This window comes from Rhinolophus hipposideros (genome assembly GCF_964194185.1).
Source record: "Rhinolophus hipposideros genome assembly, chromosome: 8".
Classification (NCBI taxonomy): domain Eukaryota; kingdom Metazoa; phylum Chordata; class Mammalia; order Chiroptera; family Rhinolophidae; genus Rhinolophus; species Rhinolophus hipposideros.
Genome location: NC_138054.1, coordinates 66033602 through 66321959, shown reverse-complemented (window position 1 = coordinate 66321959; position 288358 = coordinate 66033602). Strand labels below are relative to the sequence as shown.

The following is a 288358-nucleotide window of genomic DNA, read 5'->3' as shown; positions in this document are numbered from 1 at the left end:
TCAACTGAAACTCTGAAAGAGCCATTACTTAGGATTAAAAACAAACTAGAACTAGGCCAGCCTCAACAAGACCAAGGTGATCATCTCATGCTCTATCTGGGAAAATTAAATCCTCTGTGAAGGAAGATATCATCCAGAGGTTCTACAATTTTCCATACGTAATCCAGCATTCAGTGAAAAATACCAAACATTCCAGAAAACAGAACTAAATGATTAAAAACCAAGAGAAAAATAGACAGTAGAAACAGACCTACAGGTGATCCATATATTGGACTTATCAGAAACGGACTTTCAACTAATTGATAAAATTCTTAAACTAATACCTCATAAGAAAAACAGAACACACAATGGGATTTATAGACGATGTAATACAGAATTGTACACCTGAAATCTACGTAAATTTACTAACAATTGTCACCCCAATAAATTTAATAAAAAAAAAAAGAAAAATACCTAAATGGCCAATAAGTATATGAAAAGAAGCTCAATATCATTAGTCACAGGAAATGCAAAAGCACAATGAGGTAACACCACAAATCTTCCAGAATGGTTTTAAAAATAAACATTAAGTGTTGGTCAGTACATAGAGTAATTTGTACAGCATAAATTGCTGATATAAATGGAAATTGGTGCAAACACTTCAGAAATATGCAGAAATTACAAAAGCTAAACATACATATACCCTATGATTCGGTAATTCCACTTCAGGGTATATACATAAAAGAAATGAGTGCTTATGTCAGCCAAAAGATAATAGCCAAGAATATTCATAAAGGTCTTATTTATAATAGCCCAAATTGCAAATAGCCCAAATATCCACCAACGGTAGAGTGGTATATTCTATTGCAGCCTATTCATCCAACGCAATAATATGAGACAATGAAAAAGAACACATTTCATCCATGCCATCCATGGTGGTTAAGCTCCTAAACATAACATTGGAGTGGCGGGGAGACCCGATAAAAAGAGAACGTGTTGTTTGATTCCACTTATCTAAAGATTAAAACCAGGTAAAATTAGCCTATGGTAATGTAAGCCAGAATCGTTCTCAAATTTGATGGGGGCAGATAATGACTGAGAGAGGGCACGAGTTAAGACCTCTGGGCTGTAATGTTCTATTCTTGTTCTGAGTGGCGATCAGAGAAGGGTGTTGATTTTGTGAAAATTCTACAGACTGTATTGAAGATTTGTGCACTTTGGTGTGCATATGATAGCCTTAAATAAAAAGTAACCAAAACACAGAGCTAGAAATAAATTATTTGGACAACTAAACAATCCCTACCAATGGGGGCAGAGGGCACCTGGACTGGAAGGTTCCGATGACTACTTTCACCTGTAATTCGCTGGCCCTTGCGGCCCTTACATCCAGCAGCTGCTCTCCTCCAGGGCTGTCTGGCCACTCTCTCTCTAGTCTATTTGTCTTTTATATCCAGGTTGGATTTTGGTTAAATATGTTTTACCAAGTTAACCCCAAAGTCAACATATTCGAGATCAAACTCTTCATCATTTCTTGCTTTTCCCTTCATGAATGTCTTCTCATATTTTCTATCAATGATAAGAGGATAGGTAATCAACCATTCTGTGGTTCCTAGAGGTTCTCTCTCAGAATCTTCCTCAAGTCAATGCTCCCTCCTCCAGCCACATTGCTTTCGTTTTTCCTCCTTTGTTTATTCATTCATTCATTCATTGACCCAATGTGTACGTGTGAGACCCCAGGAGAGGGGCTAAGGATCACGGAAGCAAGTCAGATACTGCATTTGCCAGACGAAGGCCTTGACTTTCACCTGGACTCTCCAGCTACTTCCTCCATAGCCTCACCAACAAGTTTCCCTCCCCACTTCACTCTTCCCTCTGCACTGCCATCAACTCACAACTCTCTTCTCCAACGTGCATACCCTTTACATGTGTGTGCACATGCACACACATATAAAGTACATACACATTATTTAAGTAGGCAAGACAAGTCCATTATAGAAAATTTGGAAAACATGTAAAAGAAAAAGGAAAAAGACCCTATGATTCATATTCCAAACACTCAAAGATTTTTTTTGACTTTTTAATTTATTTTTAAGTGTGTTTTTCCAGGACCCATCAGCTCCAAGTCAAGTAGTTGTTTCAATCTAGTTGTGGAGGGTGCAGCTCACAGTGACCTATGTGGGGATCGAACCAACAACCTTGTTATTAAGAGCACCACGCTCTAACCAACTGAGCTAACCAGCCACTCCTGTCAAAGATTTTTAATAATGTGACCACTTTCTTTATCATTCTTTTAATGATGGCTGTCTTTTTAGTACAAGTCTAATCATTTCCCTCTCTTCTTAGAAGGTGTCCAGTTACCCCACTGCCTGGGGGACAGCAGTGACGGTTGTGATGCTGGGTCTGCACCACTGTGTCTGCTCACACCGTTCCCTATGCCTACAGTGCTCTTCCCTCACCTTTCCAGCCTGAAAAACTCCCCCTCACCTTTCAAAGTCAAGTGCAAATTTCACTTCTGCTAGACCCTACTTATGTGACACCTGTCACAATGTGCTATAATTATGTGGGAGGCAGCAGAGCTGTTAATAATGCTGACGGTGGAGTCTGCCTGGGTTCAAGTCAGATCTGTGTGACCCTGGGCCAATTCTTGAATCTGTCTTTCTCATGTATAAAAGGATGAAATGCTAGAATTCCCCTCAGAGTATTTCTATGAGGATTAAATGAGATGATCAGTTAAAGGACAACTGAGCACAATGCCAGGCACATGGTAAGTTCTGGAAACATGTTACTTTTTACATGTTACTTTTATCGTCAGATGTCAGTCTGTTCCCCCTACACCCTGCACATCCCACAGGAGGGGCTCCTTCTTTCTTTGTACCTCCTACCCCATGCTCACTTTATAAGTGTTTGAGAAATGAATAAATGATCTGCCAAATCTTCTCGACATATTTTCTTGCTATACATACATCCTTTCATAGTGGGGAAAAAAGGAGGAAGAGATGGGGGGAAAGAGGAGAAAGAAAGAAGATGAAAGGGAAGGAGGGAGGAAGAGCAGAAAGAAGAGAATAGTTGAATTGCAACTACTATTGATGGTGTTTGGCTCTTCTGCGCACTGCAACAGTCACTCTTTCTGCTAACTCTTTGGAACCCAGGAATGTATTGGCCTTTAACCCTTGGTGCAAAGCTCAACATTACATTCTGGCCCCTGGGAAATGAGCTGTGTAATGGGGACACTGCTTAGAGAGGGGACCCCAGATGGACGCCTGGAGACGAGTCTACAGGACTGCACAGGGCCAACCCAGGAAGCTCCAGGTCATCCACGGTGGAAGAATGCACACCACCATCCTATGCAGGCACCACCTCACCCACAAACCCCCCGGGACAGATGCGGTGCTGGCTGGATGGAATATTTCAGGGTTCCCTTGCAGATGAAGGGCCTTGGCGAAACCTCTTTTTACTGACTCCAGATATAGTGGCTCCTACTTCTAATCTAGAGTCAGTGATAAATCCCCAAGACCTTATTAGTGGTTTCTAGCACACATAAAAGTACAGAAAGCCTTTGTTTTGCTGATTAGGGAGGCTACATAAATTTTTAACTGATTAAGAAATAAACGCCAAGCTTTGCAGAAAAATTAATTTCTCCATGTCAGACTGAATACCAAAGAGGACTTCAGGGACGTCACCTCTGCAGTGGCCCGGTGGTGGGGCCCGGTGGTGACGCCCGGCAGGGGGGCTCCAACCCCACCCCCGCAGCTGTTTTCAAGGGCAGTTCACTCATCACCAGAGGCCCCAAGTCTCTGAGCAGGGAGGGAGTCATGGCCCTCATGAGTCAAACCCACACATAGAACACATGCCTTCCTGCTGGATGGCAGCACCACCGGCTTACAGACTGTTGCAAAGCCATTAAACCATGAACTTGAAAGTCAGTCGGGCCTGAGTTTGAATTCCAGCTCCTCTGACTTAGTAGCCACGTGGCCTAGGGCAAGTTGCTTCATCTCTTTTTAGGTTCCTCATTTGTCAAATGGGGATATAATAATAGCATCTACCCCTCAGGTCTGAGGTAGGATTAAACAGATGTTGCAGAAAAAGGATTCAGGATGGCACCTGGTACACAGCTCATGCTCAGTAAACGATAACTATTGTTACTATTGCTTAGGAATCATTTTTTTCAGTTTCTGCATTCCTTTCTTCAGTGTTTCCACTGAAAGAGAAAATGAAAGTTGAGGCTAAGGATGCTGAACTGAAAATTAGAATAATAACGAACCTTTAGGAGCATTTATAAGGTTCCAGGAACTGGATAAATGGGACTTATCTCAGTTAATCCTCACAATGACAAATCAGCCAGGTATCACCATGAACCCCATTTTAGAGAGAGGTGTACAAGACCCAAAGAAGTAAAATAACTTACCTTGAGGAGAAGGGGAGGAAAGAAAAAAAAACAGCTTGGTGGGCTGAATGGTGGGAGGGGGAATGGTTTTGGAAATATCTTGGAGGAAAAGAAAGAGAATATTAAGTGTCTCTATGGGTTATGAGTTGGTTCCCTTCAATGTTCTTTCAGAGACAAGAGACTGGAATTCCTTTTTAATTAGTAGCTGCATTGTTGTTTTGAGACCACCTAAGTTCAGAGGGCATAATTAAGTAGAAGGGAAGCACTTTCACCAGAACTGTAAGCTGGTCTCCCACAACAGCAAAAACTCAGGTTAAACCCCCAGGGTGCGTGACCTCCCTGCATTCAGTATGGCGACCAGCTATGCAGGCACCTCCTGGCCTGAAGAGGAACTAACCGCCACCTCCAGAGGCCGCGGCACTTAAACACAGTGATCCTTCCTCAGGTTTTTCCCCTGGGCACAGCTCCTTTTGTGCTTTCATTTCTTTTTCCCCTCTCTTTAATAACGAATGTGTGACTCAGAGGTTTAATGAGTTACCAGGAAAAGTTAACCAGAAGGGAAGCCCATTGAGTAAACGCATAATTAAAATTGGGAATGGACAGAGGAGTACAATCATTGTGGGAGACGGGGAGCACACAGGAATGACTCAGGGTTAGGCTGGTTAGAGAAGAGCCTCTGGGACTTAAATCATTTTTGGTGATGATTTAGAAAGTGAAGGAAAATTCTGGAACCCTTTCATAGTCAAAAGAGACATAGACACTGCCTGGGACGTCTCCTGTCTCTCCCCAGATGATCTAGATAGTAGCCAGGAGTCACTCCCCGCACAAGGTGAACAACAGCAAAGTCTAAATTCACCAAGGGAGTCCTTACCCCTTTGGTGCTACCGTGTTTCCCCGAAAATAAGACCTAGCCGGACAATCAGCTCTACTGTGTCTTTTGGAGCAACAATTAATATAAGACCTGGTATTTATTATACTATATTATATTATATTATATTATACTACACTATATTATATTATATAAGGCCTGGTCATATAGTAAAATAAGACCAGGTCTTAGATTAATTTTTGCTCCAAAAGGCACATTAGAGCTGATTGTCTGGCTAGGAAACACGGTAACACCACAAGGCTCTAGTGTCAATCGCCTCCCTGGTGAAGATAAGTTTCCTGCGAGAAATTACATAGAACAGGAGAAGGTGAAAAGCAAAGGCAGCATCACACCGGAGTTTTGCTCGTTAGCCTAAACCCAGCAGTATTTGGCACCAGCGGAGGCCTGGCTGGAGAGACAGACTAAGGAAGAATAGCACGCACTGCCTCTAGGGAATAGAGGCTGGGCTATTACAGTTCAAGGAAGTTCAGGCACAAACCTGTGGCCGATTACTTATTTGCTTTTGGTCAGGATGAGAAATGTAACAGTCTAGGGGGCTGTGAGGTCTAAGGAGAAATGTGAGCTGATCCTAAACAAGAAATCTAACACGCCCTGCATCAGGATCTCTGGAAAGCGACAGCAACCCAAAGCATGGTCTGCCTATGGGCCCATTCCAGGAGTTTCTATACTACAGCCACTCCAGGTCCACCAAGCTAAGGGACCAGCAGCACAACTGCATGACAAACATCAAACGGTCTCAACCATTTGGTCTCAAACATCAAACATCATAGGACGACCTGCTGTCATATTCCCATACAAGTGTGCCTGGCATTCCAAAAGAGCCAATGCTACCTTCTTTCCGCCCAGAATACAGAAGCAATTGCTTTGGCAATGTGGAGCGCCATGCACAACTCAAGAGTATTTCCACTAATGGAAATGAAAAGAGGGGGTGGGCCCAAAAGTTATGTATGGAGCTTGAAACTCATTTTTGATTTTTGTGTGAATATAAGCACATACAGTTTTTGAACAACACTGAGAACAAATGACTGAAGCTACAACATGAACCACGAAGGACTAGAAGGTGCTCCTGGTCTTATGCACTTCCATAAATTCTCCAAACTCCTTTCTCTGTATTAAGGGCTGATCAAGAGTGATGACTTGGGAGGACTAAAAAGTCTTACGAAGAGTGGGGAAGTGGCCTAAAATTGTCTTTTAGTCAAAATTGTATGTTCAGTTTGTAAAAGAGAATATATATATATATATATATATACATATATATGTATATATACGTGTGTGTGTGTGTGTATATATATATACACACACACACACACACACATATATACATATATATGTGACAAAAAATGTAACAAGTGGACACTTTGGTCAACATTGCTCAAGCAATAATTCGCCGTAATCAGAAGTGTCTGGATGCTGATGGTAACTTTAGCACCTCTTGTAATTGGAGAAGTCAAAGGTAATTTGTATTCATCTTTTGTTATGGGTATATATTGAGTATTACAATTTTAATACAGTTTTCCTTTCTAAAACTGTGTATACATTTTTTTTGGCACCGTGTGTGTGCATGTGTGTGTTTGTACACACACGTACAAGGGAAATTATTTAGCAGGAGAGGATCCAGTGATTTGTTTTTCATATTCACTCAATAAAATAGGAGGAGTTATTTATGTTTTTACCATACTTTCTGAAAATCTAACTCCCATTAATCTCTAAACCACTAAAAACAAAAGTTAAAAGAATCATCCTGATCCCAAGCAAACTTAAAGTTTTGCCAGAATAATCTTTATGCAAATAACTAAAGTTCATTTTATCAAATAAAATGAAATAAAATCCAAAATTGTTACTATGTTAATCCTGATCCAATTCCCTTACATTCTGTGACACTGCTAAACAAAACAGGTATTAGTTTCTCATCAATAGTTGTCAATAAATATAAACATTTAGCACAGCCTTAGTCTTTCACAGTGGAAGAGGGTGAGCTCTGGAGCCAAGACATGTAGAGTCAAGTCCTGGCTCCCACATAAATAGGTTAGGCAAGTGAATTAACTTTTCTGAGCCAACCACATCCTTAATGTTCCAGTCAATCCTAAAGTACCTGGGAGAACTCTATCATCCCAGGACAACTGGATGAGAAAAAGTTCAACATGCAGTGATCCCTACTGTCTAGATTGGACACAGAAGGAAAACTCAGAACACTAGTGGAGGAGGAGGATTAGAGAAAGATTTGTTCATGGTCCAGATCTATTCTTAGCTAAGGGGTAAGATGAACACCTAAAAGGTTATAATGCAATGCAAAAATCCTGCCCGATTTAGCCAGCTCTCAGTCTGAATCGTTCCCTGTGTCAGAGCAGGATATGGCCTCAGTTCCTGTCCTTGAACGGTACAGTTACCTGAGTCAGAGCCTATTTTGAAAATCTAAAACTGATCTACATGTAGCATTTCAAGGACAAGTCAATTCACTCACACGCAATCAACCACAGGTGACTTTTCCTTCTATTCATAGATATTCTGGAAATAGGTCTGAGAGCAGAGAAGAGGCAACATGGTGCGGTACATATAAACTCCTGAATCACCACTTACCAGCTCTGAGACCTTGAAAAATTACTTAACCCCTCCGAAAATGACATTTCTCATCTGTAGAATGGGTGGCATAGAAGGCTGCCAGTTTTGAGTGGGGCCCAGAGCTAGAAGGTGCTACAGCAGGTTCGTGAATGCAGCAGCCATGATGGAAGGATAGAGGCTCCATGTGGGACCAGCACCTTGGGCTCCCACTCTCCAAGCCTTCTCTAGCTACTGCTGCTGATGAATGTTCAACCCGCCAGCCACAAAGGCTGATTGATCCTGACCCCCAATACGGTGCCACCCTTAGAAGAGACCAAATGGATAGCTGGCAATGAGTTGATCCTCTTCCACCTTAGAAAGGGCAATATTTCATCGTTATTAGGACTGAAAAATATTCCAGGTATGGATTTCTGTTTCCTGCCTGGAGACCTCAGCCACTACCAGCACCCACAGACTCACAGACTGCCCCACTGACTGCTACGGCTCAAGGTCTGGTCCTGCATAAATTCACTTTAAACAAGGAAATCCACTTTGCAGCAAAGAAGGTACCTATGGACACCATGTGATCCACTGGTCCTAATACTTAGCACACCATTCAGAAGCTGCTGGATTGACAAAACACTGGAACAACCTCTTAAAAGCACAGCTAAGGTGCAAGTCTGGACATAACACCATGCACAGGTCCTTTGGGAGGTAGCATATGCTTTAAATCAAGAGCCATTATATGGGGCTGTTTCCTGATAAATAGAACGCACAGGTCTGGGAACCAAGGGGTAGGGTGGGTAGGAGTGACCCCACTCACTATTACTCCCCGTGTCACTTGGGAAATTTGTGTTTCCTATATTTAATGCTTCAGGCTCTGTGGGTCTGGACATGCTTCTTCCATCATGGGACACAGCTTTTACTAAAATCAAAGCTGAACCACTACCTCTCTAGTTACCGAGACTCCTCATTCCACTAGTAGGCAAAGAAATGGAGTTGTCTTACTGGCAAGGGGGTTTGACCATGATCATAGTGAGGAAGTAGAGATGTTGCTACCTACGACGGCAAGGAGGAATATGAATAACATGTGATGGATGTGACAGGTGATCTACCAAGGTGTGTCTTGGTCCTTCAATGCCCAGTTTTAACTGCAAATTGGCAGGTACATCAACCATAGCCTAATAAAGGCATGGTAACCAGGGGCTCAGACCCCTCAGAAATGAAAGTCTGGGTCACTCCACCAGACAAGCCACTTTGATCAACAGAAGTGCTACCCAATGGAGGGGGTTCTAGAAAGGGCCGTAGACACAGGAGACGAGTATCAGTTATGGCCTCAGGACAAATGGCAACAATGGGGGCTGTCAACTGTCCCACTAACCCCAAAATTCTGACCAATAAGAATCCTGGAGATGTTGTAAGCGGATAAAGTGGCTTAAAGTGAGAAACAAGTGGATCTAAGTGACAAGAGCTGGCCAGTGCTATTGGTGTCCCACGCAGATCCCCGTTTACCTGGCAGGTGTATCCATCCTCCCACTGCTACAGGTGATGGCTGTTTATGGCTCACACCTGCACCTGTCTCTGGAGGATTCTGCTTACCTTATGGGAGCTGCCTTTTCTAGAGATGCCTCTGCCTTCACCCCCCCCCGCCCGCCAAAGGACACCTGTGATGGACGGATGCAGGGGAATAAAAGTTGGACCCCCTTGCCTCAGGTAGTAAACCTCTGTGGTACAATTCACACTTGAGCAAGCTTCATGGAATTAGGCTGTCTGTCACTAGAAGCTGTTCTAACGGAGGGCCATAGGCTGGGTAGTTCATCAACAACAGAAATGTATTTCTCATAGTTCTGAAAGTTAGAGATCAGGGTGCCAGCATGGCTGCGTGCTAATGAGGGCTCTCTTCTGAGTGACAGACTGCTGTCTTGTTGCGGTACCCTCAGGTGGTAGAAAAAGGGCTAGTAAGCTCTCTGGAGTCTCTTTTGTAGGGCATTCCCATTCATGAGGTTTGTACCCTGATGAGTTAATTACCTCCCAAAGGCCCCACCTTCTAATACCATTACATTAGAGGTTAGGATTTCAACATATGAATTTTGAGGGGACACACGCATTCAGCCCATAACATAGGCTAAAGCCAGAGTTCTCCTAAAACCACATCTTTGCCTAGTCCCTCCTTGTCCTCTATTGCTTCGCTCACTCCATTACAGGTTTTTCATTAAGAGCAACCCCTCAATAAATATCTTGTACATATTCCCCATCTTGGCCATATGTTTAAGCACCCCACCTAACACAGTTATCCAGTATGTATTTTTGTGTGTCCAATGTATTTACAGCCCAATACAAAATGCTAAAGGCATACGAATATGATCATTTGTGTTTAGCAAGTATCCACTCTCCTCCCTGTGCACTGTGGAAGACTCTCTGCCCCACTATGGCAAATTGTTTTCTCCCAAAATGGCTATAATACCATCTCCATCCATTATGTACTTCTCATAATGTGACCTTAACACCACTCTCATCAAGAGTTGGGATCCATGTCTCTTCCCCTTGAAAGTGGGCGGGCTTTTGTGACTGTTTCAACCAAAAGAGAATGGCAGAAGTGACGCTGTGTGACTTCCCAGGCTGGTCGTAAAAGGCAATGCAGCTTCCTCTTGGTTCTCAGGAACATTGTGCTGGAGGTCGAAGCCGCTTTGTAAGTAGTCCCACAACCCTAGTCACCAAGCTGAGTAAACGCCCAACTAGCCCACGTGAGAGAACACGTGGAGAAGCCTTAGAACATCGGTCAACCTCCTGCTATGCCGGCCCCAGTCATCATCTGACTGTAACTGAACAAAAGACTCTAAGGCAGGACCATCCAGTGGAGCCCTCCCTGAATTCCTGACCCATAGAAACCATCAGAAACAATAAAACGATTGTTGTTGTGTTAAGCCACTAAGTTTGGGGGAAATGTTTTCCATCGCAATATAACCAGGACACCCACTGATGATGAGCTCAGTCACATCACTTGTTTTGGCCAATGGGATCTGCATCTGATATTTCTGCCATCACCATGAGGAAAGCATGTCTTGGGTGCATGCCACTGACACAAGAAAGGTTGAGAGATATATGTAGCAGACCGACACAAAACTTAAAACTAGAGCCAGCCCAACCCAGAGCTGCCAAACCTTAGCTAAACAGACGTCAGTGGCATGAATGAAAGATAGATACTCAGTTGCATACCACTAAGAATTGGTGGGGTTTTTTGTTTTGTTTTGTAGCATTCTGGCAATAACTGATTCAAGAGGAAATATGAAAGCATTCCTTGTTCCCAAGGAGAGGATACTTAATAATTTGTACTCCAGGGGGCTTTATGATTATTATCAACAAAAATAATAAAAATAGCAGCATTTTCCAATGACACCTTTATCCTGAAATTTCAATATTTCTCTTTTTTTTCTAATGTAGTCCAAGTAGTGATACAGGTGTCTTTCCTGAGACTCTAAAGACATCTGATAAATGACCTCACGGGCTTTTATTAATCATCCACCATAGAGTAAAATGTTGTCAAGTGCATTGAGTGCCTCAAAAAGAAGACAATGGATATATAGAAAATATTCCCAGCAACCATTAGCTAGAATGAGAGGCACCCGAAGTCAACAATTAATTTACAAGACTAGATTAGAAATCAGGTATCCCATCAAAAAAGGGGTCAGGTAGTAATCCATCCAAGCAGTATATTAGGATTATAAGTAAATAAAATCAAAAGATTCATTTAATCCAGGAATATAGAAAATAAGCTTCAATTCAAAAGAGAAAAGACAATGTTCACTCACGAATGCACAGAATCAAAGTGAAGAGCCCTACAAAACAAAGAAAGAACCAGGGCCCAGTTACACAGATCAAACCAAACCTCAAGCCCAGGGTTTATCCAGGGTTGGTCTGGGCCAAAAGGGCTCAGTTTTCCTGGGTCCAGTGATCCAAATGAATGTTTGAAAACAATTCATAGTATACAAAGAATACTTATTACCTACTGCCTTTTTTAAAATATAATATAAGTTGATTAGGGAAAGGAAATTTCATACCAAATTACTCAACAATTCATATTTTTGATGTAATGTTAATCTCATGTGTCATTTTTGTTTTAATGTTAATCTCACTTGTCATTTGTGAAAACTGTACTTACTAGGTACCCCTTGGGGCCTCATTGGACATTGAGTATAACAAAGTTATTATGCATCTTTCCCTGGTCCATAAAGATGGACCAGGTGGGATACTGGAACTCTTACTCATCTTTGAATAGCTTTGAGGAGACTGACTCAGGTCTACACTCAAACTCACGTCATCACACTAACCAGAGTGGCAAAGGTATTGAGAATATCAAAGCCTCTTAGAAAGACAACCATAAAAAATCTCTAAGAGAGGGATGAACTAGAGTCTGGCCTAACTTAAACCAAGCATTTTATTACTACCAGCCTAGATGTTGAGATAGACAAAACCCAGCGGAGCAGGATTTCTCACCAGCACAGCCGACATTCTGAGCCAGACAACCGTTCACTGTGGGGGTCTATCCTGTGCACTGCAGGGTGTTTTTCAGCAGCATCCCCGGCATTTACCCACCAGATGCCAGTAGCACCCTCCCCACCACCACCTCGGCTGTCACAGCCAAAAAAGTTGCCAAATACTGTCAAATGTCCCCTGAGGGGCAAAATCACTCTCAGTTGATAACCAGTGCACTAGTGTGACCTAGTCTTAAACAACCAGCGTCCTAAGGATCAAAGAGAAGCAAAAATGTCTTTGAGATTTAAGGGGATAACCAATGATACAGGGTTATATTACAGAGATGGTTCTCAAACTTTTCTTGCCTGATATATTCAAGTTCACAACCATGGCACCTTATTTTTAATGTACATCATACATTATAAATACAAGAACCCCATGAAATAAATAAGCCAACTATTATCCCCATTTCATAGATAAGGAAATTAGGGATTCGAAGTTAAATGATTTGTCTCACCATCCAACATTAAAAAGATGGGGCATTTCTAAAAGGACAGAATGTAAGGGAATAGTCTGATAATACTTGGAAACTGACAGGCTATGAGGCAGAGTGGGGATACAGAGGGAGAATGAAAAGGGATTTGTCAAAGCATCAAGTTTTCCAATGAGGATGAATAGAAAGAATGTGGTTCACAAAAATCAAAAGGCAGAAAGAAGCATCAGTGTGGCTGGAAGATGAAGATAACAGAACTTGGGGTTTGGGGCACAGAGACAATCAGCACCCTTAGAAATGCCTGTCTGGTGTAGGAGTGGGGAGACGTCCACCTGGAAATGTTAGCTGAATCCATGGGAGTGAATAAAATTGCTAGAAAAGAGAGAAGGAAGAGAAGGTAAAGGACAAATCAGGGGGACCTCCTACTTCTAGAAAAGTAAGAGTAGGAAGCGGAGGAGAAGTTTGGAAGGCAATGAGAAACAAGTGGGAAAATCAGGCAGAGAATCAAGAGGCTTCCATTTCGGGAAAGCCAAAAAAAGAACATTCCAAGAAAAAATGGGACCACTGAATGCTGTAGTAAAGCCTAGAAGACAATGACAAAGCAGGTCATTAAAAGGGTCACCCATGCCACTGAAGGAATTTTGGTGGAAAGGGGTGGAAAACAGATTATGAGTATGGAAACAAGGGCATGCAGGTTGTGGAGAGAGCCTGAAAATGAGTATCTTTAAGGACACAGACAGTAAAGGCAAGAGGTGGCCTAGACTAGCAGCTTGAGAAAAGGACAGAGGACTTCCTTGGGCAAGAAGAAAACTAAACATGGCTGCAGCAGGGGGTGGGGTGCCTGTAAAAATGTCAAGGTGTAAGAGAAAAGAAAGGTGATATCTATTTGTGTGAGATTCCCAAAGGGCTCAGGCAAATATAAACACAATGACAGGAATATGGAAGTGGAAGGGGGAATAGAAGTCACCTAGTTTCCCACCTATTCCCAGACTCCGTAATTACTGCTATTTGTTCTAATGTGCCCATCCAATGAGCACTGGCTTCGCTTCCCTTCCCTTCCTTTCCTATCTCTTCCCTATTCATTCTAACACTCACTCTAGGCCAACTTGTCCACTCCCATGGTTTCAGGGTGCCTGGCCTCAGTTCACCCCTCCAGGCATAACCTCACCCCACCCCATACATACTGCATGCTCTGGCCATTCTGAACCTTTATTTATTCTTAAAACAAGTGATGCTCTCCCTCGCTGGTCCTTGGGATGCCCTGAACACTGTGCTCTCTGCTTGGAATCCTCTTTTCACGTCCCTCTTAACTTGACCATCTCCTTATTCTTCAGATCTCAACTTAGACTGGACTTCCTCCGGAAAGCCGTCCTGGTTCCCCTACCATGTAATCCCACAGGACGGTATGTTCTGTGTTGTGATTGCGTATTTATTTGGCCTCCTACAGGTGAGTACACTCTGTGAGAGCAAAGCCATGCCTTTGTCCTTCAGCACAACCTCAGCGCCCAGCACAGATAGACTGAGGGGCAGGGGAAGCCTGGGCGCATTGCCATCACCTCCATGGCCCGCCCTTCAGGACTGAGGCCCACACCCTGCCCACTGCTGACGGTTCTTGGCTGAGTCCATTGCTGGGAATTGCCCTGAACTAAAAAGACCTGCCTCCCTCAAGACCACACCCCCTTCCTGAGGACAGTCCATGTGTCCAGTGACTGCTGGATGCAAGATATGAAGACCTGGTCCCCTAGCCTCAACTTGGGACAATTCTGAGGACTCAGCCCAGCCCCCGAGACTCCCATGGGATCAGCTGGGGCCTTCACTGTGACTGCATCACAATTCAGCTTCCCCCTCTGCCCAATCCTGCTTCCTTCATTCCCCTACCAGTGGATCTGTGGATCTGGAGAACATTCCTACATTCCTCAGTAAACTGCCTGCCTGCAAATCTCCGTCACAGAGTCTGTTTCCCAGGGAACCTGACCTGAGACAAGTGGATAAACAGAAATGACTTTTGTCCAAATCACTCCCCAACAGGAGAATGCCCCCTATAGTATTTCTAGGCCAGCCCCTACAGTGGCACACACTGGGCTTTCAGTAGATGTTGGCTGAATGAATCAATGTGATCATTTGGTCCTCCGATTCTTCTGGTGACTCTCACCACACACTTGATGAGTCTGGTTCAAATTAGTCTATTCCTTTGGAAGTAAGAAAAGTCGATAGTTCCAAAAGTTTATAGTTCCTCCAGCTGGTCTGTTACGATGCGTCTGTCTGAGCACAGTATGGGTGAATTCTGCTGCTAGCTATTGCTAGAAAAGAAAGCGTAATGCCTATGCCTCTCTCAGAGGACATTTCATTAGACCAGTGAGTCAAGATGAAGGCAGAGGTTTTCTAGACAATGGAAACATGGACCAGGAGCCCAGTGCTGCTCATATTGCTAGGGCCACATGGAGAGATGCTGTAATGGCAAGCGTCCCTTCAGAGGCATGCTTCTGAGGAACAGATCCACTGGGACCTAACAAACTGGCAGGGCCGTGTTCAGAGGCCAGGGGCCCTACTGTGGGCTTATGACATGGCAAAGGGTGCAGAACAGTTCAGGAGAGGAAGTCAGTGCTCAGCGGAGGCAAGCAGCCCTCATGCCAGAGTCGGAACAGCATGTACCACATCAGAAATTGATTTCAAGCCCGGTGAATTCATCCACCTGATTGATTTGCTCTTTGATCTGTCTTCTAGGTCAACCATGCTCACCTCTACACCTGTGATTGCAGCTATGACCCACGGAGATAAGTGAAAAAGAAAAGGAAGATCATTTGCTGGGTCTCTTCCAAGTGGTCATTGAAAGTTGACCACTGATCTCATAGTGTCTTTCATCTGAGGATCTCCTCAACACGTTTACAGCATAATTTGTTCATTCCTATTGCTCCTCTCTAAGGCAGTATTATGCTGCCTCCCGAGATGGAGTAAGCTAAGGTTCAGAGAGGATGAGTGATTGGCTCAGGCAGAGGCATTCAATGCCAGGAACCCAACTCGGAGCTCCCAATGCCTAGCCTGACTTGCTGGGCTCTCCTGGACCAGAATGCTACCTAAAACTGGCAACTAAACGTTCATTAAACCTCTGGTCTATTCTAATTCTGTCTCCAAGAATTCACACCTGCAAATGTTATTGCCCCTTTCTTTGCTTTTTATGTAAGATGTAATTTCCATCTCTCACTACCTTGTGAGTAAGCATGTTGTAAAAATTTCTGGTACAGTATTTATTTACAAGTAGATGCTTAGAAACCCCAATTCAGACAACATTTAAAGCTATTTATCACGTTAAGTCGAAACTATTGTTATGGACAGAGAGTCACTGAAGAGTAATAGGTAAATTAAGATGAGATGATACTGGCGTGGAGTGGGTCCCTCATCCAATATGACTGGTATCCTTATAAAAAGGGGAAATATGAACCCGGACATGCACACCAAGAGAATGCCACGTGAAGACCGGAGCTGTGCTGCCACAAGCCAAGGAATTACCAGAAGCCAGGAGACAGGCCGGCATCAGACCTGTCATGCAGGGTGCCACGCGGGGTCTCAGCTTCTGCTCCCCACACAGGAACGCAGGACATGGTGAGGCCAAAAAGGAACACCCACGGAGCCATACGTAGGGGGGTCATACCACTATACTCTCGCTGGCGGCTGGGTTGGAGACACAGGAAGCAGGAACCACACTGTTCGCAACCCTCACTGCGCCACTTGCAGGCTCAGCCACCATCTTCTTGCTAGCCCCCATTTCTTCTGCTAGCGTAGCCATGGCAGTTATACTAGTGGCCAGTGGCTCACTGGTTAAAGCTGACGGCCAACTAGCCACAGCTGATGGCCATCCAATCACAGTTGATGCCCATTTACTACCTGAGCCAGCACCTTTCTATGTGAGGCCGAGAGCCTGGAAACTGCTCTCCTGGCTCTGTCCCCACAAGACCCTTCCCTGGTCAGAGGAGTGCGGCCCTGTCCACACTTCGATTTCAGACTTGTGTCTCCAGAACTGAGAGACAATAAAGTTTTGATGTTCTAAGCTAAGCCACCCAGTTTGTGGTACTTTGTTACGGAAACCCTAGCAACCTACTCGACATATCTTCAAAGTTTACAACCTTAAAACCCATAGAGTGCTCACAGCCCACCTGTTTAGAATCAAAGGAGAAAAGGAGTAGGTGAGCTGAGTAATGGGAAGAGAGATTTGGGCATATGGAAGGAGTATGTCAAACTAGTGTGAATGGTCCAAGGTGGAGAGAAAGAGAGTGAGAGCACAAATGCAAAAATCACACAGGGAGTTTGGGACAGGACTTGGCAGGGAGAGCATGAAGGGACAGGATGCTGAGATGAGAATGAGTACCTTACGTCCAACTCCACATCCTGAGGTTCCCTGTGCGAGCTGCCATCACCTGCTACTACCAAATGAGGGAACATAGCCACCCCAGGAGGGGGTCATACCCTCTCGTTTCTGACCTCCCAGCTGCCTTCCATCCTTCCTCTCCTAGCCTCGGGAGGTCCCGGCATGCCAGCTGGGGGAGGAAGCAGGTGCCAGCAGGTACAGACAAGGATATGAGCACCATCCCTCCTGCAGCTCCCAGACTGACTGGTGCTCCAGGCAGTCACACAGGTGACATCAAACTTATTAATCACACCGTTTGCAAATAAAGTAGGGGTCTCAGGTGTGATGTATTCATTGAGAACCTGCAATGTACAAGTACTGTGCCACGGTCGGACTAGATGCTGTGACTCAAAGCATACGGGACAAGTTCCGTATTTCCTCCCACCGCACCCAAAGGCAAAATAGAGAGACTCCCTGCTGTGCTGTCTCACCTTCCTCTTCCTCCAGCAATCCTGCTTTCCCAGCAAACCTCACATGAACGCTTCAGCTCTAGAGTCAAATTTTAGAAGCATAGGAAGATTTACAGTTATGAACAACATGTAGCTGAGGAATAATCTCCCACAGTTTCATGCTGTGTAGTCAAGAAAAAAATTAATCATACTGCTAATAAGCAATGGCTCTGGAACAAAAGCAATGAATAGTTCCTCCTCAGAACTGTGTCAATACTTTTATCCCTTCCCCCCCGCCCCCACCAAGACCCAGGCCTGTCTTTACTCAGCCTTTCAGTAAGGCAGGAAGGAATCGACTAGATTAAGGGCTGTCAAACTTTATGGCTCCCCAAGCTGAGAAACACGGCCCCTCCAGTCAGCAGCTGTGATTCACGACTATGAACTAAATTGTGTCCCTCCAAATAACTCAGATAGAAAGCCCTAATTATATTTGTATTTGGAGATAGAGCCTTATACCGTGTTTCCCCGAAAATAAGACCGGGTCTTATATTAAGGTTTGCTCCAAAAGACACAGTAGGGCTTATGTTCAGGGGATGTCATCCTGAAAAATCATGTTAGGGCTGATTTTCCGATTAGGTCTTATTTGGGGGGAAACACGGTTAGAGATAAATAAGGTTAAACAAGGTCATAGGGGTAGAGCTCTAATCCAGCAGGACTAGTGTCATATAAGAAGAGGAAGAGACACCTAGTGCTGAGTAGGTTCTCAATAAACATTTGTTGAATGACAGGATTAATTAATTAATTAATTAATGAAATTTTAAAGAAACACTCATTGGTTTCTACATACTCAGAAGGCCCATTTATAATTTAATATGAATACCTCTTTCCTAGCACATGGCATAGTACTAAATTCACTATATACATTTAGGGGAAATGGAATACTCTTCCCTTCTTTATAGGAGAAAAAGAATCTACTATAAAGAAAAAAAAATCCACTACTAGTTATGGGAGCAAGAATATGAATGTTGTGAAATTGTATTTTCTACAGCCATTTAGACCTACTTTTAGGGAGCAGAAATGCCTGAATGAATGAATTTGCAGTCCAGGAAAGGTGCAACCCCTAAGAAAGGAACAGGCAGAGTGGAGGGTGGGGATCTTCAGAATGTGTTTTCTCTAAACCAACTTTTAAAAAGCAAGGGAACGCACTAGCGAGGAGAAACAGGAACCCTCGTCCATTGCTGATAATACTGTAAAATGGTTGCGAACACTTGGGAAAACTATTGGGCAGCTTCTTAAAAAGTTAAAAACAAACTTATCATCTGACCCAGGAATTCACCTTCAATAAGTATCTACTCAAGAGAAATGAAAACCTTTGCCTGCATAAAGTCTTACACGTGACTGTTCACAGCAGCATTAGTCTTAACGGCCAAAAGGTGGAAACAGCCCAAATGTCCATCGACTGGTGAAGAGGTAAACTAAATGTGGGCTATCCATACACAGAATACTATTCAGCCGTAAAAAGCAACAAACTACAACGTGGATGAATTTCAAAAACATTATGCTAAGCGAAAGAAGCCTGATGCAAAAGACTGCATATTACACGATTCCATTTATATACAATGTTCAGAAAAAGTAGCTTTGTAGAGACAGAAAATAGATTAGTGGTCACACGGGGTTGGGGGTAGGAGGACAGAGACTAACCAAAACGGGCACAACAGATCTTTTTGTGGTGACAGAACTCTTCTAATACTGGCTGTGGCAATAGTTGCACAACTCTGAAATTATTATATTTGTGGGGACAGCCACAAGTGCAGTTTCCAGGCTCTCGGCCTCACGTGGAAAGGTGCTGGCTCAGTTAGTACATGGCCATCAACTGAGATCAGATGGCCATCAGCTATGGCTAGTTGGCCATCAGCTGTAACCAGTGAGCCATTGGCCACTAATATAACTGCCGTGGCTACGCTAGCAGCAAAATGGGGGCTAGCAAGAAGATGGTGGCTGAGCTAGCAAGAGTAGATTGCAGTTAGCAGGGTGGATTGCAGCTAGCAAGTGAGGTTGGTTGGCAGAGAAACGGATGGCAGGTTGCGAATAGTATAGCTCCTGCTTCCTGTGTCTCCAACCCAGACGCCAGCGAGAATATAGTGATATGACTCCCCTACCTATGGGTCCGTGGGTGTTCCTTTTTGGCCTCACCATGTCTTGAGTTCTTATGTGGGTAGCGAAACCAGAGGACCCGCAGGCCGCCCCGCATAATAATATTGTATATTGAAGATGAGTGAATTTGATGGTATATAAGTTACACCATATTTATAAAAATAAAGCTGCTTTCAAAAGGGGGCTGTGAATGGAAGCACTTGAGGTTTACAGGCGTGAGCTGTTTGATTTGGTACAACTAAGGCTTATTAAACCTAACACACAGGTAAGCCACGGAGAGAAGAGCAAATACTTACATCGTTTTCCTCTTGGATGAATGCCTTGAAAGACAACCCTGGAGACAGTTCTAGTGGAGCAGAAGCTCTGCTGCTGAGCAAATACTCCCCAAGGAACACAGGCAGAGATGGGCCCGCCGTGTCTCAGCCAGGGACAGAGAGCATGAGATCAGCCCAGGGCAAGCCTTGGCCAGCAGGGCTCAGGTGGGTATCGGTGCATAGCTGAGGGAGTCTGAGAGTAGCCTCGGTCAGAAACATTCCGTGATCCACTGCCCCACAAGGGAGGCCGGCGTGCTTTACAAGGTACAGCAGGGCTCTGGCAAGCTGGGCCCAGGAACAAGGAGACAAGGGAACCCCTTCCCTCATAGCAGCAGCTTCCCTCCCAGGGAGGAAAGCAAAGATGGGTGAGAGAAGGCACGCTGTCCCAAAAGCAGCAAGCTCTTACAGGTAGCTTGGCACCACCTCAGCATTCACCTCGGCTGGGTGAGACACAGAAAGAACCACCTGAAAAAAGCCTCGTAGAAGCCTCATCAGAAAATCAAGTCCAACATTTCTCTAAGAAGGACATACAGAAGGCAAGAAGACATATGAAGAAATGCTCAACCTCACTAACCATCAGAGAAATGCAAATAAAAACCACAATGAGATACCACCTCACTCCAGTCAAAATGGCTATTATCAATAAATCAACAAACAACAAATGCTGGCGCGGATGTGGAGAAAAGGGAACGCTAGTGCACTGTTGGTGGGACTGCAGATTAGTGCAGCCACTATGGAAAACAGTATGGAGGTATCTCAGGAATCTGAAAATGGAACTACCCTATGATCCAGTAATTCCACTTCTAGGCATCTACCCGGAGAAATCCAAAACTCCAATTCAAAAATCTGTATGCACTCCTATGTTTATTGCAGCACTTTACACAATAGCCAAGATATGGAAACAACCAAAATGCCCATCGGTAGATGACTGGATTAAGAAGCTGTGGTACATTTATACAATGGAGTATTACGCAGCCATAAAGAAGAAAGAAATCTTATCATTTGCAGCAACATGGATGGATCTAGAGAACATTATGTTAAGTGAAATAAGTCAGAAAGAGAAAGACAAGTACCATATGATCTCACTTATATATGGAATCTAAAGAAAAGACTATGTGAATGAACTAATCAGAGTCAGTTTTGGGGACGCAGAGAAAAAACCGAGAGTGGTTAGATGGGTGCGTGGGAGGGGGTTGGGGATAAGGGGAAAGGTGAAGGGATTTGGAAGCAGCTGGTAACCACAAGATGGCCTCAGGGTTTTTCTTTTGAAAATTAATTTGGGGAAGGTATTCTATAATGTTGTAAAGATTTTGTTGGGTATCCGATGGACATGCGTCCTATTTGGGAGACCACCTCAGGGATACTGTGGATACCTGATCATGGCATTGTACATCAGAAGCTAAACATTAATGAATGCCAACTATAATTTTATATATACAATGTGATGGTTCAGTGTGAGGTCGGAGGGATAGTGGATGGGGGGAGGGGGGTTCACAGTATGAGGGATATAAATGATGAACGTCTAAGTATTACCTTGTTTTGTACACCTGAAACTAATAAATAAATTAATTAATAAAAAAAAAAAAAAAAGAAAAGAAAATCAAGTCCAAGACTCCAGGATGACTCCTCCTTCATCCTCACTGAACTGGAAAGCAAAGCAGGGGATCCCTGCAAACCCCATTACAGGATCACATCTGTAGGCAACTGGACTGTGGACGAGAAGAAAGGAAGTAGGGAAAGGAAGGCAGAGGCTCAGCTCAGCTGTGTCAGATCTGCTGGGCTGGGCGCAGGGGAAGATAGGACTGGCCTCAGAAGCCGCGACACCGGAACCTACTCTACACCTTACTAGTTCTGTGATCTTCCGCAGATGTGACCGCTGAGACCCACCCTCCACCCCATCTCCTCCTATGTAAAATGGAGATTTTACTTGCTACAAAAGTTGTGTAACGATCAATGAGAGAATGTAAAGCGCTAAAGGAAAAGGAAAGTATTTTGTTGCACATGTAAATATTTCTCACTGCTCCATCACTGGACTCATTATTCTGGAACTCCCTTTCTTCTACATATTCTCAAAGATGAGAGAAGAGAAAGGAAATTATGAAAGAAAATATCCCCTTGCACATTATACCAACATTATAGCGAAGCAGTACCAGGAGGTATTAGAAAGTGAGCGAGACCACAGGAAGCTAGATGGTACAATAAAGTGGTCATGATACTTAAAGATTAAAGACTCAATTACTCTGGAGAAAAAAAGTAACTGTACTTTGTCAGGATTTCCTTTTTAGGCCAGTACTCCAGTTAGGGTAAAGCCTATTGCGTGTGGCTATAAAACATAGTGACCATTTTGTATTTCTTCTTCAGAGAGTAGACCTAACTCAATTGGCTTTGCACAGCCCCTAGTAGTATAAGCCATTCCCTGTTGGAATTATATTTTTAAAACTTAAATACCTTAATTTTGGCAGACTCCCAAAATGTGCATTTACTGTAACCCATGCCTTTAATTCTGCACTGGGAATCCATGGAGGACCAAGATCAACAGAGTTTTGTCCCACCTTTAGGGCCTAAACTCCTCCTAGCAATTAGGGGGGGTATAGGATAGAGGTACATCTTAAAAGCATTTTCCAGTCTCCACTGAAGGATCAGGTACTTCAATCACTCAACAAGTTCCCCTATGGCATGCAAAGGGAAAGGCCGCTGGAACACCAGGGGCTTGGGGCTGTCCGAAAGGAACTGCTGAAAGAGGTTCAGCTACCTAAAATTTAAGAGGAGGGAGGAGTAGGTATTTCTGAAGTGAGTCATGAAAAGTAAAGAAAGGCTTACTTCTTGAAAATGAGATGAGGGGATGAAAGGATGAGGGGATGGGAGTATATTTACCCCATTTGTAAGTACCTCCATACATACTTACTTTGAAACATATATTTCCAAAATGGATTTCTTTATGGTGATATTTTATAAGCTTTCCTGGTTTGCTTGTTTTTAATTAACAGCAAACATACCACATTGAAACTGAAGCCATATCTGTCATTCATGTCAAAGGGGCTGGAAAGGTCAGAATCTACTTGAGTGACAACTATTACTCAAGTTCTAGGAATGTAAATACAAAAAAAAAAAATCCAAAGATAATAAAATCCTTCTCCCTACAATTTTCTTCCTTACCAAGAAAAGCAATTAAAGGCATTAATGAAACTCAGCCCCTCGCTTACCGTAGCACTCAAAGTCTAAAAAACAAGAAAGCAGCCCCAGTTCATTTTAATAGACAGTTACAGCCAGGGTAAAAATTAGCATGGCTCTGAGAATAAATCGGATGATTTTTGTCCTTCAAGGAAAGGAATTTATTTAATCCTATAGGTTTTATCTTGTACGACCTACCCGTCATGAAACTAGAAAACTGTAATTTATGTATCCAGTGAATGCAAAATTGATTAACGGGTCAGTGTAACTGTCAGCTTGGGGAATTTAATAAATGTAGTTCCACATGGGTCAGTTCTTGCCCAGTACTATTTAACATTTTCATTAATTACTTGCTGACAGAATAGATGATAGAATTAGAGGTGTACCATTAAACCTGCCAATTTAGAAAAAAATGGTTAAAATACAAATAGGTCTTGACAATTGGAAGACAGAGAGGGACCTTTGGTATTCTCGGGGCTCTGCTTGATACAAAACAGGTGCTCCCAAAATGTTGGTTGAACGAAATAAATGCCAACAAAAGACCCACATGAGTGATTTCCTGAAGAAGAAAAATGTACTCATTAATAGTAGTTCTCATTAATATCTACTATGCATTTAAAACCCAATCTAAACTTTTTTTATAACAAGTAACCATGACCCAACAAAAGCAACATCTAGATATCAATAATGCACATACATCAAATTTAACTGACAAGAGAGACATTATAAAGTAGGGAACACACTCAATAGTTCAAAATGTGGTATACATTTTGTTATCCTTTTCCTTAATTACGGACAATATATATGAGACAGAGAGAGAGAGAAAGAGAGTCACGTGCCACTTAGTGACAGGAATGTGTTCTGAGAGTCATTAGGCGATTTCACTGATGTGCATAGAGAGTGTAATTACACAAACCTCGGTGGTATAACCTACTACACACCTGGGCTATTGGGTTCACCACCATCGTATATGTGGTCCATGGTTATGCAGTGCATGACTGCATGTACATATGTGTGTATACATATTCCCCCTGATATATACATATTCCCCCCGCCATCATGAATATGAACAAAAAACAAAGGAATAGTCACAGCCAGCCGCAATTCCAGAGGAAGGGACATAGACCAGTGTTTCCATGGAAGGAGGAGTGCCAGTGAACTTGTGGCCATGTTTTTAAAGCTGTCCCACCAGCATTCCCCTTGGGCGCCATGCCTACCATTCCGGAGGGAGCCATGCACTCCCATTCTCGACTCAGCAGCATAAACACACAAAGAGCTAGACACTCCTGATTCCACAGATATGTACGAGGAGACAAAAAACACATAGAATGCAGTAGCATTTTATGCTACTTTTTAGTGTCAATTTTAGTGTCATATCAGACAATTAAGGCATCCTCTCTTAATGTACAGTTAAGTCAAACAAATCCTATTTTACATTTATTCCTCAGTGAAAATTCTATTTCAAATGTGTAAGCTTTGAATTATGTGAGTGTTTTAGGAATGCATCCCTTGCATAAACTGTGAACACTCTGTACTTGCTTTAATTCTGTAAGGATCCAAAACGTAACATAACATGAAGAGGAAAACAGAGGAGATGTGAAAATTACATCCAACTTTTAGCATAAGGATTAAAGAATCACCAAATGATTAACTTCCCTCAAAACATGAGTTTCCCATGCTGTCTGAATTGAAGGCAGGCTTTTTCTGTTGAAATCAAGCATTATTAGTAAACAGCAGTTGTGAGAATTGGAAGTGGCTAAATTGTAGGCTTTGTTGGAAACATGCCTGAATAGGACATATTAGCATACATTGTATTTTTTATGGTTAGGCTGCAGTGTTAAATATCAAACTGTGCTAAACGATTGCTCTCCCTACAGCGGCTAAATTGAACTACCTGTTATATCAGTTTAGCAAATTGTCAAAACTGGAGAAGTCAGCAATTTCAATGGATGTGTTTGTAAAATATCCCGAGGTACTCTGGCTTAACATCAATGAACAAAACACCCCTTAGAGTGTTAAAAGCCTGTCTATTAAAAATAAGGATTAGAAAGGGGTAAGTATAAGATTAATTTTAAAAAGGAAAGCCAATATACTATCAGAACAAATACAATATATTCAGCTCACATTTCATGTCAAAAAGGTTTGTATTCTGTCTCAATTTTCTCTAAAGTACTATATTAAATAATTTTTGTCTTACCATTGTACATTCAGGAGACTGGACATTGAATTTTGTCCAGTTAAATGCATTACTATTTGTTTCCTTCTACCTCTGACCCTGAATATTTTGCACATTTCATTAATTGGGGGGGGGGCAGAAGGAATTAAGCACAGGTATACCCTCATGACTTCATGATTTTAGCTCAATTTTATATATGCTTTAAGAATACCTGGACAAATCTGAAAATGGAACTACCCTATGATCCAGTAATTCCACTCCTAGGCATCTACCCGGAGAAATCCAAAACTCCAATTCAAAAATCTGTATGCACTCCTATGTTTATTGCAGCACTTTACACAATAGCCAAGATATGGAAACAACCGAAATGCCCATCGGTAGATGACTGGATTAAGAAGCTGTGGTACATTTATACAATGGAGTATTACGCAGCCATAAAGAAGAAAGAAATCTTATCATTTGCAGCAACATGGATGGATCTAGAGAACATTATGTTGAGTGAAATAAGTCAGAAAGAGAAAGACAAGTACCATATGATCTCACTTATATATGGAATCTAAAGAAAAGACTATGTGAATGAACTAATCAGAAACAGTTTTGGGGACACAAAGGAAAAACCGAGAGTTGTTAGATGGGTGTGGGGGGGGGTTGGGGATAAGGGGAAAGGTGAAGGGATTTGGAAGCAGCTGGTAACCACAAGATGGCCTCAGGGTTTTTTTGAAAATTAATTTGGGGAAGGTATTCAATAATGTTGTAAAGATTTTGTTGGGTATCGATGGACATGCGTCCTACTTGGGAGACCACCTCAGGGATACTGTGGATACCTGATCATGGCATCGTACACCAGAAGCTAAACATTAATGAATGCCAACTATAATTTTATATATATAATGTGATGGTTCAGTGTGAGGTCGGAGGGATAGTGGATGGGGGGAGGGGGGTTCACAGTGTGAGGGATATAAATGATGAACGTCTAAGTATTACCTTGTCTTGTACACCTGAAACTAATAAATAAATAAAAAAAAGAATACCTGGACATTTCAGACAGGCCTCTGTCTTCTATCTTAACTGGATATTTGCACAGCACCCAGCAGATACCCTAACTTAATGTCCTGAGAGTAAGTAGTTTGTGTATGGCTTAGTTCTGTCCAATGTAAAATTAAGCATGTGGATTAGTGTTGGATGCCAAAGATAATTGTTGAAAATCAGATCATAAACCCTTATTTGAGGTCTGAGCATTCACCACTGACCATTTGAAATAGCCAAGCATTAGTTAATAAACAGTTGGCTTATGCCCCCTATAGTACACAAGGATTGCTAAACGAGAAAATAAACTGTCATTAGCACTTCCCTTATGCTATTTTGCCACTCTTATTTGATACCATCTATACAACTGGGAATCATTTTTCTTTTTAATACTTTTTGTTAATTACAAAAGCAACACATGCTCATTGTAGAAGTTTAGAAAATATAAACTCACATAACTGAGAAACAGCACATAGACTGGTTCAGGTAAAGCTTGACCTAGACGCTCAAATGATGCGTTCATGTTTCTGTCTCTGTTTCTCTTTCTCTACCTTGATCATATCTGCTTCTCTTTGCAGATGAGCTTCATTCTTTCTTGCTGTAGATAGACTCTTTGCATATCACAGAAGAGAGGGCTTCTGGTAGCCCCAGCCAATATCCTTACAACTTGCTAACATAAATGAAAAGGGAAGTGTTCCCCACTAGACTCTTCCCCACTAGAGTCTTCCCCACCCTACTAACTAGATCCCCACTAGATCTAGTTAGTAGAAGAGCAGAATGTCAGGAGTCAGGAGTCAGGGAGGTGTCTCTGTGGCTCAGATGCTGCAAATGCCCATCCCTAAACCAGTCCCTGTGACTGGAGGGATGTAGTACCAGGATTGGCCCAACAGAGGTCACATGCCCACATGCAGGCAGGAAGCAGTACATGTCACCTTAATGAATAGCCCCACCAGGACCACATGAGGTAGGGGAGCAGCTTTCCAGAGGAAGAAGAGGAGGATGGGAGTTTATGCTCGGCACATAACAGCTTTAACTATCACAGTTTATCTCCCAGATGTTGGGGGGATTTCTTTCCTCTCAACAGTGAGGATACCTCATCAGAGTCCCCCAGTCACCTAAGAGGGGTGACAGTTCTCCCACAATAAAGGCCGATGAGAAGTATCCTAAAGACACACTTAAGCTAGCACCTAAAACACCCTCCTAACAGTCAAAGATTTTCACCAAATGTTCAAAATGGAAATCTCCATTGAATTCTAAAATAGAGAACCAAAGGATCCAATCATTCTCCAACCACACCCCAAGCACAAGAGCCACGTGGTTCAGCTCTTGCATCTTATGTTAGCATATTTGAAATCTGGCCATTTAAATCATCATAAAAGGAGGGAACATTCATATGGCACTTAGGACATGTCAGGCACTGTGCTAAATGCGTTCCAGATAGTAATACTTGCAATAACCCTGTGAGGCAGAACCTATTATGATTTCCATTATGCCTGGGGAAGCCAAAGCACAGAGAGGTCATACTCACACACTGCTGGATTTGAACCCAGGCAGTCCAGCTCCAGACTCTGCGCTACTGACCCCAAGGTTAAACTCAGCACTTCCACTCAAGATAGATCACAAAGTAAAAACAAAGAACAGGGAACAGAAAAAAGTGTAAGTGGTGAACACCACATTGAAACAAAATAATCTGCAACAGAACAAATAACCAGATGTAATCAGCAGCATAAGCTAGACACCGACTGTCAGCTCAGAAGAACCACCTGCAGTGTAGCCCCAACACTGTCTAGGACACCGGGACCCGTTGTCTAGAAAGGCTGTGAGTGATCTGGTTTAACTCTCCAGGTGCAGCACCCTTCCCACGATAGTGTAGGAAAACATGCTCGCCCGCCCGCAGACGCTGTGCCCACGAAGGCAGCCTGGTGTGTGGGGACAGCCTGCCCACACAGGACCCGCTGCCGTGTCGACACGGTGTCACGTTCAGTAGTGTTGCTTTACTTCGGAGGCGTCTGTGGCAGCCAGTTCTTAGAAGAGTCCTGAGGGCTTAAAGACGAGGTTCCGTGATCAAGTATTTACTGCACCTACTGTGTGCCCAGCCCTGGGCTAGGCCCTGAAGACACACACACCACAGGCCCAGACAGAGACTGCCATGCCCTCCCAGTATTTTCTACCTAAACCTGGCTTGTCCCACACTCTAGTTGAGGTTAACCAGAATTTTGGGCATCTTTTACAAACAGACCTGGTCTCTGAACAGTATGTACTCCTATAGGCATTCTGGTTGGTAAAATATTGAATTTTTTTTTTTACTATTTGGCAAATAGTCACTGCATCTGTCTCTTGACTGTCCCACCACTGCCCACACTTCCCTGCCCCTCTCTCAGGACCCCCAAACATCCCCCACAATCTATCAACTAGAGGGATAAAGCCAGGCCCAGAGGGACCTCCAGGACCCAGCTCCAGCTCGCTACCTGCATCTGTTCTGATTGGTGGGTGCCATGCCCCTGCTCATATGCACTAAAAGTAGCCAAACTGCAAAAATGTCTTCCGGGCCGGCCCGGTGGCTCAGGCAGTTACAGCTCCGTGCTCCTAACTCTGAAGGCTGCCGGTTCGATTCCCACATGGGCCAGAGGGCTCTCAACCACATGGTTGCCAGTTTGATTCCTCGACTCCCGCAAGGGATGGTGGGCTGTGCCCCCTGCAACTAGCAATGGCAACTGGACGTGGAGCTGAGCTGCACCCTCCACAACTAAGATTGAAAGGACAACAACTTGACTTGGAAAAAAGTCCTGGAGGTACACACTGTTCCCCAATAGAGTCCTGTTCCCCTTCCCTAATTAAAAAAAAAAAAAAAAAAAAAGCTGTTTAAAAAAATGTCTTCCTCCTTTAAACAAGTTTTAAACTCACACTTTTCTGGTTGATTGCCAGTTCTCTTTAGAAACAGTAGGTCTTTATTTTTTAAAAAAGGAAAAGCATCAGACACACAATGTGACAATCAGCAACTGTCTGAGCACAACCCGTTGACGCAGAGAACATCTTGCCAAGATGGGACCAAATTACCTCCTGTCCCCGCCACCCACCACAGTGCCTATCAACAGACACCTTCAGAACAGAGGCCCCAGTGAGACAGACCTAGATGGCCCAGCAGCCATGGTAACCAGAGGGGCCTTGTCACCTCCCCCGGTATCCCAGGCCCAGGCCCAGACTCCCGCCGACTGTGTCAGTTACGAAGGAATGGCAAATAATGCCGCTCAGGGAGTTCCACCCAATCGCTCAGATGACAGCTTCCCTTGCTGGGAAATCCCTCTGCCTACCCAGGTGCCAGGAAAGATTAAGACTGGCCCTGAAGGATCTGAAAAAGCAGACTCAAAGACAGTCAAGTTCCCCATTAACACTGTGTTCTCAACCCTGGGTGCCCCTTAGAGTCACCCAGGGGCACTTTTAAATATAGATGTCAGCCCCAGCCAGGTACCACCAATGCTGAACACTGACCCAGTGGGAGCAGCCCTGGTGTAGGGGGCTCCAGATCCATGACCTGCCTCCATGGGCCAGTCAGACAGACCCTAAGGGTTCCACCTTCCTACACCTAAGTCTGCAGCCCAGAAGGAAAATGTCTAGATGTCATTCTGGCTGCAGGTTCCCCCACCCACCCTGCCCATGTGCTCATAGAGCAGATTGAGCCATAAGAGGTGTCCCCCTTTCTGCCTGGAGTGAGGTCCTAAGGATAAATGGTTCTGGCATTTTGCCCACACAAGGTGGCCAGACAGTGAGGACAAGAAAGACGTTTACCAGATCCTAATATGAGATTGCAGATGTTAATAGTATCATTCATTATTGTCTTCCAAAGTTTTCTGGGGGTTTTCTAACTGCTAACAAATTTTTTTTAAATATTAGTGACCTATCTAGAAATTAAGATTTAAAAGCTGACTTCTAGAAGATAATATCATACAAAAGAAAAAAAATTATATAAATGAGTCCTTGTGGTCGTCTGAGCCCCTCTGCAAAGAACCCTGTCCTTAATTCTGCAAAGAAGTCCTTGTCCACACATTCTTAATGCCACTCAGACCAAAGAGAGGGCAGTGGCAAGGGAAGACAAATCGCTTTGGGAAGCAAGTCCTTCAGAAACTCTTCCTGGCACAGATCTGAAATCCTGCCCCTCCCATCAGGTTGTCCAGACTGGCAGGGAACCAAGCAGTGGAGCCCCAGCACCTCCAAAGGTCTCCTTTCTAAAGAAAGGATCACATTTCCTGCTTTGCTGACAAGGAAACTCAGGTGCAGGGAGGTAAAGGGACCAATTCAATGAACAAATGTCTTTTTAGGGCAAAATATGTCACTCGTCATCTCAAGAGTGCAGTAAAGAGAAACTTAAATGTTTCACGGGAGACATAAACTTGAGATATCAGTTAAATGAAGCTGCTGTGAAATGTGTAGTTTTTCATCTCACAAATCATGCCAGAAAAAAAAAGGAACATCTCAAAGCAAATGTCCCAGGTTAGGCACTAAATCCGGGCAGCGTGACAAAGCGTCTAGTGCTGTCCCGTCACACGGCTACTGCTGATGAGGCAGGAGGACACAGGCCCTGGGATAACAGGAGGGAAGAGGAGAGGAAAGCACACTAAGGCAATAAATCAGAGGGCTAGGAACAAAATCAGAAGCACACAAGTTCAAAATAGGCAGAGCTTAGCCTGCATCCCAGGCCTAAAAATGTGGGGAAGAGACGGCAGGGGCTTACAAGTTCTGATTTGCTCAGTTAAAACCAAAATGTGTCCCATTCAATTAGAAAGCAAGATGTAAGTAGGTATGTACTTCCAGTGGTTCTAGAAACAAGCAAGAGAGGGGAGCTTAGTTTATATTACGTTTGCACATCAGCATCTTTTCGAAAATTTAAGTATTGTAACTTGAGCAAGCTGTCATCTCTCTGGGTCTCAACTGCCTCATTAGTAAAAAGGGGGCTAAAATGATCAAAAAGATTATTGCAGTAAGGCAAAGGGTCCCCACGGTGCATCCTCTGAAGTTATCCAAATTGCTAATAATCTTGTTTTGCAACCAACATTCAAGAAAGAGTGAGTTGCTCGAACGACACTATGAATCAGTAGCAAAGGTGTTGGGTGTAGAAATATCAGACATCAATTGAACGCACCACTAGTCTGATGATACTTGGTCTCAAAGCCTTCTCCAGTGTTTAAAAGTTAAGACTATTCATTAAATTGCACACCACCAGAGTTATCTAAAATTCAATACTTTGGGTTCTAGCTTAAGTGGGAAATGTAAAATTGTGCCAAATACCTAGGATCTTTTCTTAGCTGGTTCAACATGAGTGATTTGGAAATGGGATATACAGTATTTCATAACTGGTTTCTTTTTTATGATTTTTCCTGGGAATTTCCAGTTCTAGATATTTTTCTATGAAACGGTCTACACAGAGAGTTTTAAGGTCACCATAGGATAAAAGTAAATGCACAACACTAGAAAAGATAATCAGACCACAACTACATGTTTCTACACAGTCTTCCCATTCCCCATTTCCTCCAAATGATCAAATCATATTGAAGCAAATTCTGCAAAATGTATTTTAGTTTGGAAACAGATCTGGTGGAAGACCAAGCTAAAAACTACAGGTTTGTCTTTGAGAGCGTGTGCGTTTGCGGTGGGAAAGTGTGCTATATAGGGAGAGAGAAAGGAAAGGGATCCACGAAAAATGTGTGAGAAAGTACCCTGCGTACTGCAAAACACTAGACCAGCAAATCTGAAACTCTGGTCTCAGAACCACTTTATAGTCTTAAAAATTATTAAGGACTCCAAAGAGTTGTTTGTTTTTAATGTAAGTAATATCTATTGTTATTTGTTATATTAGAAATTAAACAAAAATTATGCAAACACTTATTTCATTAAAATAACATTAATAATTCCATTGCTTCTTAACATAAGTAATATATTTTATGAAAAATAACTATATTTTACCCCCCAAAGTTTTTTGAGAACAGTGGTTTGTTTCACACTTTGGCCAATCTCTTTAATGTCTGACTTCAGGGAAGATAACTAGATTCTAGAATCTGCTTCTGCATCCACTCTGTTGCAACACCATGTGACCTGTGGCCTATGGAAAACTCTCTGGGGTACTCGTGAGAGAATTCAAGTGAAAAAGGCGAATAACATCAGAGCACTATTACGAAAGCAGTTGTGACTTCACAGACCCCCTGAAAGGGTCTCAGAGACCCTAAGGAGCCCCAGATCACACTTTAAGAATGATGGCACTAGTCAAATGTTAAGACTCTATCCCCTACTTAGAGATAAGGAAACTGAGACTCAGAGAGGGGAGGTTTGTGATCTGCCAAAAATCACACAGAAAGTGAAAAGGAAAGCAGTACAACTTAAATTGGGGTTTTTAACTTCTGACTGAGTGCTCTTAGAATTCGACTCCATGTTTCCACGTGTACAATAGTTTCTGCCTAATCCGAGGTTTTCCGAGTAATAAGCACAATTATTGAAACACAGTGGTCAAGTATCCCACTTGTATGGACATAAGCCGAGGCACCCTGCCCTTCCCCATTCCATCACAATGAAGAGAGAGAAGGGATTTTTAAAGCCCAATCAATTGCATGTGCCATTTCTTTCCAAAAGCCCATGACCTCGAGGGATCATAGCGTAGGAGATGTGAATCCCTGTTCCTTCTCCCTGCTCAGTTACCACAGTTCTCTCCAAGTATAAGCATTTCCTCACATTGAGTGGGATTCCAGAGATGAAGATAACTTCGGTTTTGTTTTATTGGTAGAACGGCTTGTGAACACAAGCCAAGTGTTTCATCTAGTGCCTAGTCAAAGAACAACCATTGAGTGGGGAAACCCCAGCTCTAGCGAGCTTGTTGAGAGAGCACAGTCTCCGGCCTGGCATGCAAACAGCATTTGATGGGCAATTGGAGGACTTTCCGTTTACCATCTCTGAAACTTAACCCTCACATAGTAGCAAGTCTTACAGAGGAGCGTTTAGCTCAGGAAGCAACATCTGAGTGACTGGGACACTTCCTACAGGAGCAGAGGTCCAGGAGGTGACAGGGGAGTAGGCAGTAAAGCAGCAGCCAGTGGGCACTGCTCACCAGACACTACAGCCCTTCACACATTTAAGAGTTCTCAACTTTTCCAGTGCCAATGCCTAGTACCAGAAAGCGTTCCACTCCATAATATGCCAATATTTGTAGTAAAACTTTTATCGTAAAAGCAATACATGCACTTGCTTTAAAAAAAAAAAATAGTGCAGACAAGTAGAAAATGCAAAGCAGAAAAGTTTCACTCCTACCCCAACCTCCATTACAAGCCCACGCCCCCAGAAGTGACTTTTTTTTTCTCTTGTTTGTTCTTCTGATTTCCTTCGTTAATGCTAATATACTTACATCTCTCTTTCTTGATTTCTCCATTTTAAACAATACCAGCTCCCACTAGGGAAGACTCGCATCTATTTCTCTCCACTTTACTTCCTTGACTGCAAACATGGCCAAAGTCGATAAATGTACTTTCTATTCAGTAATTTTCTTTTCCATGCTTTGTCTTTAAATTGATTCTAAAAAATGAAAACTAGTAAATAGCATTGAAAATATGCTTGGGAGTGCAGAAACAAGATTGTGATTGGATCCAAAAGAAGGAAATGTGATTGAGTGTCATGAAATCTGTGACACATGAAGAATGTTTCAAGTGTAAAGAACACGTGGACTCTCTGTTCCTTCTCTCCATCAGTTGCTGAGAACCAAGACACATTTTTGTTTCCTTCATATTTGGACTACGATTTTACATTTTTCCCAAAATTTCTAAGAAGAAGGAAAGGCACATGCCAGCATCAGCCTTCAATAGCTCTTAACTATACAGTTTGTGTAATGGAATCCACTTTCTTCTTGAAGACATTCTTGACTTCTTCTGATTGTTACCAGTTGCTTTTTAGATCTGTTCCCAGTTGTTATACAAGGATTTATTTTCATTGCCCTATAGGTTATTACCATGGTTTCTTCTTCCAATATTTTCATCATTTCTTGATAATTTATTGTCTGGCTGAAAAATATGCCCCAGTAATTGTTCTTTTTTGGAAAGGCTATATGGGAAGCAAATTTCCTGAGTCCCTGCATGTCTGAAAATATGTTTATTTTACTCTCACATTTAATTATTCAGATGGCTGGGAGAGCAGACAGTACTACATGTCACAACATTCCTCTACTCCCACCCCTGTATTTATCATAATAGAATCTTCTTTTGTACAGGTATTCTCTCTTTCCATGTGTCCATGGGAGGTAATTCCTGACTGGTCTAAGTCAATCCTGGTTATCCTATTACCTTTCCAATGACTGGCATGGGAATAAGCATGTGATAAAATTTGGGTCAAAAAAGCACAAAGAAAAGTCTGTCAGAGCTTCTGAATAAGAGACAGTCTCATTTTCCTCTACAGACTGCTGTTTCTGGATGTGGTGCCTGAAACTACTGTGGACATCTTGTTACCAGACAGAAACTAGCCTGAGTACAAAGCCAACAAGCTGAGGATGACACGGCAGAATGATTAAAGAATCAAGAACCTTGACTGTTATTTGTCATTATTAAGCTGATGAATTTACCAATCCTGGTGATGCTCTGCCTCTGAATTTCATATAATGTGAGATAATACATTTCCTTCTTGTTTAAGCTACTTAGGTTGGCTTTCTGTTCCTTGCAGTCAAAAGCACCCTAATTAATACAACTGGGTATAGAATTCTTGGTTTACTTTCCTTCAGAACTTTGAAAGCACTAATCAATCCATTGTCTACCAGCATCTACTGTTTTTGATTATTGAGGTAATATGAGAACCTAGTTCCCATCTCCTGCGAACAATCTGATTTTTCCTCTTACTGAGTGTTGCATTTTCCTTCATTCTCAGAGCAGTGAAATTTCATCCGCGTGTCTTGGTGTGGATCCTTTCTCCTTTATCCTGCTCAGCACTCAGTGGACCCCTTTGAATTGAAAAACTTCATTCTGTAGCTTGGAAAAAGTTTGTCCTATTATTTCTTCGATTATTTCCTTTGTATCTATTATAAAGATATTGGACCTTCTCAAACTACATCTATTGTCTTTTTACATATGTCTTGTACTTGTCATCTTTTTGCACTAGATTCTGAAAGATTTTCTCAACTTTATCTTCCTGTTTACTCATTCGGAATTTATCAGTGGTCTTTCTATTATTCAGGCATCTTACTGCATTTTTAAAATTTCAACAATCATATTTTTAATTTCTGAGAATTCCTTCTTGTCTTCTAATTATATCTTTTTCATAGCAGTATGTCATTGTTTCATCTGTGAAAAGCTTTGAATTGCTTTTAATATCTCTATATCCTCTTAGGTGACTTCTTGTTTATCTTGGTCTTTGTCTTTTATTATGTTGATTTCCCTTAGAAATCTCTTGGTCCTTGGTTAACCATTTATACTTATGGGTGAAGGACTTTGTAGATTAGTATAGGTAGCTCGTGTGAGTTTCCTTTGCAGTTAAGAAGGTCTATTTGCTTTGAATGTGAGGGCACACTGTAGCCTTTTCGTGGAGAGGTCCTTCTCTTTGATCTACCTGGGTAGAGAGCAGACAGGCACATCTGGAACCCCCACCACCGTCACAGAAAAGCAGTGCACTTAAATGTGTTTCTTCCTAGTCTGAGATGACTTTTCCTTTTACCTTCTGGTTCTACTCCAGGGTTTCCATTTTATCATCAAATATTACTCTGTTTTGCACCCTTGCTCCAACTTCATACCTTGGGCTGTCCTTTAGCAAGTCTTTCATGAGTTCAGAAAACAATTCTTAGAATTCAAATGGCTCTATACACATCTAAACAAAGAAGGAGTTACTTAGCAAAAATGTCCTGAAGACAATCTTTCCAGTTAACTATCCAGATTGTTGCCTCAAAGCTCACTCTTATCCTCTCTATGTACCAGTTCCAAGCCTGGATCCTGTCTGAAAAAAAGTCTCTCACCTTCAATACATTCCTCCATTTGAGTTCTAGGCCATGGTTTCCTATCATATATTGAACTCTTGAAATAATGGAATGCAAGTGCATCTAATTTCCATCTTCCAGAAATTTGATGAAATCTCTTACCTACCCATAGCACTCCTTCCTGTTTTCAGAGCTGTCATGAATTCATTAGTTTCTACATATCTTTAACTGTCATTTCAGTGGGTTCTAGAAAGGCAAGGGAGGCAAATGAATGTACTCAAGTGTGTTCTCTTCAACCACAATTCTTAATACATTTCTATTAACACAAATAAAATTTTTATTTCCATGTTTTGACAGTGTGAGGGGTTTTGGAGTATCTGGGAAGTCCTCAAAATCATATGCCAAATTTGATATGTATGTGCATTTTTCTAAAGAAATCAGTTATAGTTTTCATCAGATTCTCAAGTGGTCTATACCCTGAAGCAGTGAGGAAACTAAGAGGAAATGGATAAGACAAACAACTGAGTATTTCTGGTGCAAGTGAAATCCATATAATTTGGTGGTGGGGGTGGGGGAACAATGGGTGAGAAGTAAAAACTGATGTAATGAGTGAAAAAATTTCAAATCCACAGTCAAGTGTATAAAGTCAAATACATTTTTCTCAAATTAATTTTAACTAGAATTAATTTGTCTTGACCTCCCCCCAATTCCCTCCAAAGTCAGAAATGTAATCTAAGTTATTTCCAGGTAAACCCAGTCCCCCTGGATAAAAATAATCATTTCAAGCTTAAACTTGGTCAATTCAAAATATCACACGTCTGTCATACTTCTTGCCAGGACTCTATCAAATGTGGCTCCAGCATTTTGACACATGGTACCTGCCCTGGCCTCCATCACTCTGTCTTCCTCCCACTTGATCTTTGCCCTTGGTCTCTATTGCCACCAAATCCTTCACTGATGTCCTAGGTCCTCATGTTGGCCTCTAAGCATCAGGTCCAGAGGTGTCATCTGCATCCTTTTAATCTCAACCACAAGTACCTACAGGTTTGCAGGCTCATTGGCTCTCAATCTCTTCCTCCACGTCCCTCTTTCCTAATTCAAAACTATCTTGAAGACCAGGAGTTTTGGATGCTGTCCTGTGTTACTCTCTAATGTTAAACTTAAACATGTCACTCTGCTCTTTGGTATTTTTGCTGGTACTGCACCATGATGACTCAAAGAACTTCTCTACAGGGCTTCACCCTGGGAAACAGCAGGAATGGTGGTGGTGTCCCCGCTCTTGGATTCACCTCACTCCACCTTCAAGGCTCACACCACTGCCTAAAAGATAGGACACTGGATCTCCTTCCATAAACTCACAGCAATACAAGCTCTAGCACAGCTCCTCTGGTTCTTCCCCATCTCTAGGCCATGTTTAGCTAATTTATAGAACAAGGTACTTTTGTTCTTTATCTACACTACCATATTTTATTGATTCAAAGATAAATATTTCTCTACATGTAGACATCTCTCATATTGCGATGAACCTTACAACTGATGACATCTTAAATTTGATGAGACATGGTATTTTCAATCTGTTGCTTATGGCATAATTTTATGCCTTGTGTATTGGTTTGCTAGGAGTGCCATAAACTGGGTGACTTAAACCATAGAAATTTATTGTCTACAGTTCTGGAGGTTAATGTTTGAGATCAAGGTATTGGTGAGGTTGGTTCTTTTTGAGGGCTTAGAAAAGGCCTGTTCCAGGCCTCTCTCCTTGGCTTACAGATTGCTATCTTCTCCTTATGTCCCTTCACTGTGTTATCTTCCCTCTATGCATGTCTCTGTGTCCAAATTTCCCCTTTTATAAGGACACTAGGCTTACTGGGTGAGAGCTCATCCTAAAGATCTCATTTTAACTTGATTACCTCTGTAAAGACCCTATTTTCAAATAAGGCCACATTCTCATATACTGGGGTTTAGGACTTCAACATATGCATTTGGCGGTGGGAGGGGGCACAATTCAACCCATAATACCTTGATTCCTCCAAGGATTTGTTTTTGATGTTCAAATCCCAATTCTTACAAATCAAAAGTCTTGCTTGTCTCTGCTAAGAACTAAATATACACATATATATACATATGTATAAATATATACACATATATGTATATATATACATATGTATATATATGTGTGTGTATATATATATACATATATATATATAAATATATATATATATATATATATATACATATATATATATATATATATATATATATATCAGTAGGTACCTTCACTGTTTCTTCCTTACATTCCTGCTGTAACAATCCAATGTTCCCCAGGCAATGAATTAATAACAGAATAAGGGGGGACACAGTGAAACTTTAAGGAGCAGAGAGGAAAGAAATCTCTATTACTATTTCCACATTTTCTCCTGTTGCATTATATCAGACCAAGGTGCCAAATTCACTGGATCAAACCTGGAACAATCGGTTATTTTCAGGGAATGCTTTAAGTGCTGATCAAAATTCTCCACTGAAGTACTTCGTAACAGCAGAGGGGTGAAAACACACCCCAGGGATTTTGAAGACATAAAAAGCCCAAAGCAGTCTACCAGAAGCATGAAATTTTTACATCTCCTGTTTAATCTTTTAATACCATGTGAATTTTATGTTGCCTTCCAGAATATTCCTCAGCCCATATGTGGCAACAGTTTTTTATGAGGAAGAAAAATTCAGAATAATTTTCCCCCAAAGTTTTGAGTAACATCAGGAAGACGTGCCCAGTGTATCCTATGATTTCATGCGCCTCTGGCATAGTGCCCCATGTTTGAGAAGCACAGCTTTCAGTGGAGGAAACAGGAAGCTCCACAGATAAAGGGGTTTTGTTTGTTTCCAGCAGAGGAGGATCTTCATTCTGGCACTGCCAGGAAGCCAGTCCTTTCCACCCAAAGGACAGCATTTCCTGAAGAGCACATACATGTTCCTTCCCAGCTGGTGGAGAGTGTGCAAGGTCGAGAGAAAAGGGCATGCCACAAATTAACAATAGAGCTGCATTTGAGAAGGGTGCACACATCACGAGGAAAGAAAGGGACCAGTGGCATGCGGGGTGAGAGTTCAGGGAGGAAAGAAGGAAAACCAAAGCCCAAGCACAGAGCAAAGAAGTTAGTGGAGTGTACAAAGCATAAGCAGGAAGGTAGAAAGGAAAAGACAGAAATAGGGGAGAAATGAGTAAATTAGCACTTGTGGCAAAGGTCAGCCAAGTCTGAAATGATGGTGGGCCAACACAGCACAAATAAAGCGGAGCCAAGCAAAAACATAGATGGCCTAAGTTCCGTGGAGTACCTAGAACTGCCACAAAGAAACACCTTCCTCTACTGCATGTCCAGTGATGCCACTCTGTCCTCTCATTCTCATTAGCTGTTATTGTCTTGTGACATTTACTTAAGTGAAGTTTCTGATGAAGCTGACATTGCCAGGTGGTTTCCAGAATTAACGGCAAATTAATGAATCAATGATAAATGTAAGTCTGAAAATTACTTAACCAAGCCTTGAATTAATGCAAGGTATTGACAAGCATTTTGCATCACATTCAATGTGTTTTTTAAAATGGCTCTGGGTTGGTTTTTATTTGCATCTCTCGAATTACACAGCATCAAGTTTGAGTGAATTCCGGCTTGGGTTCCTGTACAGCCTTGTCCAGAAAGGTCCCATTCTGATTCCATCTTTCCCTTCTCTGCTTATGTATAGACGTGACAGCAAACACATCTGCGACTGCCAAGCCCGCATTGGCCTTCAAAGGTGCATGGTGGCCCCACAAAGCAGCAAAGTGGAGGCAGAAAGTGAGATCGCTTCTGCAGATCCTACTTAAGAGAAACCATGAGCTCACAGCCAATCACATCAAAGCCCAACAATACCACCAAAGATATAAAACTTAACTCTTCTTTTTCATTTGTAATGGGGCCAAGACTCAGTTCTCAAACTCAGGGATGTAAGGAATGCAACATTACTGTACTCTAATAATCTTAATTTAGGTTGAAATCCTCCTCCATTTGATAATCCCATGCAACCAAGTCTCTCCAGCAGCCCCATTTCCCCTGAGTTACATCTAAATTCCAGGGCCTTAGTGAGTGCCAGGTGCCCAAGGCACAGAGGCACCTGGTCCTCTGAGTTACCCTCCATCATCCAGCCCCCACCTACACCTCCTCTTTTCTCCCCTCCAGGCTTGGATCACTGGCCCCCTCATGGGGACCTCCTCTCCCAACCACAAATCCTCATTAGCTGCTCTCTAAGCCAACCTCCAAGCCTTCCCTGCCCCATTCAGGAACATTTTCCATGCCCAATGCTGAGCAAAGGCGCTGGGAAGTGCTTCAGGGGGCTTCTCTGCCTCCATAGGGCAGGAAGCCATTTCTACTTGAATTCTCCAGGGCCATATTGGTGATGGGATGCAGAGTTATACCACTCCCGAGGCTCTGCCTAAATACTGAGGCACAGGTTACCTCTGCTCTCCGTTCCCCAGACTTGTGAGAGGTTTGCATAGTCACTGCCCTTCAGGATTCAGCCTAGACACGGCCCAATCAGCGCTGGGTCCTCTGGTGCCCCCATGAGGACCAGGCTTTGAAAAATCAAAAGCCAAGCATTGATTTCTGAATTCCTCTATGTCACTAGCCCCCTGAGGCAACTGAATGTGGAATATCCTAGCTGCCTAGGGCTGGGGGATGTGCTGTAACTAAAATGAATGAGAGGAACAAAAACCTCAATGAATAACTGGACATAGTGTCCTGCCACATTCCCCATCATCCTTCAGCTGCCTACACGCCATAGCTGTGTCTGCTTTCCTTTCATGCTTTGTCCCTTTTGAATTTCTCCCATCCAAAATCCTTAGGAAAACATGAAATAATTAACTGCAGGTTGCATAGGGACTAGAGGAAAGAGCCAAAGGGGCTTTGGTCTAGTCACATGGGGTGAAGCAGCATGAGCAAGTCAAGGAACAGCAAGTAACAGAATGTGGTTAAAAAGTAGGTAGCAGGTATCCCATTTGTTTTTTTAAAAAAGACTATTTGTATACGGACATATAGATGTGAGCAAATGTACAGAAAAAAATTGAGGAGGGCAGTGGAATTGGGAAGGAGATGTGAACAGTTTTCTCTATATGCTCTATTATTTCCAGTGAGAATGTTTCTGTGTTCTGTGGAAAAAATGAAAGGCAGGATGAACGTGAAAGATGAGCATCAGATAAAGATGGGCAGACAGGTAAGATAGATGGAAAGAAGTGCCTTCATTAGGAGTTTGGTCCTTATCATGAAGCTGGTAAAACACTGACATAATTGAATAGTCTAATTTAGTATCTTTCAATTATTCAGTCAACACATATTTTTTTTAGGGTATTTGGAAAAAACAAAGAAATATAAAAATGAAAATCATTAGTAATCCCATCCCCAAGAGAGAGCCAGTGTTGACATTTTGGTATATTTTCTACCAATTTTAATACATGTACCATGAATATTTATTCTTATGTGGGATCATTCTGTGGAAATAACTTCTTTTTGCTCTTGTAATTTTTATTTAATTGCTTTTCTGCTTGTAAAAGTCTTCTTTAAAATTCAAATAGATAGCTTAGAAAGTGAAATTTCTCGTAATCTCATCATCATAGTTAATAGTTTGGTGTGTATTTTCTCAGAATTCTCCTATGAAATATATGTGCTACACATTACACTACACAAGTGTTCATCAACTTACTCTTCATTTAGCAATCAACCTCTCCTGGCCATCTGATTTTCTCAATTGATACAGATCAACCTCACTCTTTCTAACAGACACAGTAGATTTTATTATACAAGATGTACCTTATTTAACCAATACCCTATTAATAGACATTTAAAATATTTCCAGTTTTAACTATGACAAAAAATGCCTTAACAAATATTTGATCCTCATTGAGATACATATATTATAGTATAGGTTATATAATATTACATATTATATAAAATTATGTATACTTATATGTAATACATATCAAAATGTACATAATTTTATACATTTATGCAAATATTTACTGAGATGAAATTCCTGAAAATTGATTGTTAGGTTAAATATAATGCACATTTTAAATTATAAAGGATGTTGCCAAAGTTCTCTAAAAATGTTGTAGAAATAAACAGTTCCAACAACAGGGTTTGAGAACTCTTTTGACAAATCTTAGCAACACTTGGTATTCTCCACCTTTTTAAATAATATTTAATGGTATGATTGGCACCACATAATGAAATCATTATTTTATGAATATTTTCCCCTTTTGATTTAATTGCAATTTTAATTTTGATTTTCAAAGAAATTTTCAATTTTATGCAGTTCAATTTGTGGTTCTCAGATTATAAAAATGTTGACCCATATTTAATTGTGGAATTTGCATTTCATATTTAAGCAGTGAATATAACTGTAACTTACTTTGGTTTAAGAACTGAAGATCCAGGTTTTCTAAATAAAAACTTGAATGAAGTATAAGATACAGAGAACTGAACAAAGCATAAATGTAGAGGTTGATGAATTTTCACAAAATAAACTCCCCCATGTACCACATCATCCAGTGCCAGAAAGAGAACATGACCCCCACTCCAGAAGTCCCCTTAACTTCCCCTCCCAGTCATTACATCCGTTAGGTAACCACAATTCCTGATTTGTGTCACCAGATATTAGTTCTGTCTGTTTCGGTGTCTGGCTTCTTTTTCTCACTCAGCAATATGCTTGAGATTCATCCACATTTTTGTATGTAATTATAAATTAATTATTCACATTCCTACATATATTCCAGTATAAATATACTATAATTTCTCTATCCATTCTACTGTCTTTGGACATTCGGGTTGCTTCCAGTTTGAGGCTGTTATGAATAATATGCTATGAACGTTCTTATGCATGGTTTTTGGTGACTACATATACACATTGCTGTTGGATATATACCAGCAATGGAATTTGGAACATAAGAGTGTTCAGCTTTACTAAATACTACCAAACGGTTTTCCAAAGTAGTTGTATAAGTTTACACTCCCACCAACAATATATGACAGTCCAATTGTCCCATGTTCTTGCCAACACTGGTATTGTCTGGCTTTTTAATTTTTGCCATTCTGGTGGGTATGTAAAGATACTTATTGTAGTTTTAATTCTCATTTCCCGGATAACTAGTGACATTGAGTGCCTTTTAATACATTTATTGTCCATTTGAACATCCTCTGAGTGAAGGGTTTATTGAAGATTTTTGTCCATTTTTCTACTGGGCTACTTGTCTTTCTCTCATTGATTTGTAGTTTTTTACAATGTCTTCTACTCTGTGACTTGTTCTTTCATCCTTTTAATGGTATCTTTTGATGGTCGGAAGTTCTTGATTTCAATCTAATCTATATTTTCCTTTATAATTAATACTTTTGGTATCTTGTTTAAGAAATGTTTGCCTATTTCAAGATTACACAGATAGTCTCTTGGTTACTTCTAAGAGCTTTATTGTCTTATCTATCATATTTATCTACAGTGCAGCTGGAATTTATTTTTTATAAACAGTTTGAGGAAGAGGTCAAGATTCATTTTTTTCATATGGATATTAAATTAAACTAGCATTTTTTGTTTAAAAGACATCCTTTCTCTACTGCATTTCAGTTCCACCTTTGTTGCAAATCAGGTGATCACATGAGGATCTTTTCCTAACCTCTCTAATCTGTTCCATTGGGTCATTTGTTTATTCTGGAACAAATACCGCACTATCTTAATTACTATAACTTTAAAATAAGTCTAGCTATCTGATAGTGAAAGTCCTCCCAGCTTTTTCTTATTCCTTATGATTGTCTTGGTTTATTTGGGCCCTTTTCATTTTCATACAAATTTTATAATCAGTTTTTAATGTCCATTTTAAAAGCCTGTTGAAATTTTGAATGGTTTGCATACTTTACAGATAAATTTGGGAGAAACTGACATTTTTATAATATTGAGTCATCCCATCTATGAACATGGTATAGCTCTCCATCTATTTAAGTCTTATTTAATTTCTCTCAACCTGTCTTCTTGTTTTCAGTGTAGAGATCTTGACTATCTTTATCATATTTATTCCGATGAATCTGATTTTTTGAGGCTATTGTAAATGGTATAATTTTTTAATTTTTGTTTTCTATTTTTTTGTTGCTAGTATATTGGAGTACAGTTGATTTCTATATATTGACCATGTACCCAGCAGCCTTGTTAATTTACTTATTTCCAAAAGTTTGTAGATTCTTTTAGATTTTCTAAATACACAATCATGTTATCTTCTAATAATGACAGTTTTATTTCTTACTTTCCAATCCATATGCCTTTTATTTCTTTCTCTGGCCTTGCTGCAATGGTTCGGACTTCTAACATAATGTTAACCAGAATTTGTCATAGTAGACATCCCAGGGAGAAGGTTTTAAACATTTCACCACTAAGTATGATGTTTGCTTTAAGTTATTTATAGGTACTCATTATAAGATTAAGGAATTTCCTTTTTAAGTCTTTTTTAAAATCATGAATCCATATTAAATTTTATCACATCCTTTTTCTGCACCTGCTGAGATGATTGCATATTTTTCATTTTTTTCTGTTATTGTGAGGAATTACCTTGACTTATTTTCAAATGTTAAACTACTCTTGAATTCCTGAAAACTATCCCAGTTGGTTATTTGTATTATCCTTTTTATGTATTGTTTAATTCCTTTTGATTATATTTGGTTTAAGATTTCTGTATCTATGTCCATGAAAGAGTTTGGTCTTTAGTTTTCTTTTCTTGTAATGTCCTTGTCAGGTTTTGGTATAAAGGTTTTTCTTGAGAATGAGCTGGGATGTATTACTTCTTATTCTATCCTCTCAAAAAAATGTGTAAGATTGATGTTATTACTTCTTTAAAATATTTAAAAGACTTTCCTAAAGAAACCATCTGGGTCTAGAGAGTTTGTTTGTTTGCTTGTTTGTTTACCTGTTTGGTGGGAAAGTCTTGAATAACGAGTTCAACTATTTAATAGATAGAGCTCCATTCGGATTTTCTATTTCTTCTTTTGTTAGTTTTGGTATGTCAGGTTTTTCAAGAAAGTTTTAATTTCATCTAAATCATCGAACATGTTGGCATAAAACTGTCTATAACATACTCTTATTAATAATCCACTTTATCCTTAAATGTCTAACCAGTTTCTTCAAAACCACTTGTTGAATAATAAATCTGTCTTAAAATATGATATGCTACCTCTATCATACATGAGTTTCATTTAATCACTCAAAATTATGTATTGGCTCAAACTATGACCCAGGAACTATTGCAGTGCCAGGAATATAGCACTACACAAGATAACATAACTGCTTCATGAAGCTTACATTTAGTGAAGAAAATAGACACTAAACAAAATAGTGATACACAAGAATATAGCAGGCTAAGAGTCTGGGAAGAGCAAGGGGAAAACCATTTTACATACAATAGTCACAGAAGGTCACTTTGAGGAGATCATACCTGATCAAAGACCGGAGAGATGTAAGAGAATGAGCCATAAAAAAGATCAGAAGGAAGAAGTGCAAAGACCCTAAAATAGAAATGTACTTGGCATGTTCCAAGAAGAACAAGGAGACCAGTGTGACTGTGACAAAATGAGAGAGAGTGAGAGAAGCAGAAGATGTATTTAGAAATCTAGGCAGGAACCAGACTGTACTAGGTCCTATGGACTAAGGTAATGATTTGGGGTATTCTAAATGTAATGGAAAAACATTGGTTTTGAGCAGGCAGGTAACATGATCTGATCTATGTTTTAAAAGACTCCTCTGACTTATGTGTGTCGAATACATCATAAAGGGTAGAGGGGGAGGAATTATAGAGGTCAGTTAGGAGGCTATTGCAAAAATCCAAGAAAAGGATGGTTATGGCTTGGACTATGGTAGAAACAATGGAAGTAAGAGAAGTGATCAGATCCAGGCTATGTTTTGAAGGTAGTCAAAACAGTTTGAAGAGGACTTGCTGATGGCTTATATGTGGGAGCTACAGAAAAGAGAAGATTCAACGATAACTCCTAGGTTTCTGGCCTGAACAACTGGGTAGATGGTGGTGCCATTTTATGAGCCTGAGGATATAGGGAAAGGAGCAGGTTTGGGGTAGAGGAGGTTGGGAATCAGGAATTTGGTATGGGACATGTTAAGTTTCAGATCCTCTTAGACACCCAAGTGAAGAATTAAAGTGGGCAAGTGAATAGATAGGTCTGCATCTCAAAAGAATGATGAAAACTGGAGATTTAAACTTAGGAGTCGTGTGCATGTAGACATGTAATACCACAATACTGGATAAGTCAATCTAGTAATAAAGCCTGAGCCCTGGAATATTCCAACTTTAGAAATTGGGAAGAGAAAATCCATAGCAAGGAAAACTGACGAATATTCAATGAGGTAAAATTCTCGTGTGGATATGAGTCTGTTTCTGAATTCTCCACTGTATTCTGATCTTTTTGTCTGTCTACTCTTGTATCAGTTTTGATTCTTTCAATTCCAAATAACAGACAACCCAACTCAAATTGGCTTAAGCAATGAAGGAAAAATGAATAATGTCACATAGATGCAGTTTCTTCTCATTTCTCTGCTATGCTCTCCTCCATGGTGGCTTCATTCTTGGTTCCATATAATAACGACATGGCTGGGGTTCCACGACCAGGAAAAGAGTCAATGCTGCTGGGCTGCAAAATCCACAGATGTCCACCATAATACCTCTACCAACACCAAACTGGTTTAACTATTTTACCTATAGATACGTTTTTCATAACTAGTAAGGCTTTTATGTTTACATCACTGCAATTCTTTTTCAAAAAATTTCCAGCTACTCATCTATATTTATTCTTAAAGAATCTATACTTCTAATCTGTTTCCATCCACTCTGATCATATTGGCCTGTTCCCCAAAAGCACCGTAATTTTTTTTTTTGCCTATAAATGTTTCATCCTTATCCCTCCCTTAGAATATTTTTTTCCTTTCTCTCCTCTTACCCATAAATTTATTCTCCTTAAATATATAAATCAAATCTTCCCTCCTCCATGATATATTTCCCAACTACCACATCTGGAAGTGTAATCTCTGTCCTCCCATGTACTTCTATAGCTATAAATAGCATTTAAAAAAATGGTCCAGATTTGTCAAGTACCTTTTCCTACTTGTCAATCTCCCAACAAGACTGTACACTCTTTCAGGAAGAGACCCTGGTTTCATATTTCTAGATATCCTTCTCAGCAATCTGCCCAATCCTAAATACAGTTTCAACACTGAATAAATATTGTTTTAACAGCTGGCTGATTAAACTACCACCCCTATTTTCTCTCCTTTTTTCCTCTAAGGAATGAATAACAACAATAGAAGAGCAATAAAGAAATGATGTTTGTGGTTTATGATGTGGATTCTGGTCTGTAGGTGAGCTTCATCATTTGGGAACAGTCGTAAGTACTTAATGTATAGCACCCCTGGTGCTTGAATTTTCATTTGAGCTACTATGCTAGGTGTTGGGATACAACGATGACTGAAATGGACACAGTCTCTTGTCCTCATGAAGCTCACACATTTTTCCCAGTGTTATAACTAATTATTCCACTCTATTCATAGTGGTTTTTAATTAAAATAAATTATTAAGTTTAATGTGATCAATTTTCTCAATTCTTAATTTAAGATTAGTGCTTTTTGTATCTTATTTAAGTAGTCCTCCTCTATCATGAAAGAGATTATGAAATACTCTTAGATCATCATTCAAAATCTTTACAGTTTTTCCTTTCATGTTTAAGTTTGTAAATCCCCCTTAAAATTGATTTTTATGTACTGTGCAAAGTGATAGTTAAATAACATTTTTTCCCATGTGCATACCCATGGTCCCAGGACCATTTATTGGAAAGTTCACTGATAATCTGAAATGTTTCCTTTACAGTATTTTAAGAGTCCATAAAAGCAAAGATTTGTTTCTGCGCTATTTTATTCAATTGAATTGTTTATCCTCAAATCAATACCACTCTGTTGTTATTACTATAGCTTTGTAGTAAGGCTTGATATCTATAGAGAAAGTCTTCTGGCCTAGTTTTTCTTTGAAATGTCTTAGCTACAATTGTAGATATTTCTATTCTTCCTTGTAGTTCTTTACATACTATGCTAATAGGTTCATACAAATTTCAAATTGTAATGTTTTCCTGGTGAAAAGAACGTTTTTTTAAATGTGTCTACATTTTTTTTTATTTTAATACTTAGACGTTTATCATTTATATCCCTCACACTGTGTGGACCCCCGACCCCCATCCACTATCCCTCTGACATCGCACCGAGCCATTACATTTCCATGAAAAGAACTTTTTATCCCTGGTGATGCTTTTAACTATAATGTCTGCTTCATCTGTTATTGTGCTTATTACTTGACACTATACATTTTTCCACCCTTTTACTTCCATTCTTTCTGTAGTTTTATGTTACAGATGAGTCTTTCTCAGCTAGCTGGGAGGTTATACACTCTGCTTCTATTTTTTCCATGTTATTCCAGATAATACATACACACTGTTAACTTAGTCTACGAATAATTATTCATCTTTACTCACCTCCCAAGTAATACAAGGAACTTAGAATACTCTTGATTCTTTCTACCTCCTTTCTTAACATACATGCTATTGTTGTCTTATTTTTGATTCCATATATTTTAACCCATAAGGTGTTAAAATCTTGTTTTATACTTCATTGCTCATCTATATTTACATTTACCCACATAATGACTTCTTTTTAAAATCCTCCATTCTTTATTGTGTCTCAGCCTTTTCCATCTGGAGTCACTTTCCTTCTGCGTAAAGTGTATCAATTAAGATTTCCTTTAGTGAAGCAAATTCACTAAAGTGGTAGCAAACTCTACATTTTCTTATATAAAAATTTCTTTATGTTGCCATTTTCTCTGTGCATAGAATTCTAGGTTGTCAGTTATTTCATTACAGATATCATTCCACTGTCTTTTGGCGTCCATTGTTAGTATTGAGACATGTGTAAATCACTCTTTTCAAGGTAATCTGTCTCTTTTTCTGGTTGCTTTTAAGGTTTTCTCTTTGCCTTTCTTTGGTGCTCCGCTTATGAATTTTTGGCTTTACATATTTCATCAATTCTGGAAAAATCTCAGTCATTATCTCCTCAAATAGTTGCTTCTGACCTGTTCCCTCCTTCCTTTCCTTTTTGAACTCTAATTAAATACATGTTAGAACTTCTCATTCTACCCTCTTATAACTGCTCTTCCATATTTTCTGTCTTTTTTTCTCTCTGTGCTGCATTCTGGTTAATTTCTTGTAACTTATCATCTAATTCACTAATCTCTCTTTGATTTTGTCTAATATGCTTTCTAATGGTAAACCATGAAGTTTTTAAAATTCATTTTTGCATTTTTACTTCTATAAGTTCTACTTGGTCTATTTCAAATCTGCCAAGCCACTTTTCATTGTTACCCATTTCTTGAAGACATTTACAAGTTTTCCTTTATTTCTATGAATGCAAGAAACATAGTTATTTATCTATCTCTGATAATTAAACACATAAACATTTTGTGAGTCTTTTTATTTCTTTCTATCAGTTGCTTCTGCTGGTTCTCTCATGTTTTGTTTCCCCCTCTGCTTTGTTCTTTCTGACTCTATTGCTCATTGGACCTGGAAAATTAGATAGATGCCATCCTCCAGAGAAGATTCACCTTTGACTCTGCCAGGTGTTAGGGAAAGGGGAGGGCAGGGAGCAGTAGTGACCTGGAATTAAATTAAACCCAATTTATGGCCTGAGGTTCTCTATATCAAAGTGTTATAAAACTATCCTCAAACTCTGTGCAAAAGCTGACCAGTGACCACAACTTACCATTTCTTTTTCCTCCCACTCTATATAGTACTTGAGCAACCTTCCCTGCTATCTCTTAGGACTGGGGAGACATGGTTTTACTTCCGGTTCTTTCCCCTCAGCAGTTCCAACTTCATATGGAGATGGTCTCCTTTGAGATTCGCCACGTTGGACAAGCCATGAAATTTGACTTCTAATTTCCTTGTCCTGCAAAGCTGCCAAAACTAAAGCCTATATTTATTAGGATCTCCTGCCCCAAATGTTCCTGGGGCAAGAGCAACTTCAATGTCCTAATGCTCTGCACAGTTTTCTAGGCTCCCACTTGTCCATAGGTTTTGGTCTGATAGTTCTTTTTCCTCTTCTCAACTCTTAAGTGCTTTTAAGGAAATTTAAAATTTTTTAAATTTAAAATATTTTAAATTTAAAAAATACATCCAACATTTATTAAATTTTCAGTGGGACCTTTGGTTCAAATAACCTCACCTACCATTATCCAAAACAGAAGTGTACCATTTCCTTTCTTCATTATCATTGAATGAATTAGTTTTCCTTACAGCTATTTGCATGAGGTTCCTCTTGACAGCAGAGGGGAAAATGGCATGATACTGTTTCCGATAAGCTTTTTACAATGCAAAGGCTCTCTTTCTCCCTGCTACCAGAGACAGAATACTTCCTGCAAATATGGCAACTTGTGATTCAGTACACAACCCCTCTTCTTTTGCTTCTTTGAATCAAACTACATACAGAAAGGTTTCTTCCAACAGTTGTACTTCCAGTTCCCACATCAATTGCTGCCAGCACGGGAATATAGCTTTTTCACGTCAGGGTCCACTTTTCACCTTAAATAACATGACTTTTCTGGTACACTCTAAGACCTACTGCTGTTGGGCTCTCTTGCCATCTCTATGCTGCTTCTTTTCATGTCTTCCTACATGGCTTTCACCTGATCTCATTTATTTGGGACAGTCTTTACAAACATTTTGAAATCGATGGATTAAATTTTTCTCCTAATTTTTCTGGAAATGGAGTTTGTAAGGTTTTCATTATTTTTTTCACCTTCCTTGTCGCTTTTGAATGCTTTCCAGGAAGAGAATAGGAAATGCTAACTATTGCAGTAATGTATATACTCAAGGGCTGGAATCATTGCGATTCCTCTCTTCCTCTCACATCCAATACCAAATATTTCATCAAGTCCTATCAACCCAACCTTCAAAATATATTCAGAACTTGTCCACTTCTCACCACCTCCACCTCTACCCTTGCCCACGTCACCACTGTGTGTTGTCTGGACTATTACATGGCCTCCTAATTAACTGTCCTACAGACACCTTAGCTGCCTTACATTCTATTCTCCATACAGCATTTACATTGTTCTTAAACATAAGCCAGATCATGTCACCTATGCTCAAAATTTTCCAATTGCTTCCTATCTACTAGAATAAAATCCAAAGTCTTTAACATAGCTGTGAGATCCTACATTCCCGCCCCCTCTACCTCTTCCATCACTTGTTGCATTCCAGCCACAATATCCTTCTTGCTGTTCTTCAGACATGTCAAGTATATTCCCACCTCAGGACCTCTGCACTTGCTAAAGGCTCTGTAGGACATGCTCCATCCCTAGGTTTCCTCATGACTCTCTCCTCACTCCACTCATATCTTCGCTCAACTATTATTTGTCAAGAGGTTTTCCTTCAACAACCTCTCTAAGATAACATCACTCACTACCCCACACAGCCACTCTGTGTCTCCTTCCCCAATTTATTTTTCTTCTTGGTGCTTATCACCACCTGATGTATTTATTTGCTTTTTTGTTTGTAATTGTCTGCTTTCCTCCACCGAAATATAAGCTCTATGAGAGCAGAACCTTTGCCTGTTTTTGTTCACTGACATATTACAGCATCTAAACAGTACCTGGCATTAAAGCAAGCACTCAATAAATGTCACTGAGTGAATGCTCTGTCTACAGAGGAACCCAACTGCAGGAAGTACAGCAGAAGTAGAGACCAGGCAGCTCCTCCCTCTCTGCTTCCACGTGGTCTCTCACCTATCTGCCATCCAGCTTCTTTGCTCACTCAGCCACCTTTCCATCATCATCATCTTCAGCCTGAGCCTCCAGTCCTTCCCACCTGAGGTTCCTCAGCTCACTGATTCGGTGTCCCCACCCCACATACTGATTGGTCTGCCTTAGTCCTAGAACCCTTACAGAGTCCAATTAGCCATTGCTGTGGGCTAGGGGTAATATTACCCAGATGGGTAATATGGATGTGTCTGTTCACACGCCACGCAGCGTCCCCAGGCTCTCTACAAAGAGGGAAATGCGGGAGATCTTTAATTCACATGCAGAACAAGCCTTCACTAATATATCCCTGACACTGGCAGACAGGATGTGCATAACTTCTATGGGCATATGAAGTACTCTAACTCAAACACCTTCAGAGTCCTGGCGAGTCATATAAAAGAGTGAAGAGGGAAGGGTGGTAAAGACGGCAAATGAAGGAATGTCTGCGACATCAAAGACGGCAGTCACTGTCACTAACTACCGCCAAGCAAGAATGTGAGCCTCGTGTGGCATGATCTGACGGTGCTGAGAAGCCAAGAAATTTGGAAAAATTAGTGTGAAATCTCCCACCTTTTTTTTTTCATTTTTAATTAGTTTCAGGTGAACAAAACAATGCAAGAGTTAGACATTTCACCCTTCACAAAGTGGTAACCCCCTCCCCCAATCTGACCTCATATATATCTATTACACTTCCACTGACTCTATTTTCTATGCTGTACTCCATATCCCGTGGCTATATATATATATATATATATATATATATATATATATGTATATTAAATTATAGTTGACATACAATATTATTCAGCTTCAGCGTCAGGTGTACAGTGCAGTGGTCAAGCATCTACACCATCCATGAAGTGGTCTCCCTAATAAGACATGTGCCCATTAGATACCCAACAAAATCTTTACATTATTGATTATATTCCCCAAACTGTCTTTCATATCCCTGTGGCAATATTGTAGTTACCAATTTATGCTGTCTAATCCCTTCCCCTTCTCCCTCATCCCCACCCTACCCCAACTAACAACCATCAGTTTTTCCTCTATATCTCTGAGACTATTTCTGTTTACTTTGCTCATTTATTCAGTTTTAGATTTCACATATAAGTGAGATCATATGGTATTTGTCTTTCTCCGACTGACTTATTTCACTTAGCATAATGTTCTCTAGGTCCATCCATATCATTGCAAATGGTAAGATGAAATCTCCCACTTTTTAAATGATGACAACTAATCCAGTTTTTTAAAAGTGAAACACTGTGCAGATCAAATATAACACATCTGCTGACCAAATTTGGCTCAGGGCTACCAGTGTGCGATTCTGTTTTATACAGTCAGCTCAAAAATAGGACACAGGTAATTTATCATACTCAAAAGCAATGTTTCCCAAGGAGTTCAATGTGAAGATTTCATTAGCTGGAATAACCAGAACTCCCAGTCTCCTTTCACAGTGCCTACCCCCATCTTTCTACCAGTCCGAGTACAAACTCCCACCAACATTTAAGCCTGAGAGACAAGGCTTAATGGAAAGCATTTGGGTTTTAGAATCAAACCAATCTGGGTTAAAACCCATGGTACCTCCTAGCATTCCTTAACCTCACTAAATCTCAGTTTCCTTAACTACAAAATGGGAACACAGCAAGTCCTCAAATAACATCGTTTCATCCAAAGTTGTTTTGTTATAACATTGATGAGGAAAGAAAATCGATTGCCAACCAGGGCCACTGTCTGTGTGGACTTGGCCCCTTCTCTCCATGTCTGTGTAGGTTTTCCCTGGGAACTCCGATTTCCTTCCACATCCCAAAGATGTTCAAATTGGGTGAATGTGAACATGCCATGTTCACACTGGCGTGTCGACATTATCCCAATCTGAGTGAGTGAGTGAGCTAGCAAGCGAGCGTACCCTGGGATGAAAGGGCGTCCTGCTCAGGGTGGGGTTTTGTCTTTTGCCCTGAGCTGCCAGGATAGGCTCCAGTCATCCTTGACCTTGAACTGAAATAAGTAAGTTAGAAAATAATCACCTTACCTGTTTTATTAATCTTTCTTACGGGTACGTATAGCTCACGTTTATTTCAATATTTAACATTAGCAGTGCTTTGGGTCTTTATTTAGAAGTTTGGTGATGTTTCTGTGACCAGACATATACCATAGGAACTTAACTCTTGTTTACATCAATTAGCCTGTGGTAAAATTGGTTTCATTATTCATCATTTCTCTTAAAGGCAGTTTCCAAGAACTTCTCAATGCTGGTGAGTGAGGACTTACTGTAGTAATTCCTACCTAGAAGGGTTCTAAGGAATAGAGCCATAAAGTGCCTAGCACATAATGGAGGCACAGAGTAGATAACTATTATTAACAGACGAGAAGCTGCCCTCCCCATGTAAAGGTGCGACACCTGAAACTCTATGATTGTGACACAGGATGTTCATAATAAGCTAATGCCACCTAAACCTCTTCGTGGAACAAGAAGAGGGTGAAAATGCATTTAATAAATAAAATACAGATGGGAAGTATGGCAAATCAGAGGCCCAGGTCTTCACACTAAGGCAGTTGCTTGTGAACTTGGTCCAGAATGTCTACATTTGTAGAAACCCAACACAGATTCAAATTCATAAACATCAATATCTGATTATTCAAGAACTCTCTCAACGTTTGAAGAGACTTTTTTGTATGCATATTAAAAAACAACACTGAGTCAAGAAAACGCATACTCATTCTCCAATGGCCTAAAAAAAACATTAGTTCTATAGCTCAAGGAGTGGGGAGAGAAAGCCCTGTTTGAAAAGTGTGACCTGCAGTGTCGTCTCCGTCTGGTGTGAGCTGCCAGTGGCTGAAACAGGACATCCCTACTTCCACTAACAGATGCAGTGGAGCAACTGCTGCAGAAGAGAATACATGACAACTGGAAATACTGCCCCTCTCATCCACCCCTCCCTGCCTGGTGCTCTCCAGGGAGGAGGCAGTCAGTGAAGACCCACGCCAGGGGGCTACACAGAACAATTGGCTTCACACCACACAGCACACACCTGGAGGGTCATAAAACAGGAAAGAGGTCATCCTAAAAGAAAACATGCAAAGAATGCTCCCTCCAGAAACTCAGAAGACCCTTGGCTTCGGAACCCAAAAATACATTTCTACAGAGCGGAAAACTCTCAAGAGGCTTCTCCACCAGGGAGGCTTAAAAAGAAAGAAATTTGTCTCCAATCACTAGCACGTTCACACCAAGAAGAGCTGAGCCCCCTATCCCAGGTTTGCCTGGGCCTCTTCCTATTTCTCAGGCCTTCGTGGCTGTTATAATCATGCATGTCCATTATCAGTTTTCCTCCGGGGAGACCCAAGCACCAGAAAATCATTTATCTCCTTCACTGCCAAGCCTCTCCTAGTTGGCAGGCAATCAGTAATTATTTAAGCTAATTTCTAGATTAAAAAGAGGGGGAGGGGATCTAAAATGAGTGGAGCACAGGCCAAGATCAGCCAGGAGTTGACAATCAATGCAGCTGGGCTCTAGGTAACTAGAGGTTCATTATACTCTTTTCTCAATTTTTACATATGTTTGAAATTTTTCATTATAAAAAAGCTTTTAAAGAAAGGTTGGGGGAGACGCAGATACAACCTGAAAACAAAACCAAGTGTTCTTCACTCTCTACTGTGTCTGGACAAGGGAGAATCTGGAAAGTGCTCAGATCAAAAGCCTAGAAGGTTCATGTACTCCCCAAGCAGAGATTGTATCTTCTAAGCACAACACTCAGTGTCCCCAACAAAATCACCTTTGAAAACTTCGCTAGAACTTTTCAAAACTATTCTGGCAGGACCCAGCTTCTCTTCTTTGCCTACAACCCTCTGCCTCCACAAACTACCCCTACAGCCTCCTCCCACTACAAGGGCCTCTACTTCCTATTCCAAACTATTGTGTTGAGCAATAATCCAGTTATTGAATAGCTCCTGGATGGCAGACAAACGCCTGTGTTGTGGCAGCTTGTTTAGGTTGGTCCTCCCTCCTGGGTGCCAGAAGTGAGGGTGCTGTTATCACTTTCAAGGAGTCAAGGAGAACTTTGTATTTCCTTCTTCTTCCTCTTCCTTTTTCCTCAATTTGTTCCTAATAAGAAATTTTTTATCACCTAAAATGGAGTTTTTCAGCCTCAACACTACTAACTTTGGACTGAACAATTCCTTGTTGGAGGGACTGGTTTGTGCATTGCAGGATGTTCAGCAGCATCCCCGTCTCTACCCACTCGATGCCGGTAGCATGTACCCTGCCCCCAATTGTGACAACCAACAATGTCTCCAGACATTGCCAAATGTTCCCGAGGGGGCAAAATGGCCCCTGGTTGAGAACCATTGGCCTAAAAGATGTTGAAAAATCAAAGCCAGTATTTCCTGGCAAAAAAAGAGATTATACAGTTTATTTCCACATATACTATTAGACAACATTTTAACTTATAAATTTATAAATATGAGTATTTAACAAATGTTGCACCTGAAGCCAGAAACATAAAATAACAAGAGGAAAATGAACTTATAATACTCTCAACTATTTTTTCTGTCTTTGTAGTTTCTGTCTTTGTAGTTTTCTGCGTAAATCTTATTTGTTTCCTCTAAATTATCCTGTGTTCCTGTCAATGGCAATCATTTCAAGCCCAAGCCTTCTGTGAAGTGCCACACAACACAATGTGCATTGGGAGGAAAATGTCTTACGTTTCTCTGAGCACTCCCCATGAAGTGGGCTGGCTCTCCAGCGCATATTTAACAGGTGTCACCGCACGGGAGCCCCCAAAAGAAGATTTTCCAACAAAATCAGAAGAAAGCATCACCAATGTGTCCTCGTAGGACAACTTCAAATAACACCAGATTCCCAGTGTGACCCAGCAGCTTAACACGAGGCTAAAGGAGCCACTGTAAGAGGTTGCAACACCCCGGGGGAAACACTATCACATTTCTTCATGAGGCAGAGGGAGTTTCCCACTCTATTTAAATGGTACGCTCCCTTTTTGAGAAGAGAGAAAAGCTGTCTTCTGGTCTGCAGAGGCCTTGTATTAGCCACAGTCTGTTATCAGCTCTGGAGGCCATACATACATGTCTCTCCTCCCCACCCCACCAGACCTCCCAGCTCCACGCAGTGGTTTTCCCAGTGCCTCCCTCCCCCCACAGAGATGCTGACTTCCTCCCTCTGATGCTGGTGGACAGGCACTGGGTACAGGGGAGGCCGTCTTCTGGGGAGCCTGCCTCCCTCCTCAATCCCATGCCACCACCTGTCTCAGGTTGGATCACTTCAATCCTGGATTCTGGCCAACGTCTCCTAATTGGTCTCCCTAGCTTAATGTTTCTCCTTTCACCCAGGGTTCACATCGATGCTGATGTCTCAAGCACAAGGCAGGTGGGCCCAGAATCCTTCGTGGTTTCCCACTCCCTGTCCCGGGATACAATCCCGGCCAGCTTCGTTGGTGCACAGGTTTGTGAAGCACACCAAATTCTTGGTCCAGGAGGTGTCCCAGCATGAGCAGAATGAGCGCTGAGCGGGACAGGTATGTACGCATGGAGGATTCATCCACTGAAGAGACGGTCGAGGGAGAACGAGGAGGAGGTTGTTAAACTCAATGACCTTCAAGTTTCCTTTCAACCTTGACTTGCCATGATTCTGGAGACTCTTGGGTCTGCCATTCCGGGCCTGCCATCATCGGACTCCTAGCTTCCTGCAAAATCATGCCAAATAGCGCACGACAAATGCTCCTTATGTAGACCTGTACAGGGTTACCCCACTTCTATGGGATGACTTCTTTTTGGGGTTGCCTTTTATTTTTTTAATTACGTAAGGAAGAACGCTGGTGGCAACAGAATAAAACAATAGCAAAGTGTTTGAGAGGAAGTCTCTCACCATGGCACTCCGACCGTAGCACAGAATGCATGGCTCCTGGTCCTTCTCCATGACACATAACACAGAGCGCACACATACCATTTAACACTTGATCTTATACTGTGCCTGAGGGAGGAGGACATTTAATTCTTATATGCATTGACCCATCTCTCCCGCTCCCAAGGAGGTCAAGGCTAGTTAGTCCATCTGCTTCAATTGCTGTGAATTCACCAAAAAGGAAATGGAAGGCAGGGAGATCAGGTATCTCGCTCAAAATCGGAGATTAGCTGGTAGCAGAGTTAAGACCAGAACAAAAACTCCTAACCCAGTGTTTGTTATTACACTGTGAAACACTCTTCTCCTCCCCACAGTACAGAATGCAGTACTACACAGAGACAGTCGGTAGAAATAAAATACCTGTTGAAAGACTAATCTACAGAGGCAGGATAGCACAGTGGTTAAGCACTTGGAGTCAACTCAGGCTGCCTCTGCTAGAGTCTGGCTGTCATTTACTTAACCTGGGTCAAGCAACTGGGCCTCAATTTCATCATCTGAAACATGGGATAATTATAGTATCTTCCTTATAGAGTTGTTAGGAAAATTGGATAATTTAGTATCTGTAAAACACCAAAATCAGTGTCTGAAACACATGTGAATAAAATCACCATCACAGCTCTAATATAATCCCTCCCCCCAAAAAAATACAATAAATGTCATCCTTCTTAAAACTTAGTCTGGCAAGTCAAAACCATATCAGGTTATCTTGGAACCCTGTCCAAAAACAAATCAGCATGGGGGAAAAACTCGATGTTAGTCCAAAAAATATGTAAACGGCACAGTGACTAAAACCATCACTCCAGGGAGGGATGACCTCATAGATCAAAAGCATTGTAACACCTATTGCACCAAAGAATAAAAAACGTTAACAGCCTTTAGCAGTAATTATCTAAGTAAGGCAGGCTGCAAATCTGTTGGAGAATTGTTTTTACCATGATAATATTTCTAGTAAATTGCTGCTTCTGTACTAAAAGTACTGGTGTTGCAGAACTGGCATACTAATAGAAAGATTATTACAGAAGCACTATGAAAATGAATTAGATATTATTAAAGATTCAACACTACAACAGTGCCTGATTGCAAGAGAGTTCAAGCTGCCTTGCTTAATGGGCAGATAAAAGTGCTAATTAAGGCCCCTCTTGGAGGATGTCCCCAGGCAGGTCAGTCAACCACAAGTAGCAAGAGGTCTACCTACTAAATGAGGAACCAGTAATGTCAACCCTATTGGATACAATCCTACCAGGAAGATTGGGAGTGAACAGGAAGACCCAGCATTTCCTGCACAGGACGGGTAACCTGGTAAAGCAGACAAGTATCCAAAGTTATTTCAATCTCAGTTTTTTTCCTTAACTCCCTCATCAGAAAAACTTCTAATTCCTCCTTTACTTAAATGAAGAAAACCAAATGACTCACCAGACTGGTGACCCTCAATAAACAACATAAGCTGAGGCAGAGAAAACCTTGTCATTGTGACCAGTCTTCTCAGGCAACCAGAAGACACCGAATAGCTCTCCCGGCAGCACCTTGGCCAAAAGCATCTCACCGCAAACAGCCTGAAGCTCTCAGTGGATCTTAAAGAGTTGCTAGACTAAAGCCATTAGCCATGCGTTTCAGGATCTATTTTGCTTTCCCACCTTGTTAATTAACTAATCAGGCTTGGCAAAGCACCTCACAAATGTAGTGTCAGGTAAATGCTACGTAAATTCGCCTACCTGGTCTAAATATCAATGCTAAATTAGGAAAGGGGGAAGAGTGGGAGGCGAAACCATCCCCAGCTCGCTGGAATTCAAAGGCCAGGGCTCGCTAACGTAGAGGCGGCGAGCCCCGGGAGCCCTGCAGCAGCCTCCGGGCCCGGAGCAAGGCTCTCGGCAGGACTTCTGGAAAGGAAACCTGGAACAGGGCCACCCCGGGGCAAAGGGAACGCTGCTCGCCCGGCGCATCCTCGCTGCTCAGCCTCCATCTCCCCGCATCTCTCGGATGTCAACAAACCCGGACCACAAAGTGAAACTTTCCGGGCCCCCGCTGTCGCGCTGGGTCTCTGCCCTTCGCCTGGGAGCGCGTCGCGGAGACAGGTGTGGGGCCGGGGCTCCGGAGGGGACCCCCGCCCACAGCCCCAACGATTGTGTAATCGGCCCGGGCGGGGGGGCTCCAGACCAGCCCCACGCAAGGATGCGGAGGCGCGGCCCAGGGACCCTGGCAGCGTGCGCGGTACCCGGAGGTATGGGGGGGATGGGAAGACTGTCGTCCCGCCCCCCGGGACCGCCCCCGGGCGGCTAGGGGAGCCGCGGGGCTGACACAGCCCGGAGGGGGCGCCCGCGCGGCGGAACGATGCCGAGGAGGAGACGCTGTGTCTCGGCAGCGCGGCCAGCCTTACCTGAGCACCGGGCCAGCACGGCGGGAGGCGCCTCGGGATGCCAGGGCGGCGGGCAGCGGGCGGCAGCGTTGGCAGCCACCCGGGCCACAGCATGTAAGGCACCGCGGCGGCAGCGGCGGCGGGCCCGGGACTGACAGCCCCAGGCTCCGCCTCCAGGCTCCGGGCCCCGCCCCCTCCGCGGCCGCGCGGCTGGCCCCGCCTCCTCCGCCCACCGCCGGGGTCAAGCTAGGTCCACCGTTCGGGAGGGCGGGGGCGCTCGCTTTCGATTGGCTCTGGAGATACCCGCTCCGCCCACTCCCCGCCCACTCCCTGGCAGGGGAGCAACGCGTGCGCAGTAGCTGCGACGGGCAACAACGTTGAGTGTTGGCGTGCTTGGTGTGGGACCGCGGGTACCAGGCATCCTTCTTTATCCCGGTCGGTTGGGAGCCGGGATGACCTGCGGAACCAGGAATTAGACTCAAATTCCACAGTGAATTGTCTTTAGTCACCTGTGAACGAATCTATGGGAGAAAACCAAACCGGAATGGGAAAGGCTCTAACCAGAGGAGACCCCGAAACTATGAACTGCAAGAGAAATTGAGCCCTGGGCTTGGACGCAACTGCGACGGACCTTGGGGTGCTTTATCAAAGCACTGGATTCGCTTTCTGGTTAGCAAGTGTGATGCGTGTGTAGAGTCTAGAAGTTGTGCGACGAGGTAGGGCGTAACAACAGAAAAAGTGATGATGAAAAAAGTGGCCCTTCTCCAACTGGTACCTCCTCTTTCCATGCCCCTCTCTGCCTATCCCTCCCCTCCCTCTTCACTGGTTCCCGGTACCCTCAGCTTGTAAACAAGATCGAGTCTCTCCAGACTGAGACCCAGCAGTTTCACTCTTAGGTATATATACTCATGGGAACTGGAAAAACAAAAACTCGTACAAAAATGTTCATAGCATATTCAGAATGTTAAAAACGTGGAAACAATTGGAATGTTCATCGTTTGATGAATGGATAAACAAATTATGGTTTATCTATACAATAGGATATTATTGGACAGTAACAAAAAAATAAAAGTGTAAAGTACCGCTACATGCTATAATATGGATGAACGTTGAAACCCAAGTGAAAGAAGCCAGACACAAAAAAACCACATAGTGTATGAGTCCATTTATATGAAATGTCCAGAATAGGCAAATCCAGAGACGAAAAGCAGATTAGTGGTTGCCAGGGCTGGGGGAACAGGAAACTGGGGAGTGAGTGCTAATGGGCATGGGGTTTCTTTTTTGGGGAGTGATGAAAATATTCTGGAATTAGACAGGAGTGATAACTAAATGCACAGCTTTGTCAATATACTGAAAGCCACTGAATAATATACTTTCAAAGAGTGAATTTTATGGTATGTGAATTATATCTCCATTAAAAAAAAATCAAACTATCAGAAAAAAGCCTAACTCCCTTGACATTGTACCCCTTCCAGCTACTCTGCAGTTTCCCAGCCCTTCTCATCCAAGATTTGTACAAGGGTGGCCTAAACATTTTTACCCCCACTTCCTCATCTCCCACTTACAGTATATTAGTTCCCTAGATTGTGGCTCCTTCCCCCCTCTAGAGCTCAAATCTGCTTTCTCCTTGAATCCTGTTGCTTTACTATGACCCTGAACATTCCCAGTTCTCCTCCTCCTCTCTATTCTTTGTCTTTTGACCTTCTTTTCCTTGGCAACCCTATTTTAAATGTTGATGTTTTCCATGCCTCTTTCCAAAATCCTTTCTAGGTTGTATTCTCCATGTCCATCCATGAGTTCAGCAACCTGATGTCCCATAGGTTTCTCAAAGTCGCTGTGTCCTAAGAAATTTGTCGTCTCCCCTCCCCTTCCTCTACCTTCTGTCCAGTCGTGATATCTATTATTGCCTGCTAGGACCTGGGAGTCATCCTTGATTCTTCCCTCTCCCTTCTTCTAGAGTCAACCAATTTTCATCCTGTAAATGTTCTCAAATCTCTCAGTTGTCTTCTACTTGTTCTAACACAGCCCTAGTCCATCCCTCCATCATCATTTGTCTTTTAATTCCCTTCATATTTTTTCCCCTTCAAATCTAGCTTCTAAACAGCTGGTGAAGTAGATGCCTGTTCTTTTAGCTGATGTAGCGGACATTCCGCTTTCTTATGGTAGCAACACCCTGACTTTGCTTTAAGAACCCACCCTTCCCTAAGAGATCTAGGCTTGGTGAAACTGTCAATCAAGGTGCTGCCTTTACCCAGTGTGCTGGCTGTGCCCTCGAGTTAGCATTAGCATATGACATCCTTCGTCTGGAATTTGAATCCTGGGCAGAATGACATAAAAACTGAAGATAGTAGGGCCTGATTCTTCCTAACCAAGGAGACTGTCAGTCAATTCCTGCTATTTTTGTCCCAAGAGCTCCTTTCAGAGCCTGGGTTCTGCAGCTTTACCTTCAGTTTTTTGATTGATTCCATATCACTCCCATGTCTTCTTTTTTTGGAAGTTAACCTGAGTTACCTAAAACCATAGAACCTAACTCATAAAGAAATATGTCTAAGACACAAACCATGTCTTTACCTACTTAGAACTGTTTAGAGGCATCCTATCACCCATTGGGTAGACTCCAAGTTTCACGACCCAGACCCTGCCTGCCTCTCCTGCATCTTCTCTCCCCACTCCCTGCTCTTACATTTCTGCCCTTCTGAGTTACTTGCAGTTTCATGAAAACTTGCTGGAAGATGTCATACCTCAGTGCTCAGGGAGCCCCGCTGTGCAGAATATCCCTTACTGTTTCTCACCAGCTAACTTCCACCATCCTTTAAGGAGTTCTCCTCTTTCCAAAGGCCTTCCTTAGCTCTTTCCTGCTCTCAACATTCTGCCTTCCTCTGTGTTCTGAAAGCACCCTATTCTTCCACCTATTATTGCACGTAATGTCATACTATTTTACTTATCCATTTAATTGTCTGCCTCTCCCACTAAAGTTGGAGTTCCTCAAGGCCTGTACTCCTTTTCTGGATCCTTAGTGCTTAGCAGACTGCCTGGCACAGGGCAGATGCTCAGAACCCTTCCTTTCTTCTTCTTTGCCTCTGTAATTCCTGAATAAGAGAAAGGGATCTCATTGAGGGACATTAAGACGATTTTTCCCAGAGAGATGAAAAGCAAAAATTCAGGCCTAAGTCATCTTATACAGTTTGTCCAAAAACTGTATTCCAATTCCAAAAATGTTCCAGAAGACTGACTGTCAAAACCTCAATAAGACTAAAGGTACTCATTTAAGTGATATGGCTCTCATCTCTAAAATCTTTTCATTTTCTCCTGAAAGCCTTCATGGCTTAATGAGATGCAAAATTAAGTAATTCAGACAATTGTACTTATTATGATGACTAAATGCAAGGTGTGGTTTTTTTCATAACATGCCTAGAAGTTTTATGTTATTTCGAGATATTAAAATTTTGTTTTAAAGTTTATACTTGAGATACACACACACACACACACACACACACACACACACACACACACGGTGCCAAAAAAAATGTACACACATTTTAAGAAAGGAAAAAACTGTACTAAAATTGTAATACTCAATATATACCAATAACAAAAGATGAATACAAGTCATGGGTATACATTTTTGGCACCCCTGGTGTGTGTGTATATATATGTATATTTTTTTTTCCAATTACAGTTGACATACAACATTACATTAGTTTCAAGTGTACAACATAGTGATGAATGGATATATACCTCATGAAGTGATCACCCCAGTAAGTCTAGTACCCATTAATAACTATACATAGTTATTAATAGTTATTACAATATTATTGACTATATTCCTTATGCTTTACTTTTACATCCTCATGACTATTTTTATAACTGGCAATTTATACTTCATAATTCCTTTTGCAAGGTGTGTTTTGTACTTATTTGTAATCATAGATGAAGAATAAACTGAACATAACAAACAAATCCATAGTTTCATTTGCATGTCTGTTGTGAAACATAAATTACCTTAAGTGGAATTATATAGCAATCCATATTCAGATACTGAATGAGGGAGCTGGGTTCTAGTCCCAACTTGGCCATGACCAGCTGCTTGACCTTGGGTAAGTCACTGCTCTTGGACACTTGCAGTCAGCCTCCCCAGTATCCATTCCTCCATTGCCCCATCATCAGAACCCCAACATTTCTTTGGAAAACTGCTTTTCCTCCATTCTAACCCATGTGATCTTGTGTAAGGAGTTGGGCCTGATAGGCTCAAAGGAATCATTCTATCCCAGAAATTAGTTCAAAGGCAGACATAAAACATAGTCAAGGCAATGAGATCTGAGAAGACATTTTCAAGGGCTTCTAACATAAAGATTTCTCTCCCTGCTGTAGCTCCTAATAATGTCACGTAAGGTCTATAATTAATGCAGCCATGTGACCACAAGGATACTCATAGAAACTAGATTGCCAGCAGTGGATGAATCCTGAGGAAGACAGAATGGAAAATACACAGAACCTCAGTTACATTGTTGAGCAGTGGGCAGCTAGATGAAGCCATACCTGAAGCTGATTACCCCATACTTTCCTGTTACGAGCCAATAATTCCCTTCCCTATTAGAGTTTATTGTCTATAATATAAATACTCCTAACAATAACACTTAACAATCTCTCTGGGCCTCCATTTTCTCATAAATAAAATAAAGGATATGAATAATCTCTAAAACTTCTGCCAGCTCTCACATCCTGTGAGTCTCTGAAAGCTAAATATACTCATAAAAATGTAAGTGCGTTATCATTTACTAGTAAGCACTAAGGAAAATAAGACTTCCAACGCTCGCCCCCCACTTCACCGAAAGATAGCTGGAATGCAGACAGAAATTCTTAATCTTTGGCCTGTACCAGGAGTTCCCCTGATCTCTACTCTTTCCCCCTATACTTCAGCCACTTGCTCCTGTACTCTGAGAGTGGGGGAAGGGTGGTCTGAAAGGAAGTATATAAGGTGGCCCTGCTTTAGAAGACTTTGGATTTTTGTTGGTGGTGCCCATGGCCTTAGACCCTTTGTTCAGATTTTGACCTCTTCTACCCAGACTCTTTGACCTGCGCATGCCCCTGTGCATTCTCTCTCTACCCCAGGATCTGACCTCTGAATCATATATTTAGTTTGCCAGCATCCCGTCATGTCTGCATTCCCACCACTGACCACCTTCAATCAGTTGGAAGTGATGGTATACTAGCCAGTAACTCCAGAACACAGATTTGTTTATTTGTAGCAACAGGGCTTAGAGGAAAGGGACGGGGATGGTCGTTCAGTGGAGGAGAGTCACTTAATAAAAGAGATTAAGCACCTTAGAAGCCCGAAGGGTAGAGCAAATGGATACACTGCACTAGCAATTACGTAAGAAAGGTTTCACATATGAGGATACATAGCCCACTTAAAATAATGCATTGGGACATGCAATTGTAATCAACATCCTAATTTGGAAAAGCATTGTCAGCGTCTCCCTGCCAGGTATTGCACTGGGACACTGGGTCCATACCTGATGGCATTGGGAACCTCAGGAAGAAGTGATATGGAAAGAATCCAGGTTGTTTTCCTGGAAATAGAAATTAAAAGCATGCTGCAGATTAAATTTGCTCTTGATTCTGGCTTTGCAAGATGCATGAAAAAAGACAGATCATCAGTACTGTTTAAATTAATTCATTTAACATTTTATGACCAGAAAATCTTTCCATATAGAGATAACTGAGACAACTTTCCACCTATTCTTTGGGAGCTCAGGAGCTGGACACCAGACCAGTCAGGTTGCAGCAGGACACAGAGCTCATCCCATAGGGCTCAACGAAAGGGCTCCTTGCAGACGTGTGGGGAGGGCTGGGGAGGCACCCAGATCTGAACCACAGCGGGAAACCACTACCACCCCTAAGAATGAAGAGCCAAGCGGAGGAAACAGGAGAATGGGAACTGTGGAGGAGGGATTGCCTGGCGGAAGCTGAGATTCTGCCAGGGGAAAGGCTTCAGGGCAGAAGCAGTAGGGGGAAAGCACCTTGACCTGTCCTGTCTCCCTCCCATTCTCCAATCCCCTGCAGTGCCTATCACTGTCTGACCTGAACAGAAAACCCATGAGTAAGGGAGCCCAGATGATCCAGTCGACGGGGATCAGCCCCCCAGGGAAAGAATACAGCAGAGGAAGGGTCGAGAAGGGACATGGCAGCATAAAGAACAAGTGATCAGCCTACTCCACCCCATTTACCATCCAGCTTCCACTGTTGCCCTTCATTTGAGTGATAAAAATCTCAGCCCAAACACAAGGAGACACAAGTGTCATCAGACACGGTATTATTACAGTGATGTCATTTCAAGTGTCATCCCACCTGGAATCTAAATTTTGAGGTTAGCTACCACAAGTACTCTTCATACAAAGTAGTAGAGAAAAGGAAAGCCTTGGGGAGGGAGAATCAGTTAGCATAAAATAAGTTTGACTACTGTAGCCTGTCATGAGGCCAGAGCTGACAATCATGGCTTCCTTCTTTCATTGCCTATTCTATGTCCACCTTACCCTCTTCCAGCACCTCAGTTGGTGGGGAGACCCAAACCTTCATCTCAAAATAACTGATCCCTTACTAGTTCTCTCTACATTGGGCTGCCAATGACTGAACTTTGTTATTGGAATGGAAGTTCTAACGAGTGGCCCCATGAGTCCCCTGGCTAATCCCAGTATAGTCTTCTCAGCCCTGTTGCATAGCAGCAACCCAATTTCCCTTTGACAGCCAGGACAGTGATCCCCTTATCTCCGCATTGATTCAATGGCATAAGGAGTTCCAAAAAGAGCAAGGACAAGCTTGGCTTCCAACTCATCAAAACCATGGCTGTGTTCCTTGATGGGAACATTCTTCTCTTAGAAAGCAACCTGTCAACTCCAAACCTGTCAAGCACAAGATCATGAAGATGGAAACAAAAATTCTATTAAGTAAAGAATGAATTGTCATAGTTAGAAGGGCCACTCCTACTAATTCTTCTCTGTGGTTCCTAGCCCACGTATTCTCATTACGGAGAAGACACCAGATATTGACTGCTGCTTTAAAGCATATGCTATTCAGGTAAGCTCACCCTTTGCATGGCGTCGTATCCAGCTGGCCTGTTGAACCTTCACTGGAGGTGCACCTTAGAAATGCTGTGTTAAGATGACAGAGATGCTGTCAGTCTTTATCCCCAGATGACGCTATGAAGCAGAGCAGCCCACAGATTTTGGAATTGTTATGTATGACAAAAATGCATGACTATATTCTTCAAGCCAGTCTCTTTTGGGGTCTCTTTATTACATTGTTTTAGCATTAGTCTAAGATAGCAATTTTGGCTGTTAGCACAGCCCGAAGTTGTGCTTTTTCTGGCTAGGTTTCTGGGCGGGGACTGGGGGGAAAGTGGAGAGAGAGGAGAGACACTGGCACCATAACTTGGGCTCAAATACACCCATATGCTGCATGTTCCCTGCCAGGCAACCCTGTGCCTCAAAAACCACCCTGTGCTTCAACTCGAGACACTGCCCTGGCTCGTGTGCTCCCTCGATGATGGAGGGGAGGGTGGGGGAAAGAAGGAACACTTAGAGGTCAGTAAGGACGCTCAAACCTGCCAGATCCAGTCCATCACCGCTTTAATACACCCGCCATCCTGAGGCAGCACTAATGTGGCCCTGCTGTTTCTCTGCCTTGAAGAGATGATGGGGTAGGCAGCGATCTGCCCAGGGAGTGAGAAAGAATTCAACTCAGCTGAGAAGCTATCCCCTGGGCTACCCCCCATCTCCTCCACAGCCCTCTCTGTTGTTCTGTGTTGTTGTTAATCACACAGAGACTCCAACTCCGTTCTGTCTCCTCAGGGGATTCTCACAGTCTTTTTGACGGTTTCTCAGATCCACTGACCTCCATCTCCCTTCTGTGGCTTTGTCAGGGAAGGGTTGAATGAGCAGGACTGGTTCCCTGTCCTGTGCTAAGACGAGGCTTCGGAGATAGAGAGTCAGATCGTGGAGAACCTGTAGCAGGAGGCAGAGGATTAATAGGAAGGCAGGTACAGAGTGGATGACTCCATTTATATGCAATTTCCATAATAGGCCTATCCATGGAGACAAAACGCAGAGCAACAGTTTCCAGGGGCTGGGGAGTGACTGCCCAATAGGCATGGGGTTTTCTTTGGGGGTGATGAAAATGTTCTGGAGCTAGGTAATGGTGATGATTGTACAACATTGTGAATGTATTAAATGCCACTGAATTGTATACTTTAAAGGTGGCTAACACAGTGAATTGTATGTTATATGAATTTTATCACAATACAAAAAAGGAGTCAGGCATTTGGGTTTTATTCTAATTGGAGAGAGAAGACTCTGAAGGGTTCCAGAGTGAATCTGGCAGTGACTGAAGTAAACAGAGCTGTAAAAGAATCATTTGACCTTGGAGTCTTTCTTGGAGCATCTGTTCCTTGCAGCATGGGGAAGTGATGGGGATGGAGGCAAGTGAGGGAGCGAGCAGGCCAAGGAGAGGCGCTGACTCCAGAAAGGGGGCAGGCACCTGGGCAATACACCTCTCCTAGATTTTCCTGATGTCATGGATTTTTGTTGTTTCTGTTCCTTTGTTTTCAATTACTCAGCATTCTATCACCTTCTTATTTGGGGAGAATTTAGGAAGGGGAGATCCTCCTTTGTAAATCTTGGTGATAGGTAGAGACTTTCTTCTCAATCCGCAATCTGAGAAGGCCAGAACCATTCTCTCTGTGCCCCGCACCTCCACCTGCCAACAGTGCTGATCTCAGACATCTGACCTGGCTCAGCTAACGGCGTGCACCCTCTGGGACTTCCAGTCATGGAGACTTAGGCAAAGACACAGAAGCAGGGGAGAGACACTCACAACAGCCACGCCCAAGGATGAGCGTCCACTGGCGGCAGCAGGGGTGGCGATGGGACTTTGGCATTGAGTGTCCAGGGGCAGCTGCACCCAGCAGCATTTGCACCACACTGGCCCTAAGGGGTGACCTTGGATGGGTAGCCACTGCCTGGCTTCTTGTCCTAGTTATCTTCTGAGCCAGGTTTGCCAGGCTCTCTTCAATTCTCAAGCTACCTAATAGGCTTCACTAAACTCTGTGACGGCTGAAGTTAGCCAGAGCTTGATTCTGTTCCTTGTAACTAGGAAGCCTAATGTTGAGGTCGTCTTCCCGCCTCCCTTCAAGACAGGAAACATGGTGCATTCCAGTGAAATGCCCATGGCTCCTTGCAAAATGGAAGAGCTGTCTGCACCTTCATCCTTGTGTGCATTGCACTTTAAACATTACAGATGTGGAAACAAAATGCATTTCCATGCACTGAGTTATTGTAACTATAGTGATGGGCAGAAAAAGCACTGCCTTACCAGTTAGAAGACCAGGCCACATTAACTGTGCAACCTTGGGCAAGTCAGTTTCTTCTCTTTTCAGGCTGAGATGAACTGTGAGCCCTTTACCTGTACTTAAGATTCTGTGATTTGGGAAACGCGTAGGAAATATTTTATATTAGCACCATGCCTAGGAAAAGAAACTTCTCTCTCACAAAGAGGCTCCATCTGATTCAGTGTCATACAACTAAGACAACTTCAGTTGTCTGTCTTTACTTCATCTATTAAATAATGCAAAGTCTGTTAGACAAGGAATTCCAGTTAACAGCAGCCTCTGCTCCCTGTGGGGTATGCCATCTGCAATAACACTAATGAGAGCTCACACTTGGATAGCACTTACTACACGCCAAACACTGTTCTAGGAGCCTTTCATATATTAGCTCATTTAATCTTTACAACAATCCCATGAAGCAGGGGTTCTTATTACCCCTATTTTACAGATGAAGAAACAGAGGCAGAGAGAGGTTGGATAACTTTCCCAAGGTCACACAGCATGTAGGTGCTAGAGGCAGTATTGAAACTCAAACGATTTGGCTCCAGAATCCAACTGCCTTAGGGGTGTGTGTGTGTGTGTGTGTGTGTGTGTGTGTGTGTGTGTGTTAAAATTCATTTAACATAAAATGTACTATTTTAAAGTATACAATTCAGTACCATTTAATATACTCAGAGAGTCCATGCTTTTAATGATCTACTATACTGCCAAAACAATATATATCATCTAATAAATAAACCCAACTTACCATCAGTTTTACAGATCAAGAACATAGTGAGATGGGATGGTAATTTCTTTCACGCACTCCCCTGCATTGGATGGCAGCAATGTAATTTCCCAATGAAGATTCTAGCATGTGGTGTGATTCATGGTACTGGAGAGCTTCTAGGTCTCGTCCACTCTTTGCCTCCACAAAGGCCACACCTAATCTTCATCAGCCTGGAAAGATGAGTGTTCACCACGTTTTAACACTTCAGTGGAGGCTCTAGCAAGGAAATCCTACATTTCCTTAGAGGGCCGGTCACACGGTTTAATGACATGTCATCGCCAGAAAGTCCTAACCTACGTCCTCTTTTGCACTTGAAAGCTTTCAACTTTGGGGCCGGAGGGGGAAGAGCAGAAAAAAGATGGTTAACATTTCTTCTGTGACAATCCTTCATGTCGAGTGCCTGGACCACCAAGACCTGGTGGTGTGGGGCCTTGGAGCAAATTATCGCTACTTCTGTGTAGCCGCCCCCATGACATTCATTCACTCAGCAACTATTGGTGGCAGGTGCTGTGCTGAGCCCTGGCATCAGGGAGGGTTGGAGGGTAGCTGGGGGTGGGGGGTGTTGGGCCAATGGTTGTCATCCAGGTCAGGCAGGAAGTCAACTAATGGAGCTTTTCAAAATCCAATATTCACTCCCACTAGATCCTGACATCCATGTACAGGCTGGAGTGGCCAGTGGATTTGGGGGACATGTGTTTCAAAAAATCTCTCCCAGATACCTCTGAGTTTTTTTATCCCCACCAACACAACCGCGACCCAACACGTCACTCCAGGTGCACCTTCTCTTTCAGAACCATTGAAATTGGTGATTTCTGAGGCAACTTTGTCTAAAATTCTGTGGTTCATTCATTAATATATTTCTCAATTCAACACTTACTGAGTGCCTATTCTGTACCAAGCACTGGACTTATAGGGTGAATAAGACCTAGGCAGACACGAGCCCTGCCTCCTGGAAGCCCTTCCTCTGGTTGGGGCAGAGAGACATGCAAACCAAGTGTCCATATAACATGAGGGGCCTGGCACACAGGCGAGCATTTTAGGAACTGACTGTCCCTCAGGATGCAGTCCAACTCCCTCTTCTCCAGCATACATGACTCCTTTGCCTTCTTTTCAAAGCTCCTGTTTGCCCATGGTCGAACACCACTATATCACAAACAGCTGACAAGTTCTAAACCTAATGTGTCTACCTTCCTTCTGGTTTCAGATGCAAAGCACATCCTCCACGACACCACACATCAATCCCCAACTCTGCATGCGAACACTCCTCTGCCTAAAGGCCATTTTAATGAGGGAGTTGGTTCAGGCATCAGCTATAGTGCATTAATATTCATGGTTAGTATTTGTAAAAACCTTTGTTGCAATCTTTTGTTTCTGTTAAGAGGGATTCTTAAAATGGCCAGAAATTCCCAATTCCTGTTTATTCTATCTAGTCCTGTATTTTCAGAGTATTTTCTCTTTGGGCTTCCATTATTTCATCAGGGTTGGCAAGGAAAGTTAGTTCTGCTCCTGTCCAAGTGTTAAATGGATACTCGTGTGTCTTTTTGCCACATCGGTATAATTAATTTTATTGCAAATAGGATTTTTCTTTTTTCTCCTCTGCATGCAAATGTGGTACCCTTTCAGTGTTTGCATAATAGCAGTAATTCTTTCATTTGTACAAAAGGACATGCATTATTTTGGCAGATAGATGTAGCTTTGATGGAGAGATTATTACATTTCCAAAAGCAAAGAGAATAAATCAGAATTTATCCAGACACTGACTAAACACCCCCATCCCCCAACTGCACTGATCATGGGCCAAGTGGCTGACACACTCCACTTTCCTCCCAGAGAATAAACCTTGCAGAATAGTGGGGTCTTGCTGGCTAATCTCCATTCTCTGCCCTGTTCTATGGACTGTCGCACCTGGGCTCCCCTGCCCCCTGGCTTCTGGTTGGGTTTGGCTAGTGGGAGGCACCAGCATGAGAATGGACGGTGGGAAGAGAGAGAGGCCGGACTGTTTACTCTCCCGGCTCCCCCCTGCCTGCTGTGTGTCAGGCAGTGGTTGTTCTCCTCGCAGGCCACAGCTCCCAGCCAGAAGACCCTCTTTCCCCTGATCCCCTTCTCTCTCCTTGCTGCTCTAGGCCAGATCCCGGGAGTTTTATCACCCCACAGAGCTGGTGAAGCCTGCCCACGTCTATATAAATAGTCTTTATGTTCAACCCCTTTGAGCGTGCCATCTCTTTCCTTCCGGGACACTCAGAAAACCACCGTATTCCTAAGACTTAGTGTAGTTCACTAGGAACACACACACACACACATCCATAGCACTGAAAAAATAATAAGGACACCCCAAACTACCGAGACACAGAAGCATCACATGTCTCCGCAGAGTATTTAAAATCCCACAAAGCAGAAGAGCAGTTTGCTCCAGGTGTAGCTCGTGTCACTGCAGTTATGTAAATGACTGACACTGTTGGTTTGGCCTACCTGGCACTTGTCACTTGTTTCTGGTCACAGCCCCCGGATTGTCCTTGAGAGGCCATTCTTTCCTTCTCTTGGTACATGGGGATTGGATGGGCTATTCTCCTTCTTGGCTCAGAGGAAATAGGAGACTCTGGCTGGATGGCCACTCAGGGCCACCGTGTTGGTTCAAGGGTGGGCATATGATCTAAGCCAGGTCAATGAAAACCAACTGTATGAAATTCTGGAACCTTGGCTGGAGCAGGAAAAGGTGCTTTCCTTTCTCTGAGGTTGCCAAGGACATAAACTAAAGCTTTAGTGGTCGTCTTCCATGAGGGGCAGAGCCTGCCTAACTGAACACTCACAAAGGAAGCAGAGCTAAGAAATGGAGAAAGAAAAACTGAGTTCACGGGGAGGCCGGATGGCTCAGTTAGTTAGAGTGCGTGCTCTTGGCAACAGGGTTGCCGGTTCAACAACTGCACGGGATGGTGGGCTGCGCCCCCTGGAACTAGATTGAAAACAGCGACTGGACTTGGGGCTGAGCTGTGCCCTCTACAACTAATACGGAAAGACAATGACTTGGAGCTGATGGGCCCTGGAAAAGGCGCACTGTTCCCCAATAAACTGTTCCCCTTCCCCAATAAAATCAAAAACAACAACAACAACAACAACAAACTGAGTTCTGATCACATCGTTTGAGCCCTGGATCGATTGCATTGCCATTACAGTTACATAAGTCAAACGTTCTGTTTCTTTAACTTACTTAAGCTGGGTTTCTGTCGCTTGCAACTGAAAGAATCCTAGCTAGTACATTGAAGATGGAGGCTCTTTATAAACTAAGAATCATCATGAACTGGGTAAGGGGAAGACAGAAGAAAACAGAATATACTATTTCTGGAGCATGTATTGTATGCTCTAGAATAGAGCACATCTAAATGTAGGTTAATTTATTTCATTCTCAAAATAACTTTGCTCAGCTATGTTGGGGAACTTGGCAAGTGCTCCACAATTAGCAAATGGCAGGGTTAAGTTCAAATCAAGGACAGTCTGCTGGCAAAGTTATGGTTGCTCCCCTCTGATGTGCTGCCACCATCACCATCATCATCTTCCTCTTCCTCCTCACTCTCATAATCATCATCTTCTTCAGGAAGCTCACTGAGCATCTGGACCACAAGAACAGGCAGCTGAGTTTCCCAACCAGTGGAAAGCACAGACCCCAAAACACACACATGAGTGTGCTAATCACTATAACATGAAGGAGAGAGTGAACAGTACCAATAAAGAGAAGCAGACATCATGTTAAGAAGGATTCTTTCCTCCATCTAAAGATTAGGAAAGAGTCTGAGCAAAGACCTGAAGGTTAGGAATGTCAGACCACAGAGACTCAGTTCGCACATTTGCAGACTTGTGTAGCAATCCTAGTTGTCCAAGGTTCTCTCCTTGGCTCCCTTCTCTGTTTTCCCTTTTTTATTTAATTTTATCATTTTCTCTTACTTATTGTGGTAAGAACATCTAACTTGAGATCTACCCTCTTAACAAATGTTTTAAGTGTACATACTGTTGACTTGAGGTACAATGTTGTACAGCAGATCTCTAGATAACTCCCCCTTCCCCACTCCCCAAAGCCCCTGACAACCACCATTCCACTCTTTGATTCTATGAACGTGACTATTTTAGAGACCTCACAGAAGCTGAATCATGCAGTATTCATCTTTGTGTGACTGGCTTACTTCACTTAGCATGATGTCCTCAAGTTTCATCCATCCACGTTGTTGCATATTGCAGAATTTCCTTCTTGTTAAAAGCTGAATGGTATTCCTTTGTGCATATATACCGCATCTCCTTTATCCATTCATTTGTTGAGGGACACTCGGGTTGCGTCCACATCTTGGATCTTGTGAATAGTGCTGCAATGAACATGGGAACGCTAATATCTCTTTGAGGTCCTGGTTTCTTTTGGATAAATGCCCAGAAGTGGGAGTGCTGGATCATATGATAGCTCTATTTTTAATATTTTGAGGAAACTCCATACTGTTTTCCATAGCAGCTGTACCAATTCATTGTTAAGAGGATAAATCCTAAGTGCTCTCATCACAAGGAGAAATTCTATTTTCCTTTTATCTTTTCCTCTTTCTTTTCTTTTTATTGGATCTAGATGAGAAGATGGATATTAGCTGAACCTATTGTGATAATCATTTCACAATATGTGTAAATCAAATCCTCAATGCTGTATGCCTTAAACTTATACAGTAATGCATATCAATTATTTTCAATAAAACTGGGGCGGGGGGAGAAAGAGGTATCATGTGTTCAAACATTGATATTTGTTCTAAATATGGTGTAAATTCAGCCCTAGAGACAGCCCTTTTTTTCTCTTCAGCAGAAACCCCACTGTTGGCCTCCCCTTTCCCCTACCGTTGTCTCATTACTCCGTGAACAAGTGACAAGCTTTCACACATGCATCAATGCCTCATTTTAGCACACTTCCTTCCTACATCCATTAACAAAAGGTGTTGTGCTGATGCTAAACCAGGCAGGCAGATCAACCCCGTTAGTCAGTGCATCTGCCAAGTAAAACACACAAAAATATGATGCACTATTTTTAAAAGCAAGTTTAGTCTCCTGGGATTGTTGAGTCCCTAGGTTCTTGGTTTTGTGAGCCCAAGGGACCAAGCAGGTTAGTTTTAATTGTTTAACTAGGCCACTTAAACCACTGAGCCCTCATCTAATAGGACAATATTTATAGGCATTGCATCATCGCATAGTTGAATTGTTCTTCTCAAACTGAAATCATCCTTCAGTTTGTTGGGATCTTTTTTAACTCAGGAGGAAAGAAATGAACTGTCTCTTTATTAATAGAAACTACTGATAAAAACAGAAGAGTAGAAAAATGTTGAGATGCTAACTTTTTAGCAATGTAAAAAGCAAACTCTCTCCTGGCAAGATTCATAGCTATTCAAAATTTGAAGGTGATATTTTTGGCCACTGAAGGCTGAGAAAAAGTTGCTTGAAATTTCTAGTCTGGAAAACACATTATAATGGTTTAATATAACTTTATTGTTCATGTGGTAGAGATTGATGAGGTTTTCATTGTTTGAACTACACTCGACACATTGTAAGAATGAGTTTATTTTGCTGTTATTTTTTTCAGATGAACTTTCCATCTATGTTTCACCCTCATGATTGGGTTGTTTTATTTATCAAAACTAATCGATATATTTACTCATGATTTAATCAGAATTATATCAATGATTATTTATTGGACACTTACTATGTACCAGGTGCTGTATGTAAACACACCAGACGTAGAATGTCACTTGATTCTCAAACAATCCTATTAGTTTCTATTATTACCAACACATTGACATTGAGGAAAAGGAGGCTTACAAGTTTATGTAACCTGCCCAAAGTCACACAAATAGTAAACCGTGCCACTGGGACTTAAAGCCAAAACTGTGTGATTCCCAAGCCTCATAGCCACTACGTAAGGCTGATTTCATCAACAAATAGATTATGCATTTTCTCCATCCAGGTCTGCAGTTGAATCATAGAATTTTTGAGATGGTTTTGCTGGGGGAGGCGCTACGCTATGTGAAGAGCACTGAAATCCCCATCAAAAACAACAGACTTTTAAGTTGCTTTATTTTCACTAGAACAGTAAAAATGCTTAGAAATTTGGACATTTTTCTATAATAAATATAAGTAAAATTACTTAATAAAAATGTTATTTTAAGCATGTAGTTAGGTACAATATGTACCTTTCAGAAACTAAAATTAAATGGATTTTAAAACAAAGTGAAAAAGTTTAGAGTGTCAATTAATTAGACTTCTAGTCAAGATGAAGCATCAAAGATGAATGCTTTGATCCACCTCCTTTACTCCAAACAAACTTCAATGATTGATCAAATATAAGAGAGGGGGGGAAAGATAAACATTTCCATCAACCAGAGGTGGCCATGAATTACAAAGTGGTAAGTGGGTTTGAAGCCACAGCTTTGTTATTTCCCAAGTCTGCAAGCACATAGTGGCAGGTCAAATTTTGGCGCCTACCATGGAAAGGGAACTAAAAGGGCTTCATGCGCAAGAGTGGATCAGAACCAAGCTCACTGTTTGAAGCCAGAGGCTGGAATGCCCCCCCCCTTCTCTACAGAAAGGAGTCTATTAAGAAAAAGTCTATTAATCAACACACTTCCTGAGACTACACAGGGGATTCTTGGCTTAGGAAAGCCAGCTGTAGATATGACTTTCTGGCCAGGAACTGAGCCAGCCACCTGCTGCCCCAGCACTGGTCTCTGAGAGCCCCAACATCACTGCGGAGCAAATTCCACCTGGTGCTGTACTGAGGACATGAAGCAGGGTCAGATGGAGGCAAATGCAAATCCCCCAAACTGCTAGACAGATAAGATAAGACACACAGACACACACACATGCACACACACACACTCAAAATGCGGCTGCCGTAACAAATGAAGTAATCTAATATTAAAGAAGACAACCTATGAAACCATCAAAATCAATTGAAACATGAAATGCCGAGAGATAAAATTAATTTTCTGAAACAGTCATACAAAGACTTTAGAATAAGTACGTCTAGAATGTTCAAAGGCATATGTCAAGGGAACAAGTCCATTAAGACTAAGTAAGAAATTCTGAAACACACAAGAGATAAAAATTTTAAAAAACCAGGTGGCTATTAAGAAAACCCAAATATGTATTGGAACTAAAAAAATGTAGCTACCAAAATTAAAAATTCAAAAGACAAGATAAACTCTAGATTAGATACAGACCGTAATGAATTAGAAAATGGTTGTGAGATATACACATAGAACTTACTCCTGAGTGACAATGAGATGATTTTTCATATAGTAATTAACAGACATGGAAGATCCCTTGAGAGGCTCCAACCTGTATTTGGTGGATCTTCCAAAATAAGAGGATGGAGGAAATTATGGAGGAGTAATATCTGAAGTAATTACAGCTGAGAATTTTCATAATTGCAAAAGACATGTGTCTTCTGACATAAAGGACACTCTGTGGATAGAGCACATGAACACACAGATCATCAGTGATAAGAAAAAAACTCCTAAAAACTACCAAAGAGAAAAGACAAAAGAATACCTGGAGAAACCAGTAGGCTGACAATGATTTATTTTTAGCAACAACTGTGGCCAGAAAGCAGTGTAGAAACATCCTTAATATGCTAAAAGAAAATAGCTGTCAACCTAGAATTTTATATCCAGCTAAATTATTATTTAAAAGTGAGAGCAAAAAAGACACTTTCAAAGGCATGAAAACTAAATGAGTCCTCCCACGTACAAATCCACATTTACATACTTAGTATAGTATGTATTTCAGTAAAAAGAAATGTGATAGTACAGCAAAGATAAGGAATAGAAGAAACAATGAAATAATGGTAAGAAGAAAAGTAATTAAATATGTTTTGAGCTAACTAAATATTGATTGTACATATGCTATGTTTAGAGGGATAGAAATTTTAACAAATAATATATTTATTAGAATATTTTTAATTCAAATACGATATGGTAAAATTCCAGGGAAATCACTAAAAAAAAAACAGGTTAACAACCAACAGACAGAAAAATAAAAGTATTATTAAAATAATTTTCCAACTTAATAAAACACCAAAAAGGCTGGGGTGGCTGTGAGGAAGAACACAGGGAAAATGCAAATAGAGAGAAAACACAAAATAAGTTAAAGTACGTCAGTAATCACAATAAATGCAATTGTAGTAAATGCATTTATTACAAAACAGAGACTAACATATTGGATTGAATGGATTAAAAGTAAAGAGATGAAAAAAGTAAATAAAGATATATATATATATATATGTATATATATATATATATATATAAAATCTCCAAATAAAGCTAGTGAGCTGATGTTAATTTCATGCAAAAAGTTAATAGGAATTAGGAGGGGCATTACATGAGTATACAATAACAATCTACCAATAAGATATAAAAATCATGAATTTATATGCATATAAAAATGTAGCTTCAAAATATATAAAGCCAAAAAGAATTATAGGGAAATGGACAAATCTATAATCAGAATCCAAAATTTTTCAAACACTTCTATCAGACACACATATACCAAGCAAACAAAATTTAGTAAGGCTATAACAAATTTGAGAACAAAATTTAAAAGCATGATATAACACAAAATTTTCCAAATACTTTTCAATGTGGCCCCTTTAACAAACATATTTATATTAAAACCTAGTATACAAATGCACATGCTTGCATAGATAGATGATAGACACAATTTTACAAATATTCACCTTTAATACAGGAGATGCATTCTCATACAATTTGTTTCATTTCATTCTACTTTTTTTAAAGTGAGTTGCAATTGACTAAATTGATTTCACAACCCAAGAATGGATTGTGACCTACAGTTTACAAAACACTGATCTTATAAATATATACAGCTGCGTATCTGACATGTAACAGTTGTACTTTCATTTCAACCTGAAGAAAATAGCGTACACAATGGTGAAACCACAGAAACATAAAAGTTGGGAACGAGCTAGGATTTTTGCTATATACACTGCTATTCCACATTGTACTGGAGGTCAAAGTCAATGCACAAAGGAGGGAAAAAGAATCAAAGGTATATGAGTCTGAAAGGTTTAATATAAAAAACTAGCTGATTTGTTATCTGTGTAGGAAATTTAAGAGAATCTACAAACAAAGCTTTAGTAGTATAAAGAAAGGTTAACAAGGTTCTAAACACAAGAATAACAAATGTTACCATATGACCCAGCAATCGCTCTCCTGGGTATCTACCCAAAAAATATAAAAGCATTTCTCTATAGAGACACGTGTACTCCAATGTTCATTGCAGCTTTGTTTACAGTGGCCAAGACATGGAAACAACCAAAATGTCCTTCGATAGACGAATGGATAAAGAAGTTGTGGTATATATACACAATGGAATACTGTTCGGCGTTAAGGAAAGATGATATAGGAACATTTGTGACAACATGGATGGATCTTGAGAGTATAATGCTAAGCAAAATAAGTCAGACAGAAAAAGCAGAGAACCCTATGATTTCACTGATATGTGGTATATAAGCCAAAAACAAGACAAACAAATGAGAAACAAAAACTCATAGACACAGACAATAGTTTAGTGGTTACCAGAGGGTAAGGGAGGTGGGGGGAGGGAGATGAGGGTAAGGGGGATCAAATATATGGTGATGGAAGGAGAACTGACTCTGGGTGGTGAACACACAATGGAATTTATAGATGATGTAATACAGAATTGTACACCTGAAATTATGTAATTTCATTAACAATTGTCACCCCAATAAATAAATTTAAATTTAAAAAAATAAATAAATAAATAAAAATAAAAATAAAAACTTAGAAAAAATTAAAAAAAAAACAAATGTTAATAATTTTTCTAAATACCAGTAATGATGAATTAGAAAATGTAATAGAAAAAAGTTATCATTCATAATACCAGCACAAAGCATAAAGCACCTAGAAATGAATCTAAGATATGCATGGCCTTTCTGGAGAATATTACAAAACACTGGGAAAGATGAAGGAAAACCAGAATAAGTGGAGAGGCATAAACATGTTCAAGGATGATGAAGACTTGGGGTGAAGGCAACAATTCTCTTTAAAATACTCTGATATTGAATACAATGCCAATCAAAATCCCAACAGGAAAAGGTGATCCTGAAATTCATTTGGAAGAACAAGGAGACATGAATAGCTGAGATAGTTTTTAAAAAGAAGAAGGTTGGGGGACTTGCCTTGCAGAAAGCTAAGTTTATCTGTAGCCATAATAACTAAGACAATGTGGAGCTGGCTTAGCAAAGGACAGACACATCAATGGAGCAGGACAGAGAGTACAGAAACAGGCTACTATGTATATGAAAACTCGATATATGACAGAAGCAGCGTTGTAATCAATGCAAAAGGATGGGTCATTTAATAATTTATTCTGTGACATATCCAAAAGGAAAAATTAACACTCAGTCCTTAACTCACATTATGTAAAACAAATTCCAGGTAGAGTAAAACTTAGTATTAAACTTTAAAATGTCAAAAGAAAATATACACTATTTTAAGGTTGTGGAGAAAGAAAAAAATTGTTTTAAAGGAGAAATTTCTTAAATGAGAAGAAAAACGTACCAACCATAACGTAAAAGATTGATACATTTGTCATTAAAATTCACTTGTTAGGTCCAACAAAAGTTATCATGAACAAAGAGAAAGACAAGATGCAAACTGACAGGAAATATTTATGATGCATATAATTGACAAAGGGTTGGTCTCCCAAATGCACATAGAATGTCAACAGTTTGATAACAAAATGACAAACAATACAACGAAAAAGTGAGAAAAGGCTCTAAAACAGATAATTTACAGAAGAGCAAACTTGAGTGGACCATAAATCGATGAAAAAATATTTGAGACCATTAGGAATCAGAAGTCGCAAATTATATAACATTTCACAGTATCAGATTGCCAAAATTAAAACTTTTGATAACTCCAAGTACTGGGGGCCACTTATGGCTACAAGAACCCCCACGTATTATTTATGTTAGTATAAGTTGATACAACTACTTCGGAGAATAATTTGACCTTACCCTATAAAGATGAGCTACTCTACAACCCAGCAATCCCACTCCTAAGTATATACTGCAGAGAAACTCTCACATGTGTGTAAGCAGACAAGAAGGTGTAGCATTGCAATGAATGCATAAAATGCAAACAACATAAATGTCCATAAATGAAAGAAAGGAGAAATAAATTGTGGCACGTTCCTTCAGTGGGCTACCCTACACCGGGTAAATAGATACACTGGAAGCTATATGTGTCCGTGTGGATAAATCTTGACATGATGCTGAGTGCAAAAGCAAGTTGTATAATGATGTACTCAGGGTGATAATATTGGCAATATGTTTGAAAACCTGAAAATTATGTTATCTATAATTCATGGGTACACACAAATGTAGTAATAACATAAAAATATGTATGGGAATGATAAAAACCAAAATTATTGATTATCTCCGGGCAAGGAAAAGGGGAAATGGGATAAGGAAGAGGTTCTCAGAGACTTGAACTCAATCTTTAATGTTTTTTATCCTAAACAAAAAAGGGAAATATTAAGTTTTGACAGAGCTGGGTTCAAGTACACGGGTATTCGCTGTTACTCGCCATATTTTTCTATATTTCATCATAATTTCATCATCACAGTTAACTCTGTCCTCTTTGTGTTTACTTTTAGATTATGATGTTGTTTGATCGAGTTGATTCCGAATTAATAAATTGAAAGACCTAAACAAAATCTTCCTTGGATTACCTGTTCTCAAATGTTCTTTGTCTTCCAAAGATGCTGTTGCTGTGAAAACCTGTACTGTCACCTTATTTATGTCACTTCAATCTAGATAATTCCCGCCGATGCATAAGGATGAATTTATAATCTCAACAGAAATCTATTTTCTTAATCGGTCCTCCCTTTTTAAAAAATATAGAAGTAATATAACACAAATATAGGAAATTTGGGAAATAGAATTTTTTAATCGTTCAAAATGCTCCTCTGGCCAAAACTCCATATAGTCAACTCTCAGGATTTGAAACTATTCCTCACTAACCTTTATGCCTGTGTGTATTTTAATGCAGTTGTCACCGATTTCCACACATAACTTTGTGGCCTCATTCTCTTAAGTCAATATTGGTACACATTCTCCCTACTCTTTGCAACTTTCCTTTATGCTGTCTGCATAATAGTCTATCGAATCTTTCAATGATTATTTAAACTTTCTCCTATTTTTGGACATATTGGTTTCTTTTAATTTTGTATTTATATAACTAAACAGCCATGATGAACATTTTTGTGAAAATACGTTTTGTGTATTCTGAATTATTTTAGAACTGGGATTTCCAGGTAACAGAGTATGAACCTTTCAATGAATTACTTTCCCCGAGTGACCTTGCTGTTTGTATTGTCCCGTGGCAGTGCCTGACAGCAGTGAATGGCTTGCTGTAGCCCTGGACTCAAGTTGGAATTCTGTGGCAACGAGCACCAAATCCCACTAATTACTTTCTCCTAAAATATTAGCTTGAGTTACAATCTTTTGTGAATATTGCAAGAAGGCAAGCTGACAAGTGTCTGTTTTGACCTATTTATAAAATTTTCTAAAAGATAATCTGAGATCATAGTATCTCAAACACCATACATCTAATTAAAAATAACTCTTACTTCATGGCCCTATCCTTGAATTTGTTCATCTTACATAAAAACGATCTTCAAAATCTGGGGGGCAAGGGAAAATATTTTATTTTTTAATCTAAATTATTATAAATAAACTTCTTGAAAGTTGAGTTTTTAATAACACTGCTGGGGCTTCTGTATCTTCCTTAAGTATAAGAGGGACATATTGAGAAATACCAACGTATGAGAAATTAAACATAAGTTAAGATAATAAAGCCCAATCTGTTCTCAGGGTGATTAATTGAATGAAATCTTATTTTTTAAAAAATCACAGCACATTTTGTTTTTTCTGCCCAAATTGGTTGCTTGGGGCATATTTTGGAAGCAATTACGTGGTAGTAAAACTTGCAAGCATATATGTACAAGGATGTTCTTTGCAATACTCTAGAGGTAAAAAAAAAATTCCTCCAAACAGAATGAAAGTCTATTACTGGAAAATGGTTGACTGTGTTATCACCTGCATGGTATGGAATGCAATACAGAAAACGAAAAACAGGTTTCATCTCTACCCACTTAGTTGCAAAGATTTCCATGGGGTACTGCTAAGAGGTGAAGCAAGATGGAGACATTGTATAACAAAAACAAAGACAAAACTAGTTTATGTGTATATGTAATTGTATATGATCATATCACTAACATGGGTTATCTGTGGGGAGGAGTGAGCAGGAGGAGAAATGGAAGGAGGGGCAAGAAAAGGAAAAAAAAGTCTCCATTCTTACAATTGGGCAAGGGTTTAACTAAAATTCTATGAATGGGCAGTAAAAGAAGAAAGAAGAAGATATGCCACGCAAACACAGCGGAAGAAACTCAGTTCAAAACTTTCCCAGATTGGCTCCCTGAGTTACACCACTTAAAAGTCACCAGTATTGGAGACTGATAACAGATTCCACTTTTTATCCTTTATATTTAGTTGTATATAAGATTGTATAGTAGACAGCATAGAGTTCTCCTTTTACATAAATAAATAAATAAATAAATAAATAAATAAATAAATAAATAATAAAATCTTACAGGATGAAAGTAGGCACACTATATTAGTCAGAGTCCTCTAGAGAAACAGAACCAATAGGATAGATAGATGATGATAAGTAGAAAGAGAGAGAGAGATGATATAGATAGATAGATAGATAGATAGATAGATAGATAGATAGATAGATAGATAGATAGACAGATAGACAGTCTATACTCAAAGTCTACTGATTTAAATGTTCATCTCATCTAAAATATATATATATATATCCTCACAGCAACTTCATGCAGACTGATATTTGACCCAGACTAATATTTGGGTACTGTGGTCTAAACAAGTTGACACATAAAATTAACCATCACACTGACCAAATACTATCATTTCAAAACTATCAAGCCCACTGTACTTACCATTTTAAAATGGGCTGGACGAGATGGTCACATTTTCTCTTAAGTTACATTAGAAAATGTAATCAAAACACCCACAGCATTCAAGGTTCTTGAAACTGTGGCCTTGATCCTAATTTCCTTCACCGACCTGACTAAGTTAAGTGTTAGTGTGCATTTATAGAAGAACTTGGTGGATATATCAGCAATTTTCCTGAATATATTATATAGAATTACCTATTTTAAAAGCTATCTGCATGGGCCTTTCTATGGGATTAGTCATATTTCTCTGACTTACTTTTCCAGTCATTCTCATCTGTCTCCTCTCTGGCTCAGAAATCCCTGTCGCCTTCAAGACTCAGCTTAGATATTTTTGCTTCCTCCCCTATTTTCTCCCCTCTCTCCAAGTCCTGTCCCCACCCCAAGTATGGTGAGGTACTCCTCTTTCGTGCTCCCACTGCCCCTCTCCCATCCTCCACCCCTATACACCCTCCCATCCTAGCACCTGCAACACTGTATTTTAATTTCCTGCTTATGTATCTATTTTCCCCCCAATAGACTGTGAATTCTCTGATGACAGGGATGAATGATACCCATTATTGTATTCCCATTGCCTTGACAGTATGTATTCAAAAAACTAATGATTAAGTTCTGTATTCTGTATAAAGTTTTTCAAAGAATCTTTCCCAGCCCCTCTAGTCCATAGTTGTTACAGGCACTTTCACTTTGCATTTTGAGGGATCAGGACCATCTCCTTTAAAGGGTGTCCAGGCATCATAAGGGCATAGCCACCACTGATGCTATTCACACATTGTGAATGTTTAGAAAGTGTAAAGATTGGGCAGTCTTCTGACAGGGGAGCTCGCTGTGCTGTTTTGATTAAACTGAAGATTGATGTCCCCCAGGCAGCTCTTAATGAGGCCCTCAACACTTTCATAAAATTTCCACCTAAAATTTCCACTTTGGGGGTGATTGGCCCAGTTTCTAATTGCCCCAACCCTTTCTCTTGGAACTGCCTCTGATCTCACAGGACGGGATATTGGCAGCCATGTTTGTACTATATGACAATGTAAGATTGGACCAGGGTGAGCACCGGTCCCAAGGGCTATCACACTCTCTCTACCTGGCATAGAGAAACCTACCAAATTATTCTCCACCTATAAGTGAAAGTCAGGAGCCATATTCTCTCCTGTGAATGGAAGAAATAGAGAAAGTTTGTCTCCAGGAATAAAGACCAAAACAGATGGGGGGTGAAGTGAAAGAACAACTGGTTCCATTCCAGCTCCTGGTTCCTTCCTGCGGTGGCTGTGTTCCCACTCTGGAGTGCCATGAGTCACCCTATATTTTCCAGTCCATGGTGTGCAAGGGCAGAAAGTCTCCAGGCGTCCTGAATGAACTGGGCAAAGGAGCTGGTTATACAACCATTCTCATACTTTCTTCCCTGAGCAACTGAACAGGGAAGGGAGAAGACTGGCAGGAGCCTATTTGATATCTTAGCTTCCCTGTATGAACTTCACATACATCCCTGTGACCTCATCATGCTTCAACTTTTCCCACCTGTGCAACAAAGACAATGTTTGCTGAGCCTTCTCCACGTAAGTGATAGGAGGCTTAAGCAATAAATGTTTGCTATGCATGTTGAATTTCTCAGATTAAAAAAAAAATGATACTCAGTATTACCTGGAAATTTACCATTCGGTGAAATATATTTTCCAGTGGCACCTTCCCTGAACACTTGGAATACTCAGCTACATATTTTACCTAAATATAAACTAAAAATCTGGGCCTATGTGACCCATCCACCTACAATTTCCCCACTTGCAATATCAAGATTTGACACTTGCCATAAATTCTGAATCACCCACGATCATATCAGAGAGGGGGGAAAAATGAATGAACACAATTTACATATTTTTTCAGAGCTTTTGTTGCAGACAGAACTGCTGACCTCCTCTCTATCAAGTGCTAGTTTCCATTTCCCTGGAATGGAAATTAAAGGAAAGGAATTAAAGTCTCTGCTTTAAGAGTGTGGAGCAGCTTGCGATATGAGTAGCCCACAAGCAAAATAAACCTACGAGAATTCGTAATCACCATCCTATAGTTTCACCTCTTAAGAGTCTAAGAATTAACAAGGGGAAATCTAGAAAAGATTGGCAATGAGAGAGACAATCAGCAAAAGTAGAATTACCATGAAGCCAATGAGATTTAAACTTTAGGGCCCCTCACATGGGAATATCCCTGCGAAAGCTGGGAGGTATTGGAAGTAGTAGAGGGTTCCAGGAGGATAGGGGAAGCCAAAAGATAATCAGAAACAATTTAAAGGTATTTCTGGTCAATTACCTTAAGAACCCTCAGTAGAAAGTACCCTACAGTTCCTGGACCCAGCAATTTGTCATGATTTCTTTTTTTCCTTCTAAGAAAATGCTTTAGTGCTTAATTTTGTATTTGTAAATTATTTTTCCTAAAGAAAACACCCTATAATGTATAAACTCAAGCCCCACAAATTCTGGATGTGCACTGATGATTAGGACTTGCCATACACAAAACTGTAAAGTCCTTCATCTACCCCTCCCACCTGCCCCCTTTCTACTCCATTATCCTAATTTCCAACTGTTTAGACCTTGCCATGGTCAAGTTCCACCCTGTCTCTACAGTCACACCCCACAATCCTTTCCATTTCTCCTTCTCAAAGTTCTCTTAGACTACACTGTCCCATCTACATGTTTCCAAGGTGACAATTAGTTCTTTAATAAACTATAGTTCTATTGAGGTGTTATAGCCTAGAAAGTGGTTTGGAATAATGGGTTTTACCGAAGATACAGTCTTAACCCAAATGAATGAACTTCTGTTGAATTAAATTTTTTTAAAGTTTATTGTCTATTTCATATTACAAAAGTAGCATATTTAACTGAACAATTTTAGAAAATACAGAGAAGCCCAAAGAGATTATAAAAATCACCCTGTAAGGTAGAAGAAGAAGAAAAAAAGAACACCAGTGATCCCATCACCCGTGGCAAATCCCTATTAACATGTTCTTCTGGATTGTTTTTTCTAAGCATATATAAATATATAACATGATTTCTGGAAAAAAATGGAATCAAAATGTAATAATATTTTGAAGCCTAATGTTTTCACTTAATAATCTACTGTGAACATTTTTCCTTGTTATTAAACATTTGCTTACAGGATTATTTTAAATGGCTGCATAACACTCTATTACATCAAGGATTGGCTAAGTTTTGGCATAACCTAGATGAACTGGACAAATTCCTAGAAAGACACAAGCTATCAAAACTTGTTCAGAAACAGAAGATCTGAATAAACTATAAGTAAAGACATTAAATTAGTAATAGTAATTTTTTAAGACAACTTCCCACAAAGAAAACAAATGACTTTACTGGTTAAATCTACCAAATGTTTAAAGAAGAATTAATACCAAGTCTTCTCAAACTTTTCCCAAAAATTGAAAAGGAGGGAATACTTCCTAACTCACTCTACAAAACATGCATTATCCAGATACCAAAGCCACATAAAGACATCACAAAAAAAGAAAATTACAGAGTAATGTCCCTTATGGCTATAAATGAAAAATCCTCAACACAAATTCCACAACATATTAAAATAATTATTTTTAAAAGGGACCCCAAATAACCAAAACAATCTTGAGAAAGAAAAATAAAGTTGGAGAACTCTTCTTGATTTTGAAACTTTACTACGACCAAGTTGGATGTATCCAACTTGAATGCAAAGGTGGTTCAACATAAAACAATTGAAACTAATGAAAAAACGTTATAAAAAAAATTAATCACTGTACCATACCACCTTAATAGAACAAAGGGGGGAGAGCTCATGATCATCTCAGTTGAAACAGAAAAGACATTTGATAACATCCAACACCCTTTCATGATAAAAACTCTCAGAAATAGAGAGAAAAATTCCTCAACATGATAAAGGTGTTTATAAAAAACTACCTGTAACATCATACTCAATGGTGAAAGACTGAAAGCTTTCAATCTATGATGAGGAATAAAACAACGATGTCTGCTTTCGCCGCTGCCATTCAACATTGGACCAGAAGTTCTAACCAGAACTATAGACAAGCAAAAGATATAACAGGCATTCAGATTGGAAAGTTATAGGTAAAACTATCTCCATTCATCAATGACGTGATCCCATATATAGAAAATCCCAAAGAATGCACAAGAAAATTACTAGCTCTAATAAACAAATTCAGCAAAGTTGCAGGGTCCAAATACCAACACATAAAAGATAGTTGTGCTTCTACTCATATATGCCAACAATGAACAACCAAATAGCAAATTCAGAAAGTAATTCCTTTTAAAATAGCATCTAAAAGAATCAAATTAAATTAGATGTAAAAGCATCTTAGGAATAAATCTAACAAGGAGGTGAAAGACTTGTATCCTATAGATCATTGCTAAAAGAAACTGAAGAGTACCTAAATAAACGGAAAGATATCCCATATTCATGAGTCAGACTTAATACTGATAAGACACCAAGCTTATCCAAAGGGATCTGCAGGTTCAACACAACCCCTATCAAAATTCCAACAGCCTTTTTCACAGAAATGGAAAAACACAATCCTCGAATTCACATGGAACTGCAAGGGACCCCAAATAACCAAAACAATCTTGGAAAAGAAAAATAAAGTTGGAGAACTCTTCTTGATTTTGAAACTTACTAAGGGGCTACAATAGGTAAAATAGTACGGCACTGGCATAAGGACAGACATAAATATACACCAGTGGAATAGAATAGAGAATCTAGAAATTAACTCTCAAGTATACAGTCAGTGGATTTTTGAAAAGGGTGCTAAGACCATTCGGTGGGGAAAGGATAATCTTTTCAACAAACAGTACTGACAAAACTGGCTATCCACATGCAAACGAATGAAGATAGACCCTTACGCCATATATAAAAATTAACTAAAATAGATCAAAGACTTAAATGTAAAAGCTAAAACAAAATTGTTAGAAAAAACATTGGAGAAAATCTTCATGACACTGGATTTGGCAATGATTTCATGAATATGACACCAAAAGCACAGGCAACAAAAGTACAAATAGACAAATGGGACTTTATCAAAATGAAGAACTTTTGTGCATCAAAGGATACTATAAAGAAATTCAACTTGTATTTGCTGGCACTTGTATTTCCCACTTAGTCTTCTGCTCAATCAGTATACCCATTTCTTTCCTTAAACCTCCCCCTCCTTTGTGCCTACTTCACATTCAATGTGCCTGAGTCAAATCATGAGAGAGAAGCATCTCTCCCTAGTTGAAACTTTCTGAATCCAAGACATTGCTTTTAAGTTCAGAAATAATTGGTTGAATTATAAAAATTATTCATTATCTACATTCTAAAATCTGTACCATGTCAAATAAGTAGTTGCATTATATAATCAGTTGTAGATTTAACTCTTATTCAACTCTAACTCTATCAGATCCTTCAGTGATGGTTCCACCAAATCTTAATACAAAGTACATTTCTAATAAAAAAGAGAAATTTAAAAGACAACTTATAGAACGAGAGAAAATATTTGCAAGTCATATATCTGCCAAGATTATATTTTTAAACAGCTCCTAAAACTAACAACAACAACACAACTAAACCACCCAATTCAAAAACGGGCAAAGAACTCAAATAACTTTTTTTCCTAAGAAGATATACAAATGAACATTAATCACATGAAAAGATGCTCAACATCATTTCTATTAGGTAAATGCAAATTAAAACCACAATGGTATACCACTTTACACTTACTAGGATGACTATAACCCCTCCCACCCCCCCAAAAAAAGACAAGCATTGGTGAGAATATGAAGAAATTTGAACCCTCGTGCAGTGCTGGTGGAAATGTAAAATGGTGTGGCCATTGTGGAAAACAATCCGGCAGTTCATCAAAAGGTTAAACATACGACCCAGCAATTCTACTCCCAGACATATATCCGAAAAAATTGAAAGCAGGAACTTTCAATTGCACACGAATGTTTATAGCAGCATTATTCACAATAGCCAAAATGTGGAAACAACCCAAGTGTCCCTCAACAGATTAATGAATAAAGAAATAGTGGTATTATTCAGCCATTAAAAGGAATGGAATTTTGATGTATACTATAATATGGATAGACCTTGTAAATCTTTTGCTTAGTGAAATAAGCCAGCTGTATAAGGACACGTATTATGTAATTCCACTTACATAAGGTACCTAGAATAGATAAATTCACAGAAACAGAAAGTAGAATAGAGGTTACTGAGGGAAAGGGGAAGGGGGAGTTATTGTTTAATGAGTATAAAATTTTTGTTGAGGATGATGAAAAAGTTTTGGGTATACATAGTGGTGATGGTTACACAACATTGCAAATGCATGTAATGCCACTGATTTATATATACTTACAAATGGTTAAAATGATAAATAGTATGACATGAATATTGTACCTCAATATGGTTTTCTTAATTAGTAACTTTCATTTCTCAAGAAACACCACTAAGAGAATGAAAACGTAAGCCACAAAGTGGGATATTGACAGAACAGAACTGACAAAGAGCTCACATCCATGATATCTTAACGCTTACAAATCAATGAGGAAAAAGATAACATAATAAGAAGATGGACAAGAGACTTGAATAGGCCCTTTCCAGGAGGACAACAAAATGGCCCCCAATAAATCTTTGAAAAGATGTTCAACTGCTCTAGTTCATCTAAAATATTATGTTAAAAACACAACGAATAAAATAAAATAAATAAAATACTAAAAAACGTAAAAAAAATACGGTGGAATTCTTGTGCATGTTCTCAGCGTAGCTAACATTAAAAGGACTATTACCAAGTATTGGCAGAGACATGAAGAAACTGGAACTCTCATACACTGGCTGGTAGGTGTGTAAATTGGTGTAATCACTTTAGAAAACTGGTTAGCAGTATCTAGTAAGGCTGAACAATGCATGTGCTAGGACCCCAAAATTCCATGCGATGGAAACATGTACATGTGAGCACCGAAAGACACGTACAAGAATGTCTACAGCATTATTATCTGTCACAGCCCCAAACTGAGACAAAAAATGTGCATTGAGAGAATGAAAAAAATGAACTGTGGTTAAAGTCCTACAATGGAATAATACACAGCAATGAAAATGAATAAACTATACCGCATAAATGAATCTCACAGACATAATGCTGAGCAAAAGAAGCTAAACACACACACAAAAATACTGTATTATTATATTTATTTGAACTTCAAAGCCAAGCAAAACTATCTATGGTGTCAGAAAGCAGAACAGTGGTTACCTTTGGGTGAGGGATTAGTGACCACCTGGAGAGACAGGATCGCGGGGAGGGGAAAATGTCTGGAGTGCTCGTTATGTTTTGTCTCTTGACCTGCATGATAGGTCAAGAGCATTGAACTGTGCACTTATGACTTATGTTTTTATTTGGTATGTCATATTTCAAGTTTTAAAAAGCCTCAAAAATAAAAACAGATGCATTTCACTACAATGGCATCTTCCTCCTGAGTCCATCCCAGTGGTGTGGCCTAGTATCCACTGACATACATTCTCAGGTCTAAAGAAACCCATTGACCAGCCTCTCAAAACCTACAGAGATCCAAGTACACAGTGTGGGCTTTGGCTCATACTCCCGAATCTGCTGCTGCCCGGCAGGGCCCAGTGTCCTGCCTGCAAAGGCAGATGAGAGGCTTGATACCTGAGGCCTGCCACCACTCTCCTTTCCTGGGCCCAAAGCACTCTGAACGAAGGGCCTCTTGCCTTTCAAAACCTCCCTCCTCCAATCCTAAAATCACACAGGATTTCCCCCAAAGCCATCTGAACTTTTTGGCCCACGTGCCTGAAAAACCTTCCCACCTCATTAATAAGGAGAGATTATCACAGAACCCACACCCCATATCCTAAGTAGAAATATCCTGTGTTTGAATCCCATCTTGGTGAATACCAACTAGGGTGGTGGCATTGGATAACTTAACCTCTCTGAGATTAAGGATTAAAAAATAATACGTGCTTTTCAGGTTTTACCCGAGGATAAGAGATAATATATGTAAACACCAAGCGCAGAGATGTGCGATTTGCTCACTAATTTCATTTTTACTAAAAAAAAAAAAAAAAAAGAAAAGAAAAAGGCAGCAGAAACAAACCAAAAAACCACCTGGGTTTAAGCATTAACTCCTTATTGACAAGATTGGGAAGCCATGCCAGAGAGTAGAGCTATGAAAACAGAGGGCCGGAAGGAAATGCAGGCACCTTCTGGCCAATCTTGCAAACAAAGCAGGATCCCCCTGCACCTCCACCTCAGGGACCACCTGCTTTCATTCTTTGCATCACAAGAAACGCACCCCTTCACAATGCAGCCCGCTCAGCTTTATTAATATTTATGAATTCATTCAACAAATGTGTATAAAATACATGGCATATGCCAGACACTGCTAGGTGTCGAAGACACCATGATAAACAAGACAGACGCCGACCCTGTCCTCTTGGCACTTAGGACCTAGTCAGGCAAAGAGTTCTCCCTTTCGGAAAGTTCTTCTTTATGCAACAGTATATTGAACAAGCAGGACTTGCAAAGCAACTGGATTTCTGCTTCCACTGTTCCTGCAGGTTCTGGTCCCTCCTGGGTAATACAAGGTCCCCCATTCAGTCATTAGGGCGTCCAGTCTCATGTAGTTGTCAGCTCTCCCCAGTCCATTCAGTGTTACGGCTGCTCACTCTGCCTCTTCCGAGCTCACATCAGTTGCAGGTGGAAAGCCCCAGGCCAGCTTCTTTTGCTCTTTCTCCCTCCCCTACTTGCTAGGTGCTAATATTAACAATGTCAATGGTGCTTCTTAGCTCTCTCTTTCCTAAGCAACTTAGAATCTTCTCCTCTAAATTTGTCAAGCTAAATACTTTGCCAGCATTCCAGAATCTACCATGATCCCTCAAAGGCAGGGTTGTATGCTGTGTTGCTTGGAGGCTAATAATAACTTCAACTGGAGTCAGTGCATCTCACACACAGTCTAAGATAAAAGCAGACTCGAGAAGAAATCCGTGCTTGTGGCAGCAACCTTGTGTGGCAGGTAATTGTGATCTTTGTAGAATGAGCACATCTCTTCAAGAGCTGACTATAGCTAAGTTTGTGGTTTGGAATCTCCCTCACCCTATATCCACGCCCAGGACACTTTTCTCAATCATAAATATACCTTAAGTTAGACTGAGTTCACTAAAATACCAGCAGGCCATAAAAAGTAAACACATACCCAAGATGGACCCTGGCGCTCAAGGGACGAAATATACTTCCTAGTGACTGACAGGTGATGAAAACAGAAGTGAACAGACAGCTTCACCAATACAAGGTCTGATAGCCCAGATCCATCAGCTTTGCTCTTCCATCTGGAGGCTGCCAGGTCAACGTCACCCACATGCTCTTCAGTGAAGCCTAGAGTGGAATCATGAAGCTTCACTCTACCATGTTTCACTTGAGGAAACGGAACCAGAGAGGCTAGGTGATTTTCCAAAGCTGCACAGCCCTTATATGGTGAATGAGGCATGGAGCTGAGCTCTCCTGCATCCCTGCTCACTGCCTCTTTTGTCATCATGCTGCCATCAAGTAAGAGCCTTTTCTCGGAGGTGCCTGTCGTTTCTTAGTAAAGGAAATTGGAAACACTGCCTTCTGCCTTTGCGCTTCCTGAAATCTTTGGTGAAATGATCTGCTGCAAAGTCCTTAGGTTCTATTATAACGGTCATTTTAATATCGTACATGTAAATTCCTATTAATTTTACATTACAGGCCTAGATGGAATAAAGAATGCATGCTAATTAGAAGAAAATCTGGCAAAGACCTGACCATGGCTATATTAAGATTACATGACACTGGATGGAAAATGTGGAAGTGAATATATAGGTGTCAAGGAGGAAAACTCTCACAAGTTAGGCGTACCCATTGGTGAGCTGGTAAATATTTAACAACAGATGGAATGGGGGGTAGGGACAGGGGCAAAGGAGGTCTGGCTTGTAGCAATTATTGTGCCAATTTTGCCAATTATTGTTGTATAAATACCGCCACCTCTGCTGATTGCAAGCTATTGTGACATCACTGAATGCAGAGTTGGAAACAGATGTGTATAATGAGCTCCACAAGTGGCTCTGAGGCAGCTCTAGCACCCACAAATGGAGCACAGTTAAGGCTTCTAATTTACTTATTATATATATATATATATATATATATATATATATATATATATATATATATATACACACACACACCCAAGTGCCTACTATAAGCCAGGCATTGCACTAGATGTTGGGGATGAACAGGAAGGAAAAGGAAACGTGGTCCTTATCCTCTTATGCCTCAGTCTGGTGGTGAGGTAGGCATGAAAAAAAATGTAAAATCATAACTGTGATCAATGTTAAGGGGGGGCATATAGGGTGCCAAGAGATCATGGAACTGGAGGGTGGGCAGGGTCAGCTTGCCTGAGGGAATGAGACCACTGGGCTTACTCTTTCCTCTCACCCAGGACAAGTCTTTCCTCCTCTTGGAGCCTTAGTTCCTTTGTCTATAAAAGGGTGGAGGCAAGAATATGTCACTGGGAAATGCTCAAACCTACATTCAAATCCTCATTCTTCTTCTATTTCCTAGAGGAATGACTTTGCTTGAACCTCATTTTTCCCGTATGTGAAATGGAACCACCCACCCGCCTCAAGGGTGGTCATAAAGACCAACAGAGGCCTTGCCCCATTCTGGAGCAGGGTGGCTGCTTATGCAAACTTGCTTTCTTCATCCCTGGTGATCTTTAGAGCTTCTCCACCTCTGAGGTTCAGTGATTGCATACTACTGAGGTCATGAAAACATGACCTCAGTGATACTTTCCCTTGTTGCAAGAAAGATTTAAGTTACCAAGCTATCCTTAAGCTATGAAAATTTTCTATGCTACTATGTGTCCAGCTTCAGGAATTCAAATGAAATATTAATTCATGATTCTTCCCTTAAAATGATTTGCAGTCTAATATAATACAAGACTTGGAGACGAAAGAGAGAACTTTTTTTTTCATCAACTTAAAATTTTAAAATAGTTTCTTTTCAGTCTTTTATATCTCACAAAAATGTGATCTTTTTCTATTGTACAGGTCTTGTCAAAAAGGAACACTAAGCATATCAAACACTAAAAACAGTTTTGAAAACTCCAAATTTTAGGAAACTAATTGAAGCTAATTGTATTTCAAAGAATGCTTACATTTCACAACAGCTAATCAAGCCTAGTTAACTTGATTCATTCATTCATTCAATGTGTGTTTTAACTGTGAGTGCCTACTATGTACCTTGGTGTTAGAGATCATCATACAGAGATTTTTAAAATCTTGACCCTCATGGAGGTCAACTTATAGCAGAGATGGGAGTTGAGAGACATGGATAAGAAATAGTGCAGTAAAGGATGACAGAAAGTATCAGGAGACGAGGGTTCTAATTTTAAAGCCAGGTGAGGTAAAGCTTCATTGACACCAAAAAACCTAAAAGTGTACAGGAACAAGTCACGTGTGCATAGCAAGTGCAAAGGCCCTGAGGAGAGAGTGAGCATATTGAAGACATAGCCAAGAAGCAAGCCAGTGCAGACAAAGAGATGAGTCAGAGGTAAGCCCCAACATGCAACAAGCCAAGCAAGGTCAAAGGACAACAGGGAGGTCAGAGGCAGCAAGGGGGTCCTACCAAGAAAGATGGCTGGCAACCCCCCACCACCACTCCCTGAGCCTTCTCCCTGGAGAGAAATATTATTCTTCAATGCTAGAAGAAGGAGGGGCAACCCACATCTATCATTATCTCAGAGGGAAGTTGGAGCTGCCCTTGTGCTCAGACAAAGGAAATGGTCACAGAAAAGACACGTCCCTGGGTTGTGGAGGCATCTATCAAGTGTCTGAGTGTGCTCCAGAGGCAGCCCCGCCTGCTGAGAACATCTCTAAGGAGCTCTACGTAGAAGTATATCCAGGCTCCTATTCTGTGTCTGTGAGTTCAAACGACTTAACCAAGAAGACTCAAGTGGTAGCAGTTGATCCAGGACAAAGTGTGGACTTGGTCTTCCCCGTATGATACTGACCATCATAACCAGCACATCACCTTTTTTTACAGCAGAAGAATAAAGTCACCATATGACCTTCTTTAAAAAAAAAGAAAAAGGAAAAAAGCAGAGTGGGGAGGAGACAAGCAATAGTCAAAGTTAGAGAATAACAGGGACCAGCTCGTACAGGGCTGTATAGGCCCCTGGAAGGACTTTGGCTCTCACTCTGCATGAGACAGGAGCACTGGAGGGTTTTGAACAGAGGAATGATGTGATCTGAGCTTGGTTTTAACTAGGTGACCCTGTTCTATGCTAAGGAGCAAGGGTGGGAAAAGGGAGAGCATGTAAGAGGCTCACCCAAGAATCCCCCTAAGAGACAGTGGACATGAGATCAGAATGGGAGCTGGGGAGGTGGGGAGACATGATCACGTTCTGGATATGTTCTGAAGTTGGAGACAACAGGATTTACTACGGACTTGATGTGGGGTCTGAGATTAAGGGAGGGGCCAAGGGTTTGGCCCTGAGCCATCAAAAGGATGGAGTAAGCTTTTACTGAAATAAGAAAGAGCACGTATAGGAAGATCAAAACTTCACTTGACACATTTTATGTATGAGCTGCTTAATAGATACTCAAGTGGAAATGTCTAGTAAGAAGCTGAACCTATAAGGCTAGAGTCCAAGAAAGAGGTCTGAGTGAGAGAGAAGACTTGAGAGTTCGTGTGTAGGTGTCATTTAAAACTCCCCTGGATGAGACCACCAAGCAAGTGGGTGAAGAAATGAGAAAAGCTCCAGGGTCTAAGCTCTGGAACAGCACAGCATGTAGAGGCTAAGGAGATGCAGAGACACCAGTGAGGGAGACACATCGGGAGGCTAGTGGGACACGAGGACGCTGTGGTGTAGGTGTTTCCGGGGAAGGGAGAGGTCTACTGTCTCAAATCTTGCTAAAGAGTCAAGCATGGCAAGGACTGAGAATTGACTTTGGATATGGCAACATGGAGGTCACTGATGACTTTGGTGAGAGCAGTGTCTATGGGACAACAGATTGACTGAAGAGGGTTCAAGAGCTCAGGAGAGAAGAGGAAGTGGAGACAATACCCGACACAACAATTTAAGGAGTTCAGCTGTAAAGGAGAACAGAGAAGGAAGACCTTTCAGCATGTTTGCTCGATGGGAATGATGGAGTAAGAACAACTGATAACAGCCGCAAGAGAGAGGGGAGGTAAGCAAAGGAGCCAGAGTGTTTGAATGGGTGGAGGCTGGGCCCCATGGCACCCGCGGAGGCACTGACCATAGACAGGAACATAAATACTTCATCCACAGTAGGGGTACAGAGGCTGGAAGGTGCTGGCGGCCAGGCAGGACGGTCACAGAAGCTCTCTTCTGACAGCGTCTGTTTTCTCTGAGAACACCGGGGCTGAGGTTTTAGGACAGAGGAAGTGGCGTGAAAGAGAAGAAGAGAGAAGGAATGGACTAGGGAATAATCTCACTAATTGAAAATAGGGAACAGTAGGCTTAGCAACCATTCCAATAAAGTAATCTGCAAAAAGAACAGCCGAGTTGGAAGGGGCAAGGCATGCTCTTGGTTGAGGTGAAAAATGGAGTATCATTTTGAGTGAGTCACACAATAAGGGCTGCAGGTATCCTTGTGGTTGGAGATGGGATTTGACCTGATTCACTGAGTACACAGAATTTGGATATTTATTGAGAAATCAATAATAATGCCAAGTGCTTTACATTAACTAGGTCATTTAATCCTACCCAAACCCACTAATAGGCAGCTGTTTTTATCATCACCACGCAATGCAGAGTCATTTTCCTTAGGTCACACAGATTGAAGTGCTACAACTAGGATTCAAACCTACATCCTCCTGGCTAGAGAGCTCCCACTCCTGAGCTCTCCTCCGACCTGTCAGAGCTTCATGTGAAACGGTAGTCTTGATACCAGCAGCGGAGTATACAGCAGAACTTACTGGTAGGATGAGCATTATGTGGACAAAGCTGGGTGACCCACCAGGGCACACTTACAAAGGCTAAGTGGAGAGAATAAAAGCATACTGTCTGCTTAGAAACACTGAACCACACTGAAGAAATTCATAATCCATGAATATAACTGTTCAGGGAGGTAAGCACATACAGCTCAATTTCTTAAAGCAAGGCACAGCTGTATTTAGAAACATAAACTGGAAAGAGTAGGTGTAGGAAAATCTAAAGGAAGAAACTTCTCCAGGGGGTTTTGAGAGGAATACTCACTACTCCCTGAACTTTGTTTAATATCAAGATTATTAATTTTATAATTCTAGTAAGCATGTAGCATAATTTAAAACATCAAAACCGTTACCATTCTTCTCAGTCACACATTATTTATACAAAACGCAAGTCACGCCTGATGGATTTATCAAATTAGGTTTCCACCAACATGAAAAAACTGATTACTAACTTCATCTTTCTTCTGAGTGTTTAAGATCACAGCTCTCAAGATCATCAAATTTCCTTAAATACCCCCCAAATATCACAATGTTTAAAATCTGATTATTACTGTTATATTAAAAACCATTTAAAATACTAATACCACTGATTTAAATAATTTCCCCTTTTCTGGAATTACCTCCTAAGATGGTAGTAATTTTACCATATATGATATCTATACCAGCTTTGTCCAATACAGTACAGCCAGTAGACAAATATGGTTATTTATATTTAAACTAATTAAATTTAAAATTCAGTTCCCATTAGCCACATTTCAAGAGTGCAATAGCTACACGTAGCTTGTGGCTACTACAAGTATATAGACAGAATAGATATAGAATATTTCCACCACTACAGATGTTTCTTTTGGATGGAGCTGGCCTATACCTTCTTTCAGTTGTAGTCATCTTATTAGACACCTAAGAAGAAGAAAAAGCTGCCTCAGAGAAGCTAATGGTAAGGTCTGGGGAATCAACTAATGAGCAATTGGTTGAGACACGGAACTTGGTTGTACAGTCCAGGGAGATTCAGACCTTAACCGCCCAGTCATTGGCCTGTGCTTCTTTTGGAATAAAATTTCACTCATTACATCAGTGGGATTGATTTCATATAAACATTCCGGTTTTTGACATTTTATCTTTTTTCCAGATATGCTGCACTCTTTATTCCACAAACTCAGAATTACCTAATGAATTGATTATCATGGTGATCTACTGACCTACTCTGTTAGAATTATTGAAATTTTAAGTGGGCCTTGTCAGAATCTCATTATAATTAGCAAGACTATCTAAATGAGAGCTAGAGTCTATGTGGTCACTTCTCCTTTTTGGGAGACTTGGCTAAGTTATCATCTGAAAACTCACTTTGGTCCTACTGCAGCTGACCACTGATACAGGACAATCGCTGACCCCTTAGCAAGCCGATTCTTTTGATTGACCCATGGTTTCAAACAGTCTTTGTTCTTAGTACCTTTCTGATTTTTCCAGGATTCTTGGCTCATTTGAATGTATGTGTTTGTTTAGTCTTTCTTGCTTGTACAGATTAAAACACTAAATGTATTTAATAACGCAACATGTGTTTTAAAAGCACCGAACACTCTAAATATTAAGATTCTTCTGCTTATTTAAAGTCATGTAAGTTAGGCATCTCCAATTACATCTATCCTTTCTTTTTTTTTAAAAAAAAAGATGTTATTGGGGAAGGGGAACAGGACTTTATGGGGGAACAGTGTGTACTTCCTATCCTAGTTGTGGAGGGTGCCATTCAGCTTCAAGTTGTTGTCCTTTCAGTCTTAGCTGTGGAGGGCGCAGCTCAGCTCCAGTTCCAGCTGCCAGTCTTCTAGTTGCAGGGGGCGCAGCCCACCATCCCTTGCGGGACTCGAGGAGTTGAACTGACAACCTTGTGGTTGAGAGCCCACTGGCCCATGTGGGAATCGAACCGGCAGCCCTTGGAGTTAGGAGCATGGAGCTCCAACCGCCTGAGCCACCGGGCCAGCCCTATCCTTTCTTTTTTATTTCAACTGCTTTTGTACATTTTTTCTTAACTTTTCTCTTTTAAGCATCATCAGGAACTTATGGACTTCCAGGTACTTAATTTATTCCAAATAATTGCAATCATAATTTGTATTCTTTATGCTCACATTGTCACAACTTGATGAATAGGAGCCTCTTTAATTCTTTTTTCAGCCCAAACATATTTGAAATTATCCTTGCTTCTGGAAAACAATAAAATTTTCCAGAATCATTCTGATTTTTTCTATTTCTTTAAATGAAGAATGATACTAGAGACCAAAACCTAGGTACTAGATTAAGATTTCTTGATGGTAAAAGTGTTTCTGCTACTGTTGGGCCACTTTTATTAACACATCTTGAAATATATTTTTTATTAAGGTCATAAATTCACATTGATTTTTTTTCAGCTGAGCATTCATTTGCTGTACTCTACTCTCTCCTAATAATAAAATGTTTTATTTACCACTAAGACTTACTAACATAACTAAACAAAACAAATTTAAATTGTCTCTCAGAAGGTCGTTTTTCCCCATAAAGGCCATTTGATATAATTTTTAGAATAAAATAAAAATTTTTCCTTCAACACTTATGTTTCCATTAGAGCAGGTTAGGTTATTTATTTGGACTATACTTCTTGCTATAAACAACCAAAAGTAATGAGTAAAATATTTCTAAAAACATTGTCGAGCCACCAAGAAAAGTAAGGCAGTATCAGGCCAATACTAAAGGAAATGCAGGAATTAGGGGTAATAAGTGAAACACTGAAGGTACTGTTGCCCGAAGGCATATTCAAATCCTAGCAAACTTGGACTTGGGTTTTAACAGCTTTGAGTGCTCAGAGACCAAAGCATACCTACAGCAGGGTATCTAATGAAAGACCCTCTATACACCCAGCAGGACTCTCAAAGGGCTACTTCCTCAAAATAAGGGTGAACCAAAAGTAAACTGCCTTCAGGTACTGGCACCCCTAATGCACATCACCTAAGAAGTCTTAAAGAAATAAGCTGGGCCGGCCGGGTGGCGCAGGCGGTTAGAACTCCATGCTCTTAACTCCGAAGGCTGCCGGTTCGATTCCCACATGGGCCAGGGGGCTCTCAACAAAAAAAAAAAAAAAAAAAAAAAAAAAGAAAGAAAGAAGCCATACATTTAATTTAAATAGTCCCAGACTGATAATAACGCTAGGCACCTGAAAAGTTTTCAAAAAACACAAAATTCTTTGACAAAAGGCATCGTAGGTGAGGGGTTAGCAAACTATAGCCCACAGGCCAAATCCATGCCATAACCTGGTTTTGTAAGACCTACAAAATAAAAGTAGTTGTCATATGTTTAAAGGCTTGTTAAAAGAAGAAGTAGGAAGAGGAGAGAAAAAAAAAGAGTAACAGAGACTTTATGGGGCCTACAAAGCCTAAAATACTTATTATATGGTTCTTTACAGAAAGTTTGCCAATCTCTGTCCATGTCTTCACATTAGAACATTGAGTAGCACATACCCATAGACAAACAAGCGCATTGAGACTCAATGTGCCATAAGTAAAATCAGCAGACACCACAGACAGCAAAACAAGCCCCACAAATACTTCTGGTATTGGAATTATGAGAAAACTCTTACGAAAATTATGATTAATATTTTTTTAAATAAAAGACAAGATGTATAAGATGTAGGTAGTAAAGGAGAAAATATAGTGACTTAGATGGAAGATAAAAATATAAGTGACTTAGTAGATATGAAAAAGAACCAAATTGAACTTTTGAGAAATAAAATATAACTAAAATTACCATCCCAAAAAATGGGTTTAGACACATTAGCATTTGGCATGTTGAAATGAGAATTAATTGAATTAGAAGATAAGTCAGGAGATTATCCACATTGCAACATGCAGAGACACAAGTACAGAAGATGTATTACATAGGTTAAGAGCTATGGAGTATAAAGTGAGATAGTCTATTTTGTATTTAATGTTTCCTGTTCCAGAAAGAGATGGAATAGAGAAAATGGATCAGAGAAATATTTCAAGAGGAAATGGTTGATAATTTTCCAGAACTGATAAGCAATAGCAATCCATAAATATAAGAAGCCAAACAAATCCTAAGTAGTATAAATAAAAATAAATACACAACTAAACACATCATAAGGAAACTGTACAAAGAAAATAATCTTAAAAGCAAACAGAGTAAAAAGGCTTATTGCTTTAAAAAGATCTTCAAATAGTCTGGGAGCTGACTCCTAAAGATCAACAATGAAAACCAGAAGACAAAATCATATCACTAACAGCTTGAAAATAATTTGCCAAATAGAATTATATAGCCAATGATAACATCTCTCAAAAATTAAAGTAAAATACATTTCCAAACAAACAAAAACAGAGAGAATTTGCTACTAGTGAACCCACACTAAGAAATTCTACAGGTTTCATTTCAAACAGAAGGAAAGTGATCCTCGATGAATAATCTGAGATTCAAGAAAGAATGAGGAAATTGACAATACCTAGTGTTGGCGAAGATGTGGAACAATGGGAACTCTCATACATTGCTAATGGGACCTCTCATACATTGCTAATGGGACTGTAAAACAATACAACTACTTTGGAAAACAGTTTGTTACTTTACTATAAAATTAAATAAGTACTTAGCATACAACCCAGGAATTCTACTCCTCATTATTTACCCACTATAAATGCAAATATATAACATGTGCAGCCAAGTGTTCTAACAGCTTGATTCATGACAGCCAGAAACTGGAAACAACACAATCCAATTCAAATGTCCATCATTTGGAGAATGGATAAACAAACCGTGGCATACAATATTACTCAACAATAAAAAGAAATAAACTTCCGTCACCATATACAAGGCCTGACAATGAAGTTTGCGAACTCATTGTAGAAAAAGTGCTACACACCTCATTGCTGAATATCACTACAGTCACCTTCGAAGTACTCCCTTTGGGAAGCTATGTACCGACGCCAGCACCTAATCCACCCTTCAAAGCAATTTTGGAACTCTTTTTCTGGAATGGCCATCAGAGAGCTGTCATCATATTTCCCTTTATGTCCTGAATGTCATCAAAATGTCTTCCTTTCAATATTTCCTTTACCTTTGGGTAAAGAAAGAAGTCATTGGGGGCCAGATCAGGTGAGTAGGGAGGGTGTTCCAATACAGTTATTTGTTTACTGGCTAAAAACTCCCTCACAGACAGCGCCGTGTGAGCTGGTGCATTGTCGTGATGCAAGAGCCATGAATTGTTGGTGAAAAGTTCAGGTGACATAGCTTTTTCATGCAGCCTTTTCAGTACTTCCAAATAGTAAACTTTTAATTGGTTAACTGTTGTCCAGTTGGTACAAATTCATAATGAATAATCCCTCTGATATCAGAAAAGGTTAGCAAATTCATTGAAAACAAATTTGTGAACTTAATTGTCAGACCTAGTATTTGACTCCCTTTACGCTCTTCGTTCTCCCCCGAAACTTCCTCCCCTCTGATAACCACCATTCTGCTGTCTGTATCTATAAGTTTGGGGGACTTAGGGGTTTTATTTGTTTGTTTTGTTTGTTCATTTGTTTTTTGTTTTATATCCCACATGAGTGAAATTACAATAAGTGAATAAAAGTGAATTAAAAATTATGTTAAAAAAGTAATGAACTGCTGATACATGCAACAAGACAAATGAATCTGAAAAACATTGTACTGAGCAAAAGAAGACAGACACAAATAAGTATATACTGTATTATTCTATTTATATGAGGTTCCAAAAGGCAAAACTAATTTTTAGGAGTAGAAAACAGATCAGTGACTGCCTGAGGCCAGGGGTAAAAGGGGATTGATTGTGAAGGGCATGAGGGATATTTGAGGGTGATAGAAATATTTTTCATCTTAATTGTGGTGGTGGTTACATGGATATAAACATTTGTCAAAACCCATCAAACTGTACACTTAAAATACTTAAAATGGGTATATTTCACCATATGCAAATTATACTACAATAGAGTTGTTTGAAAAAAATATGATAACATCAAAAAACATCAGATACCTAGAAATAAATCTAACCAAGTTCCTCTATACTGAAAATCATAAATGAGAAAAACCTGTCTTTATCTAAAAGAATAATGTGGGATACTAAATATTCCTCAAATTCTTTATAGCTCCTCCCATTAAAAGGCCGACTATTTTCCTTGAATCTAGGTGGCCTTTTGATTTTTCCTTGACCAACAGAATGTTGTGTAATGATGTTGTATGAGTTCCAGAGCATAGACCTCAAGAGGCCACCTTTGGCCTCTTGCAGCACTCTCCTGAGACTGCCGTGTTTGAAAAACAGGCTGTCCTACTCGAGGGTAAGAGGCCACCTGGGGAGAACCAGTGCATCCCAGCTGACAGCCTGTACCAACTGCCAGATGTATGAGAGAGGCCTGGACCTCCCAGCCCAGCCTACCCACAGAATCATGAGCAGTAATAAATTATTGCTTTTTTAAGCTACTAAGTTTTAGGTGGTTTGTTACACAGAAATAGATAATTAATAGCAGTGCTATACTATGTATATGGATGAAAACTAGATATTTTTAAGACATCAATTATCTATAGAGTCAGTGCAACTCCAATAAAAATACCAATGGGTTAATTTTGCAGCAAGCTAATTCTAAAAATAATTTGAAAATGTCAAGGGCCCAAAATATCTATGTCATTTGTAAAGAACAAAGTGTGAGAATTTACTCTATGAGATACCAGGGTTTACTATAACCCGACAGTAATGACGAGAGTGTGGTATTGGTACAAGATTAGATAAACCAATGGAAAAGATTAGGGAGCCCAGAAATAAACACACACACACACACACACGATTGATGACTATTGGCAGAGACAATTAATGACATTAAAAAGAATTGGAGAAAGAATAGTTTTTTAAAGAAATGGAACTCAGTTCATTGGACAGTCATATAGAAAAAAACAAACTTGATCCCTACCTCATAACGTATACCAACATGAATTGCAGGTAGATTGTGGATCTCAATGCAAAGAAACAATAGCACTTTTAGAAAATAGTAAAGAAGGAGATGTTCACAATATCAGGGTGGAGAAAAATTTCATAAATAGGACACAAAAAATACTAACCATAAAGAAAGTATTTATAATTTGACAACAGTAGTTTAAAAGCAACTCTTCCTCAAAAGACACCACTAAGAGAGTGTAAAAGGAAAACTATAGAATGGGAGAAAACATTTGCACAGTGTAACTGACAAAGGGCTCGTATCCAAAACATCTACAAATCGATGAGAAAAAGACTATGGAATAGAAAAATGGGCAAAAAAATTTGAATAGACACCCCACAAAAGGGGAAAAGAAATGGGCATATAAACCAGCATATGAAACAGTACTCAACATCATTAGTAACCAAAAAAAAAAATACAAACTAAAATTACAACATGCTACCACACGCCCTATAACCCAACAACTCTATTCCTCCTAGATGTATATCCAACAGAAAGTATATATAGATATATTAGTGTTCCTGGAAGCTTTACTTGTAATGACAAACTAGAAATAACCTAAATACATCAACAATAGAATGCATAAATGCATTGGGTTATATTCAAGTAATGAAATATTATATAGTAATGAAAGATGAAAAATTAAAGCTAACATAAAAGATGGATAACTTCACAAACATAAGGTTGAATGAAAGAAGTTGTGCCCCCCCCAAAAAATTCATTTTCTTCCATACATTTAAGTATTAAAAAAAGGCCAAACTAAACTTTAGGATTCAGGGATATGAGTTCAAATGATAGTGATAAAGAAAAACAAAGACAATTACTATAAAAGTTAGGATAATTGTTACCTTTGGCGGAAGAGAAGGAGTAGTAATTGGGGAGAGGTCCAGCAAGGGGCTTAGGTGGGGGAGGTGCTAGAAATGTTTATTTTCTTGAGGCCAGTAGTTACACAAGTGTTTGCTTTATGATAAATCACTGAGTTCCATACTTATATGTACTTTTCCACACATGTGTCATATTCTATAATAAACTATGTTAAACAAAATAAAAAGAGACATTAGACTTTCCACCAGCAAGTTGGATGGTGGACTATAATAGAACAATGCTTTCAAAATTCAGAGATCATTATTTTCAACATAGATTATTACATTGTTATAACCAGACAAGTTATTTATCAAATGCATGGATTGTATAAAAATATTTTCAGACATATATATGAACAAAAACAATTTACTTTCCACAACTCTTTCCAAGAAAGTTTCTTAAAGATATGCTTTAGCAAGACAGGAGTAAACCAAAAATGACATTATCAACAAAAGTTTGCTGCCATCAATCTAATACCAACAGGAGACCCCAATCTAGGGTATGGTAAAAGGAGAAACTATTCAGATAAAGAGTTTGCAAACCAGGGAAACACAGTCTCTGGTAGAAACCAAATGTGTGCTCCCCAGAGACAGAGGGGAAGCTCGATTTTATAAAGAAAGTTACTGCCCCATCACTGATCCAAATCTGCACAATCTGATTGGTCCAAATAGTAGTCCTGATTACTCAGAATTGCACGTACTGATTGGTCATTATGGAACTGCTCTACTCGGTCTGTAAAGATGAAAATGAGGATATAGCTGTGCAGTTCCAATTGAATGCAGCAGATTTCGGCCTACTGATTGAAAGATGATTCCAGGAACTCCCATATAAGTGTTGGCTCAGATGCAGGAGCACAGTGCAGGAGGTTGGCAACTTACTCTGAGTCTTTTTCCCTGAAGTGCAGTGTGCACAAGAAGCCTCTGTGACAATGGCTGCTACGCTCTGGTTATGAATTTTAGCCTAATTAATTACAAGAAGTCCTTCTTGACAAGTTATTCGTTCTTGGGGTCAACAGAAAAAAAACATTGGTTTCTAGAAATAGCTATGTAATCCAGGAATAGAGCAAAGAGAAGTTGCAGAATGACATCAGAACAACCAGTCTAAATTGGAGTAGAGGGATTGAGGTCCCAGGAGGAAATTCTCCAGGGAAATATTTTCCTCACAGAAGTTCTGATGTAAATAGTTTAGAAAAAATAGAGTGAAAGCAAAAGAAAAGCAATTTTTTAAATTTAAATTGAGGTGAGAAAATTAAAATCATAGTACATCAGTTGGCTGTGTAGGGAATAAAGTGTGTCACAATACCATACAGTCTTGATAATGTAAACACTTTGTTCATCTTTAATTTCTAGAATTAACCTAGAGCTAAAGCATCGGTACTATAGTTATAGAAATTACTGTAAACATCACTGACTTTCACAATGTAAAAGTGAAAGTATATAAATGACAGAACTTGGGTATGGAAGACAGAAAAGGAGTGAAGGGGAAAATATAGACACTAATATCCTCATCAACCAAAAAAGATAATCAAAAGATACTCCTCTATTTGATAGAACAAGAAATAAAGGCATGGCCCTCCATGATCTATTCCCTGTCTTCTTCCTAATCTAGTCTTAAACCCCCTCACATTGCTTCCTGTATGCTCTATTGACTTCCTTCAGTGCCTCAGATGTCCTCACTGTCTCTGCTCAAACATGAGTCATTGACAACTGGAATGCTCTGTCCTCTTTTTTGCTCATTTAACTATCTTCATCCTTCATCTCTCACTTCAAGCTTCACTTCTTCGGGAACCCTTCCTTTACTCTACAGACTAGATCAGATTATCCTATAAAATGCTTCTGTAGTGCACTGCACCTCCTTTTTCATTGCTGAGTATACTAACTCATGTGTATGTATCCGTCATCTCTGCCACAATAATGTGGCGTAACAACCATCACCAAAGTAGTATGCAACAATAAATATTTGTTCTTAAGAGTCTATGGGTTTTGGTTTTGGTTTTGGCATTTCAGCTGATGTGAGCTGGGCTTCATGAGACGCACTCATGAATATGTGGTCAGCTGCAGGTCAGGGAGGCAGGTTTGATGACCTTGGCTGGACTCTCTCAAATCTGAGGCCTTGGCTGGGATAGTTTTTCTCCAACAGGGTAGCCCAGAATTGTTCTTAGTGCCAACATTCAAAGAGAACGAGTAGATAGGCACAAGTCCTCTGGAGATCTGGGCTCAGAACTGTCACACCGTCTATCACCTTTGCCTCATTCTATTGGCTGAAGAAAATGCAAGGCTAGCTCAGATTCAAACAGTGGGAAACGGACTACATCTGTTATTGGGAGAGCTGCAAAGTCACATTACAAAGGGTGTGGATACAGAGAACGGTGGGAACTCGGCCCATTTGTTTACTTGTGTTAAAATACACATAACGTAAAATTTACACTTAACAATTTTTAAGTTTACAGTTCAGTGGTATTAAACACATTCACATTGTCATGCAGCCATCACCACCACTCATCCCCATAATACTTATTATCTTATAAAACTGAAACTCTATACCTATTCAACAATGACTCTTCCCATACCCAGCCCCTGGCAATCACCATTATACTTTCTGTCTCTATGATTTGGACTACTCTAACAACTTCATATAATTGGAATCATACAGCATTTGTCTTTTTGTGACTGTCTTACTTAGCATAATGTGCTCAAGATTCATTCATGTTTATATTTATCAAAATTTCCTTCCTTCCTAAGGCTGAATAATATTCCATTGCATGTATAAGACATGTTTTGCTTACCCATTCACTCATGAAAGGACATTTGGGTTGCCTCCACCTTTTGGCTATTGTGAATAATGCTGCTATGTACATGGGTATACCAGTATTTCTTCAAGATCTTGCTTTCCTGGGCTGCAATGAGCAGCCGGAGGTCGGTGTGAGCTGCCGTGGGTTGCTGTGGGCTGCTGTGTGCTGCTGTGGGCTACCATATGCTGCCAGGAACGGCTGGCAGCCAGCGTGAGCAGCCCACTGATGACCAACTGCCTCAGCGGGGTGGGGTGGAGGGGAGCGCAAGGCTCATAACACCAGCATGGGCCAGGGAGCTGTGTCCTACACAACTAGACTGAGAAACAATGGCTTGAACTGGAGTGGGAGAGAAGCGGAAGAAAGGGGGAAGAAAAGACCTTGCTTTCAATTCTTTTGAGTATATACAGAAGTGGAATTGCTGGTCATATGGTATTTCTATTTTTAATTCTTTGAGGCACCTCCATACTGTTTTCCACAGCAGCTGTACCATTTTGCATTCACAACTGGGCCCATTTTTCCAATCTATCTACTACAAGTTGATTTACTCAATTAACACCTGTCTCTCCCAGGAGACTATAAAGCACTATAAGGGCAGGAATTACATTTTTTTTGTTCACAATTTTATCATCAATGACTACCACAAGTGCCTCGCATATAATAGTTACTCAATAACTATTTTAAATATGCGTCTGATAATTTTAATATCGGAGCTCCTGTATTTCTATTGTCTGTTTTTTAATAATACCAGCCATGTTATCGTGTTTACACATATGCCTGGTTTACTTCGACTTGATGTTACATGTTGTTTTCGAAAAAAATTTTATAGTTATAACTTGAGGTCTCCAATGATAACCTCCACTAGAGAAGACATATGTTTGCCTTTGCCTAGTGCTGGGGTAGGATGGGAGGATGGGACTAGGAATCCAGGACCATCTTAATCTAGTTGCAGGAAATGAGATTTTTCAGACCACAGAGATGGGCTGCAGTCTGAGCAAGAGCTGTCAGATACAAGACGATTTTTAATATGTCTAACTTTTCTAGTTGTCTTTAGCAAGAGGATTGACCCTCTATTACTAGAGGTAGAAACTCTTCCTTAATAAATATGTGTTCAACGAGACACTAGATAAACCTAATGGTCTCTGTTCTTTGCCTTTTTGCAATATTTAATATTATGGAAGAAATGAAAACGTTGCAATTTTCAAAGATGCCTGCAGCTGTTTCTGCATTCTAGGGGTGGCAGCAAAATTCATCTTTAGGAGAAGACTGTTCTTTTGTTTGGGAAAAATGCTTTAATGAGCCTCTTGAGTATGCAAAGGTGAGGCTGAGAAATTAGTCTGGAAGGAGAGGTCAAGACAATGAACTACACTGACAGAAAATGTAAAATATTCCTGGTGTGCAGAAGTTATAATGACACAAACAAAATTGTTGCTTTCTTGAGTAGGAGTAAACGGGGATTTGGGGACCCAGGACCTGGGGGAAAGTGAATTCTGGGTTTAGCAGACTCTGCAATAGGAAGAGCTTCAGACCCTGTGTGAGAGGGCACAGCTAATTCTGTTCTCTCATTCCTGTGTTACATTCAAGTCTGCACTTTGTTATTTCTGCAGTTTGGTGTCTGTGGTACTGAACTGGTCTGCAACTGGGACAGCCAGGGGGTGTAGCAGCATCTCAAGGGAGGAACGTAGTCCCCACATTCCACAAGCCCAGAGTGGCAGTTCAGAGCTGGCAGCTGCAAATGGCACCCAAGCTATACACCTCAGTCATTGACAACTCCTGTCGCCCCCTCCAATTGCTCTCTTAAACCTGGTCCTAAGGGATTTTAAGAACACTTAAGTAGCTCTTAAATCTTTCTCCTACTTTTCAGCCCACAGCTCTTGCCCTTCAGGTCTCACCACATCTGACCTGGACAATTGCAATAGCCTTAAGCCAACCTCCACGTTCTTCTGCTCAAGTTCATCATCACAGCTGCCAAGGTGATTTTTCCAAAGCACAGATCTAGTTGCAAGCTCTCCTATGCAGAATCTTCTGCTACAGGGTAAATTCTCAGTTCCAGCAGATGGCAGGCAATACTCTCCACCATCCAGCTCTAACGTACATCTCCACAGCTTCCCCCCAACCCCTACGTCATATGCTCAGGGCACATGGTGACAGAGTGTGGTGGTGAAGGGCACAAACTCCAGAGCCCAAGGTTTAAATTCTAGCTCTGCTACTAACTAACACTGTGATCATGGGTAAGTGACCCAAGCTCATCTGCACATAAAGCCTTTGTAATGATGAAGTGAGCCACTGTACCTAAAATCTAAGCGTGCCTGGTGATGGAGCTCCATAAGTGTGTGCTTTTGTCATCACCATTACTGTTATTACTACCAAACATTCCGACTGACATTGCTCTATGCTTTTTCCTCTCAGCCACCCCCATCCCAACATCCTTCCCATCTCATGTGCCTGGCAAATTCCTCTTCACCTCTCAAGGCTTCTGTCACCTCCTCCATGAAGCTGTTTCTGATCCTTCCTGCCCCTCTCCATTCTCCTAAGAGCACCTGGCATTCACTGCTCATTTGGTGTCACAGTTCTCTGTTCACATGTCTGTCTCCCCATCAGGTTACGAGCCACAAGCAAACAGGGACACACACCCCCACCATCTTATTTTCTATTTCCCTAGTGCCAGACACATAGTAGATGTGCCAAAAATATTTCTCAAATTAATGTCCATTTCCCATCCTAAATTTTAGGATACTCAAATGGGGCTATGTCTCAGTCATCTTTGTGTTTCTCAGTTCTTAATCCAGTACATTGTTATTTCCTCCTCCATCCTCGGCCAACACTCTTCAGCCAATGCTGTGAGAGCCTGGACTTTCAGCCAGCTTCGGAATCACTATCATCTTAGACATCGGCTCTTGCCTGGTGCATGCTGGAACAGGTCTGTGTTTGATCTGTCGTCCACTCTTGCTATGTGCCAGCCCTCATGCTTTTTGGCCAGTAGTTTGCAGCCATAGGCAGAGAATTCAGAGAGTGTTTGGAGGATTGACACAAGGAGAAAATGGGCAGCTTTTGTTGTGACCCGAGTTCCTACAGAATGCCAATATGCATCAGATTTATTCGAAGAGGGCCTGGGTTAGCAGGAGTCTGGAGAATTTGATGGGGACATGGAAACAGAGCTAAATGGTCTTTGGCAACAGAATGTTTCATTGCAAAGGAAAACATCCTCTTAAATAAAAGAAAACAAAACAGTATGCCAACTTTATGAGCTTGAGTATTTCTTACCGAGTTTCCCCGAAAATAAGACCTAGCTGGACCATCAGCTCTAATGCATCTTTTGGAGCAAGTTAACATAAAACCTGGTATTATATATCATATCATATCATATCATATTAAAATAAGACCAGGTCTTATATTAATTTTTGCTCCAAAAGATGCATTAGAGCTGATGGTCCAGCTAGGTCTTATTTTCGGGGAAACACGGTATTTAATTATACAGTGGAGTCAAAATCCTGTGTCTGATCTCCAAAGGATGGTCAAGGATATCCATTTCTAATACACATTTTTGGTCCTATTGGAACTGAGGAAAGAGATAAATTCAGCGAACATTAAAAATAACGATTGCTTTGTCCTGTCAAATGGCCTGACTGCAACACCAAATCAACCCTCCCCAGCGAGTTTGTGAAGTGCACCCTGCCTACCCACTCCCAGAAGATGGCTTAATGCTGGTGGCCAGAATCAATCTATGTTTTCTATTACCTAAGATTCAGAGTACTGATTATCCTGCTTTTCTTAAACCCAATAGTTCGATATTTCAAATGTCTCTTACCTACATAGGGAGTGAGGAGGAAAGAACGAGGGTGCTTTGAAAAGTCATTTGTTAAAGAGAAACAGGAACCACGAGAGGCCACAGAGCAAGGAGCACTGGATGCCCCTGGGGCTGAAAGTGACCCCTAGAAAGTGTTTTTTAGGGGTCACTCCAGGCCTGGGTCTCATCCTCTATGGAACACTCTTGTCTGAGCGCACCAGCTGCCAAGTGGGCTTTCGGTAAACAAAATCACAAGACCCCATAATACCAATGTATTCGTTTCCTGTAGGAAACAAATACCGTCCCTGACCTGTCTTCTCAGAGGCTCTGGAATACAGGCTTAATGGAAAGAAGATACCTCACATAAAGGTGGCTTCAGCCTGAATTGGCAAAATATTTTAGGATCTCCTCACATTTTAGCAGTATGGCCTAGAGTCGTAGGAGCCTTGGGGGTAAGCCCCTTTATCTTCCTTAACTATTAAGTAGGTCCACCCTATGATATGTCCGCTCCCTCTGTCTTAGAATGTCCCCACCACATGCACAAGGAACAAGGGACTCCAGGAAGGGAAGCTGGGTAGCTGGGGGACAGTGTGGGAGGGACACTTTTCCATTGTAAACTGGTTTTTTTGAACTTCTTGGATTTTGTGCCATGTGAATATATAACATATTCAAAGAATAAATACAATTATAAGAAGAGTAGCCATACCCATGTCCTTGTGAGCAGTTCTGGGAATGGCATATGTCCCTCGCCAGCCACTGTCGCAGTGTTTCCTGGAGCCCAGGAGAGAGGTCTGCCGACCCTCTCAGGATGGCCAGTCATGAGGGCCATGCAAACCTGGGGCTGCCATGGAGAGTTCCTGCTGAAGAAGGAAGCTACGCCAAGGGGCATCCTCATGACGTTAAAGCACCTCAACCTACCCACCCTTGCACTTTTCAGTTGCATTCAATTTGTCTGCTTTAAAAATAGTTAAAGAAAGTACATCTGTATTGCAATGAACTGAAGAACTCCTGAGCCAGTAGAGAAGGTTATCTGCACAAGCTGTGAAGGAAGCAGCATAGCGAGTGGTTAGGAATTTTGAGATCAGAGATATCAAAATTCTCTGGTCTGATCAATTCCTAGACACGGGAATTAGGCAAATTACTGGACTTTCCAGAATGTCAGTTTTTTTCTGTTACAAGCTAGGACTGATGATGGTACCTATCCACTGGAATGTAAGCCCCATGAGGGCTTTGTCTCTCTTGTTTATTGCTGTATCTCAGGACCAGGGCAATGCCTGGTACACACAGGTGCTCATTAGTAGTTTTTCAATGGATGCTGAATGATGACGATCACATTGGGCCGTTGTCAGGATTAAACAAGGAAATGCACATGAAATGCTTAGCAGAGCATCTGGCCCAATTATTGTCATTATTGATTTGGGTGAAAACTTGTTAAGATTCTTTTCTTTTCCTTTCTCATTTTTAATTTGTTATTAAAGTATTTTTAATTTGTTATTAAACATACATACATAAAAAGCACAAAATTATTTGGCCACATCCCACCCCACTTCCATTTGTCCGAAGACCCTTCTGCTGTACCATCCCTGCTGCAACATGTTCCTGTCCGTTGGTGTCGAGGTCACTAATGGACAAGTTAATTGAATCAGTAGAATAGCGGCCAGTTGACTGCCCTTTTCCAACAGAGAAACCAATATGGGAAAGTCTTTTTCCCTTCAAATACCAGCAACAGCCTATGGGAGAGTCTGGTAATGGACATGTGTCAATATAGACATTTAAACTTCAACATACATCTCAATTCTAGGGCCTTCTGTGGTTTCTGAGTGCTGGCTACAAATGTAGCCACAAGTTAATGGTTTTCTCATCTCCTCTCTTAAATGGGGATCTTGCCTTTCATAACAATGATGTCAACAGCTATTAGACAATATAATACCAAACAGATAGGGATAAAATAAGGAGTGGTCTTTTGAGGTACTCATTGATTCATTCCTTCATTGCACATCAACTTCACTCAGCGTTATCACTGTTATATGATAAGGATAAAACCATTAATAAGCTATGGTCGCTGTCTCATAGAATTAACGGTCTGGTAGACTTAATAGATGAATAATTACAGGTATAATGAATGCCATAAAAGGAGAAGTCTGGGAGTTGTTTGTAAGTATATAAAGGGGGAAGCTAAATTCATGGAGCGAGGATTGGGGAAGGGGCAAGGCCATCCTGAAGTGTCAAAGTTGTCCAAGCAGAGACAACTTTGTGGGGCCAGGTGAGGCTGCTCTTGGACCCACCTTTTTAAGGAGTCTGCTTCAGTCACTGCAACGCTACTGTCACTGAGCCACATTAAAGCCGAACCATGAAAATGCAAGACTTTTCCGAATGCCTTGCAGTTCCCCAAGTATACCCAGGGGCATCTTGGAGTGCTGAGTCTGAAGGGGAAGCCCGGACAGGCCCATCTAAAACCAATCCTGCCTTACCTGCCTCAGCACTAGAGGGACATTCCTCAATCCTGCGTGGCCAAAACTTCCATGGTGATAGATCCTTGTCCTTCCTACTCTATGTTAAGTCTTCCAAGCTTTGGATCTTGATATATAAAAATTCAGCTTCAGATGTTCCAAGAAAATGCCTCTTCTCTCCAAAGCCTGCCTTTCAAGACTAGGGTTGACAAACTTGTTTTTATAAAGGGCCAGATGGTAAATATTTCAGGCTTCATGAGCCATACAGTCCTGCTCACAACTCCTCAGTTATACTGTTGTAGCCCCAAATGCAGCCATAGACAATTTGTACACAAATGAGCACAGTTGGCTCCAATAAAACTTTATTTACTAAAACAACCACCAGATTTGCCCCATATGCTCTTGTTTGCTGACTCTTGTTCTAGACTGATGCCTTTCTGTCTAGATTAAGAAAGGCTAGCTTGAAACTTAAGGCTAGCAATGATTTCTTTGTTCTATGTTGTTGTCATGCAGGGTCTCTGCTCCCGCTCCCTGCACAAGAACGCAGGGTATAGTGAGGCCAAAAAGAAACACCAACGGAGCCATGGATAGGGGGTTCATACCACTATATTCTCACTGGTGGCTGAGTTGGAGACACAGGAAGCAGGAGCCACACGATCCACAACCCGCCGTCGGCTTCTCTGCCAACCAGCCAACCAACAACCTCCTAGCATAGCCATGGCAGTTATACTAGTGGCTAATGGCTAACCGGTAACAGCTGATGGCCACCCAGCCACAGCCAATGGCCATCTGATTACACCTGACGGCCATCTAACAACCGAGCCAGCACCCCTCCACATGAGGCCGAGAGCCTGGAAACTGCTCTCTGGGACTCTGTCCCCACAGTTGTATCCTCCCTTCTCTTTCCTGGGTAGTGAGCTTGGCCTCCTGGCCCAGCTCTAAGGACTGCAAGGGAGCAAAAGGTAAATTACTAAGAAGGGAAAATATATCAGGAGGTTCTTCAAAGCATAATCCTGACACATAGTAAAGCCTTTTTTAAAAAAGTATATGTGGACGAGAAAGGAGGTTCCATGGAAAGTACCCTCACAGGATGATCTGATCATAAATTCCTAACCAGGCAGGTCAGGGGGCGTGGTCACGCCCCAGGCATATAACTTCTTTAGCAAACGAATAGTCTTTGCCTGAAACAAGCCCTGTCCGCTGTTCCTGTACATCTAGGTTAACACACCTCTGAAATGCCTTCTTTCAGATCCCTCCTTTTCAAGTGAGAGAGCACATCATCTTAACGATCCTGTCGTCCGATCCCGCCTTGTTTTCTCCCACCCTCATGTAACTGTCCTTAGTTTCCTCCTTGATTTGAAATGCATAGGAGAAGCTGCAGAACCGTTATCTCTGGAGCATTTGACATCGTGCTTCCCGGTATGTCATCAGTTTGGCTCCAATAAACTCATAAATTTCTTACATCGACATATAACGTACAGAAGGAAATCCTATCTGACTTTATTTATTGTCATAAAAGCTTGGGCAGCTTAGAACTAATCTCCCCACTTCTGTTCTTGCCTCCTTTCAACCCATTTGCCACTTTCCTGCCAGAGTCTTATAAAAACACAAATCTGATCATGTCACTCCCCTGCTGAAGGCCCTACCATGGCTCTCCATTGTTCTTAGGAGAAAGGCTCTGTAGGACAATAGAGTTCCTACACATTGGCCATTCCCCACTTCTTCCTTGCCAACGATGCCCAGTGCCTGGAAGTGGATCCTGGCTGGTCTAAGCCAATCAATGGCGATCGTAGGCCAGTGATTGGTCTGGGGGTGGACTCTGGCACAGTTCTGGCCAATAAGACACAAGAAGAGGTCTGCTGGGGACTTTGGGGGAAGCTCTCCTCTGAATGAAAAAACGCGGGTAAAAGAAAACTGGTTTTCCCTACTTTCAGAGCACGTCTGACACCAGATATGTGGGTGTTTCCACACCAAACAATTCTCCAGTTCTCAGTGAATACTGACTGGATGTCCTACAATCGAACCCAAATATGACACTAATTGTCCAAAGTGAGCGCAGACCCCACACGGTAAGGGCTCAATCCCACAGGACTGGCCCCCACTTCAGACTCAACTGACGTCTGGGTTACTACCTGTACTTTTGACTGACTGGCTATAAATCAGGAGTTCCCACACCCCCCTCTTCAGGTTCGATAATTTGCTAGAAGTTGGGGAAACATTTGCTTATGTTCACGGGTTTATTATGAAGGATATTACAAAGGATACAGATGAACAGCCAGATGAAGAGGTATATAGGACAAGACAGGGGGAAGCAGCACGGAGCCTTCATGCCCTCTCAGGGCGTCCCACCCTCCCAGCACCTACACGTGTTCACCAACCCTGGAAGCTCTCCAAACTCCATAGTTTAGGCATTTTTATGGAGACTTCATCACACACGCATAATCAATTACTAACTCAACCTCGAGCTCTTTTCCCCTCCCCAGAGGATGGGGGGTAGGGCTGAAAATTCCAAGCTTTGCATCGTGGCCTGATCTTTCTATTGCCTCCTGAATCTATCTGGGGGACCCTCAGCCACCAGTCATCTCGTTAGAAGACAGAAGACACTCATCACTCGGAGACCCCAAAGGTATCAGAAGCTCTTGAGTCAGGAACCAGGGTCAAAGACCAAATATTAGAATACAAGATGCTCCCAGAACCCCTATCACTCAGGAAATTACAAGGGTTTTTGGAGCTCCGTGCCAGGAACCAGAGACAAAGACAAACATATTTCTCATTATACCACAGCATGCAAGCTCCTTTCTTTCTGCTTGGGAAACTGTCATATAAGGATGAGATGCCTGGAAACGCAGCAGCACACTGGAAACGCAAACCCCAGGCTATACCTTAGAGAATGAAGTTGATCCAGAATCCCTCGGGGACCCCTGAAGAATCAAGTGCCAAGCTCTACCCCAGGGTGAGCAAAGTTTCTAAGAAAGCCTGGACCAAATTCAGTTCTTGCTTGTGCAGGGAGCAGGAATGAACGGACAAGTCCAGGTTTCCCTGGGTCATGGCAGACAGGCGCCTGCTTCTTGTCCCCTGCCAATGATGCAGGCAGCATGAACATTGTCCTCCCAGGAGACAAACTCAATGGATAGTCACCCGAAGCCATCCACTGATGGCAAGTCAGGCTTGTGGCTCAGCAGTGTTATGAAATTTCTTGTTGAGTTCACATGCGGAACTACAGGAGTACTTGGCTTTATTTACCTGGCTCAGGACCCAGATGGATTTTCAAGAGTTTGAGCTCTTTTGTATGCCTGTCAGGCTGCCAAAGTTGCAATAAACCTTTGGGCAATTCACAGCATGTCCTAGACCAGTCCTAGCTTTCAGGGGTCACCCTCTAAGGAGGCACTGCTGGGTCCTTGGAATGTGGTCAAAGAACTTAACAATCAAGGACTTTTCCAAATACATGCATGAAGTTGTGAAAGCCGTGCCTTCTCCCCGCCTTGGCCCAACAGCCTGATGGGGGTGCACTGATGGGCAAGACCCAAGGAAGCTCATTTTTCTTTCTCTCCTGCTTTTTCTGACAGACTTCAAAAGGAGTCAAAGTTGGGAGAAACTGTAAGGAATCCCGCTGTTGCAGAGAAGTTGGATTCAAGGTCTTCAGTGGAATTCTCTCCCTGTGTCCCTTGACTGCCTCTCAGCTCCTTCCTTTGGGTCCTCTAGGCTGCCATGGAACAGAAGGCAAGCATTCTAACTGGACTGAGATTTCCTCCTAGGAGAGGAAAATGTCTAATGGAAAAGAGAAATATATATACAAAGCATATTCATATGTGCAGCCAGAATGAGGATAACCAACATTTCTAAGATTGAGTCTTCCCCGCTCAGGAAGGTAATACTGAAAACATTGAGCAGTGACTATATGTCCAGTCCTGTTCTATGCGTTCTTCATGTAATAACTTATTCAATCATCACAACAACCCTCTGTAGTAAATTACCATCATCCCCATCGTATAGATGTGGAAACCGAGGCACTGAGAGTTGAAGTTACTTGCCCAAAGACTGCAGTCTTACTTAGCAAGTGACAGAGCTTTGATGTGGACCCAGCTGTCCCATTCCGGAGCCCTCTAAGACCTCTTCAGAGAGAAGACAACATAGAGTGAGCTTTTTAAAATGCAAATCAGATTATGTCAGCCTCCTGCTTAAAACCCCTGCAATGGCTTCCCACTGCTTGTGGGATGGAGGCCAACCCCTATGCCAGGCCCACAAAGCCCTGTGTGGTCAGACCCCTGCACTCTACCACGCGGCCTGCTGTAGTGTCTCAGGCGCAATGCTCCCTCCCACTCCGGCACTTTAGCTATTAGCTGTTTCCTCTGCACAAAGAGCTTTGGCTCCTCCTCCTCCCTCAGACCTCTCTGGCATTACTCTCTCAGGTGAGCTTTGCTGGCCCCTGACCCCTGACCTCTGGCCCTTGAGCATCCCTGTCCATGCTCTGATCTGCCATACCACTTTCCTTGTCAGTGTATTCTCACACTGATTGGGTGATTCTTTGATTAGTATTTGTCCCTTCTCTACACCAGCATTAATGGAAATGGTGGGAGGCACAAAGGTCATTTTAGATTTCCTAGTAACCACGTTTACAGAAGTCAGAAGGAACTGGCGAAATTAATTTTAAGAATGTATTTCATTTAGCCCAATATGTCCAAAATACTACCATTGCCACATGTAAGCAATCTGAAAATCATTAATGACATACAAGGTATGATCAACAAATACGGTAAGTACTGCTTCAAGTGCCATCCAACGGAAAGGCAGGGATCTTCAATACAGGAAGCAGTTCCTCAAACCTTAGTGACAGTGTGTGACACGTTTCAACTTACTCGGTGCAGTCAGTCGGGTGTGAACTATGGTTGAGAGAAGGTGTGTTTCAAAGTGTGCTGTAAATCATCCTCCATCAGGACAACACTCCATGTCACACATTGCTTCTAGTATATGGCAATTTCTGTCAAATAAAAACTTACGGTGTGTCCCCATCCACCTTATTCACCGAATCTGGCACTGTGTGACTTCTGGTTCTTCCCCAAAGTCAAAAGGACATCGAAGCAGCCAGCACAGCGCAACTAAAGGTACTCATGAAAGAGGACTTCTAAAACTGCTTCAGAAAGTGGTAAGAAGGATGGGATGAGTGTGTTTAAAGCGAGGGGAAGTACTTGGGGAGGGGTGAATGGCAATGTGTCTTTTACTGTAATAATTTTTTTATTTAAACATTCACCGTATCTTTTGATCATACCTTGTATTTTACATTACTTTCATCATATTCCATCCTCAAAATCCAGCCTGTACTGTACATGCTCGGCACATCTCCATTCAGACTAGCCACATTTCAAGTGTTCAGTAGCCACATGTGACCTGTATTGGACAGCGCAGGTCTAGTCCAGTCTCCTGCTCTCAAGGAGGTTCAAGTGTGGCCAGTTCACAAGGGGTGCAGCTGAAGTTCAAAGTGATTAGTCCAGCAGCTCTCACCCAGGGGTGATTTCTCCTCCAGGGAACATTCGGCAATGTCTGGAGACAGTTTTGATTGTCATGCCTATGGCAGGGAAGGGTGTGGTAAATACTACTGGCATCTACTCGGTGGAAGCCAGGGATGTTGCTCAAAGTCCTACAAAGCACAAGACATCCCCTCACACTAACGAATGTTTGGGCCAAAGATGTCAGCAGTGCCAGGGTTAGATGAAGGACTCTGGAGCCAACACACGCGTTCACTGAATCATTCCCTCATCTTCTCCCGCTTCCAGAGCTGGCTCCTTCTGCTGTCCACACTGTCAGGTGCACCAGTTCGAGACTTACAATGTCAGTTCATGCTGAGCCTGCCTTTATCCAGCAGCCCAGCAGGTCCTTCCCAATGCACTGCCAAACCAGCAGAGGGGAGACCCCCACATCTGCCTCCTGGAAGGGATAGGGAACCAAGCGGCATTTGCCTTGGGTTTCATCCTCCCCCCCACCCCCCAAAACACACATCCAACACACATACACACCAAGAGGCTGGAGGGTGGGATCCAGGCGTGGTTTCCACTGCAAACCATTTCTGAGCATCATTAAAAATCTTCACTTGAGTTTGTGAAAGGAGGGCAAGAGCACCAGACTGTGAACAGACGCATTGTCTCAGCTTAGCCCTGTCTGCCTGCTGAGCTTGCCTCCACAGGAGACAAGCTGGAATATGCATGAGACAGCCCCACGTGCCCAGGGGAGCTTGAAAATGATGAACACGCAGCCTGGGGCAAGAAAACACCCAGGGCCCTGCCCTCAGAGACTCCACTTCCCTCCCTTAGCTCTGAGCCAAGGAGGCTGGCGCTGCCAAATGACTGCCAGCATCCTTGAAACACATGGACCCTGCAGCCCCCTCCCTCCCTCGCACCATCTTAGGAGGAGGTTTAAGCAACACAGCACCAGAGGACTGGCTTTCTAAAAGGGCCAGTATAACACATTTGTAGAGCAGAAAACTGGACTGAGATTTAAAGGGATTTCCCCAAGCCTTCCCCACGGTGGCTGCTGAGCAGTATCCCCTCCCCCCACCCCATCCACTTTGAGGGGGACACAGGCTTACACAGGCTGTTAGCCAGGTCTTGAGAAAACAAAGTCAAAGGGCTGAGCACAGGGCCTCACCTTTATTGGAGATTTAATTTTTTTAAATAATCCTTTAATAGGCAAAAACCTAGAGAAAGCCTGTCTTCAGCCACTTAGGGCCTCTAATAGCTTCCAAAGCCTTTACTCTTCACACATGAATTTTGCTTTTGAGAGTCTTACTGCTGCATAATTGACATATATGAAAGCTGAAGATATCGAAAGCCTACAATTTGGTAAATTTTGACAAATGTATATACCTGTGAAACCATTGCTGCACTCCACAGGGTAAACATGTCTGTCCTAAAGTTTCTTCACGCCACTTTGAAATTTCCCCCTCTCCTCTCACTCCCAGGCAATCACTAATCTGCTTTCTGTCATTGTGGATTCATTTGCATTTCCTATAATTTTATATAAATGGACAATAGAGATCTACTCATTTGTTTACCTGACCTTTTTCACTCAGCCCAACTATTTTGAGTTTCCTCGATGTTGTAGTGTATTCCTTTTCATTGCTGAGTTGTATTTCATTGTGTGGATGTATCAAAAGTTGTTTATACATTCACCTGATGGGCTGTTCCAAATAAAGCTGCTGTGAACGTTCATGTACAAGTCTTTCCGTGGACATGTGCTTCCATTTCTCTCAGATAAATACCTAGGAGTATTTACCCAGCAATGGCTGGAATCATAAGTTAGGTATAAATTTCACTCTTTAAGAAATTGCCTAACTGTTTTCCAAAGGAGTTCTACCTTTCCATGTTCCGACCAGCACTGTTTGCTCCACATCCTTGCCAACGCTTGGTGTAGTCAGTCTTTTTAATTTTAGCTATTCTAGTGGATGCAAGGTGGTATCTCCATGTGGTTTTAATTGGCAGAAAAATCATGACAACAGATATTGAGTGGTTTTTCATGTGCAGATTTGCCATCCATTTATCTCCTCTGTTGATGTGCCTGTTCAAATCTTTTGCTCATTTTTTAAAAGTGAGTTATGTTTTTCTTATTATTGCCTTTTGAGAGTTGTTTAAGTAGTCTGGATGCAAATATTTTATAGATATGTGATCTGCAAATATTTTCTCCCACTCTGTTGCTTGTCTTTTTATTTTCTTAACAGTGTCTTTCAAAGAACAAGAGCTCTTAATTTTTAATTTGAAAAATACTCACCTTGTTGTGTGGCGGTTTCACCGATGTGGGGGATCCATCAGGATTGCTCTGCTAGGTGGAAAGAATGGGCTCACTCATCCCAAACCAAGCCACCCCCTTGCTGTACAGCCCACATCCATATGGACCCTCCCAAGAGATTTCCAGGAGAAATCTCTCTGTGCCTTGGTTTCTTCATCTGTGAAATGAGGACATTAATAACACCCACTTCATAAAGTTACTGTGGGAATTAAATTAGTTCATACATGTAAAAGCTTTTACAACAGCATCTGGGAACTTAGTAAGTGCTACCTAAGTGTTATCTAGTATTATTTCACACTAAGGATTTCCATGCAGGCCAGATACACCACCTTGGGATAAAATACCTGAACAATTCTGGTTTGTTTTTGTTTATCTCTGTTCCCTTTAGCCACTCAACCAACCTAAAGAAGGAGGTACAATATTATCCCTGTTTTACATACGAGGAAACTGAGACCCAATGTTATTCGGGAGTGGCTGAACTACAATCTGAACTTAGGTCTGTCTGGCCCAAAACTCATGGTATTAATTGAAGGACTCTTTGCCAACAACTAGAGTGGCTCATTCCTGAAATCATGTGGGTCTTCTGCCTCTAGCCTTGCTTGTCCACTTGTCCTGGCGAAGGACTGCAGACCCGTTACAGGACTTTGTTTCAAGTGAGGGGAAATTGCCCCATGTGGACACCCCTCTCCAGACGTGGCTCTTCTCTAGAGCAGAAATGACACAGCTTCAAGTGTCACTTGAATACAAGTCAGACCTAGATCCATAGGCTCTTAAGAATGAGAAGAAATTTGGGGGGGTCACCCAGTTCAGCTTTTTGCTACCACAAACAACCCACCGACCACCCTTGGCCCTGCTCAGGGTGAAAGGGAGACCCCTGCTTCACCAGGCAGCCTCTCTGCTTTTCCAGCTCCAGCCACTAGACATTTTTCCTGCCTCCCTATAGCTAGCTTCCTGACACAATGAAGGCACAAGTGCTTTTTGAAATAATGGGCTATCACAGTGGAGGTTTTCTAGGGCAGCATTTGCCACGCCTTTTCAATATGACACCTGTGGTCCACTGTGAGATGGCATCAGCTGTGCCACCCCATGCTCTAGAGTCAGGGATCCTGGCTTTACCAGTTCCTAGCTGTGCTACCTGGGACACATCTTCTCTCAGAGCCTAAGTTTCTTTATCTCTGAAGTGGGGATGGCCTACCGGGTACAGGTGTTGTGGGGATTAAATTAGTGAATGCATGTAAAACACTGACAACTGCCTGCACAGAGGACGTGCTCAGTCCCTGCTAAAAGCTGATATGATGGTGACAATTTCCAGAAAGGTTACAGCATCTTGAAGTGCTTCCAAGTCTTTTTCCAAATCATGGGAAAATTTGAGAGCAGGGTGTGTATGTATCAACTACACAATGGATTTTTAAACAAACGGGTCAGGACATATATCCATGAATGCTGCCCCTTCAAATGTACCACCATGGGGTATTCAGCAGTGCTTGAAAATTTCAGAGTCATTGCTGATTTCTGTGCCATTTCTTCAGGAGCCCTAGGAGTAGCAAGTCTTCAAGGAAAGAAAGTTGAGGTGCCATTTGGGGTCCAAATAAGGTACAAAAGAAACCATGAGAGTAGTTTTCTCTGATTATTGTTTTAAGCAATGGAAATATTGGAGAATAGGTGACACCTCTGAAGTTGAATGGCTATTTCAATACATTCATTCTAATCTTTTTTCTCAATACTATTTCCATGACTTTTTTGATTCATTCATTCAAAAAGCTTTTGTTGCCTTTCAGCCAGAGCCACCATCTTCCAGTAATTCTCCAAAATGACAAACAGAAAGGGAAAGAGGAAAGCCACCTGCTGTGTGTTTTAGGCCTTTGCGAAAACACGGAATTGTTCTATGCAGGGATTTGTTACATGCAAGCCTATAAGGAAAGTGAGACTGTAGATATCAAGGGAATGGGCACTGTTCAAAAAGGAACGCCCATAAATGTCACCATGACAGAACTAGAAGAGTTCACAGTGTAGCCCAGCATGCTGCCAGCACTGCCGTAAACAAACAAGGACAAGATTCTTGCCAAGAGAATTAACATATGTATTGAACATGTTAAGCACTAAAGCCTTGTACTCATCTGAAACCCATCAGTAAAAGGGGAAATAAAGATGGATGAGACATACCACCTCTTAAGAGCTTTGAACAACAAGTGGCCCACATCACTTCCTCTCATGTTCCAGTAATGAAAGCCAGTTATGTGACCACGCCTAGCTGCAAGTCCCCAGCCAGACAGCTGCTCTCCAGTCATGACTGCATAACATGGGGAGGAAGAGGGAACTTTGATGCCATCTCTTTGATGCCAGTCATCTCTGCCACAGGAAGTGACTCACCCTCATTCTGCCCTAAATTCCTAAGGGAATCAGAATAAGAGTAAAAACTTCCTGCTAGCACTGTCCCAGGTAAAAGTGATGGCAAACCCTCTATGATAGCCCAAATCAGCCAGCCAGGTGTTTCAAAGGGGCACCAGAGAGCAGCATATGCATGCAGGCATTAGTCTACAAGTGCTGCAATGATGCTAGTCTTTGCAGATTCTAATGCAGCGGATAGAGAGATAGAGACCAGACACATCACATTATCCCTCAGCTCCACCTACTTTCCTGAAGCCCCGTGGGGCTTACGTGAAGGGATCTGCCTCCCTCACTGCAACTGCCCTCCCCCATGAAGAGGTTGCCACACAAACACCTGGGACACCCAGCCAACATCAATCTCAAGGGCTCAACCACTAGCCAGAAGGAATCCCAATACCCTCTGCTCACTCCCTCTTTGCCCAGGAGTATGTGCCTCTAAGATGTAGTGGGTTGGCTTGTCAAGGCTGTCTCCAGAAAGCCAAGACATGAAGTGAATGCCAACAATCCCCCACGGCAGTGAGGAGGGGGACACAATTAGAGCAAATTCTGCTTACAGTTCAGATTCAATATTTGGAAGGGATAATCGTGAAATAAGAGATTGCCTGATTTCTCTCCCAAGCCTATGAATGGTTCATTAGCTCCTATTTGACATTTGATGGTTGAGTCTGATTGGCTTTATTGTGGAGTTGGACTTTAAGAAGTCCCCAAGACAGAGCAATCAAGTTTCACAATGATCCCCAACTGCAAATTTTACAACATAAATGGCAGCTGCGCCTTAGACCTCAACCCCATGAATGCTGTGGGGGAATTTGTATTTCACCCCCACTTAATGAACCTCAATCCTGCTTGGCAAAGCAGGGTCTCTGACTCAGCAGTTAGGATTTCCTCAACAGTTCAGCCCAGGTGCTGCACACAAAGAACCCCTAGACCAGCGCATCATAAAGATGAGTGTGAACCAGTATTGTGTGGGGGCACGTAGGTGCTGGGATCTCTGAGGAATGTGAGACTGAGGCCATGCCTTGGATGGGATGCAGTCTAACTGTGCCGATGGGTCCCTTGCACCAAAAACAGAAACAATAAAGGTGGCAGCACAAGGGCTGCAGGAATTTCCCAAGAAAAGGAGAACATGGTCTGGGATGGCTTCCTGAAAGAAGAGTGCTTGAGCAGGATGCAGGAGAGGGAAAGGGGAAGGCATTCCAGGGATGAGATATGAACAAAAGGCTGGAGGGGCCCAAATCGCTTTCCCACTTCCCCAGTGGAGGCAGTTGGTGTCTCCTTGGGGTTCCTGCCACCTCCTAAGATTCCTACTCTTTGCATCTGCCACATGGCACTGTCTTCATCTGTTTGCATCAAACACGGGTCCTTTGATGGCAGGGACTGTCTTATCTATTTCTGAGCCCTGGTGCCCAATAAATGTTTGTTGGCCAAATGAAGAACTACACCTAACCCTATTATGTGCTTTCAGTATGTTGTTGTTATTACTGGTGCTAGTGGTGTAGTTACATGAAGGATCACCTGTGTCATTTCTTTTTTTTTTTTTTTTCAGGAGGGCGCAGCTCACAGTGGCCCATGCAGGAATCGAACTGGCAAACCAGCACCATGCTCCAACCAACTGAGCTAACCAGCCACCCCCATGTGTCATTTCTTTAAGAGATCAGAATTCCAGGAATTTCTGCAGGGTATTGTTCATGGGAGGGATGTGAAAAGAACTCACTTTCACCTCTAACCTCTAGAGGTCATTCAGAGGGTAGAGGGGACAAGGGAACAATTATTGAAGGTCTACAGTGTGCCCAGTACTGTGAAGAGTGCCGTATATCCACTTATTGTTCAAGCAGACCAGGTGTATAATGTTTATGACACCAACTCGGAGCTCTGCCACATACAAGCTGTGTGTTCTCAAGCATGTTAGTAAACCTTTCTGTGCCCCGATGTTTTCCACAGCCTAGGGTTGTGTGAGGTATCTGTCTATTTGTACCTATAAAGCCCTTAGATCAGGGCCTGGCCCATCATCAGTCCCAGTGAATACTAGCTGGCATTCCCGTGCTCTCATTTTATCCTCATTACGCCCATTTTGTAGCTAAGGTGTGTTCTGTCTGTCTCACAACTGAGAGCACTGACATTCAGAGAGGTGAATAACTTGCCTGAGTTCACACAATAGTGGGACCTTGGCTCTGCCTGACTTTAAAGCCACAGCATCCAGATGGATGCTAGAGGGACATGGGGCAACTGAAGAAGGGAGAACACTGATCTGATTGCCATGGGCTGGACGCCTTCCGGGTCCTCCACTAATTCCCCAGCTTCCAGGAAGCTGCACTAAGGCCCGACTCCTCCAGCTCCCGGCCTCCATCTCTCCACACCATGAGCCCTCCTCACACCCTGGCCCCAAACCACCAGACCTCCTGCACCAGACAGGGCCCTTGCTGCCACTCAGCCACTCTCCACAGCCAAGCATGTGTGGCCTTTCTTCCAGCTCCCAACACACACTCATACAGGCACACTCACACAGACACAAAAATTACCCATGTTTCCATACACTGCTCACACACATGTCTGCTCACACACCCATATTCACATGCACATGCCTACACACACTCACACACACTCATATTCACACGTACCCACACTCTCTCACCTACAGATACACACAGATACAAAAAGCATACTTATGTACACATGCTCCCACACACCAACACACCGTTCTTGCACACGTGTGCACACAAACTCACACATGCTCACCTACACACACACGCACATATTCACACACATACCCTAACATATAGACACAAAGGGCACACATACAGATTCCCATACACATGCTCTTAGTGGGTAGGGAGGCATGTACACATGTACTCACACACACACACCCTTGCCACACCTGCCTTTGATCACAGGGGGAGGAAGACAGAAATGCCGGCAGGAGCCAGGGTCAAAGGCACACCCATCGACTCTCAACAGAACATCCCAGCTCAGGCAACAGGGGTCTCTGGAGGCCCAGCTGTCTCATCCTCATTCTGGTTCTCCTGCTGCTTCAGGCTGCCCCCGAGACCCAATTTTAGTGCCAGGTGCCACCCGCAGCCTGAACTTTTTCTGCCTCTGCTCCCCATTTCAGCCTTATTGTTCACCTCAGCATCTGCCACTGAGAGACCCCAGGACTCAAGTGTCCACCAGCAAGCAGCGACTTTCCCCTAATGACCTCACCCATTGTCCCTTCTAGCACCTCTGAGGAGCATGGTAATGTTGGTAGGACTCCCCCAGACATAGACATGGGGACAGAGAGGTTTTTCTATTGCTCCTGAAATCAGAGAGCATAAATGTCTGCTCAACCAATAATTCTCAGTGGTACTTCAGAGAGATAGGGATTCCTTAGTAACAAGGACAATTCGTCTTTCTCTGACTGCAGTGTTCCCTGCCCTTCACCAGGGGGCAGCCCTGATTCACTTATTTGTATTTAAACACATTGCTCAACCCCCAGCTGAGGAGAATATAAACAAAGGTGAAAGAGTGTGTGGTATATGGGGGGGCAGGAGAGGGGCATGTGGGGGGGAGGTCAGTACAATATGGATACACTGGGAAAATGATCAAAAGGGAAGTTTTAGTTATTAATACTGGGGCTCAAATTTGGTTCTGAGTTTCCCATTGACCATAGCAAAAATAGCACCACCCATTAGGTCACCCGCTTCTCCAGGGAAAAGTCAAAATTGCAGTTAGGTGGCTGCCAGGAAATTCACCACACCTTGGTTTCTACAACTCCCCATATAGGATCTTCCAGATCGACTCTGCGCACCTCTTTTGGGTCCAATATGCCGACCTTCTTTAATTTTGTTAAAGTGACAATTAAGAGCTCTAGCTCTAGAGTCAGACCTCCATTCTCACTCGTTCCACTTCCTGTCCTCCCCTCTATCCCACTCCAGCCAGGTGTTTGTCCACTACTCTCCTGAAATTTATCTTATCAAGGTCACCAGCAACTTCCCCGTGGCCAAATCCAGGAGCAGTTTCAGCCTTTATCTTAGCAGAGCTCACCCACGTGAGCATGTGCTTGTTCCTGAGATACTTTCTTTATTTGGCTTCAAAGACAGCTCTCTTTTTAGTGTCCATCTACTGCTCTTTCTCCAGCTGCCCGATTTCTCCTGCTCTGCCTTACCTTCAAATGTTGCAGTGCCCTGTTATTGCTTAGTACTGGGACCTCTTCTCTTCTCCATCCAGTCACTCCCTCAATCAATTTCAAGAATTTTAAGCATCAGATACTCCCTGATGACCACAACAGGTATATGTGGCCCACGTCTCTATTCAGATGTCAAACAGGTACCTCAAACTTAACATGTCCAAACCGAATTTTTGGTACCCTCACCTGACTTATTTCCCATCTTGATAGATGGCAGCACCATTTGACTTGTAACAAACTTAGGGTTGTCCTAGACTCCTTTCCTCATTCACCCTTTACATCTAAGGGAACAGAAAATCCTGTGGACTCTGACTTCAATGAACTTCAAGAATCCAACCTTTTCTCACCATCTCTGTTCTAAGCCACCAATACTGTTCTATGGGCAGTGGCTTTGTCTGTTTTGTTGGTTGTTGTATCCTTTTTTCCTAGAATGGTTCTTGATACAGAGTAGGCCACAACTAAATATTTTGTTGATTAAATTAATGAATACCCTAGAGTTTGATATGCATGTAAGACACAAAAAGGATTCTTTGTCTCAATAAACAAATGATTTCACAACTGTGAAAATAATAATAACCAACATTTTTAAAGCTCACCATGTGCCAGACCTCTTACATATAACAGGAAGATGCTGGATGAGATTATTGAGACTCAGAGAAGTAAGAAATTATCCAAGGTCAAACATGCAGTGGTTGGTGGAGTATACATATTTGAATTGTATTCATTTATTCAATTCATCAAGTATTTGTTGAGCACCAATTACATGCCAGATATTGTTTCAGGGAAACAAAATAGACAAATTCCTTAACCTGGTAGAGCTTACATTCTAGTAAGGAGAGAAATGCAAGAAATGAAATAAGTGTGACAGCTGCTATAAGAAAGAAAGTTAAAGAAATGGGTGATTGGGAAAGCTCTCAAGGGAGGATGGTCAGGAAAGATGTCTTTGGGAAAGTGAACAGAGACCTCAATAAAGTAAGGATCTGAGGCTTACTTTAGAGCAACGATCCCAAGAGAAACAACATTTGGCATATTTGAGCAACAGCAAAGAAGCTAGTATGGTTGGAATCCAGAGTGAAAAGCAGAGATTTTGGAGTTGAGGTCAAAGATATGGAGTGGTACCACAGGGACCTTGGAGACCAGTGGAAGACTTTGGATTTTACCCTGAGTAAAGTGGGAAGCCATTAGTAGTTTTGAGCAGAGGAGAGAAATGATCTGACTTAGATTTTAGTAGAATCACTCTGGCTGCTGTGTAAAGAAAAGCCTGAAAGGGGCAAGTGTGGACATAAAGAGATCGGTTTGGAGATCTCTCTTGGCCAAGATATGGTTCCCAGTTGTTTGATCAAACACCAGTCTAGATGTTGTGGTGACAATATTATTTTAGATGTGATTAACATTTAAAATTAGTAAACTTTAAGTGAATAATGTGGGCAGGCTTCATCTAATCAATTGAACGCCTTAAGAACAAAGACCGAGGTTTCCTGAAGAACAGAGAATTCTGCCTCAGGACTGCAACATAGAAACGCGGCCTGAGTTTTCCACCTGCTGGCCTCTCCTGCAATTTCAGACTCAAGACTGCAACATCAACTCTTATCTAAATTTCCAGCCTACCAACCTGCCCTACAGATTTCAGACTTGCCAGCCCCACCAATGAAATGAGCCAATTCCTTAAAATAAATCTAGGTAAAAGAAGAAGCAGTAAACCAGATCCAAGATGGTGGAAGAAACACTGTGCACGCTTCCTCCCATAAGCACATTAAATTTACAACTAAATTATAGAACAATCAACATGGAGAACCATCTGAAGTCTAGCCAAACAGAAGTTCTATAACTAAAAATATAAATTAAAAAAAAGCCATGCCGAGACTGGTAGGAGAGGCAGAGATGTGGAGAGGGCCCCAAACTTCCATGTAGCAGTTGAGAATTGGCTGCGGAGGTGGCCCCTGGAGGAACAAGGGATCCCAAACCTCACATCAGGCTCCCCAGCCCAGAGTACTGGTGCCAGGAAGAGAACCCCCCACAACATCTGGCTGTGAAAAACAGTGGGCATTCCGACCATCCAGGTGGGACAGAAGGCAATGGGAAACCCAAATGTCCTCTTAAAGGGCCCACACACAGACCCTCTCACTCCCAGGCACTCACTTTCAGCTCCAGCGGAGGGACAGAAACTCAGGAGTGTCAGAGACATATGGTGCCAGACTGTTGCTTCCGGACAAGAGCTGGAGGATGGTCAGCATTTTCACTGTGATGCGTCCTCCTCTCATGCAGTCGGCAGGCTGGAGCCATCTTTCCTGTATTGAGCCCTCCCCCTACTCTTATGGCCACATCTGAATCCGATTGGTCTGGTGAGCTCTGCAGCTCCACCCTGCTGATCCACTGGGACACCGCCCCACTCAACTCCCCAAACACCTGTAGGCACTTTCTCCACAGCAGCCAGCCCTACCCACATTGAACTCTATCTTGGAAAATGACTATCAGAGTCTGATAACCCCCAGGTGGGTGGCCACTGGCTTCAGTGTGCTCTGAGACTTTCACTGAGTAGCTTCAGGTTCAGCACTGGCATTAAACCACAATTTACATTAACCTGGTGTCCACAACTCTTCTCATTCTAGTGACGCCCTGAGACCCTGCCTCATCTAATTTGCATACTACACGAGGCTTTATCAGTGGCTGAACCTTAGGGGAGCTGACAAGTGGCCGCAGGCCTCGAGGTGTCCTGGCATTTTGTGGAGTTACCCCAGGCCCAGTGCTGGTGGGAGACGTCCTCGCAGCCTGGCCTCTCCCACACACCTCCAGGGTTAGCACAGGCAGCGAACAACTGTGGATCACTTTGTAGCTCTTACCAGGTAGTCACCAGCCAGTCATAGACAATGGGTGACCTGGGCCTGCACTGGAGCTCCTCCCAAGAGGCCCCAGAACCAACATTCTTGGAGGTTGGCTTCAGACCACAGCAGAGCACCGCCCAACTAGCCCCACAAGCAGCACACAAAAAGGGCGGTCTCAACAGGTACCAGAGCATGCTGGGGTGAATCCCACTCAGTGGGGTAAGCCCCTTGCATAGCAGCCTGTAAGCTGTGAACATGGCAAAAACCCCACAGCCAATGAGCCTGAGGGTCAGTCCCACCCACTGACATGACAATAACAACCAAGGCTCAACTACAACAGGAGGGCATACACAACCCATGTAAGGGACACTCCTGGAGCACCCAGTGCAGGTGACCAGGGAGACTGTGCCACTTGGCCCCACAGGGTACCTACTACACAAAGCCACCTGGCCAAGAGTTGGGGACATAGCAGATCTACCTAATACATAATACATAATACATAATACATAATACATAATACATAATACAGAAACAGAGAGGCAGCCAAAATGAGGAAACAAAGAAATACATCCCAAATGAAAGAACAGGAGAAAATGCCAGAAAAATAACTGGATGAAATGGAGGCAAGCAACCTACCAGATACAGAGTTCAAAACAATGGTTATAAGGATGCTCAAGGAACTTAGTGAGAACTTCAACAGAGAGATAGCAGGCATAGGAAAAGGACATAGAAACCATAAAAAAGAACCAGTCAAAAGTGAAGAATACAATAACTGAAATGAAGAATGCACTAGAAGGAATCACCAGCAGATTACATGAAGCAGAGGATCAAATCAACAAATTGAGCAGAAAACACCCAATCAGAACAGCAAAAAGCAAAAAGAATTCAAAAAGATGAAGACGGTTTAAGAGACCTCTGGGACAACATCAAGCATAACACCATTCACATCATAGAGGTACCAGAAGGAGAAGAGAGAAAGCTAGGGACTGAGAGCTTATTTGAAGAAATAATGACTGAAAACTTTCCTAACCTGGTGAAGGAAATAGACACACAAGCCCAGGAAGTGCAGAGAGTCCCAAACAAGATGAACCCAAACAGGCCCACACCAAGATTTTTTATAATTAAAATGCCAATGGTTAAAGACAAAGAAATAATCCTAAAAGCGGCAAGAGAAAGGCAACTAGTAACTTATAAGGGAGGTCCCATTAGATTGTCAGCTGACTTCTCAACAGAAACTTTGCAGGCCAGAAGGGATTGGCACAAAATGTTCAATGTGATGAAAAGCAAGGACCTAAAACCAAGATCACTACCCAGCAAAGCTATCATTTAGAATCGAAGGACAAATAAAGAGCTTCCCAGACAAGAAAAAGCTAAAGAAGTTTCTCACCACCAAACCAGTATTACAAGGAATGTTAGAGGGACTTCTTTAAGAGGGAAAACAAAAACAAAAACAAAATTATGAATAATAAAATGGCATTAACTACATATCTATCGACAATTACTTTCAATATAAATGGATTAAATGTTCCAATCAAGCGACCGGGTGGCTGAATGGGTAAGAAAACAAGACCCTTACATATGCTGCCTACAAGAGACTCATTTCAGATCGAAAGACACAAACAGACGGAGTGTAAAGAGATGGAAAAAGATATTTCATGAAAACAAAGCTGGTGTAGTAATATTTATGCCAGACAAAATAGACTTTAAAACAAAGGCTATAACAAGAGACAAAGAAGGACCCAGTAACCCCACTTCAGGGTCTTTATCTGAAGAAACCCAAAACGCTACTTCGAGGGGACATGTGCAGCCATATGTTCATTGCAGCATTGTTTACAATGGCCAAGATGTAGAGGCAGGCTGGGGGTCTGTCGATGGATGAGTGGATTAAGAGGAGGTGGTACATATATACAATGGAATATTGCTCAGCCAGGGAAGGGAATGGGTTCTTGTCATCTGTGGCAGCATGGATGGACCTGGAGGGTATGGTGCTGAGTGGAGTATAAGAAAAAGACAGATGTAATGTGCTTTCACTTATATGTGGAAACTAAAGAACAAAATAAACAAATAAAACAAACTTATAGATACAGAGAACATTTTGATGGTTGCCAGATGGGCGGGGTGTTGTGGGTGAGTGGAAAAGGGGAAGGGATTAAGAAGTACAAATTGGTTGTTACACAGTAGTCATGGGGATGTAGGGTACAGTGTAAAGAATATAGTCAATAATATTGTAATAACTATGTATGGTGTCATATTTGTACTAGATTTGTTGGGATGATAGAAAGGAGGGGGTTGATGGTGGAGAAAAAAAGTGAAGGTACTAATAAGTACAAATTTGTTACGAAATAGTCATGGGGATGTAAAGTAAAGCATAGAGAATATAGTCAATAATATGGTAATAAATATGTATAGTGCCAGGAGGGTACTACACTAATCAGGGGGATCACTGCTTAAATTATATAAATGTCTATCCATTATGCTGTACACCTGAAACTAGGATAAAATAATATTGAATGTCAACTGTAATTGAAAAATTTAAAAAGAGGGGGAAGGTAAAGGAATAAGAGGTCCAAATTTCTAGATATAAAACAAATAAGTCATGGGGGTGTAATGTACAGCATAGAGAATCTAGTGAATAATATTGTGATAGCATCATATGGTGTCAGATGGTGGCTGGATGTATCATGGGGATCACTTCTTTAGATATGTAAATGTTGAATAACTATGATGTACCCCTGAAACTAATATAATATTGTATGTTAGCTATATTTTTAATAAAAAATCTTTTTTTAAAAAAAGAAGTAAATTCTGCTGTGGTCACTAAATAAATAAATGAATAAATAAATAAATCTAGATAGATGATGATGATAGATAGATAGATAGATAGATAGATAGATAGATAGATAGATAGATATAATGGAATAGGAGATTTATCTCTCTCCCCTATTGGTTCTGCTTCTCAGGAGAATCCTGGCTAATACAAGGCTGTGGAAATAATCCATTAGAACAATAAGCAATGATAATAGCTTGGACTTGATAGCAGTGGAAAAAGTGAGATGTGGATAGAGTATGTAGGAACATTTTGAAGGTAGAGCCACTGGATTTGCTAATGAATTAAACATGGAAAGTGAAAACAAAAGAGGCATCAAGGATTACTCCCATATTTTCGCCCTTAGCAACTGGGGGAATGGTAGTACCATTCAACTGTTATGAGAGAAACTGATGAGCTAGATAAAGGAGTCCACAGCTGAGGGGAGAGGTCAGGCTAGGGAGTGAACAAGGCACCTACTGCCACCATGAAAGTCCTTGAGACTGAATAAGAATACCAGTCTTGGTGACTGTAGACAGAGGAAAATGCTCCTAGGACTGAGTCCTGGCGCCCCTGGGGCATTCTAAGGTCTAGAGGTCAAAAAGAGAATGAAAAACCAACAAAGAAAACTGGAAAGATGGGCCAATGAGACTGGCAGAAAATCTGGATAGTGTGCATCTCAGACACCAAGTGAAGAAAGTGCTTTATTCCAAGAAAGACAGAGTAAGCAGCTGTGACAAATGGTCCTGGGGAAATGGTCATTTGGGGGCAGAGAGAGTCATGGGCTCTGGGGTAGCACGGTGCTGTGCACTGGACAGCAAATCCAGCGTGGAGAGAGGAGCAGCCCAAATACTCACACAAGCCAACTGTCATGCATTCTGATTGAGGCTGTCACACGAAGACCAGAGTCCAGGCTGGTGCCTCAGTCCCTTCCCATGTCCCTAAAAAAGGAAGTGCCCTGAGAAACATCAATGTACACTGACGCAATGAGGGTAATACAAGGGTGTGCGTCTGGTTTTGATGGATGGTGGGTCATTCATGAAGAGATTAGAAAGTGATGGGTTGAAATATGAATTTGAGTCATGTTAGGCACATAAGGAAGTCACACCTTGTTCCCAGGGGAAGACCAGCATACGCTGGGCCCTGGCTGGAGGGGCTGGAAGGTGGAGAAGGGAAGGAGACAGTGACCCCGGAGGCCTCCAAACCCTACAGGTTTTGTTCCTTGTCCATTAGTGTGGGGCCAGTAGGGCTAAGCTTGCCCTGGTGGGAAGAGCAAGGATTTGGAAGCAAAGCAGCCTCATGACAACCTCAAAAGCTGGAGACTGACCATTTTTTTGCAAATGAGAACCTGAGATCACAGAGGTGGTGTCACTTGCTCAAGGTCATACAGTGGGTCTAACCCAGCTCTGGGCAGATGGCACATCATGGTGTTTAGGCTGCCCGGGACTGAGATCAGAACTCTTACAGATGTAGGTTCAGAGATGGGGCTTATCAAGGAGGGCTCCGTGGAGAAGCCTCACGGCGTGGCCCCTGCAGGCCAGGCACGTGCTGGAGAAACTAGTCACGGGATCCTCTGGGACAGGAATTTTCAGTCTTTCCTCATGAAATCCGCTATGTTCATCTCTTCTTCCACTTACTGATGAAGAAAGGGAGACTCAGAGATGCTAAGTAACGTACTCAAGATCACACAGCTGAGAAGGGTTAGAGTCTGGGTTTAAACCCAGATGTCCTTACCTCCAAGGCCTGTGTTCCTTTTTCTATAAAACCATAAGCTGAGCAGAGGCACGGATTCCAGAGATAAAACAGGTTCACCCCTCTTGCTTTCACAGTGACTGTAAAAAATAATATAAATAGAGCCACTTTAACGTGAAGCCAGAGCTGCCATGCCATAGGCACTGCCTTGCATGTCTTAACGCCTCAAACCTTCGGAATGTTACAACGGGGCAAAATAACATTTGGACTGAGCCTACAGCACCATTGTGCTTCCAAGGAATTATTTGCAAAAATAACAAGAAAACATATGTTATGACTACCCAGATTGATGACTACCGGCCTGAAAATTAAAAACATTGTTTAGAATTTACATCATTATTTTATCTGCACCAATACAAATGCCTTCCTTCTACTAGTGTAATTATTCCCCTTCCCTTTCTCATAAATAGTCCTTGCCTTTGTCTCCTAATTGGAACATTATTTGGGCTTCTGCCTGAATCAGTGCTTCCCAAATATAGTTGTTCTTTGATCTCAAATCAATGCTTGTTGCCTCTCACTTTAAAAGGCCTTTTATTTTTAAGTTAACGTGACATTAAACATAGTGCTTGACCTTGTTGGGCCTCAGGTTACTCATCTGTAAAATGGAGACAACCATTCCACCCATCCAATAGAAGTAAACAGGATTATGCCCATGAAACAGTGTCTCATCTAGCACACAGTACATGTTCAGGAAATGAGAGCTATTGTTACTGATGACTATTTTCAGCTTACACATGAGAAAGCATGTAAGAGTCCGTTAATTTCTTCATACTCTAAGGAGCAAAGGCTGAAGTCTGGATTCAAAGCAAGACATAGGAAATACCAAAGTTCACTCAACTTTTTTTCCATTTCACCCCAAGATAAGAAAGGAGATGAGCATTTTGGGTGAAAGAATGAGATGAGATCAGGCATGTGAGAGGAGAGTTGGCTTGTGGGAGTGTGATGACATCAGATGTTGGGCATACCTTAGAGAGTGGGCCTTCTCTACTTAGCTGGGTTTTCTGGGCTGTGGTTCAATATTATGCAGGGGTGCCTACCACATGCCAGGCTCGGTGCCCTCAGAGCTGAGCCGAGGTGCGAGCACTGTTTACAGCAGCCTGGGTAGGCAGAGGTAATAACGCCTTGTCGACTTTGCCTTCTTCTCCCTGACCCAACCTTCAATCGTGGAGGTAGAGGGTTATACGTTGCCTAGAAAGCAAAGGGCCATGCTGTGGCATGTTACTCATGAGAAGAGGGTGAGCTCAAGGGGGCCGTATCACTCTCACAGCAACTTCATGTGGAGGGTTCTATCATTCTGCCCATTTTGATGAAAGAGGAAACTAAGGTTCAGTCAGAGTTGAGGTAACATATCCAAGATCACACAGCTGCAGCAGAACGAGGCTTTGAACATGGGTCAATCTGTCTCCAAGGCAAGGCTCTTTCCTCCATGCTGGGTGAGGCTATTTGGCTTCTAAAAGGCATGAACAGGTGAGATGAGTCAAACAGGGCCTGAGGGCACACAGACACCAGTGGAAGATGCAGTCACAGGCAGGTTAAGGGCCTAGGATCAGACCGGTCAAAAGGATGGTCCTTAAATAGAAGTGGGGAGAGGGAGTGGGAGACACATGCGTCTGGGGGCACAGAGAGCCCTGTATCTGCTCACCTGGTTATGGACCAGCCTGTCTGTCTGCATCTTCTGCCCAGAGAAGAACCATGGTCTGACCTGAGTCCTCGCTCTGCCACTCTGTGACCTGGGGCGAGTCACTTTACCTCTGGAACATCACTTTCCCTATCTGCAAAATGGTCTCCCTAGAATTTCACTCACATGGGTGTCTTAAGGAGTGAAGGAAAGCGGTGTGGTCCAAGGCCCTCTCACGGAGACCCACACACACAAGGTGCTTGACTCACAAAACCGCGTTCCCAGCCCCAAGCCCCTCCCTAAGAATGGGCTCTAGGCTTGTCTCGGAGCCAGCAGGTGTCAACTCCACCCCACGTGGCAGTTAATAAGTGACCAGGGTGCTATAGCCTGGCTATAAATTGCTGCTAGCCAGGGAAGCAGGTGGCAGCTGGGTGGCCAGCAGCAGCGAGAGAGCAAGATGAATGGCAGGACTGTGTCAGGGCTTCTCTGCGGAGCGGCTGTGTTCTTCCTGCTGCTGTTGCAGAGCACAGAGTCAGTCTCCATCCAGGTGAGTCCTTCTGGTCAGCATGCCCTTTGACTGAGGGTTCCCATGGGAGGAGGTTGGGATGGAGAGGGGACGCTGGGAAATTTATGGGCTACAGGGGAGCACAGGAGCCAGGGCTCAGCTCCACACCCACTCCCAGCCCAGGGACTAAGATGGCGTGCCTATAGCTATGGTGATGGTGACAACAGCAATAATAAACTGCTGTTCTTCAGCTTTGCTCTCCTTGAAGGCCAATCCTGGTCAGAGGTCAGAGTGTGGAACAAGATGTAGTCCCTGTCCTTGAGACACCCAGAAGGGGAGGGAGACCATTTACGTTCCTGCAGCTCTTTGCATTCACCCATGTGAGGGGTGCGGTGGGGTAATTACCAGAAAACACTTCCTGGGCAGCTGACTTGAGTTGATATTGCAGGATGAGCAGGAGACAGCCAGGCATGAGGGGTGCAGAGCGCTTCAGGCAGAGGGCACAACATAGGAAAAGCCAGAGAGAAGACAGCAGGGAGGCCAGGTCTCCTTCCAGGGCGCCGGACAGGCTAGAAGGAGTCATGGAAGCAGAGCCTGTCTGCAGCGTGACAGGACCCTGCTGGCCTCTCCACACGGTGCGGCAGTCTATGGCTCGGGGCCTCTCACACTCCCAACTCCGGGCAGGGCCCCCTTGAGGAGCAACAAGGGGTCCTTGGGAGGGGTGCAAGAGAGCCACCGCCTCCCCGTGCGGGCCTGGCCGTGGAGCCTCGCCATCAGTTTTCCATGTTGGTTCAGGGGAGGTCACCCAGTTTGGAAGTTTGCCTTGGGTACCAGGCACCCAGGGAGGAGGGGACCTGTTTACCTTTATTTGTCAGATGAGGCTCAGAGTGGGGAAGAGCCAGGCAGCTGGTTGGAAAGAGCCGGATTGGAACCAGGGTCGCGCAGCCTCCAAAGCCCACACCTTGAACCACTGTCCTCCATTGTCTCGCTGTGACCTCATCTACCAGCTACTGGGGGGCCTGTGGCAGAGGGGTGTGAAGTGTCAGACACCACCTCCCACCTCCCACCTCCCAGGCTGTCTTTCCGGTGTGGCCTGAACTTTCCCTGAGAACAGGGAACACTCATGGAGTCTGAGAAACCCTGGTCTCCCAGTCCAGGTTTTGATACCCTCTTACCTCCTCCCCTACCTCCACCCAGTACCAAGGCTTCCAGGTCCAGCTGGAATCCGTGAAGAAACTGAGTGATCTGGAGAGAAAGCTGGTGTTCAGCCCCCGCCTGCAGGCCCAGAGCGCCTTACCCGTCCTGTGCTATCACCTGGCCCTGCCGCTGGACATCCAGCCCATCTGCACGTCCAGGGACGCTGCCAGCATCTTCAAGGCCTTGAGTGAGTGCCCCTGGCCCTGCGGAGCTTCCTGCCCCTTGTTCTCTTCCTCCCCACACCTCAGCTCAGGTTCGAGTTCCTCCACCTCATGTTACTTCTGTGAAGCACCCAGTGACGGAGGTCAGGGAGATTCAAGAAACTCAGTCCCTCACCTCCCTGGTCCTGGCGCCAAGTCAGACTTGAGGAAACCCGTCAGCTCCTGACCCCCTGGACTAGTTGGTCATCGTACCTCAAAGACTATAGACAGGAGGGAGGGACCGACAAGCAGACTTCGCTACAGTGGGATGATGGGGGAGCACCGTGGGGACACCAAGGAGAGATGGCTCATATCTGGGATGGCATAAGGAGTTTGGAAGGCTTCCAAGAAGAGGGACATCGAAGCTGAGACACGATGGAGAAGCAGAGCTGTCTAGGATGATACAGTGACTAGCTGGCATTTATTGAGCACCTAGCCAGTGCCAGGCCTGCATTCTCTCCTCACAAACACCCTGTCAGGCTGATAGTGTCCATTTAGGAGAAAGGAAAACTCAGACACAAGAGTTCAAGTGATTTCCCCAGGCACCACTAGGAAGGAGAGTACCTGGGACTTAAGCCCAAACCGTTCACTCTGCTTCTAAAATTTCATGCTCTTAATCTGTGAGAAAGATGCCAGGCCCCTCCCTCAAGCCCTCTCCTAAGCAGGCCTTCCCTGGCTGCCTGGCCAGCAGCTCCCAAGACAACAGATGTTTCAGGTTCAAGTTCAACTGACCAGTTTTCTTCCCCTGTCCAGAGACCATCGCTGAGGACAACTGTGAGCTCTGTGAGAATGTTGCCTGTACCGGCTGCCTCTGAGATGGCCCCAGGTGCCTTGAGCCCACCCTGGACTCCTGGCATGCCCAGTCTACTGCCTTCGCAACCCCCACCCCCATCCAAACTCTGGCTGTGCCCTGGTCATTGCCCTGGTCATTGCCATGGTCATTGCCAACCCCGCCCCCCCTCCCCAGCGAGGGCCAAAGCAGCTGGATCTGGTACAAAGCAGTTGGAGGAGAGTTTGGCCCCTTAGGCAATCCTGCTGCTGAATAAATGTTCTCCACCCACACACGGGGTCAGTTATCTATTTGTTCATCCTCAGGAGCTAAGGATGGAGCTTCTTGGGAAGCTGGGTGGGTGAAGGAGAAAGGTTGGACTAGAGTCGGGAATTGCCCTGGTTCCCAGCACCCAAAGAGTTGGTTCACTAAGCCTTATTTCAAATAAGAGGGAGCAAGGCTCAGGGTGGGAATGAGTCACCCAAGATCACAGAGCTAAGAGCCGCAGAGCACTCAGATCCACTTGACCCCCAAGCGGAGCTCAAGGCCTGACCCAGCTGCAGAGCCAGAGTATCTATGCTCCTGACCAGGGATGGGGGCAGAATGGGGAAGCTTCCCCCAGCAGGTGGGACCGCAGGAGTGGGTGGAGGGCAGGATCACATGGTGCCCCCTCCCCTCACCCATGGTCAGGCTGACAGCCTCCGGGGCACCTGAGAAGACGGGCCCTTGGCATTCACCCTTCCATGCCTGAGTTTCCATCTTTTTCAGACTGCCCAGGACCCTCTGGCCAGCTCTGGATAGAGGATCTTTCCTCCCTCCATCCTGAAGGCCCTGAAGAATATTAATAATAATAATAGCCGCCGTTTATTGAGCATTTGCTATACCCTAGGCACTATTCTAAACCCTTTGCACCTATTAACTCACTAAGTCTTCACAACAGTTTAACGAAGCAAGTACTATTATTATTACCATCTCCACTTTACAAATAAGGAGACCCAGGTGCAGAGATAGCTAGTTCAGGATGACAGGCTCAGCAAAGCAACAAAGCAGCCTTCTTCCCCAGGAAGTCTGGGCCAGAATCCATGCTCTGAACCACCGTGTTACTGTCTCCCTGTGATGCCTGGCCACGGGGCCCCATGCCACCACATTCTCTCAGTGGCCTTCAATGCCTTAACTCAAGGCCAGGAGCCACACTGGGAATTCCCTGGAGCAGGGCCTTTCCGCAGGGTGGGCTTCCCTCCAGCCTCTATTCTGGGCAGACAGAGAGGAGGAAAGCCGGGTACAAAGGGCCCATGCCCTCTGAACTCAGCTGACCCAGGGCCAAGGTCAGGGATAATTCCCCCAGACCAGCTGCCCCTCCTGACCGCCCAGTTCTGCTCACGGGTCCTGTAATCTCCCCGTCCTCCAGGCCACAAACCCCCGAGCTCCAGCTCCTTTCTCTTCTTTCCCCCACAGGCTAGATTGGCTGGGGCTTTGCAATACCTCCTGAGGTGGGCCCTTATCACACCCCTTCCAGAGAAGGCCAGAGCTGCCTGCCTGCCCCTCTGTGCACCCCCACACACAGTGCTGCTCTCACCGTGCCTGTCACCCTTCCATGGCTCCCCAGTGCCACCCTCAAGTCTAAAGTGAGCCCATGCGCCATCATCTCTTACCACTCCCTGCAACAACACCAGGTTCCCACCTCCCTGGGGAGGAGGCAGGGAAGGGAACTGCCATTACTGAGCATCTTCTATGTGCCAGGGACAGGCCTTAGCCATCTGCACAGAAATAATAATAATTATAATAGCAGCATCCACAAAGCGCTCACCATGGGCTCGGCCAATGGAGCTCTAAGAGCTTTTCCTGTATTACCTCATTTAATCTTCACTCGATCCTGTTTTAGTTAGGGTTAAAAATAAAAGCTTTAAAACAACTCATTTCTTAAAGTTCTAAAAGTGGACTCTCTCCCTCTCCCGATTTTGTCATCCCCATTTTATAGATGAAGAAACTAAGGAAACAGGCTAAGTGACCTGCCCAAAGCACAGCAGGTAACGGGCAGAGCCAGAACTCACACCCAGAGAGCTGGGCTCCAGAGTAGGAGCATTAAATGATCCTACTCCACCATACATCTCATCAAAGCCCCTGCAAGCCTAGGAGGCAGGACCTGTTATCATTTTCGGTTGAGAAACCAAGTCTCAGAGAGAAGTGCTTGTAAATGACACACTCGCACTCAAGCCCCTGTGCTTTCCTGGGCCCCACACACACCATCCACGTTATCAAACAGAAAGCATGCATTCACCTGGCCCTAGCTGCGCTGAACACTAAACATGGAGAATTGGTGAACAAAGATGGGCTATTTTATTATGAATGGCACCACCCAGGAGAACGGAAAACCAATGCTCTAAAGGCTGAACTTGCCGATGGTGTGTAGGTTCAGATTACATAGGGCCAAATCACAAGACAGCGTGGGCTAGGGGTTCAGGGTTCCCTTGGGAGCTGAGTGGTGTGAGGTGAGGTGAGAGTAATAAATCACTTCTCCAGGTCCTGAGGACAGCCCTGAGGTCCGCTCTGCCACCCCGCTGTGTGGTCTCATGGAAAAGTAGCCAGTGAAGTCGTTCCACCTTAGGGCTTAGGAGCTGAAACATAAAGGTCAAGATGTCATCTTTAGCTTAACACAAACCCCTGTCTGTGACTTACTCAAAGGATGGCCATTGTTTCTGGCTGCCTCAGGGGCTAATGACTAGTAGGGGAAAGGGCTAAGGCTTACCGGGCATGCTGTGAAGAAACTGGATAGAGCACTGGGCCTACATAAAAGGCAAAATCATACATTAAACCAGGACTCTGTTTCACCCCGCTGAACCATGCCAGTCCCTGGAACATTTCTGCTTCTGTATGTCTGCACCAACCCCATATTCTGGAATGCTCTCTGCCTCCCTACCTCCACACTGGTTTTGAAATTTCCTGCATCGCAATGCAACCCTGAGGGCTAATGCAAATGGCTGCCTTCCCTTCACAAAGCCTTCCCTGACTTCAGCCTGAGGACACCTCCCCCTCTGCATTCTGCAGCCCTTTCTGCTTGAGCCACCCTGTGACACTTTCCCTCCACCCCATTCCCCAAGAAGGATCCTGGATGCCTCCTCTTTCCTCGTTCCCTCCACCTTTCCTAACGGGTCTTCCACACCTCACCTCTTTACCCCTGTCTAAACCATTCTCAGCTTCACCCTACTTCCCCTTTCTTTGGTTTATTTGCTTTGACCATTTATTTAATTCTCTTATGGCCTGAACTTTACGTACACATTTACTTGCATCATTTCACCTAGCCTAGGAGGCAAGTACCATTACTATCCCAGTTTTACAGAGGAGGAGTCTAAGACATAGATGGGAAATGGCCTTCCTAACATCACGCAGTGCATGAAGACCTGGGACTGGAACTGTACCGCTCTTTCTTTCCCCTGCTCTGTTATCTTCTCATGCAATCATGCATGTCGTGGCCTAACCCACTGTGAAGGGCAGAGAGACTTCCCCAGGCACAGAAGACATTATCCTTCAGGGTAACCAGAGCTGTGCAAGGGTGTAAGTCATCAAAGTGTCCAGGGAGCACCCAGGACAGAGCGGAAAGAGTCTTCTGAGGCTTCTAAGAAGAGGCCAAGGGAGTGGAGCAGGGCGCCTGAGTGGGAATCTACCTGACCAGAAGGAGTGTGGGGAGAAGAGCAGGGCAGGGGTGAGAGGAGCAGAGAAAATGCTACGAGCTGTGGTTTGAGGGGTAGGCCCGGTGGGAGGGCAGGAGGCAACGCTGAAGTGGTCAGTGGGGCCAGCTCCTGAGGCACCTTGAATCGTCTAGAGCTTGGGGGTCAATCTCATAGCCCCCTGTGATTTTTGTGCTCACATGTGGTTTAGTGACTTTGGTGACCCCAGGAGATGTGAAAGAAAAGCAGAGGTTCACCTCCCCCATTGGTGGTCTAAGATTCAGGTCCCTCGGTGCCTGCATGGGGTGATTGTAGCTTAGCAGGGGAGTGGGGTCCTTGCACTTGGCATACTAAACCCTGAACTTTCTATGCAGGAATAGGCATCCATAAAGCTGGATGATAAGTAGACTGAGATGAAAGAATAAATGAAAGCAACACCGGGAGTACTCTGGAATCTGGTTTATTAGCTGAAGGTTGGAGTAGGTCTTGAGAAGCACCCAGCAGCTCAAATGGAGTCAGGACCTGGGCCTCCCCAGGTTGTTCTCTCCTCAATCCATCATTCAGGGGGCAAGGTAGATTGAGCTGCCAGGACTGGGAGCATTCTGCAGGGAAGAGGCAGAAGGCAGCGAGCCCCCGCCGTTCTAGCATCCAGCACAGGCAGCATAGGCACAGAGCTCACAGGTGCTTGGGTCCTCAGCGATGGCCTCTGGACAGAAAAGATGGGGCCAATGAGAGCCAGCTTCCCCCACCCCCCAAGACCCCACCCTTCCTTGAGCCAGAGCTTGGACATTGCCACTCAGCCCCCAGGAGAAACCCAGACCTGTTCTCTCTGACCAGCGGGGCTTTCCACCCCAAACCAGATGCAGGTACCAATCAGAGCAGAAATTCTACCCAGAAAAGAGCGACAGCTAAGACCAGAGGAACCAGAACGCAAAGCCAGGACCTTCCTAAGGTGAGCATCATCGATTACAACTGAGAACTAATTACCGCAGAGGGCTTCATATGACCCACCAGTCCGAGAAGAGCCCTCTTAACTTCACAACTCAGAGCAGAGTCCCGCCTTTGAATCCCACCAACCAGAGTACATCTCTCCCTCAAGTGCCACCAATCAAGGAATCCCCATGCCCACCCATCAGAGAGGTGGCTACTCACGCAGCCTCTGGAGGATCTCCTGGGCGTTGGGCTCCTTGCAGAGAGGCTTCAGTTCTTCTGGAAACTTAGAATAACTACAGAGGGTGGGAACCATGGGTCCACCAAACTTCCTGCGACTCCAAATTCTGGGTTCCTGGAACTGCTGGAGGTCCTTGAGCTTCTTCACTGACTCCAGAGAAAAGGAGAACTTTCCATCCTGAGAGAGACATGTCCAGAGCATGAGGCCAGGGTGCAGCCTGCTTTCTGACCGTTTCCCCTAGGACTGGGCCCTCTGCAGCCCCAGTGGCTCAAGCAGTGTTTGTGGCCTCTGGGAACCACGTGCTCCACTGCTGGGCAATATGAGGTGGTTAGAGCTCAGGCCTTACAGCCGGACACTGGGCTTGAATCCTGGTTTGGCTTTGTGACCATGGACAGGACTTCACATTCTGGAAGCCTGGGTTCTGCATGTTATGTGGGGAATGGAGAAAATGGCTGGGAGGTGTCAGGGACATAATAGGTGCTCTATATGTCGGAGCCATTGTGCTGATTTTTAGGGAGAGGCACAGAGCCGGCCCAGGACCCCGGTCCACTGGCTCCATGTAGCCACTCCCAGGCTGTCTTTGCCCCTGACTGACAGTGCTGCTGGCTGATCACTTGGTCCCTACTCCAGCCTGCAGCCTGGTTGATGTTTGAAAAGCAATAAAAGGCCTCCGGGAGCGGAGCCGGGCTGTGATAGAAAGGGGCCCCTGCTGGGTGCCATACTGGCCTGACCCTGGCACCCACCCAGGGGGCACATCACTCCATCAGGACCTGCAGGATGTCCGTGTGAGCTCTGGCTGGGTACAGGACTGAGGACGAGTAAGGTCTGGAATTGAATCCAGTTCCTTACTTTCCAACCACATGCCCACGACCACTTCCAGAACCTCCCTGAGGTTCAGTTTTCCTCCTCTGAAAAATGGAACTAATAATCCCTTCTTCCCAGGGTGATTGGGGGTTGCAGTGAGGTCCTGGGAGAGCCTGGCCCACAGCTAATCACCTGCTTTCCCAAATGGCTACTTCTCTTCTCCCTACTTGGTGTTCTTTCCCCCCCGAGTTTGAAGGGGAAGGTGTATGAGGCAGGACTGAAAAGGGCGTCCCTGAAGAAGAGCCAAGCCTTAGACACACACGCCAACTCAAGCCCCAAAGAGAGGGTGCTGTATCAGGGCATGGGTCCTGGCTACTGGGAACAGACAGACAGCTGGACCAGGGTAGGGACGAGACTTACCTGCACAGTGACGCCCTCTGCCAGGGCTGCCCAGGTCCCCAGGAGGCACAGTGTGGCGAGCAGGAAGGTGTTCATGGCAGCGGTTCCCGAAAGAGAGGAGTGGCTGGTTCCAGATGCCATTCCGAGAACAGTGGGACTTTTAAAGACGGCATGGTTACTGAGTAACCCAGCATCTTACCTGCTTGCCCGTCAAATTAGGCCTAATCAGATAAGACTCAAGATAGCCCTGGCAGATAACAGATCACTGCCCTCCCCGCACCCACTCTGGCCCACAGCCAGCTGGGTCCTGCATTCATTCACCAACCAAAAACACTTACTGCCCTGGCCAGGCAGCCCAGCCCTCGAGGAGGGTCCCAGACAGCGGCAATGCAGCGTGATTAGGGGAGTGGGTGGGGACGGTGGTGAGGAATGGAAGGGTCACCTTACCCAGGCCAGGGGCAGAGCAGTTCAGAAAGGTTTCCCAAAGGAGGTCATGCCGGTGCCAAGTGCTGGAGAACAGATGGACATTTTCATAGAGATGGGGGACGGGGTACGGCCATGTCCTGCAGAAGATGCTACATTTGGGACAGTCAGCAGGTGAGCTAGGCCTGGAATATTCATGGAAATGTGAGTAATTCGGCCTGAGGGGAGGAGGGCCTTGCAAAGGGGGCTTCAAATGTTGAGAGATCAGGCAGCAGACCAAAGCAGGCACTAGGTATGGCCTATGACTTTGAGGCAGGACTCAGCTCTACCATCCCACAAGACCAATTTCAATGTGTGTGAACTTGGGCAAATTGTTTCCCCTCTCTGAGCCTCAGTTTCCTTTGTGTCCTCTGTGGGAACCAATAATAATAATACCTGCCTCGTGGGGCTATTTTGAGGATTACATGAGGCTATAATACTGCTTTGCGCAATGCCTGACACACAGAAAGCATTCCTTAAAGGGTCATTCGGTTATGATTTGTATTAATAGCAGCATCTGCTTCTAGCCCCCATTGGCCTCTCCAGTGACCTGCCTGTCTGAGCCACAGCTGTCCTCATCCTGTGCTGATGCCGCTGTCCGGCCTGTCCTTCAGCCTCAGATTGTCCTGGAATGAACGCCTTCCCTCTCCCTCCCAATTCCCTTGCCCCCTGCTCCCCTCACCTCCTCGCCTCAATTCTGTGTTTCTGTCTGCCAACCATCCCCCCAGGAGTGCCCTCCCTTCTGCTCTGCCTCCCCTAACTAGCCCAGCCTAACCTCCGCCACCCTGGCCTTTCCTGCCAGGCTCACCTCCCCAACCCTTCTTGAACATGCTTCTCTACTTTTGAACATGCCTGGAAGGCTTTTCCTTCCTTGTCACTAGGTGAACTCCTACTCCTACTTTAAGGCCCAGATAAATAAACCCCACTGCATCCCCCACTAAATAACGTTTCTTAGTCACCATAGAAGCAGGCACCTTCCACTGCTGGGATCTTATTGGGTGGGATTACTTGGGTGTGTGCCTCGGCCCCTCTAGACTCTGACCCCACGAGGACTGTGACCTGGCTCAATGTGTATTCATTGTGCTGTGTTGTGAGCAGGGCCCCCAGGACAGGGAGGAAGGAAAGCCCTGGGAGCTCCACGGGTCTAATCTATAAACAAACCTGGCCAAAAGCCAGGAGAGCGGCCAAAGAAAGGACTGGGAGTGGAAATCCCTGGGTGGGAAGAGTCAATATTGCAGAAGGAATTGGAGGGAGCAGAGCCTGACAGAGAGGAAACTACAAAGGGGTCCGGCACAAGGGAGGGGCAGGAAACGCTTGTTCTATCTGCCCTCCCAGGCCACCCTCAGTGCTAGACAGGATGTCCTCCCTTTTCTATGTGTGTGTGTGCATGCTGAGGGGTGCGTGTGTGTGTGTATGTGTGTGTGTGTGTGTGTTTACACTGACAGTTACGCATCCAGTCCAGCCACATGGTGGCCTCTGCTAGCTGAGAGCTGGGTGGGAATGAGCCCAGGGAAGGGTCAAGGAGAGGGTGGGGAACATTAGAATTATGAAGAATCTGGGTTGAAGGGAAGGCTTGAGACACGCGTAAGGGTAGAAATCATTTCGATTGTGATGGAGGTGAGCACCAGGCAGCTGAAGGTGGTGCTAGGGTGGGGATTGGGACTGGATGAAATTGAGCAGGATTAGGGTGAAATCTGGGTTAAGATCAGCCTTAGGTTACGGGTTGGAATTGGGGTTAAATTAGAGAAGATGACGCAGTAGTTAGTGATGGGAGTTCATGTTAAGATTCAAGTTGAGGTGTAGGTTAGGGTTAGAATAGAGCTGAGGTTGGGGCAAGTTAGAACTGGGGTTAGGATTGGGTTGCTGTGGGGATTGTAACTGGGGTGGAGGCTAGTCTGGGGTTAGCTTAGGGTTCCTTGGTAGGGCTGAGGTTGAGTTGAGTCTGCAGACGAAGTTGGAGGTGTGGTGGGTTGGCTGTATGATGAGGTTTGGTAAGTTGGTAAGTGTGGGGCTCAAGCTGGGTTCAGATTGGTTTCGTATTAAGGGGGGGTTGGGGTGGGACCCCTGTGGGCTGAAGGAGCCCTGCTTCTGGCTGGCTTTTTCAATCCTTCCCCTCCTAAGGCATAGCAGGGTTGGCAGTACAGTCAGGGGCTTTGGTTCCTGAAGCCTGTTTCTTCCTGAGCGCCCTGGCCAGGGCTTACCTGGTAAAAGGAAGGGGTGGAGTGGGTGGGAGGTTGTGGGAATGACATAGCTCCATACTGTGGGAAAGAGGAAGTGGCCTTTGAGAACTGCCCTACCCAACCCTACCTCTGACGTCCACCCTGGGAAATGGAAACAAACTCCCCTTCCCTTGGCCCCCCAGTTCCCCAGCCCAGCCTGGGCCCAGGTGTGAATTCAGGCCCCGCCCCCTCCTCTGCGTTGAAGCTGCTGGGCACTGGATCTTGGGGTCCTCCCAGTTATTCAAGTTTCCTTGCCCCCAGCCCACACCTGAGTCCTGAGGCATTGGTTCCCAGCACCCCCACACCCTTCATCATTCTTTATGGGTAGCAGGTGGTTCTGGGATTGTTTGGGTTTCCCACCTCCAAGGCCACCTCTTCTAGCAAACTGTCACTTGTCCATAGCCTCCCAGGCTATGCCATCCCTACTATCTGCCTCCCCATTCGAAAACCCATCATGGCTGCCCAGAACCTTCAGAAGAAACCCTGGATTCAAGTCCCTTCATGGTCAGGCTCCTGCTCACCCTTCAACCAGGACTCCCAGGAGGCGGCGAGAAGAAAGGGCCCAGACCTGGGGTGCTGTAGGTGAGAAAGCTCTGGCTTTGGAGCCAGGCAGCCCTTTCCCGGCCTCAGTTTCAGCATCTAAAAAATGGAGACGATAACAAGTACATTGTGAATTTCAGGTTATCTAGAAGTTTCCTTACTGACGCCCAGACCTAGCAAGCCTGGGTGATGACCGTCTCCACCTCCCCTGGGCTCCATCAGCCTCCTACACTGGCCCATTATAAAACTTACCAGCTCTCTTCTTGCCAGCTCTGCTGCGAGCTTCTGAAAGCAGAGCTGTGTCTTCCTCTCGTGGCCGCAGAACTCACACAAGGCCTGAGCCCTCAGTGGCTCAGGAAGGTTGTGGTATTTGTAATAATCATAACTTTAACAAGAGTAGTGAACATTTAGCAAGCACTTGCTCTGAGCTAAGTGCTTTACAGGTGTGGAAACCAGCCCTGGCTCTACAGGCTAGCCACCTCTCACCCCACTCTCGGAAGCTGCGGAGGCCCCCATGCTGTCAGGCCACCCTCTGGTCTTGGTGAGGACACTGACACTGTGCGGTATGGCCCAGAGGTTGTTTAACTGTTGGGTTTGGGCGGTCTCAACATGCTTCCAGTCTGCACCCACTAAAGCCCAGTCCTCCCAGGCCTGGCTCTGCTTCCCTGCAGGCCAGAAGTCTCAGCTGACCCCTTTAGGCAAGACCTGGAACAAAGCCCAAGTAGGAGTCTAGAGACTCCCATGCTGATGTGTGTGACCTTGAAGAGAGTGTGGCCCATATTTCACAGCCCGCCCCGTCCTGCTTATAAACACATCCTAGAGGCTGTAACAATCTCTGGTTCCTCTGAGAGCCCAGAACAGCCTGAGGAAGACATTGCAATGTACGTAAACCACCTAACAACTCTGGGAATACATAAGAAATAACTGTAGAACCCCATTTTATAGATGGGTAAACTGAAGCTCAAAGGTCCAGAGAGAGAATAAGAAATCACAACTTTCCCAGGGTACGCACAGCGGTGCCAGTACAGTTGTATTGGGAGTGCACTGCAACAAGAGCAACCAGCCAACAGAAAGGGTAAGTGTGGACACAAGCATGGGACTACCTTCACCCAGAAGAAGGCATGAGTTTTCAGACTCATTGCCAAGTGGATTTGGTGGCAGCTGTGGACACAAGGCCGTAAATTCCATCACAGAAGCCAGTTCTCACAAATGCCAAAGAAAAGCTTCTCTTCGGTCACTAACTCCCATCCAGCCTTCCTGACCCCAAACTCCCATGGTTAGTGAAGGGGCAGAAGAAAGGAGTAGCCAGTGAGGCCGACCCCATGAGGTGAGTCAATGGGACCATTTTATGGAGGAAGAAAGTGAGGCTCTCAGAAGAGAGTGCCCAACATTACACAGGAAGTGGATGGCTGGAATGTGAAGTCTATTGGCCTGAGCCCGCGGTCAGGCTGGGGTGCAGGGCTCCCTCACCTCCCCCAGGTCCTGTGGACAGGCTCTTTCCCTTGTGCCCCGGGGGCAGCTGGGGAGTGGACAGAGGGTGTGTCTGGCTATTTGCTCAGCAGTGTCATCTCACATCCCAGGATGAGGCGATGGGGGAGCTCCATTCACCATCTGCTCCCCACACAGCGAGGCAGCAGCTGCACCCTCCTCCCCGACTCAGCCTGCTCTGGGCATTGGCAGCAGAGACAACCTCCCACACCCCAAGACTGTCAGGGAAAGAAAGGGACACAGCTGGAGCTCCCTCTGAGTGCCCCAGAGCCCACAGGCTGGAAGAGGACAGAACAAGAGCTCCCCGTGGGACTCTGCGGGGAGCATACTAGGGGCCATGAGAGAGGGTCCCCAGAGCCAGGTCCCAGAATGCTTGGCAGACGAGGCGGAGGTGGCGTTTGAATTGGGCCTTGATTGATGGGAAGATTTGGACCCAGAGAGATGGGGACTGTAGGGGGAAAGCCAGGCTGCAGGAAGTACAGAGGGGAAGGGACGAAGGATGGGGCGGAAGCAGAGAGTGTCAAGAGGTATTGTAGGTAAGCAGACAGAGGAGGCTTTCAATACCAGGCTAAGGCATTCGTCCTTAACCTGGTGACAGTGGGAAGCCATGGGAGGTTTCAGAGCAGGAAATACCACGAGAAAGGCTGTGATTTAGAAAGAGTACCATGGTGCTTGGTGTTGAGTGTGGATGGTGTAGGTATGGCTGCTGTTCTAGTCCGGGAGAGAAGGGGTGCATTCTGCCTCTGGCAGCACTCTGGGGGGGGGCAGGGGGTGATTGGAAGGATGGTGGGCATGCAGGAGAATCTAGTCTTGGCAACATGGCAACAGATGGCATGTGGAAGAGAGGGAGGGAGGTGGACAGGGACGGGAAGACCAATCCTGGGAACTCAGATATGCCAGGTCCCACGCTGGCTGCTTTCTGACAGCTCACCACCTCATGGATTGTCTCATCAACATCTGAGATAAGGCGTTTTACCCCCATTTTACAGACGAGGAAACTGAGAATCAGAGAGGGCAATGTCTTCCCCAGATGAAATTCTAGGTTCTTCTGACTCTAGAGTCTGTGTTCTTTCCATTGCCTCATATATTGCTCTGGTCCATTGTGAGCTGCTGACCTGGCCACGAAGCTTTGGGTGGGCAGGGTAGGGGCTGCATGGGGCAGAAGCAGGTGTGCACAGATCAGGGATCCAGCTCAAAGGGCTACAGTAGCTATGACGGCGGCAAGGCAGGGATATGATGGAAAAGGGGAAGAATTCATTTGCGTGGGGCTCATGGGGCCTAACCCAGCAAGTGTGTGTCTCCTGGGACATGGGCCCTGGGGCAGCCAGAATGTCTAAGAGAGTGCAAAAGGGAGGAGGGAACCAGAGCTGGCATGAGAAGCCATCTCCCTTCCTCCGAGCAGCATGCTTTTGCTGCTCTCTGCCAATTATGAGCACGTACAGATACACAAGGCACACAGCCACAATCACACAGGCTACACAATCACATACCCAGCCACAGACACATGGTCACACAAGCACACACACTGAAGGACTTGCTCACATATAGTCTCACACATACACCAGGCTTCATGGGCAAAATCCGACAGTCATACAACCACCTGCAGTTACTCTTACGATAACCCGGCTATAGGGCTCACAAATACTGACACCACAGATCACACAGCTCACACACTCCCACACTCCCACACAGCCAGAGGACTGTTCCCAGGAAAGCCTCTGCCTGTGAATATCACTCAGCCATGGGAAGGGTGGGAAGTGTCCTCGGATGTCTTTATGACCATTGTCTAGGAGAGGAAGTTGCCTCTCTGACCTTTTGGGGGCTGCGTGGTGAGGGGCGTCTTTCACCCACAGTGACATCAGCTCGGGCCTCGCCGGGGTGGGGTGGGATGGGGTGTGGTGACTGGCCCTCAGGGAGGTCAAGGGCAACTGGGAAGTGTCGCGGAAGAGTCCATACGCCTCAGTGGGAAGAGCAGACCGGAGTAAGGCAGATCTGGTTCCCATCCTCTCACCACCCTCTCTCTGGCTGTGACCTGGGGCAAACGAGTTCACCTCTCTGAGCGGCAATGGCCAGCAGTAAAAGGGAGATGATGACACCAAGCTCATTAAGACATTGGGAGTACTGAGATAATGGCTGTCAAGTGTTGGGCAGAGGGCCTGGCAAATGGTGGTAACAATCATGTGTGTGATGGCCGCAGGAGTTTGTGCATATGTGGGGACACCAAGACCTGCTCAGGCTCAGAGGCAGGGCTGAGGGGTCAAGGGTGGGCTTCCAGTGATGAGGTGTGTGGCTGGCCTGGCCAGACCTCTCCACACCTGCCTAAACAATGCCAGCATCAACTGGCCCCACAAAAACAGCACTTCAGGAGACTCAAGAGTTTGGGGTTGATGGTGGAGTGACCTTCCCCACCCTAATCGTGGAGTGGGGCAGCAGTGGGCGTGAGGAGGGCTGGGCTGGGGCGGCAGCTTCAGGGGCAGCTCTGGGGTGGGCCCCACCAGTATGTTTATTGCTGACAACTAGAGGGGCTTCTTGGCTCTTTCCAGCAAGCTCTGATCCAGAAGATTCTGAGGGCTGGCGCCATTGGGGTCCCTACCTGTCTTTAGGAGTACCCGGCTCTGGGGGCTGTGGGGGAGAGCATGGCCCCAATGATAAAGGAAACCTGCCAGCCCAGGCAAGGCACACAGCTGGCAGTTCTTCGCCCTCTAGTGGCGTCCAGCGCTCACTGCAGCCTCACTGCTTCGGTGTAAGGCCCCCGCTCCACCAGCTAAGGCAGCTCAGGGGATAGACAGGGCAGAGGAACTGACAGCACAGCGTGGAGAAAAGTGCAGGCATCGGGGCTGGAAGGCCAAGGTTGGAAATCCCAGCTCTGCTGCCGCTGCTGTTGTTACTTCTACCAGTTACAAGCTGGATGACCCTGGGCAAGCGACTTTGTGGCTCAAATTCATTTGCTAAATGAGGTTGATAATCACCGTATCTACCCCGTAGCTGTTTTGAAGAATAAACATAATCTCCATCAAGTGCTTGGAATAATTAAGTAACAAGTAAGAAATGGTCGCTGTCCTATTCTGCACTTCTGGGGTCGGCGTGACTTAGGGGCTTGAGAGGGAGAGTGGGAGACGGCCCTGACCTGGGATTGAGTTGAATTCTAGCCCTGGTGCAGGCCCTTGCCAAATTTATGCTTTGCATGTTGACTAGTCACACATGTGGAGAGATACGGGGAGATACGTTGAAAATCATTCTTGAAAATCCTTTAAGAAGACACCATGATGGGGATAAACACGCCATGTCTCAAAGCCCCACACGACCGGTTTTTCTAATTTTTGGTTATAGTCTGTCTTTGTAGTAGCTGGCCTGCGTCCAAGGGCAGTGTTGTGCAGAACACGTGTATCTTTATCCGCTGAAATCACACTCAGTGGTGAGATGCGCATGCAAAGAGGTCCATGGGAGCAGATATCAGTCAGGGTCTCAGGTTCAAATCCTCCCTCTTACACTCACTGAGGTGCACATCTTAATCACAGGTGGGTACTCACTGTAACAAGACTTCCATTCTCTTTTTGGCCAAGTGTGTATAAATGGATTCGCACGCTTTGAGTGAATGTATTCAGGACACAGCTACGTGGTGCTTTACCTGTCTGAAGTGGTTTCCTTTTCTGTAAAATGGGGCAGTAACTATTGCAGCATCAGGTTCCTGCGTAGACGAAATAAGACAATGTGTGTAGGAATTTTATATGCCGGTCAGGTAAATGACATTCTCCACTCCTCCCTTTCCCCTAAATTTCCCCTAATTCGCTGTGTGACTGAGCAAGTTACTTCCCTGAGCAAGTTACTTCCCCGAGTCTGTTTTCTCAACAGCAAAACGTAGGGGTTAATTAGATCACTTCAAAGGCCCCTTCTAACTTACAACTTTCAAGGTAATTCTGTGATTCTAAGGCATTTAGATGCAGTCAACCCTTCTATGGATGCTAACTGAGGCTGACATGGGTTTTCCGGGGCTGCTTTATCCAACTAGCAAAGGTGCAGCTATAAATATTGCAGGCCTTCTCACACGGTAACATGCTAAAAGCCTTTAGAATTAAACATGTATCTTAATGATACTGTTTACTTTTTTCATCTGAACAGCAACAAAGGTATACTTCTGCACCCAAACCGGCACAAAGTGGCCACATTTCAAGGCCCCTCCTGCAGCCCTTCAGAGGTACTGCTGATAACCAAAATCTACCTGTGACGGGAGACAAGTGGAACTCCCCACTCCAAGCCCCACACACACACACACCACAGCAGGTAGGCAGGTGCGTACACACACACACACACCCCACCCCCACCCCCCCCACCCCCACCCACAGCAGGTAGGCACCATCCCTGGTTTTGGGAAAATTCCTTTTTGGAGGGCAGTGGGGTAAAAGAAAATGAACTTTGGAGTCAGGCCCAGACTGAATTAACCCAGATCCTCTACCAGCTGTGAGAACTTAAGACAAGTTAACCTTTCTGAGCTTGTTTCCCCATCTATAGAATTGCAATAAATCGATTTTCCCAGCAGGGTTGTATGGGTTAAGTTAGAAGTAGCACGAGGTCTTTGGCAGGATCATGGGATTGGTGGGAAGCACTCTCCTTTCCGAGTGAGACAGACTGCAGCTTCCAGTCCGCTTACCCCAGTATTGTTGGTCTCCCCACTGCTTAAAGTCTCTGAGCCTCTTTCCACATCAGTCAAGTTGGGACACCAGCACTTATCTCACAGGATTGCTGTGCTTGGTTCTTTACTAGCAACCCATCACTTCTCCTGCTTCAATCCCCACCCCCCTTGCTAATCAAGCTTCCATGCCTGGCTCAGAGCAGTGGTATAAATGGAAACACCTCCCATCTGTCTAGGGCCCTTTGAAGACAGCTTAAATTGCCCATTCCCACCCTGAGGCTTTTTTTCAAAACACTGCCCCAGCCCTCAGCATCACCTAACTCCTCACCACCAAAATCTTGCCTTGCCAGGCCATAATTTCAGATAGCCTCCCTGGGCAGTTTCCCTGGGTTGGCATTTGCTACTTGTTCTGGATAAGTCTGCACCAGCTAAAGGCAGGAACTGTGGCTTTCTCGTCCCCAGATTTCTCATGGGAAGGTTTGGCATAGTGTGTGCTCAGAAAGTGTTAAGAAGCTCCACTTTCACCTTTTGAAAATAGCTCTCTGGGAAGGCTGTGCTAGAGGCAAGACTGGGGTCAAGGATAGGGGTAGGGATGGGGAATTCCCTTGCAAGTAACAGAGGGTTGTGTAAAATGGCCTGGAGTTAAATGACCTGGACTCAAACTTCAGCTCTGCTATTTGCCAACAGAGGAACTGTGTGAGCCACTAGGACGAATCTGAGTTGTACCACACTGTAGGATGAAGATAGCAATATCTACTTACACAGCACGTGACACACTCTAGTACTTTGTCAGGTTCCAGGTGCTGTTCTAAATGTTTAAATGCATTGAGGGAAGATCCACGATGGTGGAGTCAATAAACACTGTGCCTGCTTCCTTCCGTGAACAAATTAAAATTACAACTAAATGATAGAACAGTCAACCTGGAGAACCATCTGAAGTCTGGCTGAACAGAAGTTTTATAACTAAGGAGATAAAGAAGAAACCGTGTCAAGACTTGTAGGAGGGGTAGAGACGTGGAACTGGCTAACCCCAAACCTCCGTGTGGCGGTTGAGAACTGGGAGGGACATCTCTGCCATGGAGGTTCCCTCCAGAGGAGCGAGGGACCCCAGCCCCACCAGAGTACTGGTGCTAGGAAGAGGAACCCTCACAACATCTGGCTGTGAAAAACAGTGGGGGTTCCGACTATCTGGATGGGATGGAAGGTGGCAGGAAACCCAGGAGTCCTCCTAAAGAGCCTGTTCACAGACTCTCTCACTCCCAGGCACTCACCTTGCACTCCGGTGAAAGGACAGTAACTCGGGATGTCAGAGACATACGGGGACAGACTGAGTTGCGTGGCTTCAGGACAAGGGCTGGAGGACAGTCAGCATTTTCCCCGTAAGGTGTCCTCCTCCCATGCAGCCGGCAGGCTGGCACCATCTTTCCTGTATTGAGCCCTCCCCCTACGCTTAAGGCCACATCTGAATCTGATTGGTCTGGTGAGCTCTGCAGCTCCGCCCTGCTGACTCGTTGGGACCCCGCCCCACTCAACTCCCCCAACACCTGGGGCACTTTCTCCACAGCAGCCAGCCCTGCCCACATTGAACTCTATCTTAGAAAACGACTCTCAGAGTCTGACAACCCCCAGGTGGGTGGTGACTGGCCTCAGTGTGCTCTGAGACTTTTGCTGAGTACTTTCAGGCTCAGCACTGGCACCAAACCACAATTTACATTAACCTGGTGTCCACAACTCTTCCCATTCTAGTGACTCCCTGAGGCCCTACCTCACCTAACTTGCATACTGAACAAGGATTTATCAGTGGCTGAACGTTAAGGGAGCTGACAGGTAACCGCAGGCCTCGGGGTGTCCTGGCATTTTGTGGAGTTACCCCAGGCCCAGTGCTGGTGGCAGACGTCCTTGCAGTCTGGCCTCTCGCACACACCTCCAAGGTTAGCACAGGCAGCGAACAACTGTGGATCACTTTGTAGCTCTTACCAGGTAGTCACCAGCCAGTCACAGGCAATGGGTGACCTGGGCCTGCACTGGAGCTCCTCCCAAGAGGCCCCAGAACCAACACTCTTGGAGGTTGGCTTCAGACCACAGCAGAGCACCACCCAACTAGCCCCACAAGCAGCACACAAAAAGGGCGGTCTCAACAGGCACCAGAGCATGCTGGGGTGAATCCCACTCAGTGGGGTAAGCCCCTTGCATAGCAGCCTGTAAGCTGTGAACATGGCAAAAACCCCACAGCCAATGAGCCTGAGGGTCAGTCCCACCCACTGACATGACAATAGCAACCAAGGCTCAACTACATCAGAAGGCACACACAACCCATGTAAGGGACACTCCTGGAACACCCGGTGCAGGTGTCAGGGAGACTGTGTTAGTCCCGTCCCCCCCGCCCAGGGCTCCTACTACATAAGGTCACCTGGCCAAGACTGGGGGACATAGCAGATCTACCTAATACATAGAAACAGAGAGGCAGCCAAAATGAGGACACAAAGAAATGCATCCCAAATGAAAAAAGAGGAAAATCCAGAAAAAGAACTAAATAAAATGGAGGCGAGCAACCCACCAGAGACAGAGTTCAAAACAATGGTTATAAGAATGCTCAAGGAACTCAGTGAGAATTTCAACAGAGAGATAGCAAGCATAAAATGGATACCGAAACCATAAAAAAGACCCAGTCAGAAATGAATTGAATATGTGAAATGAATGCAGTAGAAGGAATCACCAGCAGATTAGATAAAGCAGAGGATCGAATCAACAAATCATTGTTTTGGAAGACAATATAGCAGAAAACACCCAATCAGAACAGCAAAAAATCAAAAAAAAAAGATGAGGACAGTTTTAGAGACCTCTGGGACAACATCAAGCATGACACCATTCACATCATAGAGATACCAGAAGGAGAAGAGAGAAAACTAGGGATTAAGAACCTATTTGAAGAAATAATGACTGAAAACTTTCCTAATCTCAAGAGGGAAATAGACATGCAAGTCCAGGAAGTGCAGACAGTCCCAAACAAGATGAACCCAAACAAGCCCACACTAAGACACAATTAGAATGGTGAATGTTAAAGACAAAGAATCCTAAAAGCAGCAAAAAAAAAGGGCAGCTAGTAATTTATAAGGGAGGTCCCATAAGATTGTCAGCTGATTTCTCAACAGAAACTTTGCAGGCCAGAAGGGATTGGCACACAATATTCGACATGATGAAAAGTGAGAACCTACAACCAAGATTACTCTACCCAGCAAAGCTATCATTTAGAATCGAAGGACAGATACAGAACTTCCCAGACAAGGAAACGCTAAAGGAGTTCTTCATCACCAAACTAGTATTACAAGGATATTAGAGGGACTTCTTTAAGATGCGGGGGGATTATAAATAATAAAATGGCATTGGCTACATATCTATCAACAATTACTTTCAATGCAAATGAATTAAATGGTCCACTCAAAACATATAGGAGGTCTGAATGGTAAGAAAATAAGACCCTAACATGCTGCCTACAAGAGACTCACTTCAGATGGAAAGACACACAGACGGAGTATAAAGGGATGGAATAGATATTTCATGAAAATGGAAATAAATAAAAAGCTGGGGTAGCAATACATATACCAGACGAAATAAGACTTTAAAACAAAGGCTATAACAAGAGACAAGGACCCAGTAAGCCCACTTCAGGGTCTTTATCTCAAGAAACCCGAAACACTATCTTGAGGGGACGTGTGCATCCATATGTCCACTGCAGCACTGTTTACGACGGCCGGGATGTGGAGGCAGCCTGGGGGCCTCTCAATGAAGAATGGAGAAAGAGGTGGTACGTATATACAGTGGTACCTCGGTTTTCGAATGTGTCCGTTGATGGACATTTGTTTACGAACACTGTAAATTTTATGGACCTGTGGTATCATTAGATAGTAAAATTCATGTTAAATTTGCAGTTTTAGGGGTTGATTTTAAAGGTCTGGAACAGATTAATCCATTTTGCATTACTTTCTATGGGGAAACCGTGCCTCGGTTTTCCAACGTTTCAGAACTCGAACACACTTCCAGAACGGATTACGTTAGAAAACCGAGGTTCCTCTGTATAATGGAATATTGCTCAGCCAGGAAAGGGAATGGGTTTTTGCCATCTGTGGCAGCATAGATGGACCTGGGGGTACTGTGCTGAGTGGAGCGTCAGGCAGAGAAAGACATATGCAATGTGACTTCACTTGTATGTGGAATCTAAACAAAATAAACAAACTCATAGATAGAGAACGTTTTGATGGTTGTCAGATGAGAGGTTTGGGGGAGATTGAAAAACAAGAAGGGATTAAGGAATACAAATTGGTTGTTACACAGTAATGATAGAGATCTAGGATATAGCATAAGGAATATAATCAATAATATTGTAATAACGACGTATAGTGTCATATTTGTACTATTATTTGTTGGGATGATAGATGGGAGGGGGTTGGGGACAGGGTGAAAAAAGGTGAAAGGATTAAGAAGTACAAATTGGTTCTTACACAGTAGTCATGGGGATGTAGGGTATTTCATAAGGAATATAGTCAAAAATATTGTAATAACTGTGTATGGTATCCGATGTGTACTAGATTTGTTGGGATGATAGATGGGAGGGGACTCGGGGGGCAGGGTGTAAAAGGTGAAGGGAGTGAGAATTACAAACTGGTAGTTACAAAACAGTCATGGGGGCCGGGCCAGTGGCCCAGATGATTGAAGCGCCCGCCGTGCTCCTAACGCCGAGGTCGCCAGTTGGATTCCCACCTGGGCCAGTGAGCTGCGCCCTCTACAGCTAAGATTGTGAACAGCTCTCCCTGGAGCTGGGCTGCTGTGAGCAGCCGGAGGTTGGAGTGAGCTGCTGCGGGCTGCTGAGTGCTGCCGCAGGCTGCCATAGGCTACCATAGGCTACTGTGTGCTGCCCTGAGCAGCTGGCGGCCAGTGTGAGTGGCCAGCACCCAGCGTGAGCAGCCAACGAGAGTTACCGTGAGCTGTTGTGAGCAGTCGACCGACGACTGGCAGCTGGGGGGAGCGCAAGGCTCATTATACCAGCATGGGCCAGAGAGCTGTGTCCTACACAACTAGATTGAAAAACAATTGAACCGGAGTGGGGGCGGGGGCGGGGAGCGGGGAGAGGGAGGCGGAAGGGGGGAAAATAGTCATGGGAATGTAAAGCATAGGGAATAAGTCAATATTATGGTAATAACTATGCATAGTGCCAGGTGGGTACTAGTCAGGGGGATCACTTCTTAAATTATGTAAATATCTAACCTCTACATTGTACACCTTAAATTAATATAATATTGGTTGAATGCCAAGTGTAATTGAAAAATTTAAAAAGGGGGGGAAGGTAAAGGGGAATAAGAGGTCCAAATTTTCAAGTGTAAAACAAGTAAGTCACGGGCATATAATGTACAGCATGGGGAATACAGTCAATAGTATGTGGCACGGTGTCAGACGGTTGCTGGACTTATGGTGATCACTTCTTTAGGTCTATAAAACTATGGTGTGCTCCAGAAAATAATGTAATGTATGTTAGCTATATTTTAATGAAAATCTTTTTAAAAAATAAAAAGGAAAGAGAAAATAAAGAAACAAGAAAAAAATGTTTCAATGCATTAATTAATTTAATCTCACTACAATTCTAGGAGGTAGTTATTATTACCCTCACTTTACAGGCACTGTAAATGAGGAAAAGAAAGAAAGTGAGGCTCAGAGAAATGAAGTACCTTCCCCACGTTCACAGAACTAGTGAGGTGTTCAATAAATGGCAGCAATGACTATGTTGAGGTAACAACACAGACTCTGATACCCAGAGGACTAACTACACGGTTTCTGTATCTGGACCAGCTCCAATCTTGTTCACTTAATTGCAGCCAATGACACAGACGAATTGGTGCCATAGAGTTAACATAATATATTTATTTTAAGTGCCATTCATGCATATCAGTTCTGGCAGCAACAATCCTAATGACACTTGGAATATTTCTTTACAGCACTAAACAGTTACAAAGAATGGGTGCCGTTCATCATAGAGGCAAAATATGAAATCGTGCAATAGCAAAACTGTAGAAACATTAAAACACTGACTGTCCAACAGCAGTACAGAGAGCAGATTGTGTTTGCACAAAAAGCCAACGCATTTTCATCACATATATACAATATAGATATGTACACACCACCCTCTGAATGAACAATATCAAAATACTCTATTCCATTTGAAATAATCCCCGGATTGATTCCCTCCCACTTCAAAGGACATCTGAAAGACATGTATTTACACCAACACACATGAATACATTTACGTTTCAAAAACTGCCACAAATGCCAGTCGGATTATTCTCCTGGACAGAGTACCCCCATTTGATTATGTGCATTTATTATTCTTTTCCCCAAAAGTCTTCAGTCAATTTAAGCCCAAGGCAGGATTTATTCTGCGTTAACTACCAACTGAGATAGCCACTAGAGGGATGGCGCTGCACCTCACCAGGCCGCCCTGTCTGGCTGGAGCCCCGTGAGAAGGCCTGTCCTGGGTTCCCAGGTCACCTGAGTCATAAAAGTGAGATGGGTCTAAGTGGAGGCTCTGCCTCCAGGGCCATTCTTGGTAAGTGTAAATTCTTATAAAAATATCGATCCTGCCAATCAGTAAGTGATCGCCAAATAGGAAATAAGTTTCACACAATTTGTAAAATCTTCATCAGTGGTTTCTACTCAAATCATTCAATATAAGAGATCGCATTCCAATATCCACATTATTTAAAGTGCACATTGCTACCCAAGCAATTAGAAATTTCAAAACGGTTATTTTGGCACCTACAAGACAGTGACTTGAGCAGACTATTGGAAATCATCACCCCCCTTTTTTCATGCTTTTACTCTGCAAGCTGCTCTCTCATTTGATCCATCTAAGAGGGGCCTGTTGGCTGCCTTTCCAGAATCCTCTCATTTCACTGATCTCAGGGGCTGGAAGTGAGCTTCCTTTTTCATGCCAAGCAGGGTCCAAACAACAGGAACATAAAGCCCTTCCTTTCTCACCAACCCCACCAGCCTTTACCATGGCTGGCTTCCCAGTGATTCATTCAAAGCAACACTCAAAAAAAAAAACAACAAAAAATACCCACGCACGTTCACAAACACTCTCACGTATATGCATACAGAAACAAAGATGTCTGTTTTGTTCAAGTAGAAATTACTCAACCACTAAGAATCACTAAGGCTAATTAAAGTGATTTAAGCATGGCTGATAGAAACTAGAGATGCTAAAAAAAGCAACCAGTGAGCAGTTATTACTCCTTGATTTGATGGAACGTATTTCCCCATTAGAACTGCAAAAATTCTGCTTCTTTTTGTCTAAAGAACCAATTCAAAATCTATGCATTTTTTTAAAATCTCATTTCTTTTAGTTTTATTAGAAAACTAAGACAATCAATCCATGCAAAGTAACTGTAACATGATATGAAACAAAACAATAAACAAACAACAACTAATAAAAACCCCTAAGAAGCAGGCTGCATTTCAAAGAAAGTAACCGAATGACATGCAGTTACAGAAAACACAGGGCAACAAACACAGCAGGCCATGTGACAATAACTGCACTGAACACTGAGGCAAATAATATCTGTGTGGCTCTATCCTCCTTTTGGTGCTTCCTAAATGGAAAGAGAATGAGTGGGTTAACTTGCTTTATAAACAATGCCCCATCATTCTGTTGCCCAAATGAACTCTGATTCAAATTCCAGAAAAATCCTATTTGGCTAATAAGTCTCAATCAGCAGGAATGCTAAGATAGAGAAATATACTCACATGATATAAGGAGGGATGATAAAGAAAATAACAATCTCTGACTGTCTTATCTGTAAACTCTTATCAAGAAAATAATTCTGTGCTTTCAGACACTGCATTTCTCCTTAATGAACCCAATAAGAGCTGGGCATTCACAGAAAGTAGCAATAAATATTAAAATAACACTTTTGAATAATAAATATATAAATGGAGGCATTGACTTGTTTGAAAAGCTAAGCAACGCCTAGCTTCTAATCAATCAAATACATTTTAGAGCTGTTTTAATGTAGGTTGAGGAAAACAGACGTGGATAAGGTACAACAAACTCTACAATCCCTTTAAGCATCAAAAAAATTTGGTCAGTTCTTCATGCTGCTCAGGAACAACATGCCCCTTTGGATTATTTGGAGAGAGTCAAACTCTGGGTTCTTTGACTTGCTGGGTAGAACTCAATACCCACATTTCTGAAAAAGATTAAATAAGGGGAACTGGGCTTTGAAAAAACCTATTTCCTTTCAGTTGCCTACATCAGTTAAAAGCATCCTGCAGAAAATAGCCTAACAAAGAATAAAAACTCACAGTAACTTTCTTTTCAAGATGTAATAATCCAATTAAAAAATTGAAGCCTTTCAGTAAATTTTGTACATATATTTACACATACGTATCTATAAATTGCTTGCAGCAAAATAGGCTCTGTCTGAAAAAAATCAGTCTGGCACTTGTGGTCAACATTAAATTGACACAAATATGCAAAAGCTGTTCAAATCACACAACAGTTAGGAGCTACATAGGGCAGCTGGCAGGGAGACAAACATGTAGTACTTGTTTGGGTCAGAAGAAAGCAGTAAGTTATCCAGCTAAATCTTTCTGATTGTCTTCAAAAGAAATTTTGATAACATCGGTAAAATGATTAGCAACTTTGTTTTCTCAACTGGATGATCTGAAACCTTTCCCTTCACTGCACAGATGGTGATGCTGGGGTCCGGTGCCTCGCAGAAACCAGCTCTACACAATTGAATCCCAATCAAAGTCATCCTGGATGTCATCTGGAGGCAAAGAGCGCCGCATCTGGAAGGCTTGAGAAGGCATCATGTGCTGCTGGTTCATGGCTCCGTGATGGCCTAGAAAGAAGGCAATGTCAGTAGAGACTCAGTAGAGAAGAAAAGAAATAAATGACAGCCTATAGGGCACTTCGTATGTGCCAGGCAATCAGCGCACATCATCTCACTAATATACCCAGAAGCCTTCAACAAGATGTTTTTTATGATCTTCATTTTATAGGTAAGGGAGACTGTGTTTAAGCAAGGAGGGCATAAAAAAAAGTGCTAGAGTACCTGATGGCTGAAGCAACCATTTCTCTTAGTCTGTTCTGCTTCAGTCCATGTTTCAGTAACATGAACTGGCTCACGTGAGAATGGCAAATAGGAGAATGTCATCAGTGTACCACTGAAGTCACCCTGGGTCACAGTGAATTTTCCCCAGCGAGTTAATTTTTGTACCACCAAGTAAGAGGTGCACACAGAGAATGCCACAGCGCTGAGCCACGGAGGAGCACAGCACAGGGCACAATGCCCACGCCCCACGAAGCCCTTGTTGCATTGGTGTGGTTGTGTGCCACTTGTACTCCCCGACTGTGATACATTCTGCCCTTATTGCCATAGCTTTGACAAACTCCCTTCCAAACCAGATTTGATATTTTTTTAAATGATGATCTTTATTAACTTGTAGAATTTATCCTTACATGAGGAATTAAACATATCCTTTTAACTGTTAAGGAATTTTTCAATGATTAGTTTTTGTTAATACTCTGATTACAAAGATTCAAAGTCTGCTGCTATCTTGTTTTTCTCATAAACCCTGTAATTTTTAATGTACAACTTCAGAAAATGCTAAGGTTTTCAGTATATCACAGGATAGCAGAAATACCTGTATTTATTTATTTTTAAATGTATAAATTCCTTACTATGTGCCAAGCACTAATGTAAGTGGATTTACATGTAATTCTCATTTGATTCTCTTAACAACCTAGGTGTTAGGTATTTTTATTAGCTCCCCTTTACAGACAGACCCCACCCCCTTATCAGGGAGTTCTCCGCCTACTGAGGCGGCCCCTTTCACTGCTGGGACAGCTAAAGCTTTTCAATTTAAAATGAAGACCAGCTGCAACACACCAAAGCCCAAATGACCTGTAATCGTTGTTCCTGGAGTGCTGAGCGCCTGTGGGAGATGAGGATAACCAGTGGCAGGCATCACTGAAGGAGGGAGACTTTGCCTGGAGTCTATGTACAAATTTCCTATCAAATTAAAAAGCAGAAAAAAGAAAAATGTAAGTAAAACAAATCAAGCATTAAAATCTTAACAGAATTGTTACCTAAAACTAAATTAAGTAGGTAAGGTGAGGAATAAAGGAAAAGGAAAAATTCCTCCTTTCAGAGGCTAAAACTGCCAAAAGGTGGTGCTGGCTTTCTGAACACAATGCCAGGCTGGGTGTGAGGGGTGACACCGGTCCTATTTCTGGCACTGCCTCTAACTCTCTGGAAACTATGTCTATTGTTGTTCTTACATATCCCAGCACAGTTCTAAAGCACTTTTATCACTTCATCTCAGCCTCCCACTAAACCCACGAGGGCAAGACAAGGATCACCCCCATTTTATAGATGAGGCAACCAAGGCTCAGAAAGGCTAAGGTGACTTGCCCGAAGACACATCAGTTTGACAGGGCTAGGGCTAGAATCCAGTTCTCCTACCTCATGGGCTCTGTCTGTATATTGCCCTGATTTTCTCACCCTCAAAGCAGACCTATGTGTGCCTTAGCTGATTAAAAAAGGGACTGGAGGCACGAAGTCATCAGAAAAACTTGCATAAGGTAGAAGAGCTATAGCAAGGAAAGATGATTCAAAATTTATTATTTAGAAGTGTGCAGATGGGAAACAGATCTCATTTAAGTGGCATTTCAGAAGGTTCTTAATGTATTTTTGTTGACAGGAGCCATCAAGTGTAATAGCTCCAAAATGTCAATTAGGTTGCCTCCTAATGCAAAATAGAAAGGGAGAGGGACAAACATCAGGCGCCCTCCCCCAGTAACTCCTGGAGAATAAAAACCGTAACACTGGTGCACACTGTACAGAGCATCTGGAATGCTGGAAAAACTGTTTCCCTAAGGTATTTTAGTGTTTCACACAAATTACATGTGCATTCTAGCTTGAAAAGAGCAACCATTTCCCCAGAGGGAACTAAAAAGGGAAGAAAAATCTTCCTTTTGTATTCAAGGTAGGGCACACTATTTGGCTGCTTACAAGTTTCTCCTGCCACTGGAAAGTCAGACTGTCCAAGCTTGAGACAGCCTCAGCGATAATCTAATCCAGTCCTATCTCTGTTCATGCACATAAAAAGATGAGACCAGAGAGAAAATGAGACAGAATCAGGAACAAAACACAAGGCTTGACTTCCAACCACTGCCTTCAAAGATGACATGCTTTTTTATAAAGTTTAGAGTCAGAACTGAGCTCTTTGACCAATTTACCATACTGAAGATTCAGGAAGAAAAAGACAGGAGAAAGTTATACTAAGGAAAGTTATACTATTCTACAGCTCTAGTATATTCTTATTGGGTGTGTGGTGGGGAATACTGCCCCGAGTGCTGATCAGTCTTCACACGTGTGGCGGGTGCACCTTCTACGGCTGTACCAGGCTGGAGGGGCCACACCACTCTGAGTAAGTAATAAGGTCATTCACGAACTTCTAGCCTCAGGCTTCCAACAATTTCCCAGCCTCTCGCCTGAAAAATCTTAGCTCTTTTACTCATCCTTAGGAGCTCAAATCACAATCAAAAGATAAAAACTGATTTTTATTGGAGATTATTTTGCTTTCATATTTTTTTCATTTAGTAATTCTTACCTTAAAGGGGGAGAGGGGTGGGAACTAGAGAAGAATTATGGGAATAAACAAGGACTATAGGAATAGATACGCACATTAAACATATAGCCTTAACTTTTTGAAATTCTGTCCCATTCCTAACAATTGTACTGTCAGATAGAAATTTTCATTACTCCTCATTTTTTCCGATGTTCTCATTATAGTCTGAACAATTAGAGTCTACCTAAACTTTCTAAGCAAGAAATTAACTTCCGGGACAGCCAGTTGGCTCAGTTGGTTGGAGTGCAGTGCTCAGAACACCAACGTCATCCGTTCGATTACCACATGGGCCCGTGAGCTGCGCCCTCCACAACTAGATTGAAAACAACGACTTAACTTGGAGCTGATGGGCCCTGGAAAAACACACTGTTACCCAATATTAAAATTAAGTATCAGCTTAAGAACAGCATAGCTAGAGGACTTAAATGTTACTGAGCAAAGCAAACTGTAAACACAGGTAAAACAGTTTAGGAAGAGCTGACACACTATGTGCTCTCCTTTTCTCCTTCCTCCTTCCACACTAACACATTACAACACTATTTTCCAGTGTCTCTAAGGAGTCCAAAGAAATATTTACCAAAAGGGGAGTCATGAAGACAGAAGTGACAGGGAAAGTTTGAAGGAGATGAAGAGATTATATTCTCAGAGTCAAGTTCTATACCCAAATGAACATTGTAATTTTAGGCAAGTCACTTTCTCTGGATCAGTTTCTTATCTGTTAAATAACAGGATAAAATTAACAGCTCTCTGAAGTGCACTCTTATACAACATTTCTAAGAAAATGTGGCACAGAAGTACTGGGGGGTAGAGATGAAGGAAGTGAGACATCTGAATGAATGATACAGAGGGATGCAAGAAGGAGAATAAAAGAATGACCGAAAGAAGCTAGGACTGAAAACACAGAAAGTAGGCTTGGCATATTAAAAAGAAGAAGAAAAAAACCCTAAATGTTCATGGACAGACCTCCATGGGCAAGAGGTGATGCAGATACACAGCACAAGAGCTGATCAGAGAAACTGTTAACAAAGGCCGATGTGGCTTGGAATGCCAGTCTGGCTAAAGTTCTTTTGACTCAAAGGAAAAGACTACAGGGGGAGGGGAGCTGGGAAACAAACACCGAGGTGAAACTATAGTTCTTCTGCCTTTGACAAACTGTGAATGAAGTAGCATTGAGAATCAAGAAGGAGTTGTGGGGACCCTAGAGAGAAAGAAGATGCTAGCAATAAAAAGGGAAGATGGCAGAAAAAATTAAGAGAATCACAGACCACCAGAACCAACCAATCAAGGTCAAGGATCAAGAAGAGATGACCACAGACATCTAATAACAAAGGGCTTTAGGGGAAAAAACCTAGGAAGTCTATCTAGAGGGAATCCAATAGATGGATAATGCTTTTTTCATCAACAAGGGTACCAAATTTCAAAACCCAAAGGTACACTTGGACCTTTCTTAGAGATTTAGGTCACAAAACTAAAGAAAGTCTTGTTTCACCACATAGCTTTAAAATTGCAGAAAACGGGAGCTATTGCTTATCATGTATAATGGCTTTCTCTTAAGATTGGGCCACACCTTTTTCTACTTGTCTTCCTAAAACACCCTAATCTGTTGCAGGCAACAATCTGTAAGCAACCAAGGTACCCACACCTACACATACATGCATTATTGACATACACGTACGTCACTCAAATTCACTTTAAGGCTGACTGAGATGATGTGAGATGAGAAGGTACAATTTTGGTTGAACAGGGAAGGAAAACCAAGGGACAAAGGACAGAAGGGATGGCACACTTAGTCTAGGACTTAAAGCAAGTTGGAAAAGTGAAAGTGATATATCCTGAAAGGGACAACCATGGGTTTAGAACTTTATCAGAGGATCAAAGAAGATAAGCAGTCCAAGAGATAAAAAGATCAAATGGAAGAGATACAAAAATGAAACGGAAGAAGGCAACTAAGTGAAAATACACAATGAATTATACAAATCTTGATACTTAAAAATGAATATAGGGAGGATTCTGGGAGGATGGAAGAGTAGGAAGTACCAGGAATTTGTCTCTCAACTGAGACAAAATCGTACTGGTGAAATCTAATGTAACTACTATGGAATTCTAGAGTCTCCCCAAAGCTTGTAAGTTGCAAAGCAAGGCTTGAATGGTGAATTGCAGTTAATTTTGGTAAATTTCAGCTCTAGCACAGTAGTAGCTATCTATCCCTTACGCCAACATCCACAGCAGATAGCTGTGCACATGTCCCTAGAACAGTATACACACAGCTTGCAGGGCAAAAAGGATACTGTTTTCCAAACACTGGGGATCTGTACTCTGACCAATGACTTGCTTCCATCTCAGGGATGCGCAGATAAAAAGGAGGGTGACCAGTGCTGTTACTCAATGCTGCAAGACCCTCCCCTCTGGCTGAATTGATTTCCAGGGGACTTAATGGGCTGGTGCCCCTTCTGTCTCCTCTTTCATTTCTCTTTTTGCCCTTTTGGGAACCAGACATTAAGGACTAGGACACTGTAAAGCAACTGCATATAAAGGGAAAATAAGAACGTGCCCACCCATGCCAAGAGCAAAGCACAGGCTCAAAAATGATCTGAGAAGACCTTAAGTTCATATCTTAGGTTGAACCTTGGCACAAGGATAGCCCACAACAATTTTAAGAAACAAACAAAAACAAAACACCAGCAAACCCTGTGAAGGGAGAGACTCTGATTTCCACAGGTACCACATTATTAGATTTTTGGTAACTAAAGAGTTACCAAAAAATAACTTTAATATCTGACACATAGCTAATACTCAGTACCTCCTATATCCCAGGCACTGAATGAGGCCCTTGTATGGATATAATTCATAGAATAAGTAAGTCACCAAAATCAAACAGCCATTGAGGATTTCAAGTTAGGTAAGCTTGATTCAAAATGAAGCTGGAAAGATGATGGAAGATTTCTATTATATCAAAAGACACAAAAATAGATTTCACAAAAAGTAAAATGTAGCCTGACTGGGGATCTTGAGAATATAGGAAGACTAAATATGTGAAATAAGCTGGGATAATGGTTGGAGGAAGCCACTTAGGAAAGAAAAAAGATGGCTTTTTAGGTATCAAATGCAAAATTAAGAAAACACAGAAAAGAAGTCAATTTGGAGATAAAAGGCGACAAGAAATTAAAATGGCGAAAAGTACTTGGATAATAAATGCCTACAGAATGGAAACTTAAGAAAACTGTAGGCACTAACATCAGAGTAAAAAAAAAAAAAAAAGATGGCTACAAGGGTAAAGGGTAAAAGGAAGAAAGTGAGATGAAAAATAGAGCACAAATTTTGAGTCCAGAGTAAAACAGTAATGAAACTTTATCATTATGCACACTATTCAAGTATAAACTTTCAACTTTAATTTTGTTTAACATTCTAAGCAGATATACAAAAATAAGATTTTAATTTTAAGTGTATACAAACTTAAACTGACATAACTTCAAATTATGTTCTTATAAAAATGTAAGGATCTTTAACACATTTAATTCTTGTTTGAAAACTTAAAACGTCACAAAGGAAAGTTGATTGTAAACAATGAAATAATCATGTAAATCATGAAAAAAAGTTCACCTCAATTTTCCTAAGGTACACCTTAAGTACATACATTATTTGATTTCATTCGTTTCTTAGAATTAAAAAACTGTAAATGGATCACTGTCATCACTAACAATGTATCAAGTTGCCTCAGACAGTTAAATTTCATGTGAATGAGAAAAAAAATCAAGATAAACCAGTACCTGTTCCAATATGTTGGGAAGGTTTTGATGGATGCATGGCACCATGACAGACATTTTGCTGAACATTACTCTGCGAGTGGATAAGGCCAGTTTGTGTGAAGAACTGATTAAGAGAAGAACAGAGATCAGCAAACTGAACCTGATCTAAAGACCAGTTCTTGAGATCTGCCTGTCTCATACTCTCCATCAAACCTATGAGGAAAACATTAGAAATAGTTAGCACAGTTCCGCAAATACTGCAAAGAAAATAACAAGACACATTTTTTTTTTCGGAGCTCAAAATTTCCACTGGTAGTGATTGCACATGCAATAAAGAATAACATTTTACAATTATTCAAAGTCTGATTATTTTAAATGTGGTCATGTTTCTTTCAGAACTCTTGCCCGTGACCCACTGCTACATCAAAAGACTTAATTATGAACTTTGTAAAGTGTTGTTTTTAAGCATACTACCAACTGCAAATAAAACACTATATACGGGGATGTTTATTTCTATTATAAAGAAACTTAATTTATCAGAGAAAAAAGAATCTGTAGTTGGTTATATGCCAATACTCACCTTGGAACTGTGAAAGGTCTACATCTGACCAATTAACACTGCTGGCAATTCGACAGCTTTCTTTTAGCATATCAAGTGTTGCATACCAATCATTGGAAACACCTATAAAAATATTGACAATACAATAAATCTTGGATAGTGAAAGTTTGAGGTATATAGTAAGGGAAGACAATGAGCTGACCTTATTCCTGACATTGGCAGATCCCTAACTAGTTACACGAACGGCTTCACACCCATTCTATCATGTGCTGGGGCAACCAGCACTGTGATTGCCCCAGCAGGAAAGGTATTATTTCTCTCCATTTTACAAATAAAAAAAAGCTGAACACAGAAACTTGGTATAATTTAGCAAGGTCACTATAATGAATCTAGGACTTGAACCCAGGGCTTCTGAGCTTGAGTTTGGCACTTGCAAATTGTCAAACTTGATAACTGCTCTTTACATTTGTACAGTACAAATAAATGAGCAGGGACAAGTCATACAAATCAGTAATCCCTCCCATATAAGAGCTCATCTTCTTGTTGTGTTCTTTATCACTCAGAGGCAGGTACACATTTAGAAGCATCACACAGCATAACATAAAGTGCTGACTTACGGGAGGCATATTAGACTGTACAACAAGAGGAGATGTTTCTTAAAAGGCAACCTTGGGAGTGAGAACACAGCCCTCCTGTCAAGGTAGCAAGGGTGAGCGCTGCCACTTTAAGAAATGCTGAGGACTCCAAAGCAGGGCATTTCTAGTCAGGAACAGTATCCTCCCTTTGTAACATCATCAGAAGAGTTAAGACTTGGTAGTTTGGGTATCAGCAAAGTGGTCACCACTCAGAGGCTTGAAGCAAGAACCACCCTCAATGTGCTGAGTAGAGAAAGAATATATCTCCATTCAGTGACTACTGCCCAAATTACTCTATTTTCAGGATCACCGCAGGATGGATGAAAGTAAGAACTAATAAAAAAGGATTTTTTGCTACATCACAGATAATTATCAACTATTGGCTACTTGATTTACAAACTTCTGCCAATTATGGATTTTTAAAACATAAACAAAGAACCAGAGACAACATGACCCTACCCTCAGGCACCCATAATTCAGGGAGAAATTTGTTGGGGATAAAAATGAAATTAATGCCCCCAAAATTAAGTTAATGCCACAAACACCCAAGACTATCCAACTTTCAGATCCCATAATAAATGTTGACTGGGCAACACAAAATAAAGCAATCTCTGCAGAGAGAGTGGCTGAGCAAACCCTATCCACTCAGAAGGTTTGCTAATTTTAGTCCTTTTAAAACACCTGGTGTTACAGGCTCTGAACTCTGATAGGCCAGGATATATTCCAGTTCTACCATTTATTAGCAGTATGATCTTCAGCAAATTACTGAATTTCTTTGAGTTACACTTTTCCTATTGAATGTGGTAATTTATATTTGATTTGGGAGAATAATATGAGATAATGTATCTAAACTGCCTTGCATATAATAAGTACTCAAAAAACTGTTAGGTTCCTCCATTCCTCCCCTGTTAAAGACAACCTGTTCATTAATTAGTCCCATCTTATAAATGAGAAATTCATAATTCAAAGAGATTAATTATTATCACAGCCACAGTAATTTTTCCTAACTCCTCAAGGTGGAAGTCTGTTTTCATTCTCTGGCAAGCTACCATTGGTGTAACAGGCCATTAAGGGCACATCATGGATTGTTTTCAGCTGTACTGGTACTTTTTCCTCCCCTAGCAATCATTATACTTAAAAAGAAATGTATGACCAGAGCATTACAGATTTCTACTTGACACCCCAGCTCTACAATCATTAGTCAATCCTCAAAATCATGTTAAGAACAAGCTTAAATTTCTGAAGAATGTATTGACAGTAAAAGGTAGGCAATAGTGACTGAACTAAGAGTTACCAAAGGGGGCTATATTAGGTATTTTTTTTCTCTAGGCATAGATCTAAAAATAATCTCAAGATGTTTTAGGACATAGTCCACCAGGCAGGGACTATATCGATTTTTTAAATTTTATTCTACTTAGAATTAGTAATGGGAAATAAACTGTTAAAAGAAATTTACTCAATTTCAACTATTCTGTGATGCACTTTTGTAGCTTACTTAATACTCCCCAAAAAACTTGTATTATTTTTTTCTAATTTGTAAATAAGGAAACAGTTTTAGAAAAATGTCAGGTTTAAAACAAAATCAAAATCAAAGACACAGCTTGTACTCTCTAAAGCTCATTTCCCTGACAATAGTTCAACTGCCTGAAACAGTTGTCATTATTCAATTGGTAAGAACAAGCACTGTCTATGTCTAGCAGTCGGCAACTGTCCCTTCAGGATGAAGGGCTTATCAGTGCTATGGCCGGGAAGTGAGCAGCCAGGCAAGCTGAGGGAAGAACCTGTCTTTGCGTAACTCCAAAGGGCCCCCACTCACTTAGTAGTCTACATCTGTGCACCCCTTGGAGTTCTGCAGTGCAAAGATTGCCTGGTCTATAAATCAATGTCAGGTAAGCATCTCACCAGAAACCATCAAGACCTATCTGGAGAGCAACAGATTTTTTAAAAAAACAGGATACGAAAAACGTTTTCTTTCTTTGCAATCTATCATTCTAAAATGAGATACTTGGCAGTAATTAACCAAAGAAAGAAAGAGTGGGAACAGTCACTGGATACTTAAATGCAAGGTACTGGACTAGGCATTTTATATTTGTATTCTCAATATGACCCTCATAACACCACCATATGTCAAGGTATTTTACTTTCATTTTTATAGATTAGAAAATAATAAGACTGAAAAAAGTTAATATACCAAAGGTCTTAAGCCATAATAAGCCATAATAAGGATTCAAATACAGGACTTTCTGGCATAAATCTATGCTCTTTCTTTTTAATTTTTTTTTTATTTTTCAATTACAGCTGACATACAATATTATATTAATTTCAAGTGTACGACACAGTGCTTAGACATTTATATAACTTACAAGGTGATCACCCCGATAAATCTAGTACCCATCTGACACCATACATATTATTATGCTCTTTCCTCTATTAGGTTGGTGCAAAAGTAACTGAGGTTTTTGCGATTGTTTTTAACCTTTTAAACCGCAATTACTTTTGCACCAACCTATCATAACAGCCTGCAGATAGACTGTACATTCCATTCTTTTTTCAAATACAGCTGACCACTGAACAACATAGTCTGAAGTGCATGGATCCACTCATACACAGATTGTTCTCAATAAATATACAGCTGACCACATTTTCATTCCGTGGATGCAGAGGGCCAACTGTATGCACTGCTCTATGCCATTTTATCTAAGGGACTCGAGCATCCACGGATTTTGGTATCTGAGGGGGTTTGAAAACCAACAGGGATGACTGGTACTGGATGACTGGGGAATCAAAAATTATACACAGATTCCCATCTTCACTGGGTCAACTGTACTCATAAAGACACTTGTTTTCCAGAAGGACAAAATAAGAGTTAAAACCAAAATCTGCAAGGGTTGCTGAGTTTGCCTATATTGCCACAATCAATTTTAACCAAGAAAATCTCCAGGTCAACCTATGAATTAAATGAGTAACAACTATAGGATTATAGCAAGGAAACACAAAAGGAGACAGATGAGAAGAGAGTTGGTAATAAATACAAATAAGCCCCAGGTAACAAAGGACAGATCCTAATTCACAGTTAGCCAAACACAAGTCAGGAGACCAAAACTTACCAGAATTACAGGATACCTGTTGTGGGGGTGGGGGTGCCTGGTGGGTTAACGTCTGGTGCTGATGATTCGAATGGTGCTGCATGTGCTGGTGTGGAGAGGGGTGCTGGGGATGAGCGGACTGGAGCTGGCCGTGCTGCTGAGGGTGCGGTGCTGGGTGCTGGGGACGCTGCGGATGCTGGGGTAAGCCATGCGGCCGATGGGGCGGGTGTGGAGACGGCTGTGTGTGCATCTGGGGGTGGGACAGAGAGACTTGTGCAACCGAGTTACTGCCCGTGGTGCCGAGGCCACCGCCATGACTGTTGGACAGGCTGCTTTGGTTGCTGTGTGGGTGGGAGCTCACTGTACTGCTAGGAGAGTGCTGATAGGAACACGAAGTGTGGGACTGCTGGGAAGATTCGGAAGGGATGTTCATCAAACCTGAAAACAACCCGAGAAAGCAAGATCATTTATTGTCAGATTTCAGTTATGTTTTATGACAAACATTTGCAAAATTATTTAGAGAGCAAAGGTGTATGTTGTCAAGAAGCAACTTTGGTTCAGTTTAACAAACAAGTGTTAATGGAGCATCCACCAGATACCGGGCTCTGGAACTGAGAAGAGTAAGAAACATCACTCTCTGCCCTTGAGTAGCCTATGGTCTAGTGGAAGAGACACACTTCAAATTATGTCCAGCAATAAAAGTACTAAGGCAAAAGGACACAGCAGGTTATAGGAACTCTGCTTCTTGCCTATTCAGGTAGGAAGGGGCTGGAGATACAGAGAAGCCTTGTTTGAAAAGGCAGTGTCTGAGTGGAGTCCTGAAAGATAAAAAATGTTAGGAGAAAAGTGGGAAAGGTGTTGGGTCACATTCAAGATGGTTCTCTATAGGCCTCTAGACCAAAGCTTTGACAGACAGGAAGGGAAAAATAAAGCCCAGCTATTTCTGATCTAAACTTTCTTTGACTACTCAAAAAACCTGAAGTCCAAGATGGCTAGAATCCCTAAGTCTAAGCAAAACAATTACCATTTCTACTGTTCTTTTTCATTACTCTGTGCAACATTTTTGAGACCCACAGTTTAGGGATTCAGACTTCATACTTTACAGCACCAGAAAGTACGGATTAAAATCTCTGCACTGCTGTCGATACACTTGGAAACGCTGGCAAGTTGTTAACCTGCCCAAGCCACAATTACCTCAACTATAAATGGGTATGATAATAGTATCTACTTCACAGAATTGTTGTGAAGATTACATGCCACAATGCAAGGGCAGGCTGCAGGATGAGCTCAGTAAATGTTAGCTGCTATGAACATGATGCTGATTAGGCCAGAGGTGCCTAATGTTAAAAATAACCTGTGTTTGGTTTGCAGGTAGACACTCATTTTAATTAATCTATTGTAATATTTGATTCTATAACTAGGTTATTTTCATATCCAAAAGGATGGCTCGTACCATGTTTTGCTGAACCAAATTAAAAAATGATATTAAATGAAAAATAAAATCCCATAATATAGTTGGAAGTCAAGAAAATAAACTTTTTAAACAAAAATAAAATTATTCTCATATTTGTCATTAATGGTAAAGTTATATTAGAGTACACTGTAAAATAATTTTAAAACCTAGGAAGCTAAGGTTTTATAAGTAGAAGACTTAATAAAAGTTCTTGCTTTGACCCCGGAAAAATTACCATTTATAGGGAATCTATAGAGTTATTACAGTAAGATGAAAGAAAGCAATTATTTCATTATCTATTTCCAATAAAGTTCTAACACTCTATTTTAAGAGGGAATCTAGATAAGATCCATACCAACATTTTCAATCCCAAATTATTTTTAAATAAAATGAAATAAAATATCTTTCAGAAGCCCAATATGTAAAACTGATATATGTAAAGTTACATTTTTTTGAAGTCAGGGAAGGAAGTCTACTAGGTCTCTCTTCATCGGCACACTTCTACTCCCTGAGACCCTCACAAAAGCCAAGGACTCCTGAAAACCACTGATCTAATGAAATCTTCTTCATTGTACAAATGGGGATGCTGAGTTCTAGACAGGTGAAGTTAACTCAGTTAACTTTATGGTAGAACCTGGACCAGAACCCAGAATTCCTATCAATGCTTTTTTTTCTTAAGTTTGATGAAAAAGCATTATGGGCTTCAGAAACTGTCACCAGTGTTATTTAAAAGCCAGTATTTTTGTATTATGATCACCAAGGCTGAAATTCACTGATATATATATAACACTTGTATAACAATAACATTAACAACTTGTATAACATTAACTTTCATAATGTCAGACGATATCAAGTATTAAAATGTAAACTCTATAAAGACCGGATTTTTGTCTAAAATATTTTGTTCACTGCAGTGAGCAGATAAACTCTGAGTTGGGGTATAAATAGTTAATCTGTCAAACGAAGAAGCTAGGAAATGCTTCAACAGTAGAGTTCGTTCCTATCAATATCTGACTAGTGTTCTATGAGATAAAGACAGGTGACATTTTGATCCTATCACGACTTTGACTAAAATTAAATCAGCAGCTAACAGCACAGTAACATATAATAGCAATTACCTAGCATTTGGTTGAGACATAAGACTGCATCTCAACCAAAATCACTTTTAGTGTTAAAATTTGATTTAAATATGTTATATAAAATAATGACCCAGAGCATATCACTAACCAGTATGTTCACTTATAAGTGCCATACATGAAATTACAAATTTGGTGCTACCATTCCAATAGTTACCTCCTTCCTAATACCAGTCTGAACAAAAAGGCAACATTTACCACCCAAACACTTTACATGCCAGACATCACTAATTAACCATGGCAGTCTTTCCCACATGGCACAGATGCAATGTCAGAATTCTTCAATGCAGTACTCCAAGACACCACTAGTAATCAAGTGAAGTAGCCATGTAAGATGAAATGTATCTGCCATTCTTGTGCTATGATATAAACATACAGAGCATAGTAAAGGCACAAAGAGCATCCAATCTTGATTATGATGACAATGTTCTAAGATTAAGGAAATATAACAGCTGTTACGTGAAAATAATTCTTAAAAGAAAATTTTTCAATAAAAATTTACTTTACAGAAAAGTATTTTAAAAAACCTCACCTTGTTGACTAAGTGACTGCTCAAAAACTGACTTATAAAGGCTCCGAAATGAGGCACTGAGATCTTCAAAATTATATTCTGAGAAAAGTAGTTGCTTGTCTCGTTCTGGAAGGTTGTACTGTGGCTGCTGAGGAGTCAATGACTGAGAGACTGGTTCTGGGTGGTTTGTCACCTAACATTAAAAGAAAATACTACTAATTTAGTAGCTCTGTATCAGAATCAGTTTGTTACATAACATGGATAACTAAAAATATTAAACTAGTTTCTAGAATCCAAAGGAAATAGCTTCCCTGCCTTCGGCTTTCCCGTCCTTTGTTTAAGTTGGTAAAGTTGGTATATATAAAGCACAGACCATAAAATTGTTAACTTAGATCCGGAAGAACCATAGAAATCTAATCCAATCTCCACATTTCACAGAATAGGGGAAAGAGTTCAAAGAAGTTAAATAACCATCACAAAATCATACAAATAAGTGATGAGCTAGACCTAGAACCCTTCCAGTTCTGTAGAATTCCACAGAAGCAATTTCATCTCAAATGTCACTTTACTATGAAACTACTAACATTTCAATTCATCTTAAAGTATTTAACCTCAAATACTGTGATCAGTTTGTATGGCACTGTCCGAAGCAGCAAGGAACTTCAATCCATCTCACTCATCATTTCTAGGGGAATTTTTTTTTTTTTAATGAAACTAGGGGAAAATGAGAAATGAAAGGTAAAATACAAAGGAGATTCTGAGACAAACAAACTAGATCAGGGGCTTGAGCTATGCAGGAGGTGGAAAAACCACCATAAATAACTACAAAATAAGAATTATCTTTGAAGGCAACACAATTAGAAATCAAATTAATAAAAAATTTTTAGCTGTATTTCTTAAAGATTTTATCAAAGGCTGGTAAACTACCATTTGTTTAGTGTTCTGAAAAATTAAGACTTGAACACTCACTGTCAATCTATGCAGCCCTTCAACATGATGCTCACGAGGAGTCTGCAATAACAAGGAAACTATGAATTCTGTGTAGAAGAATGGCTCGGCCACTGGCACTTTGGCAACCTCCCACGTCTCCACACAGGCCATGTAGGCAAGACTCAATGGCACGATGCTGTGAGCCTTGGTGGAACCCCCTGCGATTATCCTGGAACGTGGGATGATAAGTGGTCTTTTGAGGAGCAAATTCTTATCCTCCATCCTACCTTGGAGGAGGGCAGCGATGGGGCAGTTTCTTGCCCATCTCTCAATCTTGCAGGAAGTTCCTCAGAGACAGCTTCTTATCTGTCTCCATTTCCAGTGACACAGGGAACTCTCTACCTTACCCCACAGGGTACAGCTAGCTGCAAGTTGTACAACTGCTTAGGCGTGGAATGGAATTTGTTCCTCCACTACAATGACCCACCACATGTGTGGTCTGTCATCTGGCTCCTCTGATTGGGGCTCGTCCTGTAGGATATAACACCATGCTGATGTGGCTTCTACTGTCGGTATAAGTAATAAAACTATCTCAGTTCATTTGGGCTCCCTGGGTGCTTACAGGTTCAATCTATAGACATGTGACAAGCCCAACCAGCAGCTGACGCTGTACTGTCGCTTAAGGAGTGCTTGATGACCAAACTGGTATCTTGTTAAATGAAAAACAGCAGTCTACAATGTCTAGCTTTTTAACAGAGGAGCTTAACCCTCTTACTGGTATAGCAGTCATGTTTGTTCTTACTTCTGTCACCTAGTTCTATAATGTTTTTTTAACTTTTCCTCTTACTATATTTCGTGTGATACTGGACTGTGTTCTTTGATTTCTTTTGGTTTCAAGATTTTCTACATTCAAATTATTTTAAAAGCAACTTAAAATCATTAAATCTGCACACTTTGCTTCAATTCTCCAACTAGTCCTTTTACATATACTGAGTGCTTTAATTTAATTTACCTCTTGATCAGCTAAGTAATTTTTTCAGTAAGGGCACAGGAAATGTAGGATACTTTCTAAGCTCTGTATTTTCTTGGCTTCACATATGAATGAAAATTTCGCTGGGTATATTTATAATTCCAAACCCATTCCCTAAAACTCTAAATAAAGTGTTCCATTATCTTCTGGCATTTAGTATTATGGAAGAGAAGTATGTTTTGTTTCTTTCAATGTATCATTTCTTCTCGAGTATTTATGTGGATTACTTCTGAAATTTTACAATCTATCATATGTCTAGACAGAGGTTTGTTTGTTTTTTCCCCATTAACTTTTCCAACAACTCAGTAGCCCTTTTAATCTCTATTTCTTCTGAAGACTGCTCTGTACCAACTATTCTAGTTTCTTCCTCAGGGACACCTATAATTCCCAATTCTCCTCATCTATTCTCTTCTTTTATATAATTTATTACTTTCTCTGCTTTTTTCCCCTGCATTCTGGGAGAATATTTTAGCTCCTTTTTCCCTAGAGCATTGATAACAGTTTTACAGAGTCACTTTTCTTTTTACGTACATACGATGAAAATTTTAATTCTGCTCCCTGGGTTTTTGTTTCCCTCGTGTTATGTTATTTCAGCCACCACACCACCACCACCCCCAACCTTGGTTCTATGTAATTGTTTTACCTATTTATTCATCCTAGTGGGTGATCTGGTAAGATCAAAGTTGTACCAATAACAGAGTGGTGTATGGCTCTTGGGCTCTGTTCTGTCTATGGGGGAGGACACTTGCCAAATGATTTGAAAAGTATCAGATAACCCAAGGGTCATGTTCTTATAAGAGGTAACAAAATCAGCACAGGAGCAAGAATACTCACCCACAGTTCCCTTTATAGCATAGTTTTGGTTTTTCAGACAAAAATTGGTTAACAATTGGGTACCAGGTCATCCTAACCTTTGGGGTTTGCAAAATCCCCTTCTCAGATCTACAGCTGGAAAACAAGGTGATATACACACATGCTCTAAGCTTTTACCAAGGACTATAAAACATCACCAAATATAGCTTTGCTAGACGGAAGTACAATCTTTCTTCCTATTCCAGTTGCTTATCAATTGGACACAGAACAGATGGAACAAAGTAGACCAAGATATATAACATAGTACAACCATGTATTTGTATCTAACTCGCTAAAATATAAGTACCCAATTAAGACACTATCAAGGTAGAAATCTGCTCTACTTATCTAAGCTAATGAATTCATGCACGAGAAACACACAATTTCACTTTTCATTTGCATTTCAATTACATTTGGTTTAGTTTTAAGCACTAAATGAGTACTCAACAAAGAAGTTAACTTCACCAAGACTTACCGGTGTGTAACTATGTACATTTCCAACACTGTTCAAATTAACAGATGCCAAACTCTGGTCTGAGAGACTGTTGTTAAGGCTACTGCGTGGGCTATCACTACCATCCTGATCAGTGTTGTATAATGTTACCTAGAATGAAAAAAAGCAACATTTGAATAAGTGGTTCCTACTATAAAGAGTACTTTTAAAGCAACTCTACAAAAATACAACTAAGCTGAGATATGGTAGAAAGACAAAATGTTAGTGTAGTGGTCTTTCCTTTGGTGCCCACCTACCACAATTCCATGCCCTTCACTGCTAACTCCATGTTAACCATGAAATATAATAACTTACTCTCAAACTAAAGGACATCGCTACCAGAAGTACATAAACTCAATTTACTATCAGGTATAATTAGTTTATCATTTGGTGAGAGGGGAATTACAGATTTTTTACTGTTAAGTATTTCTACAAGGCATAAATCTATTTTTATTCAAGCTTTAAGCAAAAAATGCTTTTCTATTCTATCAAAATCTTATGCATTAAAAAAGAACACAAAAAATACAATTTCTATTAAAAATGAGATGTCATAGTGTATGTAATATTGAAAATTGGAAACTCAACTATCCAACACATTTGTAAAATCACAACAGATACGTGATCTAATTTTTTAAAATAATAATATGCTAATCTATGCATTAGATATGAACGGCTGTATGTCAAACTGTTAACAAGAGTTTACTAGCAAGTGGCTGGGTATTCCTGAAGATATTCATCACCGATAGTATATATTTTTACAATGCTTGAGTTTGTTTACAATAAGCATTATAATTTTTAATTAGAAACAAAAAAGATATTTCTAAAACTAGCCTAACTATTCTTCAAGGATGCTACTACCAACTTTCCTTTCTATGCTCCAACATCTGTGCAAACAACTGATACAGTGGCTTTACAGTCTAATTAATTTTGATCTAATTTTTATCCAATACTTAGCTCCTTGAGTCACCAATAAGTAATCATAAATAGCATAGTGCTTTCTGCTCAGTATAAATATTTACTAAATTTAATAGCCAACTGAGCAATCAACATCCTTCTGTCTGTGCTGAAAATGGGGTCATACTCAAAGCTCCCAAACATTTGCCAAAAGAGGCTAAAATTGTGGAAAACTAGGCATATATGCCTCTATATTTAAGCTACAACCAAACACATCCACATTCACATCCGCTAGAAACAATTATGTGTCTAGAAACTAATAACGGAAAATAGTACAGTAATCCCCCCATATCCGGTTTCAATTACCAATAGTCAACCACGATCTGAAAATATTAAACGGAAAATTCCAGAAATAAACAACTCATTATAAGTTTCAAATTGTGTACATTCTGAGTAGCATAATGAAATCTTGTGCTGTCCTGCTCTGTCTCATTAGGGACATAAATCATCCCTTTGTCCAGCGTATCTACACTCTACATACAATAATAAGATATTCTGAGAGACCACATTCATATAACTTTTATTCTAGTATATTGTTACAATTGTTCTATTTTATGAATTGTTGCTAATCTCTTACTGTGCCTAAGTTATAAGTTGAACTTATATATAGTATATAGGATTCGGTACAATCTGTGGTTTCAGGCATCCACTGGGGGTCTTGGAATATATCCCCCACAGATAACAGGGGACTATTGTATAAGAAAAAATGAAAAGGAATAAAGAAAACTCTAGCAAAGATTTTTCTGGTACATATTTCTAGTGTAAACTTCATTTAAAAACTAATCAACTTATGGGCTTGTAGGAATAAACAAAAAGCTATGAAACAATACATCAATGAATTACAAGCATTCTATGGTCATTTTCTTGGCTGCTCATTCTCTCCTGTCCATGCTCCCTTACCTACTACTCAGGTCAGAAATACTCTCCATCATCTTGGACAAATCCTCATAACTTACTTTATTTGGAAGGAGGATAAACACTTTTATTAAAATGTAACATATAGAGAAAATAAACAAATTACTAGTTTATCTATTACAAAATGGGCGTACTTGTACCCATTCCATCACCACCTAGATGGAAGCATAGAGGAGCAGTTCTCAAACTTAGATCTTATAACCCCCGCTTACAGTCTTAAAAATTGAGGAGTCGAAGAGCTTTTGTTTTTGTTGATATATGTCAATAATTGGCATATTAGAAATTAAAACTCAAAAAAATTTAATGTTAACCAACTTTAAAATAACAATTATAAACCCATCTATATTTTAACATAAAAAATATTTCCTCCCAATAAATAAGTAAAATTAGAGAAGTGCCACTGTTTTATATTTTTTTAAAACTCTCAATGCCTGGCTTCACAGGAAACTGTGAGATTCTCATATCTGCTTCTACATTCTGTTACATAAGTTATTTAGGTGGAAGAATAGAGAGAAAACCCAGCATCACACACATATACAGAGGGTGCCAATAAAATGTATACACATTTTAAGAAAGGAAAAGTGTATTAAAATTGTAATACTCAATATATACCGATAACAAAAGATGAGTACAAGTCACGTTTGACTTCTCCAATTACAAGAGGGGCTCAAAGCGGTTCCCAGCAGCATCAGACACTTGTGATTACAGCGAACTACTGCTGGAGCAACGCTGACCAAAGTGTCCACTTGTGTACTTTTTTTTTTTGGCACCCTGGCACCCCCAGTACATTTATTTGGAAAGGGGAATAATATTTTAGTAGACTTTTCAGATAATTGTCAATAGTCTTTTCTGATACTACACCAAAACATGACAAGTGACAATTTTTTAAAGATTAGTTACAATATGGAAACTGAAACCATACTCATAAGCAATAAATTTTTCATACTCTGTTAATCTCATTAGAAAAGACTGCGAAGCTATCAGACCCACTATGGTGAATATAAGTTTTCTAAACTTCTATTTTTTGCTTAAAAGCTCTAATTTTATCATTGGCAGGAGATAATGTCAATTGTTTTCCCTGAAGTGACAGACTCACTTTATTCATTTTCAAGAAAACTTCTGCCAAATAACCAAATCTAAATAATCCATGGTTTTTGCAAGAAAAAAACAACAATCCATGAACAAAGCAGCTAGTTCAACATCCAATTCAAACTAATCACTCAAATGCTCTTCCTTGAAGCAACCACTGCACTTCAATATGTAATGTAAGTGTTTTATGCATACTTCCCATTTCATCACACAGAATATTATAATACCACCAGGGAAATTGAATCAGTAATCAATAATCTCCCAACAAACAAAAGCCCTGGACCAGATGGCTTTACAGGTGAATTTTTCAAAACGTTCAAAAAAGAATTATCACCTATTCTCCTCAAGCTCTTCCAAAAAATCCAGAAGGAAGGAAGACTCCCAAACACTTTTTACGAAGCCACTATCACCCTGATCCCAAAAGCAGACAAAGACACCACAAAGAAAGAAAACTACAGGCCGATATCTCTAATGAACATAGATGCAAAAATTCTCAACAAATTATTAGCAAACAGAATTCAGCAATACATTAAAAAGATCATACACCATGATCAAGTGGGATTCATCCCTGGTATGCAGGGGTGGTTCAACATCCGCAAATCAATTAATGTGATACACCACATTAACAAAATGAAAAATAAAAATCACATGATCATATCAATAGATGCAGAAAAAGCATTTGATAAAATACAGCAACCTTTTATGATAAAAACCCTTAAGAAAGTGGGAATAGAGGGATCATATCTTAACATAATAAAGGCCATATATGACAAACCCACAGCTAACATCATACTCAATGGGGAAAAGCTAAAACCATTCCCCCTAAGATCAGGAACAAGACAAGGTTGCCCACTTTCTCCACTTCTATTCAACATAGTGCTGGAAGTTCTAGCCACAGCAATCAGACAAGAGAAAGAAATAAAAGGCATCCAAATTGGTAAGGAGGAAGTAAAATTATCATTATATGCAGATGATATGATACTATATATAGAGAACCCTAAAGACTCCACCAAGAAACTATTAGAACTGATAGATGAATTTAGTAAAGTAGCAGGATATAAAATTAATATTCGGAAATCAGTTGCATTTGTATATACCAATGATAAAATAGCAGAAGGAGAAATTAAAAAAACAATTCCATTTACAATTGCTCCAAAGACTATAAAATATCTGGGAATAAATCTAACCAAAGATGTAAAGGATCTGTACTCAGAAAATTATACAACACTGAAGAAAGAAATGAAAGAAGACATAAATAGATGGAAACACATTCCATGTTCATGGATAGGAAGAATTAATATAATTAAAATGTCCATACTGCCTAAGGCAATATACATATTCAACGCAATTCCTATCAAACTACCAACGACGTTTTTCACAGAAATAGAACATATAATCCTAAAATTTATATGGGACCATAAAAGACCCCGGATAGCCTCAGCAATCTTGAGAAATAAGAACAAAGTAGGAGGTATAACGATACCTGATTTCAAACTATACTACAAGGCTACAGTAATCAAAACAACATGGTACTGGCATAAAAATAGATACATAGATCAATGGAACAGAATAGAGAGTCCAGACATAAATCCATGCCTATATGCCCATCTAATCTACGACAATGGAAGCAAGAATGTACGATGGGGTAAAGATAGTCTGTTCAATAAGTGGTGTTGGGAAACCTGGACGGACACATGCAAGAAAATGAAGCTGGACCACCTCCTTACACCATATACAAAAACAAATTCAAAATGGCTTAAAGACTTAAATGTAAGATCTGAAACCATAAAATATCTAGAAGAAAATATAGGAAGAAACTTCATGGACATTACCCGGAGTAAGATTTTCACTGATATATCCCCTCGCGCGAGCGAAGTAAGAGAAAAAATAAACATGTGGGATTACATCAAACTAAAAAGTTTTTTCACAGCAAAGGAAACCATCAATAAAACAAAAAGGGATCCTACTCTATGGGAAAAGATATTTGCCAATGATATATCTGATAAGGGATTAATATCACAAATCTATAAAAAACTTACTCAACTCAACTCCAAAAAAACAAACAACCCAATTAAAAAATGGGCAGAGGACTTGGGGAGACATTTCTCTAAGAAGGACATACAGAAGGCAAGAAGACATATGAAGAAATGCTCAACCTCACTAACCATCAGAGAAATGCAAATAAAAACCACAATGAGATACCACCTCACTCCAGTCAAAATGGCTATTATCAATAAATCAACAAACAACAAATGCTGGCGCGGATGTGGAGAAAAGGGAACGCTAGTGCACTGTTGGTGGGACTGCAGATTAGTGCAGCCACTATGGAAAACAGTATGGAGGTATCTCAGGAATCTGAAAATGGAACTACCCTATGATCCAGTAATTCCACTCCTAGGCATCTACCCGGAGAAATCCAAAACTCCAATTCAAAAATCTGTATGCACTCCTATGTTTATTGCAGCACTTTACACAATAGCCAAGATATGGAAACAACCGAAATGCCCATCGGTAGATGACTGGATTAAGAAGCTGTGGTACATTTATACAATGGAGTATTACGCAGCCATAAAGAAGAAAGAAATCTTATCATTTGCAGCAACATGGATGGATCTAGAGAACATTATGTTAAGTGAAATAAGTCAGAAAGAGAAAGACAAGTACCATATGATCTCACTTATATATGGAATCTAAAGAAAAGACTATGTGAATGAACTAATCAGAGTCAGTTTTGGGGACGCAGAGAAAAAACCGAGAGTGGTTAGATGGGTGTGTGGGAGGGGGTTGGGGATAAGGGGAAAGGTGAAGGGATTTGGAAGCAGCTGGTAACCACAAGATGGCCTCAGGGTTTTTCTTTTGAAAATTAATTTGGGGAAGGTATTCTATAATGTTGTAAAGATTTTGTTGGGTATCCGATGGACATGCGTCCTATTTGGGAGACCACCTCAGGGATACTGTGGATACCTGATCATGGCATTGTACATCAGAAGCTAAACATTAATGAATGCCAACTATAATTTTATATATATAATGTGATGGTTCAGTGTGAGGTCGGAGGGATAGTGGATGGGGGGAGGGGGGTTCACAGTATGAGGGATATAAATGATGAACGTCTAAGTATTACCTTGTTTTGTACACCTGAAACTAATAAATAAATTAATTAATTAAAAAAAAAAATAAAAAAAAAAATAAAACTATTTTGCCTGCCTCAGCAAAGATATTCCTAAGTAAAATATATTTTTTAAAGATCTGAAGTGTGTGGGGCAGTGAAGATACCTAGTACAGTTAGATGGCGCGGCCTTGATCCGTGCTAACGTCTCCATACTGCTTTTGCTGCATCAGTGAAAATACAAAAATAAACGAAAAGGCAGATAATATTTTAATATTATAAAAATAGCTCTGACCTCATGGAATGCCTAAAAGGGTCTTGCTTACCATGGTGTCCACACCCACAGAACCACTGACACAGCCCATTACAACTCTCCAGAAGGCCCACTCACGCACTCCCCCAATCACCATTACTCATCCCCATTCTCCTTACACAGGTAACCACTACACGGAGTTCTACCACTAATGAATGGTTTTCCCATTTTTTAACTAAGTATAAATGGAATCATATATCCTTTTTTGTACTTCTGCAGTAAATTTAGCTAAAGGATTACACAAAGCTTTGTTTTTTATTGCATTGATATCTTTTCTTAACCTTTATTAATTCCTTCATTCCGTTTCTTTTCTTTTTTTTAAGATTTTATTGGGGAAGGGGAACAGGACTTTATTGGGGAACGGTGTGTACTTCCAGGACTTTTTTTTTCCCCAAGTCAAGTTGTTGTTCTTTCAATCTTAGTTGTGGAGGGTGCCGTTCAGCTTCAAGTTGTCCTTTCAGTCTTAGTTGTGGAGGGCGCAGCTTAGCTCCAGGTCCAGTTGCCGTTGCTAGTTGCTGGGGGCGCAGCCCACCATCCCTTGTGGGAGTTGAACTGGCAACCTTGTGGTTGAGAGCCAGCACTCCAACCAACTGAGCCATCTGGGAGGCAGCTCAGCTCAAGGTGCCATGCTCAATCTTAGTTACAGGGGGCGGAGCCCACCATCCCTTGTGGGACTTGAGGAATTGAACTGGCAATCTTGTGGTTGAGAGCCCACTGGCCCATGTGGGAATTGAACCGGCAGCCTTTGGAGTTAGAAGCATGGAGCTCTAACCATGTGCCTGAGCCACCGGGCCGTCCCCCCTTCATTCCAATTTTTAAAATTCATTTTATTCTTTTTCATCCAACTTTATTGCTTTATCATTTATATTTATGTCTTAGATACATCTGGATTTGCCTTTCATGCATAGAAAACCTGATTTTTCCATTAATCTAGTACCATTTGTTGAAAGACAACACTGAATTCTGTTCCATAAGTCTGTTTGCCTATTCTTATAGCAATACCACCACACTTTTACTTATTGTTTGGAAGTATAAATAGTCTTTTATCTTTTTCTTCAATATTTTCTTTACTGTTTGCCATTTGCAATCCCATTTATATTTTAAGATCAGCTGGTCATTTTCTAATCCCTTACCATCCCCTGCCCCCACCAAAAAAGCATTGTGGAATCATATTAAATCTGTAGATCAATTTAGGAAAAAATCGACTTCTTTACAATAGTATCCATTTACGTATAGGTCCTTTGTTTTATCTGAGTAATTTTTTAGAGTTTTCTATGTAGAGTTCATCTTTCATTTAATCCTAGATATTTGCTGTTTTTGAATGCTAGCATAAGTGATACCTTTTTAATTTTATTTCCTAATTGTCTATGGCTAGTATATAGAAATACCACTGATTTCTCAAATCAAACATTGCTCCTATATCAAGACCTTGCTAAACTCCCTTATTAATTCTAAGTTTATCTGTAGATTGTTTTGAATTTTTCATATAATCATGTCAACTATGAATGATAATTTCTTTCCAAACTTTATGCTTTTTGTTATAACCTCCATTTCTCCTCTCCTTGCCTGAACACTATTGTCATATATTTTACTTCTACATGTTATAAACCCACAACACATTTTTGTTCTTTTTGCTTTAAACAGTTTATCTTTTAAAGAGATTTAAATTTTTTAAAAGTTTTATATTCACCCATTTAGTTACTGCTTTGTATAGATCCAGATTTCCATCAGGAACTTCAATTAGATACATTAGGCTGCTTGAAGTTGTCCCTACAGCCCACTAATGCTCTATTTACTTTTTGCACTGTTTGCTCTGTTTGATTTTGGATAATTTTTATTGCTATATCTTCATGCTCAATCTTTTCTTCTACATGTCTAATCTGCTGTTAATCCCATCAAGTTTATTTTTTCAACTAAAGCATTGTAATTTTTATCTCTAAGTTCGATTTGTTTTTCTACTATCTTCCACGAGTCTACACACATTCAACCTGTCCTTTAGCTTCTCCACAGAGTACAATTATAACTTTTTATTCACAGCTTTGAGATGTAATTGACATATAACACTGTGTAAACTTAAAGTGTACAATGTGTTCACTTGATACACCTATATATTGCAAAATGATTACCTCTGTAGCATTAGCTAATACCTCTATCACCTCACATAATTACCATTTCTTTTTTATGGTGAGATCACTTAAGACCTCTTCTCCCACAACTTTTATCTGTGTAACACAGTCTTAGTAAGTATAATCATCATGCTATACATTGTATCTCCAAAACTTAATCATCTTTTAACTGAAAGTTTGTACTCTTTCACCAACATCTCCCCATTTCCCCCACCCCAATCCCCTGGTAACAACCATTCAACTGTTTCTATGAGTTTGGCCTTGTAAGAGTCCACATATGGTAAGTGGTATCATACAGCGTTTGTCTTTCTCTGCTTCACTTATTTCACTTAGCACAATGCCCTCAAGGTTCATCATGTTGTCACAAATGACAGGATTTCCTTTTTTCTTGTGGCTAAGTAATATTCATTATACACACACACACACACACTCCACATGTTCTTTGTCTATTCATCCACTGAAGAACACTTAAGTTGTTTCCATATCTTGGCTTATGAGAACTGTTTTAATATCCTTTTCTACTAATTTTATCATATCTGTCATTTCTGGGTCAGTTTTGATTGACTGATTTTCTCCTCATGGGTTGTTTTTTACTACTTATTTGTCTGCCTGGTAATTTTTTACTGGCCGCCAGACCACTGTGAATTTTACACTGTTAAGTGCTGGGTATTTCTGTATTCTTACAAATGTTCTCCAGTTTCATTCTGGAACACAGTTAAATTATTTGACAACAGGAATGAAGGACTGATACATGTTATATACATGATGAATCACAAAAACGTGTTTCATGAAAGAAGTAGGCATAAAGATCATGTATTATATGACTGTTTATATGAAATGTCCAGAACAGGCAAATCCACAGAGTTAGAAAGTACATTAATGATTACCAGAGGATGGATGGAATGGGGAATGAAAGTTAATGGGTATGGGTTTTCTTTGGGGAGCGGGGTAATGAATATGTTCTGAAATTAGATCGTGGTTAACAGTTGTACAACCTTGTGAAGACACCAAAAACCACTGAACTGTATGTAAACTTTAAAAGGGTGAATTTTATGGTCTCTGAATTAATCTGAAAAAATTAAATTAAAAATCTAATTACTTGAAAAGTTTGATCCTTTTGGGTTTTGCTTTTAAAGGTGTGTAGGTAGAATAAGAGCAGCGTTTTAGTCTAGAGCTAATTTTGTTCCACTACTGAGGCAACAGCCTGAGTACTTAACCTAATGGCCTGTGAATTATGAAGTATTTCATTCTAGTGGAAACAGTAACCATGCCTGACTCTGCATGAGCCTCAGTGATTGTCCACACTAATCCCTTTAGATGATTCTTTCCTTAGACTCTGGTAGCTTCCTTACTCACACACTGAGATGTATCCAGTTACAAGGAGAAAGCTCCAAATATATCTCTGGAATTCTCTCCTCTCTGGTATGCTGCTCTGTAACATCTCGCCACCTTGGGTTCCATGATCTTTCAGTTCCACCTCCTCAACTCAAGGAGATCTCTGTGCCCTGGAAACTTTATCCAGGGAATAAGCTACGACAATTGTGAGGCTCATCTCGTTTGTTTACCATTTGTGATTCTCAGGAATCACAGTCCTGAAGGCCCAATCTCTTAAACACCACTGTTTCATGTACTCGTATTTTGTCTTTTTTTTTTTAAGTCGCTTCAGGTAGCAGAGTAAATCTACACCATTATTCCACCTTGTCTGGAAACAGAATTCCTTTATCAATTTTATTAATCTTTACAAAAAACCAACCCCTTATTTGTTGACTTCAGCTACTACCGTGTTTCCCTGAAAATAAGACCTATATTAAAATAAGACCCAGTCTTATATTAAAATAAGATTGGGTCTTATATAAGATAGAATAAAATATAGAATATAGAATATAGAATATAGAATATAGAATATAGAATAGAATAGAATACCGGGTCTTATATTAATTTTTGCTCCAAAAGACGCATTAGAGCTGATGGTCTGGCTAGGTCTTCGGGGAAACATGGAAGTTTAACATTTCTCCCATATCCCATTTCTTTCTTAAGCTTTTCTGAATTTTCTTTTTCTTTGTATTTCAATCTGTGTATTTTCTAATGACCTACCTTCTAGTCCACTAATTCTCTCCTCTGATGTGTCTAATCTGTTGTTAAACCCATCTAATAAATTCTTAATTTCAGTTAGATTTTTCAGTTCTACAGTTTCCTCTTGATTCTTCCACAAAGATTACAATTTCCTGATAAATTTTCTATAATTCATCTATTTTCTTGATAATGTTAGTCAGTTATTTTAGAATCATTATCTAGATCACTTGTAGATGTTTATACTTCTCACCCACCCACCTTGGTATTTAATTAATTGGTACTGTTTCCTGGAATGTCTGGAAATTTTGACTGAAGATGAGATCTTATGAAAACTTACATAAGCTCAGGGTGATGTTATTTTCTTCCAGAAATAATTTTGTTTTCTTTTGGCAAGTAGAAGAATAACAATTTAAGACTAGTCTATTTTGGTTTGCTCTTACTCACAGAACATAACCCTTCTGAGGCATCAACTTAAAAGCTTGGGGAGTTTGCCACAGCTCCTCCCACCTCCTTAAAATATCAACAAACTACAATTTTTTTATTTCCTTCTTCTCTGTAAGATTGCTGAATTCTGGCTAGTGAAGAAACCTACTTGATTTGTCTGTATCTGAGCCCAAGCACATACAGCGTAGGAGTTAGCCAATGCCTTAAGTCGATATTGCTTGCAAAAAGTTGAGCTCACTTGTGAGATATTTCGGGATCTTAGTCCTCAAACCCTGACTGGTAGCCGCAAACTCCAGTTTTTGTCTCCCTTGCTCAAAGGCTGCTTTCTATTTAGCCTCTATGCCATAAGAACTGGGAAATGTACCAAGGGAAAAATTTGCAGGACTTATCTCAACGTGTTTTCCCTTTTTCCGGGATGTTGGCCCCTGAAGTCCTGGCTATCTTGTTGTCCAGTGCCTCCCCCTTCTTTCTTATTGGTGGTATGAGTGGTACTTTACATAGATAGGGAGAAGGGTTAATCTGATTCTAGCTATTCCAGTATATCTGGAAGCAGAAGTCCAAAAATTCCAGCTCCTATGACCCCTATATTATTTAGTCATGATGTCTTAGCATTACTATTTCCTAACTGTTTCCTAATAGCCACAACTGTCTGTTTAGTTAGGCCTCAATATCTCCTATTTGGACTACTGCAAAGAGCAATATTGGATATTTCTGATTCCAACCCATCTGCTTCACCAGAAATTCTCAAGGCTAGCTAGGCATCATTAGGGATGATTCTTAAAAGTACACATTTCTGGGCCCTATCCACAAGGATAAAATAACTTATTTGGTAGGCCTACAATGGAACCTGGGAATTACCACCACCACACACACACACACACACACACACACACACACACACACACAGTCACATACCTCCCCTAAGTGACTCTGATGAAATCATCCCATGGATTGATATGTGGGAAAAATCATTACTCTACACTTCAACTGCCAGTCTCCTTTCTAAATTGGAAATTGGAATCACTCTGATTATAATCTATTTATTCATTATCTTTCTACAAATAAAAATTCCTAAGTATACTAGTGCAATCCGTGTATGTATGTGTTTACGTTTATGTGTGCCATGAGGAAATGGGAGAGTAAGAGACAAAGATAAAGCAAGAGCAAGTGAACACAAGGAAGAGAGAGGGAGAAGGCGAAAGCAAGATTGAAAGAGAGTCTGAGCACAAGTGTGAGAAATATACGGCTTCAAGGTTATGGTCTAGTAAGGGAGGAAATAGATGCGTAGGACTGAGTTACTTCATGGGCCTCCCAGACCTTATTGGTGTTATGAGATATGAAACTAAGAAAGGAGAGAGGGGGAGCAGAGGAGCAGGGAGGGGCAGGCGGAGGGAGAATGAATGAGAAGAAATGCACCAAACTATCACATACTATTTCTGGGTATGTACCTAGACTTGAACATCATGAAACAGGTTGACCACGATTCCAATGAACTCTGAGTTTGTCCAAATTATTTTGATTCTGTTGACTCCCTGGGAATTTGACAATCTTTTTTTCAATCACATATTTAGAGGGGTAATCAATGATTTGAAACAAACTGATTCAATAAAATACTGACTCAAAACTTCTATCAATGGGAACTGGCAGTGCCAAGAATTTAATACAGAATTTCCCAATAAACATCTTCTAATTTTTCCAGAAAAATATTTTCTTTTAACTTGTGTATACTTCAGAACATTGCAGATTCAGCTTTCAAGCTGCCATGTATGGGTTAGCCAAATTATATTATCTGTAAACTCAACCTAATAGAACTCTATTGTTATTATAAAGTCACATTAAATGTATTACTCAATGACATTTCAAAAGTGTTTTAAAAAAATGCAATTACTTTGTTAGTCACAGTGTTGATTGCCAGAGTTGGAGAGGCACTTCCCGAAATAATACACTCCATTCCCAAAGAATCTGAATCTATGCTATATGGAGTTGAGGCCTAAAATACAAGAACAAAATAAGTAATTATTAGATTGTATATTCAGCAACTTTAACACAATTTGAAAGTATTTCGTCAAATTCTCCAACATCCAGTTTTGTGCTTTGTTTCTGAAAATGATCTAAAATCACTGGGCAACACTGGAATGACAAGATTAGAAGGAACATGAACATCTGAATGATCTTGTGAAACAGCTGGTTACCCGTGTGATCCACTGTCAGCTCAGACTTTCACCTGAGAGAAATACATCTCTCAGGTTTAGGCCTCTCAATTTTGTTTTATTTTTTCCCTCTGTTTGTTAGTGCAACTGAACAATATCCTAAATAATACAACTTCATATGCATTGTCTATAAAGCTAACATGAATGTCAAAATCAATATAAAAGGTTTTCTCCATTTAGAACTCTGGAAATAGGTTTCCTAAGAAACTGTTTTTATTGTTTTGGTGAGCCCTCAGGAGAGTTTAACTCCAGTGCTGAAAGATAAAGGGCAGATACAAACAATATGTGGTGATGATGCTAGCTCCATGTATATTCCCTCTCTGGCAAAAACTATTTGTCCCACACATGATCCCAACTGAACATGCATTTTTAAAAATATCATATTGGATGAAAATGAGAGCTGAGACACATTTCTAAGATTAACCTATTTATTACTTAATTCCTCAGCATAAATCTCTTTCCTCAGGTGATCTACGAGGGTAGGGAAGGAACAGGCATCTTAATTGAAATGAAAAAAGAGCAAGACAAGGGTGACCTTTAGAAGGTAAATCTAGCACTTGGTGCTGGGTACACATTGAGACTGAGGTGAAAATGGAAAAGGGCTTCAGAAATACAAGTGGAAGACAACTCTGTCTATGCTTCAATTTTGGTGCCAGCCAACTTAGCTGTACGCTAACACAAGATTCCTTTAGAAAGCTGCAAATCGCATGTTCTTTTACCTCAGCTCAGTCATCACAGCCCAGACTACTGTTTCACTACTTAATTCTCACTAATACCCCCATAGGAAGAGGCAAACCTGTGCTGTGTGGTTTCATGCAAATTACCCAACTTTTACTTATTTATGAGACTTGTTATGTAGCTCAGTATGTGCTATAGCTTGGCGAATGTGTATGCACTTGAAAAGAATATGTATTCTATAGTTGTTTGGTATAGTGTTCTCTAATATCAATTAGATTAAGGCGTTTAATAATGTATTCCAATGTTTCCTGATTTTTGTCAGCTTTTGCTTCATATATTTTAAAGCTCTGTTATTAGTCACATTCACATTTATAGTTATGTCATTATCAATTATTCCTTTATCAAATGGTTTTAAAATCTCTGATATACTGTCTTAAAGTCTGTTTTATCTGATATCATATAATCACTCTACCCTTATGCTCACTGTCTGCATGGTATATATTTTTCCATGTATTACTTTCAACTCATCTTGAAGGTATGACTCTTGTAGGTTGCATTCAGCTGAGTCTTGCTTTTTTAGCATCTTGATAATCTCTGCCTTTTTATTGGAGTATTTAGACCACTAACATTAATGTAATTGTTGATATTGTTAGACTTAGATCTAAATTGTTTTGTTTCACCTCCATGTTTTTAGTTCCTTTCTCCCCTCCCCCATAACTCCCGTCTACTTTTAGATTATTTGGATACATTTTACTATTTTATCTATTGGCTTTTTAGATATACCTCAAATTAGGCTTATTAGAGAACGTCCTCAATCTGAAAAAGGGCATCTACAAAAACCCTACAGCTTATGTCATATTTAGGGGGTGAAACACTGAACACTTCCTCCCTAAGAATGAAAAAAAGGGCAAGGATGCCTACTTTCACCACTTCTATTCAACACTGTGCTGGAGATTCTCGTCACTGTAATAAGCTGAGAAAGAGCAGGGGAGGGAAGAGGAAAACTGTCTGTTTGCAGATTACATAACTGTTTATATAGAAAATTTCAAAGCATCTTCAAAACAACTACTAGAACTAAGAAGATTATATAATACAAGGTTAATATAAAAAAATTAATTACATTTTTATATACTAGCAGCAAGCAACTAGAAAAAATGGATTTTAAAGAGTATACAGCATCCAAGAACAACATATTCAGGATTAAGTCTAACTGGAAACATCCAAGTCCTCTACACTGAAAACTAAAAAAACATTTGTGAGAGAAATTAAAGACTGAATGAATGGAGAGATAGGGACATTTTCACAGCTTGGAATAATCGATATTAAGATGTCAATTCTCCCCAGATCAGGGTTGCTTGGGGATGAGAATGGAAGGAGGCATGTATTACAAAGGGGCATAAGAAAACTTTTGGTAGTGATGGAAATGTTCATTTGACATCGGTGATAATTTCACATGTCAAAACTCCTCAAGTTATAAATGTTAAATATTCAATTAATTGTACATAAACTCTCTCAAGTATTGTAAAAACAAACAAAAAACTGAATCTCATTCATCAAAATGACCCCTCATGAAACACTTCTCTATTTTATTTATACATATCTCTTGGAGGCAACATGTAGTGCCTCCCACATAATGTACACTCAGTACATGTTTGCCCAACTGAAATAAATGCTTTTTCAGTTATTTGAGTTCTAAAAGTAGGAATATAGATTGCATTCCTACCTCTGCTCACTTACACCTTTAACACTCACTCAGACTCAGCCTCAGAGAGGGAAGGCACACAGTGGGGCATCACTTAATCAACAAAACCACTCTGTAAAAACGGAAGAAACTGAGTCACAAATAATACAATGACAATCTCAAATATGCAGAGCATCCGGCCTAGGAGAATGTCCTCTTTTCTCTTTATCCATCCATCCTCCAGTTATCTTCCTGATTAAACTTGTAATCATCTTTGACCCATATCACAACTTACCATATTTTGCCATGTATAATGCATACTTTTCTGCCCAGATTTGTGAGGGAAAAATAAGAATGCACATTATACATGGGTAGTACTAATTCCATATCTATGTTTTTAATTTTTTTATTTATGCTTATGAGTTAAAAGTGTAACTGTAGAAATCAATAACGATACCCATATGCAAAATAATACCCTAGAATATTATAATCGGTTTTGTTGAACTTACAATGCACTTCCAATAACGAAGAGTTCTTAGCCTTCTACGCTATGTAAATATCGTAAATTTGTTACTGGTACATAAAATTTCTTGTACCATAATATGTTAAAAAAATAAATGCTAAAGTTCCTTTATAATACAAAAAACAAGTACCTAAATGTAAATAAAATTTTGAATTAAAAAAATTACAACAAAAGATTTTTTTTCCCTGAAAGTTTGGACCAAAAACATGGGTTATGTATTATACACGAGCACATTATACACGGCAAAATACAATAGCTCCTAACTTTAAGAAAAAGTAACGCATATTCCCCAATCTTTGTGCCAATAAAAAAGCTGGATATTGAAGATGTGTTTTTTTGCAGAGGCCAACACGCTTAGGATAGCGAATTTACATAGCTCTCTGACCTTTGCTCCCTCAGATAATTTCCACACAGCGCATTAGAAGATTTAAGCAAAACTATCCACAGCGATTTCCTCCTGGTCTCCCAGCTTCTACCCTTGTTCTCTTCCAGCTTGTATCCCACACAGTGGCTAGAATGATCCTGTTAAAATGTAGTCACATTATGTCATTACTTTGCTTATACCCCTCCAATGGCCTTCCACCACCCTCCGAATAAAACTTACGTCATTACAAAGGCATACAAGGCCATGCGAAATCTCCTTCCTGCTCCTACCTCTTACTTCTCTAATGTCAAGTCCTACTACCCTTCCTTCCTCACACTAGGCCATCCACAATGGCCTCTTGTTTCTCATGCCAAGTATGTTTCTACCTGAGCCTTTGCACTTGTGGGCTTTCAGAAGGGAGAGTCTCTCCCAGGCCTATGCAGCTGTCAATCCACTTATATTTATATATAAAGAAACTATGACCATATAATAATACTATGGCCAGACTAAACATCTAAGTTGTAACATATAACTTAAACAAACATCTCATTTATTAAATAAACATCTAAGTTATAACATATAACTTTACTTTAAAACTAGGTCTCCTAACTTCTAGGCTTTTACTATTTCCCCTAAATTTTGTACTTAAAATAAAAGTGACACCTTATGACTTTGTAACATGACCTGGTTTTACTCATAATTTTACTGTTCTTAAACTAACAGAGGAACTTCAGATCATTAAATCCTGGCAAAATATAATACAATCTGAAGGGTTGTTTTTGTTTTGTTTTTTAGAATTTCCACTTCCTACCACCTACTTCATCCCATCCTCAGCACTAGCCTTAAAATGTTCAGAAATTTTACATTTTTAACAAGGGCATTATTTCCTATATACCATGTTTCCCCGAAAATAAGACCTGGCTGGACCATCTGCTCTAATGCATCTTTTGGTGCAAAAATTAATACAAAACCCAAATATAATATGGGTACAAATATGTTATATTATATTATATTTTAATATTATATTGTATTACATTATATTACATTATATTATATTATATTATATATTATACCTGGTTTTATGTTATAGTAAAATAAGACCCGGTCTTATATTAATTTTTGCTTCATAAGACTCGTTAGAGCTGATTGTCTAGCTAGGTCTTATTTTGGGGGGAACACAGTATAATTCTTTCAAAGCATCTTACCTATGTTAAGCATACAACAGAAACACAGTAAATGTGAGACTTCACTACCCATAAGCAATAGTTACATATAGCCTTTACAACTTCCGTTAACAGTACTAAATTTGTTCACTTGTATTTTAAAACTTGAACAAGGCACTTAGGCAAACATTAAGAAGTAACCAGGAAGTCTGTGAATTACAAGAAACAATATACTCCAAAAGATTCACCTTCAGTCTACTATTTTAAGAGGAATAGCTATACCCATACTATACACACCTTAAAGAGACAAAGGTGTGTTTTTTAAGGATTTCCTGGGTGGGGGGAGGGGTCTCCAGTTTAAGAAATAAGTCGAAGGCTATAAAAATGCAGGCGGCTGTGAAAAATTAAAAACAAGGTTATACACAGATCTGAGAAAACATATACACTCCACCAACAGAAAAGGAATGTAATAAATACTGTCAGAAGCCAGCCATATTCCCTCTGCATTCATCTCTACACTCTGAAGGCTGCTCACTTACTACAAACATCTGCACCTCTCTGCCTGAGTTTCTGGCTAGGAAGCATGCTCTGGCTTTGTGCAGGGCAGGCCAGAAGTGCAGAAAAGCCAGTGTACCTGGCAGCACCACTCACTCAGTAAGAGGGGAAGAGCTGATGAATAAATATGCAGCTCGCTGACCCACAGTTCTAAACTGCCTCCCAGAGGTCCCAGTGGGACTGAGCTCCGAGAGCTCACAGTGGTAAGTGACTTGATAATTGTTCCACTTGCCTAGGATCACCCCTCAAACTACCTGGGCTCAATTCCTTGCTTACTTCTGGAGGAGCTCAAATCATGACAGGTATCTTTTCCTTGCTCAAAAGGAATGTCTCCTAGAAGACAGGAACTCTTCCTTTAGCACAACAGTTCTCAAACTTTTTGGTCACAGGACCCCTTTACACTATTAAAAGTAATTGAGGATCCCAAAGACCTTTTGTTTATGTGAGTTATACCTATTCATATTTACCGATCAGAAATTAAAAGAGAGAAATTTTTATTAATTTATTTAAATAACAATAACAAATGCATTGCACATTAACATAAATATTGTTTTGTATGAAAAACATAGTCACCAAAACAAAAAAACTTAATGGCATTATTTTACATTTTTAAAAAATGCTTTAATGGGGTGGCTGGATGGCTCAGTTGGTTAGAGCTCGAGCTCTTAACAATGGGGATGCCGGTTCGATTCCCACATGGGCCAGTGAGCTGCGCCCTCCACAACTAAACTGAAGACAACGAGCTGCCACTGAGCAGCCAGAGGGGTGGCCGGATGGCTCAGCTGGTTAGAGGGCAAGCTCTCAACAACAAGGTTGCTGGTTCAATTCCCACATGGGATGGTGGGCTGCGCCCCCTGCAACTAAGATTGAAAATGACAACTGGACTTGGAGCTGAGCTGCGCCCTCCACAACTAGATTGAAGGACAACAACTTGGAGCTGATGGGCCCTGGAGAAACACACTGGAGAATTTTGTTCCCCAAAATTCCCCAATTAAAAAAAAGAAAAATGCTTTAATGCTTGACTTAATAGAAAACCACTGGATTCTCTGATCTGCCTCTGCACTCAATCTGTGGCAAAATCATAGGTCATATGACCTCTGGAAATTTATGAGTAAAAAAGGCAAGGAACATCTTAGTATTATTAGGAACATAGTTTTGACCTCGTGGACCCCCTGCAAGGGCCTCACACACTGAGAACCAGTGCTTTAGCATAACAGGTGACCGTTAAGCAAGGAATAACATTACAAATAACCAAGACACATGATTTAAGTTTTTTAAAAAAAGACGAGGCAATCAAGGAATGAACAAAGTATATGTTTTTGTGATTATCAACGTGGTAAGAGATAAACTGCACTAATCTGGAGCACTCATTCTCTCAAAGCATTTCTTTAACAAAGAATTGCCTAAGACCGGAGTAACCTCTTCTATTCCTTGACATCAGTTCCCTGGAACAGTATACTTGCTTGTCAGTCTTCAAAAACAACCCCATAGGCACTATCAAGCTAATCCTGTTTTCTATCCCTAAGCAGCTTCTAGCGGATAGGGCACTTGTCATTTATAAATAAGCCGTATATCCTTTGACTGAACTGAACAGACAAGGCCAAATTAAAAAGCAAAATGCAAAAGGTCAAAGAGAGTATTTATTCATTAATTAATACAAAGACTAATAAAATAGGAAAATGAAAATAAGGAATTATTGTCCTTGGACTCTTATGTTTCAGCCATACTAACCTGTCAGTGAAATTTTGGGCCTCTTTTAAACCCACATGTAAGTTCCCCTTACTCTTTCACACTGCCAGTCACTCACATTATCTGCCATATTTCTGTCCATTTAACAGGTCTTCCCTGAAATATCAGATCTTCAAGTAAACCTTCCCTGACTCTTTGACTAAATTATACCTCACTGCTATATGGGCCTACAGTTCTCAAGACCATTATCTTTAAAAGTGACCACATAATTTATCACCCAAATGCTATTTTGAGAATGAATGGGGAGCTAATAATTGCAGAGACAACAAGCACCATTACCGCTACCCTACATTATCAGTTTAAGAGCTTAAGAGCTTCTTAAGGAGAGAGTATGGCCTGTCCACTTAGCTCTATGCTTACAACGTACAAGGTTTGCGCTCTCATGCTCTGGCTCACTCTCTCCCTCTCCCTCTATGAATGGCATGAATAATGTAAATTCATGTGAAAGAGGAAACACCCATCCAGACAAAATGATCTACTATATTCTCTCCCAAATCCTGTTACTTTTCCACTCCTATATTTGATCTCGGATCACAGCCTCTTATCTCATGCCTTGATATCCCACCCCACCCCTCATCAAAATATAAACTTCACGAGAACAGAGAATGTCTGTTTTGTTTGTTGCTGTTTCCCCAGCACCCAGAACAGTGCCTGCTCAATGCAGGCACTCAATACTGCATAAATATGTGCTCAATGAATGCTGTTCTCTACCTTGCCCTGACTGCCTCCACCTGAAAGCCAAGTCCCATAACCCATGAAGCATTCCCAGACAGGCCCAGTAAAACATCCTTCCTCTACACACAGTAACGTTTTACATCTTTCTTATAGTACTTTCTATGCATACTTTGCCTTGTGCTAGAATTATGTGTCGTATCCTGTCTCCTTCTTGGTACACATCACAACATCCAGCACAATGAATGACACAGTATCTACAGAACGAAGACTTGCGAAATTAAACTGGTAAAATGACAGTATTATACACAATTGCAGATTTATATTTAGAAATCTGATACCATGCTAATTTTCTGGAGAATCTTCTCATTCCTATACCCGTAACCCAGGCTTTTACTGTTTCACAAACTAGACAACTGCAACTCCATCTACTGAGCATGGCGGGGGCTCAGAACAAGCCACCCAGAATGTGCCAATTTTGTATGTGGATTATTTTGAGTTGAAGGCAATAAAGCAGACTAAAGAAAAGTTTTTACCTCCTTTAACTGCCTAAAAGAAATTAGAAAGGGGGCCTGTACCAGGAAGAGAATTACTATCGTGTTTCTCCAAAAAGAAGACCTCGACGGACCATCAGCTGTAATGCGTTTTTTGGAGCAAAAATTAATATAAGACCCAGTACTATATATTATATCTATTATTATATTATATTATATTATATTATATTATATTATATTATATTATATTATATTATATTATACCCAGGCTTATATTATAGTAAAATAAGATCAGGTCTTATATTAATTTTTGCTCCAAAAGACGCATTAGTGCTGATTGTGCAGCTAGATCTTATTTTTGGGGAAACACGGTATCAGAGATAACTTTTTATATCTGAGAGACTTATCTGCATCATGGGCAAACATTTATTGACCAAACATTTGCTCTTTTCATCTTCCCGTGAGCTGCCTTCCTCCTTTTTGAAGCCCCAGACCCCTAACCCTTTCCTTAGCCTCAACTGCTGGCTGCCTTAGAATCTCGTATCTTTATGGGGCTACCATAGGTATGTACCTAATTAAATTTGTCTCCTATTCCTCTTTCTATTACAGGGAGTCTAGAACAAATTTATCTGAACACACGTTTACTCAGTTTCCTCCATCTTATCTTATTCTCTTTGCCCCGATTTATTCTGCAAACGTTTACTGATACCTATTATAAGCTGTGAAAAACAATACTGGAGATATAAATATATTTTCTCTGTTCTTAGGGGATCACAACTCAGCAAAGTAGACAAATATAGAAATAATTGCTATTAAGTGTGAAAAATTCTATGAAAGACCTTTGTAAAAATTCTACAAGAACACAAATGAAGAAATATAAGGCTTCACAATGTAACATTTGAAATGAGTCTTGAATAGTAAGGAAGGATGGCTGGGAAGGGATGAGGGAGAGAGGGAGGAAAGGAAGGAGTGGGTATGTGTGTGTTTTAGCTGAGATGCTGGAAATGTACAGTAAGAAAATCTTAAAGGTAAAGTTAATGTCTGGTGACAAAGTGCTGACTAAAAATATGTTACAATAAATAACTTAGGATATCAACTAGAGCTCCTTTTCTCCACTCTTACAAATTAATTTTAACCATGAATTCACAAGTAAAAATTATCTTATAAACAGACACACAGAGATTTTTGTGTACAAAATAATTATTACATGGTTGGAAGCAGGCAAAAGCATTTTGAAAACGATCAGGGAAATTCAATGTAATTAGACTATCTGCAATGAAAGGGAACAATTTTGTTACATAAACCCAGTCCTCACAATGTTGTAGATGCTGAGGAAAGAGTCTCAAATTAAAACTCAAGAGACCTGGACTCAAGTCTCAGACATCTAACAGCCGTGCCCTAATTAAAAAAAAAAAGGAAAGAAGGAAGGAAGGAAGGAAAGAAGGAAAAGAGGGACCTAAACCAAAACAAAACCTTTTACTTAATTCCTAAACTGCCCACCTCACTCAGAGTTAGGATCATAAAATAATGAATACGAAAGTGCTTTGGAAAAAAACATAAAATACTATACAAATAAATTCCTGTACTGAAAATGAACTTTTAAAAATCTCTATTTCTGAGATTAAAAAACGCTGTCACATACTAAATAAAGAGCTTTTACCCGTTCTACAGATCGTGCTCTCTTCTTTGGCCGAGTAGGCAGCGCATCTTCCTTAGGATTGGTGTCTATTGCCCAATAGGACCCCTAAAGGTAAAGAAATAAATTATATTAAAGTATAATACAGCAACTCTATAACATTAAAATGGATTTTTACAATCCTCTGCTCCAAAACCATACATTTTAGATACAAAAGTAGCATAAGAAACACTAGTGTTGAACTGAAAAAGAAGTTTATGTAAGAAAAAAACACCCATTTATTACTAGATTATTAAAGACAATATAGTCACAATCTGAAAAAGCCAAGTCCAAGAACTTCTGCCATGGCCACATTAAAAAGAGAAATGATCAACTGAATGCATTTTTAAATATACGCTAATTCTTATACGCTGAACACACCAAGAATTAAAGCAACATATGACATTCAAGTCTAACACAATTTAATGCATAAATATACTGTAGTTTCTGCACCCTAGGATCTCACAAATCTAAATGGTGATACAATTTATAAAGACAAGCTGCTTGAATACATTTTATAATAAGTGCATCCTGGGAAACAATGACCTGTACATAAATCTTTTATTGCTTATTCTGTTCACGATTTATTGTAACTATTTATCCTTACTTTTTTGATACAAGTTCTCAAACCACTCATTCAAAACTATATATGAACACCTACTGTGTTCCAGGCACTCAGAAATTGTGATTCCCTCAAAAAATACTTTGAAAAGCACAGTTCATAAAGGTTGCATATTGTACATATGCAACCTTTTTTGAGACCAAAGCTCAGAAAAATAAAAGTGGTTTGCTCATCCAATAATATGAGAGCCAGGATTTCAATCAACATCTTGATTCTTGGTTCCTTTCTCCCTCATATCTCTCTCTCTCTCTCTCTCTCTCTCTCTCTCTCTCCACACACACACACACACACACACACAGAAGGTAAGAAAGGGAGATATGCACTTCAGAAACAAAATACAATCCATGTCCTAGGTTTACAATTAATCTCAGTGATGGTATTAATGTTTAGTCTTTGCCTCTATTATTTCATTAATCTTCCTAGGCTACCTTTTCAGGCAATCAATCCTCAGTTTGTGCTTGACATGAATTATCTGCTTATCATTCCTTAAAAGTACATGTTCTTTCACGCAACTGTGCCTGCCCTACATGCTGATCTCACTGCCTATAATATCCACCCTACTATCCATTATCTATGATGTCCATCCTGACAAACTCATATTCCACCTTCAAAATTTAGCTCAGATGTTATCTAAAGGAATCCTTCTCTGACCATACTCAAGAATCCATCACTCTCTCCCTCTGCAAGATCTCTATACTTTTTATACATCTAGACCATGGATTGCACTTTATGTTATTTGTAGGTCTGTATGTATCCCTTCTAGGCTATGAGTTCCTTAAGGGTAGAAACTCATTTTTTATATCCACTGTGACAGGCATAATGTCAGACACAGAGCAAGGACTCAATAAACACTTGGAGAAAGGGAAACGAAAAAAGTTGTTGAACGAACTAGCCCAAGAACATCAGAGCACGATGCCAGGCCTTCCCAATCCTAGTATATTCAGGTACTTGAACTTGGCACCCAGCCACTTTTGTCACCAAGCCACTACTGGGGCATTCTTCCATGTTATCTTTTCAAAGTGGTTACTGCATGTCAGCTGCTGAGTCTACCAGACCGATGCAAACTTGCCAAGAATAATGTAAAATGTAGATGCTACAGAAATAAAGCACTAAAAGGAAAACAATGATTTTATGAGTAGGTTCAGCTAGCAGTTTCAAAATAAACAAAGTAGGAAAAAGTTTTATACTCAGTTTTCATAAAAGTTGAAAACAACGTGTAAAGAGAAATACCACAACTCATCGGACAATAGTTTAAAAACCACGGATCATAGAAATGATAAATTCCAGTGTTTAATTTTGGTTTGTGTGGGTGTGTAAGTGTATTAATCTGGGGGAACCACTCACTGTCCAAACTTTAGATTAATTTGCAATTGAACATTTTAATAAAACTACAAAAACAAATACGTATCTGTTCTTCCACACAAAAACATGATTGGCTGTGGCTTGTCAAACATCAACAGAGAAAAAAACTCTTCATAAACATTGTACACACAAAATCCTGAAAGCCCAAATGCAAACACTAATAGTTGAAATGATTCACAAGAGTTGTAAAATCTTCCACCTAGTGCCTCTTACTAACATACTATCTAACTTTCATCTGTGAAATCACAGGTTTTGATTAAATGACGTTAAAATTTCCCTTTACAAATAAAAACCACAAGTTACCACTTCACAACCATTAGTATGTCCATTACTGGGAGGGAGGGAGGAAGAGAGGGAGGAATGTTGACAGGGATGTGGAGAAACTAGAACTCTTCTGCATCACGAGTGGGAATGTGAAATGGTGCAGTCACTGTGGAAATGGTATGGCAGTTCTTCAAAATATTAAATATTACCAGATATATATGGTCCATCAATTTCATTTCTAAGTATATACACAAAATAATCAAAAGCAGAGATCTGAACAAGTATTTGTACATTCGTATTCATAGTATTGTTCACAAGACGTAAAACGTGAAAGCAACCCAAATGTCCATTGATGGATGAATAAAGAAAACGTGGTATACACATATAATGGAGTATCATTCAGACTGAAGAAGGAAGAAATTCTGACATACTTCTACATATGCTACAACACGGGTGAACCTTGAAGACATCATGCTAAGTGAAATTAGTTACAAAAAACAAACACTGTTGATTCCACTTACATGAGTTTCCTAGAGTAGTCAAATCAAAGAGACAGAATGGCAATTGCCAGGGATTGCGGGGGAGAGGATGGGGAATTATTAACGGGTACAGAGTTTCAGTTTGGGAAGATGAAAAACTTGTGGAGCTGGACGGTGGTGATGGTTGCACAACAATGTCAATGTACTTAATGCCACTGAAATGTACACTTCAAATGGTTAAAATGGAGAGAAAGTCCAAGACGGTGGAATAGTATTTAAAGGGAAAAAAAAAGGTTAGAATGGAAAATTATGTGTATTTTACAACAAGAAAGTTCCTTTCAGTTACCTTTAATAAGCAATTATTGATCAAGAGGGATACCTTGGCTGCAGCAGTCCTCTCAGAAGACTGAAAGGTCCCAGCCCCACACCAGGCTCCCCAGCCCAGGGGTACAGTACTGGGAAGAGGAATTCCCACAACATCTGGCTGTAAAAAAATCAGCAAGGATTCCTCCTGGCAGAGACAAATGACTGCTGGAAATCCAGATGTCCTCTTAAAGGGCCCGTGCACAGACTCACTGGTTCACAGGCATTCACCCTGGGCTCCGACAGAAGTACAGCAACTCGAGAGTTGCCAGACACATACAGGGTAAGACTGAGTTGTATGGCTTCAGGGTGAGAGCTACAGGAATGGCCTCCATTATCCCTGTGTAGAGCCCACCTGTGTAGCCTACAGGCAGGTGCCATCTTTCTTGTATTGAGCCCTCCCTAGACACGCCCAAATCAGAGACCGCACTGGCCTGGTGAACTCCACGTACCCCACCCCGGTGATGCCCTGGAACGCTGCCTTGCCCAGGTTGCCTGGCACCAGTGGGGGTAAGGAGGGGGCAGAATGAAAGGGGGGTACTCTCAGTGCCTCAGCAGCCAGCCCCACCCCATGCACTGCAGGAGTCTCCTCAAGCAGCAGATGGCCCACAGCGGCCATCTGGGACACTTTCAGTGGTACTGACAAGGTTTTGTAGATTCAGTTCTTGGGAACTAGCCTAGGAGGCCCCGGGCCTTTTGCTAAGATGTCCCAGGCCTCATACTGGTAGCAGCTGGCTTTAGTTCTCAGCATAGCCATCGCCATGTGCCTCAAAGTCCAGCACAGGCAGCGACCAACCACGTATAGCTTTGTAACTCCTACAAGGCAGCCCTCGGCTGATCACAGGCAAGGGCAGAACCTGGCCTGCGTGGGAGCCCCTCCCAAAAGGCACCCGCAGGATTCAGACCACAACACCCAATTAGCTCCACAGCGGCACACCCAAAGGGTGGTCTCAACAGGCACAGGAGCCCTCTGGGGCAAATCTCCTCTGAGGGGTCAGGCCCGACACGGTACGTCATACGCTGTGGGCAAGGCCAATCCTCACAGTCAGCCTAAGTCAACCCCACCCACTGATGTGCCAAAAGCAATCAAGGCTCAACTACAACAGGAGGGCACACACAGCCTACACAAGGGATACTCCTGGAGCACACAGTGAGGGTGACCAGGGAGAATGGGTCACTGGGCCACAGGACAGCTACTACACAGAAAAGATATCCGCATGGTTAACACTCACCACCTTCATGTCTTTGCTCAAAAGTCACTTTCTCAATGAACATACCTTCCTTATTCTTTTGAAAACTACAATCTACACCCAAGCCCCTTTTATCCTATTCTAATTTTTCTACAGCATTTATAATTGCCTAACATTCTATATAATTTATGTATTTATTTTGATTATTGTCATTCTCTCATAAGGCTATAAGTTCTTCAGGGGCACAGATTTTTCTCTGTTTTGTTTGCTGATGCATCCCAAATGCCTAGACTAGTGACTAGAACATAAAAGGTAAGTAAGTCATCACCATATAGTGCTAAAACAAGTCAGCTGAATCTCTGAGAATTATCATGCTAGGATATGGAAGAAGAGAATGAAAACAATTTTAGGCAGAGGAAATAGCTCATACTTAATAAGCATTTTTAACATGGTGTTCATGCACTCTCAGGGGGTCTGTGGACAGGACTCAGAGGCACCATGAACTTGGATAAAATGAAAATGCTGAAATTTAACATTTCCTTCCATTATGAATGTAAGAAACAAACCACAACATTAATAATACCTAAAAATCAGTTTGTTTCCTAACACATTAATAGTTTTGTCTCAAAATGTCACTCATTACTAATTTCTATTTTTATTATTTAATGTTATATTAAATTTTGTTCAATTTTGTTATTTAATGTTACCAAGGAAGCACAGATGACTGTATCACTTGTTATAATATTTAATAACTCTTGTTATAATATATAAAACTTGTTATATTTTTATAACTATTTTATGCAACTGCTTATCTTTTTAATCCTGTATATTCTGGTTTATGCCTTTAAAAATATTATTCTGAGGTTCAAAGGCTTCAATAGAATTGTCAAATGGAGCCATGACATAAACAAGTGTAAAGAACATTGGTGCTAAAATCATAGACATATGAGAGAGAATAAAATATTAAGGAAACTATTATTCTGACTAGGTTAACAAAAAAAAAAAAAAAAAAAAAAAAGGACATGGGAAGAGATGAGTCCAGAGAATAAAAGAGAATTTTTTTTGCTTTACTTGAATGTTATTTATTTCCTTTAATATTTTAGATAGCATGCTGATTCTAAGTTTCCGTGTAATTATTAATTGTAAATCTAAAAAATTCATTAAAAATATATTATTGATACCAAATAATCCAAAGTTCAAAGTCTTCAGAGGCTTTATAGCCCTTATTTTTTTTAACTTCTCTACAAACTATCACAACCAGGTAACACTGAAAGGAGCTGTACTAATACTCAATTTATAATCATTTTTTTATGTAGTAGAAGCTTTACACAACAAAGAGTGGGCCAACAACTTTCAAGAAATCTTGATCTCTGAACCTAATATACAAGGTCTCACAATTAAGTTCACGAACTTTGTTGCACCGATGTTGCTAACCTTTTTTTGATACCAGAAGGATTATTCATTATGAATTGATACCAACTGGACAGTTAACCAAGTTTACTATTTGAAAGTGCTGACAAGGCTGGGTGAAAAAGTTAGACAACCTGAACTTTTCATCAACAATTCATGGCTCTTACATCACGACAATGCAACAGTTCACACGGCACTGTCTGTGAGGGAGTTTTGAGCCAGTAAACAAATAACTGCATTGGAACACTCTCCCTACTCACCTGATCTGGCCCCCAATGCCTTCTTTCTTTACCTGAAGATAAAGGAAATATTGAAAGGAAGACATTTGGATGACATTCAGGACATCAAGGGTAATAAGACGACAGCTCTGATGGCCATTCCAGAAAAAGAGTTCCAAAACTGCTTTGAAGAGTGGACTAGGCACTGGTGTTGGTACATAGCTTCCCAAGGGGAGTACTTCGAAGGTGACTGTAGTGATATTCAGCAATGAAGTATGTAGCACTTTTTCTAGGATGAGTTCACAAACTTAACTGTCTGACCTCGTATACCTATGTGAAATGCTCTGTTTATAAATGATTTCCTCACTAGACCAGAGAAGTTTCGATGGCAGTAACATCTTATTCATCCTTAAATCCCCAGAGCCAAGATAGTACCTACCATAAAGTTATAATAAATGTTTGCTAAACTTAACTCTGATGAATGTCATATTTGAAGACATACTGAAATATTCAGAACATCTAATGTTACATGGGCCTATAGATATTACAGCTGTAATTCTTTATATATACCTCTTCTTTTTATATATACCTCTACTTCTTTTTATACACACTTCACATTTTATTCCTTAAGTTAAAAGGAATAAAGGATGGAAAGACAACCCATGGTTCATGTCCCAACTTGATCTATAGATTCAATGCAATTCCTACCAAAATGCCAGTCAGCTTATTTGTAGGAACTGACAAGCTGATCCTAAAATACATATGTATTTTACCTAGAATATTCAAAACACTCTTGGGGGAGGGGAGGGGGAGTTGGAAGATTCACTCTTCCTGATTTTAAAACTTACTACAAAGTAACAGTAATTTGAATTAAGAGTCTAGAAACAAAGCTGTATATTTGTCAATTGATTTTCCCCTGTTTATTTGTCAACAGATTTTCCCCCAACTACTGAGACAATGCAATGAGAAAAGAATAGTCTTTTCAGCAAATGGTGCTGGGAAAACTAGATATCCACATGCAAAAGAATGAATTTTGGCCCCCTCCCACCATATATAAAACTCAAAATGGATCAAAGCCCTAAATTTAAGGGTTAAGACTCTAAAACTCTTAGGAGGAGCAAAATACATGTAAATCTTCATGATCTTGGATTAGGCAATGGTTTTTTAGGTGACACCAAAAGCACAAGCAACCAAAAGAAAATTAATAAATTCATCAACACTGAAAACTTTTTTTCTGTCTATAGACATTATCAAGAAAATGAAAATAAAACCCACACAATGGAAGGAAATTTTGCAAGCCATATATGTGATAAGGGACTTGTATCTAAAATACATAAAATAACACTTGCAACTCACTAATAAAAAGACAACCTGATTACAAAATGGACAAAGGATCTAAATAGACATTTCTCCAAAGGAGATCTAGGAATGGCCGAAATGCACATGAAAAGATAATGATCAATATTTGCCACGAAGGCAATGCAAATCAAAACCATACTACAATGAGATACCACTTCACACACACTAGGATGGCTATAATCAAAGACACAATAAAAAGTGTTGGCAAGGACATGAAAGACTAGAAACCCCACAATTGTGAGAATGTAAAATGGTGCCGCCACTTTGAAAAACAGTCTGGCAATTCTTCAAAAGATTAAACATTATGACCCAGCAATTCCATTCCTAGTGGAAAACAACCCAGATGTCCATCAACTGATGAACAGATAAATAAATAATTGTGGCTTAGACTATCACTAAGCCACACTGCTACAAGCTACAACACAGCTACAACACTGAAAACCTTATGCTAAATGAAAGAAGCCAGACTCAAAAGGCCACATATTGTATGATTCCATTTATATGAAATGTCCAAAATGGGCAAATCCAGAGATGAAAAGTAAATTAGTAGTTGTCAGAAGCTTAGGGGGTGGAGGGGTAGGGGGAGGGTGGGGAATGACTATTAATGAGTACAGAGTTCCTTTCTGGGGTGATAAAATAAAAATGTCCTGGAATTAGATACTGGTGATGGTTGCACAACTTTGCAAATATGTAAAAAACCACTGAATTACATACTTTTTTTTAAAATTTATTGGGGTGACAATTGTTGGTAAAATTACATAAATTTCAGGCGTACAATTCTGTATTACATCATCTGTAAATCCCATTGTGTGTTCACCACCCAGAGTCAGTTCTCCTTCCATCACCATTTACATACTTTTAAATGGTAAATGTTATGGCATATAAATTATATCTCAAGAAAAACATTGTCTTACTTAAGAAAAAACAGGAATCGAGGAGCTCCAATCTAACAGTGATAGGTCCAACACAGTCAAGTCACTTGTCACGAAATTGAAATCAGTGAGTGGTACTGCCCAGAAAAAAATCAAGTCTCTTGATTTGAAGCTGTTTCCTGGCTTTACTCTGGACCATGTCAGTCTTTGATAAAAGCTCTAAATAGTCATTAATGTCACCAAAAGTCAAGCAATTCATCATCTACTTGAAAAATAAGAATTCCAAAGATTCTCTGAAATTCAAGTACATGAGTTAATGTTAAGAAGTAAAATAAATTATCTTGATCTTTGCCTTATTGATCAAAAAAAGGTCTGACAAAAAAGCAAAGTGACAATTTCTAGAACACCTAAAGGCTAGTCTTAATTTAAAATAGCAAGAGAAGTAATGTACAATTAGAAAACATTTGTTGTGATAAACGTTTACTAATATCTACTATATATATCAGATACTATGAAAATGTCAAAGACCCAATCCTTGTCAATAAAAAATTCAAAATTGAGTGGGACAGACCAAAATACAGATAGTACATCATTCAGAGGCATTAACAGTGGTATGCTCAAAGAAGCAAGTGAAAATAGGGAGAAGAAGGTGAAAAGGGGAGAAATAGGAAAGGATGAGTAAGTTGGAAAGAAAGACTATTTTAGATACAATGAACAGTAGGGGCAAAAATGTGAGGATACAAAACCGCACCATAAATGCAAGAAAAATAGTGCAATATAGCTTGAATACAAAGTTTAGGGCATGAAGCTGGGGCTAGAGTTGAAAATGTGGCAACAGAGGCAGGTTTGTGTTCTTCCTTGTGTACCGGGCAGCAACCCAGAGAATGGAGTAAAGGTAAGCAGAGATTAGGGGAAGGAGACCAGCTGGAGGTAACAAAGCAATCCAGTTATTTATCATTAAAATAATTTTATTTTTTAAAAATCCCATCTCTTCTAATTACTGTGTTTTGATACAAAAACTGGATCTTAAAACATCAATGATAATGTAAGGAATCGAATGAATTAGTTACTGGGGTTCCTAAAATCTACGCAGATCAAGACAGTACCTTCTTATTATTAAAAACCCACAGTGAAGCAGAGGCTCCTGGCACACCTCATATCCAGGTACTAGCTGGGGACAACACGGAAGCCCTAATGTTCCAGCATCAAAGCAACTGGTTGAACACATTTCACCAATTATCTCTTAATATACACAAAAAAGACAAAATGGATATTCTAGAATTAGAAAATCCAATGACTGGAATAAAATTCACCAGATGTGCTTAACAACAGATAGGATATTCAAAAAGCCAGAGATCTTGAAGACAGATCAGTAAAATTATCCAATTTGAGGAACAAAAACAACGAAGAAAAATGAATAAAGAAAGCCACAATGCCCTATAAAACAATGTCAAAGAGTCTATCATATTTTAATTGGACACTAAAGGGAAGAAGAGAAAATGGGGCCATAATTTTTAAAAAGGAAATAATGATCAAAAGTATCCCAAATTTCAATGAAAATCTCTTCTTACTGATCCTGTAAGAAGTGCCAAGCAGAAAATACAGAAAGACAACTACACCAACGCACATTATCGTCAAACTGCTTAAATCTAAAGACAAAATTCTTAAAAGTCACCAAAGAGAGAGTGGGGTCGGGGGAAGGCACTACATACAGGGGAATAAAAATAAGAACCACATGTGACTTTTCACCAGAAATAATGGAGGCCAAGAAAAACAACATCTTCAAATTTCTGAGAGGTGGGGGAAATCCTGCAAATTGAAGATTCCACATTCGGAAAACGTATTCTGAGGATGAAATAAAGATCTTTCTAGATAAACAAAAAGCCTACAGAATTTGTTGCCTACAGACCTATATTACAAGAAATGCCAAAGAATACTGTTAGGCTAAAGGGGAAAGATATCAGATTGAAACCTGGACTTACAGAAAAGAACACCAGAAAGGGTAAATAATTAGGAAATATTTTCTTCACCATAAGTTCCTCAAAACACTGTTTAAGACAAAACAAATCCTAAGGTGGGATTTATGATGTTAAGTAGAAATACAAGATATGACAATAGCACAAAGAAAGGGATGGGTAGATAAATGGAAATATACTGTTGTAAGGTATGTCTGAAATGGATGGGAAGAGGTAAGTAGTAAGCGGTATGAAGTGTGAGATGTGAAGTCAAAGGTGATATATTACTTCTAAACAGACTTTGATAAGTTAATAGTACATATGTATTGTTAAGCTCTAGAATGACTACTAAAACATTAATAAGGAGCACAGCTAATAAGTCACTAGATGAAATAAAAATACTATATATTATTTGATTAACTCCAAAGGTTGCAGAAATGAAGCAACACAGGAACAAAAGAAAAATAACAATCATACCAATAATCATATTAAATATAGACAAAGAACTAAATTAGATTGCAAATATTGTTAGACTGAATTTAAAAAACAAGAGCCAATGGCAACATGCTGTTTATAAGAGATAGACTTTAAATACAAAGACATTTATAGAAGAAAAGCAAAATACTAGGAAAAACTAAATCATGAAGTTGCATAATAAAGCTCTGGCGGCTGTATTAATATCAGACAAAGTAACCTTCAAGACAGAGTACTTTAAGAAATTAAGAACATTTCATAAAGATAAAGGAGTATTTCAACAGGAAGATTACACACACTAATATCAATCTGAAATGGATCACTGACCTAAATGTAAAATAAAACTATAAAAACCTATAAGAAGAGAGGCCAGCCCGGTTGGAGCTCTGTGCTCCTAACTCCAAAGGCTGCAGGTTCAATTCCCACATGGGCCAGTGGGCTCTCAACCACAAGGTTGCCAGTTCAACTCCTTGAGTCCCGCAAGGAATGGTGGGCAGCACCCCCTGCAACTAAGCTTGAACACGGCACCTTGAGCTGAGCTGCCGCTGAGCTCCCGGATGGCTCAGTTGGTTGGAGCGCGTCCTCTCAACCACAAGGTTGCCGGTTCGACTCCCACAAGGGATGGTGGGCTGTGCCCCCTGCAACTAGCAATGGCAACTGGACCTGGAGCTGAGCTGCGCCCTCCACAACTAATACTGAAAGGACAACAACTTGAAGCCGAACAGTGCCTCCACAACTAAGATTGAAAGGACAACAACTTGACTTGGAAAAAAGTCCTGGAAGTATACCCTGTTCCCCAATAAAGTCCTGTTCCCCTTCCCCAATAAAATCTTTAAACAAACAAACAAACAAAAAACCTTCAAGAAGAAAACAGAGGAGAAAATCTTTATGACTTTGGTTGCTTTCCCAGACAGGACACTAAAGTCACTAATCACTAATTAAAAATTGATAAATTAGACTTCATCAAAATCCAAAATGTCTGTTCTGTTTGAGACACTATTAAGAAAACAAAAATGCAAACTACAGTCTGAAAAAACATTTATATAATACAAATTCGAGAAAAGACAAATCCAGAATATATTTTTAAAAACTCTTATAATTCAGTAACAATCAAATTTTATAAGAAGAAAAAGGCAAAAGACTTTAAAAGAACCTTCAGAAGAAAAGATATACAAATGACCAATAAGCACATGAAAAAATGCTCAACATCAATGGTCATCATGAAAATTCAAAACAAAATCATGAGCTACCACTTACACCCACTAAAATTGCTAAAATGAAAAATATAGGTAATAACAACCGTTGGCCAGGATGTGGTGCAAATGGAACTCTCACACATTGCTACTGGGAATGAAAATACACAACTATTTTGGAAAAAGGTTCGGCAGTTTCTCATAATCTTCCGCCTAACCCTGAAAAAGCAATTAGTCTATTATGCAAGAGAAATGAAAGCGTATGTCCATAGAAAACTTGTACAAGAATTTCCTAGTAGCTTGTTCATAATAGCCCCAAACTGAAAATAACTGAAATGCCCATTAACAGATAAATGGATAAAAAAGATTGTGGTATATTCATACAATGGAATACTACTTAGCGATAATAAGAAAAAACAATTGACATATATGTATTGTGATAGTCACAGACACTACGCTGAGAGAAAGAAGTCACACATAGAGTACATACTGAATGACTCTACTTCTGTGAAGTTCCATTACGTGAGGTTTATTATGTGAACTAATCTACTATTATTAAAGTCTACTATGGACTTAGAGATCACTAAAACTGAGGCCTGACTATAGGCTTGTTTTAAGGATTGAGATAATCCATATAAAATAGCTCCCTAATCTGTAACGCAATGACCAAATGTAGACATTATTATTAATTCATATCAACAATTCTGGCTTAGTAAGTTAATGGTCTCCTGAGGAAGAAGACTGCAATGTCTTCGTCTGCAAAATCCCAAAGAAAAATCACAAGCTAGAACTGTACATCTTCCTTAAATAGAAGTGGTTAAATCATACAGATAATTCAAAAATTTCAGGAAAATTAAGGTGACCAAAATATAGAAAATGCACCAGAAATAAAGATGTGACAAAGACCAACAGTGGCCTTAAGTGACTTTATTTTCATCAGTATAAAATATTTATCACTTCAAATAAAGTACATTTTAATTATTTCAATAATTTGATAGAAATTTTACGTCAACACAAAATATCCTGCTTTTAGCACACACTAATGTGTCTTTTAACAGCCCTCAAATTAAAAATAGCCTAGAAAAATGCCATTATCTAATTAAATATAAATAAACCCAAGAAGCTAATATTATCGTCATACTCCTGGGAGAAGCAGTCCCAGTTATAAACAGCCTACCAATCCAAACGGCTACATCTGTAAATTTTATGTTTTATGTCCTAACTAACCCTATTGCCACATATATGTGCTGACTGGTAAAGTGAACCATAGACTACTCTCTGATCTTTCTTAGCCCTCCAGGCACACTGCTTCAGAAGTTTCAGATATAGTAGTAGATCCCTTTGTCCCTGACTTCTTTGGTTTCATACCATATCCTGCTTTTTTCACTCTTCAGTTTAAATTTGGCGATCCAGTTTAAAAGGATTGTTTTACCCTCCAACATCCTAGGATGCTGCTCCTGGTTATTTGCCCATGGCTCCAAGACACAGCATTTGCGTGCACCATAGACACAGTGAACAAACATACTTCCCAGTTTCAGTCTTGGTTTATACCTGTTGCCTAAGCATAAGTAAGAATAATACCATCTTTCATTCTCAGAAGTTTCTAGTTGGGACAAAAAGTTAAATAGTTACTCTACTCAGACCACAAAAAATAGGCTATGAACAAACACATAGCCTGGCTGGCTAGGTGGCTGAATGTACAAACAAAAACCATTCCAATGCCAGCTCAGGTCCCTGAAACATTCTTGTTGAACAAATGTAGGTTTTTGTTACTTTGCCCAGGAAAGACTGTTAAAAAATGTATTCTTAATCAATGGATTAAAAATATGTCCTCAGTATATTAACTGTATACTAAAAGGTTCCTCTAAATGTTAAAAACAGTATGTTCTAATAAGTGATTAATAGTTGGCCGTATCTTGTTTTTAAATCATCAGTGCCTTCACTGAATCCTTTCAGACATTATTTTTTTTAAGTTGGAGATAAGGTTTGACTAGATCACAACTGATTTCCAGGAGACAGATAGCTCACCTACATTTAATAACTCACAAAGCAGTTAAGTATGACTATTATTAGTTTAGATTAAGTCAACAGTGCTAATTCAACACTGTGGCACTATATGTCAAACTAATTATTGAGTCTAAGTTTAAAAGAAAAGAACTTGATGGTCAAATGAACTTATGACTGGGAACAACCCACATAGTCTTCAAATGGTGATTAAACTGTGGTAAATTCATATAATGGAATCTATGAAATAAAATGGGAAAAACTACTGATATAACAACATGGCTGGAATTCAAATGCATCATGCTAAGCAAAAGAAGCCTGACTCAAAAGGCCACCTATGAGTCCCATTTATATGAATTTATAGAAAAGGCAAAATTATAGGGACAGAAAACAGATCAGTACTAGTTGCCAGGGCTGGAGGTAGGGAAAGGGGCTGACTACCAAGGAGCCATACTGTTCTGTATCTTGATCACGGTGATGGTGACATTGTGTGCATGTGTCAAAACCACTAGAGTTATACACCAAACTGTGAATTTTACCATACATACTTGAAAATAAATTAATTTGTGGACAAAATATTATTTTTTAAAAGTAGTTAAGATGTAGAAAAGAAAAAAAGAGGCCAACCACCACAGCAAAATGTTATCTCCCACCCTTAGGAAAAGAACAGAGAAAACTACATGTCCAAATAAAAGGCAGCTCAAACTAAACTGCCTCAACTACTACAGTGTATGTTGCCAGGGCTCAAGGCCAGCACTTCTTTCTGTTCTCTCTGAATCAGACCCTCAGCTCTTATCTAACTCAATCTTTCACACCCTCTCTGAATACCTGTACTTACTATGGGCTTTCTAATCTTGGTTTGTCTAATGGAATGTTCCCCATTCATAATACATCTTTGCCTTAGCATGCACTCATTAGCATGTGCCCGTATTTCTTCACTCTTGAACCTCATGTTAGTACTTATATTAATTCCCTTAGTTCCCTATTCTTTCTCTATGTTGTTCTGACCGGTCCCTCAGTTAAACTTGATCATGTCCTCTTCTCAGTCTTCAACTGGGATTCTTATCCACCATGAGTTAAAAACCACAAAGGTTAGTAATTTCAACTACCCTTGAAGTGCTTCAGAAGTAGCAAACTTTAAAGCCTCCCTTGGGAACCCTACCAGTGTTTTTTCACCCCAATAAACATGATGTCCTTATTTCTGTCCCACCAAACTCTTGCTTATCTTTAAATTCTATTTCCTGTTTGGATCTATAAAAAAACACAGATAAGAGATCAACTTCTTCCTCACAAAAATCATGCATTTAAGACTAGTATTAAAATTACACTCTTATCTTCCTTCTTCAGGATACACACCTATGATTCCTGTAACATTTTATCACTTAACGTTGTATCTTATGTTCTCTCAAACTTCTCTAGTTTCTCTACATCTTTTTACAAATACAGACCAAAACCGGATACCAACAAGTAATAGACAATTTACAAATAAATACAACACGATACTAACATGGTCAAAAAAATACCCTTTGAAAAAAAGAGATCAGTCAACTGTTATGGTCCCTTATACTATGAGAGAGGACGGCGGGGGGAGGGGGGGAAGCACCATCTAGCAGTGACTTTGTTGTTTCCTCACAAACCAGGAGACCCTAATCTTCACATCCACTGAGCCTTTACAAACTTTGCATCCCCAGGCAAGAAAAAGCTTCCCCCCAACACACCCACTGTGAATTCATTGTAGTTACCTCTCCCACAACAGGTAGGTGGATTTCATGGGGTCTTAAGCTTCTTAGCTATCATCTCAGTTCTGTTAGAGTCCATTGCTACTAATTAATTATGCTATTGTTGAAACTGTTTCCTATAATCTTTTATTTCTTTTAAAGTCAAAGTATCATTTTTCTGAGCTGAAGAAGGACTATATTGGTTGAGAAAAGATTAAGTGGAAAGCAAAGAAAGAGAACTCTATTTTTAAAGTAAATCTAACTGATAGGATTTGTTTTTCCACAATGAAGCAGAAGTGTTTACCTTCAAGACAATTAAAAGGCATGTGTGAACTGAAGAATAAGACTTTTACAAAAAACAAAAAAAACAAAAAACCACCACAGACCAAAATGCAGAAAATAAAGCTCATGAGAAGAGAGGCAAAAATAGGCAACAATAAAAAAATGGAGGTAAGGCTGCAAGATGCAGAAACAGGGTTGTAATCAGGGAAAAAGAAAATAGAAATCTGTCCCAAAAAAAGCAGCGGAGTTATGGATGCAAAATATAATTTTGTTTGTGTTAGTTTTTAAAGAAAACAATAATGTGGCTGCTTGAAATTAGTTTCAGGGAACAGAGGAAAATCGATTGTACACCATCAGTGCACATGGGAGGGTATCAAATCTTAAGGGCTTTTACGACAACGGCTTCTGGAAAATGAAGGTTTGAGTCAGGAATGAACAACTATAGAAAAACATCTATAATTCAACAATACTCTTCAAGCTTAGGCTGGCCTTCATACCTCTCTAGTAATATCCTGAACAGGAAACTATACCATAAAATATAGGAAAGAAGATGCTATATGAGCTACTTCTACCTCTCCCTCTTGGACTCATCTGTGTCATGGCGGCAACTAGCAAAATCCTAAGGGGTTAAAAATCCACCCATACCCAAAGACCAAAAACTACTCCCACCCCACCTTGGCTCAATGGTTTTCTCCCACTGTGGTGAGGGTGGTTTTGGAAAAGCTCCTCAAATGCCAGGAAACACTGTAATACAAAAAGAAAAAACAATTCATAAGTCCCAAAATTTAACTAACATTTTGGCCTCCCTCCCAAGGAAGATCGGCATAGTGGAAAAAGCACCAGTCTAGGAACCAAGAAACCAAGTGTACTTGTATTCTGCTTGTGCAGCATTCAATCTAAGACATTAGCTGTACTCCAGGTGAGCTGGGAGGAAGACATCAAACAGTCTTTCAGCTAAGGGTTACTAAACTAGCAGAATATAAGCCAGAAGCTGCTGATGGCTATCTCTGCCACGAATTAGGCTGAAAATGAACCATCAGAGAAGCTAAGAGATGTAGAGAGATATTTCTGGTGACAAAATTTAAGAACCAGGCTCCAGTTCTTACTGCAAATATCTTTTCCCTTAAGTTGGTCTGTAATGGGTTTCTGTAACTTGCAAGTAAGTCTGGCCAATACATTTGGGTTGTAATTCCACATTGAACCTGAGCAATCATTCCTCGTTGATTGGCTTTAGTTTCCTCTTCTATACAAAGGGCTAGATCTGAGGTTTTCAAAACTTTTTTTAAAAACAAAATCTTATTTTGATAGCAAAAATTATTACTTTATTCATATAAATGTATTTTATAAGATCATATTTACAACATGTACTTCTGACCAAAATCAGTAGGGATAATGAGTATTAAATCTCACCCTGAGGCTAAAAATAAAAATGTGTCTATTAGTATAAACATACTTTATAAAATCAAATGTATGATATTTACTATTATGGCCAAAATTAATAAGAACAATAACATGTTTTGATAAGAACAAAAGTTGAAAATTGGAGACTAATGGTAAAAATTGAAAGCTTTTATTAACCTCTCGGGATTCAATTTATTTCTGTATTTTGTTTCAGTTGTACATTAGTAAGACAATCCTGATTAAAAAAGAATAGTTGCAAAGAGTAACATGGAACATACATGGAACATGTTTTCCATATATGCCTTATCCCATGATACTATTTAATTAAAGGTGGAGAAAAGCTTTAAGTTCTGCACAAAAGAAAAGCTGACGACACAAGTTTTTTTAAAACAGGTCTCCAATAGGTTAAAATTTAATACATAATAGAGTTAAGCATTCATGGGGGTGGGGGGGGTTTGTTAATGATTTAAATCGCATTAAAAATTAAATCTGAACCAAATGTTTACAGGATACAATCAGTGCCTTCATAGAACTCTAATAAAATAGATAATCACTTAAACTCTGAAGAACATTTTCAGTCAGATTCATTTATACTCATTGCCCACAGGAAACTATAAATGAAGCAAACATGAACAGCTACAATTCCTTTTTTAAAGGGAAGAAAAATTTCACCAATTCTTAGTCACAACCTTGGAGAGTTATGAGCATAGGCAAATAATAAATTGGATCAAACGAGAAGACTTATAATAATTTATTCAGTCTTATTAAGAACTAACTTGATGGGGCAGATCATAGAAGGTAATATAAAAAACATTATTTAACAATGCCAGTTTTACAATAGAAATGAATAACTGTCCATCTCTAACCTCAAGAAGTTTACCATCTAGCAGAGGACACAATATATTCATTCATTCAACAAGAGTGTCTCCTCAGTGCCACCAGCCACTGTGCAAGCAACTGAGGCTAAAAAGTGAACAATATATACATGAGCCCTACCCTCATAATTTAGACTTTAACCGAAGGACAGTGCATAGCCAATGAAGATTTTAAACAAAGAGTACATATGATTAGGTTAACATTTTTGAGAGGTCACTGGTAACTATGTAAAAGTTACTATAAATTAGAAGTAGTAAGTCCAAGGATAGAGAGACCAGTTAGGAGGCACTACAATGATGACAAAGTAACAGGAACTCGAAAGAGGGAACAACAAATGCATTTGAAGGAAGGGGGGTTGGGGGGATAAGCAGAAAAGTAATGTTGCAGCTCAATCTTAGAAGACAAGGGGTAGGCCAGACACGCAGAGGAAGGGACTTTGTACTTTAAGAGAAGACCATATGAAAGGCATGTAGTTCTTCACAGTGTGTGATGAATGAGGTGAAGCACAGCTAGAAAGGCAGATCAAGAAAAAGACAGTAAAGGATATTTTATTAAAAAAACATCTCCAGAACACTGGGGAGTAATTTTAAGCAGGGTGGTAACATGACCAGGCTTACATTTTAGAAGAATTTTTTCCAGAGACAGCCTAAAGAAGACAACAAGAAGTCTAACCATCCAAACAAGAATGTATGCTTGCCAACAGATACACTGACTCAAAATCCTAATTTAATAATTTATCGTGACAATCAAATATGGTCCAAACAAGTACTCTGAGCTTAGAAACCAAGCAACCGGTACCAAGTTCATGACACACTACAGTTGACATGGCGATTGAAACAAAAAAGAAAAGGGAAAGTCTCTATAGATAAAATACTAAAAATGTAATGGTGGCCAGGAGATAAAAAGAATGGAGAGGAAAAACAGCAACTAGAAAACAGGAAAATAACAGAAAAATAATTCTATTTCAGGGTAAGACTTCCTTCCACTTGTCAATTACATACAAAGCCACCTCTTATGTGTAGTAATTAATAAACTGTGGTTCCTGACAAACAGTTCAAAATACAAATTTCATTTAATACACACACTTCATAACCAAATAAAAACTAGATTAGAAATAGCCAACTATAACAGAGGATCTGCTCATACTAGCTAGCGTCCCTGGGTGTAAAAGGAAAGCTCTCCCAGCCTAGCTGGTCCTTTAAGCATATGAATTAAAATGGGGGTGGGATGGGGAGAAGTGGGGTGGGGTGAAGGAGGACTTGTTAATTCACAAGTGTTCCTGATCAATGAACTTGAATGCTCTCATTCCAATTCTTTTGCTTTATATAACAGATGTGGCTTAGATACAAATATGACAAGAGATATAATGAGGTACCCAATTATTTTAAGAAAATAAATCCTACCTTTCCAGGGTCATCCTTGGATCGAGGCACTTTAAGGAAACACTTGTTCAGTGACAGATTATGTCGTATGGAATTCTGAAATTAAAGAAGAAAAGCCATACAGTCAGTCAATGGAATCCAAAAATAAAACCCACCTTTAAAAACAGAATCAAAAATCTAAGTATCTCTATGCACTGGAATACAATTACAAATGGAATGAGCTTCAAATTTAACCCTTTCTGATTTTCAAATTATGAACGCCACAAGGGAAGCAGTTATTGGAAAAGAGTTTCTAGTGGATATTACCAAACTCCAAATCATGGAATATATATGTCCCATTTTAAAAGTTTATTAAGACCTTTTAATGATGCAGGAAGATGTCTATGATTAATGTTAAATATTTAATGCCAAATATAAAATTATATACATATTATGACTTTAACTGTGATTCATTCATTCATTCATTCTTGGAAACAAGCCAGAATGCAAAATGCTAAGAGCTATTAATGGAATTATAGGTAATGATTATTTTCCTCTTTTTACTTTTCTGCAATGTTCAAATGATCTAGAAAACACATGTATTAAATCTTTTTAATGAGTAAAAAATTAAAACAAAAAATTCCACTGCTCCGTTACAAGAGCATAAAAACGCCAATTAGGATCTTGTTGCAATCTGTGAGAAAGAAACCACATGGAAAGACACTGGCTACAGAGGGCTAGCGAGAACATCAAGGTTCCCCAATTTAGCAAGAAAGAATAACCAACGTAGATGGCAGAGACCTGGAGACCTGGAGAATCTTTGAAACAGAAAATCTTTCATGAATAAGTAGGACTGTGCCACAATTTTTACAGAAAATACCGAAAGGCCATTTCTTCTTAATGAAATGCTCCAAGATCCATTCCATAATTTTGTATACTCTAAATGGGCCAGGTATTTGGTGGATTATGGATTCATTCCATAATTTTGTATACTCTAAAATGGCCAGGTATTATAAACTGCAGTTAGCCACTACTTAGAATTTTGGGAGGTTTTTTAGCATAATGTCTATTTTATTTTTTAATATAAAATTCAAAACTCTAATAATAATGCCTATATTAAAACTTCCCTCTCATGGGGCAAAACTGGGGTTAAGGAAGTTTTCAAAAGATGAATATAAATTAAATCCTATCTTATTACCAAAACATCAATTTAAAACTTATGTAAGTTCCACTTCTGCTTGAGATGTAAACAGCTACAAAGAACGAAGATCCCAAAGGAGGACACCATGTGACTACCTAGGCAGGGACTGGACTGAGAACAACAGGCCTAGAAACACCAAGGACTGTCAGCAACAGCAGAAGAGAACCTTCTCCCCTAGACCCTTCAGAGAGAGCGAGGCCCTGAACACCTTGATTTCAGACTTCTAGTCTCCAGAACTTTGAGAAATAAATTTCTGTTGTTAGGGGAGAAAAAGAACGATGACCCCTCCCAAACAACGAGAAGACAATGGGTTAGCCCAAACAACAGCAGCAATGTACCTATGTTTGAGCCACATCAGAGAGCTGAGATTGCACGGCAGCCCCTCCAAATGAAATTCCTAAGAAGGGAAAGCCTATTCTGTGAGAAAGAGGAAACTATCTCACCCTTTGGCAGATCATGGGAGAAAGAAGTGGCCACCATTCAATAAATCAGCTAAAATTTGAAAGGCCAACCATGGACTAGTATGTCAGTTTAGAGTAACAACGGCCCCAGACACAAGGGAAGTTCCCACTCACTCTCAAGCTCTTCTCCACGGCCTCCACCATATGCTCACAAGAAAGACTGGTGGGTAGGAAAGGAGACCAAAGAAAGTCTCCCTTGTGGCACGGAAAGAGGTAAATGACGATCAAAGGGGAGAAAAAGCCCCTGTACCTTTTACAGATCTTACAAAACAAAAAACTTAAGTTTGAGGTAGAAGCAGCAAAACCTCTCACTCATAAGGCTCTGGCAAAGATTGCTTCTGAGGGAAGAACGGAAACAAAACCCTTCTGCCTCTAGGGAGGGAAAGGAACCCCTTTCCCAGGACACAGGCAAAGATCTACTGCTGGTGGAGTAATGGTAGAAGCAAAATCTTGTTACTCTGGGGTAAGTGTCAGAAACTACCTTGGGCCCCAGACCCTACACCAATACACCAAGCAAGGCCAAAGTCAGCTAGAGCTGGGGGAAGGGCAAGAAACTCACCCAAAAGCAACCACAGATACAAGACTAGACTGGCTGAAGAAAAGCAACACTGAAAAAGCCCTACCCCCAGCCAAGGGCCTGAGCAAGACTGAGGCTGGATCAAGACAACAGAGAAAATCTCCAGCCCCTACAAGTCCAGCAGTGAATAACAAGCAATAACAAGTCTACAAATAGAGAAAGGGAGGAGCATGGAGAGAGACCCTTATCTGTAGCAAGGTAGACAGAGACAACTAAAATCTAAGGAGAAAGCAGGAAAATTAAGAAAACCCTACAGCAGCTAAAATCTGTACTCCAAGCACGAGGTAACATGAGCCTACTGCTGGAGGATCGTAAAGTCTGTGGTATACTGAAGGTGGTATACTGAAGGTAAAGATACCAATAACAAAACCCAAATCCAGTTCAACTACTGATCGACTGATTCCAATCCCCACACAAATGACTTGGGGCAAAAGGTGCTTGTCCATTTACAAGTATAAACACTATTTACCTCAATCTCTACCATTCTTCTACACATACATCTGGTACTCAGTCAAAATTGTGAGACACATAGAAAAGCAAGAGAAAAAAACCCCATCGTCAAGATATAACCAATAAAACCCAACTGAGAGATGACTCAGGTGTTAGAACTATCACACAAGAACTTTAAAATAACTAACATGTTCAAATACCAAGTAGAAAAAAGTGACTTGCATAGATGGGGAATTTCAACAGAGATGTGGAAACTGTAAGAAAGAAGAGTAAACTATAAATGATAGAAATAGAAAACATGATCAAAGATAAAGAATTCCCCAGATGGGCTCATCAGTAGACTAGACACAGCTAGGGAAAGGCTCCAATATCTTGAGGATAGATCAATAGAAATCATCCAAACCAACCAACCACACACACACACACACACACACACTCTTCAAAAAAAGTACAGATCATCCAAGACTATGGAACAATACAAGTAATTTGAGTCCCAGAAGGAAAAAAATAAAAAGAATGAGGCAGAAAAAAATGTGAAGTAACAGCCAAGAACCTTCCAAAAAATAACACAAGACATCATGACAGATGCAAGAATTTCACAGAATACCAAGCAGAATAAATTAAAAATCCACACACCTATATTCATTACAGTCAAATGCTAAAAACCAAACTGAAGAGAACATCTTAAAGGCAACAGAAGAAAAAGAAAGACTTAGGTACAGCGAAATAAAGATAAGAATTATAGCAGATGTCTCAAAAACTATGCAAGTTAGAAGACAAAACAGTGACATTTTTAAAATACTAAAAGAAAAAAAAGTCAATTCTATACCCAGTGAAAATATCTCTCAAAAATGAAGGCAAAAGAAATACTTCCAGCCAAACAAAAGCTGAAATAATTCATTTTGTAGCATTTGTTGGCTGACAATATTATAAGGAAGCTCTTCAGGCAGAAGTATGATACCAAATGAAAACTTAAAACAGAAAAGTTCCAGAAATTATAAAAATGAAAGCAAATTCAAAAAAAAAACAACACTTTTCTTAGTTATAATGTTTTCGAAAGATGACTGTCTACAACAAATGTTAACAATTTATTATGGGTTTTACAACATGTAAAAGTAAAACGTATGATGACACTAGCACCAATGATGGATCAGAGGAATAATAAGGTTTATAAAATTATTACACTATACAAAAAATGCTATCTTTGAAGGTAGAATGTGATGTTAAAGGTGTGCGTGGTAAACACCCAGCAATCACTAAAACAAAATTTAGGAAGAGGTATAAAATAATAGTGGAGATAAAATGGAATAATAAAAAAATAGTCCAAATCTACAAGAAGACTGATCAGACAAACTGGAGTTCACCTACCCATCATAAAAGTCCAAGGGAATAACACATCTCTACTTGGGTCTCCTCCTCTAAAACGCTGAAATGTTAGAAATCTTCAAGGTTCTGCCCTCTGTCTTTTTTTCATTTCTACATTTGCTGCCTAGGCGACCTCATTTACAGCCATGGCTTCAATGATCATCTGCGACACCATCTAGATCTCCAATCTAAACCTTTCTTCTGAGTTGCTAACATATATTTTCAACAATCTACTAGACATTTCCAGAAATACCTCAAACTCAACATGTTTAAAATTAAAGCAATCTTTATCCCCAGTGTGATCTTCCAGTTTTCCTTCTCAGTTTAAAGACAGTTATTTACATAACTGTTCCAATCAGAAACCTCTGAGACATCCTTACTTCTCTCCCCCTCATCTAAAACAAGTCTGTCACCAAATCTTATTAAGCCTACATTTGATCTACCTACTTTATTCCATCTCTTCTGTTACAATCCCATCCAGGACACCAGTCTCACCAAAACCAGTACAATAGCTAACTGGTATCTACCCTCTGTCTTCTCTACCTGACCCTCCTCCACTACTCTCCACCCTGCAGGCAGTTATAGCCTCACATGCCAAATGTGATGTTACTCTTTCACTTAAAGCCTTTCAATGACTTCCCACTGCACTTAGGATAAAATCCAACATCCTTAACAAAGCCTCCCAAGACTCTTCATGATCTGACCCTACCTGACTGTCTATACTCATCCCTTCCAGTGCTCTCTCTCACCTGTAGGCTTTCCACACGTTGCTCCCTCTGCAAAGATGCACACTGCCCTCAGCATTACCCCAGCCCTTCATCTCAGTCTACTCAACTTTCAATGTTTTTCTTGGTTTAAACACCAGTTCTTCAGCGAAGTTCTTTCTGACTTTCACATATTATTAGGTTAGGCCTCCCTATAATAATCTTTCTGATTGCCCTGGATTTCTCATCACCCTTGCAATGATTGGTTTGATGGTCTTCCTCCTCTATATTGTACTCTATACCAAAATGTAAGTAGGTTCCACGAGGACAGGGACCTTGTCCATGAACTCAGAACCTAGAGTATAATGTTTTTCATATGATAATCACAAAAGTTTTAAAAATAATACCCAAAGCATATTTAGAAAGTAAAAACACTCAGCGAGATAGATACAAGAGTCAAGACATGTACGTGAGTGTCCGTAGTTGTGCTGTCACGGCTGCCTCAATGTCCTGAATCATTTTGACTTTGGGGAAGAGCCAGAAGTGGCACAGTGCCAGATCCGGTGAATAAGCTGGATGAGGACACATTGGAATGTTTTTAATTGACAGAAGTTGCCGTACCAGAAGCGATGTGTGACACGGAACGTTGTCATGATGGAGGATGATTTACTGCATTTTAAAACACTCCTTCTCTCAATTGTAGCTCACACCCGACGGACTGCTCTGAACAAGCTGAAACTTGTCACACACTGTTGCTAAGGTTCAATGCGCCACTTTCCGTATTGAAGATCCCTGCCTTTCCGTTGGATGGCACTTGGCAGCAGCATTCACCATATTTCTTTTCTTTTTTTTAACTTTTATTTGTTTCCAGGACGCATCAGCTCCAGGTCACATAGTTGTTTCAATCTACTTGTGGAGGGTGCAGCTCACAGTGGCCCACGTGGGGATCAAACTGGTAACCTTGTTGTTAATAGCACTACGATTTAACCAACTGAGCTAACTAGCCACCCCTCACCATATTTCTTGATGTTGAAAGACTCTGTGTCTCACATCGCTTCTGGTACAGCAACTTCTATCAAATAAAATCATGATGGTGTGTCCTCATTCATTTTATTCCCGAATCTGGCACCGTGCGACTTCTGGCTCTTCCCCAGTCAAAATGATTCAGGACACCGAGGCCGCCACAAGAGCGCAACTAAAGAAACTCATGAAAGAGGACTTCCAGAACTGCTTCAGAAAGTGGCAAGAAATGTGGGTGTGTTCGAAGAAAGGGGGAGTACTTTGAGGGGGATTAATAGAAATGTGTCTTTTATTGTAATATATTTTTTTAATTTAAACATTCACTGTATTTATTTTTTATCACACATCGTGTGTGTGTGTGTGTGTGTGTGTGTTTATATATATGTGTGTGTATACACACACACACACAATGAAGAAAAGACATTACTTCAGATCTCACATCTTGGGCAGACTCTACTCTAACAACCCAAAGAAAAGAAGTAGGAAAAGTAGAGAGGCAGAAATAATTAGGATAGGCCAGGTTAACCTGGAGAAAGATGGCTCAAGTTAAATAACGGATCAAGGCATATTGCTTGGCTTTGAAAATGTGAGCCCCAAATGTGGTCTATTTGTACTAGAATCACTTGAGATGAATTTAATTCAGATTCCTAGGCTCCATCCATGATTATTAAATTCAAAATCTCTGGCGTTGTGACCCAGGAATCTAAATTTTAAAAGCATGCTAAGTGATATTTATTTTAAACTTGAGTTTAAACAGGCACCTCCAATTCAAATCAATGACCACACTCCTACCTGTTATTTCTCTTCTTGTACTGTTAGAGCCCTGATTTCCCAAAACAACAACACATGCACTCATTTATTCTATCCTACTATGCACATAAAATAGTTTCAGAATCGCTCCCAACTTCCAAACTTCTTTTCTTGGGGTTCCTGGAGGTAAAGACTGACTCTAGCAAAATATCACTACCAAAGACAAACCTACTAAGTAAAGTTCGTGATCTCTTTGCAATTCTTCTCAACCTTGTATGTATCCCGTGAAAGTACAGTCAGAATGCTTTTTCCAAAGTGTCTCGATTATTTTTTCTGTGTGATTACACTGCCCATTTGATATGACGTAAAGCTTATTTGTTTCTGCTTTTATTCAGTTTAAAGGTTTCCTTTTTCATACACACACACACACACACACACACATTTATTTATTCTGGGTGTGTTTTTGTTTTAATGTGTAAAACCTTTATATGGTTCAAAACTATATAAGTAGATATATTCAAAATCTTATACCCTTCTATGTCCCTTCTATCTCGGTTCCATCAATCCCCTATAGATAACCATGTGTATTACATTTCTAAGTTTATTATTCATAGGTTTCTTTTTACAACAGCAAGTGAATACATAATACATTTTTATTTTTTCCCCACATAAAAAGTAGCATAATGCACCCCAATATACACATACCACTCTTTTGTGTTTTTTTAATTACCCTATACTCCAGTAACATAATAGGTTAATCTTATTTAGTAAGATGAATAGTGCAAAAATTTTAATTCCTTTTCTTATAGCTCAGATTACAAAATCATTCAATTATGGAAAATTCAAAAAGTGTTTTTTAAACTCTTATGGAATATTCAAAAAGTTACTTTTAATATATAATCTCCCTTCAATGCCCTGGCATGAAACAGTTTTACCTAAAAGTTAAAATTCTGTTTGAATCCTTTTGAGTGACCATGGCAACGTTTTCTCCTCTGGGTGACTTTAGTTGGCTCTGCATTTCTGGAAAGGTGGTTGACAACGGCTTTAGGATCTTTCTTCCACCCTTCTTCAACCAATACAAAGGAACTTCCTAACTTCTAGATGACCTCCCATTTTTCCCTAACCCATCTCCCTCCATATCCAAAGAAGATACAGTGAGCAGCAGATTGTGTGAGTGTGCTAAATAAATCTAAGAACAGTGAATGGGAAGTAAAACCTGAGAAGAGAGGACCTGAACAAAGGACGAGAAAAATCAGTTTCTATTTGTCTCCATTTGAAATGCTCAAAATATTTCTATGTTTACAAAAAGAAAACGAAAATAGAACTTGATCATGGCAAGTTCTAGGTACCTAAAATTGAACGATAGAAACTTTTTAAAAACAATAATTATGAAGCAGCAATCCTGGAAATATTACGGTTTGCCTAAAGCAATAGAACGGACCAGATAATGTCGCTGGTGTATCTTTAGTTCTAAAAGCAAGATCATCCTTCTCCCCCATTTCCACATCTCCCCTTTCACCACTCTTTTTTCATTGTATCTAAACCGTACATCTTCCAGTTGAAACTGTGTAACTGCTTCTAATCCAGTTTCAGACATGTCTTGGGCTGGCCAGCACAGCAAAAAATGCAGCAGATTGGATTTGGCACGCTCAGGAGGACTTACACTTCAGCAGAAGCTGAGATCAGACAGATAAATGAGAGCCTTAATTGAACTTTACGTACTATTTCCTACCAAACTTGGACCAAGCTATTCAGCTTGGCATTCATACGAGTATATTCAAGGGATCTCTATGTTCTGGCTCTATCCCAACTCTTCTGCTCTCTACTAAGAGAGCCCCCATACTACTAAGAGGTTCTCTCCTAAGAACCCCACAGCCAACTGTTTCCTAGGAGCTATTCCAATGACCTGCCCAAATCTTACTCTTCTTCCAAATACAGCTAAATCCCACTTCAATAGTTTCCTCATGCTTCTCCCTTCCTTGTACTCTCATAGCACTTAGTCTTTGTGCCACTCATTTTAAAACCTCATCACACTTCCCGTAAATTCTTCTCAACTCTCACAGCAATTATAACTATACCCTTCATTAAATACTTTTTACTAGGTCATGTATATAATGGATATTTTTATGGGTTACACACAGTAGGTGTGCCCAATTAATCAACTCTTCATAGCACAGCATTCTATATTTCTCTATTACAGAGCTTTTTACACAGCATCATAATTATTTTTTTATACATATCCCCCTCATCCAATAAAGATTATGAGCTTCCTTAGGGGCTCTGTGCTAGGTTTGTTAGTACTGCCAAAGCCTAACATACTGCGCACAAGTGTATACAGTAAATAAATCCTTTTCAAATTAATAAATGGAAGACTAAATAAGCTGAGAAGAGGAGGATATAACCTAGACCAGAGACTGCAAATTTATAGTCCACAGGCTGAACCCAACAGACAGGCTTATGTTTTGCCTGCACAGCATTTAAGGAAACTGGAATTAGTTGACGACATTTAAAAATAGGGAAATTGGGCAAAAAATCCAAGTTTCTGACTTTCCTGGGGACAGAGGGGAGGGGAGGAAGATCTGCCATATGCCCTAAAAGGCAACAGGAGACTAGAGCACAGCGGCTCTACAGACATTAGGCACACACTCTTTACATTAGACATGCACTCTTTAGTTGTACCCTTTTTGCTTTACTCACTTATGTCGCCTGTCTGGCCCATCCGGCCCTACAATGATATACACCCAGGAATCCCTGATGGGCTTTCTAAGCCATTTATTCAAATTTTGAGCATTTCTACTCCCTAACCACCATGTTTTTCCAGTGCTAAACAGGTTTATCAAAATCTCCTAGACTTCCCTCATCCCAAATCTTGATAAAAGGAGTCTACTGAACATTAGTGCCCAGTTGTAAAGCCAGAAAACACAGCTTAGATGGATCACTACTACCTGCTTAAAATGATGTTTCTTGATACATGGGTCAAATTTTATTACACATTTCCTCCACTGAAATATTCTGTTACAGTGGACTCTTATTCAGAGTACACTGTTAACAATCACTTCTCACACTGAGCCAGCCAGTTGAGAGAGTTTATCTTGGCAAATTAAATTCAATAAATATTTATGCAGTGTTTTAAAAATTACAGGCCCTCTGTAATGGTTGAGACATGAGCTTTGACATAAGAAATATAGTCAATAATACCATAATAACTACATATATGGTGTCAGATGGCTATTAGACTTATTGGGGTGATCAGTTATATATAAATTATGTAAATGTCTAATCACTATGTTGTACACCTGAAACTAGTATAATATTGTATGTCAACTGTAACTGAAAAATAAACAAACAAACAAATAGACAATGAGCTTTAAAATCTCCAAATCTACCAAATCTCATAGCAAATCTTGGCTCTTCCATTCTCATAGCAAATCTTGGCTCTTCCATTCTCCAGCTGAGAAACTCTGGAAAGCTACTTCTCTAATCTTTAAAATTTGCAAAATAATAGTACTTGCTTCATAAGGCTGTTGTGTGGCTTAAGCAGACAATGATACAAGGCACTTTAGTATATAGTGCCTGGCACACAGAAAATAAAAGCAGCTATCACCTGAGTACGAATACAGAAAGAAAAACTAATGAAACAAGATCTCTGAACAAAATCTTTAAGTTCTATAACAGTGTTATTAATAAAGCATATGGAAGTACAAAATAGATTAATTCTGTAGGGAAAAGATAGGTAACATATGAGCTGAAAGAATAAACAGGATAATACCAACTGGAAAAAGGACAGAAGAGAGAAAGTCCAAGGACAATCAAGCGAAAAACAAAAGCAAGAAAGAAATTGAAGTGTTTATTTCCAGAGACAGCTACTAGGGTGAGATAGGCAGAAGAAATACATCAAGAGGGAACTAGCAAAAACTAAAGCTAGGAAAGAAGTCTGGGGCCAGGATTCAGGCTTTCATTTACACCACATTTACTGAGGCTTACAAATTGAGGCACTACTCTAGGGCATGGAACAGAGAGAGAGATATAAAAATCCCTTCCCTAAGACAGTTTATTTTCTGGCATAGAGCACCATACATTGTTGGTGCACAATAAACCAGTAAATGTCTTTAATAAATCTAGTCAAAAAAGACAAAGGTGCTGAGACAGGAAGGCTTAAGACAAACAAGTCTAACTACCACGTGATGGCAGACCTTCCACTCTATAAACCCCTTCTCCCACGTGCATGCACATACACCCCACATAGCACACAACTGGCTAATTCCTATGTAAGAATGTGAACGTAAAATGTGTAGATACAAAAGAAAAGTTGTTGAATTGTCTGCTGAATAACATAAATTAGGTAGGTAACTAATTTGATGGTACATTTATAAGACTAGATAAGGAACTGGGGATTCTTAAGGAACTAGTTCATTCTAGGGCTGCAGCAGGGAAGGTACAAGATGAGCCTGGAACATTTTGTGATGTCAGAAAGTTAAGAAGTGCTAAACCAACAAAAAGAATGGGGTCATTTCAAAAGGGCACAGGAACCAATCTAGCTCTCAATGGCCAAGGCTGTAATAATTTGAGTGACAATGACAGCACAAAGAATAAAACAAATATCCATGAGTGCGTACTATTACGACTAAATAAACAAATAAATAAAAGGGAAAGGTCTTCTTTACAGAAGAATCTCAGTTAATAAATATATAAGAAACGAAGAAAAAGAGAAAATCACCACTGGAAAACAAAAATTGCTGTAGTTATAATCCATCAATGAATGTTAAAATTAACGAGCAAAAGTTCAAGAAGAAACAGGATACCTGAATACTCTCAAAGTATCTCCCCAAAATATTTTATACTTTACAAACTGAGAAGCTAATTTTATAGTGGAGAAACCCGGCACACATCACCTTCGCCAAAGAGCCAAGGGTAACATGACTAGTAATAAGACACACTGACATCAAGTGCACCAAACAGACAATGGCACATCACCTTCCCAAAAACGCATTACCTCACTCTAACCATGAGAAAACATGAGACATTTCCAAACTGAGGATCATTCTACAAAATACCTGACAAGGACTCTTCAAAAATGCCAAGGTCATAAAAGAAAAGACTGAGGAACGGTTATAAACTGAAGGTGACTAAAGAGACATAACTAAGGATTGGATCCCAGAACATAAAAGCACATTAGTAGAAAAACAGAACAAAATCAGAACAAAATCTGTAATTTACTTAGTAGTTAACTGTACTGTTTAGTCAAAAGTATTGTATCAACATTAGTTTCTTGGTTTTGATAATTGTACTATGGTTATATGTTAACATACAGGATGTAGATGAAGGACATATGGAAACCCTTTGTAATATTTATGTAACTCTTCTATAAACCTAAAATTCCTTCAACATAAAACCTTTAAAAATCTTGGATGATGAAAACTGTACCAGTTGAAATACTACATCGTTTTTTATCTTAGACTCATTGTCAACTTACCTGTTTTCCAGTGAATGCTACATTATCTCTGCTCGTACTTTATACTATGTCAGTCCCATAACATATAAAGCTCTAATAAGCTAATATTCTGCCAAAAATAAAGTTATTCACCTAATTAAAAACACTTAATTTCCTTTGACACCCTGAAAATGACTAGCGGTCAGTATTTCATCTTTAATCATATAAGCCTCCACAGAGTTTTATCTTCAATAGAAGCCAATAGTTATTGCGTACAGCATAGAAATAATTTAAATAAAATCCTTACCTTCCAACCACTGCCAGCCTCTCTATAATATGGGAAGTTATCACAAATCCACTGGTAAATCTCACTGAGCGTCATTTTCTTTTTGGGTGAGCTATTAATTGCAAATGTAATGAGGCTGGCGTAACTGTATGGAGGTTTCCCATCTTTGTGCTGTTGGACTTCTTCCTGGTCCAGGGTGGTATTTGGGTCAAGGAGTGCATTCTTCTTGGAAATTCCTGCCCCGTGTGCGTTTTGCGTAGCATCCGATTTCTGGATGGCTGCTCTCATGGTGAGCTGTGGTAACCAGTCCATAGATGTCAGGCTGCTCTCCAGTTCAGATGTCATCCTGAAGGTAAATAGACTCCTTAGTCAGTATCAAGGAAAGAACCCCTGCTTCTCAAAACAGCCAATATTCACAAATCTACGAGTTCCAAAGTGAGGGAAACCTGAGTTAAATCTGGAGGAAAAAGATTGAGTATGTTAATGACCAACCAAATATTTAAGAAATCAACATTTCCAATCTTTTTTCTTTTTTTTTCCCTCTCCAAAACAACAAATTTGGTTTTAAAATGTTTAAGATACAGAATGACACATACACACAATGTGGTTCTGATGTCAATCTACTTACTAACACCTCAGGGCCTTTAGAAACTTAAGGCTGTATACCTGGCATTTTTTTCACACAATTTTAGGGGAGTCATACAAACAAAAGAACACCAAAAGTAAAGTGAAGGCAAGAGATCAGAGAAGTAACTGAGAAATAGGCACAGAAATTGCACAGAGGGAAGGTAGAGTTGACCGAAAAAAGGAACACAAACTCAAGAACACTGATGGAGAGAAAAGGAGGACAGACAGAACCAGGCAGTTCCTTTTTAAAAAAAAAAAAAGTCAAGGAACAAGCTTAGGAAAACTAACTAGGGCCGCCCGGTGGCTCAGGTGGTCGGAGCATCGTGCTCGTAACGCCAAGGTGGCGGTTCGATTCCCACATGAGCCAGTGAGCTGCGCCCTCTATAGCTAAGATTGTGGACAACAGCTCTCCCTGGAGCTTGGCTGCTGTGAGCTGCCGTGGGCTGCTGTGAGCTGCCGTGGGCTGCCGTGGGCTGCCATGAGCAGCTGGTGGCCAGCGTGAGTGGCCAGCAGCTGGCGAGAGCTGCCGTAAGTGGCCGACCGGCGACCGACTGCCACAGCCGGGGGAAGCACAAAGCTCCTAACGCCAGCATGGGCCAGGGAGCTGTGTCCTACACAACTAGACTGAGAAACAACAGCTTGAACCGGAGTGGGGGGCGGGGGAGTGGAGGGTGGGGAGGTGGAGAGGGGGGAAAAGAAAACTAAAGATCTGGAAGCATTGGATATGAGAGATTAAACCACATAATGGACAGCAAGAAAAGAAGCATTAAAAGCTTGTGGACAGGCTTAATGCTTTAAACAAACATCAGTGATCTGGGTTCTGTAATAAATTTCACTCCAAGCCAATTCTGATGATACCACCCAAAGAAAGAAAAAAGGAAAAATCTGCCAGGTTAACACACATTCTGGAGAAGGGATAAGCTGTTCTAAGAATTAAAGATAAAAATACAGAAACAAGGTCTGACACTTCACACTGGAATCACTGACTTTCAATAGAAGGTACAAACCTTTCTATCCTGGGATCAAAGAAGCAAGAATAGTGATCCTGACTATAGAAAAGAATGAATGAAGACTTCTAAGTGATATCAAAATAAAGGAAAAAGAGAAAACAAAGTAAGAAACTTCAAGTACCTAAGTCAAAAGAAAAGAATTTGTGGCTAAGAAAATCCCATATATGTCCCTTATCCCAAATGGCTGCAGGCAAAAAGCAACCTGGGGGCATGTGTTTGGGAGGCAATATAGAATAAAGAACACAGGCTCTTGATTCAGGCAGACCGGAAGTCAAATACTGATTCTACCAGCTACTAGCTGTGGGAACATGAAAATGTTAATTAATGTCTCTAAACCCCAGCTTTCTCATCTGTAAAATGAAACAATAATAGTACCTACAGTTAAAACATTACTTTGAGAATTAAATGTGATAACATGCACAAAGAAATATTCAATAAGTGGTAGTTAATAATATTACTCTAAGGGTATCTTGGGAGGATACTAATGCACTATAAAGTAAACTAGATTAAGCACTAGCAATTATAAATCAAGAGACAACCATGAGGATTCTATCTGTGCTGCAAGTAGAGTCCTACTGTGTCTTGTTTTTCAGATATTTTGATCCAGTTTTACCTTTCTCATTTTCTCAAATTACCTCCATCTCTATTACATGAATTTCTCTGGAACCTGAAGTTTAAATTCATCTATACAGAGCCTTCAGAGATCTTGGGGGGAAAAAAATGTAAAACAAAATATCACCAGCCTGCTCTATCTCAGCCAGAAATGCTTGCTCTCAGCATGAAATAAGTTAAAAGCACTTATGGGACAAGGAGACAAGATAATTCAGAGATCACAGAATGTCAAGAGAGTGAGTAAAGTACCCTAAGATTAGAGACCGACCAATGCCTTCAATCTAAAGATGAAAAACTAAGGTCTACTGAAGTTAAAGACTTACCCAAATTCCCACAAGAGTTAACAGAACTAAAACTAGGGCCCAGACCTGATACCCAATCCAGTAGATTTTCTACCATACACCATCTGTAAAACGAGCACAATATAGTACCTACTTCACTAATATAAAGTTCTCAGAACAGTGACTGGCAAATAGTATTCAGTAAATGTTAGCTAATGGTGGCAGTGGTGATAATAGTAGTTGCTGCTATTATTAGTCACATTTCATTGTCTAAACATTTATTATTATACCATGCTGTCATCCTATTTGCCTCAATTAAGTCTCCACTGAGTAACTATATTTTGTTCAAATTCCCAAAGCAGTCAGTCACATTCATTTTCAAAGTGAATATAAAAGCATGTTCCAAACTGGAAAACAACTGATATTGCAGATGCCACCTATGGAGAACTATCTTTAACTTGTTTCCTTTTACTAGTGTCACTAATTGTGACTTTACGAGTCTCAGTAATATAATACAATAAGTAGGTACCTAATATGTTAGAACATTTAACAAGAATTTATAATTACATGTACAGAGCTATGCTTGAGTGAGATTTCACACACACACACACACACACACACACACACACACACACAGATAAAATTCCTGCCCTCAGGGACCTCATAGTCCAATTATGATGGTCAAACACAACAAAGAGCTGAAAGAGTACAAGGCTGAGCTCTCTGTGCCGTAATGGTTCAGAAGAGGGAGAGGCCAGCACGGACTGCAGCCTTAAGAGATAGAGAAAAAAAGGTAGAGACGAAAGGAGTTCAGCTAAAACTTGAAGAAAGTGAAGATCTTAAATAGGCTGGAAAGACGGCCTCTCGTCATCGAAGACATCGTAAGAATTATTCCACTGTTTTGCTTATAATTTCATCAGTTAGGCTACAGCAGATTTGAAACGCACAATAAAATCTCTCTCAAATTAAACTCTGAAAAAACGGGGCTTCTGTTTTATTTGCAATTTATCAAATTTTATATATTCCTGGTAGTGAGGTAAAAAATGCCTCCATTGCTGGTGCTTAGGTTGGCTGCTGCGGTAGTTCTCCATTAAGCATCGAGAACACAAAAAATGATCATTAGATTTGGCCAGATCATCAGTAACTTGAGAAAGAAACCTCTTACTGGAATGGTAATGACAGAAGTCCACTTGTATAAAAGAACAGATGGTAGGGTCTGAGGAATCTGGTTATGGAAATCTGGTTAACAAATGTCAGGCCCTCTGGAACTGTGTGGGTGGAGGTGTAGTTTTGGTCCAGGACTGAGGGGGAGGGGCTCCCCGGGTTCCACCTTGGTGCTTGGTCTTTCTTATCTCAATATTTTCACAGCAGTGCTCATCTTTCCCCCAAAGTCTATCAGCAAGCCCATGCACCCCTAAACAAGTCCTGAATCCCTCCAATAGTCTCCACTTCATTCCTCACTCTTCCCAAGATCAGGTTTTCCTAACGGCTTTCCCCAGTCCCCTTTTCCCCATGATCAGAACCCCACATAACAGCCAGGCACCACTCTTCAGGCTAAGACGCCCTATACCTCCCCACCACACTGTGAATAAATCCCAAACTCCTGGCCTCTGCCTCTCCCGGCACCCCTGAAGGCCACAGCGGGCTCCATTCCTTCTACAAGCAACCAAGCTCTTTCCGTCATCGTGACAATCACCTGTGCTAGGCTCTCTCCTCTCCAGAACACGCCTGTCACCCCTGAGGGTTCAGCTTCAGTGGCCTGTGCGCAAAGGCCTTCCCTGGCCACTGCATCCAATGTATCCTCTCCAGTCACCGATACCTCCACAGTGCTGGTCACAACCTGTTCCTTTGTGTACTGGTTATTGCCTGTCACACATGCGTGTGAATTCCACCAGGCAGAGATCACATCTGTCTTGGTCTCCACGAACTCCACGCAGTGCTGAGAGCCTGTTCATACAATCCCATTCAGTGACCCTCTCTGAGCCTCCCTTTCTCTCCTGAGTGTGAGTTCGGCTCTGTCCCTGATGCACTGTGTGATCTTTTAGGACCTCCTTACCTCTCTAACCTCAGGTACCCTATGCATGGAATAGGGCTCATTTTTGCCCTTCTGGAAGGATGGGCTAGATCACAGATATTATGGAGGGAGTATTACGTGTAGTGACGAGTGATTTTCTTATTCTTTTCTGTCTCCGCAATGCCTAGTAACATAGTAGATAAAGGGTCAATGAATGGTGGTTAAATGACTGAAATAGTGACTATCCAATGAAGGTGTGGGTGCTCCTCCCAAAACAAGTGAGATCATACACATTTAAAACCTAAAAGGGGAAGGTGAAAGAAAAGAGGACTCACTAACATGAAGTAAGAATAATCACAGGATCAAAATCCTTTATGAATTGGGAAAAAGTATGACTCAGCACAGACTGACTAGTACTACACAGGAACAGAGACAGTTCTACTGAAATAGCGGAGGAAAAAGGGAAGATGGCAGCAAAGATAAAAAGACAACATTACTTGTAGGACAAAGCAAACATGGAGCACTTATATCTGAAGTTCTTAAATGTATGATGGTATCTGAAGTTCCATGGTAAAAGAAGTTCCATGAGGAATTTTTTCTGCATAAAATGAAAAGAGCATCAAGATATAAAAACTCAAAACTAAGTCACGACATGGAGGAGGGGAGGATGGTCCTCCTTTATAAAACTGCCACTGACATGACCCCAAATACGCTTTTTAGCTACTTCTGGCCCATTGCTTGGCCTCCATCTGCAACTTCCCTAACTCCCAAGGAGTAGACAACACTAAAAAAGTTTTCAAAAAGTGGGGAAATGGGTAGAAATATTGTTGGCTCCCTAAATGGAGGTAAGAGAACACATCAAGAAAAATATAAGGAGTAAGAATAACGAGGGTAATAATGTGACCTAGATATTCCTGAGTCCTCCCACTCCATTCCAGGTACTTGGCATTTCATCTTAAGACTTGGCAGCATGTGAAAAATTGAGCAACCGAGAACTAAAAAAAAAAAAAAAAAAAAATCCTGGTAATTACCACAGGAGTAATTCTGGTCACATGCATCTCAGGGGACATACTTTTTTTAAATATATACTTTATATAATATATAACTTTACTTATGGCATTTCAGCACTCAAGGCAACCAGAAGCAAAGTCTATGGCAGAGACCACTAACTGCCAGCTAATATCTGTTTTTACCTTCTTCCTTAGGAATACAACCCCAATTTTATTCTGGATGGCATTGCACCTTTTGCCCTTCCTGCCCTCTGGAATAGGAACATAATAACTGTTGCTCCAGCAGTCAACTTCCGCCATTAGGAGATCTTTGAGAATGGAAGCCACACTGAGGATATGGGAGCAAACAGAAGGAAATCTTGATCCCTGACTTTTTGTGTGTGAAGCTGCCATCCCAGCCCTGAACTGCTTACTTGATTCCAGACTTTTTATGTGTTTAACTACTATAAAAAGATCTCTACCAGCAGGTGAACTTAATTCCTAACAAACATAGGATTTGGGACATGGAAGTGGGGTGATACAAGTAATAGAACCCAAAATAAGACACTCTTATTAAAGAAGGAGTCAATGAGGCAAACATTAAGAATTCTAATGTCACAGGTTGGAAAGCTGGTGACACTTATTAAACAATGATGAAGGATTGGGTCAAACTGTCATCTACAGAAGTTGGCAAGCAAACCATATGCCAACCCAGAGGCTATAGCAAGGAGAGAAATGTAGGGAAAATTTAGAATGTTGGCATGTGTTGTTGGCTCCTTCTTGCTACTTAAAGTCCTAAGAGAGAAATAAACTTCAATTAGAGTTGCAAGCAGAGATGGAAAACATGCAGATTTGCTAAATGAGGTACTCCCTGCCTATGGTCTGCAATTTAAGCTAAGAGTCCTATAATTTAAAGCCTTGCATGGTTGAAAAAACACGAACTGCTTCTGAAGTAGCAAACTGAAGTAACTGAGTGGTAGCTGCAAAATACCAGCCTTAGTAGTAGAGAAGACTGGTGTCTTTGCCACACAAAAGCGATGTTGTAAGGGTGTTGTCCTTCCACCCAAGACTATTGTTTCAAATGGCCTCACCAGAGCCATCATTCCCTCAGGAGCTAAAAGAGGTCAATAAATTTGGATGGAGGAAATACATTCTTTATTTCCACTAACTTGCAACTGAAATTTAGCATTCCCTTTAATTATGAAAGTAGACAACAAATCATAGTAGCATTAACAGTACCTGTGACTTTGCCATCAATAAAAATCACAAATATAGTCGTATCACGTGACAAACGTAGCAAAATCTCAAATTTTTATTTAAACTCATCAACTATTCAAAATTATGATAGGTATCAGACTTGCCACTAGACCTTTTATTTAACATGTTAAGAGGCACATCGATTACTATGTTACAAAGTTATTATTTTGCTAACCATATTTCAATATAATTAATCGGTTTCCTTTGTAATCATATTTTATTTTAGGCATTTTGAGCCATTATTCTGAGAAAGGTAAACAGGTTTCACCAGACTGTTGAAGGGGTTCCAAAACAGGGTTAGAGATCCCTGGGATATGGAGAGCACAAGGGGCAGCAGGGTCTTCACATTACAAAGTTTTGTGTGGGCAGGTTCTTTGGCTCAAAGCAGAAAAGTCTAGAAACTAAGGTTTTTAAGATAACTGTGTGGGGCGGGGTGGGAAAGAGAAAGAGTCTAGATTGCAAGCGTGTCTTAATTTTCCAAAATACCCATCAACAACTCATCAACAGAAAGTGAGCTGTAAAATCTGTGCATGTCCCAAAAAGGGCATCTTAACCATCTCAAATGTGGCCATGGAGAATACTGGACAAGGTCAGCCCTTTTAGAGAGAACAGAGGACAATGGAGGCCCCACCAAAGAGTAGAATCAAGGCACTTATTACACTGTCAGGGAGTCTCTGCCACTCCTACCCAGTAGGATTTTATAATCGATATGGACTAGAGACTGTTTCCCGTGACTTTCTGTTCTGAGTAACAGCTTTTACTGCTGTTATCCTATTTCTTCTCCACTATGATATATTAGGTGTGTAGTGTACACATTTGGTTTGTAGGTCTTTGAACAGGAAGCCACTCTGGGATCTGATGAAACAGACTACACCCAGAGAGCCTGAATTTTCAGCTAGATATAATAACTTTGGGTTGTCTCCCTTGGGAAAAGGGCAAGTGAGTTCTATATATACCGGGAAGGGGGTACGGGAGGTGCAAAAAAATGCATACACACTTAAAGAGATGTTATCTATGTATTACTTTTCGAAGTTGAATTGAGTTATCGTAGCCATGTGTAGTATGAGGTTTGCTCAAAAGATGGCGTTAATCAAATGAATGCTAGCATCACCACGTGACAGGCAGGACAAAGAAAATGGCGGAAGCATGGTTTTCGTTTAAGGAGCATAAGACCACCGAGACATGAGAGCTTAACTTGATGAGAATTTGCCAGGAACAATGGTTGAGTTTCCCCCACATTCTCCTGACTCAATACCTCCCGATTTCTACTTATGGAGGGACCTTAAAGGATGTGGTGTACTGTAGAAAACTGGCTACATTGTCGGTACTTCGGGAAGAAATTAAAAACAGCATGGGCAGCCATACAAATGGACACTGGTCAACGTTGCTCAAGCAGTAGTTCGCCGTAATCAGAAGTGTCTGGATGCTGATGGTTAACAACTTTGAGCATCTCTTGTAATGGCAGAAGTCAAACATGACTTGTATTCATCTTTTGTGATCAGTATATATTATTACAATTTTAATACAGTTTTCCTTTCTTAAAACGTGTATACATTTTTTTGGCACCCTCTGTATAAGAAGAGTACATATGGATATTTGGGTACCTAAAGGGGCAGACCGCGACAGAAACCTAAAAAGAAATGAAATAATCTATTACAGATTGACTTTACATTTTATAACCATGTGGTGTAAAACTGTCAATTTTTAAAATTTATAAATGTAGTAATAATTCAAACTACTTCCAAGAAAAAGTAGCTGGTATTACTTTTTTCAAAATTAGTTACCATATACCAGCCAAATCAAAGTTTATATTCTCAGTTCAATTCACCAAAAAAACACAATGTCCTACATTGGAAAAGATACGATTTTGTGATTAAGAACACAGGCTGCAAAACAAGACTGTCTAGATCAGAATCCAAGTTCCTGCACTTTCATCTATGTGACCTTAAACAAGTAGATTAACCTAAACCTAATCTTCATGCTTCAGTTTGCTCATTTATAAGACGAGGATATAGTACCCACCCCCAAAAATTGTTGTGAGAATTACATGAGTTAACACAGACAGAGCACTAAGAAGTTTCTAACACACAGTAAATAAGCACTCAATAAATGTTATCTATTATCATCAAATTCACTCTTCAGAATTTTCTAAACTTTAAGTGGTTATCACTCTTACTCAGTGGTTCCAGACTTATGAGGTGTCATAAATACTGTACCAAATACTGTATCAAATAATACAGTGAATGTTTAAATTAAAAAAAACATTATTACAGAAAAACACATTGCCATTAATCCCCCTCAAAACACTCCCCCTAGCTTGGAACACACTCATCCCATTGTCCTCGTCACTTTCTGAAGCAGGTCTGGAAGTCGTCTTTCATGAGTGACTTCAGTTGCACTGTCCTGGCTGCATCGATGTCCTGAATCGATTCAAAACATTTACTTGTCATGGTCATTGTGACTTTGGGGAAGAGCCGGAAGTTGCACGGTCACAGATCACGGTCACTGCAGCATCACCAAAAACTAATTTTAACATTTTGTGTTTCTTTAGCACTTTTTTGCAGTTTGAAAGAAAATTTCATGTGTAGTTCGTGATCCATGATTTACAGCACTTTAAAACACACCTTCTCTCAACCGTAGCTCACACCTGACTGACTGCACCGAACAAGTTGAAACATGTCACACACTGTTACTAAGGTTTGACGCGCTGTTTCCGGTATTGAAGACCCCTGCCTTTCATTGGATGGCACTCGGCAGCAGCATTCACCATATTTTGTGATCACATCACGTACGTGCCCCAAATCCCTCACTAATCATTCAGCAACCTCAAAGGAAATGAGACCCTCATTCAATTATTTACTCTAAAGAAATGACCCAATAAGGACTGTTTTAAAATTTTGTCTGTAGGTTGCATATGAGAATTAAGAACAAACTTTTCCTAAAAATAAGATCATCTATGATGGTTCCTGAAACAGCCCACAAAATCCTATTTATTCCATAAAGGAATTCGAAGTCCACAGTTCTAAAAGTATAAAAGCCCCAGGTGGATATCTTGTAGCAGAGATAAAAAGTTGTAACAAGGAAAAGGAAAAGTTTTTTTCATTTTCCTGGTGCAGGATCCTTGTTCCTGACAAAATTTCAATATAGTCTGTACCTGGCATACCTCTAACTATCTTCTCTGTCTTTGCTCTCCCGGTCACAGTGCCCTGAGGCTCCAATATTGGCCCCCATGCTGGTGTTATAAACTCCAAAATTAATTACTTGCTCTTCTCCAGTAAAAACTCCACTTTTTCAAAGCATTCGATTTCTGCTCCATTTAGGAGGAAAGTAGACAGCCTAAAACTCATCTCCACTAAGGTCTGAATAACTGAGCCTTTAAACTTACTGTGAGCAATGACTTTTTTAAAAGATAACCTGAAAAACATCCTCAATGAAGTTAAAATACAGGTGGAAGAACCACAATTTAGGACAGGGAATCCAATACAAAAAATGAAGGTCATTCTTCAAACCCTGACTTTCCCAACTTTGCTTTCATCCCCAAATTCCAAGAATATTCCTAACACGGCTTATGTAAAAATTTGGGGGATTTAGTGAGACAACTGCCATTTGTGAACAAAACTGATTTCAGAGCTATTTATCATAAAATCGGAGATAAAAAAGAACCACATTAGATCATTTTTAAAGTCCTAGTATTACTTATTGGGGGACCAACAGTATTCTTTAAGATCTCTAAGGGAAGAAAAGTTCACAGCTTATTTAAATCTGTTCTATGGTAAGTAATTCACTCTGGTTAAAAAAAAAAAATTAACAGGCTAGTCTGTATTTCCCTTGCAATAGAGATGAAAATTTCTTTAACTTACATCTTAGAAAATGAGAACTGGACAGAAGTCTCTTCATAATGACCCTTCAGGTTTTACAGTATTAGCACCATTTGGGTTCCTTCTTCTCTAAGCCTTAAGTCCAGAACTTCTCTAACCAGATCTGATTTAAGAATTATAATATACTTATTGGTCTTCTCTAGATTGTCTCCAAATTATTCCACTAATATGTAATCTTAGATCCATAAAACTTTATCCTAAATTCACACAAGCCATACTCTGTTAGAATCCATTCTGGGTACAAACTTAGGGATCATAAGGTCAAAAGATAGTTTTATGCTGTGTGTGTAAATCTCACCTTAAAAATATCTTACTCTAATATTTAGGGAGGAAAAATATTTGGGATCATTAACCACTGAACTACATTCTAACGTTAAATAAGTACTGTATTTTGCATTTAAATCTCACTCTACCTACTGGAATCTCTATGTCTCTGAGTAGTTGAAAAGACTGATGAAAACCAGTCCCTCTGACACAAGAATACTCAAAGCCATTTCTGCATCTGTTATTTAAAAACCCAGACAGAATTTGCTATTAATACTTCTTATACTTTGTTTAAAATATATAGACATATACGAAGGTCTGACAATTAAGTCACGAACTCATTCTAGAAAAAGTGCTGCCTACCTCATTGCTGAATATCACTATGGTCACCTTCAAAGTACTCCCCTTGGGAAGCTATGCACCGACGCCAGCGCCTTGTTGATCCTTCAAAGCAATTTTGGAACTCTTTTTCTGGAATGGCCATCAGAGCTGTTGTTGTATTACCCTTGATGTCCTGAATGCCATCAAAATGTTTTCCTTTCAATATTTCTTCATCTTCAGGTAAATAAAGTCATTCTACAATGACTTCAGGTGAGTAGGGAGGGTGTTCCAATACAGTTATTTGTTTCCTGGCTCAAAACTCCCTCACAGACAGTGCCGTGTGAGCTGGTGCATTGTCGTGATGCAAGAGCCATGAATTGTTGGTGAAAAGTTCAGGTCGTCTAACGTTTCCACGCAGCCTTTTCAGCACTTTCAAATAGTAAACTTGATTAACTGTTTGTCCAGTTGGTACAAATTCATAATGAATAATCCCTCTGATATCAAAACAGGATAGCAACATCGTTGCAACAAGTTCGCGAACTTAATTGTAGACTATACATGTATAGATACACACATATGTCATATATAATAATAGATATATATAATAGTAAAAGTGTTTTGAATAGCATGTGTCCACTGGTTCACTGTGTCCCGTTAAAGTGTTTATCCTGACCTCTCTGTTTGCAACCATACTGCTTCAACTCACCATACAACATTTACTGGATACCCTACATCAGTTTTACCTCCACACATTCTGCCTCTATGGCATTACATACCAGCAGTATGGTATCAGGACTGGCAAAGGACTAACATCATGGAAGGTGATCCCATCTGTGTTAAGTATGATGTACAGAAAAATGCTTAAAAAAGTAGTTTAAGATCCTACATGTGATGTGTATGGTTCGGCAGTCCTCAAAGTGTGGTCCACAGAGCCTTTCAAGAGATCTAAAGATTCAAAACAATTTTCCTAACAATTCAAACAATTTTCCTAACAATTTTCCTATTTGCCTTTATCACTCATTCTCTTATAAGTGTACAATGAAGCTTTTCAGAAGTTAAGTGATGGGTGATATCGCAAGAGATTGAATGCAGAGGCTGAGATGAGAATCCAGTTGTCTCTATTAAGCCAGATATTTTAAAATTCTGCAAAAAAGTGAACACCAATCTTCTCACTAATTTTTTTTTTGTTTTGGAAAATAGTTATTTTTCATAAAACATGCTACCTATGTTAACATGAGTATTATTTCCATGTAAATATTTTAATTTTCTTAATTTTAATTTCTAATACAATAAATTTTGATAGCTATAATGCACATAAACAAAAGCTCTTTGAGTACTAAATAATCTTTGAGAAACCATTAAGTTTAAAAACCATATTGTAAGTCATCATCGCAAAGACTGAAGATCAGTTTCTAATACAGTATAATATAAAGGAACGAGTAAGGTCTTTGAAGTCACTCAAGAGTTTGCATTCAGGGCGGCCGATGGCTCACTTGGTTAGAGCGCAAGCTCTGAACAACAGGGTTGCCGGTTCGACTCCCACAAGGGCCAGTGAGCTGCGCCCTCCACAACCAGACTGAAGACAACCAGCTGCCACTAAACTTCCAGAGGGTCAGCCGGATGGCTCAGTTGGTTAGAGCGCAAGCTCTCAACAACAAGGCTGTCAGTTCAATTCCCACATGGGATGGTGGGCTGCGCCCCCTGCAACTAAAGATTGAAAACAGCGACTGGACTTGGGGCTGAGCTGCGCGCTCCACAACTAGATTGAAGGACAGCGACTTGGAGCTGATGGGCCCTGGAGAAACACACTGTTCCCCAATATAAAAAAAAAATTTAAAAACAAACAAAAAAACCCACTATGGATTCAAATAATAATATTTAAAAAAAAGTTTGAATTCTTACTCTTCCACTTTAACTGCATCCTTGGACAAGTCAAACAAATCTCTAAGCATCACAGAATAGCTCTAAGGAATAAATGACAAAATATACGTAGAACACCCAAGTACACAGTTAATGCTTGGCACATTGTAGATATTCAACAGGTGACAACTACTAGAAGCCCTTTTTAAAAAGATGCTTGCTTGTTTTCTCATTTGTAAATACAGTCCCCATAGCATACGGTACACAACAAACATAGCTAAATTCAGTTCTCCACTGTGGATTTTAAAAGCCATTTGGCATCATATAAGTTCCCCTGTCCACAACAAACAGATAATATCAGGCTTTTCCAAGATGCACAGAATATGAAAAGGCCAAAAATCAATCTCTAAATTACCTGTAAGTCTTCTTAGATAGGCAATCTGACATACAGCTATTTAACAATATAGAATATCTGTAACATATAGATTACTTGAATTGGATTTGGTTTTAGAGTTATCATAGATGCATTCTTGTAGACACTTTTAGATTCCTTGTTACAATTTCAAGTATGGCTAGGTTAAAAGAAAAATGAAACTGAATTGAGTCTATTATCCAATAGATTTCAGTTTTTATAAGAAATGGACCAAAAATTAAAAGGGGTAGGTAGACAGGGAGGGATCTGAGTAAGGAAGACAAATTCAATTCTAAAGTTTAAAACAAGTCAATGAAGGAGAGAACTATACCAGTCAAAGGCATATTTACTGAGGCAGTTCCCAAAAGTGGGAATCCTAATAAACTGAATTTCACCATGAATCAATTGACCATACTTATTAATTAAAATCTAAATAAACAGACCTCAGTTCTAAGAGCACATCAATCATCAATTTACATAATATGTCAATACTGACCATTATTCCATGGTGTACAAGGGTCTGAAGAGGATTAACTTCCATAGAAATCTCAGGGCTATTTAGGATGAAATGTTTACTAACAGTCTGTAAAGACGCTGCAGCTTAAATTTATTACACTCTAGGGGAGTCACTCTGCCTAGAGACTTATCTTGCTTATTCTACTACTGGCTCCTAAAAACCCTATATTTTTTGTTTCTATTTTTTGTTTCTTGCCACCATCACGTCAAAGCTTCTCAGCTTACTTATCTTTAACACAGACTTTAACTATCTTTCTCTTCTCAAGCATAGCAACTTTTTCTGTACGTCATCAAAATCTTTTCTCGTAAGTCATCAAAACCCATCTCCCCCCATGTGCTCAAGGAAGCCATAGTTATTTACCATCTTCTGAAATTTTATTTTTATTTATAAATTTATTTATTTATATATAATTTATTTACAATTTATAAATATAAAAGTTTTTCTTTACCCCAACTTTCAACCTACCACTAAGCAGATGTAGGATTATCAGGTTCTTTTCTCAACTTGAAAAGCATGAAGTACTTAAGACTACCAGATTTCAAGACTTACTATAAAACTACAATAAAGTGGTTTGGATGAAAGAATAGATACAGAAACCAACAGAAAAAAATCCAAAAATAGACCCACATATGTGTGGTCAACGGATTTTTGATAAAGGTGACAGACAAGTTAGTGGGGAGAGAGACTTTTCAAAAAATGATGCTGAAACAGCTGGTTATTTGTATGAAGGGAAAGTTAACAATGACCCTTACTTCACATCATACACAAAAACTTGAAAAATGAATCACAGAACTAAATATAAAAGCTAAAACTATAAAACTTCCAGAATAAATCATAAGAAAATCTTTGTTCTCTGGTGTGACATGAAAAAAAATCACAATTCATAAAAGAAAACAACAGGTAAATTGGACTTTAGCTAAACTAAAAACTTATGGATGTCATAAAAACAGCGGCGTGAGGTGAGCCTCTTGAAATTTCCCCCGGAATTTACAAGAAATTGAACAACTATAACTCCACAAAGGATTCCCTGGGCAGCAGACAGGCAAGACGAAGAGGCCCACTACTGAAATCATATAAAGGTGGGTAAACTGCGTGAGCAGGGCAGGAGGGAAAGGAGAAGTGCAGAGACGAAGCCGCGCGGGCGCAGGACGCAGACCTAGCTCAGCGCTCCGAGCTCGCTGCATCACGGAGCCAGCGCAGCTGCAGGAGAGGGAAGAACTCGGATTGCTAGGGCTCCGCTTACGGCCCACAGGGCTGAGGGGGCAGCATATAGCACGGCTGAACCCAACACTCACGGCAGAGACCTCGGAGCAAAGACTGAGGCAAGAAGGCTGAAAACCTTCTTCAGCCTTCAGTGAGGGTGGTTTAAGCCCTCACTGGCGAGCAGAGAACGGAAGCCTTAGGCACTGAGACTAGCCGCCCCCTGCCCACCCTCCCAGAGCTCGCCCCGTCCCCACCTGCCAGGTGCTAGAAGCGGAACAATAGGAGTGTCAGATCAAAAGAACAGAATATTTGCAGTTCTGAGAACTGTGGTCCGCAGGCACGGACTTGCAGCCCAACTAGTTCCGGCAAAGGGGAGGGAGCCATGGAAGCAGGACTGGCTGTGGTAGTGGTCACCGCCATTGCTCTGGGCCACCTCTCACAACCCACCCTGTCCTTGTCCCCACCTATCTGGGTGGATGCCTGCAGGAGTAAACAAAACTTCTGAAACATACGGGCTCTGAATCTGGTGCAGAAAGAGCTTTGGAACTTCAGAAGCTCTCCACATCCCCCCATGGAGGTGGCACCCTATAACCCAGGCTGTTCACAGAGCACAAGCCCGCACAGAGGAGAATTCCAGCTTCACACACAAAAGGGGTATTCCCCATCGTGTGAGAAGCCGGAATAGTGCAGAGAAAATATAATACTACAGTGTGAGAGAGAATAAAAGGCTGCAGTCAGAGAGAAAATAAAACATTCTACCAACACCTACTGGAAAACAAAAGAAAAACCTCTTTCTACCAACCTGTTGCAGAACCCACTCCTGTAGATGTTTAGGAAGAGAAATAATAAATCATTAACTGCCATGAATAACCAAGGTAACAAAACATCTCAGAAATGAAAAGTCTCCGGAAAATGAACTTAAAGACATGGAAATACGTGACTTAAATAACAGAGAATTCAAGATTGCAGTTCTTAAAAAACTCAGTGAGATACAAGAAAACACAGACAGGCAGTTTAATGAACTCAGAAACACAATCAAAGAACAAAATGAACATTTTACCAAAGATATTGAAATTTTAAAAAAGAACCAAATAGAATTTCTAGAGATTAAGAACTCAATAAAAGAAACGAAGAATGAAATAGCCAGCTTAGGTAGTAGTTGTTGACCAGATGGAGAAAAAAAATCAGTGACATCGAAGATAGCAATCTGGAAATGACACAGATGGAAGAAGAAAGAGAACTGAAACTTAAAAAAAAATGAAAGAACTCTACGAGAACTTTCTGACTCCATCAGAAAGAGCAATATAAGAATAATGGGCATACTAGAAGGAGAAAAAAGAGAGAAGGGAACAGAGAATATATTCAAACAAATTGTCGATGAGAACTTCCCAAACTTGTGGACAGTACTGGATCCTCGAATCCAAGAAGCAAACAGAACACCTAATTATCTCAACCCCAACAGGCCTTCTCCAAGGCACACTGTATTGAAGCTGTCAAAAATTAACAAGAAAGAATCCTCAAGGCAGCTAAGGAAAAGAAGACGGTAACCTACAAAGAAAAGCCCATTAGATTATCGTCAGATTTTTCAGCAGAAACTCTACAAGCCAGGAGGGAATGGAATCAAATATTCAAACTACTGAGAGAGAGAAATTACGAGCCAACAATAATATATCCATCAAAGATATCCTTCAGAGATGAAGGAGGAATAAAGACCTTTCCAGACATACAGAAGCTGATGGAATTTTCTAACATACAACCTGCACTACAAGAAATACTGAAGGAGGTTCTTCAACGAGCATAAACAGGGATAATCTGTGACAACCAAAACATAAAAGGGGGGAGACTAAAGGCCTGAACCGGAATATGGGAATGAAGAAAGTAAACATGCTGAAGAAAATGGAATACTCTAAATATCAAACTTTCTTTTACATAAACTTAATGGTAACCACTCAAAAAAAATCCAGAACTGAAATATGTAACGTAATAAAAGAAGAAACAGAGGGGAAAATCATAGAATACCACCACACAGAAATAATAAACAACAAAAAGGCAAAGAAACAATGGAGACACAGAACTTACAGAAAACTAAACATAGAATGATAGGAAATCCTCACATAAGAATAATCACCCTAAATGTAAATGGACTGAACTCACCAATAAAAAGGCAGAGTGGCAGGTTGGATCAAAAAACTAAACCCAAACATATACTGCCTCCAAGATACACATCTTAGCTAAAATGACAAACATAGACTCAAAGTGAAAGGGTGGAAATTGACACTCCAAGCAAATGGTATCCAGAGAAAATCAGATGTAGCTATACTGTTATCAGATGAAACAGATTCCAGGATAAAAAAGGTAACAAGAGACAAAGATGGACATTTCATAATGATAAAGGGGAGTATACAACAAGAAGACATAATAGTCATCAATATTTATGGCCCCAATCAGAGATATACCAAGCAACTACTAACAGAACTAAAGGAAGAAATTGACCAAAACACAATTATACTAGGGGACCTAAATACATCATTGACAGCTGTGGATAAATCATGCAAACAGAAAATAAATAAATAGTAGCCCTAAATGACACATTAGATGAAATAGACATAACTGACATTTATAGAGCACTTCATCCTAGAACATCAGACTGTACATTTTTTTCTAGTGTACATGGAACATTCTCAAGAATAGACCATATATTGAGACATAAAACTAGCCTCAGCAAATTTAAGAAAATTGAAATCATACCAAGCATATTCTCTGATCACAAGCTTTGAAACTGGATTATCAACTGCAAAAAGCAAGCAGGAAAAAACGCAAATATGTGGAGACTAAACAACATACTTTTAAAGAACAACTGGGTCAAACAAGAAATAAGAGATCAAAAGATACATAGAAACAAATGAGAATGAAAATGCATCCTACCAAAATTTGGGGAATGCAGCGAAAGCAGTTTTAAGAGGGAAATTTATATCATTAAAGGCCTATCTCAAGACAAGAAAAGTACCAGATAAATAACCTCACGTTACACCTTAAAGAACTAGAAAAAGAACAACAAATGAAACCCAAGGTCAGCAGAAGAAAGGAAATAATAAAATCAGAGCAGAACTAAATGAAATAGAGAACAAAATGACAACAGAAAAAATTAATGTAACAAAGAGCTGGTTCTTTGAAAAGATTAATAAAATTGACAAACCCTTGGCTAGACTCACTAAGATAAAAAGAGAGAAGACACTAATAAACAAAATCAGAAATGAAAGAGGGGAAGTTATCACGGATGCCACAGAAATACAAAGGATCATCCAAGAATACTATGAAGGACTATATGCCACCAAATTTAATAACTTAGAAGAAATGGACAAGTTCTTAGAAACATACAGCCTTCTTAGGCTGAATCATGAAGAATTGGAAAATCTAAATAGACCGATCACCAGTAAGGAAATTGAATCAGTCATCTGAAACCTTCCCAAAAGCAAAAAGTCCGGGACCAAACGGCTTCACTAGTGACTTCTACCAAATCTTCAAAGAGGATCTAACACCTGTCCTCCTGAAACTCTTCCAAAAAACTGAAAAAGAGACAATACTCCCTAACTCATTTTATGAGGCCAACATTACCCTGATACTAAAAACTGGTAAGGATAACACAAAAAAAGAAAACTACAAACCAATTATCTCTGATAAATACAGATGCAAAAATCTCGCTCCATGAATTTAGTTAATGGCACATCGGTTTCTTGTTGGTACCAATAACAAAAATAACTATATTTGTACTGTAAGATGAAGCATGAATGACTATCGCCATTTTACTTGGCTTCCAATCCAGTGCTCCTCTCATTATACTACTATGTGGGCGTCTCTTCTTGGTTTTCTATTTCTTGAACTATCTATAGACCTATATAAGAAGCACTACCTTTGTTTCAGCCTCTATTAACTCAAATAAGTCTCATCTTTCCATAATCTCCATGAATAGTACTTTTTTATATAGCTAGTATTTCACTTTGCAAGCTCCATATATATATTTGTGGTGGGGTGGGGAAGAAAAGTATTAGCACAACTGTGAGAAAGTGGGTTCCCATGCTTAAAACTCCATTCAGAACCATAGGTCTTCAACCGAGACCTGTCCGTGGCACCTATACCTTAGGTTTTCAAGCAAGCATTAGAACGGTGCAGAATAACCTTTTTGTTTTCCTTTTCTTTTGTTGCTTTTATGAGAATCTTGAACACTAGTAAGCACTTTAAGTATGCAACATGTTCTGTCAAACTGAATAAAAGTGAAGCAGAAATCCAATTTCAAATCCACAATTCTAAGGATACTGTTTTGCTTTGAAGGTGGGAATCAAGTCTCCCATTCACTACCCACATGACTATAAGGAAAGGGTCTGAACCCTAAAAAATCCTCTCTTAAAATCCTAACTCTTCGGACCCAACACTGCACACATGCTGCTTTGTAGTGTTTTGCTGACTTCGCCTTTCTCCGAGTTGTCTCCATCCCTAGGGTCCTGCAAGTCGTATCTATACCACGTCTGTACTAGTACTACTGCAACAAATTAAAGGATTTGAACCAGAGTTGATACCTGACCCAAATTGTTAATCTGAATTTTCTCCGTCAGGAATTTAGAATTAGGACTGAAACTGTTTGGGCTGATCTCCTGAATGAAGAAGCTATGAATGTGAAAGGTATCAGATGGCCATGTGCCAGAAAGGCAAAGAAAGTCAGTTTGTAGAAAAGAAGAAATAAATTACATTCAGAGAAGACAGTATACTGCCTAGATTCCTAAGCTCTGTTCCCTCAAGAGATCCAGCTAGTCCTGGGTTCTGTGAAATACCCCAATATTCTCCAACTCAATTTTTGTTTTTCTTTTTCATTTGCTATATCCAGTGCTCTCCTTGCAACCAAGCAAAGGGTGACTAAAATAAGCTTACTAAATCAAATCAGATAATTTCTTTTTTTTATTTTTCAGCATTATTAGGTTATACTACGTGCACTGTTGGCAGACACAGATTTTATATTTCACTCCATTTTGACTTTGCCAGTATACTCAGTGATGCTTTTTTCTTTTTGTTTTTTCAGTTACACTTGACATTCAATATTATTTATATTCGCTGCAGGTGTACAGCACAGTGGTTACACACTTCACAATTTGTGCAGTGACTCCTTCAATAGTCTAGTACCCACCTGGCACTACTACACACAGTTGTTGCAGCATGACTGACTATATTCTCTATGGTGTACTTTAGATTCCTGTGACTATTTTGTAACTACCAAGTTGTATTTTTTAATCCCTTCACCTTTTTCACCCAGTTCCCCAACCTCCCACCCCTCTGGCAACCATCAATTCTTCTGTATCAATGCGCCCTTTTCTATTGTTTGTTCGGTTTTTGTTTGTTGTTCTGATTTGCTGTTGTTCTTTAGAGTCCACATATAAATGAGATCATAAGGTATTTGTCTTTCTCAGTCTGACTTATTTCACTTAGTGTAATACCCTCTAAGTTCATCCATGTTGTCACAAATGGTAAGACTTCACTATTTCTTATGGCTGAGTAATATTCCATTGTATGTATGTACCACCTCTTCTTTATCCAATCGTCTATTGATGAGCAGTTGGGTTGCTTCCATAGCTTGGGTAATGTAAATAATGCTACATGAACCTAGAAAAGCATATATCTTTTCAAACTAGTGTTTTGGATTTTTTCCAGTAAATACCCAAAAGCGGAATTGCTGGGTCATAAGACAGTGCTATTTTTAATTTTTTGAGGAACTTCTTCTTTATCCAATCATCTACTGATGGGCAGTTGGATTGCTTCCATATCTTGGGTATTGTAAATAATGCTGCAATGAACCTAGAAAAGAATATACCTTTTCAAATTAGTGTTTTGGATTTTTTCCAGTAAATATCCAAAAGTGGAACTGCTGGGTCATAAGGTAGTTCTATTTTTAATTTTTTGAGGAACCTCCAGTTTCCCATAGTGGCTGCACCAATTTGCAATCCACCAACAATGTATGAGGATTCCCTTCTCTCCACATCCTAGCCAACACTTGCTATTTGTCAACTTATTGATGATAGCCATTCTGACTGGGGTGAGGTGATATCTCATTGTGGTTTTAATTTGCATTTCTCTGATGATTAATGACATTGAGCATCTTTTCATGTCTACTGGCCATCTATCTGTATGTCCTCTCTGAAGAAATGTCTTTGAGGTCCTCTGCCCTTTGCATTGGATTGCTTGGGTATTTTTTGGTGTTGAGTTGTATGAGTTCTTTATAAATTCTGGACATTAATCCCTTGTCAGATGTATCATTGGCGAATATCTTCTCCCATTCAGCAGGCTTTTTGTTTTGTTGATGGTTTCCTTTGCTGTGCAAAAACTTTTTAGTTTGATGTAGTACCATTTATTTTTTATTTTGTTTGTCTTGACTGAGGAGATAGATCAGAAAAATACCACTAAAAACGTCAGAGATTACTGCCTATATTTCCTTCGGGCTCCGATGCCTACTGAGACTGCCCTTTGGGTGAGCCGCTTGTGGGGCTAATTGGGCGGTGCTCTGCTGTAGTCTGAAGCCAACCTCCAGGTATGTTGGTTCTGGGACCTCTTGGGAGAAACTCCAGTGCTGGCCCAGGTCAGCCACTGCCTGTGACTCACCAGGGACTAGCTGGTAAGAGCTATAAGGCTGTCCGCAGTTGGTGGCTGCCTGTGCTAGACCAGAATGTGCATGGTAGAGGCCACACTTAAAACCAAGGATGGCTGACACTAGTACCAGGCCTGGGGTAGCTCTGCCAAGCCTGCCAGCTCCCATAAGGCTCAGCCACTGAGAAAGCCTCGTGCAGTACATGAGTTGGGTGAAGTGGGGTCTCAGGGAATCACCAGGGTGGGACAAGTGGTGTTCACTAGGTTAGATTCTGATTTGCTGCCAGTGCTGACCATGGAGCTACTCAGAAAGTCTCTAAGCACACCAACGCGAGCCTCCGCAGGCCTGGAAAGAGTGCAACACAGGCAGGGGGTGGCTCCTTGCCCAGAAACTGCCTCCAGCGTTGCACGAGTTGGGTGTGGCAGGGTCCCAAGGAGTCACCAGGGTGGAGCTGGTAGAGCTCACTAGGCCAAATGAGATTCAGATTTCGCCGTGTGGAGGAGGGTTCAACACAGGAAAGATGGCATTTGCCTGCTGGCTGCACCAGAGGAAGATTCTACTCAGGGAAAATGGAGACTGTCCCTCCAATCCTCACCTTGAAGCCACAACTGTCTCTCCCCATACATCTCTGATGCTTCCCGAGTCACTGTCCCTCCGCCAGAGCCCAGAGTGAGTGAATGCCTGTGAGAAAGTTAGCCTGTGTGCAGGCCCTTTAACCGAGTGTCTAGGTTTCCCACAACCTTCCATCTAATACGGACAGTTGGAATTCTCACTGTTTTTCAGCCAGATTTTTGAGGGCGCTCCTCTTCCTGGCACCAGGCTAGGGAGCCAGTGTGGGTTGAGGTCCCTTGCTCTTCCAGGCGGTGGGGGACCTCCAAGACTGATATATCCCTCCTACTTCTCAGCCAACACAGCAGGTGTGGGGGTGGCCACTTCCACATATCCACCCCTCTGACCAGTCTCGATGTGGCTTCTTTATATCCTTAATTATAAAACTCCTGTTCAGCTAGAGTTCAAATGGTTCTCCAGATAGACTGTTCTACAATTTACTTGTAATTTTAATGTCACTGGAGGAGGCAAGCATAGTGTTATCTACTCTTCCATCTTGGATACTCCTCTCAGAAATGTTTTATTCCCTATTACCTCTGATATTATTTTTCCCCACATATATGAATTCAGTTATAAAATAACTCACCTCCCCATTAAAAAAATGGTGCCTTTTGTAATGAGATTTGTTTTTCAATTTCAGATAATGTATTTCAAAATGTAATCACTAATTTTCTATCATTTTTTCCAGTCTCCTGTACTGATCTTTTCCTTCTGTACTTATTTTTTTATAGTATCTTCAATTAAGTGGAATATTTTTTGTCATCTCTCATTTAAGAAAAAGCCTTTAATTATGATAAATACTGATAACTGAGGGGCTGAACTTAGTGATTAAGAGCATGGGTTCTGGAACAAGACCTATGTATATAAATCCCAGCTTTGTCCCTCATATGCTGCATATCCCTGAGTTGCTTAACTTTACACCTCGGTTTCAAAATTTGTGAAATGAGGATAATTGTACCAACCTCATAGAGTTTCTGGGAGAATTTAATTAATATACTTTAAAATGCTTAAATAATGCCTGGTCTAGTCGTAAGAATACCACAAATGCTAGCTCTCAAAGTCAATATTTAGTCACAAAAGTAACTTTTACAATGTCCTTAAGTCAATGAATAGTCAATGGTATTCTTCAACACCTGATGTTCAGAAATGGAAGCCCTGAGGTATTAAACCATCTTACATCAAAAATTAAATTATATTTAGGATGTTCCAAACCAGCACTGTCCAAAAGAACTTTCCGAAATAACGGAAATGTTTGTGGGCTATCCAACATGATAGTCATTAGTCGTGTGTGGCTGCTGAGCACTTAAAATGTAGCCAGTGTGACTGAGGAACTGATTTAAAATTTTACTTATTTGTAATTAATTTAAATTTACATAGCCACATGAGGCTAGTGGACACCATATCAGACAGTAAACCTTTAAAAGATAAGTCGGAAAAGTTGAAGGTACATTTTAGAAAAAGTTTCTACAATGGTCAATGTTAAGAGGGTTTCTCATCACTCTTCATTTAATTGGAACATTCCATAACGAAACATGAAAAGATGATAATGGTATAAACTGTGGCATAATAATGCAAAAGCTATTTCTGCCACTGTGTGGGGCAGACCTAAGTGCATAAAAATATACTAATTATCAAAATAAACATATAAAATTCAACGTCAGCAACACCCAAAATGTTAGCCTGAAGGCCAGTTGCAAACTTGGACACTACTGGTAGGTACTCTAGAATCTAAGCATTTAGGGCAAAAGGAAAATAGAAGAGGAAAAAGAAATTCTCTTCAGCCACATGTTCTTGAGCTGACAGTAAAGGATACAAACTCGTTCTCTTTTATTCTAAAAATGATTATTCCTTTTGCTTTCTACAGTACTACTGGAAAATGGAGAAGAGGAAAAAAATATGCTAGGTGCCTTATGCATATATTTAATTACATAAATCCTAACAGAACAGTAAGATAAGCATTAACAATCCTATTACGCACAGCAAAATCAGGAAAACTGAAGTAACCTGTCTAAGATCATATGGGTAACATGGCACAGAGATATGAACCTGTATCTAAGGCCATACACCAGAGCTGCCTTATCAATACCAAGCCTGCTACTAGAAACAAGGCAACAAGAAGCCTTAAAATAAATCTACCCTCCTCTGGTCATTCTAAATAGCAGGATCACCAATATCAACAGGAGGAAATTGAGGAAACAGATGGACAGGAAATTCATCTGGGGCACTAACATATGAGCTTCTCTACTGCTAAAATAGCCCTGTGTTCCCTAGCTATCCTAAACAGATATTGGATCAATAATAAAAGCATCTTTAAGGAAGAAGCTAACAAAAAGGGGAAAAGTGAGTGCGAAAAGGGGTGAAAATAGAAAAAGATAACAAGAGGAAAAGATTTCATGTAGAAGACAGTGAATGTCACCAGAAAATACTTAAAAGTGCTACTGATAATCCAGAGTGTATACACATATGAAACTCTAATAATGTTAGCCAATTTAGAATTGCAGGAAAGGCCCCATTTTAACAAGTCCGAAGAAACATCAAATTTTATTTTGCTTTGATCACACCAAATTATATTAAGTCTATTGTTACAATATGTGAAAAGTATGTTATACACATATATGTGTTAACTTGTCTAAATAAAGCAAATGTTCAAGGAAAGCTTTTGCTTTTTCAGGAAGCTTTTGCTCTTAACTGAACCTGTACTTGGAAATAAAATACAGATGTACCTGCCTCAGGATTCAAACTCATCTTTTTGCAAATTCAGGAACCAAACAGATTCTGCTAAATTTTTAAGAGTCTATTGTTTGATACTGATAGAACCTGCATGCATCATTATCTGAACTCTCACTCTTACTATTCAAAACTCAGGAACTGAATAGACGTAGGTGACCCAGGATCCACTATCCAGACTCTTACTATGCCATCTGAATGTAGTAGATTCAGATTGCAAGGCATACTTGTGAATTCTATATAAACGTTTAATATAACTTCACCTGATTTACAAAATTAGGGGTTTTTTTGTAGCAACATGCAAGTATTCTACATAAACACTAGCTGCAAAATAGGTCTGAGAAAACATCTGTTTGTATCGTATTTCTCAGTAGTTTACTGGAACAAGCTATCAAGTTATTGCCCCTCAGCTCCAAACCCCCATCCCTTCTTCCCAGTCTGTTGTAATGATGCTGGACGTAGGATTCCACACACCACGCTACTGCTTTGTCCACTGGTTCCTATAAGACTCTACTGTAGGGATGAGAAACCTTTGCTGGAATAACACTCTTAGGAAGCCCGAAGAATAGACAGGAAGGTACAAGTATCTTTTTCCTTTTCCAGGCTTGCAGTCCACCTCTTGGCAGAGCAATTTGGTTAAAATTAAAGAGTATACTTAGCTATCGATACAAAATCTCTTGTTATCATTCTTTTCAAGGAAATTTAGTGGGCCTTTCTCCAATTTACACATAGGTATAAAATTACTGGCATAAAATTACATGATATGAAGGTATTAGCAGCAGCTCTTTCCAAATTATCTATAATAAACATGTATTACCTTTTAATCATAAAAATATAGTAAGTGTAATTTTTAAAATAATCCTAACACATTCAAATTAAACAAGAATCCAATATCATCTATAGAATACAATAAACTTGTTTACCCTAAATATTTAAAGGGGAGAAAGGAAGAGTTTTAGAAAATGGATTGCATTTACTAACTACCCTCTCCGCCCCAACAAATTTTTTAAATGTCACAAATTTTCATTCCACCCCTACCTTCACTTACATATAAACTGTCCACTCCCATTCTTACCTATGTCTACAAACCCCTACCTGCCTACCCATTTTCTCATTCCCAGACACATGTCCAGTTCTTCTCCACCAATTCAGATGCTTCTTGTCTTGAGATCAGCCACTTTCTAGATACACAGGTAGCATATATGAGAGCTATAGCAAACAAGCAGTGTTTGTCAGTGGGTTTAGCTACTTTAAGAGTTCCTATTTGGACAGTGTAGCTGGGGAGGATGTTTCTTGTCTGAGGAAGACTCTATGAGAAAGGAGACTAAAATTATTGTGGTTTTAAGTAATCCAGTTTTCCTTCACCACCATCAAAACATAGTCATTCTTTTCTTCTCTTCCCTATATCAAACCAACACTGGCATCCAGTTAGAAAAATTAATGACAAACAATGGTCTTCTCTGCTTTATAGATACTAAATAGCCAAACTCAGATGCCATAGTTTCTCAGTTTATTAATTAAATATTAAATTTATAGCTAGATCCACAAAAAATTTTAATTCTAGAATATTGTGCAAAGAATTATAACACACAGTGAGTAAATTATAAAACAACTCACAGTATCTCCTCTTTCACCATCCTTTCTAATTCTATAATTCTATCGAACAAAAAAGTTAGGTACATATTATTCCTAACCCAATGTCATATACAAGCTTAACCTAAACATAAATATTCAAATAAAGGGATTTAAAATCTCAGTCAGTGACTTTAATATATGATTTGTTTCAGAATATCCCACAACTAAAATATCTTTAAGGAAGTCTATGGAAGATCAAAATCTGCGCAATATCCTATATGACCATATCCAAAGTTTTAAATATTCCCCCAAAAAAGGGTAAAATGACTCCCACATCATACCAAGCAAAAATCACTATAAAGTCAAATTAGTTCTACAGAAGCTTTGGAGATTAAAGAAAAGATGATACTCTTTTCTAAACGTTCTTTTCAAAGCCATACAGGTGTCCCTTGCTTAGGGGCATAAATGAGGGAAGACACAGACTTGAGCAAAGTAGAAAAGCAATCTCTCCATCTATTTCCATAATAAGCTGGAAGATGCATTCTCAGGGAAACAAGAGCCCTACAGTACGGAGTAAGTTTTCTACTAAGGAAAAACAATATCCAGCCATGGCCTGCTGAAGATTCTAAGTAAACAACATGCAACTTCATTTTTCTTTTGTGGCATTCTAGACATCCAGAATTTCTTTCAAGCCTAAGGATTCTTTGGCTTCACATTCATGGCTCTTAACAATATTTGTATCCCTCCTTTCTCTCCTCCTGCCCTCCAGAGCTAAGCAATTGCAACTCTCTTCATCACTTATCTGTTCCAGCCACACTGACCTCCTCATTGTTCCTCCAACATACAGGGCAAGTCTCCTCCTGCCTGGGCACCAGAAGATAAGTTCCATGATTATAAGATTTTTACCTGCTATGTTCACTGCGGTAGTGCCAGCACTTAGAATAGTGTCTGGCAACCTATTAGATGCTCAATATGCTGAATGAGTAAATGATACAGCCAGCGGCAACACCACAAGTAACGGTCAGTGCTGTCACCAACAGTTCATATTCTAGTCTGCAAGATTTCAATTAACACATTAGATTTGGGTTATTTTATCAAACTGTACTCTGGGTACTGCAGCAATCCCTCAGGCAAGTATAAGTGTGAAAAATGGAAGCCTAAGCAAGCAGAAAAGTCCTACATTCATCTGTTTTAGTCATTGGATTTCACATAAGATTTAATTTATAAAGGATTTAGCAACTTCAAAAACATCTAAAACCGGGGCCAGCCCAGTGGCTCAGGCAGTTGGAACTCTGAAGGCTGCCGGTTCGATTCCCACATGGGCCAGTGGGCTCTCAACCACAAAGGTGCCGGTTTAACTCCTCGAGTCCCGCAAGGGATGATGGGCTGCACCCCCTGCAACTAAGATTGAACATGGCACCTTGAGCTGAGCTGCCTCCTGGATGGCTCAGTTGGTTGGAGTGCATCCTCTCAACCACAAGGTTGCAGGTTCAACTCCCGCAAGGGATGGTGGGCTGTGCCCCCTGCAACTAGCAACGGCAACTGGACCTGGAGCTGAGCTGCGCCCTCCACAACTAAGACTGAAAGGACAACAACTTGACTTGGAAAAAGTCCTGGAAGTACACACTGTTCCCCAATAAAGTCCTGTTCCCCTTCCTCAATAAAATCTTTAAAAAAAATTAAATTAAAATAAAAAAAAAACAACATCTAAAACTACTGGGTTGTACACAACTTAGTTCCTACTTTTTACATTTTATTTATTTATTGTAAATGCGGACAACCTAGCTGTCATGTTTACATTATCCTCTAGAAAGAGGTTAAACTTAGCATCTAGTCTCATTTAATAATCTGCTACAAAGGCAATCAAATTTTACTATGTATTTTCTAATTAAAACAAGTAGAGAATAGATGAGTTTTTTTAAAAAGAAATGACAAAATAGTAGAAAATTATGTTATTTTATTTACAAGAACATATGTAACTCACTAAGTGGAGATTAGGATCCAAATCCCATTACTACCAATATCTCCATCAGCAAAAGTATCTCCCAACCACACCAAATAGAACTATTTGTACATTTGTACTATTTGTACAAAACCACAGTATTTTATTCTGAACCTCACCTTGAGATTCATTTTAATGTGACTTAACCAGTGTCAACTTTTTAAATACTACATGTTCCAATAAAGAAAAAGAAGAGCACTCACCTTAATGAAGTTACAGATGGACAAGCCTGTCCATACAAACCCATCTGGACACAAAGAGAATCTGAAAAGTAGAGAAGAGGGAGTTATCAGATGCTCCAAAGTAAATGAAACTATAAATACTACTACAATTCTAATTTAAACACTCTGAAAACAGAAATAGAAAGCTAAAAGATTCACCACTATCTGAACACATACCCACATGAATTAAAAATGCAGTAAGAGGGATTACACTGAGGAAGACAAACATGCCAGCAAGCATAAGAAACAGGAATACTATAACTGTAACATCCAAAGGACCTAAAAACTCATAAAATTTAACAAACTGTTATGCTTATATTATAGTGTGTCCAAACTGTTCAGCAGAATCCTAGGGATTCCACAGAGGTGCTTAAAGGCTGCCAAAGAGCTGAGCATACAAGTTCCCATTCCCGTCTACTCTTCAAAGTAGTGCTACCTTTATTGGTTTTATATACTGGACTTCACTAAGACCATCTAAAAACAGTTCTACTGCTAAAAAAAAAAAAAAAAAAAGGCTAAGATAGCACTGGAACAGAAGGAGCTTTGAATAAAACAGTTCTAGGTTCAGAATCTAGCTATGACACTATAAGACCTTGAGGAATTTACATAACTTCACTAAACCTCAGTCTCTTCACCTGTAACTTGGGGATAATACCACCTATATAACTTTATTTATTCACCAGAAATAAACTGCAGGTTTGTTGTTACAATAAATCAGTGGACAAGTGTGAAATTATCTATTAGCACTACTACCTGGCCCCAAGCTTATCCACAAACGTCTACAGGGAACCCAATGAGAGAAGTTGGAACCGGCATGTGTACGTGCACATGCACCAATGCACGGGTAGAGGAGACTGTGAGCAACTGCAGAAAACACAGTCACTCAGAAGAAATCAGCTGCTAGTCCCAGTTCTAGCCAATTGTTGCTAAGCAGGACTGCAAACACCTGTTGTTAGATCTTCTAATTTTTCAAGAGAAACAAGACAGCCAAATCTTTATTTTAAATCTCCCGATTTTTTTTTCCTAAATACTACATGTGCCAAACAAAACACTGGAATTTGTCCCAAGTTTATAACCTTTGATTTAGAGGCTGACTGAATTCCCTGCACCTAATTGTCCCTGAATGCACTGAAGAGACAGACACTTTTATTTCTGCCAGAATGACAGAAAAGTTTGATCAACATGTCCACTGAAAACAACTGGATAAAATATTATTAAATCTTTATAAATTAACAATAACCTAAAATATAACAAGGTACAATCAAGGCCAAAACCTAAGTGAAAAAGGGAAATTAGAAAAGTATGCAGTGTACTGAAACCAGCTTTCATTCACCTTCAGGGCATTTTGCCAAACCCTATGAAGTTCAGATTGCAATTCCAAAGTCTATTGGGGCCAAAGGTACAAGAGGCAAAGTCCAGGTGTTACCCAAGAGGACTGCAACGAAACCTGATTCTTAACCTTGGTGCTCAGTGCTGGTAAGGGGCTGGCGGGCCAATCTCCCTTGATATTCACTACCATAAGCTGACCCTCACCTAGATTACGGTTTAAAAAGCTTCATACTTAGAATTTTGTTTAGAGTTGTCAGTCCTAGAACGGTAGTGTCCCCCAAACAACCTTGACAGAAGCAAATGCAAATTCTGAGGAATCTGCCTTTGCTCTCAGCCTGGAAGAATTCCCACAGATAAGATTTCAAAATTAATAATTCACAATCAAAATTCACAAAACTGAGATGGAAACAAGGCAGAGTAAGACAGAGCTGAAACATCAGTTGGCAGAATCAAAACCTCAAAGATTTTAGATACGGGAATTACTAGACGCTTACTGTTTTACTTCACAGGTGATTTACCTACTCCCGTATTTCCAGTGCCTATATGCAGATGAACCTAAAATCTGTATATCCGCAGGGATCAACCTCCTGATCTCCAAACATAAATATCTAACATTCCCTCCTGGAAATCCCAAATTTACCATGTCCAAAACTGAATTCATCATCAGTCTTTAATACATTTCCTATCTTGATAAAATGGCACAGCCCTTTTACCTAAGAATGGCTTTCAGGTTTCTAGCCTAACTCCTTTCACTGCCTTTGTTGGGCAGCACACTTCTTTCCAACTCTTGATTTCTATGAGTAATGACCTTTTTAACACTCCTGGGTCCTTAGCCCACTCCTCACCAACGAGGGAAATAACTTGGTTAATAGGTAGATCTAATTCCAGAACTCTACAGCCGTACTCTGTAAGGCAGAAATCTGGGTGTCTGCTCTGTTGATCCTAACAATCAGGTAGGCTGTTCTACGGTCTAGATTGGGTTCTGTTGGGTGGGGACAAGACAATGTGGTGAGTTAGCTCTTAAACCTAAGCCACATTGTACAATATTTCACAGTATCACCCTTACCAGAAAAAAACAAAGTATTAATTCCTCCAAAAGTAACGATACGACCCAGGAGTTATACTCCTAGGCACATGTGTGTATATATGTACATATGCATGTGTGTGTATGTACGTGTGTGTATACATGTATATATCCAAGAGAATTTAAACACACGTTTACATAAAAACTTGCACGCAATGTTCATAACACCATCATTCATAATAGCCAAAAAGTAGAAATAAACCAAATATCTATCAACTGATAAACAAATTGTCGCATATCTATGTATCATATAATATACGGTAGAATGTGTTATTCAGCCATAAAAAAGAATGAACTACTGTTACATGCTATAACACAATATTGATGAACCTTGGAGATCATCATTTTACAGCCTTATGGAGAGTAAAACAAGTTAACACTAAAACACTAAAAACAAGTTATACACTAAAGGCCACACACTGTAAGATTCCATTTATACAAAAATTTCAGAAGAGGAAAATCCCAGAGATGGAAAGTAGGTTAGTGGTTGCCAGATGGAGGGGGTGGGTGATGGGGGTGAAGAGTGACCGCTAACAGGTTTCTTTTTGGCATGATGAAAATGTTCTGGAACTAGATAGTAATGACAGTTGAACAATCTTGTGAATAAAAACCTTTAGTATAAAACCACCAAATTGTACACTTGAAAATACTGAACTTTATGGTATGTAAATTTTTATCTCAATAAAAGACTAATTTTACAAATATCTCATTTTTCATCCATTGGTTCTGTTTTTGTTCCTCAGTTCAGAATTCAGGCAAGGGAAAAGGATCTTATACAATGAGACCCCCAAGTATCAACACCTTTAGGACCTCCAATTAGCTACCATTTACTACCAACTCTAGTTCTTGGATCTTCCTGATCTACTCTAACCTCAATGCCTTAGTTTCCATTTTAATTTTAATCTAGATTACTGCTTCTAAATGCTGTCCTGAACCCCAGGCTGGTTTAACTGAAAGAACAAACATATGCCAATCTTCCTCTTCCTACCCAGGCAAATGACCAGCAACATGGAAATCTCACAAAAGAAAGCTAAGGTGAAGTCAGGAAAATCTCAAAGTGTCCTCCAAATTACAAACTCACATCTCTGGAGCCAACTACAGTTGAACAACTATATTAACTTATTCAATTACATCCATAATTTATATGGTTTAAGTTGGTGCCAGCCATACCTAGTAGCATTTTCTCCAAATCCTTTGAAAACCAACATACAAGAAAGTTTGTGTTGAACAACACAACCAGAACATGGGTAGTAAAACTATAGTCATTCACTGATGGGTAGTCCAATGTACGCTAATGTAGTATATCCCATCACCGACATAAGAATATGGAATTCCTTTTAATATAAGCAGTCTTCGAGTATATATATTAAACTGAGTTACAAACTATTCACATTCAGGAAAATTTTTAACAAAAAAAAAAACACTTGTATAATAATGCATTATTTGGGAGCATGAAGTGAAACGAGACTAAGAAAAGCTCCCAAGTAATTCTTATAAGCTCTTCTCTCCTCTCTCCTACCCACACAGAGCTATAATGCTTTATAGTTTACAAAGAATTTAGAGCATTCATGAGTTTGAGTCTGGGCCCAGGCTGGAATCCTAATTGCAACCCTGGGTACGTTGCTATCTTCTTTAAGGCGTAATTTCCTCTGTACAAAAGGGAAAACTCATGCCTCAGTTATTGTGACAGTATCTTGAATGAAAGCACCAGCAAAATGCCAGAACAAAAAAAAAATGGAAAAAAAAAATGAAACTGTTGAAAATCAGTGCTATGGTACTAGAGGTCAAAAGACTAATCCTTTTTTTTTTTTTTTTACTTCTGAACTCAGCCTTATCTTTCAAAAGACTTAAAAGTAAAAAATTCACTAGCATCAATGAAAAAAAACCTCTTTTATTCAGGTTGACTGAGGATGATGAATTGCTGTAACATTAGTCACAGGTAATTATTAAAGCAGTCGTGGAAATAACCTGTGTCTTAATCAGACTGAGCAGGAGCAATCAGCTAAAGGAGTAAGGGAAAAAGAATCCTGCTAAGTGAGTAGCAATCAGCTGTTCATCTCAGCTCCACTAGCTAAACCTGAAGACAGTGGTGCAGTTTGAGCTAAAAAGTCAGGTCTCCAAGTCATTTGCTTTTAGAAAGCAATTAAAATTATTTAAGGATGATCAAGTCACCATAGGAGTATTAGAGAGAGAAGAGAGGCCAAACTTAACTTTGGAGAACAAAGTTAGCACATAGTAGATAATTATGAGAAAAGGAACTAGTTTAAAAAAAAAAACAACTTGTGAAAACTGTACTGGAAATACACAGCAGCAAGGGACTTAATGGAGAGAAAGGCAATAGCATTCCCGGTAGATCAAGATGGACATAAACTGAGAGGGGAATATTGGCTTTTAACGGAAGATCTTTACTACTACAGAGGGTGGTTTTGGTGGACTACTGAGATAAAAAATGAGACTGCGGGGTAGGGGGGCAGTTAAAGAGTAGGTGTGAGAGGAAATAAAAAGTTTAGCTTAAAAATGTACATAATGAAAATAAATGGAAAGTGCAATAAGATCAAGCAGTCGGAGCAGAGAAATAGGTTAAAAAATCAGGAAAGTGAAGAATGTTAGAAGTCATCACACTGCATTCCATTTTATCCTTCATAGCTCTTGTCACCATCTGATGTGACTTTTGTTAACCGTTTCTCCCCCACTAGAATGTAAGCTCCATGAACGCAAGAACTTTTATCTGTTTCATTCTCTTTATATCCCCTAACCTGGTATATAGTCAGCAGTCATATTTGTTCAATTAATGAATAAACGAGGTCCCTCAGGAGTTGCAAGAAAATGAACTAATATCTGACTGAAAACTCACCAGGTGTTTGTATCCATCACTTCTCTCTGCCTCCAAGCAAGTAATTTAGGACCAATCGGCAGGCAGTTAAAAGATTAAGTTAGGTATCCAGAATATATAAAGAACTCTTACAACTCAATAATGAAAAAACAACCCCATTTTAAAAAATGGGCATAGATGTAGCTCAAGGGTAGAGTATTTGACTGAAAAAAAAAAAAATGGACAAAGATCTGAATCAACATTTCTCCAAAGAAGAAATACAAATGTCCAATAAGCACATGAAAAGATGTTCAACATCATTACTCATTAGGGAAATGTAAACCAAAACCAAAATGAGATACACTTCACACCCACTTAAGATGGTTATAATCAAAAGAACAGACAAAAGCAAGTGTTGCACAGATGTGGAGAAATTGAAACTCTGATACTTTGCTAGTGAAAATGTAAAATAGTGCTGCTACTTTGGAAAACAGTTTGGCAGTCTGTCAAAAAGTTATTTAAACAGTTTCTAAATGACAGGGCCATTCCACCCCTAGGATATATACCCAAGAAATGAAGACATACATCCACAGAAAAAATCTGTACACAAATAAATGTTCATAGCAGCATTAAATCACAATAGCAAAAAAGTGGAAACAATCCAAATGCCAATTAACTACTGAATGGATAGGTGTATCCATTCACCATTTTAGCAATAAAAAGGAATGATAGATGCTACAACATGTATGACCCTTGAAAATATGAAATGAAAGAAGCCAGTCACAGGAGTACATATTCTATGATTCTATTTATACCAAATGTCCAATAGACAAATTTACATTGGTAATTAAATTAGTTTCTTAGGGCTTGGGAAAGGGAGATAGGTAAAGGGAACTGACTGCTAATGGGTGTGGGGTTTCTTTCAAAAGGAGAGGAAAATGTTCTAAAATTAGATTACAGTGATGGTTACACAACTCTGCAAATATACTGAACAACACTGAATTTTACAGTCTATACTGGTGAATTGTATGGTATGTGAATTGTATCTCAATAAGGATGTTCATTTTTTTTAAGAGCAAGTTTAGAACCATTACACACAAATGTTCTTGTTCTGTTAAGGTTCCTACTTCCCCTAGTGTCAGAGGAGAAGCCCCCATCCCCTAAACTGGAACAGGAAGGGAAGAGTAAAAGTAATGACTTCACAAGTAAGCAACTCTACTATAGCAACTGATTTAAAATCTGGAACCCCTTGAGCCATTAGTGGTTCACAAAAAGTCTGTTTTCTGGTAGGCTCCACTATTTCCAACCACACCATTTATTAATTAAACATGTTTAAGATACACTTATGGTTCATAAAAGTTTTATACACCCTGAAAAAATTCTACAGGCAACCACTCTACTGCTATCTACAAATCAACTACTTAGGCTATACCCTTTCTCCTCCCAGACCAAGACCAAAGCCAAATCTTGTTATTCTCTAATAACAGAAGATGGGAAAAGTATGTCAACCAACAATCAGCTTTAGCTTTCAAGACTGTTTAAAGAATAGGAAGTATTAAGTCTGAACTAACTGCCTCTTGACCCCTCTACAGTTTAGGGCTGGTGTCAATAAAACAGGTGGTACATGTGGGGGAGAGGAAGCTTCCTGGCCAAACATCACAGAGCTATAACTTCTTCCAAACCCCAAACCTTACTTCCTGCAATTTATGTAAACAGATCACAGGCCACCCTCTTCAAACCAAATCATAACCCAAGCAAACACAGGATTCTATTTCTAGGTCTGTCATTAACTCACTGGATAATCCTGAAACTTCAGTCTCTACTTTGCTCAATAACTTAACCACAACTTCTGGTCCCAAAATCAAATCATGTGGACTAATAAAGAACTTTTTCCCAACTTGTAGAGTTATTTTTATGGAAAATACAACACAGGTGTATGAAATTAAATCACATTACATGTTTAAATCACTTTTATTAAATATACATAAAATATGAAAAATTCAAAAGATTATCTAGTCCAAAACTGTTGAGCACTTTCATTTTAAACTTTTAAAGGTATTCACAAAACTGTGAGAACAAGCTTTCAGAGGGCTGAAGGGTTTTGAGGCTTTAAATTTAAGCTCAGTTATATTTAGAAAACTAAGATGCCACCTCCTGGGATCCTGCATCTTTATCTTGGGCATTTGATTCATGTGCTTTGCCTTGTGTAATTCAAAGCAAGAGATCCCACCATATCCCTACAGAGTAAATGGCATGTTGATTCTCAGAGGAATGACATGTTGTACTGCAACTCAACGATGAGAAGCTAGCAGTCTCCACTGTTAGAGCTGTTGAATGAAATAAAATTACCTGTCTGGTCCCCAAAGCTAGTCCACAAAGCACTGCCAACTTTGTAAGAATCATTTCTATCCCATTCCTGGAAATCTTGATTCAAGATTCTACAGTGAAATCATAGAATCTATTAATTAAAAGTATTTCAGGTTGTTCTGATGCACAGCTTATTCCGGAACGACTGGTTTAGAACAAGGATAGCAAAAAAGTTTCATATCATTTTGCCAATTATGCCTTCTGGAGTGCTATATTGAGAAGGGTCATGTCTAAATGCAACCAGCAATTAGTTCGCCACACACGTGATGCAGAAATGGGAACATGTAAACCATGTATCTGTCATCTGTTTTAGACTACTGAATAGGCTTGATTTTTTTAAGAAGGCTTTGGGGTAACAGAAAAGAGCCAGATCTAGATTATTTACTTTTAACTGCCAGCAACTCTGGCTGACACTGAGAAGGTAGTAGGCAGCAAGAATAGCCCACTAGCACAGGTACCAGAAGTCTCCAAAAGTACTTATTAAGCTTCCCAGGATTATACAGAAAAGACAAGATTTTGTTCCCCAAATGTCTATAAGCTTGTTTGAGGAATGAAAATTCTACGCAACAGGGGCCAGCCCGGTGGCTCACGTGGTTAGAGCTCCATGCTCCTAACTCCGAAGGCTGCCGGTTCGATTCCCACATGGGCCAGTGGGCTCTCAACCACAAGGTTGCCAGTTCAATTCCTCGACTCCCACAAAGGATGGTGGGCTCTGCCCCTTGCAACTAAGATTGAACATGGCACCTTGAGCTGAGCTGCCACTGAGTTCCCGGATGGCTCAGTTGGTTGGAGCACGTCCTCTCAACCACAGGGTTGCCGGTTCGACTCCCGCAAGGGATGGTGGGCTGTGCCCCCTGCAACTAGCAACAGCAACTGGACCTAGAGCTGAACGGCACCCTCCACAACTAAGATTGAAAGGACAACAACTTGACTTGGAAAAACCGTCCTGGAAGTACACACTTTCCCCAATAAAGTCCTGTTCCCCTTCCCCAATAAAATCTTTAAAAAAAAATCTGCACGATAATATAAACTTGGTAGAAAGAAAAAAGAACACTTGTGCTAAAAACAGTATAGTTTGGAATGATTCAAGAGGGTTCCTTACCTGTGGGTTCCTGATCAGGACATGATTAAAGTAATGTATTAAGAATATTCTACTGGCAGCATTTTCCAAGGGAAAAGGGGAGTCTATATAATCAAGGCAAATAAACTGTTTCACACTGTTTCTATACGTGTCTGTCTCCACCACTAGATTGCTGGCTCCTAGTGAGCCAGGAACATGTCAAATTTACCTTTCTATCTCCCACAATGCCTAGCACACTTTGTCCATAACAAATATTTCAAAGTAAAATTCTTATAGCCATAGCAAAGGAACAGCAACAGAAATTAGTGAAGGGTCAAAGGAGTTAACGGAATGAAATTACACCAAAAAGGGTGGATGTGTTAGATTAAAAGGGGCAAGAAACATAACAAATGTAATGTGCGGACTTTATCTGGATATTGATTCAATTAAAAACCAACTGTAAAAAGACATTTTTAAACAACTGAGGACATTTTATTATGAAATGGATTATTAAATGCCACCTAGGAAATATTTTCAATTTTGTTAGGTACAATGATGGCATGTGGTTTTGTAAGACTATGTCTATATCTTTTTAGAGACTCAGTGAAGTTTATAGAGGTGAAAAGACAATGTCTATGATTTTCTTTAAAATACTTAAACAAAAGACAGTTGAAACATGTGGCAAATAGCTTAACCATGGTTGAATCTATGATGGGTATATGAAGATTTACTATAGTTTGTCTCCTTTTGAGTATACTCAGCAATGCAGTCGGACTTGCATATTACTTGGTCAAATCCAGCATTGTACAATTAATTCTTTTTCTTTTCTTTCTCAGATTTCAGGAAGCTTAAGAATGACTAGTACTTCTGAGAAAACAGCCTAGACTCAATCAGAAGAAGACGGGCATTCATTTATTAGCTCTACTAATAGGAAATCTCTCTGAATCAAATGAAAGAACTTCTTGTAAATTAATGAGAACTGTGTAAGAGCCAAGAAAGTGACTCAGCTACTGAAAAGAAACAAAATACAATCTTAGGCTTCATTAAAAGAATTGTATCCAGATCAAGGAAGGTAAGAGTCCTGTGTACTCTTCCCTGGTTAGTTCACAACTGGAGTGCTGTGCTGCTTGTAAGTGTTCATTTCAGAACACTTACAAGCTAGAATGCTTGCAGGGAGGAATATCAGACTAGCGAGGAGTTTAGAAGCCAACTCTCAAGCGTAGAATAGCTGGAGAAACTGGGTGTGTTTAGCTTGGAGAAGAAAACACTTCCCAGTCTTCCGTGTCACCTCTACCATAGAGACCCCAGTGTAATATTTTCCAGAGGATTTCAAGTATTGTTAATAGGCACTCCATAAGTCAAGTGACTTTGAAATAAGCAATATTTTTTCTCTAAAAAACTCATCAAAGCATTCAGTATCCTAAAATGCTTTGTCAGTCTTCAAGAAGAGGATGTGCAGTATTTCCTAAATGTGATCATTTCTTCATTCACTCAACAAATATTTACGGAGCCCCAATTATTTGCCAAACACTCCTCCAGGTGCTGAGGATACAACAATGAACATTTCTAATATCCTGGAGGATACTTTGTGAAACAGCAAACCTGGACCTCCTGTTACTCCTCTAACTTAAATGGTGCTTACTCGTCTCTACGTTTTTACTGTGCTCTCAGCCTAGAAGGTCCTATCACTAATCTTAATTCAAACATTACTCATTCGTGGAGCTTTCCTGATTATCATAAACAAAAAACATTCTATTTTCAACAAATCCATGAGTCTTTCTCTGTATCAGTTCTTTGTGAACAGCCTGTGTCTCTTAATTATCTCTGGATCTCTCACAGGGCTCAGGACAGTGTCATGCATGCGTAGGTGCAAGAAATATTTGCAGAATGAGTAATCACATTCAAATATTTGAAGGGTTATCTTTTTAAAGAAGGCAAACTAGGTCTCTACTGTTCTACAGAGAATTAGGAAAAAGAGATGAAGTTAGAAGCAAATTTTGCCCCAATTAGAGTTAACAACAAACAAATGACCTTACAGTTATCAGGGACTACAGTTGTTCTAAGAGTAGCCAAATGACTATGTATCAAATGTTTTACTGCAATATCTCGCTGGCCAAATGAATAAAGGATTACCTCTTCAGATTCTAGGAACTACTATATATCTCATGTTAGACATAAGGTAACTTTTGATACAATATATTTATATCAATATTAAAATTTTTAAAATTAGGCTTAAATATAAACATCCTTTCATTTACTAATCTAATGATGCCTATTATGTGTCATGTACAGTGCTAAGTATAGAGGATAAAAGACAAAACAGACAGTCTCCATCCTAAAAGGTTCAATACAAGGTTTCTTATTCTCCCAAAGCAAATCTGATACAAACCTGAATACCTAGGTCATCTACCTCAATAAAAAATTCCTAGATGAAATTTTTTAGATCAATGACTTTCAATATTTTGCAGCCAGAGAAATAACTATGATGCTATCAGCTCCTCTTAAAGCCGTCTATCCACACCACTTAAAGGCATTAAGTTCTTCAAACAAACAAGCTATTCTTCCTTTCTAGTTAAAAACTGGAAAACAGAAGCTATTCCAGAATACCTCCATATGCCAAGGATATCTCTGTGATGTCTCTCCCAAACTAAAAGCTAGTTGTCTTTGCTGGCAGAAACCCTTTTACTTGTGTCCCCAGCCTTTAGTACAGTGCCCAGGATGTAGCAGATGGTGAATGAACAAATGAGTGAGAGAAATTAATGAGTCCAATGTTACTGGCTGAAAACAGTACTTAAAAGAAGCACTAACAGTTTGGTTTTTCTTATTAGAAACGTGCCAAGGAAATGGAAACATCTGAGTATGAGTAAATCCTAAGCGTAGTTTTCACGATAAATCAGTGTGTATTTTTCAGGTTATTTATTGATAATTACTGTATGTAAACCTATGGTCTTGGTTGCTTCTGTGGGACTAAAATTAATTTTTTGATCAGCAGAGCTAATGACCAAATTCTAATGCAAAGAAAATCCCAGAGCATTTAATACGCCCACAACTCAACCCATAAGATTATAATCGAAAAATTTATCATACTGATTTATTAACATAACTGTCTAGAGAGCAAAATACTTCAATAGCACCAACTGCTCTTCAAAAGCGCTATCACACATTTTTCCAAAATCTCATCTGAAGCATAAAAATCAGACATGTTTATTTTTTCTGACTATATCAAAATGATATGTGCTCATTGTAGAGAACTTAGAAAATATAAATAGGTTGAAAGGAGACAATAAAGACTATCTATTGTGATGGTTGCTTTTTTCCTAGTCCTTTTTTCTATGCAGTTATAACTTCTTTATATACTGTCACTCTTCCTACCCACAGAACAAGAGACAATACCCTACGGCAATAACCCAAGCACCTTCAGTAAAATCATGTTCCAGATACAATTTCTCAATGTCTAAATTTTATAGATGTGTATTTCCATAAAATAAGACCAAGTCTGCTATTTAGTAATCCTTAAAAGTTTCCCTCCTGATTCCATCTTCTCACCTCTAGAATTCTACAAAGAGTGCAGGCTCAAGTAAACATACATCCAATGACTGGAAATGGACTCAAATTTAACAAGGCCAAGAAGTTGCTTCCGATAGTTTTATGTCCCCAAGCCTGATATTACTACAAGACAAGGGCTGCTCCAAGTAGCCCAGGTCCTTTGGGGTCTATTACCTTTAATTTCTACCTCAAAAATACAAAGTATGTTATCCATAAAAACTTTTGTCAGTTTTCTCCTAAGAGTACAAGACTAGAAACAGAATGCAGGATCTGGGTTTCTGTCTCTGCTCTACTACTAAATGACTGAGTTACACTGACTCTTAGCTTGCATCTCATTTTCTCCATTTGCCGATAGGAATATTATTTGCTCTACCTATATTACAGGGCTATGGTGGGGCTCCAAAATACAATCGATCAGAGAAAATGCTCTTCAAAAACTATTACTCAAATGTAAGGTGAAAACAAAGGGGGGGGGGCAGCCGGTTAGCTCAGCTGGTTAGAGTGCAGGGCTCTTAACAACAAAGTTGCCAGTTCGATCCCCACATGGGCCACCCTGAGCTGGCCCTCCACCACTAGATTGAAACAACTACCTGACTAGGAGCTGATGGGTCCTGGGAAAACACACTTAAAATAAAAGTTTTTAAAAAAAAAACACAAGTAAGGTGGAATTCTTTCCAAAACAACATGCTCTTCAATAAACAAGGTAAAATATGACTCCCCCTGACCTGCAAAGATGTCATTTCAGGTGCTGAGTACTATCTCTGCATATACACAGTGGAACACCATGGATGCCTTACACAGAATAGACAGGTAAAGTACATCACACTCACCCCCGACCACAGTAGCAGAAACTGATGCCATATGCTCTTTATCTCCTGCCATGACAATCCGCTCCATCTTCATTCAGAAGAGTAAACCTATTCCTGACTACTAAACCTATTTGACTGTTGTGTCTGTAATAAATTTCCCAAAATTCTACAGCCAAGCCACAAAATTTTTAAGTTATTTTTAATAATTTAACAAGCATCTACCCACCAGCCAAAAATCTAGGATCGTAACAATATCCTATTTCTACCATATTGCACTCACCTCCCAATCCCATCTCTCTGTAAGCAAACAGAATTTGAAATTGTTATTAAGTTATAGCAGTCTTCCCTCTCATCCATTCCTTTCAGAAATCTATGTTTCAACACACATAAAGGCCAGGTCTCAACCTTAGGGAAAAAAGTTGATTCCAACTTCCAAGATCTTTAATAGGGTCACATACCCTACCGGTCAATGTTACTTCCATGATACCACTGACCCTGCTTGGCAGGGCTGTGTCTAGGTAGGAGGATTCAGTTACAGCTTTTAGCTTTGTACTCCAGGTGAAAACTTAATTAAAAGTCAGTTTACTGGGTAAGGTATTCTTCAGACACAGGGTTATCCTGGAATAATCAGTCAACTCATCAATGGAATCCACGACCCACCTTAAATATGAAATGAAGACAATGAAAAAACAGCCAATACTATAATTTGAATGTTTGTATCTGTCCCCTCACCCCCCGAAATTTGTCTGTTGAAATCCTAAACCCCAGGGACGATGGTATTAGGAGATAGGGTCTTTGAGAGGGGCTTGGGTCATGGGGGCAGAGCCTTTCTGAATGGTATTAGTGTCTTATACAAGAGGCTCCAGAAGGATCCCTTGCCCCTTCCACCATGTGAAGACAGTGAGAAGGCACCATCAAAGAACCAGGAAGGGGGCCCTAACCAGAAGATTACCTTGATCTTTGACTTTCCAGCCTCCCGAACTGAGCAATGAATTTCTGTTGTTTATAAACTACCCAGGTTGGTGGTATTTTGTTATAGCAGCCCAAATGGACTAAGACAGCCAACATACCAAGTTTCTAGAGACTCTATCTAAAAAGTCCCACTCAAGGGCTTTGCCCACCCCAAAATTGTTAGCAATCAACTCAGAAGGAAGTTCTCTAAAGCTATGTTCTAACAATAGTTCCACTTATTGCATTCTGTAAGTTTGGGTCCATTACAGACTACTTCACCCACTGATGATGGGAAATAAGTCAGACAGGGCAGTGTAATTAATGTAAGTCTGATTTTACCAAAAGAAATTGCTTTAGATTTATGGTAAAATTCTTAGAATAACCAGAGTGGTTTAGTAATTAGAAATTAGGCTTATTAATGGTGTCAAAGTAAGAACTCTTACTGAATTGGTCCTAATTATCTTATATTTATATTTAGCCTATATTTCATCTTGTTACAGTACTGAAGTTTGAATTTCATTTGCTTTCTTTCAGTTTTGTCTCAATTCTATAGAAATAAGCACTTTGAAAAACACTGCCTTCTCAGGTTATCAGTTTTATGTCAAGCCGAAGGTACCAAACTACAAAAGGTTACTTAAAATAAGTAGAATGCCATTGTTATAAATATAAATACAACATCTGGTTCCATATAACAAAGCTATTTCCATATCCCAACAGATGGCCCACAGTAATAATGCTTTGCTGATCTGGTTATAACAAATTCTATTAAATCCAAAATCCTGTACAGCAGATGCCTTTTCCAATTTCAGTATAAGTCAATCTCTTTAACCAAGACACTGTGCTATGGTTCTTGTTATTTGTGTACTAAAATCCAGTTATGCCAATTAAGATGGTCAAATTTTTTGACAGTTGTTATAAAATGCCACTGTGGTGTTTGCTGAGTTTCGGGGTGGAGGAGGTAAAGAGTACCTCCATCTAGGACTGAAAGGCTAACTGTTCAAAATAGAAAACAAAAATTCAGTGAAAGGAAAGCTGAAGAGAGGTAAAGTGAGCTTTAGCTATCTCAAGCCAAGGTTTCTGAATAGTGGCAATATGGAAAGCTCAGTGACTACTATGTAACAAAGCCCACAGTGAAGAGCACTGAAAATAATGCAATCTGAATTGAGAAGCTATTAGCAGGGGGGGAAAAAGAAGTACCTGAATACCACCTAAAGAATATGTATCTCTATACATTGTATTATTAGGTTCCTATTTAAAAGAAATGTGGATACAATGTCAATTTTGCGGTTTGCTTCCCCAACTATATTCAAAATCCAATCTTCACATTCTGGTCATGCCTTTACTTGAAATAGTACCCTCTTAATTTATAACCCAGTAAATAGTACAGTGTAGTGATTAAGAGCCACTGAGTTCTGAAAATAGGCTGCAAGGGTTCAAATCCTGACTCTTTCCATTCCTAGCTATATACGTTTAGGTAAGTTACTTAACTGCTCTGTGCTGTTGGCCTCATCTGTAGAATTCTGATCATAAAAACCTATCTTGTAGAGTTTTTGTGAGGATTATACAATAAATGTACTTAGAACATTTGGGGGCCCATAGTCAGGCCTCAGAAAATGGTAGCTATTATCACTACCACTATCATCACCACGCGAATCCCCACTAAAGTTCCGAAAGAAAAGGCAGAAATGTTACGTGACCTATCTAAAATCACAGAGCAAACAAGTGACAGAGCCCAGTTAGAAAAATCTCTTCATTTTAACTCCTGAAGATTAAACATTAAAAATTACTGATTCCCTAAGTAATGGGATTTCCCAGCCCCTCTAATTCTCCAGGAATCACACAGGGATACCTTCAAGTTAGAAGAGCAGCCCAGAACTGTGGAAATAGCAATGCACATGGACAAAGATGACCTAAGGTGCTCCATCACTGACTTAAGGGTGCAGTCTTGGGCAAGTCACCTCATCTAAACTTCAAACTGCTCATCTTAAAAAATAATTTACCTACATCACAGGGTTGTTGTGGGATCAAATTAGACAACGTATGAAACAGACATATGTAAATCATAAACACAATATATAAATGTGCAAGGGCTATGTCTTACTCATTTTATACCCCCAATGTAGCAGAATGCATTGCAGAGATTATAATCTAAAAGAAAAACCATGGGAACGGTGGAGTAGGCAGGGTGAGAATTTAGATGAAAATAGGGAAGGGTTTTTAAAAGATTAAGAAACCCAAATGTCCATCAACACATGAATCAATAAAAAGTGGAATATTATTCAGCAAAAAAATGCGATACTGATATATATAAGGTTGGTGCAAAAGTAACTGTGGTTTTTACAATTTTTTTTAACCTTTTAAACTGCAATTACTTTTGGACCAACCTAATACTACAAAATGGGTAACGTTTGAAACATTACACTAAGTGAAAGCAGCCACACACAAAAGACCGTATACTGTATGATTCCATTTATATGAAATGTCCAGAAAAGGGAATCTATAGAGATGGTAAGTACATTAGTGTTGCCTAGAACTGGGGGAAAGGAGGAAGGGGGTATGAGTGACTGCTAATGGGTACAAACGTTCTTTTGGGGGATGATGAAATATATAAAGATAATTGTGGTGATGGCTGCACAACTTGGTAAATATACTAAAAACCACTGAATTGTATACTTTAAATGAGTGAGTTGTACAGTGTACGAATTGTATCAATAAAACTTTCTTTTAAGATTTTATTGGGGAAGGGGAACAGGACTTTATTGGGGAACAGTGTGTACTTCCAGGACCCCTCCCCAAGTCAAGTTGTTGTCCTTTCAATCTTAGTTGTGGAGGGCGCAGCTCAGCTCCAGGTCCAGTTGCCTGCTAGTTGCAGGGGGCGCTGCCCACCATCCCCTACGGGATTTGAACTGGCAACCTTGTGGTTGAGAGCCCTCGCCCCAACCAACTGAGCCATCGGGGAGCTCAGCAGCAGCTCAGCTCAAGGTGCCGTGCTCAATCCTTACCTGCAGGAGGCGGAGCCCACCATCCCTTATGGGACTCGAGGAGTCGAACCCACAACCTTGTGGTTGAGAGCCCACTGACCCATGTGGGAATCGAACCCGGCAGCCTTCGGAGTCAGGAGCACGGAGCTCCAACCGCCTGAGCCACCAGGCTGGCCCAATAAAACTTTTTAAAGATAAGTTTGAGAGAACCATTAAAGTATAAAAATCACTGGCTTTAAAACACAAGTTTCTGTTGTAAAGAAAAAAAGTGAGTTTTCTGATATTTGAGTAGATCTGACATGTGGACAAGAATGAGACTGGAGGAAGCATTAGGAGAAAATACTACAAATTACCACACCAGACCATAATGTCTCTACAAATCCTTCTGTGGAAAACAAAAAATCTGGTATCTACCGTGTTTCCCTGAAAATAAGACTCGGTCTTATATTAATTTTTGCTCCAAAAGACGCATTAGGGCTATGCTCAGGGAATGTCATCCTAAAAAATTATGCAGCGCTTATTTTCTGGTTAGGTCTTATTTTTGGGGAAACATGGTATTCGTATGCTTCCTTTCAAAATTCTCTCTAAGTTTACAAATTACCTCTGGTTCAATAATCTTTTCAGCATGACCACTGTTTCTGAACTTCAAGACTATATTTGAAACTGTCAACCACATTACCCTTCCTATCCTTGGTTTCTGTAACGCTGCTGCTGTTCTTCCTGGTTCTTCCTGGAATGCTTCACCTATTAGCCTACAATGTTGCCCAAAGTTCCAAACCTCAAAGCTTTCACCATCATACTACTGACCTCCCAACATTCATCTATTCACGTTTTTTACTACCATCTATTGCCCTGGTCAGTGCACAATATACATTTCATCTCTATTCATCCTATAGTAATGCAGTACAGATACTTCTACTCTAGTCAATTCTTGATTATCTTTCCTAAGGCTGGGAAGCAGTCAGGTGGTTCAACCAAAATAACTAATTCTTATGTTATTCCTATATGGCTCTGCAATGTGGTATACATTTTTTTCTTCTGAATAGATCTGTTTTTCTAATTGTTTTGCTTAGATTAATACTAAACTCTGCATTTCCAGAGTCAAACCAGCTAGGAGAGAAGGCTATCAGGAGTGGTGGAAGACTAGCCTGCTATTGAAAAATTGAACACAATCTAATGTTGCCCATAACCAACCTTAGCTCATTTCCCTTCAGTCATACTTTCCTAATTTCTTTACTATTATCATCCATCCTCCCAGGATTCTAGGCTTTAATCTTTTAATGTTTTATTTGCTCTCTTCCCTTTGCCCACATTCAATCATCACTGAGTGCAAATTAATTTTTAGTCACATATATATCTTCTTATATATTCTTAGGACAGTATAATTCAATAATTAAATGCATAAACTCGAGGCCATATTGCCGGATTCAAATTCTGGCTGGCTCAGCTGCTTACTCTCTGTTGGAGTTTGGGCAGGTTACTTAACCTTTCTGTAATTCAGTTTCTTCCTAGGAATAATCAGACCTTATTACAGAGATTTAATGAAATTAATACATGTAAAGAACTTAGAACAATGCCTGGCATGCAGTAAGTACTCAATAAATGTAAGCTGTTATTTTATTCCCATAATCATCATACGTCAGACCCTCATCTTATTCCTAAAGGTCTCCAAGAGCTCTCTGGTCAGTTTCCCCACTCCAGGACATTCCGCTAATACAAAAACCTTCCTCAGAAACCATGTGCATCATCTCACTCCCATTCTTTAGAGCTGACTGTAGTATCCCATCTACCTTCCATACATCCTCCACCAACACCTGCTCACCAATCTAAACTCATTTACTATTATTCACCAATACAGATTCTTCCTGCTGTCTGCTATCTTGTACGTTGTACGTTGCCACTTCTGTCCTCGCAAATACTCCTTCACTCTCCTGGAACACATCTCTTCCCCCTTTGAAAATTTCTTTTTCAAATCTCACTTTGACTTTGGTTGTATTTTTATCCCAGAAGTCTGATGTTGCTTGGTAATTATGAATGATGGACATTACGTGTTGTTTCTCCAACGGAAGTTTAAGTGTTTGAAGAGACCATATATTTTATTCCTCATGTATCTTCATACAGACTACTTCACACACAGCACAGTATTTTGCAGAAATACACAAATGCTGCCGGACTTACTAAAAAAATATGCCTCAGAATGCATCAGAACATTCTTGATTTTCCACTGCCCCACCCACACTTCACATGATGAAAGCAGATAGAATCTGTATTTAAATATTTTTATTTTACATAGGAGAATATACTAACAACTGTACCAGATAAGAGGGGAAAAAAGTATACTCAAAGAAAATGCACAATGCGACTTAAAAAAAAATGTGAGAATGCTGGCCATTTCAAAATCCAAGATGTGGACTTCAAAATATTAAGACTTTTTATTTCACCCAAATTAATGAACAAAAACAAAGCAAAATAAACATGCCCTGACCTCATCCAAAAAATACCTAACAAAAGGCATGAGAAGTCCCCAATATCTTCAGCAGCCCACAAAACCAAGAACAAAATTCACTTCAACTCCAAGGGATACAAAAAGAAAACAGAAGTCCTCAGGTGTATCTGAAAAACTGAAAAGAAAAACAAACAAACAAAAAAATCAATCACATCTACATATGCTACCCACACAGAAAAATGGAGAGGAGTTACTATTTTTCCAAAAATAACTGCAAAGGTCTAGGAGGAATAAAAGGCTACTCTCACTGCTACTGTGTGGCCTGTTCCCTGTTAAGAGAGCAATCTGGTCACAAAAGAGCCAAACACCGGAAGATGGAAACCTTAACCTGGAAGAGACATTAAGGAAACTACTCAAAACACATGTTTTAAAACCAGTTTCAAACAAAAGCGCAATAATACTCAACAACCAGAGAGGGAAAGTGAAATAAAAGAGCTCCCACGAAACAAGTGACTCAGTAAAAACTATTTAGTGCCGCCTTGCGAGTAAAGAGCTCTGCATACAATGTTTCCATGACTGACACGCACGCTTGTTTCACTGGGAAACAAAGTAGCAGAGAAAAATTAAGCAAATGTCAGATATCAGAAAAGACAAAAAAAGGCGCCCACCCATCCCTGACTGGCGGGCCGGCCCAATGCAGCTCGTTCGGGCGTCCAGCGGGAACCGGGGAGGCGCGGCCGGCACGCCACAGAACAGAAAATCCTCCGCCGTCCGTACACACACCAAGTAGAAAGGAGAAGCGAAAACTATACACCTCAGTGCATCGGCAGCGGGAGCTCCTTCTCGCTTTAGGATTAGGCAGGAAAGAACAAGAACAGCCAAAGGGAGAGGAGAGAAGATGTCAATTAAAGCAAGCCTCCTGATGTCCGCTGCTGGTCTCAATTGCAGAGTATAACGTGACTCTTCCAGCTAGCCGACAGTCGGCCCCAGCAAAGAAAACTGACCCTCCCACCTTTCCCACCACCAGGAGGACATCACAGACAGAAAACCACGCCGTTACCTCCCTCCTCACCAGCTGCAAAGATGGAGGGGGGGAGGGAACACCCTACCACGTGGGCAGGATGCAACCCACACCGGACAGACAGCAACACGTCCGCATGGCGCGGCTGCCTGTGCCCGAAGCCGGCGAAGGGCACGGACGGGACGGGTGGGCCCTCGGGCCCCTCGCACGGACCTCCTCACCCCACGGGGCACCCCCGACGCGGGAAGTACCGTCCGCCTCGCGCGCCGAAAAGCACCCCACGCTTGAAGGGAAGAAGCTGCATCAAGCCGGGGTCGGGGACTAGCCCAGGCCGGGGGCAGGTCACGGAGAAACAGACGACCGCTGCCCCGGACTCGGCGCCCCCCGGAACCCTGCCGGGCGCCCCCCGGCCCGCCTGGGGGAGGGGAGGGGCGGGAGGCGCGGAGCCGCCGCTTCCCGGCTGAGGGGCAGCAGCAGCTGAGAAGCGCCGCGGGGGAGGGAGGGACCCGGCCCTGCCGCCCTCCAGGCCCCGGCTCCGGCCCGGGCCCCCCGCCTCGCCCGCCGCCCGCCCGCCCGTGTGCGCGGCCGCGGCTCAGAGAAGAGACAGGGCGTCTCGCGGAGGGCAGCCCCGGCTCCGTCCCGAGAGATGCCCCAGCCCCGCCTCCTTGCCCGCCGCCCCGGCACGGCAGCCCCGGCAGCGGGCACTCACCTCAGGCTGCGCAGGCCGGGACGGCCCGGCCGAGCCCCCGGCCGCTGCGTGCGTCTCCGCCCCCCGGGAAAGGGCCCCACGGCGCCTGGCACGGACGGCTGAGGCCCCGAGCAGCGCCCAGAGCGGCGGCGGCAGCGGGAGCAGCCAACATCCGGGGCCGCGCACCCGGAACTACTTCCCGACCCGCTCCCCCTCCGCCCCCGCCCCCACCCCCGCCTCCGCCTCCCGCGACGTCGCAGCGCCACCGGCGCGGCGTCCGCGGCGTCACGGCGTGTCGGCGGCGTCACGGCCCCTCCGCGGTCACGGCGGTGACGCTGCGCGAGAGATCCCTCCGCTGGGGCAAGTAGTGCCCTGGGACCGCCGGAGCTCTGCCTCTGCCCGCGGCTGTCCCCGCGCGGTCGGCGTCCCCGAGCGCCTTGGGCTCTTGCGCCGCAGAGTGGCGACGGGGGGGCAGTCGGGGCGGCGGCGGCGGCCCTGCAGGGGAGCACAGCACGGCCTGCGGCGCCGGACCCTGCCCGGGGGCTCCAGGAGCCCGAGGCTCTGGGGGATGGAACCTCCTGGCCTTGCCACCCGCACCGGCCCTGCCACCTCACCTTAGCGACAGGCACCTTAGCGTCTCCGGGGAGCCGGACCCTTTTTCCAGCTCGGCACACCGCGGATTCCCAAGGCACCGGGGGCTTCAAGACAGCCTTCCTTTCCGAACTTGACGGGTCCTGGGCTCCAGACCCGTCCCTGG

The 288358-nt window shown here is 40.8% G+C and overlaps 4 protein-coding genes across 12 annotated transcripts in view; 1 reads left to right on the top strand and 3 right to left on the bottom strand.

Annotated features, from left to right (window-relative positions):
- HIVEP3 (HIVEP zinc finger 3) overlaps positions 1-60664 on the bottom strand; it is a 461664-nt gene extending 401000 nt beyond the window's left edge. For 4 of the 5 annotated variants that reach the window (XM_081055100.1, XM_081055104.1, XM_081055103.1 and 1 more), the window contains exon 1: positions 60488-60664. The gene's annotated coding sequence lies outside the window, so the exon portion shown is untranslated. The remainder of the gene's footprint in view (positions 1-60487) is intronic. The other variant, XM_081055101.1, reaches the window with a different exon arrangement.
- Positions 60665-139354: 78690 nt separating this feature from the next.
- GUCA2B (guanylate cyclase activator 2B) lies at positions 139355-141614 on the top strand (the record flags this gene model as incomplete). The annotated part of the gene is made up of 3 exons (XM_081056417.1): positions 139355-139444; positions 140600-140786; positions 141553-141614. 3 exons carry the CDS (start codon positions 139355-139357, stop codon positions 141612-141614), a joined length of 339 nt encoding a protein of 112 aa, XP_080912543.1.
- Positions 141615-145874: 4260 nt separating this feature from the next.
- On the bottom strand, positions 145875-147703 carry GUCA2A (guanylate cyclase activator 2A; the record flags this gene model as incomplete). Its single annotated transcript, XM_081056109.1, has 3 exons — positions 145875-145939; positions 146386-146581; positions 147629-147703. 3 exons carry the CDS (start codon positions 147701-147703, stop codon positions 145875-145877), a joined length of 336 nt encoding a protein of 111 aa, XP_080912235.1.
- Positions 147704-162548: 14845 nt separating this feature from the next.
- FOXJ3 (forkhead box J3) lies at positions 162549-287836 on the bottom strand. Of its 5 annotated transcripts, none has more exons than XM_081057827.1 (13): positions 287623-287836; positions 266490-266550; positions 237522-237846; positions 225298-225372; positions 205838-205921; positions 195977-196078; positions 183048-183176; positions 179782-179953; positions 176682-177098; positions 172961-173062; positions 172402-172593; positions 166906-167013; positions 162549-165840 (listed from the first exon to the last, which is right to left on the bottom strand). In XM_081057827.1, exons 2-13 carry the CDS (start codon positions 266531-266533, stop codon positions 165725-165727), a joined length of 1866 nt encoding a protein of 621 aa, XP_080913953.1. In that variant the 5' UTR covers positions 266534-266550; positions 287623-287836; the 3' UTR covers positions 162549-165724. The 5 variants fall into 5 exon arrangements, with proteins under 5 accessions (XP_080913953.1, XP_080913954.1, XP_080913952.1 ...); XM_081057828.1 differs by lacking the exon at positions 287623-287836 and adding an exon at positions 286707-286731; XM_081057826.1 differs by lacking the exon at positions 287623-287836 and adding an exon at positions 286561-286669.
- Between the last annotated feature and the right edge of the window lie 522 nt (positions 287837-288358).

Coding starts and splice junctions, on each gene's coding strand:
- FOXJ3 (XM_081057826.1), bottom strand. Junction 173,063..176,681: donor ACAGGTATCCTGTAATTCTG/GTAAGTTTTGGT, acceptor ATATTTTTATAG/GTGTTTCCAATGATTGGTAT. Junction 167,014..172,401: donor TTCCCAACATATTGGAACAG/GTACTGGTTTAT, acceptor TTAATTTGATAG/GAAATTTGTACATAGACTCC.